Genomic DNA, 288,358 nt, shown 5'->3' with positions numbered 1-288,358 from the left:
TCTGGGAGTTGGTGATGGACAGGGAGGCCTGCCATGCTGCAGTTCATGGGGTCACAAAGAGTCAGACATGACTGAGCGACTGAACTGAACTGACTGATGGTTGTTCTTATTTACAAATGAGCTCTGTAGTTTGAACAATAATAATTATAGCTTTTTTCAACTAAAATACTTGTTTGTATTCTAGTTGTAGTACTAGTGGCTAGACAATAACAACAGTACCAACCAATTGTGCAGGTAAAATCTTATGTATACAAAATGAAAATTTCACATTCTAAGAACTTTGAGAGATTCTTTGCTAGTGATTTTTTCTTTTCTTCTTTGTATATGTGGAAGCCTTAATTATGTCCTCAAAACTGAATTATTTTTTAACTGACCTGAAATTCTATGCTCAAAATAATTTTCTTTCAAAACTAGATAAATTCTTCTAGTGTAACTGATAGAAATTTTATTAATCTATTCCAGAATTCTTTTTTAAAAGAGAATTTTCTCCTACCCTAGAAGCTTTTGGGCTTCTCTGGAGGCTCAGATGGAAAAGAATCCACCTGCAACGTGAGAAACCTGGGTTCGATCCCTGGGTCAGAAAGGTACCCTGGGGAAGGAAATGGCAACCCACTCCAGTATTCTGGCCTGGAGAAAACCAAGGACAGAGGAGCCACAGTCCATGAAGTGGCAAAGAGTTGGATGGGACTGAGTAAATAAACTTACACAGAAGCTTTTGGGTTTGCTTGTAACTATTAATCTGTCCTCCATTTCTATTATTTTGTTATTTTAAGAATGTTACATAAATGAAATCATACAATATGTAACTTTTTGAGATTGGCTTTTTTTCTCTCATTGAGCATTATTCCCTTGCAATTCATCCAAGTTATTGTGTGTATCAGTAGTTTATTTTTTTATTGATCAGTGTTCTATGATATGTACATACCACAGTTTATTCAACCATTCACCTGTTGAAGGACATTTGAGTGGTTTTCAGTTTCTGGCTATAATGAATAAATCTTCTGGGAACAATTGTGTACAGGATATTCTGTGATCACATGCTGTTGTCTCTCTGATATAAATTCCCAAAGTGCAGTAACTAGGTTTATGGCTAAGGCATATTTTGTTTTATAAGAAACTGCTATGTTCTTTTTAAGAGTAGCTATGTCATTTTACGTTCTCACCAGCAATGTATGAACAATTTAATTTATTCACATCCTTCCTAGCATTTGGTGTTGTTACTAAATTCTATTTTTTAACAAATTATTTCAGTTATTCTATTATATGTATAGTGATATTTCATTGAGGGTTTAATTTGCATTTCTCTAATGACATATGATGTCATCTATATGCCCTCTTCAATAAAACACCCATGAATTTGACCTTTTTCTAATTTGATTAATGGATTTTGTGTTGAGTTCTGAAACTCAACACAATATATGAAGGGTCCTTAATATATTCTAAGGGCTTCCCTGGTGGCTCAGAGGTTAAAGCGTGTGCCTGCAATGTGGGAGACCTGGGTTCGATCTCTGGGTCGGGAAGATCCCCTGGAGAAGGAAATGGCAACCCACTCCAGTATTCTTGCCTGGAGAATCCTATGGATGGAGAAGCCTGGTAGGCTTCAGTCCATGGGGTCGTAAAGAGTCGGACATGACTGAACGACTTCACTTCTAGATACAAGTCCTTTTTTGGATATGTGCTTTGCAAATATTTTCTTACATTCTTTTCATCCTCTTTGCAGAGCAACTTTTAAATTTTGTTGAGATCCAAATTAGCAGTTTTCCCTTTTACCCATCATGCTTTGGGTATCAAGTCTAAGAATATTTTTCTAGTCCCCAGGTCCTGAAGAATTTCTTCTGTTTCTCTGTATAAATTTTTGGTTTTATATTTAAGTGTGTTAATCATTTTGAGTTAGTTTTATAGAAAGTAAAATTTTGTTTTCAATGTATTTATATTTTTCCTTGCAGTATCCTTTGTTAGCCTTTTAGGATTATTTGTTTACGGCTGCCCTGGTCTCTGTCACTGCATGTGGCCTTCTCCAGCTGCAGTGCGTGGGGCTGCTCTCTAGTTCGGAGCTCGGGCTTCTCATTGCAGGGCTTCTCTGGTTGCGGGGCAGGGGCTCCAGGGCCCCTGGGCATCTCTGGTTGTGGTGCACAGACTTAGTTGCCCCACAACAGTTGGAATCTTCCCGGAACAGGTATTGAATCTGTGTCCCCTGTATTGGCAGGCAGCTTCTTAACCACTGGACCACCAGGGAGGTGCTCTTGCTAGCTTTTTATACTTCAGGAGTACAAGTGTGCATAAGTGTACAGCTTAATGAATTTTCACAAACTGAGGAAATGCATGTAACCAGCATCCAGTCCAAGAAGCACACTATTAAAAGATCCCTGTGTCTCTTCCTACTCTACCGATGGGGCATTTTTCCTGTTTTTTGAACGTCCTATTAACAAAGTCATGTTGTGTGTGTTATTTTCTTTCTAATTTCTTTCATTCAACATTATGTTTGTGAGATCCACCTACAGTGTTATGTGTAGTTCTAAGTTATTTATTGTATGACTATTGTATGAATGTATTTTGATTGACTTACCTATTTCTGCATAGAGAGATACTTAGGTTGTTTTCAGTTTGGGACTGATATGAATAGCACCGCTTTGACTATTCTTATTCATGTATTTGAATGAACAGTTATGACTTTGTTGTGTACATACTTGGAAGAATTTTTAGGTCACAGGACAGGCGTATATACTCAGCTTTCATAGATACCACCAAAGAGCTTTCCAAAAAGAAGTTCTAATTATCTTATCTCTTGTCCACACTTGCTATTTTCAGTCTTTAAGTTTTAGTCAATCTAATGGATATGTGTCCCACTGCTACTTTTTTCTTTAAGTATTTTTCAACTTTTGGTTTGGGGCCAATTTTGGACTTTTCAAAAAATTCAAAAAGGAATAAAAAGAATTGCAATATTTCCATTACCCAGATTCCTTAAATGTTAAATACACATGTCTATATCTATATCTATATATGGGCTTCCCTGGTGGCTCAGATAGTAAAGAATCTGCCTGCAATGCAGGAGACCCAGGTTCAATCCCTGGAAAGCAGAGAATAGCACCCCACTCCAGTATTCTTCCCTGGAGAATCCCATGAACAGAGGAGCCTAGTGGGCTACAATCCATGAGGTCGCAAAGAGTTGGACACGATTGAGCAATTAAGTACACACACAAACACATACACTCACACACTATTGAAGAGTAAATTGCAAGCAATATTCCTGTACTCCTAAACACAGTGTTTATTTTGTAAAAATAAAGACTTTCTCATATGACCATAGTCCAGTGATCACGAAAACATTACCATTATTACAGCAGTGTTATCAACAACACTTACTCAGATTTCATGAATGTCACAGAACTGTTCTTTGTAGCCCCCAAATTTATTCTGGTTTGAGAAGCTTCTCTCTTCTCTGACCCATTGCGCTCTGCCATACCAGCTTTCTTTTATTCCTGAACTGCACAAACCTCATTTCAGCCTTCGAGGCTTGGCCCTGGCTGGTCCTTCTACCTGCAGTTTTTTTTGCTCCAGTGTCCTAGATTTGCCTCCTTCCCTTTAAATCTCGGCTTCCATATTACTTCCTCAGAAAGATCTGCCCTATTCACCCATTCTCTCTCTCAAACTATTCTATTGTAATTATCTACATAGGACCCTTTGTTATTCATTTTGTTAATATATCATCCATGTCCACTAAAATGAGAGGCCTATGAGAGCAGAGAACTTGGTATCCATGTTCTTGACTGTGTTTCCATTGTCAAACTAATGACTGACACATAACATGTAATGAATACAGATGTGTTACTAAATGATTGAACTGATACCTGATATCCATGGATGTCACATCAAACACTTCAAAGGTATCAGTCTATCTTTTCATGACAGTCTGTCTGAAATGCTTGAAATAAATTTACCAAATGTAATATCAAGAATCAGCACACACCAGGGTCCTACTGTATAGCACAAAGAACTACATTTAATACCTTATAATAACTTAGAATGGAAAAGAATCATATGTATATCTGTATCAGTTCAGCTCAGTCACTCAGTCGTGTCTGACTCTTAGCGACCCCATGAATCTCAGCACGCCAGGCCTCCCTGTCCATCACCAACTCCCGGAGTTCACTCAGACTCACGTCCATCGAGTCTGTGATGCCATCCAGCCATCTCATCCTCTGTCGTCCCCTTCTCCTCCTGCCCCCAATCCCTCCCAGCATCAGAGTCTTTTCCAATGAGTCAACTCTTTGCATGAGGTGGCCAAAGTACTGGAGCTTCAGCTTTAGCATTATTCCTTCCAAAGAAATCCCAGGGCTGATCTCCTTCAGAATGGACTGGTTGGATCTCCTTGCAGTCCAAGGGACTCTCAAGAGTCTTCTCCAACACCACAGTTCAAAAGCATGAATTCTTTGGCTCTCAGCCTTCTTCACAGTCCAACTCTCACATCCATACATGACCACAGGAAAAACCATAGCCTTGACTAGACAGACCTTAGTCGGCAAAGTAAGGTCTCTGCTTTTGAATATACTATCTAGGTTGCTCATAACTTTTCTTCCAAGGAGTAAGCGTCTTTTAATCTCATGGCTGTATATCTGTGTATGTATATATATATATATATATATATATATGAATCACTTTGCTGTATACCATAAACTAACACAACATTGTTAATCAACTATGTGAAAAAAAGTGAAAGTATTAGTCACTCAGTCGTGTCTCTGTGACCCTATGGATTACAGCCCACCAGGCTCCTCTGTCCCTGGAATTCTTCAGGCAAGAATGGTGGAGTGGGTAGCCATTCCCTTCTCCAGGGGATCTTCCCGACCCAGAACCCAGGTCTCCTGCATTGTAGGTGGGTTCTTTGCCAGCTGAGCCACCAGGGAAGCCCATCTACTTCCATTTTTAGAAAGCAGCAGTACTCAAGATAATCTCCCAGGACAGCAACTCTGTAGTACAGAGGAAGGCTCTGCTAGGATATCCATGAGGCTACGATGTATCGAGGACTAGACAGCAAGAGCTTGTTCAGATGACCAATTTGTGACAACAGTGTGAAACTGCTACCCTGGAGAGAGCCTAGATAAGGTCAGACAGAACCTTGAAGATAGAGTAAGGACAATTTGTTTTCTGCTCATGCTTCTTTCAGGCTAAGTCTACTTTTAAAATTAAATTTGATTTGCAAATTAAATTAATTTGGTTTTTTAAACCGAAAGCAGCAGCATTTTTTTTTCAGACTTTCATTTACTTGTCCTCAGTCGCCACTTTTTCTTTTCTTGCTCTGAAACCTGTATGATTACAAATGTTCCAGAACATTAAATTCTGCCTCTTCTGATAATCGTGTGGTTAATTCTCAAAGCTTATTGCTCAAATAGCAACCATAGAAAGATGTTTTCAGTGACAGGTGAAATTACTGTTGTGCACATTGACACATATGTAACATGTGATAGCTATTCATGTAGTGTTATACCATGCTATGAGTAGAGGTTGTGCCTACTTCACAGCCCTCTATACATGTGTGAAGAGGTTTATTGAATTGTTCCAAGTTATATTGAAAAGCTATAGTTTAGTTCTGTAGGGGCAGCCACCTCTAACCATGATTTCAGTCAAAATTGATGGATTATTACAAAGTCTGCTCTTTGAGAATACTCATCCATGGGGCCTGGGGCAGGACCTAGAGAACTGTATTCTTAACTCTCCCCCAAATGACTCTAACTGATATTGAGAAATATTTAATAGTCATAATCCAGTGATGGTTGTCTGATCTACCAAGAGAGAAATTTTAAAAATTGGGAAGAGAGGTTCATGTTTCTATTTATACAAGTCCTGTCGGAGCATTTTGACTCTATCTTGGTGCCTCCCATGTACTAATTAGCCTGTTTTCCTGTTACAATCCGTCCTGAATTCTTCTAACTTAGTTAGTCACTCAGTCATGTCTAACTCTATGCGATCCCATGGATCCCATGCAATCCCATGGATTATAGCCCACCAGACTACTCTGTCCATGGAGTTTCCTGTAAGACATAAAATTACAACACTTCCTAAATTCTTTTAACTTAGTTAGTCACTCAATCATGTGTAACTCTGCAGTGCCATGGACTATAGCCCACCAGGCTCCTCTGTCCATGAAATTCTCCCGGCAAGAATACTGGAGTGTCTAGTCATTCCCTTCTCCAGAGGATCTTCCCTACCCAGGGATTGAAGCTGGATCTCCTGCATTGCAAGCAGATTCTTTACCATCTGAGCCACCAGGGAAGCCCCTTTTAAACTTAATTTGGGATCAAAAAGGGCCACAGCTACTGAAAAAAAGAAGCAGCTATTAGATCGAATCAGAAAGAGCTATGATATTAAGAGGCTATATACTTTCAGGAAGAGTTTGTGAAGTTAAACTCCCTGCTGAAATAACCCCTGTTTAGAAACAGCTTGGGAGACAGATATTCAGAAGCAGCTTTATGAATAAGCTTTGGCAGGAAAAAAAAAAAAAAAAAAAAGGAGAGGAAGCCAGATGCCTTGGGTTTGTTCTTGTTTTTTGCTTTTTTCCCCTCTGAGGTTTCATTCCTGTCTACCTGGTCTAAAGTTTTCTATTATCTGCACCTCACCTTCATCAGCATAACTAATATTTTCCTCTGCAAGCTTCCTTAGTGAGTGCATGAGATGCAGATTTCAAAGATGCTGTGAGAGACTCAGAAGAAAGATGCTCTGCTGGGCTGATTTGTTGGTAAGATAGGGTAATACAACTGTTTACTTGGAGTGCTTTCTAGCCCCTTGGGTCAGATTGCAAAATATTCAGGAAGGAGACCTCTTAGGAGCTGAACATTCACTGAGTACCTTCATGTGGAGAGAATTTTATGCCCCACTTCTGCTCTTCTTTCCTTAAGTATCAAAGAGTGATATTACTTTGTGGGCATACTGCCTTTCCAGGAGACAGGTCGCAAACAGTCAGAATGCTTGTGTGATTAAGATTGTGGTTACGTGACAACAAGACTAGGAAGATGTATTAAAGGAGAAGCCTAGGAAGAAAGCAACCTGGGTTTTTGTTCCTGATACTGACCAGTCATGTTTCTTCTCTTGGTGTGAATTTCCACATCCTTAAGAGTAGGTAGACAAGAGCAAGGTCGGGATCTGGTGGTTCACAAACACATTTTATTCACTTTCTTTGGCTTTCATGATGTTTTTTTCTTCTCTTTGTCTTCTCCACCCCTAATTTTTTTATCCTCCTCGTCCAGGAAATTAAAAAAAATATCTGAATATTAGGAAAGCCCATATAACAATATATGTTTTTTATTTTAATTTATTGAAATTAGTTGATTTACAATATTGGTTTCAGATGTATGAAGTGTTAAATCAATAATAATTATTACTCCAGTTTAAGTTATTATGATATAATGACTATATTGCTCTGTGCTATACAATATATCCTTGTTGTTTATTTGTTTGTTTTTAAGTTTGTTTTGAAGTGCAGCTTATTTACAATCATTGTATTAGTTTCAGGTATACAGCAAAGTGATTCAGTCATTTATCTATATATCTATCTTTCTGTCCTTCCATATTCTTTTCCCTTATGGCTTATTACAAAATATTGAGTGCAGTTCACTGTCTTATATAGTAGGTCCTTTTGGTTTTCTATTTTATATATAGTATATAGTAGTGTGTATATGTAATATATAGCAGTGTGTATATGTCAATCCCAAACTCTTGATTTATCCCTCACCCCTTTCTTCTTTGGTTACCATGTTTGTTTCCTTTGTCTGTGGGTTTATTTCTGCTTGGCATGTTGTTTAGATTCTCTTAAGAACTGAGGAGGGATGGTGGCACCAGATCTGGATGGTACCTGCCTATCATTAGAAGTGGCATGTCAGGCTTTGTGATGTCTCTGTCACTGCCTACTGACTCCCAAAGCCCACGCTTAAAAGGTGTGGTGACATAGGCTATTGCATTTGCTCCCTTCTCTATTATCTTGGTCACGTCTATAATGTTCTCCTCCCAAGAAGCCGGCGCCGTTAAGTGTGTCACGTTCAGCACATGTCTGATGTGTGCAGTGTCGCTGTGGTGAGGTGAGCCCTGTGGCCCGATGCCTGCGAGAGGATTTGATGTGACCTCTGCCCCACGTGGTGCAGCAGGGCTCAGGCCTGCCCTGTGGGCATGCTGCTCTGTGTTCTTTCAAGCCAACGTTCTTGTCATTTTGTTCTGTTCCTGAATTGTTTGCCTTTGCTTCTATTCTTTCATTGAGGAGGCCAAGACATGTGGGCTAAGGTATTTAATTTCTTGTTGAAACAAAATGCAAACTAAACTCCAGATGCTATGTTTCAAATCTCCCAACTTTCATCTTAAATAAACTCAGTCATTTAAAAAGCATTTCCTTAGTGTCTACTACATTCCAGGATTTGTGCTCCACTTGTGATGTAGAGAAAAAAATACTCCTTGACTGACAGGCTGGTGAGAATGAGACAAGAAAATAATGGCCAGTGGGTAAAGTCCTTGCAAGACCCTGCCAAAGAGCAGGGGAAACCCATTGGTCATGGAAAGCTGGGTTCACCGGACTCGACGACCTAGGAAGGTACTGCCTTGACTGATTCTCAATGATGTCTACAAAAAGGGAAAGTTAGAGTGATATTATTACTGAAATGGTGTTAGTGGGAGAGGAGTGTGAGGACTTGGACTTGTCATAAGCTGGATTTAAGGCAGCAGTTAGCAAGTGAGATCTGGTAGAGACTGTTCAAAATTTTCAAACTAGGTGAGGTGCTGGACCACCGATGGTCTTTCCTTCTAGAATTCACCTGGTGTGGGTGATTGGCCAGCATGTTAGGCTGATGGCTTTCTGAGCTTGTGCAGCTATGAGGCTGTTTATTTTCAAACTAACAGAGAGCTGAGGAGAGGTGTAGGGGGCCACATGACTTGTTCTTCCTGAGATTCAGCCATTTTTCTTTGATAAATACTCCTTTGAGTTTTTGTAGGTCTTTGGTTTATTTCCAGAGTTCTGAAGAAGTAGACTTGGGTCATTTTTGCCCGTGTCCTCCTTGTTTTGTGGAGGAGCACAGCTTGAGTGGATCTCCAGTTCTCACAGTTTCTTTTGGACTTTAAAGTCAGTTAGTCTGGGGTCTTATATGGACCTGAACAAGCTGATGTTAAAAGGCTTTCATCTTAGCTTGCCCTGCAGTTCTGCTTTGGTACAGCTCTGCGAGTCACAGGACATTTTAAAGCTTGTGATGTTTCTTTACACAATGGCTAGTTGTTCTGGATGGAGAGGCAATGGGCTGAGCCTGGGTTTGAAGCGAGGTAAGAGGGAAAAGGGCCGACAAGTCATCCTGGGAGGAATGATGTTGAACAAGAGGAAGAATGAGCCCAGTGGAAGTGTTAGTGGTGTCCTGGGGTGTGGCAGCACTATCCAGTGATACAGAGGTAAACTCCACCACCAACAGAATCCCTGCTTTTGTGGAATTTATACTCTGATGCTAGGAAGCAGGTAGGGGGCAGAAAATGAACAGATGTGATAGGTCACTACCTATGTGGTTGTTAGGTAATGCAGTGAAGAAAATACTCTGGCAGGTAATGGAGACTGATTGTGGTGCTATTTTTCACAGAGAGATCAGGAAATTCCTTTCGGATGAGAAGATATTAGAGCAGACTTGAAGGAAATGAGGAATGAGCCCTGGGGCTCTTTTAGGGTAGAGTATCCTCAGCACAGTATCCCAGCTCCTCTTAGCAGAGAACTTGAATTCTGGTTCTGGTCTGGTCTGATTTCTGCTGGGCCGAGTTCCAGTCCTCCCTTCTCTGGAGGCCCAGGGGAAAGTCCCATAACGCCTGGGTATCTGTAGGTGGCAGGAGACGTCTGTAAGGCCACCCCTTTATCCCCCTCTCCCGCCTCCCCCCTCTTCTTCTTTCAACCTGGCTTCCTTTCCTCCCTTGCAATCTTTGATGTTAGTACTTGGATCTGAAGTTCTGTGTCTCTATAGCAGGTTTTCTGAGAGACTGTGTTCTTGTATTTAAGGGCTTCCCTGGTGGCGTACGGAGAAGGCAATGGCACCCCACTCCAGTACTCTTGCCTGGAAAATCCCATGGATGGAGGAGCCTGGTAAGCTGCAGTCCATGGGGTCACTAGGAGTCAGACACGACTGAGCGACTTCACTTTTACTATCCTGAGTACAAGCGATGGTGAGGGCAAATGCCTGGGGTGGGAACCGAAGAGTGAATAACCCTGGGTTTAGAGAAGTGACAAATTGGAGTGTGAAGAAACGTCCCTGGTGGTCCAAAGGCGAAGACTCCAAGCTCTCAATGCAAGGGGTCCAGGTCTGATCCCTGACCAGGGAACTAGATCCCACATACCACAACGAAGAATTCTCAGGGTGCAACTAAAGATCCCTTGTGATGGAACTAAGACCCGGTGTGGCCAAATGAACAAATAATAAAATACAATAAATTTTGTTTTAAAAATTGGGGTGTGAGGATTCGGGAGAAAAGATGCTGAGACTGTCAAGTCACGGAGACAGGAGGCAAGCACGGTGAGAAGAGCAGGGCCTTAGAATATGGAGGGTAGCTCCTTAGCGGGCTCATGCTGCTGCCTTTAGGATGCACCTGGGAAGACAATAGTGAGAGCCCGGTGGCATCAGTCGTTGCAAGGGTCCCTCAGATGTCTTAGTCGGAGCTTGTTGTCGGGTATCTGACCACCGTGCTTAGCTGTCGTCACTGGCTCTGTAACCACCGCTGTGAAGTCCCTGCTCTGCCTTTCTGAGCAAACACGGAAGGATAGGACTTCCTAGTCTCATTCAGTCTTCCTAGCCTTACAGAAGCCCCTCTGGGTTGGCCTAGGAGGACCCAGCATTCCACTGCCCTCAGGAACTGTGTGGTGAACAGCGATCAAAACAGCTACGTGAATGTATTTTCATTCTGGGGGCTTCTCCAGTGAGACAATGCTTATGTTCTTCCACACTTTCCTAGCAAGCTCCACCAGTTTTAGAACTGTTAATAAAAGATACGTATTGTCAGCTTCTTATTTGAATGAATTTGAGTTGCTGTGATCTGTTAGTAGAAAATTACTGTTTATCGCTTGCTCCCTGCTGTATCCCCACTGTTGTGATAATAGTGATTCAAACAGAATTCATTAAATGAATTAATAAGTCTGTTAGAAGTGACATTTTAAAAAGTCTGCTATATTGTGAAATGTGATCCTTACCTCCTCTCCTGGGGTATTTAAACCTCTTTCTCTCTGAGGCTCCTTGTTTCAGCCTGTATAAATGCTTGGGTCTGTCTGTCCTTAAAACAAAATATCCTCCTTTAATTCTTACTCCCTCTGGCCACTCCATATCTAGGTCTCATTTCCTTGTATTATTCAGTCCTGAAGCCACTGCAGTCTTACTTCCACTTGTGTAATGCCAGGTCTCTTTAGACTCTGGGTTTAAATTGTGCTAATTGATTTATGGCTAAAATCAATCGATGACTTTGGAGCCATGTTTTACTTCATATATAGTACTCTAGTTCTGCAGATATTTACCTCCCTTTCATGACATACTTCTCTTCTAGTTTCCATCTCTCTCTCTGAACAGTTCTCTTGTTTTGCTCACTGCTTCATTGCTGGTCTTCCTCAGAGTTCTGTCCCACCATTCTTGTCTCTTCTTCTGTTCTTACAGAGAGATGCTTGGTTGAAGGATACATCTAACCTGAGCTTCACACATAGACTCAGATAGCCTCAAACTTAACAGTCCACAAACTTGAACTTGGATTTATTATCTGCTTTCATTCCTCTCCTCAAAATGTTATTCTTCTTTTCATCTTGTTTTTCTTTCTCTTTCTCCATCACCTTAAAGACCCTTTCCTCCTGGACCATCACATCCAATCTGGCCCTAAGAGCTGCCAATTCTGCCTGCTGTCCACGTCTTTCTTTTTAGTTGCTAATCAGCTGAGTTTATTTTTTATTTGCTAAATGTTTATTTTTATTTACTTATTTTTATTATATAAAATAAAAAATGTACATTGGAATATAGTTGATTAATGATGTTGTGTTAGTTTTAAGGGTACAACAAAGTGATTCAGTCATACACAAACATGCATCTATTCTTTTCCAAATTCTTTTCCATTTAGGTTGTTACATAATATAGAGCAAGTTCCTTGTGCTATACAGTAGGTCTTTGTTGAATACCCATTTTAAATATAGCAGTGTATACCTGTCAGTCCCAAACTTAACTACCCCTCGCCTGAGCCCCTCCTCCTGTCCCTGTCTTGAACTCCCATCCTCTGTATTATTTTCTCTCTGCCGACCTTGATTCAGAACTCCTCTGACTCTAGTCAGTGTTATTTAATCTCCTCTCTTCATGGCTCTCCAATAACACACAGGAGAGTTATGTCATAAAGATCAAGTTCACATCTACTATGATATTTAAATTTTTTTTTTCTGTTGATCCATCAGAGACTGCTAAGAGGCAGCAATCCTTCTTCTGATTATACTTAATTTGTGATGCACACCCTTGTTAGGTAAGTGGTGAACTTGAGCGGGATCACTGATCTTGTTAATTCCTTTAAATTACGGCATTATCTTGATGGTTTGGAGCCCTTCCCTGTGTAGCAATTTTGGTTTCCTCTCCAAAGCCACTCCCCCATTTCTTTGACAATAGCCCTATTTCCCCACAGCCGGCCCCTTCAGGGATGTTTAGCCACATTTCTAAGGCCAAGGCATGAAGCTATGATTACACTAGGTCAAGCCTGGCAGTCCCTTTTTTTTAACTTTCAAATGGGCACATTTTTAACATTACATGAAGTCGCTCAGTCGTGTCTGACTCTTTGCAACCCCATGGACAGTAGCCTACCAGGCTCCTCTGTCCATGGGATTTTCCAGGCAAGAGTACTGGAGTGGATTGCCATTTCCTTCTCCAACGGATCTTCCTAACCCAGGGATAGAACCCGGGTCTCCCGCATTGTAGACAGACACTTTACTGTCTGAGCCACCAGGGAATTCTGAGACTTGCATGGAGATCTGCTGGGAACTTCTGGGGAACCGGTGCAGCATGGCTTGCGTTTTCCTCCTGCAGCTGCTAGTCAAGACATGGTTCCAGAGCTGCTGCAGCAACCCGGTAGGCAGGGAAGAGCTAGGGGGAGGGGAGGCCCACTGCTGCAGGCGACAGCATGGCAGAGTGTCAAGAAACTGAGTCTCAGAGAACTTTTTTTAGCAGCATGACTTCTGAAAATCTTCCAATGATAAAGAAAGCATTTTCTTCCTATTTAGTAAATTATATTGAGGATTTCTTGAGGCCAAACTTATCTTAACTGATATCCCAAGACACTTTGCCATGGTGGCATATGCTTGAGAAGTCTTGTCTCAAGAGCTGTTTTTTTTCTCAATTTGATTTTTAAAAAACATTAATGATATAAGGGGTAAAAGTAAATTTAGCAATCCTCCAGTCTAACTTCTGCCAATTTCAGTTCTAAAACTGGCAAGGCATAAAACATAATGCCATCAATACTAATAGTTCAATGTCTTTATTTTTACACATTCAAAACTGGAGCCCAAAGAGATTAATGACTTGTTCACAATCTCATCACAGTAACAAGTCTGGGATCAGAACCCAGGTGTGCCGGGGTTCAGCCCCAGTGGATCCAGGGAATTTGAAGGGTGGACGGAGTAGGTGAGGAAAAATTTACTTATTTAGAAATATAAAAAGATTTGGAAAGAATAGTGTAGTAGGAATATTTAGTGGAGAAAAGAGGCTGAATAACTTGGTTTATGTGCAAAGCTAATAAAACCACGAGTCCAGAGGTTTGCACCATCTACTTAGGCCACTGGCGCCCGCTTGAATAGCAGAGGATGCCCTGCCTTGGGCTCCCTCTTGTGTGGGTCTTAGAAGCCAGGGCAAGTAAGTATACATGGTGAGCCTCCACGCCCCAGATGGGAATTCAGCCTGAAAAGGAGAGGGAGGGAGAGGGAGAAAGAGAGAAAAAGAGAGAGATTCGACATGGGGGAAACCAGTCTTTTCAGTGACTGGCCCATCCTTTATTGTCCAGAAAGCTTTTTATACTTTTGGTTGTACATAGAGATCAATGGATAATACAAAATTATGCAGAGTCAGCAGCCCTGACTCTTATCGAGACCAGGCTTTCTCTCTGCATACCTAGCTGTATAAACAAGTCTTAGGTGGTTTACATCATCTTCTGGCCAGGAGGCCAATTAACATTTTACAGCCCTTTTCTGATAAGGGTCTGTCAACCAGAGAACTTATTTGCCTTAATAGTGTTGTTCTTCCCAAAGTCTGGTGCCACTCTCAGAAAGCACTAAATAAAGTTACATTCTTACATAGCAAAGACACAACAATTGATAACAAAGAAAGAGGAGTACAGTGATTTACAACAAAGAGAAAATTCATTAACTCAAAAGTCTAGTATTGCTAACAAAACTACTATATTCTTTTTTCTATATCCCGTTTACATTGATTAATACCCTCCCAGGGGCCTAAAAGATAAAGGATATGGAGGCCTGGTGGTAAACATTAACTCAACAAAGAAACCCTTCACCAAACTAATTCTTAGCTCTAAAAGGCTCTATATCTTTAAGATGTTTTAAGCTCCATGCCTCTCGCGGTTGGGGGGCTGTAAACAATCACAAGTTGTAAGTCTCCAGCTGTCAGGCAAGTTAGAGAGCCATCAGAGGGATTTGAGCTGAAACATTCCTTTCATATGCAGGAGACCAGTTGGAGCTCTAAGTTAACTGTTTCCAGAGAAGGGTGGTCGGAGATAGCCCCCTGTAATGTCAGCAGAGTATACTATAGCAGACAGTAAACAAACAGATTTTGGTTTCGGGGTAGATGCTCAGGCAGAGGACCCCTTGAGACCTGACTCGCCTTGCCCCGTCAGGTCTCTCCGCACGACCTTGTCATGGGTGGGATCTCCCATGCTGGCTCCCAGCACAGGTGTCTTCCTCATTCTCCACTGCAGTGCTCACCTGGCTTCATTCATACTTTTACATATTGTCATTCTGTGATTACGCCTCCTTTCAGTCAGGAAGGGGACACTTGCTCTGTCACCTACGTTCTGGGCCTTCTTATGTCCTTGCTGATGGCCACTGTCAGTTTCTGTGCCTCCTCAGATATTTAGTATACATGTATTTGACTCCACGCAAAGACCTAGGAATTTTTGAAAAGTGATGGCTGACTCACTCTGAGCAAAGGCTTAGTAGATACCTTAGAGTCCAAGAAGATTTCTGGATTTGCTTTTAATTGGTGCCTACTCCAAGCAACTTTCCAAATAATTCAAGCCAAATAAATGCACTTGCCTTTCATGTTTTTTTATTTTGGAGACCCAGGGTTTTGTTTTCATCTCGAGTACCATATTTTAGGTTAGTCCTGTATCCAGTGGTGTGCTGGAATCTGCCTGGGAGATCCCTCACTGAGATCTTTCTAAAATGATCAGAACAAAGTTGTCCACTGACATGAGCCAAGGTTGGACTGCAACATGGCAAAGGGAGCAAGGGTCCAACAGTGTGATTCCTCGAGCTCCAGACATAACTCTTGGGGCTGGGCTTTTCTGTTTCAGAATGACTGTCCTCTGGCTCATGTTTCAGAGAGGTCCCAGCCAGCCCTTCTAAGCAGCTGCTGCATTCAGAAAGCAGAGGTCTTGCTTCTGATCTTTCCTTCTGATGTCCTGACTGAGTGCTCCAACTAAAAATTCTCCATTCCATCATTACCTCATTTGCCTAGGGCTTTTATTTTATTTATTTATTTTTTTTTGAGAAGGAGTGGAGTGTAAAAAAGTTATGGGGACAATGTTGGGGTGAGTAATTGAATTGTACACATACTTAACATTGAGATCCTGGAGCAACCTAATTTAAGCTTTCATTTGTTCGAATGGATAAGATGTTCATTAAGTTTCAAGAGGTACTTTGAATTTCCCCCGGAGAGTCAATTTCCTTGTCTAGAGTCGTCTGTGTTGAATACCAGCTTGCCCACTGTTGTGACAGCTTGATGAGCAAAATTACTGTGTGGAGGACTCAAGGGGAAGTTGGGGTGCAAAAATAGTGGTTCTGTCCTCTGAGACGCTGCCACCATTAGATTACTTGTAGTCTAGAACAGTAATTGTCTTTCAGAAAAGAATCATTTAATAGCTTGTAATTGAGCATATTGCCATACGTTATTGGGTGAATGCCGAGCTTAGTGATCTGATTTTGTTGTGAGGTGACCTTTGCCTTTTATTATCAGTAGCGCCTCCCTTTCTTTCCTAGTTACATGGCAAAGACACAGGTGGGCAAGAAAGTGCTGCATTTGAGTATTTCTTCCATTTCCTACAATAAGTGAAGTGATAGTGTTAGTCACTCGGTCATGTCCAACTCTTTGTGAATCCCATGGACATTTTGTTTGTAACCATACATGGCATATTGGATTGCCTTTGACAATTAAATATCAAGATTTTTTTTTTTTTGCTTGCTTTTCTATGCACAACACATTTCAGTTAGGCTAAAACTTGTTTGGGGGAAATATAAACTATAATTTTATGGTGCTTTTTCTTTGTTTTTAGTTTAAATAGGCTTTACTTTCGCTGATTCTAATACCAAGGGATATGGTGGTAGGGAGCATTCAACTTTTATCGAGTCTAAATCTTATTCTGCTCTGCTTAAAATTGGCTTTAAGGAAGAATGATAGAAACTGATGGTGAGTTGAAAGAAAAGAGTAAAAACTCTTGAGGTGCGATATTCAGGTCTGGAGTTTGAAAGGAGAGGGAGGGTTGAGATGCCTACTGAATATTGTTAAATACAAGAATCCCTATCCCTGAGATGAGGGATTGTCATGGTGCCAGGTGTCTCAAGGCATTCTAGTGCCTTAAATAAGCCAGACCAGGCTCATTATGTGCTTCATCATTTATTCTCCAGGGAGGTAACTCAATCCCTATCTTCTTAGTCAGCTGTGCATCCTATTGGGTAGAGTTTTCCTCACTGTGTACACTGTTTCTGGAGTTGTGAGTCATTAATTCTTTTAGAGAACTAGATGCCATCAAATTCATTTCTAAATATTTGTATATTATTTCCTTCTTTTCTTTCTGCCCTTCATTTCCCCTTCTCCCCTCCCTCCCACGCCTACCCTTCCTCTTTTCCTTCTTTCCTTCTTACTCATTTATTCATTCATTCAATCATTCATAATGATTTTTTTTTCTATTTGCAAGACGCTGGGCAGTATGCCACCAGGGATAAATAAGAAACCAAAGATGTCCCTAGTCTACTAAGAAAGATCACTTTTGTATTCATATGATTATAATGCCATGTAGAACGTGATAACAGGCCATGAGAGTAATGTGAGGGCAGGCAGGAATTGAGAGGATGGAGAGGTCTCCTCTGGTGGGAAAATATCAGGCAAGGCTTCATATCTTTGCTTAGAAGACTAGAATTTTATTGTGAGGGAAAAAATTGATTTAAATGAGAAATATAGAAGGGGCTGAAATTTAGTATGCTAACCGTCTGAGATAATTCATTCTCTTCTTCCTGTCTGAATTCATAAGGGGATTTTGCACGTTTTATCCTCTTAATCAGACCAAACCATCTTGATTGCAATGACTCTAAATGAACAAAGATTTGTTTTACTACCGTCTTGTCTCCCATAGATATTTGCATGGCATCTGTGAAATCAATTCCAGAATTTTAGAAGAGAAGCATTAAAATTTTTTAAAAAAAAATAAGCCTTGTGTGTGTGTGTGTGTGTGTGTGTGTGTGTGTGTGTGTGTGTGTGTATGAGAGTCATTCAGTGATGTCCAACTCTTTGTGACCCCACGGACTGAAGCCAGCCAGGCTCCTCTATCCATGGGATTCTCCAAGTGGGGAATCTTCCCAACTCAGGGATTGAACATGGGTTTCCTGCATTGGATTTCTCCTAATTAGAACAAAGAATTTTGGAGCTACAGGGGTCTTCTGAGGTTATTGTCTAGGTTAACGAACTGCTCCCACTTCATAGATGAATAAACTGAGGCCCAAAGAAGCAAAGTAACTTGTGTCTCTTGTAAATGACCAAGTTAGAAGTGGAGCATAGATTAGAATAAAGGTTTCTTGTCTGCCATTCCCAAGTTACCACATTTCCTCCCTTTTTATAAGCATATGAAATCTGTATTAAGCAAGAGTGTATGCGAAGTAGAACTGGAAGAAAGGTAGCAACAGGAAGATCATTTAGAATTTCTATTACTGCAGAAAGGGTAGACATTTTTTATGTGTGTGTGTGGAAATATCTTCCTTCCTCATCTCTTTTCCTTTGCTTACGCTCATCCTCCCGCATTGTTGCTGCAACTCAGGGAATGAAGGTTACTTTTAACATCTAAATCATACCCAAGTAGACAAACTTGCTTATCAGTATCTTAGGGTGTTTCCTATACTCATGTTTCTCATCTTACTCAAGGTCCAAGTGTGGATTTTGTTTTACGGCTACTTATTCCATCTTCAGTGTTCATCCTTTGTTTATATAGGTCTGAGTTTCCAATCTATATAATTTTCCTTTTCTCTAAAGAACTTTTTCTAACATTTATTGCAAGGCAGGATTATTGGCAACAAATTCAAGTTTTTATTTGTTTGAGCAAATCTTTATTTCTTCTTCACTTTTGAAGGATAATTACACAGGGTACAGAATTCTAGGTTTTTTTGTTTTTCTTTAAAACATTATTTCACTCCACTCTCCTCTCTCATGAATGATTTCTGAGAAACTAAATGTAATTCTTACCTTTGTTTCACTATGAATAAGGGAGGTGTTTCTTTCAGTAATTTTTCTTTATCTTTGATTTTCTGTAGTTTGAAAATGATATACCTCAGCATCATATTTTGGGGGCATTTACTCTGCTTTATGTTCTCTGAGCTTCCCAGATATTGGGTTTGGAGTTTCACATTAGTTTGGGGAAATTCTCAGTCATTATTGTTTAAAATGTTTCTCTATTTCTTTCTTTTTACTCCTTCTGGTATTCCCTTTTGCAGTTGTCCCACAATCCTTGGCTGTTATGTTCTTTTTCTTCTTTTTTTCAGTCGTTGAGGAGCCTACTGATATATCCTCTAGCACAGAGATTCTTTCCTCAGTCATGTGCAATCTTGCCGGGAGCCACCACGGGAGATCCCACCCATGACAAAGGTCATGCGGAGAAGACCTGACAGGCAACGGCAGATCAGGATTCAAGGGGCTCCCTAGACCTGCTTGAGCATCTACCCCAAAAGCAGCATCTGTCTGTCTTACTATTTTGTGCCTTTGACCAACTCTCCTGACATTCAGTTCAGTTCAGTCACTCAGTTGTGTCTGACTCTTTGCGACCCCATGAATCACAGCATGCCAGTCCTCCCTGTCCATTACCATCTCCCAGAGTTCACTCAGACTCACGTCCATCGAGTCCGTGATGCCATCCAGCCATCTCATGCTCTGTCGTCCCCTTCTCCTCCTGCCCCCAGTCCCTCCCAGCATCAAAGTCTTTTCCAAAGAGTCAACTCTTTGCCTGAGGTGGCTAAAGTATTGGAGTTTCAGCTTTAGCATCATTCCTTCCAAAGAAATCCCAGGGCTGATCTTCAGAATGGACTGGTTGGATCTCCTTGCAGTCCAAGGGACTCTCAAGAGTCTTCTCCAACACCACAGTTCAAACACATCAATTCTTCAGTGCTCAGCCTTCTTCACAGTCCAACTCTCACATCCATACATGGCTACTGGAAAAACCATGGCCTTGACTAGACGGACCTTAGTCAGCAAAGTGATGTCTCTGCTTTTGAGTATGCTATCTAGGTTGGTCATAACTTTTCTTCCAAGGAGTAAGCGTCTTTTAATTTCATGGCTGCAGTCACCATATGCAGTGATTTTGGAGCCCCCCAAAATAAAGTCTGACTCTGTTTCCACTGTTTCTCCATCTATTTGCCATGAAGTGATGGGACCAGATACCATGATCTTCGTTTTCTGAATGTTGAACTTTAAGCCAACTTTTTCACTCTCCTCTTTCACTTTCATCAAGAGGCTTTTTAGTTCCTCTTCACTTTCTGCCATAAGGATGGTATCATCCACATATCTGAGGTTATTGATATTTCTCCCAGCAATCTTGATTCCTGCTTGTGTTTCTTCCAGCCCAGCATTTCTCATGATGTACTCTGCAGAGAAGTTAAATAAGCAGGGTGACAATATACAGCCTTGAGGTACTCCTTTTCCTATTTGGAACCAGTCTGTTGTTCCATGTCCAGTTCTAACTGTTGCTTCTTGACCTGCATACAGATTTCTCAAGAGGCAGGTCCGGTGGTCTGGCATTCCCATCTCTTTCAGAATTTTCCACACTTTATTGTGATCCACACAGTCAAAGGATTTGGCATAGTCAATAAAGCAGAAATAGATGTTTTTCTGGAACTCTTTTGCTTTTTCCATGATCCAGCGGATGTTGGCAATTTGATCTCTGGTTCTTCTGCCTTTTCTAAAACCAGCTTGAACATCTGGAAGTTCACGGTTCATGTATTGCTGAAGCCTGGCTTGGAGAATTTTGAGCATTACTTTGCTAGCATGTGAGATGAGTGCAATTGTGTGCTAGTTTGAGCATTCTTTGGCATTGCCTTTCTTTGGGATTGGAATGAAAACTGACATTTTCTAGCCCTGTGGCCACTGCTGAGTTTTCCAAATTTGCTGGCATATTGAGTGCAGCACTTTCACAGCATCATCTTTCAGGATTTGAAATAGCTCAACTGGAATTCCATCACCTCCACTAGCTTTGGGGCTATCCCTGACCACCTTTCTCTGGAGAAAATCAACTTAGGGCTCTAGCTAATAAGTCTCCTGGACATGAGAGGAATATTTCAAATCAAACCCCGCTGTTAGCATTCTAGCTTGCTTGGCAGATTTATCCAGACTCTTTCAGCTGCTCATGAGATTATTCACAGCCTCCCAACTGTGAGAGGCACTGGAAGCCTAAAACATAAAGCCTTTCAAAGAGTTAAAAGTTATTAGAATAGTGCTGGTGTAAGATTTCATGGTTGAGCCAATGCTTGCTGCCAAGTTCCCATATTCCTTATCCACTGTGCACCTGGGAATGCATTTGTTAACATAGTTGGAATGTAAGAAAAACAAGTGTAGCCTTGAAATTAACCACATCAGACCTTTGAGCTAATTGGTTCTTTCTTGTAACTCACAGCACCTTTGCTCTGTTTAGCATTTTCTGAGGCTGACATAGATTAGAAATATAAAGAAAAAACACTTTGAGGGAAAACAAGTTTTCTGGTTGAGCAGCCTATATCAAAAGAGGGTCATAAAATGTCAACAGGCCTCCAAGGCCGGAAGATAATGTGTGCAACATTGTTTATGGGAAAAGTATGCAAAAAAAAAAAAAAAAAAAAATCCTGGTTTCGATAAAGGCAAAAGTGCTGGAGTGTTTGGGCTGATTCTGCATGACCTTGCATCTTTCATTTCCCTCTATGTATAAGTCAAGGTGTAAAAGTCCCTTTTGAATATGAAGTTATGGGCCTCTCTCACCAAAGAAGCTTGGTCTCCCTGTGTCTTTCTTTTTTCTTTCTTTCTTTCTCTCCTCTATTTTCTTATCTGCAACATCCTTTCTTTATCTCTCTCTCTAAATCATTCTCTTTGCCAATGCCATTTCTCCTGAGGGTTCCCCCGGATCCTGCGGGGGCTGGACCCCGGCACAATCTACTAATAAACTTGTTAAAGTTCGTCTTCATTTTTACAGTGTTTTTGATCTCTATAATTTCTTTTTGCTTCATCCTTCAGGTTTCTATCTCTCTGATTATATTGCTCATCTCTTCTAACATGCTGTCTCCTTTATTCATTAGCATCCTTACACTGCTATTTTAAATTCCTGATCTGTTAGGTCCAATATCACTGTTGTGTCTGGTTCTGCTGCTTGCTTTGTCTCTTCAAATGGTGTCTTTTGCCTTTTGGTATCTCTAGTAATTTTTTTTTTTTCTTTTTGGTAGCTAGACATGATATAGCAGGTAAAAGAAATTCTGTAACAGGCTTTTAGTAATGTGGTGGTCAGGAGTGGGAATGGAGAAATGTCCAAAGTCTTATCATTGTCTGTCTCTCAGTGAACTTCAAAAGTGTTTCTCATTTTTTTTTTTTTCTCTTCCCTCATGGAAAACAGAATGGAATTTGAGTATTTCCTTTCCACAGGTCATTAGGCTCTGATAATACCTCAGCAGGTTAGGCTCTGGTTAAATAGTTTCCCTAGAGGTCAGGCCTTGTTAAGAAGGTGAGTGCTCTGATATATTTCTTTTTAAAAAAATTATTTTTTCTTTTATTTTTAATTGGAGGATAATTGCTTTACAATACTGTGTTAGTTTATGCCACAAAGAGAGCTCTATATCGTGTCTGACTATTGCAATTCCATGAACGACAGCCTGCCAGGATCCTCTGTCCATAGGATTCTCCAAGCAAGAATACTGGAGAGGATTGCCCATTTCCTTCTCCATTCTGACATATTTCAAAATGATTCCTTTTCTCCTCCCCCTACCTGAAGCCTGAGGTCTTTTTCTTTCATATCTACATGAGAACCTGGTCAAGCTCCTGAAGGTAAATCACGAAGTACTGTGTGCCCCTCTGCCTCCCTCACCAAGTTCTCCTGAAGTCTTTAATTCTCAGAGTTGTCCTCACTGATCCTCCAGTTCATCAGTTATCGTTCAAGTCTTCTTAACCTGGCATTGATTCCCGAGGGAGTCTCTGCTTGTGAACCTCTTCTTTGATAAGCCATGACTCTATCTTCCTATCTGTCTTTCCAGTCTTGGGACCAATGGTTTGCCCTGTGTTCTCTCCATTCTTAGGTATTTGAGTTGTCGATTTTTCAGTTTGTTCAGCTTTCTATTTGTTGTTAGGACACAGTGGTGATTCCCAAGTTTCTACGATCTAGAACCAGAAAACTGAAGTCTTAAGTATGAGTTTTGAAAGTTTCTTTTTTATGGTTTATTTCACTAAGCTCACAGTAGTTAGTCAGAAGAGGCACAATCAATCCTTTCTGCCCACCCCACCCCCCAAAAAATAAATGTGTTTATGTATGTGTTTTAATTAGAAGTTCCGAGGGCATACTTGCTTCATTCCACATTGAATTTACTGAGCCTATATGCTTTGAAAATAATAAAATTATTCAGAAATGTATTTGCATTTACCAGCACACACTGAATTAAAGATTATGCTACAGGTTGATGATGCAGCTGTAAAAAAAACCTAGGCAGAACAAAGAATGGGGATTAAGCTTGGAACATATATTTTTGCATAAGAAATATTTTTTGTTTCTTTTGGTCTGAGAAATCTCTGATACTGCGTTGAGAGTGCTTAGAGTAATTTAGTCCATTCTTACAACACTTAAAGAAGGCTTGGCCTGAAGAAAGTATTCAGGATTTAGCTTAAGAAATGTAGTAAAATGTGATAAATTCATTCTGGAATTCAAACTACACCAAATAAGCAGGACAAATGCATGGCATTGTTAATGAGTCCTATGGTAATTTTGCTAACTACAAAGCATAGTCTTCCTCAAGGATACAGACATCTACATATAGTGGTGAGAAAATAACGCTAGATTCCAAACGCTGACCTTTGGAAAACAGAAGTGAGCTGCAGTGGTTCCTGGCACTTAGTAAGTTATTTTCTTACCATTTATTGACTGAATCTACTCTTTGCTGGACAGTTTGGCCTTTTATGGCTTATAGTCAGCAATCTGGGCTTCGGTCCAAATTGTCCATTCTAATCCAGTCATTTCTGAAGACTCTCAGATCCTAACTCTCTTCTTTTGCCTGAGATCTGCAGTGACTGCTTGTGCCTACCTTGTTCCCTTTATTGAGGTTTTGTTTTTTTGTTTTTTACCACTCTAGTCACCAGTTTGGGCTTCCCTGGTGGGTCAGTGGTTAAGAACCTGCCTGTCAATTCAGGAGTTATAAGAGTATGGGTTTGTTCCATGTGTTGGGAAGATGCCCTGGAGAAGGAAATATCAACCCTTTCCAGTATTCTTGCCTGGGAAATCACATGGACAGAGGAGCCTGGAAGGCTACATTCCATGGGGTCACAAGAGTCAGACATAACTTAGCAACTAAACAACAACAGTCACCAGGTTAGCTTGTATGCTATTTCTAGCCTAAGCTATTAACCCCCATCTTGATTTGCTCAACTTATCTCTCTTCTAGAGACATCTCTGCTGTGGCCCTGACTGAGAACTCCAATACATCTTGCTGACCAAACCTTATCTCTTTCTTCATTCTTGAGTTTCTTGGATAGCCTGCCTCCTCCAGAAAGTTAATTTTTTTTTCCCAAGTGCATCTTTCTCTGTTTCCTCTTGAGCACATGATATCTGCCTATAAAATAAGTTGAAAGCTCTATTTAGCTTCTTATCTTCATAGCTGATTATCACTAACAGCCTTTTCTGTATATTTTAATGTTTTTGCTTCTGGCAAAATGGTAGGGATAAGATTTTACACTTCAAAGGTTTCATTTATGTGGAAAGGTGGAGGAGAGTCCATTATTTGCAAAGAAGTTGTTCCAAATCATGTTACACAGTAAAGACCTCTGTTTAGTTAGTATAGATTACCTTAAGGAATAAGGCCTGAGTCAAACCCAATTCTCAGAAGGGTACATGTGATTCTAAGGCCAAAACACATTCTTATAGTAATTAGTGACCCCATTTGTAGCCAAACTTTGAACCAAATGAGCAAACATAATCCCTATTTTAGCACATTCTGGATTATAACATTTTTTCACTACAATTTATAAATAACTTAACCAGTGCAGCAATATCTATAAGATGTTAATATTTTTCCATATTGTATTTTATTTTTTAACAATCTTAGAGTAAGAAAACATTTTAAAAGGCAGAACTTGTCATTTAAAACATTGATTCATTTTAATAAAATAAAGTTTAACTTGGTATGAACTTTCCCAGTGAGGTATTCCATGAAGGCAAAATCTTACCAGAGGTAACAAAAATTAAAATTCTCATTAGGCCATTTCCTTCTATATTTAGGTTATAGTACCATTATTAAAATTGTTCACAGTAAAAATTATGCACTCATATACTCATATTCAAGATAATGTTTAACACATGGGATTTTTTTTTATTGTTGTTTTTGAACCATCCTGAGCAGTACTCTTGCCTGGAAAATCCAATGGATCGAGGAGCCTGGTAGGCTGCAGTCCATCGGGTCGCTAAGAGTTGGACAGGACTGAGCGACTTCACTTTCACTTTTCACTTTTCACTTTCATGCATTGGAGAAGGAAATGGCAACCCACTCCAGTATTCTTACCTAGAGAATCCCAGGGATGGGGGAGCCTGGTGGGCTGCCATCTATGGGGTCACACAGGATCAGACACGACTGAAGCAACTTAGCAGCAGCAACAGCAGAGCAGTAGGAATGTAATATGCTTGTCACTGGAGGTGGGAAACAGGCAAGGATAAAAGGTAATCTCACCATGCAGGTGTCCATGGATCATATATTTGCCTCCAGCTTTCCAGATGTCCAGAAACCCCATATCCCCAGAGAATTCTAACTCAGATTTCATTTTTGATAAAAATTTGCAAGATTTATTGCCTCAAGTGTAGACTTTTTCCCCATTATTACTCTTTAGTTTCCTTCAGTCTTTTCTATTTTTCATTTTCCACTCAATATTTATCTTTCTTCCCTTCCCTCCTCTTCCTTCCTTCCTTCTTCTTCTTCTTCTTCTTTTTTTTTTTTTTCCTTCCTTGGTTACAGAGATTGCGTCAATGACCTGAAATGTCAGGTCATTACTTAATCAACTTTATTGGTCCCTGAAAATCCTTCTGTATGTATTCTCCATTCTCATTTCTCTCTTCTCTATAGGCATCACATTCCAGTGTTTTCTAAATATCCTTTATTTTTACAAATTATTGCAAAATAAATACTATTATTTTGTGTGCATGTGTGAGGGCTTATAACCCTCAATCTGTTTTACTTTTTTCATGCCATTTTGACCATTTATGACCCCTCCATTTTACTATCTCCGTGCATCCATGCTCGGTCATGTCTGATTCTTTGTGGCCCCATGGATTGTAGCCCACCAAGCTCCTCTCCCCATGGGATTCTCCAGGCAAGAATACTGGAGTGGGTTGCCATACCCTCCTCCAGGTGATCTTCCCAGCCCATGGATTCAAACCCACATCTCTTATGACTCCTGCCTTGGCAGGTGAGTTCTTTACCACTAGCATCACCTGGGAAGCACCATTTTGCTATCTATGTCCATCTAGTTCATTGCTTCTAATTGCTGTTGTAAAAAGCTTTCACATAGTTTACTAATCCATTTCCCTTTGACAGCTGCCCAAATCTCCTCCAACTACCCAATTCCACAAATAGCTGGCACAAATCAGAACAAATGCTTATTAGGAATCACAATATATGTAGAAGGGCCTCTGTCTTAATACCAAGTATCTTAAGTATCAAGTCCTTGGTCAAACCCTATTCTCAGAAAAAGAAAGAAGGGTTCCAAGGTCAAAATTTATTCTGTAAAGTCTCTGTTCCCTGTAGTCGGTGGCCATTGATGTCTCTACTTAGTTTGGCAGTCAGTTAATGATTGAATAGAGATTTCTTAAATGCCTTGAACCAATAAATCTTTCAGTTTTTATAGAAGATTTAGTGTGCATGTGTTGGACCAAACATTCAATACTAAGGCAGCTTGTAAGTCTACTTTAACCTTTATTTTCTGCTTGTGCAGGGCCTCAAAGTCAACCAATCAGAAGAAAGCACTCAGGGCTCCCTTAAATCTTTGCTGGTCATATGCAGAAACCTGAACATTTGTGTGGCTTTCCTAGATCCCCAGAAATATGTCAGAACTTCTCAAAGTCAGCTGTGGATATCTCATTACTCAGATCTTCTTTTACATTTTTCCCCCCCTTTGGTCAGGTTCTTGTTAGTTTCAGTTTGCATCACTGATTTAAGCTGCTGTGTTTTTAAACAATTTCTGTTTATTGTTTTTGACAAACAGCCTAAGGATGGAACTCATTTCAAAGAGTCAGCTTCTAGTTAGGTCAAATAATGTTTTGCGGGGGTTGGGGGAGTGGGAGCCATGAGATAAACCAAATAGCAACAACACACTGCTGATGGGACTTGAGTGTGAAGCCCCTTATCTGCCTGTGATGGCAGCCCAACTTATGGTTTTATAGCTACTGCAGACGCAAAGCTACTGGTTTTCAAGGATGCATGGGATTTAGGAGAGAGGCAAGGGAGTAGACCAAGTTAACATGCCCCAAACACTGCCATTCTTACTGATGTTTTGGAGATTTTTAAAAATAAACTGTTCCTCAGATTGTTATGTTCTTTTGGTTAATTTGTAGAGTTCCTAAAAAGTTGATTTTGACAAGTTTGCAGGTGATTTTATTGATTTTATGAAAGAACATATTTATGGAGGCCCTCATTCCACCATTCCAGAAATCTCAGCTCTTGCATTAAAAAAATATCTTACGTATAAATCACTTTTTAAGACTTCTGTGGTTTCATCAAGTCCATGGTCCTTCAGTTCAGTTCAGTTCAGTCGCTCAGTCGTGTCCGACTCTTTGCGACCCCATGAATCGCAGCATGCCAGGCCTCCCTGTTCATCACTATCTCCCGGAGTTCACTTAGACCCACGTCCATCGAGTCCGTGATGCCATCCAGCCATCTCATCCTCTGTCATCCCCTTCTCCTCCTGCCCCCAATTCCTCCCAGCATCAGAATCTTTTCCAATGAGTCAACTCTTCGCATAAGGTGGCCAAAGTACTGGAGTTTCAGCTTTAGCATCATTCTTTCCAAAGAAATCCCAGGGTTGATCTCCTTCACAATGGACTGGTTGGATGTTCCTAACGTATTCAATGTTAGGAATTATGGATTCAAATTTCTACAGGAATTAGGTATGTGACGCAAATCACAGAATGAACTTGTGATAAGGATATAGGGAGTGACGGCAGGTACCATAAGCTCATGTTAGGGAGTGGCTACTTCTCAGGTCCAGCCCATTGGTCTGCACTTGGGAATAGGGACCAAATATTACTAGATTTCCCAGTTTACTGAAATTAGCAAGAAATTCAGATTAGAAAGGAAATATCTTTACATCTATTTCATACATTATTTAATGAAGTCAAATGGAACCCTTCTATGGATCAGATTCTACTTTGTTCTTGTTCAGATGCTAAGTCATGTCCAACTCTTTGTGACCCCATGGACTGAAGCATGCCAGGCTTCCCTGTCCTTCACCATCTCCCAGAGCTTGCTTAAACTCATGTCCATTGAATCAATTATGTCATTCAACCCTCTCATTTTCTGTAGTCCCCTTCTCCTCCTGCCTTCAATCCTTCCAAGCATCAGATTCTACTATCAGGTCACAAACTTGTGTCCCTTATTAATGACTGGGCTGTGCTTAGTCGCTCAGTCATGTCTGATTCTTTGTGACTCCATGGACTGTGACCTGCCAGGATCCTCTGTCCATGGGGATTCTCCAGACAAGAATACTGGAGTGGGTTGCCATGCCCTCCTCCAGGGGATCTTCCCAACCCAGGGATCGAACCTCTGTCTTCTCATTGCAGGTGGATTCTTTACCATGTGAGCCACCGGGGAAGCCCAAGAACACTAGAGTGGGTAGCCTGTTCCTTCTCCAGGGGAATCTCTCTCACCCAGGAATTGAACTGGGATCTCATGCATTGCAGGTGGACTCTTTACCAGCTGAGCTGCCAGGGAAGCCCTATTAATAATTAGTGATGGTAAAAGATAAGCATTGTCTTCGTATATTTATTTTCCTCAGAGAAAGTAACAGTAAGCCAAATGCTTTTCTTCATGGTAATTGTCCTATTTTGTCATGTGGGGAAAATTTTTATGAGCCCCATATTAGAAGTTTTGTTTCTAATTCATTTTGCAGGAGCAGAGGTCTATCCTTCTGGAGTTTTCTGATAGGAGGCATGAGTTGTTTTGGATAACATCTTTCTATCCTTACCTGTAGGTCTCTCAGTGTAGTCTGATTGTGTAGATCTGGGCAAGCTTTTGTATGTCTTTATCAACTAAGTAGTTACATGATATAATTCTGAAAATGGTCATCAAATGAATGATGATGATTTGATTCTTATGGGATCTTGCACATGAGTTTTTTGATAATTCCTCACCATTACCAGCCAAAGCTCTCTCTCTCTATTCTAGGGAATAAAAAGCATTGTGTTTTGCTTACCTAACTGTGAAATGTAGCAGCTTGCCCTGAAAACTTGTGAGTATTCAGTAAGGGCAAGCAGGTGATTTTCCTTCTAGGCAAACTAGTATGAGATTATCTTCTACCTTGCCCAGGCTATGGAATTCCTGTGAGTTAATCTTTTTTTTTTTTTTTTTTTAAATTAGTTGTATTGTTCCTTTCTGTGGTCATTGCCATTGTTCACTGTCAAGCCTTCCCTAATGGTATAATGAGGCATCGTAAATGAAGAATTACTCTCAGTTCTTTTCCCCATCAGAGATGTATGCTTTTCTTTCTCTAGAATCCATAGCTTTAAAACTTAAAGTGATATTTCTCTGTGGCTGCCCCCGTAAAGTTGTTATTCAGTTGCTAAATCGTGTCTAACCCTTTGCAACCCCGTGGTTTGTAGCACACCAGGTTTCTCTGTCCCAGTAATAAACCCTAACAAATTATCTTGCTATGAAGTCAAATACAGCTGGGCAACTTGAGGTGATAGCTATCCCATCTGAAAGTGTAGACAGAAATTCTCTAACTTACTTCTCCTCTCCTAGTCCTCACAGGCAAAGATCAATTTACTGCTAATCTTTGGCAAAGTTAGGCTGCATACTAAAATCTGGCAGTTTTTAAAATGGGTCCTTGGTGGCTCAGCAGTAAAGAATCTGCCTGCCAATGCAGGAGACACATTCAATCCCTGGGTTGGGAAGATTCCCTGGAATAGGAAACAGGAACACATTCCAATATTCTTGCCTGGAGAACCCCATGGATAGAGGTGCTTGGTGAGCTACAATCCATGGGGTCACAAAGATTCAGACACACCTTAGTGACTAAACAACAATAACAAAGGAAAAGAGAAAATGAAATGTTTGAGGAACAGAGTTTGAGGGATAAAAATCTATTATAATTAATTTGTGAACAAGATAACTATTAATATAAATTGGGTAAAATTTATGCATTTCTGAATGTGGGAGGTGTCAGAAAATGCTACTTGAGAATTATCAGTTGGATATCTGCAGTTTACTTGCAGGGACAGACAGGCAAAGAAATATCTTATTCTCCCAAATAAGCACCTTTTTCTATGAGAAATGAAACTCACTGGGTCAAGAGATTTTCTCCCATAGATTGCAAGGAAATATTTGCAAAAGATGTATCTTATAAGGCTTATCCAAAATACACAAATAATTCTACAAATGCAAATATACAAATTTAACAATAAGAAAATAAACCCAACTAAAAAAATTGGGCAAAGTCCTGAACAAACACCTCACAAAGACAAATAAGCATGTAAAAATATGTTCAACATCCTATGAATTTAGGTAATTGCAAATTAACAATGAAATACCCCTACTTATCTATTTAGAGTGGTCAAAATTCAAAAACACTGGCAACACCAAATGCTGGTGAGAATGTGCAATAATAGGAACACTCATAGATTGCTGGTTGGAGTGCAAAATGGCACAGCCACTTTAGAAGACAGTGTGGCTGTTGCTTAAAAAGTTAAACATACTCTTACTATGGGATATAGCAGTATAAACACTCCTTGATATTTACCCAATGAAGTTGAAAACTTACATCCACACAAAAATCTGCAAATGAATATTTGTAACAGCTTTATTCATAATTGCTAAAAGTTGGAAGCAACCTAGATATCCTTCAGTTAGTGAATGGATAAATAAACTGTGATACATGTGGACAATGGGATATTATTCAGTGCTAAAAAGAAATGAGCTGTCAAGCTATGAAAAGACATGGAGGAATCTTAAATGCATCTTAGTAAGAGAAAGAAGCCAATCTGACTACATACCATATAAGTCCAACTGTATGACATTGGGTAAAAAGCAAAATTATGGAGACTATTAAAAAAAAAAATCAATGTTGACCTGAGATTGGGGAGGGAAATGATGTATAAGTGGAACACAGGATTTTTATGGCAGTGGAACTATTCTGCATGACATTATTGTGGATATGTCATTATACAATTTTGTTGTGAACCTCAAAGTGATATTTGAAAAATAACATCTGTTTTTAAAAGCCTTCAATATGTAGCATGGGGTTATATTGTTATGTATGTTTCCAAAAAATATGTTACGGAAAAAGCAATTACTGTGGTTGCAGAAAATCACCCGAAACCTTGTTTGTATGTTTATCCTAAGTAGCTTTGTGTTAAGACTTAATGAAAACTAAAATAGTAAACACAATTGATTAATTGGGCAGGATATATGATGAGTACCTCTGAATGGGAAATTATAAGTTCTTCCCCCAGGTGGTATTTGAAAAGGTCCTCTTCTCTCTCTCCATCTTTAAATGTGAGTACATCCATCATTCTTGTTTATTTATTCACATTTTCTATCCAGGTATTCTTTATAAAGGCGGGGTGCCAAGAACAAAAGCATTCATCTATTGGTAGCCTGATGTGAACCAATTCATTAAATTTTTAAAGTTTGAAACAGTATCTCAAAACCCTACATTTAGTGATGGGTTTTTTTTATTTTCCTGGTGTTTCCAAGGCTGGAATCTGCCCCTTTGAAAAAGGAAAAAAAAACATGTCCCTCTTCTGGCTATAATTTGCTGCTATGACATAGGAGAGTAAAAATTCAAGATGAGATTATGGAAACCTATTCTGTGAATGCCTTGTTTTTCTCTTTTGGTTGATCACATGCAAGCCAGTAAATTTTTTTAGATATAACTTTTTAATATGTGGACTTCCCTGGTGGCTCAGACGGTAAAGATCTTCTGCAATGCAGAAGATCCGCGTCCAATCCCTGGGTCTGGAAGAGTCCCTGGACAAGGAAATGGCTACCCACTCCAGAATTCTTGCCTGGAGAATTCCATGGACAGAGGAACCTGGTGAGCTGCAGTCCATGGGGGTCACAAAGAGGCAGATACGACTGAGTGAATAACAGTACTTTTCTCATTTTTTTATATGTAACTTTTTAATATGTAACTTATAACTGAAGTTAGAATTCTTCTGGAGTGATCTCTTTTACCCCAGCTGAAATGAAATGAACTTCCTGCTCTTTTCAGACCTGTTTTACCTGCTACTCTATTTAGCCTGAGGTATATTCCTGGTATATTCAGACAGACAGACTGTCACCAAAGATTGGATCCACTCCAGCACTGAGATACCCTGAAAAGGATTTAGACTTCTTGATGTATTTTTTCCTCTGGTATAAAGGAGATTACATCAAGCTTGGGAAGATTCTGGCCACCAGGGCTTTACAGGTTATATACAGACTGGGAAGAGAACATCCTTTTCACTATAGCTCTAGATTGGAGCCCTCTTAGATGACTCTAAATGAGAAATTTATAGACAACTTTAAGGGCTTCCCTGTTAGCTCAGTTGGTAAAGAATCTGCCTGCCATGCAGGAGACCCCAGTTTGATTCCTGGATCAGGAAGGTCTGCTGGAGAAGAGATAGGTCACCCACTTCAATATTCTTGGGATTCTCTTATGGCTCAGCTGGTAAAGAATCTGCCTGTAATGCTTGAGACCTGGGTTTGATCCCTGGGTTGGGAAGATCCCCTGGAGAAAGGAAAGGCTACCCACTCCAGTATTCTGGCCTCGAGAATTCCATGGACTGTATAGTCCATGAAGTCTCAAAGAGTCAGACACGATTGAGTCACTTTCACTTTCTTTAAAAACCTTAAGCTCTAAATAGGAATTTGCTTTGTATATAAGTACACTTTTTGTTCAATCACAGTCGCGATCTTGGCTGTATTTGTCTCTCCAGTGAGCACTTTTTCTGCACCTCTCCATGAAGAGTGAAGAACACACGTCCACAATGGTTACCATTCAGTTACTGCTGCTCTCGTAAGAGTTTTGTGGCCTAGTTCCTGGCACAGCACATAATTTTACAACTGGTAAAATTATGACCAAAATCTGCCTATCAGAAAATTGCTCTCAGAAAATCTTAAGGCTACAGTGTCCTCAATAAGTTGTCTTTGTACTATTATGATATATATAATTGCTGATGATCACCAATGGAATGAATGGTGCTTAGAAAAATATATAAATGAATTTAGTTCACAATAGGTAAAGGTGGCTAAATGCTTACTAGTTATAAAGTATAACTAGTATGTTATACTTTAACTCACATTTTCCTAGCAAGTCAATCTTGCACTGCTATTTAAAACTCTTATAAAAATAGTAAGAATTGTCAATAATTTAGTAAAAGTATTAAAAAATTTTAAAATAGTATAATATTATCCAGTGAACAGACAAAGGGAGGTGAGATTGTGTGAGGAGGAAGACACATTCTTATTAGTGTCTCATTCTGTGAAAACACTAGGTTCATTTAGAATTTTATTTCCAGTACCTCTAAAACATACAAATAATTCTGTTTCAGATCACAGCAAATCATCTTACTTATTTATTATTTGGCTGTGGTGGGCCTTAGTTGCTGCATGAAGAAACTTTAGTTGTTGCATGTGGGCTCTGCTTCCTTGAGCAACGATTGAACCTGGACCCTCTGCATGGGAGCATCCAGTCTTAGCCACTGGATCACCAGTTAAGTCCCCATCTTATATACAACACTTTGAGTACCTTGAAGAATAATGATATAGAAACATAGGCCTATCTCCTTCCCCAACCCTCAGTATCTTTTTTCTTGGTTCCCTGTAAGATTCTCACCCACAGTGACTGAAATCCAAGGCAGCCCCCATACATGTTCTGCTCAAGTGCATTTGCCATTGATAATCATATGTATGGCTGAGTCCAGCACCCAAGGCAAGTGCTCTCCTTTTGTCTTGGTGATGTGTAAGCTGCTGAATGAAACTGAATGCAAAGTTCCAAAGAATAGCAAGGAGAGATTAAGAAAGCCTTCCTCAGTGATCAGTGCCAAGAAATAGAGGAAAACAATAGAAAGGGAAAGACTAGCGATCTCTTCAAGAAAATTAGAGATACCAAGGGAACATTTCATGCAAAGATGGGCACAATAAAGGACATAAATGATATGGACCTAACAGAAGCAAAAGATATTAAGAAGAGGTGGCAAGAATACACAGAAGAACTATACAAAAAAGATTTTCATGACCCAGATAATCACAATGGTTTGATCACTCACCTAGAGCCAGACATCTTGGAATGTGAAGTCAAGTGGGCCTTAGAAAGCATCACTATGAACAAAGCTACTGGAGGTGATAGAATTCCAATTGCGCTCTTTCAAATCCTCAAAGATACCAGCAAATTCGGATAACTCAGCAGTGGCCACAGGACTGGAAAAGGTCAGTTTTCATTCTAGTCCCAAAGAAAGGCAATGCCAAAGAATGCTCAAACTAACACACAATTGCACTCATCTCACACACTAGCAAAGTAACGCTCAAAACTCTCCAAGCCAGGCTTCAATAATACGTGAACTGTGAACTTCCAGATGCTCAAGCTGGTTTTAGAAAAGGCAGGAAAACCAAAGATCAAATTACCAACATCCGCTGGATCATTGAAAAAACAAGAGAGTTCCAGAAAAACATCTATTTCTGCTTTATTGACTACACCTAAGCCTTTGGATATGTGGATCACAATAAAATGTGGAAAATTCTGGAAGAGTTGGGAATACCAGACCACCTGACCTGCCTCTTGAGAAACCTGTATGCAGGTCAGGAAGCAACAGTTTGGACATGGAACAACAGACTGGTTCCAAATCTGGAAAGGAGTACATCAAGGCTGTATATTGTCACCCTGCTTATTTAACTTCCCTGCAGAGTAAATCATGAGAAACTCTGGGCTAGATGAAGCACAAGCTGGAATCAAGATGGAATCAAGATGATAAAAGTGAAAGAGGAGAGTGAAAAAATTGGCTTAAAACTCAGCATTTAGAAAACTAGGATCATGACATACGGTCCCATCACTTCATGGCAAATAGATGGGGAAACAATAGAAACAGTGGCAGATTTTATTTTGGGGGGCTCTAAAATCACTGTAGAAGGTGACTGCAGCCATGAAATGAAAAGACACTTGCTCCTTGGAAGAAAAACTATGACCAAACTAGACAGCATATTAAAAAGTAGAGACATTACTTTACCAAAAACGGTCTGTCTAGTCGAGGCTATGGTTTTTCCAGTAGTCATGTATGGATATGAGAGTTGAACTATTAAGAAAGCTGAGTACCAAAGAATTGATGCTTTTGAACCATGGTGTTGGATAAGACTCTTGAGAGTCCCCTGGACTGCAAGGATATCCAACCAGTCCATCCTTAAGGAAATCAGTCCTGAATATTCATTGGAAGGACTGATGCTGAAATGAAACTCCAATACTTTGGCCACCTGATGCCAAGAACTGACTCCTTGGAAAAGACCCTGATGCTGGGAAAGATTGAAGGCGGGTGGAGAAGGGGATGACAGAGTATGAGATGGTTGGATGGCATCACCGACTCAACGGACATGAATTTGAGTAAACTCCAGGAGGTGGTGATGGACAGGGAGGCCTGGCGTGCTATAGTCCATGGGGTTGCAAAGATTTGGACACGATTGAGCGACTGAACTGAATTGAACTGAATAAAAGAAATAAATGATTTTATGTCAAGATTGGAAACATATTTTTAAAAATGGTCCAAGGTAGAATATCATGAGAAAAGGGAGGGGGGAAAAAAAAGAAAACACAACTTTTAGTCTTCAATTTCTGAAGTGTGGACAGAGGCTTGATGCTCTAAAAATATTTGATTTGGAAATTGCTAGGGAAAAATTATTTTGTACATTTCAAGTAACACTCTTGCTCATTCCCTTCTTGCTTTCACAGTGTATCTGTAAGTACACTGGATTTCCTCGTTCTCAGCTGATTAAGAGTAGAGGTCATCACATTACATTGAGGCATGGTTACAGGTTCTTCTCTACAGAGGCACAAGTTCTTATTTTGTGAACTCTTGCCTTTCACTTTGCTCTTTCCAGCTGCCCAGTCGTTCCAAAGAGGATATTAATAGTGTAGATAAAGTGGATCTTCAGGTCTCACCAAAAGTTGAGACTTGTCATAGAATAAAAAGAGAGGAAGAATATAAAATTTCTTCTTTATATTGAAGAAAATCACTTTTTTTTGTTAGAGGATGTCAACTTTCTGCCACGTGAACCCACATTTCTATGTAAGGGGCCTCTTCCTGGATCCTTTCCTGCTCTGGCCCAGATCTACCAGTGACCCTTCATTTTTTCATAGGTAAAAGCTATTATTTTTTCAGGAAAGCAATTCCCAGACTTTGAGACTGGATCCTCCTAATTCATGGGGTGTACATCTCTGAGTTTGACACTCACCACTATATTGAAATGGTCTTATGGTATATCTGTTCTCTTATGTATCTCTGTACCCTCAATTATACCTCAGGTACAACTCCAGGGTAGATATTAATATTTGTAATCAACTCAGATCTGTGTATTTCTTATAACAGCTTTCAGGTGGATAGCAGTAAAGAATCTGGAGAAGAGGTGGCACTTATATTTCTTAAAATGGCATCATTTGGACTTGTGACAGGGCTATCTTTTTATTGTTTTATTCTTATAGTACAGAACTGGACAGGTAATATAAAATTTAAATAAAATGTTTGAGAGAAGCAGGTGAATGAATGTATCATGCTCTCAATAAGAACTTTTCAAACCAAATTAAAGTATCCACTCTTTTGTTGCATTCCAAATCTGTGGTTTCTTTCCAAATACTTTTTCTCAATGGCTCTATGTGGTGGTGGTGGTCTTTAGTCGCTAAGTGCTAAGTCGTGTCCAACTCTTTTGTGACTGCATGGACTCTAGCTCTTCAGGCTCCTCTGTTCATGGGATTCTCCAGGCAAGAAAATTGGAGTGGGTAGCCATTTCATTCTGCAAGGGATCTTCCCGACCCAGGGATTGAACCAGCATCTCCTGTTTGGCAGGCAGATTCTTTATCACTGAGCCACCAGGAAAGCCCAGGTATATGTGTACATATACATTTGTAATTTCCTGCACTTCTGAGTGTGCCTGAATGAAGTCATATCTTTCCAAACTTTGGCTCTCTTTCACAGTGTTCATTTATCACATTCCCAGGCCGATCACCTATCCATAACGACAGACCCTGGATTGAACAGGCTTCTGGCATTGTTAAAATGAATCCAGTTTCGACTTGGGTTTCTCTCTTAAAATGCTTGTTTGTTAGGAGAACATCAATTAAGTTCCCCTTAGACTCATTAAAGCTGGTGCTATTTTAATTAGCTTCAGTCAACAGGATTGATTAAAAGTTAACAAGAGCAGTTTTGGTGAAGCACTGAAGTCAAATATTTTGGCTGTTTTTCCAAACTGTGTTATGAACTTAGTGAATATAAATCCAGATTTGTTCAATAGTTTTGCCACCCTTTATGGTAAATCTGTAAATTTGTGGCATTTAATTAAAAAACCACATATGAAAAGTACATAGTAAATATTAAAACAGGCATGTATATACAATTACTAGAAAACAAACTTTTCTAATTACATAAAAAAATTTTAATTGCTAGGAAAAAAGGTAAAAGGCAAACCTTAAAACTGAATAGAGTTTTCCCTGCTACTTGGAAAACAATTATTTTTAATGTCAGATTTTTTTAATTAAAAAATATATGGTTATTATATAACTAAAATAATATAAAAATGTATAATGAATTGATTTCCTCTCCTTTGCCTTCCCTAAGATAACATAATGTATACCTTTACCTTTACCATTTTTCTTACTCATTCAAACATAAATCCAGGTACAAAACTGTTTATAAAAATGAGAGCCCACTGTACATGTTTTCCTACTGTTTGCATTTTTCACTTATGACATAGACCTTCAAGAGAGTAGATAGAAATCTAAGCTGGTTTTTTTTTCCCATGCTTACCTTGTATGTTATAGGATAGATGTCACATAATTCATGCAACTGTTTTCTTAGTATTGGATATTCACATTGTTTCCGATTATGAACAATGATTTGATAAATATCCTTTGTATGTATATATTGGTATGTATTTTTCCTCTGAGAAATTCTAAATGGAATGTCTGGATCAAAAATGTATATTTAAAATTTTTTTCATGTTAAATATATTTAAAAATTTTTAATATTCTGAAATAATTATAAAACTTTAAATACTTTGCTAAAATGTTATAGTTGCAGTCAGTTTTCAAACTAATTATTTTCTTAAATTCTTCAGATAAGTCTAAGTCACTTGAAGAGATTACCATTTTAAAAAGTTTTTTTTCAAAGTAACACAAAATATAAGCCTAACTTCCGTGATATTGTTCTCTTAAACCTATATTTATGTATATACATACATAAAGCAATTGACCTGTCTAGAAATGTAGAAAAGTAAGTTCTATAAACATGAGTTAGGATACTTCATTTTACCTAGAAACATGGGGAAAAATAAGTTTCAGGATTCATAAAATTCAGCAAACTAGATACTGAATGCTGTATCTGATTCCAAGGCATTATTGTATATCACATCCATATTTATTATTATCAAGTAGATTGTATCATACTAAGGAATTCACTGGGCTTCCCTGTGATGGCTACATTCTCTCTGGAAGTGAACACTATTACCTTGCAGGGGGGGTCTACTCCATGACATGAAAGAGGAGAATGCTTTGGCAGACTGCATAATAAGCAAATTAACTGCATTAAATTGGTATTTCTGAAAGTGTAATACCTCCATCTCTGGTAATGCGAATTGATTGGGTTGTAAGAACAGATTGGTAATTTAATTTTTAAAAATGTTTATTGAAGTATAGTTGTTTTACTATGTTGTGTGAGTTTACTGTACAGCCAAATGAATCACCCATATATACATACATATATCCCTTCCCTTTTGGACTTCCTTCCCATTCAGGTAATTGTATTATAATTTTAGTTATTTAAATATTAACTGAAAGAAACAACAAAATAGCAAACTCATAATTTCATATATATTTATGTTTATGTATATACCTCTGTGTGTGTATCTACTTATTCTCACATGGGTATGTATAAAAGTATGTATTTTGTGTAATACAATATTCATGTGGGTATTTAAGTTCAACAGGTGAACCTATTGAAAGAAAAATATTAAGTACCAGTGATATGTATGTGTGTGCACTCACACACACATGCACAAACATGTGTGCATGCTCAGTCGCTTCAGTCATGTCCTATTGTTTGCAACTCTATGGATTCTCCAAGCAAAAACACTGGAGTGGGTTGTCATGCCCTCCTCCAGGGGATCTTCCTGACCCAGGGATCGAACCCATGTCTGCTGTGTCTCCTGCATTACAGATGGATTCTTTACCCACTGAGCCATCTGGGAAACACACTTCCACACACACATTTTCATTTAACAGATATTCCAAGCACTGGGGATAAAAATGATAACTTCAACCCTGCAAAGGTTATAAAACTGATGTAAAAATTACTGAAGTTTGGGAAAGCCTGTGAAAATATACATAGCTATAGCTCCATTTTCAGCTGGACTGCATAAATCTAATTTGTATAAACCTTGATCTATGAGAGTGCTACACAGGTAGCAGCACCCTCTCTATTTGAGATTTCACTAACCAGTTAGAGTATAATAACCAATAAGATAGTCTTCAAATGGTACTTTTTCCAAATGCAGTAGAAATTTATTTCTCACTGTTGTAATAGAAATGAGTGGTGAAGAGGTGGGCATACCACCCTCCTCCACGTGGTCTTTTAAGTGGTAGCTGGTAGGGGCTCTGCCATTTTCCCACAGAGCTTCAAGCCAGCCTGGGAGTTGTCTTCACTCCTGGCACTTGGAGAGGAAAAGAACATGGTAGATTCTGTCATCTAGGCCTGAATCTGACACAGAACTCTTACTCTCATACAAGAACTCACTCGGTAGGTCCAGCTGACATCAAGAAAGACTGCAGTGAATAGGCTAGCTCTGACCATGAGAGAATAAAAGGGAGCTGTCAGCAGTCTCTACCGCTGTGGATTCCTTCACGGTAAGGCGGTCACTATAGTCTGTCTCTAACTCCCCAGTCTGGAATAATTATAAAGGCACACTTTGGGTTATGTCTATCAGAAATAGTGTAAGGCATATGATCCTGTGGCCCAGAATGCTATGGAAATGTTTATGATAAGCACAAAATCTAATACCAAGATGGCTGAACCATTCTCTCTCCTTCCATAGGCAGATGTGTCAAATGACGAATCTGTAGTGCCTCTCACTTGTCATCCTCTGTACTCCTCAAGCTTTCCCACCTTGATGCTCAATAACTTGACACTCAAAGTCCTTGCAGATTCTCCTCATCATTAAATCCAGTGCATTTCTCTCATCACTTGTTCTCCTTTGTTTCTTTTTATATTATTGACTACTTTTCCTGTAATTAGTTATGTAGGACAAATACAAAATACCCAGGTTTCTGTAATAAAAGTATTTTCAAAAAAAAGCACATACTACACATCAAAAACTATTCCATGTAGTATACAAATATCAATTCAATCCCCATAAAAACTTTATAGGGTAAATCTATTATTAATCTTATTTATAAGTGGAGACACTGAGGCATAAAGAAGATCACCCAGCTAATAAGTGATGGGACTAAGATTTGCACTCAAATAGCCAGTGTTTAGGTTCTGAGCTCTCATCTTCTATGTGGTATTGATTCTTTCCTTCATTTCTGTTTTGAGCCAAATTCTTCCAAATCATGGAAACTTAACCAAAGTTAATTTATGGCAAAATCATCTAATTCATATTTTCTCAGTCAAATCAGAGCTCTTCACCATCTTTTCCTTCTCCTCTAGATTTCAAGTTTCATGAAGTCCTACATGAAGTCAGGGCATGAGGGAGTGGTGAGTACCTGGTTCTCCTTCTCCACGATTTCATGCTGACATTGGACGTTAACATCAGTGTTTGCGGTCACTGCTAACCCTTCACCCCGCTCCCCTTACTGCATCCTGTCACTTTGAACTTGTCACTTCTCAGCATCTTATCAAAAGAATATCTTCTACTGAGACTCGGCGATCTCTGTGCTCTGCTCTCAGACCCCATCTCTCTTGATCCGCCTCTATTTCAGCACATCATGAAGACTCTGAAACTCTGCAAGGAACTGCCACATGACCTCCTTCCACTCTGGAATTTCTGAGCATAACTGGTGCACTTTGGCTTTCCCAGGAGACAGAACATGGCAAAGGACAACACGGCCCCGCAGAGATCCTGTGGCGTCCAACTCTTTGTTCCTACTCCAGTCCTTACCTGTCTTTAGGAAAACTTCCCTCCTCATCCTCTGACCTTTGAAAGTTTTCCTCTTTTGCCTTCTCTGCCAGCTTGTCCAGCCTGGTTTTCTGTGTCTCTGGTTGATTTTTCCCTTTATCCTGGACGCCTTCTATTCTCACTGTCCCTAAATTATAGAACTTCTCTAATGTTAGTTCTCAGTTCTAATCTATTTTCCTGTCATAGAATCCTTTTTCTTCTCTCTTATGATTTCAACTTTCATTTCTTTGTGACTTCCAAATCTCAGTTTCTGTTGTTTATCTTTCTCTTAGACTCCAGCCTCTAGTGTATCTAGACACCTTCACCTGCATACTATGATTCACCTTAAATTAAACTAGACCTGTCTCAAACCAAACTGACCATCTTGTCGCAAAACTTGGACCATCTTGTCTCAAAAGCAAGTTCCAGTTTGTTCTTATTCACTAGTGCCCTTCTGGGATTAGTAGAGCCTTGTAGTTAGCAGGCACTCAGTATTCGTTGAATGAATGAATGAATGAAGGTCTCATGGCATGGTTTCTGCCTTTCTGCTACATTCATGACATCTCATGGCTGCCTTGTCATCATCTGCTTCTCCCTCACCTTTGAAACTATTTAATAATATTTTGCACCAAGTCTCTTTTTGCTTAATGTGGAAGGCTGACTTTGATTCATCTTCATTCCTGTATTATATTCTATTGAATGAATATACTGCAGTTTATTGTTCAATCTATTGTCAGGAGATATGTGGTTAGTTCTGTCATTTTTTTACAACCATGAGCAATGCTGCCATGACCCTCATTAATCATAATTCTGTTCTCTATTTCATGTTTCAGTTCCTCCTGTTTGAGTTTCCCACAGCAGCACAATTTGAATAGCTAGGTCTATAGCACATGGTAAGCGTGACTGTTAAACTTCATACACCCCTATAAATATATATATATATATTTTAATGTGGAAAAGCCCTACCAAGTGCCCTTACAGAGAAATCTACACTTTTCTGTCCTGGCAGAGTGGATCCTGAGGAAAGAGAACTTCTTATAAAACAGTCACTACAGCAAAGGGCAGTGTGAGATGGGAATAGAGTATGGTTTGCAAATCTAGGCCAGAAGAAAAAAGTAGATGGAATTATGCAAAGAACAATGTTTTGTAGACTGAATATGGGCTCTACTTCTTAACACATTAGCAAACTGGAAATTTTTCTTCATTTCTCTGTATCTGTTTCCTCATGTGTAAAATGGGATAATATTGATCACCTACAAGGACTATCAGAGAAGGCAATGGCACCCCACTCCAGTACTCTTGCCTGGAAAATCCCATGGATGGAGGAGCCTGGTAGGCTGCAGTCCATGGGGTCGTGAAGAGTCGGACACGACTGAGCGACTTCCCTTTCACTTTTCACTTTCATGCATTGGAGAAGGAAATGGCAACCCACTCCAGTGTTCTTGCCTGGAGAATCCCGGGGATGGGGGAGCCTTGTGGGCTTCCATCTATGGGGTCACACAGAGTCGGACACAACTGAAACGACTTAGCAGCAGCAGCAGCAACAAGGACTATTGGAGGAATTAACATATTGGCACAGTGGTAAAGAATCTGCCTGCAATGCAGGAGATGCAAGAGATGTGGGTTCGGTCCCTGGGTCGGGAAGGTGCCCTGGAGGAGGGCATGGCAATCCACTCCAGTATCCTTGCCTGGAGAATACCATGGACAGAGGAGTCTGGCGGTCTACAGTTCCTGGGGTCACAAAGAGTTGGACGCAACTGAGCACAGCATACACAGCACAGAGTATGGTAATATCTAAGAATATTCAACAAAATAGGCCATTTTCCTTACCTCTGAGTCTACTTCCAAAATAAGTAATTTATGTCACTATAACTCAGATTATGGTGAAAATGTTCTCTATATGTATGATCATATATTAATACAAATGTTTCAAATAGAATTATAACCCAGGACACCTCATATCTCTGTAAGGAGAATGTAATTCAATTTCTTCGAGATATTTCTCCTTTTTTGTCAGAATTTATTACCTGAGAGTTTACAAAGTTCTGTCCATTATGTTAGGGTCAGTAAGCGAATGTATCCTTTTTTTGAATAGGTGGACTATCAAAAGTTGAGGATGTTATTATTAAGCCTTGTTTAAAAACCCATCATTGTCAAAGTGGTTCCAGCCTAGAGGAGCTGCGGCCGTATTAAGCACCTAGAAAGAGGCTGTCAAGGTTAAGTGGGCCGCTGGCATTCAGTCATGCGTCCTTTGTGACTGACCTCACTCTGATAGTGGGCATTATATATAATGGCTAAATAAAAGTTCATTTTTTCTTCCAGTCAGACTGGAAAAGAGTAAAGCATGGAGGTAATGCTGTGTGATGCCAAAGGGAAACATGAATCAGGGAAACTGACACTTTGAACTTTTAAACTTTAATTTTTCAGGCTTTTAATACCTTTTGGTGAATGTGATTCCCCAGTGGAAATTTGGAAATAATTTGCTCACTGAGAAGTTGATACTTTATTTCTTAAAACTGAAGAAAGTATTGGAATTGTGTTTTCTCAGGGTAGTTCTTCTGAAACTGATAAAATTTCCTCACTAATCCATGGTGGTGGTGATTTAATTTCGATATTGTTGCCTTCTCTGAATTCTTTTGAGAGTAAATGTAGCATGGCTGTAAGGTCTTGAATGCTTAGTACTGTTTCAGTAGCAGTATCATGACTCAGTTCATAGAACACTGACCTGAATCTTAAGGACCAGCCATGAAAGAGTATTTTCTGAGTACCTACCATGTGCCATGCAACCTTCTAGGTGATAGAGGATTGATGGATGGTAAGAGGAATACCCTTGCCCTGTGAATCTTCAGAATTAAAGACGTAACTGATGTTAATGAAGTAATCATACAAGTCAAAAATTATAGTCTGTGATGAGAGAACTAAAGGAAAAACACAAATGCACACATATACATGCATTCAAACAAGAGTTGTGCAGTGTGGTGGAAATGACAAAATATTTGTTGTTGTTCAGTTGTGAAGTCTCACCTCTCTATGACTCCGCAGACTGCAGCATGCCAAACTTCCCTGTCCTTCACTATCTCCAAAGTTTTCTAAAACTCATGTCTGTGAGTCAATGATGCCCTAAAACCATCTCATACTCTGTCGTCCCCTTCTCCTCCCACCTTCAATCTTTCCCAGCATTAGGGTCTTTTCTGCACATCCGTTCTGCACATCAGGTGGCCAAAGTATTGGAGTTTCAACTTCAGCATCAGTCCTTCCAATGAATATTCAGGATTGAGTTCCTTTAGGGTTGACTGGCTGGATCTCCTTGTTGTCCAAGGGACCCTCAAGAGTCTTCTCCAACACTACAGTTAGAAGGCATCAATTCATCAGGACTCAGCCTTCTTTGTGGTCCAGCTCTCACATCCACACATGACTACTGGAAAAACCATACCTTTGACTATATGGACCTTTGTCAGTAAAGTGATGTCTCTGCTTTTTAAAACACTGTGTAGGTTTGTTACAGCTATTTTTCCAAGGAGCAAGCATCTTTTGATTTTGTGGTTGCAGTCACTGTCCGCACTGATTTTGGAGACCAAGAAAATGAAATCTGACACCGTTTCCATATTTTCCCCATCTATTTGCCATGACGTGATAGGACTGGATGCCATGATCTTCATTTTTTGAATGCTGAGTTTTAAGCCAGTTTTTTCATCCTCCTCTTTCACCTTCATCCAGAGGCTCATTAGTTTCTCTTCACTATCTGCCATAAAAGTGGCATATCATTTGCATATCTGAGTTGTTGATATTTCTCCCTGCAATCTTGATTCCAGCTTGTGACTCTGGGTTATGCTTAAAGCTGTGGTATCAAACATGAATATATTTAATATGTTTCTTGAAGTTTTTCTTAGCATAGTACCATTTATGTTAGATACACAAAGTTTTGCTTCTTTCTCTTAAGATGATGTGATTTTTCTCTCAAAAATTTTTCCAGCTGTTATTAAAATCTTGAGTAGGGTGGTCAGGTATATAGACTGGAAGGAGATAAGTATATCTCATATGAGACAATTAATTGATTTGATTGCTCGCCATGCACAGTATCAAGAAGACAAGTTTCTAGAGATCTGAAAAATATACATTAAAAGTTGAGAAAAATATACATGCAGGTTGAAAAACAGTTTTATCTAAAATATTTTTATTTACTGTTCTAGATCGAACATAATATATGAATAAACAGGCTGCTTGTGGAGCATAGATTTTAGGTTAATGCACTTTTATTAGCACAATAATAAGTTACTAATGACAGGTAATCTTTTGTTTATCTTTATAAGAAAATCTTACTGTTTATAATACATTTTTTGGTTTTAGGGAAGGGTCAAAGCAGCTAAATTCCTAGGTGTGAGATTACTAGATTAAAGGTTAGGAATACCTTTATAATCTTTTTATGTGTAGATCTGTACAATTCCAGTACAAAATAAGATATTAATCTCTCTTGGTCTTGGTTTCTTCTTCTGCAAAAGTAAGATCAGAAACTTGCAATAAAAGCACTGTGTCTCCATCATAGGATATTGGGGGATAAAATAATCGGTGTCAAAGACTTTGTGAAGCATAACTCAGTATAAGTGTTAATCATGGCTTGAAAAATTACTTACAGTTAACTCCGGGAGTTGTTGATGGACAGGGAGGCCTGGCGTGCTGCGATTCATGGGGTCGCAAAAAGTCTGGCACGACTGAGCGACTGAACTGAACTGAACTGAGGTCTTCCATTCCTTGAACCTTCCTGACCTTTTTATAAATCTTTATAACTATATTTTTTTGACACAGCTATAGCTCACTGGTCATTCTTTGTGAATTTATCTGCCTATGGATTCTGCACTCTCTGAAAGAATTGCTTTTTTTCTTTTTCTTTATTCATCTTTGCATTCTCAACCTTCATTTACTGCCTAGTTGCATAAATCTTTGGATGCAGGAGTGAATAATGTTTAAGTAGCAGAGGATTTTGGCACACCATTCTTGTTTCTGTCAATGTTCATTTATCCATTCATTGTTTTACATTTTCCATCCTCCCAAAGGAATTGTGTAGGTGAAGATGGGCTGGGATTTTGATTTTAATAACAGGAAACAACAAATTCTTTATTGGAGAGTCGTGGGATTTATTTAGAAATGTTTCTCACCTGGAAACAGGGTGAGAAGGAAGAAAATTTTCCTTCTAAGAAATATTAGTACCCTTGCCCTTGTCCAGAATGTCCTAATGACTGGGTATTTATTTCCCAATGAAATCAGGGCATCTATATTTGGCACTGTGTGATTAGTATATCAAGGCTTCTCAGGTGGCTCAGTGGTATAGAATCTGGCTGCCAATGCAGGAGACATAGGAGACATGGGTTCGATCCCTGGCTGGGAAAGATCCTCTAGTGTAAGAAATGGCAACCCAAACCAGTATTCTTGCCTGGAGAATTCTATGGACAGAGAAGCATAGCAGGCTATAGTCCATGGGGTAGCAAAGAGTTAGATATGACTGGGTACACACACAATGTTGAGTATATCATTGACTCCATGAACTCAGAGATGGCTCAAAGGAATTATGAAAACTGCTCAGTACAAACTGATACAGATGAGGAAATGTAGGCATGCTGACTTGATGTCTCACATCAACTTAATGGTAGAACCTAATGACTAACCTGTCAATTACAGTGCTGTGCTCCAACCATCCCATCTAATTTGACCTGATTGTTGTTCATTGTTCAGTTGTTTCTGACTCTTTGTGACCCCATGGACTGCAGCATGCCAGGCTTCCCTGTACGTTACCATCTCCCAGAGTTTGGTCATTCATGTCCACTGAGTTGGTGATGCCATCCAACCATCTCATCCTCTGTGTTCCCCTTCTCCTCCTGCCTTAATCTATCCCAGCATCAGGGTTTTTTTTCCCAATGATTTGGCTCTTTGCATCAGGTGGCCAAAGTACTAGAGCTTCAGCTTCAGCATCAATCTTCCCAATGAATATTCAGGACTGATTTCCTTTAGGATTGACTGGTTGCATCTCCTTGCAATCCAAGAGACTCTCGAGAGTCTTCTCCAGCACCATATGTTGCAGGCATCAATTATTTGGTGCTCAGCCTTTTTTATTGTCCAGCTCTCACATCTGTACATGATTACTGGAAAAACCATAACTTTGACTGTATGGACCCTTGTCAGTAATGTCTCTACTTTTTAATATGGTGTCTAGGTTTGCCATTGCTTTTCTTCCAATTAGCAAGTGTCTTTTAATTAAATGGCTGAAGTCACCATCTGCAGTGATTTTGGAGCCCAGTCTGTCACTGTTTCCATTGTTGCCTCATCTATTTGCCATGAAGTTATGGGACCAGATGCCATCATCATAGTTTTTTGAATGTAGAGTTTTAAGCCAACTTTTCATTCTCCTCTTTCACATTCATCAAGAGGCTCCTTAATGCCTCTTTGCTTTCTGTCATCTGTGTATCTTAGGTTATTGATACTTCTCTTAACAATCTTGATTCCAGCTTGTGCTTCATCCAGCCCAGCATTTCTCATGATATACTCTGCATGTAAGTTAAATAAGCAAGGTGACAATATGCAGCCCTGATGTATTCCTTTCCCAATTTGGAACCAGTCTGTTGTTCCATGTCCAGTTCTAACTGTTTCTTCTTGACCTCCATACAGATTTCTCAGGAGTCAGGTCAGGTGGTCTGGTATTCACATCTCTTTAAGAATTTTCCACAGTTTGTTGTGATCTACACAGTCAAAGGCTTTAGTGTGGTCTTTGAATCAGAAGTAGATGTTTTTCTGGAATTGTTCAGCTTTTTCTGTGACCCAACGGGTGTTGGCAATTTGATCTCTGGTTCCTCTGTCTTTTCTAAATCCAGCCTGTACATCTGAAAGTTCTCTGTTCACACACTATTGAAGCCTAACTTGAAGGTTTTTGAGCAGTGTTTTGCCAGCATGGTAAAATGAGTGCAATTTTACAATAGTTTGAACATTCTTTGACATTATCCTTCTTTGTAATTAGAATGAAAACTGAATTTTTCCAGTCCTGTGGCCACTGCTGTGTTTTCCAAATTTTCTGGCATATTGAGTGCAGCATTTTTACAGTGTTATCTTTTAGGATTTGAACAGTTCAGTGGGAATTCCATTACCTCTACTAGCTTTGTTTGTAGTGATGCTTCCTAAGGCCCACTTTACTTCGCACTCCAAGATGTCTGACTCTGGTGCTCACACCATCTTGGTTATCCTGGTTATTAAGATCTCTTTTGTATAGTTCTTCTCTGTATTCTTGCCACCTCTTAATATCTTCTGCTTCTGTTAGGTCCATACCATTTCTGTCATGTATTGTGCCTATCTTTTCATGAAATGTTCCCTTGGTATCTCTACTTTTCTTGAAGAGATCTCTAGTCTTTCCCATTCTATTGTTTTCCTCTATTTCTCTGCATTGTTCACTTTAAAAGGCTTTCTCATCTCTCCTTGCTCTTCTCTGAAACTCTGCATTCAGATGGGTATTGCTTTCCTTTTCTCCTTTGCCTTTTGCTTTTCTTCTTTTCTTAGTTATTTGTAAGACCTCCTCAGACAACTATTTTTTCTTTTGCATTTCTTTTTCTTGGGGATGATTTTGATCCCTGCTTCTTATACAGTGTTACAAACTTCCATCCATAGTCTGTCTGTCAGATCTAATTCCTTGAATCTGTTTGTCACTTACAGTGCATAATCATAAGGGATTTGATTTAGGTCACATGGGTTTGGGTGGACTCTGGGAGTTGGTGATGGACAAGGAGGCCTGGTATGTGGCTGTTCATGGGGTCACAAAGGGTCAAACATGACTGAGAGACTGAACAGAACTGAACTGAACTGAATGGCCTAGTGGTTTTCCCTACTTTCTTCAATTTAAGTCTGAATTTGGCAATAAGGAGTTCATGATCTGAGCCCCAGTAAGCTCCCAATCTTATTTTTGCTGACTGTATAAAGCGTCTCCATCTTCAGCTGCAAAGAATATAATCAATCTGATTCTGGTATTGACTACTTGGTGATGTCCATATGTAGAGATGTCTCTTGTGTTATTGGAAGAGGAAGTTTGCTATGAGCAGCGGGTTCTTTCGGCAAAACTCTATTTGCTTTTGCCCTGCTTCATTTTGTACTCCGAGGCCAAACTTGGCTCTTACTGCACATATTTCTTGACCTCCTACTTTTGCATTCCAGTCCTCTGTGATGAAAAGGACATCTTTTTTTGGTGTTAGTTCCATACGGTCTTGTAGGTCTCCATAGAACCATTCAGCTTCAGCTTCTTTGGCATCAGTGTTTGGGGCATAGACTTGGATTACTGTGATATTGCATGGTGTGCCTGGGAAATGAACCGAGATCATTCTGTTGTTTTTGAGATTGCACCAAGTACTGCATTTCTGACTCTTTTTTGACTATGAAGGATACTCCATTTCTTCTAAGGGATTCTTGCCCACAGTAGTAGATATAATGGTCATTGAATTAAATTCACCCATTTTAGTTCACTGATTCCTAAAATGTCAGTGTTCACTCTTGTTCACTGAAGTCCTGTTCACTGATTCCTGAAATGTCAATGTTCACTTTTGACATCTCCTGTTTGATTACTTCCAATTTACCCTCATCCATGGACCTAATATTCCAGGTTCCTATATAATATTGTGCTTTACAGCATCAACTTTACTTTCACCACCAGACACATTCTCAACTGGGTGCTGTTTCCACTTTGGCTCAGCCATCTTCATTTTTTCTGAAGCTGTTTCTCCACTCTTCTCCAGTAGCATATTGGGCACCTGGGGGGATTCATCTTTGAGTGTCATACCTTTTTGCTTTTTCATACTGTTCATGGGGTTCTCAAGGCAAGAATACTGAAGCGGTTTGCCATTTGCTTCTCCAGTGGACCACGTTTTGTCAGAACTCTCCAATCTGACCCATCTATCTTGGGTGGCCCTACATGGCATGGCTCATGGTTTCACTGAGGTAGGCAAAGTTGTGGTCCATATGATCAGTTTGGTTAGTTTTCTGTGATTGTGGTTTTCATTCTGTCTGCCTTCTGATGGATGAGGTTAAGAAGCTTGTGTGATAGGTTTTGGTAATTGTTTCTGTCTGTTGAAGTAGATTGATCAGCTATGAGGGCCACTATATACTCACCTCATTTTTCAGAGCCTTCAAAATTGACATCTTAGATATACACACGTTCTTTTATCTTCCCCATGGGTAGGAAATAGCAAGAGGAGCTAAAATGGTAGCTCTTGCTAGAGAAGGCCTGCCCTGTTGGAGAGTCTCCCACTTCAAGGACCAAATAAGAATCATACAGCACGTGGGCCTGGGGACATAGGGAAATTCAGCTCCTCACACTGTGGCGGAGACTACCGTGTTCTGCTGGAATTTTGCTGGTCTCTGGTACATTTCTGTGAATTGAACATGAAAATTTCCCCAGTTATCAGTGGTACGTGGTTTATACAGCTTCGGGGAAATCTATCAACCTTGTCCAATTCTGTTCTGTTTTAAAGGAAAAGTGTTACTTTCTGTCCCTCAGGCTGTGCCTAGTGACTTCTGGCTCTGATTCTGTTGCTTGTCAGAACAGCTGAGGGGAAAATGAGTGTTCTGGAATAGACATGAGAAGTAAAGTTGGGCTTGCACATAATTCAAGGACTTGTCAGTCCCACTCATGTGCAACTGGTGTATAGAATTAGGGACAGGGTTCCCAGAGGAAAACATTAAACATCTGCCACTGTCACTACTATCTCATAAGCTTAAAGGCTTTATAAAAACTGGAGAACTTCAGCTTGTGATAAAGTTCCTCACACATGGTTCTCTGAAAGACATTAGAGTGTAACATGAAAATATGTAAGGTAACCAGCTTGCAGTGTAAGAAGTCTCATTCATGGGTTTCTCAAGCATGGTGGTAATTATTTGCAATTATGGAAAGCTGTAATAGATTACACCCTCCCCATGTTCAGGTTCTTTGCCATATGATTTTGCAGCTCCTTCTACAAGAGAAGGGGTATGTTTTTCAGCCCCTTAACTTGGAATTCTTATGTGGCTTGCTTTATTCAACAGAATGTTATTCATCATAGTATGATCCAAAGCTATGGAGGTGTTATGCATGTGGCTGTGCTCTCTGCCTTCACCATAAGAAGATGCCAATATTAGCCACTGGGTCTGAAAAGGAGAGGGAGTTACTTTAGACTTCTGTTCAAACTTAGCCTTTGAAAAGTGAAATAGCACTAGTCCAACCCCACCCACCGGGAGCAAGCTCCACAATAAAGAGGAACCACAAACTTCTTCCAGCCTACAGAAAGGCCACCCCAAACATAGCAATCTAAAAAGAAAAAAGAAAAGGCAGAGAAGTATTCAGCAGGAAAAGCAACATGATAAATGCCCACCAAACCAAACAAAAGAGGAGGAGGTATGGAGTCTACCTGAGAAAGAATTCAGAATAATGATAGTAAAGATGATCCAAAATCTTGAAAACAAAATGGAGTTACAGATAAATAGACTAAAGACAATGATTGAGAAGATGCAACAAATGTTTAACAAGGACCTAGAAGAAATTTTAAAAAAGAGTCAATCAATAATGAATAATGAAATAACTGAGATCAAATCACTCTGGAGGGAGCAACGGTAGAATAAATGAGGCAGAAGATAGGATAAGTGAGGTAGAAGATAGAATGGTGGAAATAAATGAAGCAGAGAGGAAAAAAGAATTAAAAGAAATGAGGACAACTCCAGAGACTGCTGGGACAATGTTAAACACCCCAACATTCGAATCACAGGAGTCCCAGAAGAAGAATACAAAAAGAAAGGACATGAGAAAATATTTGAGGAGATAATAGTTGAAAATTTCCCCCAAATGGGGAAGGAAACAGCCACCCAGGTCCAAGAAACCCAGAGAGTCCCAAACAGGGTAAACCCAAGGCAAAACTCCAAGACATATATTAATCAGATTAATGAAGATCAAACACAAATAGCAAATATTTAAAGTGGCAAAGGAAAAGCAACAAATAACACACAAGGGGATCTCTTTATGGATAACAGCTGATCTTTCAACAGAAACTCTTCAGGCCAGCAGGGAATGGCAGGACATACTTAAAGTGATGAAAGAGAAAAACCTACAACCCCAGATTACTGTACCCAGCAAGGATCTCATTCAAATATGAAGGAGAAATCAGAAGCTTTACAGACAAGCCAAAGCTGAGAGAATTCAGCACCACCAAACCAGCTCTTTAACAAATGCTGAAGGATCTTCTCCAGACAGGAAACACAGAAATAATTTATACACTTGAACCCAAAACAACAAAATAAATGGCAATGGGATTATACTTCTCAACAATTACCTTAAATGTAAATGGGTTGAATGCCCCAACCAAAAGACAAAGACTGGCTGAATGGATACAAAAACAAGACCCCTATATATACTGCACCACCTCAAACCAAGGGACACATACAAACTGAAAATGAAGGGCTGGAAAAGGAATTTTTTCTCTATTTCATGCAAATAGAGACCAAAAGAAAGCAGAAGTAGCAATACTCATATTAGATAAAATAGACTTTGAAATAAAGGCCATGAAAAAGACAAAGAAGGATGCTACAAAATGGTCAGAGGATTAATCCAAGAAGAAAATATAACAATTACAAATATATATGCATCCAAAATGGGAGCACTGCAATATGTAAGGCAAATGCTAACAAGTACGAAAGGGAAATTAACAGTAACACAATAATAGTGAGAGACTTTAATACCCCATTCACACCTATGGATAGATCAATCAAACAGAGAATTAGCAAGGAAACACAAACTTTAAATGATACAATGGACCAGTTAGACCTAATTGATAGCTATAGGACATTTCACCCAAAAACAATGAATTTCACCATTTTCTCAAGTGCACATGGAACATTCAACAGGACAGATCACATCCTGGGCCATAAATCTAGCCTTGGAAAATTCAAAAAAATTTAAATCATTTCAAGCATCTTTTCTGACCACAATGCAGTAATATTAGATGTCAACTACAGGAAAAAAAAAAAAAAAACTATTAAAAATACAAACATATGGAGACTAAACACACGCTTCTGAATAATCAACAAATCACAGAAGAAACCAAAATATGCATAGAAACAAATGAAAATGAAAACATGACAACCTATGGGATTCAGTAAAAGCAGTGCTAAGGGGAAGGTTCATAGCAATACAAGCTTACCTCAAGAAACAAGAAAGAAATAAAATAAATAGCCTAACTTTACACCTAAAGCAACTAGAAAAAGAAGAAATGAAGAACCCCAGGGTTAGTAGAAAGAAAGAAAGAATAAAAATTAGGGAAGAAAGAAATAAAAAAGAAACAAAGGAGACTATAGTAAAAATCAACAAAACTAAAAGTTGGTTCTTTGAGAAGATATATAAAATAGAAAAACCATTAGCCAGACTCATCAAGAAAAAAGGAAGAATCAAATCAACAAAATTAGAAATGAAAATGGAGAAATCACAACAGACAACACAGAAATACAAAGGATCATAAATGACTACTATCAGCAACTATATGACAATAAAATGGACATTTGGAAGAAATGGATGAATTCTTAGAAAAGTATAACCTTCCAAAACTGAACAAGGAAGAAATAGAAAATCTTAACAGACCCATCAGAAGCACAGAAATCTAAAAAGTAATAAAAAATTTTCCAACAAACGAAAGCCCAGGCTTCACAGCTGAATTCTACCAAAAATTTAGAGAAGAACTAACACCTATCCTACTCAAACTCTTTCAGAAACTTGCAGAGGAAGGCAAACTGCCAAACTCATTCTATGAGGCCACCATCACCCTAATACTAAAACCAGACAAAGATGCCACAAAAAAAGAAAACTATAGGCCAATATCACTGATGACCGTAGATGAAAAAATCCTCAACAAAATTCTAGGAAACAGAATCCAACAACATATTAAAAATATCATACATCACGACCAAGTGGGCTTTATCCCAGGGATGCAAGGATTCTTTAATATTCACAAATCAATCAATGTGATACACCACATTATCAAATAAATAGTAGATAAAAACCATATAATTATCTCAATAGATGCAGAGAAAGCCTTTGACAAAATTCAACATCCATTTATGATAAAAACTCTCCAGAAAGCAGGCATAGAAGAAACATACCTGAACATAACAAAAGACATATATGATAAACCCACAGTAAACATTATCCTCAATGGTGAAAATTTGTAAGCATTTCCCTAAAGTCAGGAACAAGACAAGAGTGCCCACTCTCACCACTACTATTCAACATAGTTTTGGAAGTTTTAGCCACAGAAATCAGAGAAGAAAAAGAAATAAAAGGAATCCAGATTGGAAAAGAAGCAGTTAAATTCTCACTCTTTGCAGATGACATGATCCTCTACATAGAAAGCCCTAAAGACACCACCAGAAAATTACTTGAGTTAATAAATGAATATAGTAAAGTTGTAGGATATAAAATCAACACACAGAAATCCCTTGCATTCCTATACACCAGCAATGAGAAAACAGAAAGAGACATTAAGGAAACAATTCCATTCACCATTGCAATGAAAATAATAAAATGCTTAGGAATAAACCTACCTAAAGAAACAAAACACTTATATATAGAAAACTATAAAACACTGATGAAAGAAATCAAAGACTACACAAATAGATGGAAAATATACCATGTTCATGGATTGGAAGAATCAATATATGAAAATAAGTATACTACCTAAAGCAATCTATAGATTGAATGCAATTCCTATCAAGCTATCAACAGTAATTTTTGGAGAAGTAGAAGAAATAATTTCAAAATTTGTATGGAAATACAAAAAATCTCAAACAGCCAAAGTAATCTTGAGAAAGAAGAATGGAACTGGAGGAATCGACCTTCCTGACTTCAGACTATACTACAAAGCAGTCATCAAGACAGTATGGTACTGGCACAAAGACAGAAGTATACATCAAAGGAACAAAATAGAAAGCCCAGAGATAAATCCACACACCCGTGGACACCTTATCTTTGACAAAGGAGGAAAGAATATACAATGGAGAAAAGACAATCTCTTTAACAAGTGGTAATGGGAAAACTGGTCAACCTCTTTTAAAAGAATGAAACTAGAACACTTTCTAACATCGTACACAAAAATAAACTCAAAATGAATTAAAGATCTAAACGTAAGACCAGAAACTATAAAACTCCCAGAGGAAAACTTAGGCAAAACACTCTCTGACATAAATCACAGCAGGATTCTCTCTGATCCACCTCCCAGAGTAATGGAAATAGAAGCAAAAATAAACAAATGGGACCTAGTGAAAATTAAAAGCTTTTGCACAATGAAGGAAACTGTAAGCAAGGTGAAAAGACAGTCTTCAGAATGGGAGAAAATAATAGCAAACGAGGCAACTGACAAAGAATTAATCTCAAAAATACAAGCAGCACATACAGCTCAATTCTGGAAAAATAAACGACCCAATCAAACAATGGGCCAAAGAACTAAGCAGACATTTCTCCAAAGAAGACATACAGATGGCTAACAAACACATGAAAAGACGCTCAATGTCCCCCATTATCAGAGAAATGCAAATCAAAACCACAATGAGATACCATCTCACACCAGTCAGAATGGCTGCTATGCAAAAGTCTACAAACGATAAATGCTGGAGAGGGTGTGGAGAAAAAGGAACCCTCTTACACTGTTGGTGGGAATACAAACTAGTACAGCCACTATGGAGAACAGTGTGGAAATTCCTTAAAAAACTGGTAGAACTGCCAAATGACACAGCAATCCCACTGCTAAGTATACACACCAAGGAAACAAGAATTGAAAGAGACACATGTACCCCAGTGATCATCGCAGGACTGTTTACAATAGCTAAGACATGGAAGCAACCAAGATGTCCATTAGCAGATGAATGGATTCAAAAGCTGTGGTACATATACACAATGGAATATTACTCAGCTATTAAAAAGAATACATTTGAATCAATTCTAATGAGGAGGATGAAACTGGAGCCTATTATACAGCGTGAAGTAAGTCAGAAAGAAAAACACCAATGTAGTGTATTAATGCATATATATGGAATTTAGAAAGATGGTAACGGTGACCCTATATGTGAGACAGCAAAAGAGACACAGATATAATGAACAGACTTTTGGACTCTGTGGGAGAAGTCTAGGGTGGGACGATTTGAGGCCATAGCATTGAAACATGTATATGGCCATATGTGAAATAGATGACCAGTCCATGTTTGATGCATGGAACAGGCCACTCAAAGCCAGTGCACTGGGATGACCCAGAGGGAAGGGATGGGGAGGGAGGTGGGATTCAGGATGGTGAACACACGTACACCCATGGCTGATTCATGTCGATGTATGGCAAAAACCACTACAATATTGTGAAGAAATTAGCCTCCAATTAAAATAAATTAATTAAAAAATAAAGCTTTAAACAATAAATAAATAAATAAAAGTGAAATAGATAACATTAATAAGTACATGGGACAGCATGTGTAAACTGGGGCTGTCTTAGGAGAAACAAGATGTATACCACCCTAGACATAATGAGCTCTAAGCTTTTATTTCAGTTCAATTCAGTTCAGTTGCTCAGTTGTGTCTGACTCTTTGTGACCCCATGAGCTACAGCACTCCAGGCCTCCCTGTGTTTACCCAGGGAGAATCCTTGATGTGTCAGAATTAGATAAGTTAAAAATAAACACACTCTATTTTAATTCATTTTATTTATGTTGTTAAATTTTTTCAACATTTGCTAGGAACCAAACTGATTTCAAGTGGCCTACACTTCATCATGAATGATAAGAAATGTAAAAATTATTATGATCATATACGCAATTGGTGTCTGGGGATTTTACAATCAGTATCAGGACTTGTTCAGATAACCAACTCCACAGCATGTAGAAATCTGAAATTCTGCAGGGGTGTGATTTTGAATCACTTGTACCTTTAGGCTGGTATGTGGAAGAATGAGTACTTAGTGAATGAGCTTACCCAATAGCCTTGTATCTCCTACTCAACTCTGTACCTCTTGATTTTAAAAAAAAACTTTCTCATAAGTCCTGTGAGTTAAGAAAAATGCTTCCTTGTGGAAAACTATGACCACCCAAGTGACAAAGGCTGTAATGAAGGGCTGAAAATATAGCTAACTTGTATTGTGGGTATGGACACAAGAAACATAAAACTCCCCTGAGAAATTAAATTAGGGATAAAGCTAGAAATTATAGACGTATTTAAAGCTAGGGCCTACAGGTGGTTTTGGTTTCCTAAACTTTTTTACATTAAAATCAAGTAAAAAGATAAATAGAAAAGTATCCAAATTAATGACTTACCTAGATTAAAGGATCCAGATGAGGGGTAACTGCAGCTTCATTGTAGAGAACTCAGATACTCAGATGCATGTGGTTGTTTTGTTGCTAAGTCGTGTCTGACTTTTGTGACCCCATGGACTATAGCCCAGGTTGAGCTATTCCAAATCCTAAAAGATGATGTTGTGAAAGTGCTGCACTCAATATGCTGGCAAATTTGGAAAACTCAGCAGTACCCACAAGACTGGAAGAGGTCTGTTTTCATTACAATCCCAAAGAAAGGTAATGCCAAAGAATGCTCAAACGACCACACAATTACATTCATCTCACATGCTAGGAAAGTAATGTTCAAAATTCTCCAAGACAGTCTTCAACAGTACGTTAATCATGAAATTCCAGATGTTCAAGCAAGATTTAGAAGAGGCAAAGGAACAAGAAATCAAATTGACAACATATGTGGATCATTGAAAAAGCAAGAGAGTTCCAGAAAAAACATCTACTTCTGCTTTGTTGACTATGCCAAAGACTTTGTGTGGATCACAACAAACAGTGGAACATTCTTCAAGAGATGGGAATACCATACCACCTTACCTGCCTCTTGAGAAATCGGTATGCAGGTCAAGAAGCAAGACTTAGAACTGGACATGGAACAACAGACTGGTTCCAAATCAGGAAAGGAGTACATCAAGGCTCTATATTGTCACCCTACTTATTTATCTTATATGCAGAGTACATCATGCAAAATGCCAGGCTGGATGAAACACAAGCTGGAATCAAGATTGCTGGGAGAAATATCAATAACCTCAGATAGGCAGATGATATCATCCTCATGGCAAAAAGCAAAGAAGAACTAAACAGCCTCTTGATGAAAGTGAAAGAGGAGAGTGAAAAGGTAGGCTTAAAGCTCACCATTCAGTAAACTAAGATCATGGCACCTGGTCCCATCATTTCATGGAAGATAAATGGGGAAAGAATGGAAACAGTGAGGGACTTTATTTTGGGGGGCTCCAAAATCACTGCAGATGGTGACTGCAGCCATGAAATGAAAAGACACTTGCTCCTTGGAAGAAAAACTATGACCAACCTAGACAGCATATTAAAAAGTAGAGACATTACTTTGACAACAAAGGTCCATCTAGTCAAAGCTATGGTTTTTCCAGTAGTCATGTATGGATGTGAGAGTTGGACTATAAAGAAAGCTGAGTGCCAAAGAATGGATGCTTTTGAACTGTGGTGTTGGAGAAGACTCTTGAGAGTCCCTTGGACTGCAAGGAGATGCAACCAGTCCATCCTAAAGGAAATCAGTCCTGAATTTATTCACTGGAAGGACTGATGCTGAAGCTGAAACTCTGATACTCTCACCTGATGCCAAGAACTGACTCACTGGAAAAGACCCCAATGCTAGGAAAGGTTGAAAGCAGAAGAATGGGACAACAGAGGATGAGATGGTTGGATGGCATCACCGACTTGATGGACATGAATTTGAGTAAACTCTGGGAGTTGGTGATGGACAGAGAATCCCGGCGTGCTGCGGTTCATGGGGTTGCAAAGAGTCAGATACGACTGAGCAACTGAACTGAACTGGACTGTAGCAACTCCAGGCTCCTCTGTCCATGGGATTTCCCAGGCAAGAATACTGAAGTTACCATTTCCTTTTCCAGGGATCTTCCCAACCGAGGGATCAAATCTGAGTCTCCTACATTGGCAGATGGATTCTTTACTGTCTGAGCCATATGGGAAGCCCCTTCTGATGCATGTTCTGATGACCCAAGCCACCACACAGTGTTGAATCTTGACCATAGGTTTAACAAAGACTGACTGACTAGATCGTGTCAGGATAGGAGGCAACCAAACCTGGGACCTTGAGCTTACATGCCTTGCAAGACATGTAGCCTCACTCCTTTGTCCTTATGTTATAGGCTGTACAATGAGCAGTCCTGATTGCCATGCACAGGAGAGTAAAGAACATTCCTGTATCAGTATCCAATATGTGGCAGGCCCTGAGAGCCTCTTCTATTTTCAGTGTTGATGTTAGAAGAAATAGAATGTTATTAGTCCCTGGAGGAATTCCTCATACTTCTTTCTTCTTAATAATATACTCTTCTTGGTAATTACTATCATGAATTCTACTCTCACTGGTTATTCTCAAAGATTATGTGAAAGAATAATTTACTACTTACTTTTTTGTGGCTTGCATTTTGTTCAACATCAAATTCATTAATGTTATTGGATGTAGCTGTATCTTTCCATTTTTATACTATCTCGTATTATGGATATTCCATAATTTATCTATTCTTCTGTTGATTGATATTTGAATTATTTCTAATTTATAACTAGAATAAATGCAACAACGAATATTCTGTTCTTCCTTTTTTAGAAAAATTTTGTATTGAGGTATAGCCGATTAACACACAATATTGTGATGGCTTCAGGTAAATAGTGAAAGGGCTCAGTCATACAAATGCAAGTATCCACTCGCCCCCAAATTCCCCCTCTCATCCAGCCTATTGCATAACATTGAGCAGAGTTCCAAATGCTATATAGTAAGTACTTGTTGGTTATCCATTTAAAATAAAGCAGTGTGTATATGCCCATCCCAAACTCCCTAAGTATACCTTCCATCCATCCATCCCCCTGGCAAGCTCCTATTTGAAGTCTGTGAGTCTGTTAGTGTTTTGTAAGTAGTTCATTTGTACCACTTCTTTTTAGATTCTGCATATCAGTTCAGTTCAGTCACTTAGTCATGTCCAACCCTATGGACTGCAGCACACCAGGTTTCCCTGCCCATCACCAATTCCCAGAGTTTACACAAACTCATGTAAGTGATGCCATCCAACCATCTCATCCTCTGTAATCCCTTTCTCCTCCTGCCTTCAATCTTTCCCAGTATCAGAGTCTTTTCCAATGAGTCAGTTCTTGGCATCAGGTGAGAGTATCAGAGTTTCAGCTTCAGCATCAGTCCTTCCAGTGAATAAATTCAGGACTGATTTCCTTTAGGATGGACTGGTTGCATCTCCTTGCAGTCCAAGGGACTCTGAAGAGTCCTCTCCAATACCACAGTTCAAAAGCATCCATTCTTTGGCACTCAGCTTTCTTTATAGTCCAACTCTCACATCCATACATGACTACTGGAAAAACCATAGCTTTGACTAGATGGACCTTTGTTGTCAAAGTAATGTCTCTACTTTTTAATATGCTGTCTAGGTTGGCCATAGTTTTTCTTCCAAGGAGCAAGTGTCTTTTCATTTCATGGCTGCAGTCACCATCTGCAGTGATTTTGGAGCCCAAAAAATAAAGTCTGTCACTGTTTCCATTGTTTCCCCAATTATTTGCCAGGAATTGATGAGACTGGAGGCCATGATCTTAGTTTTCTGAATGGTGAGTTTTAAGCCAACTTTTTCACTCTCTTTCACTTTCATCAAGAGGCTCTTTAGTTCTTCGCTTTCTGCCTTAAGGGTGGTATCATCTGCATATCTGAGGTTATTGATATTTCTCCCAGCAATCTTGATTCCAGCTTGTGCTTCATCCAACCCAGCATTTCACATGATGTACTCTGCATATAAGTTAAATAAGCAGGGTGACAATATAGAGCCTCGATGTACTCCTTTCCTGATTTGGAACCAGTTTGTTGTTCTATGCCCAGTTCTAAGTCTTGCTTCTTGACCTGCATACAGATTTCTCACGAGGCAGGCCAGCTGGTCTGGTATTCCCATCTCTTGAAGAATGTTCTGCAGTTTGTTGTGATCAACACTGTCAAAGGATTTGGCATAGTTAACAAAGCAGAAATAGATGTTTTTCTGGAACTATCCTGCTGTTTTGATGATTCAACAAATATTGGCAATTTGATCTCTGGTTCCTCTGTCTTCTAAAACCAGCTTGAACATCTGGGAGTTCAAGGTTCATGTACTGTTGAAGCCTGGCTTGGAGAATTTTGAGTATTACTTTATTAGCGTGTGAGATGAGTGCAATTGTGCAGTAGTTTCAGCATTCTTTGGCATTGCCTTTCTTTGGGATTGGAATGAAAACAGACCTTTTCCAGTCCGGTGGCCACTGCTGAGTTTTCCAAATTTGCCAGCGTATTGAGTGCAGCACTTTCACAGTTATCATCTTTGAGGATTTGAAATAGCTCAACTGGGATTCCATCACCTCCACTAGCTTTGATCATAGTGATGCTTCCTAAGACCCACTTGACTTATTCCAAGATGTCTGGCTCTAGATGAGTTATTGCACCATCGTGGTTATCTATGTTATGAATATCTTTATTGTATAGTTCTTCTATGTATTCTTGCCATCTCTTCTTAATATCTTCTTCTTCTGTAGGTCTGTCCTTTATTGTGCACATCTTTGCCTGAAATGTTCCCTTGGTATCTCTAATTTTCTTGAAGAGATCTCTAGTCTTTCCCATCCTATTGTTTTCCTTTATTTCTTTGCATTGATCACTGAGGAAGGCTTTCTTATCTCTCCTTGCTGTTCTTTGGAACTCTGCATTCAGTTGGGTATATCTTTTATTTTCTCTTTTGTGTTTTACTTCTCTTCTTTTCACTGGTTTTTGTAAGTCTTCCTCAGACATCCATTTTGCCTTTTTTCCCCTTGGGGGTGGTCTTGATCACTGTCTCCTGTGCAATGTCACAAACCTCCATCCATAGTTCTTCAGGCACTCTATCAGATCTAATCCCTTGAATCTATTTGTCACTTCTACTGTATAATCATAAGGGATTTGATTTGGGTCATACCTGGACGGTCTAGTGGTTTTCCCTACTTTCTTCCATTTAAGTCTGAATTTTGCAATAAGGAGTTCATGATCTGAGCCACAGTCAGCTCCCAGTCTTGTTTTTGCTGACTTTATATAGCTTCTTCATCTTTGGCTACAGAGAATATAATCAATCTGAATTCGGTGATGTCCATGTGTAGTCTTCTCTTGTGTTGTTGAAAGAGGGTGTTTGCTCTGAACAGTGCGTTCTCTTGGCAAAACTCTGTTAACATTTGGCTTGCTTTGTTTTGTACTCCAAAGCCAAACTTGCCTGTTACTCCAGGTATCTCTTGACTTCCTACTTTTGCATTCCAGTCGCCTATAATGAAAGGGACATCTTTTTTGGGGTGTTAGTCTAGAAGGTCTTGTAGGTCTTCATAGAACCACTCAACTTCAGCTTCTTCAGTATTACTGGTTGGGGCATAGACTTGGATAACTGTGATATTGAATGGAAACGAATAAAGATCATGCTCTTTTTTTTTTGAAATTGCATCCAAGTACTGCATTTCAGACTCTTTTGTTGACTATGATGGCTACTCCATTTCTTCTTCTTCTTTTTCTTTATTTTTCTTCTTTTTATTTTACTAAATTTTCTAATCTTAATAATAGAATTAAAAAGTTTTGCCACACATCAACATGAATCCGCCACGGGTGTACACGTGTTCCCAATCCTGAGCGCCCCTCCCACCTCCCCCTGTCCCCCCCACGGCATCCCTCCGGGTCATCCCAGTCCACCAGCTCCAAGCATCCTGCACCCTGCATCGAACCTAGACTGGCGATTTGTTTCTTCTAATGGATTCTCACCCACAGAAGTAGATATAATGGTCATCTGAGTTAATTCACGCATTCCAATCCATTTTAGTTTGTTGATTCCTAAAATGTCAGTGTTCACTCTTGCCATCTCTTGTTGGACTGCTTCCAATTTACCTTGATTCATGGACCTAACATTCCAGGTTCCTTTGCAATATTGGTCTTACAGCATCAGATTTTACTTCCATCACCAGTCACATCCACAACTGGGTGCTGTTTTTGCTTTGGCTCCATCTCTTCATTCTTTTTGGAGTTATTTCTTCACTGATCTCCATTAGCATATTGGATACCTATGACCTGGGGAGTTAATCTTTCAGTGTCCTATCTTTTTGCCTTTTCATACTGTTCATGGGGTTCTCAAAGTAAGAATACTGAAATGCTTTGCCATTCCCTTCTCCAGTGAGCCACTTTTTTTCAGAACTCTCTACTCTGACTCATCTATCTTGGGTGGCCCTACATGGCATGGCTCATAGTTTCATTGAGTTAGATAAGGCTGTGGTCCATGTGATCAGATTGGTTAGTTTTCTGTGATTGTGGTTTTCATTCTGTCTGCTCTCTGGTGGCGAAGAATAAGAAGCTCATGGAAGCTTCCTGATGGCAGAGACTGACTGAAGGGGAAACTGAGTCTTTTCTGATGGGCGGGGCCATGCTTAGTAAATCTTTAATCCAATTTTCTGTTGATGGGGGGTGCTGGGTTTCTTCCTGGTTGTTTGACCTGAGGCCAAACTCTGGTGGAGGTAATGAAGATAATGGTGATCTTCTTCAAAAGATCCCATGCAGGCAATGCTGCACTCAGTGCCCCCAACTCTGCAACAGGCCACCCCCGACCCACACCTCTGCTGGAGACTCCTGGACACTAATGGGCAAGTCCGAGTCAGTCTCTTGTGGGGTCACTGCTCCTTTCTCCTGGGTCCTGGTGTGCATAAGCTTTTGTTTGTGTCCTCCAAGAGTCTGCTTCCCCAGTCCTGTGTCAGTTCTGGCAGGCCTGTGGTGGAGTTAATGGTGGGGAAACAACTCATTGGTGAATGGGTGTTGATAGGATAATATTGGATACCATCAAAAAAAGATACCCCATGTTCAAGGGCAAAGGAGAAGCCCCAGCAAGACTGTAGGAGGGGAAAAATTGCAGTTAGAATCAAACCCCATACTCGCCAGAGACGCTTGGAGGGCTCAAACAAACCTTGTGTGCACCAGGACCCAGAGACCGCACAGAAACTGAACCAGAACTGTGTTTGAGTGTCTCCTGCAGTGGTACGGGTCAGCAGTGGACTGCTGTAGGGGCAGGGGCTCTGGGTGCAGTAGACCTGGGTATGGCATAAGCCCTCTGGGAGGAGGTCACCATTGACTCCACAATCGATTGTTCATATAAAGGATGTCATATGATATTTCTCCTTCTCTGTCTGACTTACTTCACTCAGTATAACACTCTTGTATAACCACGTTGCTGCAAATGGCATTATTTCATTCTTTTTTATGATCGAATAATACTCCACTGTATGTATAACCACATCTTTGGTGCTGGTGGTGGTTTAGTTGCTAAGTCGTGTCCAACTCTTGCAACCCCTTGGACTGTAGCCTGCCAGGCTCCTCTGTCTGTGGGATTCTCCAGGCAAGAATACTGGAATGGGTTGCCATTTCCTTCTCTAATATCTTCTTTATTTTCTTGCAAAATCTTTTTATTACACATAAGCATGCATTTCGGTTGAATATATGCCTAAGTATGGAATTGCTTGGTCTTAGGGCAAGGTTATTTTTAAGTAAAAACTGACAAAATATTTTCCACAGTGTCTGTACCAATTTATACATATACTTCTTCAAATTCTTTTCCATTATAGGATATTACAAGATATTGAATATAGTTCTCTGTGCTCTACTATAGGTCCAGTTTTTTATTTTATGTATAGTAGTCTGAATATGTTAATCCAAAACTCCTCTTTTATCCCCTACCACATTCCCTTTTGTTACACACTATAGGTTTGTTTTCCAAGTATGTGAGTCTATTTCTGTTTCATAAATAAGTTCATTTGTAGCATTTTTAAAGATTCCACAAGTAAATGATAGCATATGATATTTTTGGTATTATCAATTTTTTGGCCAGTCTTGTATGTGTATAGTTGTAATATTATTGCATTTTTAATTTTCAGTTCTTTTAAATCTAAGGTTTAGGATCTTTTAAAATACTTATTATCTACTTGAATATCCTCTTTTGTGAAGTGCCTATTCGTGTTTTCTTTATTTTTCTATTGGAATATGAGTCATCTTTTTTACTGTTAGGAAGTCTTTATAAATTCAAAAAGTGAAACACTAGCTGGTTTTAAGTACAGTGAATCTTATCTCCCCATGCTATGGCTTGCCTTTTTCACTATTCTAAAGCTATCTTTTAAAAAACAGATTTTGTTACTTTTAATACAGTTTAATTTGGCAGTCTTTTCTTTTATGGATATTACTTTTATTCTGTTTATGATTTTTAAATTCAAATTATGAGACTGGTTCCCAGTACGATCTTCCATGTGCTCCATTGTTTTCTTTAAAAAAATTACAACTTGATCTGATAAATAATTTCTTACTGTTACTCAATATTCCCAATATTTTTACTGAATATTCTTCACCATTTTAGTTTTCATATAAACTTTAGCATAAGCTTGTCAATTCCCTTGGGGAAAGCTTATTTTTTTATTGATACTGCATTGAAAATAGACCATTTTAAGAAGAAATTACTGATAATGATCCTCATGATAGAGAGTTATCTAATTCATGAACATGACCATCTTATTTTAAAACTTTCAGAAAATACTAAAATGTATGAGAAGAGCCATGTTTTGTAGTCTGACTACTGAGATGAACACTCTTAGTCTTTGCTTTATGCATTTAAAAATCTACTTGAATGATTTATATGTGCATATATATTAAATCTTATATAAGTATGTAAGTCCTTTAAAAATTACTCTTAGAATGCTTTTGACTTTAATATTAGTTCTTACATATGTTTTTATAGATTTATTTTAGGTATTTCATATTTTTGGTATTATTGCAAAGTATATCTATTTTAAAATTTCATTTTCTATTTATTTGCTACTAGTATAAAGAAGGCAATGGCACCCCACTCTAGTACTCTTGCCTCGAAAATCCATGGATGGAGGAGCCTGGTAGGCTGCAGTCCATGGGATCGCTAAGAGTTGGACACGACTGACCAACTTCCCTTTCACTTCTCTCTTTCATGCACTGGAGAAGGAAATGGCAACCCACTCCAGTATTCTTGCCTGGAAAATCCCAGGGACGGTGGAGCCTGGTGGGCTTCCGTCTATGGGGTCGCACAGAGTCAGACACGACTGAAGTGACTTAGCAGCAGCAGCAGTATAAAGAATGTAATTTTTAGACATTGGCCTTGTAACCGTAGTTCTATTGAGTACATTTATTACCTTAATGATTTGTCCATATTTTCTTTTGAATCTTTACATATGCAATTGTCATTCAATAATGGCAGTATTATTCCCTCTATTCTTATTCTTTTTTTTCTTGCTTTATAACACTTACCAGACACCCAGTGCAATGTTTAATATAATGACAGTGTTAGTCTGCATTCCTGTATAATTTCTGATCTTATAAAGAAAATTTTCTAACATTTTAACTTGAGAAATTTTGTTCCTGGTTTGCTAGTAATTATACTTTAGTTTAGTATGAATGGATGTTGGATTTTATCAAATGCTTTTTCTGAATCAAGTGTGATAATAGTATATTTTTCTTCCTTTATTCTGTTAATGAGGTGAATTACATTTATGGCTTTCAAATGTAGAACCTCTTTTCATTTCCAAAATAAGCTCAGCCTCTTCATGATAGATTATCCTTGTTATAAGTTGCTTAACTTGACAATTTTAAAAAGATTTTTTCACCTATTGTTTTAAAATCAGCCTATACTTTTTCTTCTTTTTAATATGTGTGACAGGTTTTGACATCAAGATTATGCTAACCTCATAAAAATGATCTGAAAAGTTCATAAAATGATCTGAAATGAGGTTCATAAAACCTCATAAAATGATCTGAAATGTTCTTTTTCTATTCTCTGGAAAAGTTTAGGTTAGGCGGTCCTAAGATGGCTGAGGAATAGGACGCGGAGACCACTTTCTCCCCCACAAATTCATCAAAAGAACATTTAAACGCTGAGTGAATTCCACAAAACAACTTCTGAATGCCGGCAGAGGACATCAGGCACCCAGAAAAGCAGCCCATTGTCTTCAAAAAGAGGTAGGAAAAAATATAAAAGACAAAAAAAGAGACAAAAGAGGTAGGGATGGAGCTCTGTCCCAGGAAGAGAGTCTTAAAAAGAGAGAAGTTTCCAAACACTAGGAAACACTCTCACTGCCGAGTCTGTGGCAAGCCTTGGAAGCACAGAGGGCAATATAACAGGGAGGAAAAATAAATAAATAATTAAAACCCACAGATTATGAGCCCAACGGTAATTCCCCCAATGGAGAAGCAGCACAGATGCCTGCATCCACCACTAGCAAGTGGGGGCTGGGCAGGGAGGCACAAGCTGCATTGCTTAGAGTAAGGATCAGGCCTGAATGGCCCGAGTATAATCAGAGCGAACTAACCTGGGCTAGCAAATCAGACTGTGGGATAGCTACCATGCAAAAAGCTCTAACCTAAGACACCACCAGGACTGTGCACAGAAAAAAGGACTGATCAAAATTAGCAAGCTGCAGACCATCCCCCTCCAGTGACAGACAGCCAGAGCCGTAAGGGGGCAATCACAGCCCCAGAGTATTACCTACCAAACTGCAAGCAGGCTTCTTTACTAAGACTTCTTGGGGTTCTGGATAGTCATCATCCACCTGAGAAGGTGCGCCGGTTGTACACACAGAAAACCGAGCGGCAGGGATGGGGGAGGCAATAAGTCGCAGCGACCGTGCTCGCCAAACACCTCATCATCTGAGCTGCTCAGACCTGGGAAGGGCACAAAACGCAGGCCCAATGGAGTCTGTGCCTCTGAGGACTATCCGAGTGCCTGAACCTGAGTGGCTTAGACCTGGGAGGTGTATTCAGCCCAGGGCTGGGCTCGGATGGTTCCCAGTGGAGCAAATTAGAGCCTGAGCTGTGTGGGCAGGGAGGGTACACACGCCATGAGCGAGGGCAGGCCAAGTGTGGCTGAGACACTGCGAGCACATGCCAGTGTTATTTGTTTGCAGCGTCCCTCCCTCCCCACAGCACAACTGCACAAGTGAGCCTAAAAAAAATGTGTCCACCACCGCTCCCCTTGTGTCAGGGTGGAAATCAGACACTGAAGAGACCAGCAAACAGAAAAAGCTAAAACAGATGGAACTGCCTTGAAAGTGACAGGTGCAATAGATTAAAACCCTGTAGTTAGCACCGACTACATAGGAAGGGGCCTATAGGTCTTGAGAAATATAAGCTGGACCAAGGAACTATCTGAAAATGAACTGACCCCACACTGCCCACAGCAACACCAGAGAAAGTCCTAGATATATTTTTACTATTTTTATGATCATTTTTTTTACTTTTTAAAAATTTTATGTCCTCTATTACTCCTTTAATTTTCATTTTTATAACTTACTATTACTTTTCAAAAAAAGACCCTATTTTTAAAGCAAACTTCATATATATATATAATATGTATAATTAATAATTTTTGTGACTTTGTTTTTTTCTTCTTCTTCTTTTCTTTAATATTGTATTTTTGAAAATCCAACCCCTAGTCTAGATTTTTAATCTTTGCTTTTTGGTAGTTATCAATTTTGTACCTTTAAAAACCCAATCTTCAGTACCCATTTTTACCTGGGAGCGAGATTACTGGCTTGACTGCTCTCTCCCTGTTTGGACTCTCCTTTTTCTCCACCAGGTTGCCTCTGTCTCCTCCCTTCCCCTTCTCTTCTCGACTCAACTCTGTGAATCTCTGTGTGATCCAGACGGTGGAGAACACTTAGGGAACTGATTACTGGCTGGATCTGTCTCTCTCTTTTTCATTCCCCCCTTTTATCCTCCTGGTCACTTCTGTCTCCTTCCTCCCTCTTCTCTTCTCTGTATAACTCTGTGAACATCTCTGAGCGGTCCAGACTGTGGAGCACACATGAGGAAGTGATTACTGGCTAGCTTGCTCTCTCCTCTTTTGATTCCACCTCATCTCATTCAGGTCACCTCTAACTGCCTCCTCCCTCTTCTCTTCTCCATATAACTCTGTGAACCTCTCTGGGTGTCCCTCACTGTGGAGAAACTTTTCATCTTTAACCTAGATGTTTTATCAATGGTGCTGTATAGAAGGAGAAGTCTTGAGACTACTGTAAAAATAAGACTGAAAACCAGAAGCAGGAAGCTTAAGCCCAAATCCTGAGAACATCAGAGAACTCCTGACTCCAGGGAACATGAATCAATAGGAGCTCACCAAATGCCTCAATACCTACACTGAAACCAAACACCACCCAAGGGCCAACAAGTTCCAGAGCAAGACATACCACGCAAATTCTCCAGCAACACAGGAACACACCCCTGAGCTTCAATATACAGGCTGCCCAGAGTTACTCCAAAACCACTGACACCTCATAACTCATTACTGGACATTTCATTGCACTCCAGAGAGAAGAAATCCAGCTCCACCCACCAGAACACCGACACAAGCTTCCCTAACCAAGAAACCTTGACAAGCCACTGATACAACACAACCCACAGTGAGGAAACTCCACAATAAAGAGAACTCCACAAACTGCCAGAATACAGAAAGGCCACCCCAAACACAGCAATATAAACAAGATGAAGAGACGGAGGAATACCCAGCAGGTGAAGGAACAGGAGAAATGCCCAACAAACCAAACAAAAGAGGAAGAAACAGGGAATCTACCTGATAAAGAATTCCAAATAATGATAGTGAAAATGATCCAAAATCTTGAAATCAAAATGGAATCACAGATAAGTAACCTGGAGACAAGGATTGAGAAGATGCAAGAAAGGTTTAACAAGGGCCTAGAGGAAATAAAAAAGAGTCAATATATAATGAATAATTCAATAAATGAGATCAAAAAGACTCTGGAGGCAACAAATCATAGAATAACAGAGGCAGCAGATAGGATTAGTGAAGTAGAAGATAGAATGGTAGAAATAAATGAATCAGAGAAGAAAAAAGAAAAACGAATTAAAAGAAATGAGGACAATCTCAGAGACCTCCAGGACCACATGAAACACTCCAACATTCGAATCATAGGAGTCCCAGAAGAAGAAGACAAAAAGAAAGACCGTGAGAAAATAGTTGAGGAGATAATATTTGAAAACTTCCCTAAAATGGGGAAGAAAATAATCACCCAAGTCAAAGAAACCCAGAGAGACCCAAACAGGATAAACCCAAGGCAAAACACCCCAAGACACATATTAATCAAATTAACAAAGATCAAACACAAAGAACAAATGTTAAAAGCAGTAAGGGAAAAACAACAAATAACACACAAGGGGATTCTCATAAGGATAGCAGCTGATCTTTCAAGAGAAACTCTTCAGGCCAGGAGGGAATGGCAAGACATACTTAAAGTGATGAAAGAAAATAACCTACAGCCAGATTACCGTACCCAGCAAGGATCTCATTCAAATATGAAGGAGAAATCAAAAGCTTTCCAGACAAGCAAAAGCTGAGAGAATTCAGCACCACCAAATCAGCTGTCCAACAAATACTAAAGGATATTCTCTTGACAGGAAACACGAAAAGGGTGTATAAACTTGAACCCAAAACAATAAAGTAAATGGCAACAGGATCATACTTATTAATAATTACCTTAAACATAAGTGGGTTGAATGACCAGACCAAAACACAAAGACTGGCTGAATGGATACAAAAATAAGACCCCTATATATGTTGTCTACAGGAGACCCACCTCAAAACAGGGGACACATACAGACTGCAAGTGAAGTGCTGGATAAAGATATTCCACACAAATAGAGACCAAAAGAAAGCAGGAATAACAATACTCATATCAGATAAAATAGACTTTAAAACAAAGGCTGTGAAAAGAGACAAAGAAGGACACTACATAATGATCAAAAGATCAATCCAAGAAGAAGATATAACAGTTATAGATATATATGCACCCAATATAGGAGCACCGCAATATCTAAGACGAATGCTAACAAGTATGAAAGGGGAAATTAACAATAACACAATAATAGTGGGAGACTTTAATACCCCACTCAGCTATGGATAGAGCAACTAAACAGAAAATTAACAAAGAAACACAAACTTTAAATGATACAATAGACCAGTTAGACCTAATTGATATCTGTAGGACATTTCACCCCAAAACAATGAATCTCACCTTTTTCTCAAGTGCACACGGAACTTTCTCCAGGATAGATCACATCCTCGGCCATAAATCTAGCCTTGGTTAATTCAAAAAAATTGAGATTATTCCAAGCATTTTTCCTGACCACAGTGCAGTAAGATTAGATCTCAATTACAGAAGAAAAACTATTAAAAAGTCCAACATATGGAGGCTGAACAACACGCTTCTGAATAACCAACAAATCACAGAAGAAATCAAAAAAGAAATCAAAATATGCATGGAAACGAATGACAATGAAAACACAACAACCCAAAACCTGTGGGACACAGGTGCCAAGGGGAAAGTTCATAGCAATACAAGCATACCTCAAGAATCAAGAAAAAACTCAAATAAATAACCTAACTCTATACCTAAAGCAACTAGAAAAGGAAGAAATGGAGAACCCCAGGGTTAGTAGAAGGAAATAAATCTTAAAAATTAGGGCAGAAATAAATGTAAAAGAAACAAAAGAGACCGTAGCAAAAATCAACAAAGCCAAAAGCTGGTTCTTTGAAAGGATAAATTAAATTGACAAACCATTAGCCAGACTCATCAAGAAATCAAGGGGGAAAAATCAAATCAATAAAATTAGAAATGAACATGGAGAGATCACAACAGACAACATAGAAATACAAAGGATCATAAGAGACTACTATCAGCAATTATATGCCAATAAAATGGACAACGTGGAAGAAATGGACAAATTCTTAGAAAAGTACAACTTTCCAAAACTGAACCAGGAAGAAATAGAAAATCTTAACAGACCCATCACAAGCATGGAAATTGAAACTGTAATCAGAAATTTTCCAGTAAACAAAAGCCCAGGTACAGACGGCTTCACAGCTGAATTCTACCAAAAATTTAGAGAAGAGCTAACACCTATCCTACTCAAACTCTTCCAGAAAATTGCAGAGGAAGGTAAACTCCCAAACTCATTCTATGAGGCCACCATCACCCTAATACCACAGGCTGACAAAGATGCCACAAAAAAAGAAAACTACAGGCCAATATCACTAATGAACATAGATGCAAAAATCCTCAACGAAATTCTAGCAATCAGAATCCAACAACACATTAAAAAGATCATACACCATGACCAAGTGGGCATTATCCCAGGGATGCAAAGATTCTTCAATATCCAGAAATCAATCAATGTAATTCACCACATTAACAAATTGAAAAATAAAAGGCATATGATTATCTCAATAGATGCAGAGAAAGCCTTTGACAAAATTCAACATCCATTTATGATAAAAACTCTCCAGAAAGCAGGAATAGAAGGAACATACCTCAACATAATAAAAGCTATATATGTCAGTTCAGTTCAGTTCAGTTCTGTCAGTCAGTCGTGTCCGACTCTTCACGACCCATGAATAGCAGCATGTAAACCTACAGCAAACATTATCCTCAATGGTGAAAAATTGAAAGCATTTCCCCTAAAGTCAGGAACAAGACAAGGGTGCCCACTCTCACCACTACTATTCAACATAGTTCTGGAAGTTTTGGCCACAACAATCAGAGCAGAAAAATAAATAAAAGGAATCCAAATTGGAAAAGAAGTAAAACTCTCACTGTTTGCAGATGACATGATCCTCTACATAGAAAACCCTAAAGACTCCACCAGAAAATTACTAGAGCTAATCAATGAATATAGTAAAGTTGCAGGATATAAAATCAACACACAGAAATCCCTTGCATTCCTATACACTAATAATGAGAAAATAGAAAAATAAATTAATGAAACAATTCCATTCACCATTGCAATGAAGAGAATAAAATACTTAGGAATATATCTACCTAAAGAAACTAAAGACCTATATATAGAAAACTATAAAACAGTGGTGAAAGAAATCAAAGAGGACACTAACAGATGGAGACATATACCATGTTCATGGATCAGAAGAATCAATATAATGAAAATGAGTATGCTACCCAAAGCAATCTATAGATTAAATGAATCCCTATCAAGCTACCAGCAGTATTTTTCACAGAGCTAGAACAAATAATTTCACAATTTGTATGGAAATACAAAAAAACCTCTAGTAGCCAAAGCAATCTTGAGAAAGAAGAATGGAACTGGAGGAATCAACTTGCCTGACTTCAGGCTCTACTACAAAGCCACAGTCATCAAGGCAGTATGGTACTGGCACAAAGACAGAAATATAGATCAATGGAACAAAATAGAAAGCCCAGAGATAAATCCACACACCTATGGACACCTTGTCTTTGACAAAGGAGGCAAGAATATAAAATGGATTAAAGACAAAATCGTTAACAAGTGGTGCTGGGAAAACTGGTCAACCACTTGTAAAAGAATGAAACTAGATCACTTTCTAACACCATACACAAAAATAAACTCAAAATGTATTAAAGATCTAAACGTAAGACCAGAAACTATAAATCTCCTAGAGGAGAACGGCATAGACAAAACTCTCTCCGACATACATCACAGCAGGATCCTCTATGACCCACCTCCCAGAATACTGGAAATAAAAGCAAAAATAAACAAATGGGATCTAATGAAAATTAAAAGCTTCTGCACAACAAAGGAAACTATAAGCAAGGTGAAAAGACAGCCTTCGGAATGGGAGAAAATAATAGCAAATGAAGCAACTGACAAACAATTAATCTCAAAAATATATAAGCAACACCTGCAGCTCAATTCCAGAAAAATAAATGACCCAATCAAAAAATGGGCCAAAGAACTAAACATACATTTCTCCAAAGAAGACATACAGCTGGCTAAGAAACCCATGAAAAGATGCTCAACATCACTCATTATCAGAGAAATGCAAATCAAAACCACTATGAGGTACATTTCATGCCAGTCAGAATGGCTGCAATCCAAAACTTTACAATCAATAAATGCTGGAAAGGGTGTGGAGAAAAGGGAAGCCTCTTACACTGTTGGTAGGAATGCAAACTAGTACAGCCACTACGGAGAACAGTGTGGAGATTCATTAAAAACTGGAAATAAAACTGCCTTCAGTTCAGTTCAGTTCAGTTGCTCAGTTGTGTCCGACTCTGTGACCCCATGAATCGCAGCACACCAGACCTCCCTGTCCATCACCAACTCCCAGAGTTCACTCAGATTCACGTCCATCGAGTCAGTGATGCCATCCAGCCATCTCATCCTCGGTCATCCCCTTCTCCTCCTGCCTCCAATCCCTCCCAGCATCAGAGTCTTTTCCAATGAGTCAACTCTTCGCATGAGGTGGCCAGAGTACTGGAGTTTCAGCTTTAGCATCATTCCTTCCAAAGAAATCCCAGGGCTGATCTCCTTCACAATGGACTGGTTGGATCTCCTTGCAGTCCAAGGGACTATCAAGAGTCTTCTCCAACATCACAGTTCAAAAGCATCAATTCTTCGGAACTCAGCTTTCTTCACAGTCCAACTCTCACATCCATACATGACCACAGGGAAAACCATAGCCTTGACTATATGGAACTTAGTCGGCAAAGTAATGTCTATGCTTTTCAATATGCTATCTAGGTTGGTCATAACTTTTCTTCCAAGAAGTAACCGTCATTTAATTTCATGGCTGCAGTTACCATCTGCAGTGATTTTGGAGCCCAAAAAAATAAAGTCTGACACTGGTTCCACTGTTTCCCATGAAGTGATGGGGCCAGATGCCATGATCTTCTTTTTCTGAATGTTGAGCTTTAAGCCAACTTTTTCATTCTCCTCTTTCACTTTTATCAATAGGCTTTTTAGTTCCTCTTCACTTTCTGCCATAAGGGTGATGTCATCTGCATATCTAAGGTTATTGATATTTCTCCCAGCAATCTTGATTCCAGCTTGTGTTTCTTCCAGTCCTGCGTTTCTCATGATGTACTAGGCATATAAGTTAAATAAGCAGGGTGACAATATACAGCCTTGACACAGTCTTTTTCCTATTTGGAACCAGTCTATTGTTCCATGTCCAGTTCTAACTGCTGTTTCCTGACCTGCATACAGATTTCTCAAGAGGCAGGTCAGGTGGTCTTGTATTCCCATCTCTTTCAGAATTTTCCACAGTTTATTGTGATCATGAATCAAGCAAAATTGGAAGTGGTCAAACAAGAGATGGCAAGAGTGAATGTCAACATTCTAGAAATCAGTAAACTAAAATGGACTGGAATGGGTGAATTTAGCTCAGATGACCACTATATCTACTACTGTGGGCAGGAATCCCTCAGAAGAAATGGAGTAGCCATCATGGTCAACAAAAGAGTCCAAAATGCAGTACTTGGATGCAATCTCAAAAACAACAGAATGATCTCTGTTCGTTTCCAAGTCAAACCATTCAATATCACAGTAATCCAAGTCTATGCCCCAGCCAGTAACGCTGAAGAAGCTGAAGTTGAATGGTTCTATGAGGACCTACAAGACCTTTTAGAACTAACACCTAAAAAAGATGTCCTTTTCATTATAGGGGACTGGAATGCAGAAGCAGAAGTCAAGAAACACCTGGAATAACAGGCAAATTTGTCCTTGGAATGCAGAATGAAGCAGGACAAAGTCTAATAGAGTATTGCCAAGAAACACCCAGCAAACACCCTCTTCCAACAACACAAGAGAAGACTCTACACATGGACATCACCAGATGGTCAACACCGAAATCAGATTGATTATATTCTCTGCAGCCAAAGATGGAGAAGCTCTATACAGTCAACAAAAACAAGACCAGGAGCTGACTGTGGCTCAGATCATGAACTCCTTATTACCAAATTCAGACTCAAATTGAAGAAAGTAGGGAAAACTGCTAGACCATTCAGGTATGACCTAAATCAAATCCCTTATGAATGTACAGTGGAAGTGCGAAATAGATTTAAGGGCCTAGATCTGATAGAGTGCCTGATGAACTATGGAATGAGGTTCGTGACATTGTACAGGAGACAGGGATCAAGACCATCCCCATGGAAAAGAAATGCAAAAAAGCAAAATGGCTGTCTGGGGAGTCCTTACAAATAGCTGTGAAAAGAAGAGAGGTGAAAAGCCACAGAGAAAAGGAAAGATATAAGCATCTGAATGCCGAGTTCCAAAGTATAGCAAGAAGAGATAAGAAAGCCTTCTTCAGCAATCAATGCAAAAAAATAGAGGCAAACAACAGAAAGGGAAAGACTAGAGATCTCTTCAATAAAATTAGAGATAGCAAGGGAACATTTCATGCAAAGATGGGCTCAATAAAGGAAAGAAATGGTATGGACCTAACAGAAGCAGAAGATATTAAGAAGAGGTGGCAAGAATACACAGAAGAACTGTACAAAAAAAGATCTTCATGACCTGGATAATCACGATGGTGTGATCACTCATCTAGAGCCAGACATCTTGGAATGTGAAGTCAAGTGGGCCTTAGAAAGCATCACTATGAACAAAGCTAGTGGAGGTGATGGAATTCCAGTTGAGCTATTTCAAATTCTGAAAGATGATGCTGTGAAAATGCTACACTTAATATGCCAGCAAATTTGGAAAACTCAGCAGTGGCCACCGGACTGGAAAAGGTCAGTTTTCATTCCAATCCCAAAGAAAGGCAATGCCAAAGAATGCTTAAACTACTGCACAATTGCACTCATCTGACACGCTAGCAAAGTAATGCTCAAAATTCTCCAAGCCAGGCTTCAGCAATACGTTAACTGTGAACTTCCTGATGTTCAAGCTGGTTTTAGAAAAGGCAGAGGAACCAGAGATCAAATTGCCAGCATCTGCTGGATCATGGAAAAAGAAGAGAGTTCCAGAAAAGCATCTACTTCTGCTTTATTGACTATGCCAAAGCCTTTCACTGTGTGAATCACAATAAAGTGTGGAAAATTCTGAAAGAGATGGGAATATCAGACCACCTGACCTGCCTCTTGAGAAATCTGTATGCAGGTCAGGAAGCAACAGTTAGAACTGGACATGGAACAACAGACTAGTTCCAAATAGGAAAAGGAGTGCGTCAAAGCTGTATATTGTCACCCTGCCTATTTAACTTATATGCAGAGTACATCATGAGAAACGCTGGACTGGAAGAAGCACAAGCTGAAATCAAGATTGCCGGGAGAAATATCAATAACCTCAGATATACAGATAACACCACCTTTATGGCAGAAAGTGAAGAAGAACTAAAAAGCCTCTTGATGAAAGTGAAAGAGGAGAGTGAAAAAGTTGGCTTAAAGATCACCATTCAGAAAACTAAGATCATGGCATCTGGTCCCATCACTTCATGGGAAATAGATGGGGAAACAGTGGAAACAATGTCAGACTTTATTTTTCGGGGGCTCCAAAATCACTGCAGATGGTGACTGCAGCCATGAAATGAAAAGACGCTTACTCCTCAGAAGAAAAGTTATGACCAACCTAGTTAGCATATTGAAAAGCAGAGACATTACTTTGCCGACTAAGGTCTGTCTAGTTAAGGCTATGGTTTTGCAGTAGTCATGTATGGATGTGAGAGTTGGACTGTGAAGAAGGCTGAGCGCTGAAGAATTGATGCTTTTGAACTGTGGTGTTGGAGAGGACTCTTGATAGTCCCTTGGACTACAAGGAGATCCAACCAGTCCATTCTGAAGGAGATCAGCCCTGGGGTTCCTTTGGAAAGAATGATGCTAAAGCTGAAGCTCCAGTACTTTGGCCACCTCGTGCAAAGAGTTGACTCATTGGAAAAGACTCTGATGCTGGGAGGGATTAGGGGCAGAAGGAGAAGGGGACGACCCAGGATGAGGTGGCTGGATGGCATCACTGACTCAATGGATGTGAATCTGAGTGAACTCCGGGAGTTGGCGATGGACAGGGAGGACTGGCGTGCTGCCATTCATGCGGTCACTGAGAGTCGGACATGACTGAGTGATTGAACTGAACTGAACGTGCTACATTCCTCAGTTTATTTCTTATCTTTCTAAGTCCTGTTTTCCCCTAGCATCTTAAGATCACTATCTCCTGAAGAGGCTTCTAGCTATTCTTACTTATTCCTAAACCCTAAACTCAGCAGTCTTTTGCCATAAATATTTCCGTCTCAAACAGGTCTCAGAAAACAATCCTCCCCATGGCCTCAGTCTGCGACCTACATGTGCATCCTGTGACATTCTTTGTAAAGATCCTTGGACAAATGTCAATGGTTACTTTATAGATTATTTTCTGGGCACAGCTGTAGAAGGCTTTGTGCTTTCTCATGCTTCTCTCCTGCACCTTAACATTCTTTCCAACCAACTCAACTGAAGAAAGGAAAGAACAAGTCAGAATCACAAGGCCTAACTCCTTCATCCCGTGGCTGTGCCTGCGAGATGAGGAGAGGGGGTTGGGGCCGTGCCTCCATTTCGTCAGTAATGCCTAACATGGCTCCTGACATCTTTTAACTGATTATCTTCACTGTAGTTTTGATTCTTTATTTCTTTCTGCTTTTTCTTATGCCCTGTCTTCTATTATTTCAAAATTTGATTAGCATTTTTTTTCTAATTTTTTTAAGACAGAGGACTGTAGTGTTCATTTTTCAGCATCTTTCTTTTCTAGCAAGAACTTAATATATGAAAAAAAAAGTAAAGCTTATATAAATGATAAGGTACAATTCTCTTTACCTTCATCCTATAGATTTTGCCCCTTTAAAAATCATTCATTTCACAAGCATTTTATTTCCCTTGTGATTTCTTCTGTGATTCATGGTTTGTTCAGCAGTGTTTTGATTAACCTCCAAAGATGTGGAGATATTTAGTTACATTTTCAAAGAGCAATTTCTAGCTTAATTCCAGTGTGGTCAGAGAGCATACTCTGACTTCAGTCCTTTGACAGTTTTGGAAACTATCTTTGGGGACAGTGTAAGATCAATTTTTATAAATAAGTGTTCTGTGTGTCCTTGCCAATAATGTATTTTTTAGCAGTTTACCAAACATTCATTGGTGTGTGGCTTGTTGCTATGTTGGGCAAATCTTTCATAGTCATATTGAATTTTTTTCTTTAGTCTGATTGACCTCAGTAACAACTGAGGGAAGTTAAAAAAAAAAATCTCTACTTTCTTTGATTAACAAAATTATGTAGGCTTTTTTGGTTCAGTATTCTTTATGGTATTCTTTTTCATCCCTTTAATTTTAAATGTTTGTATTCTTATATTTTTGAGTTGTTTCTAGATGAAGCATATAGTTGGGTTCAATGTTTTTAAATATTTTGATGATTAAAAAATTTGGATATTTAGTACATTTAAATTTAGTATAATTACTGATATACATGGTTTTAAATCTACTTTAGCATTCTTTTGGAGAAGGAAATAGCAATCCACTCCAGTATTCTTGCCTGGGGAATTCCATGGACAGAGGAGCCTGGTGGGCTAGAGTCCATGGGGTTGCACAGAGTCAGACATGACTGAGTGACTGACACGTCAGCATTCTTTATATTTAAAGATGTTTAACTTTTTCTCTTTCCTTGCCTTCTTCAGGATTAATTTTTGTATTATATCCTTTTATCTTCTATTAACTTGTCATTTGTACACCTCTTATTTTACTTTTAATAATTATCCTAGTGACTTAGTACGTGCCTTTCACTTCTAAATACTTATTATAAATTTTGTATTTTATCCCTTTCCTGAGAATGTAAGGTTCTTAAAATTCTTTAATGCTATTTATTCCCCTTCTTACTTAAACACTATTGTTTTAGTGTGTATGTCAATTAAATATAAATGTTTTATTTTTGTTTTTTTGTTATAACTCATTTTTGTTAATATTTTTACTGTTAGTGTTTATTTAAATTTCCCAATCATAATCCTTTATATTACTCTTCATTTCCTATATCTTTGAGTATCTCTCTAGCATAAACTTTTTTCAGCCTAGGAAATCTTCATAGTATTCTTTGATTAAAATTCTTCTCTTTTTATTTTTCAAGAAAAATTTTTGCCTTTATATTTATTTTTGAGAGAAAATACTTGCTGGTTATAAAATATTAGTCTGGTAGTTATCATTTCTTTACTTCTGTCAAAGTTAACTGTCAACATTTTTCTTTATTTGGAAATGATATATTTTATTCCTCTACTTTAAAAAAATTTTTTCACAGCTTTTTGTAATGTATTTTAGAGATTTAAGGAATTTGTGTCCATCATGCCTGGGGTTCATTAATTTGTGACTTGATATGCTTTCTCAGTTTTGAAGAATTCTTAGCCATTATATTTAAAAATATTATTTCTATTCCGTTTTAACTACATGTGTATGAGATTTTCCTACTGAATTCTTATTACATTTCTTTTTCTCATTAATTTTGGGTCTTACACTTTTTTTGTGTTTTTACGTTAGAAATCTTTTTTGACCCTGCATCAGGGATATTTCCTCTGACACTTCTTACACTTCACAAATCTTTCCTTTCATGAAGTCTTATTTGCTTTTAATTTTTTCTTTTTAATTCTTAATATCAATTATTTTTTTTTCCAGTTTTAGGATTTTTAGTTGATTTTTTAAAAATTTTCTTTCTTCTTCTTTTTCTTTTTTCCTAGTAAGCCCGGGTCTCCTTTGTGTGTGTGTGTGTGTGTGTGTGTGTGTGTGTGTGTGTGTGGTTTTGATTTTAAATTCAGTCTTCTGTTTTGTTGAATGTACAATTTACCCTTGAATAACAACAGGTTTGAACTGTATAGGTCCCCTTATACATAAATACTTTTTCAATAAATATATATACTAATATAAATATATTTCCTCTTATGTTATTCTTAAACTTTTTTCTATCTTACTCTTCTGTAAGGATATAGTATGTAGTACATATACAAAATATGTGTTAATCAGCTGTTTGTTACTGTTAAGGCTTCTCATCAGTAGCAGACTGTTAGTAGTTAGGGTTGGTTTTGTTTATTTGTTTTTTTTGTTTGTTTGTTTTTTTCTAGTAGTAGCAGTAGTAGTTAAGTTTTTGAGGAGTTAAAAGTTGTGAATTTTGGGTCAGTTCCCCTAACTTTTGCATTGTTCAAGGATCTACTCTGTGAAGTTAAAGTCTGTGTCTGATAACTCCATTTTGAAGGTCTCTTAAGGGTTTATTTCTATAATTTATTGTTTTTCTTGACTTTGTAAAATGTTGCTCACTCTATTTGTAGTTAGTGATTTTTATAGCTGGGTTCAGGATATAGTAGGGCTTTCCTGGTGGCTCAGATGATAGAGAATCTGCCTACAACATGGGAGACTCAGGTTTTATCCCTGGGCTGGGAAGATCCCCTGGAATACGGGAATGGCTACCTATCCCAGTATTCTTGCCTGGAGAATTCCATGGACAAAGGAGTCTGGTGGGCTACAGTCCATAGGGTTGCAAAGAGATGGACTTGACTGAGCAGCTGACACTTTCATGCTTTTTTCAGGATATAATATATGAAATGATTTAGAGATAATGTGGAGTCTAAAGTGTGTGTCTGTTTTATCATCTTTGCAGAAGAGAGACTTTTTTTTTTTTCCTTACAGAAAGGAGGGGTACTAGCCATCTGAATCACCTTAATACTGTTAGAACCCAAAATGATACCAATCTGAAGTTTAGGTTCTGAAATATGATCAGTTTCTTAGTCCACTATTCTATTGCTAAGATGTCGTTCTTCCTGTCTTCCTTTGTGTAGTCCAAACTCTAATCCATGTTATTTTGTCACTGTGATTGTCCAAAGCTCTGCTCAACTTCTCAGTGTGCAGTTACAGAATCAGCAGATAATATGGGCATGAGTAACCCCCAATATTCTACTCAATTATCCATCTTTCCTTTGTCTTACAGCTATTGACTTACAATTATTCACTTTTATTTATTTATTAGCTCCATGAGAACTCAAATGAATTTTTAAAATAATTTTTTCTAGTTATAGTTTTGGTAAAAGGGTCAAATTTCCTTGTTTACTACTAGTGAAAACAGAGCTCTATGCTTAACAGGACTTTGACTGCAAGAAAGTATCATAGCCTGAGCATGGCATGGAGGGAGTCAGGTTTGAAGATACTGGCAGGATGTGTCTGATTAACTTGTCTAAAATAGAATGCTGTTTAGGGAGAGCTAATGTTCACTGGGGCCAGATGGTGGGTGGGTTTCATGTGCACAAATAAAACGTAGGACTTCACTCCATGGGAGAGTGGTAAGACACTTAGGATTTTGGAGTTGAGGAGAAAAATAATGTAAGTGGCATTTTAGAAAAATGAATTTAACAGCATATAGTACTGCATGAACTGATGTCACAAAATATTGCATCTGATGCCATGGAAAGATAAGTCTCACAGGAAGTATGCTATATTTTGAACACTATCATCAGCTCTTGTGATTGTTCTTGCTCAAATCTTATTTTCTACAGGACATGCCTTATGTTAGACTTGGGATTCAGAAGTAATTTTGACAAGGTGTTCCCAGTATATACATGCATGCTCAGTCATGTGTGACCTTTTGCGACCATAGATTATGTTAAAAGTCAAATAGCCACTGGGGAGAGAGAATATTCACTCCCTTACACAATGGAAATCTGAAAAGTCCTGAAAATTGATACATGTCTAAGCTATCGATCTGATCTTTGGACTCCTGAAGGTATATGCAAAGAGCTTGCTATAAAAATAGTTTTAAAAATCATTGAATATTTATGATATTCAGTGCTTCCCCATTGAAGCATATTTACATTTCACACATCTCTTCCTTCATCAGGGAAATTCCAGTGCTTTGGAGCTGAGAATTTCAGAGTCATAAAGAACTCTAGAAATCATCTAGTTCAACCTCCTTCATTTATAGATTGTTTATAGAATTTATCCAAAGCCATACAACTGGTTAATGAGACAGCTGGAAATATAAACAGTATAATTTGGACAGTATCCTTCTAGAACACTTTTTATTCCAAAGAAGATTTTAAGATCTCTAACAGGCTAAATGCAACTATGAATATGTAAATCAGAAGTTTAAATAGCAGATTATTAGTCAATAGAAGTTTTCTGTGGTGGCTGAGTCAGTAGAGTCTGTCTGCAATGTGGGAGACCTGGGTTGGGAAGATACCCTGGGGAAGGAAATGGCAACCCACCCCAGTATTCTTGCCTGGAGAATCCCATGGACAGAGGAGCCTGGTGGGCTACAGTCAATGGGGTCACAAAGGGATGGACACGACTGAGTGACTAACAGTTTCACTTTCACTTTCAGTTAATAGAGAGACATTAGTAATTTTTAAATTCTGTATAAAATTATTAATATGTACACCAGAAATGAGCTTCAGGGTACTCCTTGAATAACCTACATAACGTTGTATTATTCATGCATTTGTCTCAGGTAAAAAAAAAATTTTTTTTTTCTTGCCCCTAGTTCTCAAAGGAGTTCATGAATCAGAAAAGATTAAGAACCACAACTATAACTTCTTAGACAGCTGCAGTTACAGTGTAGTATTCATTCATTCAATAGTGTTAGTTTAGTACCTACCCAGGGACAGGTACTTTGTTAATGGTTCAGAGATAAGTGATGTTATTTTCTCAGTAAATGGCCCCACGTTCTAGCCAGGGTGCAGGCAATGCGATGTGACAAGAAAGTCATACAAACTCCTTATTAGATGATCTGATTCCCAGTTCACTTCTTTGTCTGTCAGATCAAGATCGCATTGTTAGAGCTTGAATAGAAAACTGAAGCAATTACAGAATGAATCTAATCAAATCCAGGTACACTTCGCCAAAACTCTGCAGACTCAAGTCCAGATTCCTACCTAAAAGAATATGTTTTACTCATTTTTAGATTTAATATTCAAAACAGTATCAAAAACGCAGGAATGTCTTAACAAATGGTTGTTAACATTTGTCAATGTTTTCTTAAATCATTGATCCATGACTATATCTTAGTGCCTTGCAAGAAGTTAGCAAATCAGTCTGTTTTTTCTTAAAGGTAATTGAAAAAAATTATTTTTCTCTAGATGGACTATGGCAATAAAGAAGCTAATGACTTGCATAGTTAAGCACACAAGAATGATCATTCAACAAAGTTATAACATGCTGGGATGATTGTTAACTGCACTAAGTGGAAAATTTTTTAAATCTACAATGTCAGTAGCTGTCAGCTTGTTTGGGTGCCAAACTATCCTAAATTACTAGTTTTATGAGGGTAACAAAAATAACATTAAAACCCAAACACTTCTAAAGCTTTTCACTGTTTCTATAGACTATGATGATGGGATATATAGCAAATGTGGGTTTAATAATCAGAGTCCGTGAAATTGCAATGCATTTTCTCTCAATAACAATGACATTTTTCCTTATCCTAAGGGTAAAAAGTATATAGCATAAAAAATAGAATCTCCACTGATGCTCTCATAGAAATTGGTTTCTCTAGGAAGGGCACTGGACTCATGGTAGTGTTCATTTACTCTGAACAGAATTGTCAGGAGATCCACTAGAAATCATGCCAAAGCTTCTGGAGAGATCATTTGTCTTTGGATTACCAAACCTCATGGCATTCTGGAAAACTAAAACCATTGCCTTAGTTCCCAATTTTTATATGTGGTGTGACATAAGTGTCAGTTTTACTATTTTTAAATATGGATATCCAATCGTTCAGGCCCCTTGCTGAAAATAATATTTTCCTTTCCTTGTTTAATTATCTTGTTGCCTGTGTATACACACACAGACACATACATTACATATATTCTCTCTAAATATTTATGTTTGTTTGTAACTTTATGGCCTCTCTTCTGTTCCCTTGATGCATATATTAAATAGTATACCATTATGCCAGCATCACAGTGATTTCAAGTAAATGTTTGACTCCTCCAGATCTTTTCTTCTTTTTCAGTGCTGTTTTGGCTGTATTAGGTCATTTGCATTTCCAGTTTTTAAGTCAGCTTGTCAATTTTTATAGAAATACTTGCTGAGGTTTGCCTGAATCTATAAATCAATTCAAGGAGAATGAATGATGTAATACAATATTAGGTACTCTGATGTATGAGCATAAAGTATAATTGAAAAATTAAAGAACCAGAAAGCTTGAATGCTCTGGGCTGGTTAAACAGTCAGTTGATGGCAGAGATACAGGAAGTCAAGCATACTAGACAATCAGTATATTGCTGATTTATTTAACAAAACATACTTAAATGTGCATATTCTGTCCATGCCCTCAGCTGGCTATTGTCTGATTTGAATGATCTGTCAACTCCTGCCTTTCCAAGTATTTCTCCCCACCTCTTTGAGCCAAATCTGAGACATAATTTCAGTTATAATGTAAAAGTGTTTTTCTTTATGTAGCTGTGCTATGTGACATCTAAAGGAAGCAAGACACAGTTATCAAGTGAAAGGCTTCAAGAAACATGGGGTCCAAATATCTGTACTATGATCTTAAGCTGATTAAACAATGAATGAACTGGAGAAACCTGGTGAAACAAATAGTAATGTTTCTGTGTGTACCAGTGAAGAGTTTTGCTGCCTACACAGGAATTTCAGACATTATTTCATTTGTTCCTACTTTAGATAGAGGAGCAGAGAGGTGGGGGATGATGAAAATGGTTTACAAATCCCATCAAACCAAAGAGCAACATTTTTCAAGGTTGAAAAGTTTGGCTTTTCAAAGATTTTTTTTTCTGTAATTCACCTTGCTTGCAATTTATTTATTAGCATCCTGGAAGATCTTAGCTCTTCTATATTATCTTCAGAGAGCTCTTTCATAACATTTGAAAGAATATTTTTTGTAATATCTCTTCTGACTTTGGAAGAAACTTAATGAATCAGGTGGTCTCTCTGGACTTCTGTTTAATATCTATCAGATGACTCTTAAGTTCAAAAAAATGGAATACTAAAATTTATTCAATCACTTGAAAAGGAGTTAGAAAAGGAGGAACAAAAACCAAATAGAACACATAAAAAAGAAACAGACCAGGAAGGTGTAGACTTATACTCCTCAACCATATCAGTGAGTACATTAAATGTAAATGGACCAAAAATTTCAGTTAAAGGTTATTAGACTGGATTAGAAATGAAAAGGAAGACTCAATTATTTGCTGTTTATAAGGGATTGACTTTAAAAGCAAATACAAAGACAAATTGAAAGTTAAAATATAGAAAAAAATACCCATGGAAATACTAATCATAAAAGGATAGGTTAGCTCTAATGATTTCAAACAAAGAAGGCTTCAAGATAAGGAGAGTTACTAGAAATGATTGGGGCCATTTCCTAAAGATAAAAGGTCAGTTCCTCAAGAAGACTACATTAATCCATCCTTGATAGTATCTGCCTCACATTCCACCTTCTCTCTACTTTTTTTGTAAGTTTGAATATGAAACAATAAGTAAATATGTTACCAAATGGTTCTGAGCATTGATGCTGTTGCTTTGCATAACACAGCCCTGTGGCATATCCCAGACAAATACAAATATGATTGCCAGGGCTTGGAGGAGAGGTCACAGAGACCTCTACAGGAAGGCCTTCTTCAGGGGAATGGTGAAGCAGAAAATAAAACAACTCCGTAGGCAGCAAAATTTTCTAAAATTTCTCTTGAGCAATTGTTTTCCAAGTCTCACAGGACCCAGTAGCTTCCCTTATTTCCCTTTCTATCTTTTCAGTTCTTCACTCCTCAGCCTTTTCTACCCCGTGTTCCTCCAATTGCTCTTTTAGGACTATCAGCCTCCTTCTTTGGGTTTGTTTCTTCATTTCTGCTTCATTCCATTGACCTTGAAGATACCTCTGTAGACCCACAACCAAACTCCTCTTCAGAAGGTGAGGGAAGGAGAATGCCTGGCAACACTTATGTTTTATTGCTGGTGTCTCTACAAATATCACATGGACTTAATCAGTGTTCTGGCTTTGAGAACTCTCTGATGTGAGGACCTGATGCGGGTTTGAGTAAACTCCGGGAGTTGATGATGGACAGGGAGGCCTGGCATGCTGTAGTCCATGGGGTCAGAAAGAGTCCGACATGACTGAGTGACTGAACTGAACTGAGCTGAACTGATGTGAGGACCAGCTATACGCAGTAGAGCCAGTTAACTAGAACAAAGAAATCATTGCCCTTTTGCTTCTGAGGCTCTGGTAGTATGGGGACCTATGAAAAGCCTGGTCTTGGTTAGAAGACCAGGACTCAACTTGAGGCATTGTGCATTGCAAGGCTTGTGCCATTGAATATGCTAATCTGACTTGAGACTTGGTTGGCCATCTTGTTCATTTATCCAACAAGTGTTCACAGAGTCCAGCACTCTGCCTATCAGTGTGTATATAGACAATTTTCAGCCTGGTTTCTCCTGAGGAAGCTGACGATATGATTTGAGTAGAAGGATATAAACATAATTATATGTTAATTATAATAGTTACATCAGAGCTGTTGTAGAAGAATGAAAAGAGTGGGAGGGAGCCCAGCAGATGCAGCAACCCACCTTCCTGGACAAGCTGTGCCATGTTTTAAATTGGTAGGTGATGTTTGCTCTAGATCCTAATGGTGAGGATTTAATTATCAGGAAGTAAATACAGCTCTCAATCAAGAGGCATAAATTCCGATGCTTTCAGGGGCCAAGCAAGGGATATAAAGATACAAAGTGGAGTAGGGGTAGGCAGGGATTCCAAGGGAGCCTGTGGCAAACTAAAGAGCGTATGCCTGTTTAAACTTATTCAAGCTCAAAATATTTTTCTACAAGCTCTACTGACCAAACTAACAAAAATCTGTGGGCAGAGAGTGGTAATTCCATGCATAATATGTGTGAGAAACACACTGTGGGATGCTTGGGGCAGTGGCTGCCAGCAAGGGCAGGGGGAAGTGCAGGGCAGAGAGGAGATTCGGAGCTAGGTGTGAAGGGCCTGAGGAGGTTGGAGCTGATCTAGCAGGCAGTACAGAGCCAGCTGTGCTCTTCCATGAGGAAGAGTGACATAATAAGCCTTATAGGGTCATTTATCTTCCCTTCTCCTCCCGCCCCAATCCCCACCCTGCCCCACACACCTGCAGAGGATGCCAAGATCTTGGAGTCTCACTGGCCAAACCCACTGTATTAGTGATGAGGCCTGAACCAAGGCAGTAACGATGAGAATGTGAGGGGTTAAGTAAAAGGAGAGAGAGATTTGTGATGGAAAATGAACCAGTCTTCTGTGAGCTCTTTCAAAAGGGTGATGTGCATGAAAGCAGCTTGTAACCCATCACAAAGTGGTGTGCATGGGAGGTGATGGTAACCCCTTACATGCATGGAATGTGGCCCGGGTCAGGGTTGCAGAGCTTGGCATTTCCTTCATGCATTGTCACGGCCTCAAGGCTGATCTCTTTGGTGCAGAAGACAGACCTCAACCTCAGATAAACTTAGCTATTTCACTTGGGCCTGGGTGATCAGACTTCTTGCTGCCCCCATGGATGGCTTCTTCTGTGAGGCTTTGATTTCTTCACTAAGAGAAAGGGCTAAAAAGAGCAGGCACTTATATCTGCAGAAATGTTACTCCGTGTAAAAAATAACAACACAAATACATCTTACAACTTTTAGCCAAATCTGTTGGGCTGCTGCTATAGCAACCCCCACAGAAAGAATTCAACAAACCCCCAACCAATCCTCTCTTGAATCCATATACCTGACAGTCAGCCTCCTAGTGAGGCTATCTCTCTTACATTACACCCACTAAGTGAAGATCCAAAGCAAAGAGACAGAAAATAACATCTTCTAACAATCTGCTTGTCATTTAGAAAAAGCTCCCTGTATAAATGTCATGGAAACAAGCTGTTCTTGCAGAGACAGAAGAAGAAAGCCCTGCCTCACTTGCTTCCATTTCAATTTTAATCTTCCTAATAAAAGGGTAACACAAAGCAAATGTTAAGTGTTTGAAAGCAAATATCCCTGGAGCCTGGCTGTGGTGTGGTTCAGCCATATTTAGCCTGCTTTTAGGCTCCAAGAAGCAGGAACTCAAGATCAAGCTCTAGGTGAAGATCAACTGACTGCACAATATAATATCTTGAGAACACTCAGAATTCCAAACACGCCGGTAGGAGATGAGAAATATTTTTCTTTAATCAGGATGGAGGATCCTTGCTAGGATATTGCCTGCAAGGCCAACATGTGTGCTCTGTTCAGTCGTGTCTGACTCTTTGTGGTACCATGGGCTGTAGCTCACCAGGTTCCTCCGTCCTTGGAATTTTCCAGCCAAGAATACTGAAATGGGGTGCACTTTTCCTACTCCAGGGGATCTTCCCAACCCAGGGATTGAACCTGTGTTTCTTGCATCTTCTGCATTGACAGACAGATTATTTACCACTAGCAACACTTGTACATGCTATGTGCCCATGAATGTTTGTTAACTGAACAGAAATATGTTGGCCTTGTCATGCAAAAGGAAATGGCAAAGCCAACGTATTTCTATTCAGTAAATAAACATTCATGGGCACATAGCATCAACAATTCACTATGCTTTGATTTTTTGAGGGCTGCCCATATAAACGCCTGTCTGTTTTCTGTTCATGGGTTAGAGGTCATGTATATCTCAAGTGCAGCAGGAGGCAGGGTGTGTTAAGCACATGAGGAAAACGTGGAAACTCTCTGAGAGGCCAGAGGAGGGCCCATTTATTTTCAACTGAGATGAGCAGGGAAGACTATGGAGAAAGTAGTATTTGAACTGAGCCCCAGGGAGAGGTGGGATTCGAATAGCCTTTGCACATATGTGTATGAATGCAGAGACACATATGGTTTTGTGTGTGATGTAAATGGAGTAGGAATTCATTTATTTTCCAAGTTTAGGAAGAAAACTATAATACTGTACCTTGGAGAGCTTTCCATGACTGTATATAGACCTATCCCATTATTTTTATTTCCTGTAAAGAACTCTTCATCTTCCCCCTGTTGATTGTATTTTCCTTTGGATATAATTCTGATATAATTTCAAACTTACAGAAAAATTGTAGAAATAATGCAAAGGACTTTGGTATACTTTTCAACTAAATTCACTAATTGTTAACATTTTTTTATAGCATTTTATTAGTCTCCTTTCAGCTCCCTCCTCCCTCCCCCCCCCCCCCACCCCGGTTTTTGTCTCGTGACAGGTGACATTTTTCTGGACCATTTGGGAGTAAGTTGAAGACATTATGCTCTTTTATGATAAATTTTAAATGTGCCTTTTTTAAGAACAAAGCTTTGACTTGTATAATCACAATAATGTTAGCAAAATAAGAAAATTTAAGATTGGTACAAATCATGACCTAATTGATAGTCCATGCTCAGATTTTGCCAGTTTTCCCTGTAAATGTTCTTCATAATTTGTTTTTTTCTGCTAGTCCAGGATCTAATGCAGGAAATGGACTAGCATTTAGTTGTTATATATATTCAATTTCTGTTTATCTAGAATATTTCCTCAGGCTTTCTTTGTCTTTTCTAAAATTGACAGTTTTGAAAAGTACTGGCTAGTTTTTTTTTTTTTTTAATCAATTTGCATTTTGGGGGATTTTTGTCTTTGAACTTTCTGCTAGTCCATATTATTAGATTCAGCTCGTGCGTTTTTAGCAGGAATATCACATGCATAATGGGTCCTTCTTATTGCATCATCAGTTCAGTGCAGTTGCTCAGTTGTGTCTGACTCCTTGCGACCCCATGGACTGCAGCATGCCAGGCTTCCCTGCCCATCACCAATTCCAGGAGCTTGCCCAAATTCATGTCCATCAAGTCGGTGATGCCATCCAACCATCTCATCCTGTTGTCCCCTTCTCCTCCACCTTCAATATTGCATCATATAAGGAGCCATATGACATTGGTTTGCACCATTACTGGTGATTCTTCTTTGTTTCCTTGATTGAAGAATTGGTCACTAGGTTTATCTTTAGTTTTTTTTTTTTTTAACAGTAAAATTACAATTAACCCTTTGTAATTTGTTGGATAAGGTATTGGGAGATATTTTGACACTTTGTAAATATCCATCCTGGTCTCCACAAACTTTCAGCCCACATAGGGAAGAGTTTTGCTTTCTTATTTATTAAGCATGTGAAAGTCGCTCAGTCATTACTCTTTGTGACCCCATGGAGTAGTCTATGGAATTCTCCAGGCCAGAATACTGGAGTGGGTTGCCATGCCCTCTCCTCCAGGGGATCTTCCCAACCCTGGAATCAAGCTGGGGTCTGCTGCATTGCAGGTGGATTCTTTACCAGCTGAGCCATAAGGCAAGTCCATTTATTAAGCATGGACACATATATTCTCTTTTAATTTAATGGATTATAAACTATTGTAATATCAGTATTTTTGATGCTCAAATTATCCAGATTTATGACTTTATGATTTGTGTGCACTCAGACTGGCCTCTGTGCCCTTGGGGTCCTCATGCTGTCATTTGAATGTTTCTTATTCTCGGCCTAAGTTGCCCAGGCTTATTTGAAACTTCCCTGCCCTACTCCTGGAATCTGCATTTCTTCAAGGAGAATGCTGTTGAATGTTTAGTGGAGATTGGTTTTAAGAATGCAAGATGCAAGCAGTAGGTTTGGATTTTTGTTTTTCTGTCTCTAGGTGCTTACAGTAAGCCAAATTAGGAAATAAACACACAAACATATGCGTACTTAAACATATATCTCTATTCCTGTATCCATGAGTCCATACTGATACTTCAGTTCAATTCCAGTGGTACAGGGTTGTTCCCAGTCTAATGTCATTCTGCACTGATAACTCCCGTTTCCAAAAGTGAGAAACCTGGTCCCACTGTCCTCAATAGATTTATTCATTTTCTCAACCTTCCAGTGTAGAGAAAGTAGTTTCAGAAATGCTAACCCACACTACTGTGAAAAACAATACAAATACATTTCTTTAGACATGTGCATTTTTCTTTTAAAATAAGGTCTGTAGTTAATATTGTACCAGTGTTAATTTGTTTTTATGATTACACCATGGTTATTATGTAAGATGTTAACATTAAGGGAAGTGGAGTAAAGGATGTAAGGAAGTAGTGCTTTTGCAAATATTTTGTAGGTCTATGATTAGTGCAAAATAAAAAATTATACTACTAAGATTATTTCCCCTCCCAACACATGCACTTTTATATGGTTGTATTTTGTTTTAGGGTTTTTCTCATATTCTCATTGCTACAATTTTTTGAACCCCAAATATTAACAGGATTCAAAAAGTAAATATGTAATAAGTGCAGCTAGTCCCTTGTACTGCAAGGAGATCCAACCAGTCCATCCTAAAGGAAATCAGTCCTGAATATTCATTGGAAGGACTGATGCTGAAGCTGAAACTCCAAAACTCTGGCCACCTGATGCCAAGAACTGACTCATTGGAAGAGACCCTGATGCTGGGAAAGATTGAAGGCAGGAGGAGAAGGGGATGACAGAGGATGAGATGGTTGGATGACATCACTGACTCAATGGACATGAATTTGAGCAAGCTCTGAGAGATAGTGAAGGACTGGGAAGCATGGTGTGCTGCTGCGGTTCATGGGGTCACAAAATGTCGGACACGACTGAGCAACTGAACCAAAGTGTCAGCTACTCTTCCCCATCCCTTCCACTCTATACCTAGTTTTGCCCTATATGTGTACAGTTTCATTACAGGTTCTGGCTCACCCTTCCAGTATTTCTGTTTGCAAAAGTAGATGTATTTTTCTTATTTCTTCTTCATACATTTATACTGTTTGACTTTCCAGGTGGCTCAGTGGTAAAGAATCCGCCAGCCAGTGCTAGGAGACACAGGCTTGATCCCTGGATTGGGCTGATCCCATGGAGCAAGAAATGGCAACCCACTCCAGTATTCTTGCCTGGAGAATCTTGTGGACAGAGGAGCCTGGTGGGCTACAGTCTATAGGGTCACGAAGAGCTGGACACGACGGAGCACATGTGCACATATATACTGTTACACTTTGCCTTCCTGACATTTATCAGTTAATCCTGGAAGTCATTTTCTATTTGTTCAGGAGATCATCCTTGGTCTTTTATGTAGCTGCAAAGTATTTCAATTTTGAAGAAAAAAATTTTAAATGTCAGTATTTACATTGTATTTATTTCACAATTACAAGTAATACTATAATTTATGACTTTGTATATACTTTCATTATGTGGACATTAAATCTTCAGAAAAAAAAAAAAAAACAACCCTAAAAGAAGGGTTTCTAGGTCAAAAAGAAATCCAACATAGTTTTCTTAGATACTGTCAGATTTTCTTCCTGAGGCTTGGAACGTTTGGCATTCCCACCTGCAAAGTGTTAACATGCTTTTTTTACAAAGTGTAACCATCCTTTTGTGACTTACCTATTTGTGACATACCTATTTCCAAAAAAATTACTCTGTCAAACTTTCAATTTTTGCTGGCTTAATAGGTGAGAAGTGGTATATCATCCACTCAATGGTAGTTTTAATCTGCATTTCTCTTACTATGAATGAAAATAACATCTTTTGATATGTATAAGGATAATTTTATATCCTTCTTTGGTAAATCATCTATCTTTTGCCCATTTTTCTATCAGGGTTTTAGAATTTTTTCTCTCAATTTTTGGGATTCTTTCTTTATATTAGAGATTTTGGTCCTTTGTAATAAATGTTACAAATATTTCTTCCAGTTTATCAGCTTCTTTTGGCTTTGTCACCATCTTTTCTTCCATGCTATGCAGTAGCTCTTTTAATTTTTATGTAATCAAATTAATCAGTCTTCTGTTGCCTCTGGAGTCTAGGAAATAATTCATTATCTTAGGTCTTAGAGAAAGTCATGCACATTGTGTTCTAATACTTAAGCTGTTTTGGTTTTCACACTGAGCTCTCTGCTTCATTCGGAATGTAGTCTTTTGTATGGTGTGAAGTTTGGAAAGAGTATTTTATCCTTTTTTAAAATGTTGCTCTAGTTCCTCCACATCATTTATCAAAAAGTACATCTTTCATGTTTCTGTTAGTTCTTGGCTAATTCTAATAATAATTATTTTTCTTGATACCATGACTATTGATTTTTGGTTCATTTGATCTCTCCAGGATGAAAGGGATCTTAAAATCTACCACAATAATTGTTTTTCCTTTTATTTCTTGTAGGTTTGCTTTATATGTATTACTTTTTAGTGCATACAATTCATGTCAGCTTTCTCTCCAAGGATCAATTTAACACGACCATCCTTTTGTGACTTCATATTGTTTCTCTTCAGTTCCATTAGTCTGAAATGAATGTTGCCATCACTGTTTTTGGTTGTTTGCACTAAACTAAATTATCCCCTGTAATTTGGGTTTTAATGTTTTTTCTATAATTTTATGTCCTTTCTAAAAAGCACATAGATGCATTTCATGTTGAACTCAATCTTAGAGTATCTATCCTTTAAGAGTGTAAATTAAACCACTGTTACTTGTCAGGCTTCATGTTATTCTTTACTTTGGACTCCTTGCTTTGTGCTTTCTCCTTTGTGTGCTTTCTTGCTATTTTTTGTTTGTTTGTTTCTTCCAAAATCATTTTAATGTATAGTTTTCTAATCATCAAGGTCAAGAATGAAGACCCATGTTATACTTTTTCTCCTTTTTATAAACAAGTTTTCATTAAATACTTTTGCAAAGGTTTTTCCTCTAAATATTTAATCTTCAAATTAAAAAAATACTGTTTTTAACCAATTTTTAGATTCTCTTTATTATTGATATCAAAAAGATATCCTATTAATGTGACTATTTCTAGAAAAAAGCAGGAACAGGAATCTCATAAAGATATAAAGGACCCCACACTGCAGCTATGGACCAATCGCTAAAAATTATTTTTTTTTTACCTTTTTTTTCCCACTGCATCCTGATATAAGAGCAATAACACCTTTGTTATCAGTATTCTCTGTTAAGTGAATTATAATCCTCAAACTCCCTAGACTTATTTTAGAACATGTAAAAGTAGTATTAACATTAAGCTTTTAAAGAAAGAAAGAAAGAAAATGAAAAGTGGCCCATTGAAGTCGTATTTAAGAAATTTCAACCTTTCCTCACAGTGAATATTATTTCCCCTACAAACTCAAAAATAAAAATATTGACTCACTTAAAGTCTTTCGTCTAGGGATTGTCAGTTTTCTGTCTGGGACAGTGATTTTATCCAACAGAAAGGCTAATTTTGAGCTTTTATTCCCTAAGGCCACTAAACTATGAATGTTCGACCTGCATTTATTAACAGTAACAGTAACTGAAAGTGAGAATGAAGGAGAAAGAGGGGTGATAGGTGACACGTAATCACATGATATGTGTAAAACCTGAAGAGACAGGCTGCACCTATCTAGTCTCCTTGAAGGGATGGTTGTTGACATGGTGAAAATGGTGGGCTTTGAGATAGAAAAACGTACTTATTTTTAAAATATTCATTAATTTGGCAGAACCAGGTTTTAGTTGTGGCATGTGGGATCTTCGATCTTTGTTGTGACATGTGGGGTCTTGGGTTGCAGTGTATGAGCTCTTCACTGTAGCCTGTGGGATCTAGTTCCCTGACCAGGGGTTGGACCCTGACCCCCTGCATTTGGAATGCAGATTCTTAGTCACTTCACCACCTGGGAAATCTCAGAATAATGTAGGTTTGGTAAAGAACTTGCCTGCCAGTGCAGGAGATATAAGAGATGTGGGTTTGATCGCTGGGTTGGGAAGATCCCCTGGAGGAGGAAATGGCAACCCACTCCAGTGTTCTTGCTTGGAAAATCCCATGGACAGAGGAGACTAGTGGGCTACAGTCCATGGGGTCACAGAGTTGGACATGACTGAGCGACTAACACTACTGCTACTGGAATGTTATGACCACAAGTTGTTAGATTTTTGTTGGACGTTGTACCAAATGTCTTCTTCCTAAAGCCTTTTCAATCCTCCCTTTACAGTGAAGATACGGCTGTTGTTGTTCAGTCGCTCAGTGTCTGACTCTTTGTGACCCCAAGGAATGCAGCACGCCAGGCTTCCTTGTCCTTCACTATCTCTCAGAGCTTGCTCAGACTCATGTCCATTGAGTCGGTGATACCATCCAACCATCTCATTGTCTGATACCCCCTTCTCCTACTGCCTTCAATGTTTCCCAGCATCAGGGGCTTTTCTGATGAGCCAGCTATTCACGTCAGGTGGCCAAAGTATTGGAGCTTCAGCTTCAGTATCAGTCTTTCCTATGAATATTCAGGGTTGATTTCTTTGGGGGTTGACAAAAGATACTGATGGTACCTTCATTTTAGTGTCATATCCCATCTCTCACCTTCCATCTGAGGAGGGCTGATGGCTACAGTCTCACAAGTGTGTACAGTGCTGGCCTGTGTGACTAACAGCTCGGGAACTGCCCAGTTTCAGCAGAGGTGGTAGGTGCCTTTGCCTCAGGACATGGGTGACCACCCAGGTTGTTCTATGACCTGTTTAAATCCCTTGTCACTCATAGCCACAAAATGTCCCACAGCACATGTGCATTTTCCCCTTGCGTGAAAGTCCTCAAATATTTCCATTCATTTACCTTGACTAAGGGAGCTAAGTTTCACTCCCCCCCCCCAATATATATATATATATATATATATATATATATATATATATATATATATATATATATATATATATATATATTGGCCAGGGTAGGTGACCTCAGGGAAATTGATAACTGGGCTCTGGCGAGAGGCCAGAGCTGCTTCCCTAACAAGGAGTAGAGGAGGCAAGTTACTAAGAAAGTGGGAGATGGGAGAGGAGGAAACCCTCTGTTCAGCTTTGCACTTGGCTGCAGTCTGCAGACCACTGCCTCCCTCTCACTTAGTCTTTATCTGGATCTGAAGCTGAACGAGCTCCAATCCAGAGGTTCTAACACTACCAGGATGAGCAGTCCCACATTTCTAATTCCTCTTGTAGTGGCTCCCCACCCCGAATACCATGTGGGAATGCCAAGAACATTGGGTCAGAGGAAAACCTGTAAGTGGAGAAAAGGACAGGTCTGGGGGGAAAAAATTCGAAGTATTTCTAACAGCTCAAAATAAGCAATACCTGTGATATGTTTTCCATTTCTGGGTTCACTGACTTGTAACATATTGAATACAGTAAGTTTTAGAAAGCGTCACTGCCAGGGCTTTTGTCTTTTTGTCCCCTGGCCTAGGAAACGGAAATACAGCATGCTCATCAGGGCCTCTTGCAGGACAGCAAGGAGAGGTGTTCCTCGTATCATACCTTTTGATACTTCAAGCCTCACGTCTTCCAGAACACTATCTGTTAACCAACCAGTTTGATAATTTTCTCTGAATAGATTGACTTGACAATTTTGCTAGAATGCACACACTATTTCAGGGAGGGCTACACAGACAGGGAAAAGTATGTTAAGGCTCCTGAACTAAAGGCATGATTTTGGTCTAAGTCTTGATTGACCCCACCAGCACACCCCTAATCAAGTATTCCAAGTCCTAAGCACAAGGCACAAGCACTGTCTATGTTTCTGGATCATATTTATGAAGAGATTCTGTGGGAAGGCAAGAAGAAAGAACAGGACGGAACCACAAAAAGCATATATATATATATATATATATATATATATATATATATATATATATATATACACACATAAATACACCTGTTGATATTCTAGGATTGGGATTCCCAGGTGGCGCTGTGGTAAAGAATCCACCTGCCAAGGCAGGAGACGCAAGAGACATGGGTTCAATCCCTGGGTTGGAAAGATCTCCTGGAGTAGGAAATGGCAACCTACTCCACTATTTCTTGCCTGGAAAATTCCATAGGCAGAGGAGCCTGGTGGGTTACAGTCCATGGGGCGCAAGGAGTCAGACACAACTCAGCAAGCATACACACACAGACACACATTCTAGGATCACTTAAAAAGAGTTACAGGATCAGGAAATCAATAAATGAATCCATCGTTCAGTATTTGTTTTCAGAATTAACTAGGTGAGTGGAAGAATTCATAACCTCTACTATGAGGTATTAAAAGTTAAAAAGATAGGCAATGGGATGTTTGATATTTGTTGTGTTATATTTGAAATAATATTAAAAAATACCTACCATCATTTAACTCTAGGATTTACAGAGCTCCACTGATATCTGTGTCTTTTTATATTCATTTTGTAGATGAGAAAAAGGAGAAAAGGAGGCTCAGAAGGATTAAGGGTGCTCAAGTATTCAGAACTAGCAAGAATTCCGTTCTAAACCCAATTCTGACTTTTAACCTCCTCTTTCCATTTTTTCATTCTGCTTCTCAAGATTGGGCAAAGTTGAATAACAGGGCTGTAAAACTTCAATCCATCTCTCAAGATTTGACTGCAACTCAACCAACAGATTTTTATCCCAATTTCCATATTGTTTTGGAATAGAATTATTTGATTATTGCAGATGCTTTGATGGAGAGTCTCTGGCAAAACAGTTGCCAGTGGAGGTGACATTAGGGAGAAAAGATATACAGTTTTCTAGATCTACTTCTTATTATGACTTTGGTTGATGATTTTTTAAGAGCATGGAATCTTCTTTCTAGTGGCTAACTCATGACACTGTGTATAAATAGGGGAAATGAAGAAAAGTATTGAGGAAGGTGGTGCCATTGTCGTTCACAGTGATCGGTGGTGGTTGTATGTTTTGCTATTGGCTGTAGAGAAGAGAGGCTAGGGCATGGTAGGTTGGAGTGTAACACATTCAGTTATCATTAGAAATTTGTGAAAACAAGAGTATAAACTAGAGCAAGTTATAGAGCTCACTAAAGACTAATCTAAGGTTTCCTCAGAGGATCTTGCTTCATGTTCAATGCCATGTGGGGAAAGCCTTGGTAACATCAGGTAGAGTTAAGTTCATTCAACAGATCATTGACCACGAATTCTATGCAACAGATGGGTTCTCGCCTCCTCTTCCAAATTGTGGATATTTGGTATTATTTAAAATACAGAAAAGACTCTTGAGAGTCCCTTGGACTGCAAGGAGATCCAACCAGTCCATTCTGAAGGAGATCAGCCCTGGGATTTCTTTGGAAGGAATGATGCTAAAGCTGAAACTCTGGTACTTTGGCCACCTCATGCGAAGAGTTGACTCATTGGAAAAGACTCTGATGCTGGGAGGGATTGGGGGCAGGAGCAGAAGGGGATGACAGAGGATGAGATGGCTGGATGGCATCACTGACTCGATGGACAGGAGTTTGGGTGAACTCCGGGAGTTGGTGATGGACAGGGAGGCCTGGCGTGCTGCGATTCATGGGGTTGTAAAGAGTCGGACACGACTGAGCGACTGAACTGAACTGAACTGAAAATACAGAAACAAAAGACCATATACTTTTGTTTAATCATGACTGGTCTGCATATACTTTGCATAAAGAAACAGGAAAAGATGGATTAAATGACATCCTCCATGAGGGACAATTAAAGGAGACAGTGAATAAACACCAGGCAATGAAATCTAAATTAAAACTCATGTCTCTGCTCTCTTCAAAAAGAGGAACAATATATTATTTTTGCCCTTGTCTTCTAGTATTCTGGGATGGTGGTGCTAATTGATCAGTAAAATGATAATTAAGCTTAATTATCTGCTATTATGGTTTTCAGTCACAGAGGTAGACTAGATAAGAACTGCAAGAATCACAAGAATTTATCATTTTTTCAGTTTCTCTCTTCCTTACATCCAGTGTTTATACCAAATACTTGATGCATTTTTGTATGTTACCCAAAATAAAATTTTCTTATTTCATCCATGAAGTAGAAAGCCTACTGGAGTAGGAATCTTAAGGTCATTTAACCCAGCAGTTTGTTCCTATAAGCAGTACTCTAATAGTTTTACTTATTTGCAAGCCTTGTCTTCATTCTACACTGAAATATATAAGGTGTGTGAAACAGCTTTATTTTCAGTCACTCTGCTTGAGTAATAAATGGTAAGTGATTCTCATGCAGTCTGAAGGAATCATACATTTACGTCCTTGATCTTGAAAGGAAACATTTGAATTTTTGCATTAATTATAGCAAATAGTTATGAAAGTGGTTTTATTCATTGAATTATGCAAGCTGATAAATATGTAGCTCTAGTTTTGTGTTAAGAAAAACACCTGGAGGCTGTCTCATAAGGCAGACACCAAAGGGTGTTGTGTAGAATCAAGGGGAAGAGGGCAAAGGCAGACTTCTCTGAAAATGAAGGAGTCTTTTTTAGGTGTAAGCCAGCCCTAGAGGACTGGTTTCAGAGCGGTCCAAGTGAAGCCTGAATTTTATCATGTTACCCCTGACAGCTCTTCCTAGGCTCTAGAGACTACCAGGTTAAGGAAATCCAAACTGCTATTACCTCAAAGGTGGTTTTCCCAAACTCACTGGATTTTTAGAGTAATTGTGGAAAGGGATGTATTTGCACCAATAAATATCGAGTTCCTTTTCAGAGAAATTGATCTTAATAGCCGTGAAACAAGCATGCTAAAACTTTTGAAATTTAGCAGATGCCACTCACTTCCCAGTACCAAACATGTAACCACAGACCAAGAGTACAGACTGACCATTTGCTAGAGTTATGCTCATTTATGTTGATTATGCTATTAGGAGCTATGCAACCACATATGTATATGAACATGTATGTATATAATGCAAACAGAGTGAACCATGGGCCGCTCATAATAAATTCATGGGGAAAGATGAAATAAGTACTGTACATCTAAAATTCTGCACCATTAGTTGATAGACAGTGTTGTACCCTGGTACCTTCTTCAAGCAAATTTGCTGGTAAACTAGGAATAAAATAATTCTTGAAAGCATCGGTGTCCCTAGTTCATATGATAGGTTTTGATGTAACAGTCTCACTTTCCACATAATTTGGAAACAAAATTAAATAGAAATGACATGTGAACTCAAAGGATGGTAAGCTGGCTGGGTCAAATAGTTTTGACTATAATATTTCATAATGAGAGAAAATCTTAGTGAAGAGGTATGGAGTAATTCAAAGACTTCTGCCTGGCCAAACTTTCGGAAATAAAAATGATCAAAGTGCATTAGATGATAATCATTTTACCTTGAAAATAATGTGAAAAGTAAGCCTTTAGAAATGTCGAGTGACCAAATGTGTGCAGAAATTAACTTTTTTTTTTATTATATATCATATAATGTAGTAGTAAAGTCTGTTTGAAGTGCATGAATAAAAAGTTAGTGAAATTACAGGAGGAACAATCTATATAGCAATAATAGGTGCATTCCTTGTGCATCTGAAAGAAAAAAAAAAAAGAGTTTTCACTCATTTTGGCCTAAAACTTAGTGTTCAGGTTCCCAGGATTCTGACATCAGAACCCGGATAACGCTGATTAGAACCATAGGGGCTTTACAATAAAAGCTAAAATATTGACCATATGATGGCAAAAAGTCTTATTTTGTGGTTAACTGATTCTCTTCTAGCTACTCTCTGATGAAGTTGGTGGCGCTGTAGAGGAGGACCGCCGCCTCCTGGACGAGGACCGGGACCGCTCAGCATCGTAGGGGACGTGCTTGTCATAGTTCTCCATCTGAGCCTCGAGGAAGTCTCTCTGCTGCTGCCTGAGGGTTTGGCTTATGAGCCCAGGCAGGGCGTGGATGCTGCCAATCAAAGTCTCTAACTTCGTTTCCAGGGTAACGATCCTCTTCTCAAAGTCTTCACTTCTTTCATTTAAGTCGGAAATCATGTCATACATGATGTTCTGGGTCTAGAAAATAAGATTGAGAAGAACAGAGAGACAAAGAATGAAGGTTTAATTACATTTGCCCTGGAAGCACACTAGCCAGCTATCAGAGCTTGAGGGCTGGTCTCCTTTTGGCAACTTGCAGTGCAACAGGGGTGTCAGCTAACTGAACACGTGACCTGGCCAAACAAATTTGGTGTGTCTGTTCAATGCCAGGACTTAGAAGAGTAAGATCTTAGGAATTAATTTGATCCAGTTGCAGAAAATGGTGCTCAGGTATTGCTGGTGGTATGTCCAAGGATTTTAAGTGGTGTGTGGAGAGACAAACATGTTTTGATTTTATATTTATGTATATACTTTAAGGGCTGTTAGAAAAGTTAGCATGTCAAATACATTTTGTAACATGTAATACTAATTAGGGCAAGGCTGATTGTTAAAAACAAGCCGATTTTAAAGAACAATACATAACAGTGCAGATGGTATTGGGATTTTGACTGGAATATGAATGAAGTTTAGGACAAACTGATTTGATCAAGTAATTTAGTAACTTAAAGCAATTAAAAAATGCCTAAATATCTTTTTGCTGCCTTATGTTCCAAATTATAGGCTCTCCTTTGGGTCAAATAGAGTTTTCACAGATAACTAGCAAGAGAAGGCAATGGCACCCCACTCCAGTACTCTTGCCTGGCAACTCCCATGGACGGAGGAGCCTGGTAGGCTGCAGTCCATGGGGTCGCTAAGAGTCAGACACAACTGAGCAACTTCACTTTCACTTTTCACTTTCATGCATTGGAGAAGGAAATGGCAACCCACTCCAGTGTTCTTGCCTGGAGAATCCCAGGGACAGGGGAGCCTGGTGGGCTGCCGTCTATGGGGTCGCACAGAGTCAGACACGACTGAAGCGACTTAGCAGCAGCAGCAGCGAGAGAATAAATGTTAGAGGAGATACTGAAGTTACCAATCCACCTTATTAGCTATGGCTTAATTAGAGCTAAGTTGTTTGAAATATGAAAACGTTTTTGGTGTCCTAGTGAATTTTGCAACTGGTTGTCCTGATCAGAGGGTATTCATAACCGACTCCCAGTTATAGTGCTGGAAATAGGGAGACAAGAGACAGGGAAAGAGACTTCAGTGCTGACCAGCTCAGAACCAGAGAGGGAAGAGGGTGATCAGGAAAGGAAAGCTGGCGACATTAACCTTAGCCCACTGCAGGCTTTCCCAAGCCTCAGACCTTTATGGCTACGCCTGCTCTCCTATCATATTTCCCTCTATAATATATGTTCTTATCCTGTTTATCAACCTCTTAGTGATGATAAATGAGCTTACTGAATAAGGAAGCTACTGTTCAGAACATAGGCAAACCTTCCTGGGTTTGGCCAGGAAGACAGTTCCTTAACTCTATGTTTACTATACAGTTTTGAGACTATATGAGACTATTCATTCAGCAAATACTAAACTCTTTATGTCATGGACAGTCCTGCAATAATAATGAGCACGGCACCAAAGAACTAACTGAAAGACACAGCATCTTGCCTTACAGATATAGAATTTTACTTCAAGAGTATATTTATTATGTATAATAGAATATATTATAGTAAAATGATATATATTATACATATTTTCAAATGACATCTTTTATTTTTTCATAAAAATACCCAATTTCTTTTATCATTCGTTCTAAGAGTGATAAAAAGAACCTGCTCCTTCTTTGTTCACAATGTGTCCCAGTGAGAACCACGGGTGTAAACATTAGTTGAGCACATCTTCAGGCCTCATATATATGTGCTGCCCAGCTTAAATGAATGATACATGATCTCCTAGGATTTCACTTTCGCTCAGTTGCTCAATCGTGTCTGACTCTTTGTGACGCCATGGACTGCAGCTCGCCAGGCCTCCCTCCCTGTCCATCACCAACTCCCGGAGTTTACCCCACTGAGTCGGTGATGCCATCCAATCATCTCATCCTCTGTCATCCCCTTCTCCTCCTGCCTTCAATCTTTCCCAGCATCAGGAAAGATGCTAGGAGTCAGTTTTTAACTTTTCAAATGAGTCAGTGCATGAGGTGGCCAAAGTAATGGAGTTTCAGCTTTAGCTTCAGTCCTTCTAGTGAACACCCAGGACTGATCTCCTTTAGGATGGACTGGTTGGATCTCCTTGCAGTCCAAGGGACTCTCAAGAGTCTTCTCCAACACCACAGTTCAAAAGCATCAATTCTTTGGTGCTCAGCTTTCTTTATAGTCCAACTCTCACATCCATACATGACTACTGGAAAAACCATAGCCTTGACTGGACGGACCCTTGTTGGCAAAGTAATGTCTCTGCTTTTGAATATGCTGTCTAGGTTGGTCATAACTTCCCTGTCAAGGAGTAAGCGTCTTTTAATTTCATGGCTTCAGTCACCATCTGCAGTGATTTTGGAGCCCCCCAAAATAAAGTCTGACACTGTTTCCCATCTATTTGCCATGAATAGATGTAAATCTTACTCCTAGGGCTAAGTCACTAAATACTTCACTTCTGTTTATAAGATATCAAATATTCCACTCCAACATATTTATACAGTATGTATTACTGATGGACAGGGAGGCCTGGTGTGCTGTGGTTCATGGGGTTGCAAAGAGTCAGACACAACTGAGAGAATGAACTGAACTGAACTGATAAACACTAAAATGAATTTAATTAATGACTCTAGGACAGATAGGTATAATTTTTGAAGAATATTAATGGGGGCCTTGTAAAGGACATAGTTGTTATGGCAAACAAACAGCAGAACACAGGTCTGACTGAGAACTGCCTCTTTCAAAGCATTTATGTTAATAGGCTCAACACATACATAAATGCTGTTCTAATGCCTCCTTTAAAATTTAGAACATTGAAAGGCATGTTGTCACTGCTGAAAAATATTCATAGTTTGAAGTACAGTTCACCTGAGAGGAACAGCCAAAATAAAGCAGATAAAACATCTAAATGTGATATAAGAATTGGGGACTATTAATGTACTTTACAAAAGTAGCGTGAAGACATAGAGATCAACGGAGCAGGACAGAACACCTGTTGTTTAAAATAGGTAAAAAAAAAGATTTATTAATGAGTTCTATTTAGCCTTGAAAGTGAAAGTTGCTCAGTCATGTCCGACTCTTTGCAACCCCATGGACTACAGAGTCCGTGGAATTCTCCAGGCCAGAATACTGGAGTGGGTAACCTTTCCCTTCTCCAGGGGATCATCCCAACCGGGGACTGAACTCAGGTCTCTCGCACTGCAGGTGGATTCTTTACCAGCTGAGCCAGAAGGGAAGCCCCATTTAGCCTTGAACTTCATAGTAAAACCCAAGATCTGGCTCTGGTCTCATAGGGATGAGACTAAGCTACATATAAGCATCCTAAAGGTATTGTCTCATAGCTCAATTATATTTCTAACTGAACTTCAACTCCCTGTAAGCAGTGAAGCTTTTAGAATGGGGTTGAACATGTGTAGAGGGAAAGTGCACACTAAGCAGGAGTCTTAGAAGGATTCTTCTAAGCCGGGCCGTCACATCGGTACGGTGTGCCGGTTTGACTGGTTAAATGTCTTTGGAGTGGCCACCTCCTGAAGTGGTACTGTGTGCAGGGGTTAGCTCCAACAGGTGCGAATATAGGGGCTGAGACCCCAAGCTCACCTTCGCCAGGTCCACCAAGGTGTTCGCCTGGTCATTCAGCTTCCTCTGTTCCATTTTTACACTTCTCAATCTAAAAGACAGAATCTGAAGTCAGAAAGTTTTTTTTTTTTCTTTTCTGCGACTATCATAAGCCTTCCAAAGAGCATGCACAAAATTGACAAGAGCAAATAACTGCATGAATAATGCCTTGAATATTTGGGGGTAAAGTCCCAATTGGTTATGTATCTGGTACAATGAGAAGCATGCTTCCCCAACACCGCAAAAAGGAAGGGAGAGAGAGAGATAAGGTGTCCTTAGGACAACTATTTACCAGGGAGTCAAAGTTGAATTGAGAAAGGCTCATAAGGATTTAACCATATGAGAAAAGCCAAAACATTCCTTAAAGCCCCAGTATCGTGACAAATAGACATAGGAAGAAATATGCAAAGCAACAGGAATTTTATCAGTGTTGGCACATGAGCACCTTCCTATGTCTACGTGACTAGATACAGGTGTTAGCCCTGTTTAGTCTGAAATGGATTGGATTAGGTATTTGAACCTGATGAAACACAGTGATAAGTGAGATTCTTATTAGCAACAAGAAAACTTTTATTCAACCAGCAGCAAGATAACTCAAAACACATAATTCTCTTATTCTTCATTGATTGTATTTATTTCACTTGATTTTTACACTGCCATTGAATTTGAAGGGAAGCCAGACCATTTCCTTGGGAGAATTTCCCTTCATTTTTTTTATTGTAGATAAAAGTCACAGGACAATTGGAGTGTCTGACAGATGGTATCTCTTCTACTCGTAAAGTTACTTTTAGAAACTTTTAAATAACACTGAGTATGTCTGATTGACAGTCATAAAACCTTTTTTTTTTAAATTCTGAATGAGTGCTTACTATGCTGTAACTTAGTGACAATAATATTTCAACATATATTTATTCAGTGCTCATTACCTAGCAAGAAATTAAGATTTTCCAACCAGAGAAAAGCAGTCTATTGCTAAGTCAACAATTCAAAGCCATGCTCCAAGAGAAGCAGGTCTCTGACCTACTTTGTGAAAACCCATGCTAACCTTATTACTCTGGTGACAAGTCATTTTACAAAGTATAGTGTTAATGCTGGAGCATATATTCTTGATTACTTCCCAATTTAAATGAAAGGTAATTGGCTAGAAGGGATACAAAAATTCACAGGGCAAGATTTTACTGCCAGGGAGATTTCTGTAACACATGTTCACGATGCTCAGTGATTTTGTTCTGAAATATGGATCTTCAATATGCCACCAAATCTGTCTGTAGTGAAAAGACAGCTCCTCCTGCCAGTGAGCATTTAAGTGACACCTGCTTCTGACACGATCTTTACCAGTCTCAAACAGGTTAAGGTCAGATCTTGTGATTGTGATTATGTGTTTCTTTATTAGAAGACTTGGAACTAATTTAACTGGCTCCTTTTTATGCTATTATAGTAATGGAATATGTTTTAGTCTAAAAGAAATCTACAAACACATATTTAAATCTAATATGTTGTTGAGAAATGTTTTTCTAAGTACTTAAAAGGGTTGCAGTTCTTGATGTGTGCCTTTTAAAAAGAGTAAAAAAAAAACAAACAAAAAAAAACAAAAACCCAAACACAAGGAAACCAACTTCAAACAGGTGTGGGTCATTCTAGAAAAATCTATTAGAGAAAATTAACAGTGTCAGACACAGACTTTATGCTCCTTGGCCCTAACCTGACATTCAGTTTCTTTGTGTCTGAAAAGAAGAGTGTTAGATTGGGATTTTCTTTCTGAAGGGCTGGATTTATACCAATGGAGGTGTTCTACATGACTAAGTGATACTCAAGCAAGACATTAAAGAACACTAAACCAGATGGAGAGAGAGTTATTCCCTTTAATTCTCTTCCAGTTCTTGAATTATTATAAGAAAAACCTCCTGGGCTAGTCCTATCCTGTTTTTATCTCCTAACACCTGCTCTTTTCCCCTCCCCCCTTTTTTTCCAAAGAGGGAGCAGAATCTCAGCTCAGAGCTCTCTCTGCAGGCAACAGCTTGTGGCTTGAGTTCAATACCAGTGGCTTAGTTGTCAACCAATTTACCGTTACTTCTCTCTCCTTGCTGGGAGTGACATATTTTTAAATCCATTTATGACAGGGATTTATATCAAGCTTTCTTTTCAAATTTAGGGAAGTCATAGCTGAGTCGGCACATGAATGACTCGAAGTTTGAGACCACCAGATGGGAAGTCTCCAGCATCGGGTCAGGACAGCACAGTTCTGAGCTCTGCAAGCCAGCTAGCAGGGCCGGTGCTGGGCCCCTGGCTGAGGTGGGTGCTTCCCCTTCCACACAACATACTTCTCTTGGCTAATTCTATTATGCCTCTGACAGTAGAATTTTGCCCATTTTATTTTCTGCTAATCTGGAAAGCTGATGTAGAGTAGCCTTGAACTTAAATCATCTTGCCGTGTTGCCACTTAGACTGCCTGAAAAGTAGAATTGGCACAAAAAGCCTATGTAAGCTGCAGCTGCCAGAATAAAAGGTAACATGCAGGTGTGTATTTTACTTCTCCCCCCACCCAAAAAGAAGAATAAGAAACATATGCTGATTTCTTCCTTGTGAACTTCACTTATCACAGGAAAATATCATGATTTTGGAACACATTTCCACAGCAGCAATCAGACTACTAAAATTCACAATAGAGGGTCCGCTTGGATGCATGCAGCCGGCAGGAAATTCTGCAAATGCTGAAAGGAGCGGCTCACACAACTTACTTCCGCGCTCTATGTTTCATTTTGTTGAAATAAAAAGACAAAACAAAAGAAAAGAAACTGTAAAATATTCTGGAACAAAACAACACAGAGTGGTGTTCAGGGCACAGGGGGCTCGATTCGCTAGCTGGAAGGTCCTGTTAAGATTCTGCAGGATTTGGGCATATTGATCAGAGAGAAACACTATTACATTACGTCATCACCCTTCGGCATTGCTACTGTACTCCCCGACCTGAAAGCACAAAGCTTCCTCCAGAACTAGAGTTCGGAAGGAAGAACTTGGATCAAGTCATCTTGGCCTCTTTGAAATGTGACATTCAAGTAAAATAGGAGACTTTTTTGCCTAGTGTGAATAGGATCTAGTTAAATGGATACTACTCTAAACAATAGGATTACACTTTTTTTGGAGGGGATACATCTTTTCCAAGTCAGGGCTATTGGGAAGCCTGGTTTTCTGAAAGGTGGGTAATCTAACACTCTCTGTTATAGAAATTATTGAATTTTTTGGCTTTGAGACAAGTGCATGTTAATTGATGAGTCTCTAGCTGAGACGTAAGAATAAGAGGCTGTAAAGTTGATACCAGAGAAAGTGGTAAAAGTTACAGAAACAGAATGCTTCATGGCACTAAGTGACGATCCCCAAAGACAGATGGGGTCCTAAAAAGAGGACACAGGCCTGCAGAGTTAGGCATCCATCGGAGACTAGAAAGTCCTGCGTCCAGGAGAGAGGCCATGAGGCTTGGGAAAGAGAAGGAGAGCTGAGACAGAGGAGGCTGGTAGAGGGGATAGAGCTACTGCAAAGCTCTCAGGACAAATCAGAGGAGAGCAGAGGCCAGGAGAGCTCTAGTAAATGAATGTGTACATTTTTCCTCAACTGGCAAGGTCTGATATCCCCCGCTGCTGATAGACAAGGCTGGGCAAGGAAGGCAGTAAAGGCCATGCCCGTAGGAATCGAGCCCTATGTGCTTTCCTTTATGACTTCACTAAGTTCAAATGAAAGGTAATTATGCATAATTAGAATAATCTAGCCCCACCCAGCCCATCTACTTTTCACAAAGTTGTAAGGACCCTCCCACCTCAAAGGAAACCCCATAGTTCCAAGGCTAATTTACAAAACAATTTATCTTTGAGTTGCTTGAAGCTCATCTGCTTTAGAAGTACACATAGCTACAGAAGAAACAATGAGAAATGTCTGAAAGAGGCAGAAGAATCACGTGTGGCTTCCTCTGCCCAAAGGCAGCATGCTGAAAGACACATGACACCTACACCATGAAACCCTTCACATCAGGTCAGTACGTCTTGTTGTAATACACCAATTGCTTAGGAACAGCTTTTATACTTAGTTTCCCCAAATATCTTTTTGCCTTTTAATTATGGAAATTTTCAAACCTACAGCAACGTTGAAAAAAATTTTACAATGGATATCCCTAAGTTGTCCCCCAACGTTTTGCGTGTGAATGTATTCTGAGCTTCAGAGGTCTATGACGAACTTTTATAAATATATAAATAACCACCATTTATATATGGCTACAGAATTATGAGGAAAGTTGTCAAAGCGTTTATTTGTTTTGGTTCTATGAAAGTTTATCAATGTCATCAAAGGCAAGTGTCACATTTCATTATATACTGGAGACACGGCACACTAGCAGGCAGGGACACTAATACAATCCGAGAGGAAATGGGATGTGTGATTGCTGAACCCAGACACTGACCCACTGGCTCACCCATGTCACCTTTCATCCCAGGAGACTACATCTTCTCACAAACACAAAGGTAAGTTTTATTTTTAATAGATCCAAACAAAATAGGTTAGTATCGAAACATTCAAGTACAAAGAAAGAAATCTCTGCAGTACACCATTTGTACCTCTTGTATGAATGCTGAGGTTACTGTGTTGTATGGTTTGGAGAGGCATGTAGGAAGGATCACTCACTCTACCAGGAAAGTTTATCAGGTGACTCTTGAGGGGGAGGTGAAAGCTTAGCATCGCTCAGGGGACCACTCTCTTAGGTCTAAGCCTCAATAAATCAAAATGTGCAGGTAAGAGTTCCAGGTGTAGTACCTAGCTTTAAAGGTAGCTATGACTCTAGGAAGCAAGTTCCTGCTTGTGAGCTGGGTCTCATACAATGTTCCTCTCTTTCACTTTTCCTCTTCCCCAGACTTGGAAAGAGTACTATCTTAACATTCTTTTTTTTGTAATGTGGAAAATGCATAGTTGTGTGTGTGTGTCCTGTCAAGTCACAGAGCTGCAGCAGAAGTCACGTCACTCTGGTGCTGGTGGCAGTGAGGGAAAGGACCCACGTGGATTGCTAAGACGGCAGTGAAGACCAGCTACTCCGCCGCATGTGCAGAACCTCCTATTTTAGAACTCGGGTTCTTGGATTTTATTTTCATTAGGGAAGGGAGCAATTTCTGTAGAAATACATGTATGTCTATAGACATAGACACATTTCACATTTCAGTGTTACCTCTTTAAAAAGGGCAGTGGATGGGCAGGTAAAAAGGTAGATGAATGTTTGGTGATTTTCCACAGAATGTAAGTGTAATATACATATGAATTATCTAAATAAGTAAAATAAAAACTTCAACCTCAGAACTTCCTGTCTCTGTGCTAATTAGCTCTGAGAAAATACATCTCACTCTCTAATCTGGATACCTAGTATTTACCTACCTTTCCATGATTACCCTGGTAGGCTGCATGAGAAAGACCAGTTTTCTGACCCACCAATGTGATGCATGTGCCCTTCTCCATATGGAAATGGCATTAAGAGCAAGGCTGCATGACATCACAGCTGACACCCACATAATGTACTTACGGTAACGATGCTGCCAGCCTGGGGGGGAGAAAGACCTGGTGCTTTCAAATTATCATGGAAACTTACTAGATAGAGATGTGTGCTTTAAAGCCTATGATGGTATAACAATAAAATGGTATGAATGACTTAAACAAATTGAGTAACAGTGGCTTGGATAAAGTCTGAATAATGACAGAAGAGTGCAAGGCCTATAGGAACTCTAAAATCAATAATGAACACGTAGCATATAGAAAATCCCCCAAATCCTGATTAAAAACTAACTTAAAAATTCAAGTATTAAGTCAATTGCATGTACTACCTTCATATAAAGATGTCTGGCAGTATGTTAAAAAAATCCAAGTAGATCATAAAATGTTAAATTTCTTTCAAGGTTTTGTACTAGATACAAACTAAACATCTTAGGGCAAACTATATGAATAAATAAATGTAAAAATAAGATTTTAACTGAAATTACTCCTTCTAATTAAAAAAAAAGAACCTGAATAGACACTTTAATTAATATATTATGTGGCTATACTCCCAAAAATAAATGATTTTTCATCATAAAATGAACTGACAAATGAAATTCTAAGAAAATTTATGGAATTATTAAAATGCCAAATAATATCTTCTGGGAACAAACATGCTAATATTCTCTTTTTCACTCTCTCATGAAAGAAGAATAAGTAGGTGCAAGAATTAAAAACCAGAGACACCAATGCAGAATGAAAGTGAAGAATGATACTTACTGATGAATAGCTTGCAAGAATTTCCGTTGATGTTTTCTGACTTTTGCATGATCTATCTTTTTCACTAGCTTTGTATTTTTGTAAATTAGCCATGTTTCCCTGAGTACATTGGCAGCTGCATTTTTCACCTGTTAGGAAAACAAACAAACACAGCTGGTGATAAGTTCCAGAGCAGAACCCTTTGCAACTTGGTTGGGGGTCTGCTCTTCAGCCTGATGATCATGGTAAGCTCTAGCTCTGCTTAGTAACTCAAAATTGTTTTCTTGAATCTGTGCCTTTTGAAAAGTACCTATATCTGTCTGGGAACACTTACCTTGAAATATGAGGGGCTACTGATCTCTCTTTTGGGCTAACCTCTTCCTTGAGGAACCTTTCATTCACCACTTAAAGAAAAAAAAAAAAAGAAGAAGCTACTGTTTTCTTCACCTTGTACTGCAATTGTTCTGTCCATGTTCTTCATATCCCTGGAGAAAGGCAAGATGCCAAAAGGCCAAGGTTAACCTTGTCCTTCGCAGCTTGTTCAGCATTTCTGGCTGTGCTCTACAGGAAGGGCATGTTCCCACTGCTGAATGTACAAGGAGACCCAGTCATCCAGCTTCCCAGCGTGACTCGGCAAATGGCATGCTTGTTAGCACACTTTAATCAACTGACAGACAGTCTATGTTGTCAAGATTTTGTTGGTAATTTAAATACACTGTGTTTCACATGGACAGGACAAACCTAAAGGATTTCAGTGACACTGCCAAAGCCTATTGCAGCTGATGGAAAGTGTGAATACTTCCTAGTGAGACTTCAATCACTTGCTTTCTTGATTCGTCTTTAAAAATCCCTGCAAGTCCTCTTTCTTGTTCATAAGACAAGAACTGATGACCCGGACCTTTCAATTGTGCTTGTTATAAGCTATTTATTCGGAGGTCAATCCATTTAATTCTTTTGAATGGTAGATAAAGGATGTCTCACAAGGAGAACTGCAGGCTAAAGGAGGACTGGGTGGAGGAAGACAACTTTTTAAAGATGAAATAATATCATTTGCAGCACCATGGGTGGGCCTAGAGATTGTCATTCTGAGTGAAATAAATCAGAGAAGCAGAAGCGTCATATGGCATCCCTTATACATGAACTAAAAACACAGGATACAAATGAACTTATTTATAAAACAGACTCAGAAACTTAGAGAACACATTTATGGTTGTCAGGGGAAAAGATCGGGGGAATGAATAGTTAGGGAGCTTGGGATGGACATGCACACACTAGATATTTAAAGTGGATAACCAATAAGGGCCAACTCTATAGCACAGGGAACTCTGCTCAATGTCACATGACAGCCTGAATTGGAGGGGAGTTTGTGGGAGAATGGATACATGGATACACATACAGTGTATTGTTGAATCCCTTTGCAGTCTACCTGAAATTATCTTAACATTGTTAATTGGCTATACCGCAATAGGAAATAAAAAGTTTTTTTTTTTTTTTAAAGGCAGTGTCGTGGGGAAAGACAGAACAATGAACTGGGCTTCAGAAACAGATTTTAAGTCCTTGACTTTGGACCAACCAAGTCAGGTCAAGGAGGTTAGCTAACATTGTAGAACTTGAGTTTTCTCTAACATGAGAAGGTTAAAGAGAATTATTGCCAGTACTTTTCAGCACTTAGAATTACAATGAGAGAATATTATAATTTACCAAAACTATGGCCCAAGTAGGCATATGTATTTTTCCACTTTAGCAGAGAAAGTATCAGCCTTGGTGGCTGATGGTGAATCCTTTTTCTTAGTGCTGAAATGCTTTCTTTTTGAGTGAAACTGTATTGCTAGAACCCACTTTATGAAAATGGCTGGTATCTTAAGGCTGTTTTTAGTTGTGACTTCCTTTGGATATTCATTAGACTCTGCACAGGGAACATTCTCCAACCAACAGAAAAATGACTGTAACATGGGATGCCGAACACCTGCAGTGTATCTAAGTGACATCACCACCACCCACAGTGAAGTGAAAAGGTGCTCCAGTTAATGCTTGGATCTTCACTCTAATGCAAACATATTTCTCTTCCTCACAGAGGTAGGAGTCTGTTCAGAAGGCTCTTCCATCTGACACTGACATCCTTTGTAAAGGTAAGAAACTGAATATAGTGTAAGTTGCTCAGGTTGGAGGACCCGGCTTTTATTTAATTTTTATTTGGAGTATAGTTGATTAACGATAATGTATTAGTTACAGGTGTACAGCAAAGTGATTCAGTTATACCCATACAAGTATCCATTATTTTTCAAATTATTTTCCCATTTATTTTGTTAAAGAATATTGAACAGAATTTCCCATGCTATAGAGTAGGCCCTGGTTGGTTATTTATTTGAAACACAGCTGTGTGTACATGACACTCCTAAATTCCCAGTCTATCCCTCCTCATCCACTCTTTCTCCTTGATCGCCATAACTTCATTCTGTGTGTTCCTGTTTTGTAAATAAGTTCATTTGTATCATTTTTGTTAGATTCTGCATATAAGCAATATCATATATTTGTCTGATTTACTTCGCTTAGTGTGATAATCTCCAGGTCCATCCATGGTGCTGCAAATGGTATTATTTCATTCTTTTTTATGGCCGAGTAATATCCCATTGTATATATGTACCATTCATTCGTTGCTGGACACTGAGGTTGCTTCCACATCTTGGCTATTGTAAACAAGGAACACTGGGTGCACGTATCCTTTTGAATCATGGTTTTCTCTCGATATAAAACCAGGAGTGGAATTGTGGGGTCGTATGTAGCTAGCTCTGTTTTTAGTTTTGAAAGGAACTTCCATACTGCTCTCCATAGTGGTTATACCAATTTACATTCCCATCAACAGGCTAGGAGGGTTTCCTTTCCTGCACACTCTCTCTAGTATTTATTGTTTGGAGACTCTTTGATGATGGCCATTCTGACTGGTGTGAGATGACACCTCATTGTAGTTTTTGTTTGCATTTCTCTAATACTTAGTGATGTCGAGCATCTTTTCATGTTTATCTTGGCCATCTGTATGTCTTCCATGGAGAAATATCTATTTAGGTCTTTTGCTCAGTTTTTTGGTTTGATTGTTTGTTTTTGATATAGAGACACATGAGCTGTTTGTAAATTTTGTTAAAGAATATTATCATTTCATTATTTCACATGGAGCTGTCCAGTTTCCTGGCCCCACTTACTGAAGGAGACTGTCTTTTCTCCATTGTATAGTCTTGCTTCCTTTGTCATAGATTAACTGACCACAGGGGTGTGGGTTTATTTCTGGGCCTTCTATCCTGTTCCACTGATCTATATTCCTGTTTTGATGACTTCAGCTTTGTAGGAGGACCTTGTTTTTAAAGAGTGGAGAGGGAAGTGACTGACCAGCCCTACCTGGGGTTGGGACAGGCCCTTCCCCACTTAGCAAGAAGGGCTTTTTACTGGAGGTCTCAGCTCTCTGAGCAGCTGTACTGCCTGGAAGACTGGCAAGGGATCTGATATATCCTCCCTTCCTGGTTTTATCAGCTCAAGACACAGAATAAGAACCTAGAACACAGACTGGCGAGGCAGTGAGAAAACTAGGTAAGCAGTACTGAGAAAAAATATGGCAGTTGAACATAGGAGTGTTTGGAACAGAACACAGCAACTGATTTTGGTTTGGATTCTCCTCTACAAAGAGCAAATGTCAAATTGGTTAAGTCCATATAATTTTCAAAAATGATCCAATGCTCGTCCTTAATGTATTTTAAAAGGTTTTTTGGGATGGTAGAAGAATGACTAAAGGGGAGTAGGGGCAAGTTATAGTTGAGAGTTTTGACAAAACACCTGCTCCTTGGAAGGAAAGCTATGACAAACCTAGACAGCATATTAAAAATCAGAGACAACACTTTGCTGACAAAGGTCTGTATAGTCAAAGCTACGGTTTTCCCAGTAGTCATGTATGGATGTGAGAGCTGGACCATGAAGAAGGCTGAATGCCAAACAATCGACGCTTTCAAACTTGTGGTGTTGTAGAAGACTCTTGAGAGTCGCTTGGACAGCAAGGAGACCAAGCCAGTCAATTCTAAAGGAAATCAACCCTGAATACTCATTGGAAGGATTGATGCTGAAGCTCCAATTCTTTGGCCACCTGATACGAAGAGCCAACTCACTGGAAAAGACCCTGATTCTGGGAAAGACCGATGGCAGGAGAAGGGGGTGACAGAGGATGAGATGGTTGGATGGCATCATGGACTCAATGGACAGAGACAGTGAAGGACAGGGAAGCCTGGCATGCTGCAGTCCATGGGGTTGCAAAGAGTCAGGCACAACTCAGTGGCTGGACAACAACAACAAAGAAATTTATACTACTAAAATTATTGGGGCACCCAAAAAGTTAGTTCAGGTTTTTCTGTAAGATGTTATGGAAAAACCCAAATGAACTTTTTGGCCAACCCAATAGTAATAGTCACCAGATGACTCCAACCCACTTCACAGGTATAAAGGACATGACATATTACTTTATAATTACTGATGAATCAGCAACATATTAAAGTCATAGGTACTAAGGTAAAATATATTTTTAAGTGAAACAATACTTTATAAACCACAAAACCTCTTGTAGCTGATCGACTTTTAACTAAATATCTGCTTTGTTCAATCCTACAAGATACAGAGAGCATTGCATAACAGGCTACTTTGCTTATAGATTTCCTTTGATTTTTTACTACTATTTTTTTCAACTTATATATTTCTATCTTTTTCTCTTTTTCTTCCTCTTGCTTCTTCCTTCACGGGCTTTTATGAGTGTCTTCCAAAATTCAAGGGGAAGGAACATAATCTGCTTTAAGAAGCAGGAAGCCTTCTTAACTTTCATTCTGATAATTACAGTAAACTGTTGCTCCATATTCTATGGGTGATACCTCCAGGATGCCCATGGAGAAACAAAGGTCACTAAGTCTATGCAGCTTAGCAGGATGTGTGCTCTCTGCCCCTGCAGCAGCAGAGATGGATGTGCTTAGGGCACCAACCTTTCTCACCAGCCTGGTTCTTCTTTAGACCAGGTACCTGGAGCAGGGTGAATGGAGCAGGGCAAGGGCTCTATGCATTTGTATTTCAACCCACCAGGATATGTAGCCAAGCATGATATAAAAGCTATACAAAGTAAATCCTCTCGAATTTCTGTTCACTTGTTGAGAGACCTGCAAGAGACACAATTACATAACTGCATAATAGTGTTCTTATTATGGATCTGATTGAGAATTCTTAACAGGATTGGAAACACCCACTGTGGACATTAATATGTATAATTATCCTTCATGGTACATCTAGCGACTTGAAAAATTATGTCTGGGCTCTCAGAATTGCTTGTTTTCAAGTTTCTTTCCAAAACTTAAGTTACCAGAGGGCCAAATGCCAAGATTTCCTCTTGGTTTAGACCTAAATGTACAGTAATAATGATATATTTCCCAAAGCTTTAGCACAGTAAACAAACTGTCTCTCTAAGGTGATTTGCTAGATATCTGTTAAATAGCTCGTCCTGTCTCACTAAGCTTACTGATAAGTTATCACTATTATGCTTTCTTTTTGAAATTCTTAGAATATTCTGGTTACATGGGCCACTGGCCATTTTTGAATTGCAGTGTGTCGTATAAATGGTTGTAACTACATAGGACAGTCCTCTGAATGTTAGTGCCCAGTGAATTGGGTGTTCTACTTTCAAACACTGCATTTTGTGTGGTGAATGTAGACCCACAGAGATAAGATTTCTGTATAAAATTGTTCCTCAAACTTTGTGCATGGGGAATACTTTTTCATGGAAATAGTTAAGATACAGAATGGAAGACTTGGAAGGTTACATTTTTTCCTGCAAGAGTAATCTATCTTTTAACATTCATATTGCTTTTTCTTTAGATTCATATTAAGATTTCAGAATGTTGTGACCATTATTACTCCTGTTGCCCATCAGAAAACTTTGGTGTAGTGTTTCAGGGAATGGCTGTAGTTTTCTCTAGCAATAAGGAACACCCTTGAATTTGTCTTTTGAATCTGTCATGTTAGTAACTATGTGTGGCTTTTAGGTCCTTCTTTATTAAAAATTATAAATGGGCCCACTTAAAAATTCCATAAATAACTAAATGGAAAGGAATCAATTCCATTCATTGATAACTATGACAAATGACGTTCATTGATAACTATATAAAATAAAGCAAAGAGGACCACAAAAAGATTATTATTTTCATATATTGTATTGAGTACAGTAATGGAATGGCTCTCATAAACTGGAAATTTATGTTTGATTCTAATGCCATCTTAACATTTGCTCTTGTACTTAGTGACATTTTGCCTATAAAAAAAGATCTGTCAGCAAGCCTGCTTGAGTGTCTTTTTCAGACCTATTAAAGACTCTGGTCACAAGAAATATTGCAAAGTAGCTTCACTTTTAAGAAATAGTAGTGAGATAATAGAATTAAAGTATCATAAACATGATGTGTTTGTGCACTTAGTCACTCAGTTGTGTCTGACTCTTTGAGACCCCATGGACGGTACCCCGCCAGGCTCATCTGTCCATGGGGATTCTCCAGGCAAGAACATTGGAGTGGGTTACCATGCCCTCTTCCAGGGCACCTTCCCAACCCAGCGATCAAACTCAGGTCTCCTGCATTTTGGGCAGATTCTTTACTGTCTGAGCCATCAGGGAAACCCAATAAGCATGATGCAGAATATGAATTTTGAAAGTAGAACAGTACTTCTTACTGAAAAAGCTTTCTACAAATGATATGACTCTGAATTCAACATTGTTGTGGTTTAGTCTCTAAGTTGTGTCTGACTCTTTTGTGACCCCACGGACTGGAGTCTACCAGGCTCCCATGTCCATGGGATTTCCCAGGCGAGAATACTGGAGTGGGCTGCCATTTCCTTCTCCATAATTCAACACTATCGATAGGGAATCTATCAAATGTATATAAGAATTTACAACAGGAAAGCACTAACATCAGAAAACTTGATCAGTCTGGGGAAATCCGTCCTAGTCATTAAAACTAAAGGAAGGTCACTTAGCTCTCAGATCTAGATCCTTAAAGGAGACCCAAGGGCAACATTAGTGAGAACACAAGTCTTTTTTTTTTTTTTTGCCAAGCCTTGCCAAGCAGGAAGAGACACAACTTTCATCTGATTTGTTGAAGGAAGAGCATTATGAAAGTTTAAAACTCTCTGATCCCTGGAATATAGCAGTTAATTCAGAACCCCAACAATATTAGACTTATGTGGTCTATTTTTATACTTGAGTAAATACTAAGGTTTCCCAATTATTTCCTGACTGACCTAAAGTTAGGAAAAGTTTAGTCTTCATGTGAAAAAATGGAACTGACTTCAAGAATGCTTTCACTTTAAACCATGTAATTTCAGCTTCAGATGTCAAAGTAAAACTATTATTGTCCAACAGTGATAGCAAACAAGAGCTCCAGACAAGACGGCAGAGTAGAAGGATCTGTGCTTACTTCCTCTCACAAAAACACCAAAATCACAACCAACTGCTGAACAACCATCATTTAAAAAGGACTAGAACCTACCAAAAAGGACATGCTCCTTCCAAAGGAAGAAGCCACAATGAAATGGCAGGAGGGGCGCATTGGTGATTCAGTCCAGTCCCATACCCCACAGGTAGGCAACGCTCACATTGAAGAATAATTACATCACAGGATTCTCACCCTCTGTTCTCCCACAGGAGTGAAGGTCTGAACCCACGTCGGGTTCCCCAGACTAGGGGACTGGCATCCGGAGGAGCCCCTAGAGCATGTATAACTAAATCACTTTGCTATATACCTGAAACTATAATGACATTGCAAATCAACTACATCCCAATATAAAACGATTTAAAACAAAGAAAGAAAAAACATGACTCTTCCCTTTGGAGATACAGGGGTGGTAACTTACTCTTTTTGTCAGCTGAGTGTCCATCATGAAGTTGTGCACGTGCTTTTCTGCTTTGGTAAGTTCTAGCTTCCTTGCTACCACAGCTACCACCAGGGCTGTGCAACCAGCACCCTGAAAAGCAGGAGAGAAGAGAAAACCCCTAGAGTTACTATTTTTGGTCTCAGCCTCATTAAATAATGTTTTGTACTATGTACATGACTACCTAGAGATAAAAAGTAAACTGTAGTAATCGCTGTCTTCCATCAATATGACAGAAACTGCATGGCCAATAAACATAAGTAACATGCCTTTAGACTGATGTTAAAAAATGTAAAATAGGTGAACTAAGAACTAAAGCATGATGTTTGTATTGAACGTATTTTAATTATATGAAATGAATGGTAAAACATCAACTTGCTGAATTTTCAGACTTAAAAACAGAGCAAATCAGTTATACTTAAAGCCAGAGCAAAACAGAAATATAAATCAGTGACTTAGCATAAATTCACAGAAAGGAAATAAGAATTATTCTCTAAAAAGTAAAATTCTATAATCTGTCAAGAAAAAACCAGCAGGTCTTCAGGATGGTCAACTGTGAAAGGTCAGGAATAGAAACAGATACACCGTATGCACAGCTTCAAACTGGTCCACGCACAGAACAGCAAGGATCGCATTAAGATATGAACCTGGACAACACACACACAGGAAATGCTAAAGGTCAGGGATAACCACCTGACTGCTCCAGATGTTTACAAGCATGAAGAAAGGCACGTGCTACCTTTATTTTGAAAAACTCAACAGTGGTCCCTTCTCTAAGTTATAGGCTATCGTACTGACCTCTTAGGAGAAGTATGATACTGCCATGCCCCAGACATGAAGGCCTTGCTGCTCTGGGATCAAGGTGCATGCATTCCAAGTTGTGAGGCACGAGGTCTTCATCATTCAAAGACCAATGATTACATTCGGGGTCAGGAGGCAAAGCTGGGGCACCTATGGGAGGGCCCAGGCTAGGAAGTCCTGCTCCAGACAGAGCCTCAACCTTGGGAGAACCACAGAGAGCTGAGACTACCTAGCTGTCTAGGTACAGAGACAAAGTGAGCCGCAGAAGAGGGGCGCAAACAGTGAGACTTTATGGTACGTGGGGATCTTGCAACAGACTGGAATCCTTTTAAACTAGTTTTAAATAGCATCCCCTTTATGTTAGCTATGATGATAGGACGCTCACTGAATAGCCCTCCAAGAGAATCTCAAATCCCCACAAGGAAACCTGGTTTTCCTCATTCCCAATAGGTCTAAAAATCACTAGTTTTAATAGCAACTCTGCAGCCCCTTAAAACTGTGGTCTACATCTTAAATATTTAAATTTAAGGGATTGGTTATTACTTACAGCATTTTCATATTATAAAAATAATGAAATCTTATTCCTATAATATCTAAAGACTATAAAATTTAGACAGGCAAGTTAAAAACTTGTATATGTAACTTGCTTCTAATTTTATTTTTTTAAAAGGAATTCATATTTGGAAAGCAAAGAAGCCCAACCGTGAAAAGAGCTTCTCTCTCAATGGCTGGAATACCAGTAAGTTAATTTATTCTTTGTGCTTTCCTTAACAGTCCACATTATTTATATTGAATACATATTACTTATACAAACAAATGCTCACATTTAAAGTGACAAAGTTTGTAGTTTAAGAAAACATTTAACCTAACCTTGACCTATTTTTATTAACCTTAAAAAATTCAACCTAGGAAAATGATCTTTCTTCATAATTCATACTTATGTTTTATTATGTAATTAATTATAGAATCACTTTATTTGAATTAATAAGTATAATTTAGCCATTCATCTACTAACCAAAGAAGAAATTTTTTATCTTACTGAATGAGTTGTTACAAAGAGGGGCAAGACTGAGGAGAGGAAAAGAAAATACACTGTATTGTATTACCACAATCTGATAATTACAAATATACAGAGATGGTCTTACTAATAGGGCAATGCTGATTAAATATAGTATTTCCAGAGGGTTTAAATATCTCCTTCCACCAAGCTCTGTGGAGAAATCAGTATCCTCAGAAATGAAGTGATACTGATCATATGATCAGAGAAAGAGGCCAGAGGTTTTTAGACCTACCTGGTTTAACGTTCTGATTTCAGAGATAAGGCAATTAAGGCAGAGTAAGCGATTATTCAATCATGGACTCTGACTACCATTGGTATATTTTCCACCCTTTACCCCATCTCTTAATGCCTTTATCCGTAGGTAAGATCACATATATTCTTATTTGTGACCATTTCCATATCCATGACACAATATAGAGCACTGTATTTCTAAGCAAAACTTCAGCTTATTATAAACTCTTAAAGTATGAATGTTTAAAAACTGAGCACTATGGTTAGTTACCAACATAAGGCAAAACATTATTCTTATTGTTTGAGTGGCAACTTTAAGTCAAGTTAGTTTGTGACTAGAATCTTTGAAAGGGCTCTGTGTGATTCCAACATAGAGTCACTGCTTTAAGTGAAGGAGGATATGGAGAGAAAATGGCAAGCTACATCAACTACTCTCTATTTTAAACACAAGATAAAGAGTTTTACTTGAGTCATTTCACTTACTTACGAAGACTTTCAGGAAATGATAAACAAGGACCACAAAGGCAGAGGGTAGACAGGACGGGGTCAGTAATGTCTGAGTTGGGTTGTTAGCTATGTTGGTATTTTGGACCACGGGTAAAACTGAAGTTGCTCAGTCGTGCCCGACGCTTCTCAACACCATGGACTGTAGCCCGCCACACTCCTCTGTCCATGGAATTTTCCAGGCAAGAATACTGGAGAGGGTTGCCATTTCCTTCTCCAGGGAATCTTCCCCACCCAGGGATCAAACCCCGGTCTCCCACATTGCAGGGCCCTTAGGGCCTTATAGGGCCCTAAGCTTTAGCTCTCTCAGTATTGACTCTCTCTTCAGCTCGCATGGGCCATGTGTTCAGTTCAGTTCGGTTCAGTTCAGTCGCTCAGTCGTGTCCGACTCTTTGTGACCCCATGAATCGCAGCACGCCAGGCCTCCCTGTCCATCACCAACTCCCGGAGTTCACTCAGACTCATGTCCATCGAGTCAGTGATGCCATCCAGCCATCTCACCCTCTGTCGCCCCCTTTTCCTCCTGCCCCCAATCTCTCCCAGCATCAGAGACTTCCAATGAGTCAACTCTTTGCATGAGGTGGCCAAAGTCCTGGAGTTTCAGCTTTAGCATCATTCCCTCCAAAGAAATCCCAGGGCTGATCTTCAGAATGGAATGGTTGGATCTCCTTGCAGTCCAAGGGACTCTCAAGAGTTTTTTCCAACACCACAGTTCAAAAGCATCAATTCTTCAGTGCTCAGCTTTCTTCACAGTCCAACTCTCACATCCACACATGACCACTGGAAAAACCATAGCCTTGACTAGACAGGCCATGTGTAGACAATGAAATAAAGTGATTTTAGAGCTGCGTACTGATGAAGGAAAAGAATGGCCTTTTGAAGTATCTAAACCTATTTTGTTACCACAAAATCTCAATAAGTTATAGTAAGAGAGGTTAGCCTGAATCAATGGAAGGAAGCAGTAACCACTCAGGCTAGCCATTGGTACCTACCCATGGCATGAGAACATTCGCTTGACAAGTATAGGATCACCTGTTGTATGTCTGCTCCAAGGCACTCATCAATCATGAGCAATGAGAAAGTCAAGAGCAGCAATGGCTTTTTAATAAACAGCGAATATAAAAATAGGAGGGGCTTCAACCACTAGAGAGATAGCTATAAATGGCAGTTGGCACTATATGCTGAATATCGTTCTCTGGTGGCAGGAGGCCACTGGTGCGATTCTTCTGGAAAGAAATCAAGATCCCAACAGGAGTGGAAAATCACTGGTATCAAGTGCATTTGGAAGTTGATTTTTATTTGTGTTTATTCTTGAGCTCTGCTTTTTCCTGCTGCTGGCCCATTTCTTCCTGAGTGTTCTCTAGCTCACCAAAATTTTGTGTATTACAATTAGTATGTTTGTTGCAAAGTGCAGAAGCAAGGGAATCTGACAGTTAAGTAATTAGTGAAACTATTGCTTATATCCCTCACTCCATGATCACACTTGTACCCTTTTAATTATATCCCAAAAGCCACTTAGAAACCTTTTTTTCCAAAGTCCTTAGCTCCTTATATGTAAGTCTTATACCTTCCAAGTTCTTAATAAATCATAAGATATTTTGATATGTATAGAATTGGATTTCAAAAAAGTAACTTTTACAATTATGCAAACTGAAGCTGGCTCATCCCCAAAAGTTTTATAGGTTCAAAGTAAGTTCTTGCTAACACATTAATGATTACAGTAATTTAAGAAATGATGTGATATTATTGTCCACTCAGTATCTACTTCCTGAACTATTCTGTTTCATAAAGTGAATAAGAATGAATGTAAATATGCTTTTACAACATTCTCTCCAAATCTTGCCATGATCACAATGGATATAGAAACAGTTGGGACTAACATATGTTACTCTCTGAAATTAAAATCCCTGCATGCCTTTAACAAGATGAGTCATAGTTCTTTCACCAAAGTCAGAAAATGTATCCTGGTTACTTTTCTTCCATTTCATGTGTGCTATTAAGAAAAAACTAAGCAAGTAATTAACCTGCCACTTCAAGATACTCAGAAAACTAATATGTGTGTGTGTGTATATATATATAAGCATTAATGATCATTATGCTAGATTAAAGTGAGCAGACAAAAGACAATCAGAAAACATAAGCTATAGTTGAATTCCAACACTGGAGAGTCTTAGATGCTGCCAAATTAAAATGAAGTCTCTGTACAGGAAAGGAAACCACAAAAAAATATAACCCAAAGAACAGGAGAAGATACTTGTAAATGACACAACCAAAAAGGGTTTAAACTCCAAAATATACAAAGAGCTCATACCACTCAATAAGGGTTTAAACTCCAAAATATACAAAATACACAAAGGTTTTAAACTCCAAAATATACAAAGAGCTCACACAACTCAATAACAAAAAAGCAACCCAATTGGAAAATGGGCAGAAGACCTAAATAGACATTTCTCTAAAGAAGAAATATAGATAGCTAATTGGCACATGAAAAGATGCTCAACATCGCTAATTATTAGAGAAACACAACTCAAAATTACAAGCTATCACCTCACACCAGTCAAAATGGCCATCATCAAAAAGTCTACAAACAATAAATGTTGGAGAGACTGTGGAGAAAAGAGAACTGTCCTATGCTGATGGTGGGAATCTAATTTGGTACAGCCATTATGGAAAATAGTATGGAGGTTTCTCAGAAAATTAAAAATAGAGCTACCACACGATCCAGCAATTCCACTCCTGAGTATGTATCCAGGCAAAGCTATAATTTGAAAAGATATATGCAGCCCTCTTTTCATAGCAGTACTATTCACAATAGCTAGGCCATGAAAGCAACCTAAATGTCCATCAGCAGATGAATGGATAAAGAAAATGTGGTGTATACACACAATGGAAAACTACTCAGCTATTAAAAGAATGAAGTAATGCATTTGCAGCAACATGGATGGACCTAGAGGTTATTAAAATAAGGGAAGTTAGAAACAGAAAGACAAATACCATATGATATCATTTATATGTGGAATCTAAAATATGGCACACTTGAACCTCTCTAGAAAACAGAGAAGACTCACAGACAAAGAGAACAAGGGAGGGGTGGGAAGGGAAAAGGATGGACTGGGAATTTGGGGTTAGTATATGCAAACTATTCTATATACTATGGATAAACAACAAGGTCCTACGGTATAGCACAGGGTGCTATATGCAACCTCCTGGGATAAACTGGAATGGAAAAGAGTGTAAGAAAGAATATACACATGTATATACGTAACTGAGTCATTTTGCTGTACAGCAGAAGTTAACACAATGTTGTAGATCATTCATGTTAGAAATACAGCAATAACTAAAATGTAGTGCCTTCCTCTACTGTATTCTTCTCTAATATAGCACATACATTGGAAGCCACGTCAATCCCTAGAATGTAAGGGAAGTTCAAGTAGCTTATTTTCCCCAAGATCATTTATCACATAGTTCAAAAAATTCAGAGATATGACATATTTTTACGTTAGATCACTAGTGATGCTCATCCTACAAATATACTTCTAAAATCATGTTGAAATACCACTTTGGGATCAAGCTTTAATAACTTAATATATAAGACTATGGAAATGGAAATTCCTTTAACAGCACACTGGGAAAAGGTTTTGATTCTTTCCTTATTGAAAAAAGCATCTGCCAAATATTCAACATAATAATAATGAAATTTATAATGTGGAGGGTAGTTCCAGAATACTCACCACCACAGAGAATGACTGCAAAAATTTGCTAATGTTCAAATGATTCCACTGTTAAATTATCCTTCTGTCTTACAATAGCTCCTAAAAGGTCAAGCTTCAGTTTTATAGCTGACTGATGGACTATCACTAATAAAAATTTGTTAACATACAGTTATTTTGAAAAAAAAATCATATTTTCTACCAAAAATACTCCTAAATTAATGAAATAGCTGAAAGATTACTTTCATTTTAAAATATTAACTTTTCCTTTAAAGGGAAATTGAAAACATTGCCCATTTTCCTGTCCCTGGAGTTGACTGACTCAATACCCTAGAACAATAAATATATTTTCAATGCACTTTTCTGACACAATTATTTTTTCATAAAAATGCATAAAACAAGCATTCAGCTTTAGTATTATATCCCACTGGAGTTTTACAAGATCTCTTTAGGTCATGAAAATAAACAATATTCAAAATAACTTTGAAGACAAATTCCCTCTATTAAAATGCCCCTGCCTCTGAGTATCTTCAAATACAGTTGGCCCTTGAACAAAGAGCGGGCTGGGGACACAAACCCTCCTTGCAGTTGAAAATTGAGTATAACTTATAGTATAACTTATAGTGTGCCCTCTACTTACAAATTCAATCAACCACAGATTGTGTAGTACTGTAGTATTTATTACTGAAAAATATCTGCATATAAGTGGACCCATGCAGTTCAAATCCATGTTGTTCAAGGATGAACTGTATTGTTGATAGGAGGGTAGAGGTCAGTTAAAATGTCCTCGTCCTAAGGAAGCAAGGAGAAGGTATGTGTGTGCTTTTTGAGTTCAGTGGTAAAACCTGGGTTTAGGAACCCCAACTCTCCTTTAGATTGATTTACGTGTTCAGCTCCTCCTTGTGCTTCAGTGGCTGGAAAGAAGGAAGTGGTGCATAAATCTGGTCATCAACAATGAGTCATCTCTGAGTTTAAATCTCCTTCTTAGCAATGGGGCCAAAGTGAGCACACTTATTTCAGAGACAGGAAGGGCAGCTCTTCCAATTCAAAGTGCTGATAGTTTAGAAAATTTAGGTGGAATTGTAGCGACAATGAGTTGAATACAAGAAGGTCACAACAACTTTCAGTTAAAAGCAGCTGCCTTATTTCTTAAGAAATTTTCTTGGGGAGAAGTGAAGGTCTGCTGAGGGCAATGGTGGAGAATTCAGCCTTAGGGCTGAAAAGGCCTATCATCTCTTCTAACTGTTGGGCACAAAATAGAAACTATAGTAAGAATTTAAGGACACATTCTTTTCAATGGGCCTTTATTTGATGAGATTCAATGAACACACCTTTCCAGAATGGGAAAGACAATGAAGGACAGAAACGGTATGGACCTAACAGAAGCAGAAGAGTTTAAGAAGAGGTGACAAGAATATACAGAAGAACTGTACATAAAAGGTCTAATGACCCAGATAACCACAATGGTGTGGTCACTTACCTAGAGCTAGACATCCAGGAGTGTGAGGTCAAGTGGACCTTAGGAAACACTGCTGCTAATAAAGCTAGTGGAGGTGATGGAATTCCAGTTGAGCTATTTCAAATCCTAAAAGATGATGCTGTTATGTGCTGCACTCAGTATCCCAGCAAATTTGGAAAACTCAGCAGTGGCCACAGGACTGGAAAAGGACAATTTCATTCAATCCCCAAAAAGAGCAATGCCAAAGAATGTTCAAACTACCTCACAATTGCACTCATTTGACATGCTAGCAAGATAATGGTCAAAATCCTTCAAACTAGGTTTCAGTACTATGTGAACCAATAACTTAGAAAAGTTAGAAGAACCAGAGAGCAAACTGCTAACATCCATTGGATCATAGGAAAAGCAAGATAATTACAGAAAAACATCTACTTCTGCTTCACTGACTATGCTAAAGCCTTTGACTTGTGGATCACAACAAACTGTGGAAAATTCTGAAAGAGGTGGGAATACCAAACCACCTTATCTGCCCCCTGAGAAACCTGTATACAGGAATCAACAGAACCAGATGTGGAACAATGGACTGGTTCCAAATCGTGAAAGGAATATATCAAGGCTATATACTATCACTTTGCTTTTTTAACTTATATGCAGAATATATCATGTGAAATGCCAGGCTGGATGAAGCAGAAGCTGGAATCAAGATTTCTGGGACAAATATCAATAACCTCAGATATGCAGATGATACCACCCTTATGGCAGAAAGTGAAGAGGAGTTAAAGAGCCTCTTGATGAAGGTGAAAGAGGAGAGTAAAAATGCTGTCTTAAAACTCAACATTCAGAAAATAAAGTTCATGGCATCCAGTCCTATCACTTCATGGCAAAAAGATGGGGAAAAAATGGAAACAGTGACAGACTTTATTTTCTTGGACTCCAAAATCACTGTGGACGGTGACTGCAGCCATGAATTAAAAGATATTTTCTCCTTGGAAGAAAAGCTATGACAAACCTAGATAGCATATTAAAAAGCAGAGACATCACTTTGCCAACAAAAGTCCATATAGTCAAAGCTATGGTTTTCTAGTAGTCATGTACGGATGTGAGAGTTGGACCATAAAAAAGTTGAGCACCGAGGAATTGATGCTTTTGAACTGTGATATTGGAGAAGACTCCTGAGAGTGCCCTTGGACAGCAAGGAGATCAAACCAGTCCATCCTAAAGGAAATCAACCCTAAATTCATTGGAAGAATTGTTGCTGAAGCTGAAGCTCCAATACTTTGGCCACCTGATGTGAAAAGCTGACTCACTGGAAAAGACCCTGATCCTGGGAAAGACTGAAGGCAGGAGAAGGGGGCGACAGACAATGAAATGGTTGGATGGCATCACCGACTCGATGGACATGAGTTTGAGCAAATTCCCAGAGATGGTGAAAGACAGGGAAGTCTGATGTGCTGCACTCCATGGGGTAACAAAGAGTTGGATATGATTTTATAGACTGAATAACAAGAGCAGAAAGAGCCAAAGGACAAAAAGTAAAGTAAAAACCTCTTCAGAATTATCACTTGGAATTAAACACCTCATGCCAACTTGTATAAGACAGATAAAAGATTTTCTTTTTCCTCATTCACACATGCAACACCAAGGAATGGCTTTAGTCTAGTTTTTCAAGACTCCTACTTCTACTGGCAGGGGAAAAGGAATGCTTAAACGCAGACAGGAAGTAGCAGGAACAGAATTATACTTTAGGTTTAGCTTTCTTTAATATCAGTCATTCTCTTCATATAAGCTCTGGCTAAGTTATGGTCCTTTTTCAAATATCTTCTACCGAATTAACAGCGTAGTGTTCCTACCCTTCAGGATGAAAACTATTGAACTCTGACAACTAAGATGCTATGTGACCTTGTTAAGAGTTTTTGATATCTGGTAAATTTGATGACAGAATTATGAAGTGTTCTTAACCTAATGTGGTGTAAAAAATGATTAAATATTTTGCTCCCTGAATAAAATTTTAAAAATTAACTAGTGTGATTTTTAAATGATTATGAACTATAAAACTTTTATGCATTGCTTTTTTAAAATACAGAATTACCAATAGGATGGAAGAAGCTTAAATCACTCAAATCTGAAGTGACCTCACTTTTGTTGAGGAATCTATAGTGGACTCTGTTGAAATCTAATGTTCACTATCAATAGAGGACCTATTATTAGATAATAACCACTACCTGAAGGAATGTGAAGATACTGCTCCATATTTTAAAATAATTTATGCCAAAAAGCAGTCATCCACTCTAAATAGTTAAAGGGCCAACAAAGTTGTCATAATTTTATGGAATTAGAGAAGCAAAAATTAAAAATGAATGACTTTCATTTTAATATAAGACAAGAGATACTCTTACCAATGAGGCTGTATTCTACTCTTAAAACAATCATATATACTCACAGGTAAGGAAAAATGACAGCTTTCAGCTTGTGTTGCATCTTATTTACAGATATAAAATGGTAGACAGGGTAACTTTTTAAATGCTAAGCAAATCAACTGCTTTATAATAAAGTTGGAGAGACTGAGAAACTAGTTGGTATTAACAAAAAGAGAAATTCTATGATCTAATAATGTTATTTGCCTACCTCTAGTCAAAAGAATAAAGCCATTTAAACTTCATCCACAACAATAAATCCTCAAGTCTTCAGTGCCTCCTCAAAAAGGGGAAGGTTAGGGGATTGGAATCAAGACGGGAAGTAGTAGGATATGCAACACGTATTTTACCACAGATACATCAAGAATATATGTACAAATAGAACAGTTTTCACAGAACACCTACTGAATACTAGCATACCTCAAACATCTGAAAGGACAAGAAAGACCTCTACAATAATCAAATAGAAAAAAGAAAAAGGAAGTGGAACAGGTTCTGTGCCTCTGGAAGGCAGTTTTGATGGCAAGTAGAAGTTCCCACATCCTGGGAAGTCCCCTCACTTCACTGCTGCTGCTGTTGCTAAGTTGCTTCAGTCATGTCTGACTCTGTGCAACCCCACGGACAGCAGCCCACCAGGCTCCCCCGTCCCTGGGATTCTCCAGGCAAGAATACTGGAGTGGGTTGCCATTTCCTTCTCCAATGCATGCATGCATGCTAAGTCATTTCAGTCATGTCTGACTCTGTGCAACCCCACGGACAGCAGCCCACCAGGCTCCTCTGTCATGGGATTCTCCAGGTGAGAATACTGGAGTGGGTTGCCATTTCCTTCTCCATCACTTCACTGGCAGGGAGATTAGCTGGGACAAAAAAGAAACTTCAGTGGTTCCGAGGAGAGCACAACAACTGGTTAGTGGCAGGACATAGGGAGACCTATACACATAATCTGTGTGACTGCCCTGTGCACCCCAACTTGAGACACACATATGCTGGTACAGCTAGGGTCTGGGTGCTGGAACACGCAGTTTAGAAGACAGATCTATGGAGAGGGCTGCTGTTGGTGGCATGGAGACAGCCTGAGTGGGCTGGACTCTGGAAAGCAGCAATTAGGAGTGTTCAGGGAAGAACCCTGGGCTGCCATAAAAATGCAGTGCTGCTGTCAAATGGCACACAGAGGCAGGAGTGGGGCTTCCACTGTGGCCTCTTCCCCCACCTCTGGCTTTGCCTCCATGGACTCTGTGACAGGCTCCCACACAGGCAGGCCTGCACAGCCTGGCCCTTGCCCCAGTCCCCTCCCATTCGGGCAGGCTCTGGTACTCCAGCCACCACCTCGGTGGTTCTGGGAGCAGATGTCAGTGGTTGTACCTGCACAGAAGTGAGACTGAAATCACAGCTGAGATCCAGGGGCTGTGCAACTTAGGAAGCAGAGCTGAAATCTTTCCTTGTGGCTGCACAAAGTGCAGATTTACAACTTCACTGCCAGCTTTGTAAATTCAGCATCTGTGGAACATTTTAATGAACAACTTGTGCTCCCGTGGCTGGGTTGCATCTGCACACAGCAGTTGTATGTTTTGTGGGTGTGTACAACAGGGGCTGGGTCAGGCCAGGGTGTACGCTGCCTCAGTAGCACCCACACCGGGTACAGGGGCTTGACTACTACAGTCCTGGGATCTTACTCCAGTGGATCTGTGCTGGTGGCCTTGTGAAAAACGAAGTGTGAAAGGCACCGGGGCTGATTGCCAGCATCCCATGGTTATGTTGGGGCCGAAAGCAGCGCCAACTACAATGTACTTTGTGAGCCCACAATGGGTAAAAAGTGACACAGCAGAGTATACTCATAGGTGAACAGGCCCAGCAGAAGAATACTCAGTGGCTTCTCTCCCAGTGGGAGCATGCCAATCCCACCAACTTCACAGTGCATAACAGAAACAGCTCAGAAATGGAGCTGGGGGCTTCCACTCCAATAATTAAGGAGCAGACCCTGCCCTGGATAGAGCAGTGATAACCAAAGAGCAAAGAGGAGGCCCCAGTCAATACCCAGCACTGGATCCAATCACCACAGCATCAGTCACACCTCCTATCAAGGGGATGATGGCCAGCATACACTGAAGAAAAAGATGACAGGTATCCTTACTACAAATGGCCCTCACACCAAAAATATTAAACTCATGCAAGCTACACAGGAGCATTCCCACATAAAAATAGCCCTCAAGGATCACAATAGATAATTGTTTCTCCTAAACTCACGTGCCTGCATGCTCAGTTGTATCCAACTCTTTGTGACCGACCCCATGGACTACAGCCCACCAGGCTCCTCTGTCCATACCATTTTCCAGGCAAGAATACTGGAGTGGGTTGCCAGAAAAGAAATATAAGTAAAATGAAGAAACTGAAAAACCACTTCCAAAAACTGAGAGAATTCTCCTGAAAGAACAAACAATGAAAGAGATCTATTAGGTCTAATAGTCATTGAATTCAATAAGGAGACAATGAGAATATTGAAGGAATTAAGAAAAGCTATCAACAGAAAATTTAGATTACTATAAAAAGGAAATAGAAATTATAAGGAAGAGCCAAGAGAAATTAGAGAATTCATGTGAAGAAATAAGAGCTGAACTAAAGACTATGAAAAGCAGAATTAATAATGCAGAAGAATGAATACGTGATATAGATGATAGAATAATTGAAATCACCCAATCAAGAGAGCAGACAGAAACACAAATTTAAAAAAATATGAAAGAAACATAAGCAACCTGTGGGATAATATAAAGAATGACAACCTATGCCTAGTAGGGATCTCAGAAAGAAAAGAAAGAAGAAAGTATTGCAAATGTATTTAAAGAAATTATGATATCCAGATATCCAGATATAGGAAGCACAGACAGACCTACACCAAGACATATTATAATAAAAATGGCAAGATCTGAGGATAAATAGGACACACATCAATGAGCAGATACTTGTGAAAAAATCAATAAGGCAACAGAGACCCTAAATGATACAGCAGAGCACCTAGGCTTGTTAAGGGCACTGTAGCTAAAAGAAGGAGAATATGCATTCTTTTCAAGTGCACTTGGGACATGCTCTAGGACTGACCACATTCTTGGGCACAAAACAAGCCTAAACAGAAATTATTTCAATCATCTTTTCTGACTGCAATGGCATGAAACTAGATATCAGCACAGAAAAAGAAATGAGAAAAAAAACAGAAACAATTACTTAGTGACTAAACAACATGCTAGAAAAACAAAAACAAACAAAAAAATGGATCAATGATGAAATCAAAGAAGAAATTAAAAAATATCTTGAGGCAAATAACAACAAAAATACAGCCATTCAAATCCTATGGCATGCAGCAAAAGCTATTCTTGGAGGAAAATTCACATAGGCCTTCTTTAAGAAACAAGAAAAATATCAAAAAACAACCTAATCCACCACCTAAAAGAATTAGAAAAAGAACAAACAAAACCTACATTCAGCAGAAGGAAGGAGATAACAAAGATCAGAGAGGAGATAAATAAAATAGAGATTAAAAAAAATACACAAAAAAATCAATAAAACCAAGAATTCATTCTTTGAAAGGGTAAATAGAATTTCCAAACCTCTGGCCAGGCTTATAGGGAAGACAGATGACCCAAATGAAATAAACAATGAAAGAGGAGAAATAATAAGATACTGCAGAGAGAACCAAAAAAAGAGAATATTATGAAAAATTATAAATTGACAATCTTAAAGATTTGACAATCTCAAAGAAATGAACAACCTTTGAGAAACATATAGCCCACTGAAACTGAATCAAGAAGAAATAGATAACTTGAATGGACCAGTCACTAGAAATGAAATCAAATCAATAATAATAATTTAAAAGTGCAAAAACCCATGATCAGAAGACTTCAATGGAGAATTCTACCAAACATATAAAGAACTTATGCCAATACTTCTCAAACTCTTCGAAAAGACTGAAGTGGAAGAAACACTCCTGAAGACACTCTATGACACCACTGTCACCAAAGACAATACTACAAAAGAAAATTACAAGCTAATATCTTTGGTGAATATATACAGAAACATTCTCAACAAAATATTAGCAAACTGAATCTGAAAGCACATAAAAAAGGCCATAAACCATGACCAAGTTTGAGTCACCCCAGGTTCACAAGGATGGTTCAACACATGCAAATTAATCAATGTGATACTCCACACCAACAAAAGGACAAAACCCATATGATCATCTCAACAGATGCAGGAAAAGCATCTGATAAAATTCAACATTCACTTATGATAAAAAAAAAATCCTGATGAAAATGTGTATAGAGTGAACATATCTCATCATAGTAAAAGCTGTTTATGACAAACCCATAGCCAATATAATACTCAAAGCTGAACACCTTCTTACTAAAATCTAGAACAAGACAAGGACGCCCACTCTCACCACTTCTCTTTAAAAAATATTGGCAGTCTTTAAGCACAGCAATCAGACAAAAAAAAAAAGAAAAGAAATAAAATGTGTTTAAATTCATAGAGAAGAGGTAAAATAGTCATTATATGCAGATGACATGGTAAAATATATATAAAGAAAACCCTGAAGACTCCACTCAAAAACTACTAGAACTGATATACTAATTCAGCAACATAGCAGGATAAAAGATTGACATAGGGAAAATGGTTGCATTTCGTTACACTAACAATGGAATACCAAAAAGGGAATGTAAGCAATCTCTTTTAAAATCACACCAAAAAAACCCCACAAAAACTTAGGAATAAATCTCACCAAAGAGGTGAAAGACTTACATGCTGAAAATTCAAAACATTAATACAGAAAATGAAATATGATCCAAAGAAATGGAAAGATATCCCATGCTCTTGGATGGGAAGAATTAATATTTTTTAAATGGTCATACTACTGATTCAATGTGATCCCTATTAAATTACCCATGGTATTTTTCCACAGAAATAGAACAAATAATACTAAAATTTATATGGAACCACAAACTGTCAAAGCAATCCTTAGGAAAAAGAACAAAGCTGGAGGCGTAACCTTCCCAGACTCCAGACAATACTACAAGGCTGCAGTAGTCAAAATAGCATCTTATTGGCACAGAAACAGACATACAGATAATGGAACAGAATATAGAGCCCAGAAATAAACCCACACACCTACGGACAATTAATCTTCAACAAGGAGGCACGAACATACAACGAGGAAAAGACATTCTCTTTAGCAAGTGGTGCTGGCAAAGTTAGACAGTCTCATGTAAATCAGTGAAGTTAGAACACACTCTCACACTCTACACAAAAATCAACTCAAAATGGCTTAAAAACCTAAATATAAGACAAGACACCATAAAATTCCTAGAAGAGAATATAGGCAAAACATTTTCTGACATAAATTGTACCAATGTTTTCTTAAGCCAGTGCTCCAAGGCAATGGAAATAAAAGCAAAAACAAACCAAAGGGAGCTAATCAAACTTACAAGCTTTTGAACAGCAAAGGAAATGAAGTGAAGTGAAAGTCACTCAGTTGTGTCTGACTCTTGGTGACTCCATGGACTAGTCCATGGAATTCTGCAGGCCAGAATACTGGAGTGGGTAGCCTTTTCCTTCTCCAGGGAATCTTCCCAAACCAGGGATTGAACCCAGGTCTTCCACATTGCAGGCGGATTCTTTACCGGCTGAGCCACAAGGGAACACTATAGCAAAGGAAACTATAAACAAAACAGCCTACAGAGTCAGAGAAAATATTTGCAAATGACACAACTGACAAGGTCTTCATCTCCAAAACATACAAACAGCTAATAAAACTTAATGAAAAAAAAAAAACCCAATCCAAAAATGGACACAAGAGCTAAACAGACATTTCTCCACAGAAGACATACAGATGGCCATTAGGCACATGAAAAGATGCTCAACATTGCTAATTATTAGAGAAATGCAAACTAAAACTACAGTGAGGTACCACTTCACACCAGTCAGAATGGCCACCATTAAGAAGTCTACAAATAGCAAATGCTGGAGAGGGTGTAAGGAAAAGGAACTCTCATACACTATTGCTGGGAGTGTAAGTTGGTTCAGCCACTATGGAGTAGAATTGCCATATGATCTAGCAGTCCCACTCCTGGGCATATATATTTTCAAAACTATACTTTGAAAAGATACATGTATCCTTATGTATATAACAACATTATCTACAATAGCTAAGACATGGCAACAACCTAAATGTCCATCAACAGATGAAAGGATAAAGAAGATGTGGCATATATAGACAATGGAGGACTACTCAGCCAGAAAAAGAATGAAACAATGCCATTTGCAGCAACAAGGACGGGCCTAGAGATTACCATACTAAGTGAAGTAAGTCAGACAAAGACAAGTCCCATATAATATCACTTATATGTGAAATCTGAAATACTACCCAAATCTACATATCTACAAAACAAAAACAGACTCACAGACATACAGAATACACTTGTGGTTGCCAAAGAGGCTGGGATAGGGGAGGAAGGATTAGGAGTTTGGGATTAGCAGAGGCAAACTATTATACATTGGATGGATAAGCAATAAGGTCCTACTGTATAGCACAGGGAACGATACGATATTCAACATTCTGTGACAAATTATAACAAGACAATATAATATATGTGCATGTATAACTGAGTCACTTTCTTGTACGGAAGAAATTAACACAACATTGTAAAACAACTACACTTCAGTAGAATTCTTTTAAAAAGAGGAAGGATAGAATAATAAGGGAAAAGATAAATAATGACAACCTCAGTGGTTTTCCCTTGAAGGGTAATGAGGACTTTGTCTATTAGGCAGCTGTATAATCTTGTGTTTTTAAAATAAGACCCACGGAAAGGGAAGAGATCTTTGTTTCGTCAGCTCTAATATTAGTTAGGTCTTGACTCATTTGATCTATCACAGCGGAATTCTTGTTCAGGCATTTTAACATATAAAACCCCTTGTTTTAGTATTTTGATAATCATCTTTACATAGCATTGTAAACACAACCTAAAATTTATTTTAAAACCTTTCCATGATTGTCTTGGATTTACAACTTACATTTCAGCCAAGGAGAAGTTATTTTTTGATAAGACCATTTGTTTCTTTCTTAGAAATATTATGGAAACTCTCTTCCCTCATGGTTTAACAATACATTTCTGCCAAGAACCATGGCAGAAATGAGCTTTCTCTTAATGTCCTTGGCTCTCCAAAGTAATTCGTGATATAAATTGTTATTTTAAATTTTTAAATTACAGTTTCATTTAGAGTTTTTAACCAATGAAATGTGAATATCTAAGATGATTCTATGAAATAATTCATTACTTTCATTAGCTTTATGAAGAAAACATGCACTGCTAATTTCTTTATGTCTACATTTTTGAAATGGGAAAGCTTTGCAGGCGTTAGCATTCAGATCAACTGTATATTACGTGCTTCAAAGTGAAACAATCACATAAGGGTATAAATTCTATCAAAATTTCATAAACGCAAGAACAAGGAAATTGAAATAGAAAAGAATACAAGGAATCACAGTGCTTCAGAGATGATGTACAAGACGGTTCAGGGCTGACCCTGCGCTCTCCCAGAGCTGCTGGGACTTGTGCTTCTTTTTCACAGTTTATTAAAGGCCAGAGAAACACCGAGCAGTGACTCATGAGAAACGTGACAATGTACATTTTATCTAAACATGCACTGCAAAAGTGCAGGGGTAAACTGGCTGGAAGAAGAAAGAAAGAAAAATATATCAATAAAAGAGCCTGAAGTTAAAAGCAAGTCATATCTGACTTAGGCAACCCCAATGCAACAAACTGGTATTTAAATTTCATGTGATCAAAGGCAAAAAGAAAAGATGTCTGACAAAACTAAAACACAGTTCATCTAAAGGAAACTAACCTTTTATACAAACTCTGAGAAAACCGCTTTTAGGAAACTAAATTTGTCAGCCACTCTCTGTACAGTTTCTAGGTAACCTCAATACTTAGGCTCCTGATCCTCAGGAAATTTACATGAGCTATAACCAACTTCCCAGAAGCACCCCCAGACCACTGCTTTGTGGCCTGAGTCTGTGTGAATTTGCTTGGCCAGTGGATAAAGACTATGCAACTGTATACAGTTTTGCAAATAGACTAGTCAAAGAGCACTCAATTTTTCTATATGAAGTAAACAACTTCTCATCAAGTTAATTAAGAAATGTCTGTTCTTAAGAGGGAAATGGAATGGAGCTCCTCAGATTAAGGTCAGAGGACAGCAGGGAAGACAGTGTGCACTTCCCTGCACGCGGTACCTTTGTGTCCGTATTGATCAAGCGGCTTAGAACATATTCCCTAAAAACAAGGTAAGATTACAAGTGAAACTTAAGCAAGGAAGTAGTTTGAGGCATGAAATAAAACATTTGTGCTGTCAGATGAGACTTTGCAGGAGCTGTTCTTGAGATCTTAGAGTCAGAGAAAAAAATCAAGGAACCATAAAAGTATTACAAGAGCCAGGCAAGGTTAACCTCAAACTTGGCTCTGATCCATGGTAAATGAAGCGGTTTGTACAAACCCTGAGTCATACCTGATTCAAGAATAAAAGAGTGGATGTGTTGCCAAAAACCAATGCCAAAGAAGTTGTTTCTAAGAAGCATAAGGGGAAAAACTCTGCAATCACCAGTTCTGTGTGTATAAATAGCATCATTCATGTCCCTTGTGGGCTTGTTATGGGCCCTCCAAAAATACACCCATGCAAATTTTATTTCCCAAAGCAATATACTATATAATAAAATGCCATCTTTTGAGGAAAAAGAAAGGGATCCAAGAGTAATCATAAAGGACCATATAAATTGTAATAAAAACTACTAATATTCATAAAACTGTATTTTCTTTTATAAGCAAAGAATGCTAAATTATATTTTCCACAAATGGTCATCTTGTTACAACTGATAACCTTAAAATGAGCCCCCAGATTTTATTTTCGCAGCTAGTTATTCAGTACTACCAAGTGGGAGAAGAGTGTTCCTACTCGGTATATGTCATGGACACTCAGTCCTTTGAACAATCTTCCTAAGCAGCTGCTACAAGGGTACATACTGCCCTGGCCATGCTTCAAAGGTCCTCACTTTGAGAGCCTGCTTCTCTCATGCCAACCTGAGGGTGGACACAGTGGATGCCTTGGGCAGAGATGCCTGGCTTGAGGCATTCTGGGAATTTCCTGTCTACGGGGCTCCCAGTGCTAGCTCATATTCTTCCATAGGCAGAAACCAAACCAGCACCAGGATGATGCTCTTTGCTGCAACCCAGCTGGAAAAGCAGATGAGGAATGAGGAGAACCCAAGTCACTAAAACTGGAGCCTCTGGGGCAGACATTTCACAGTTCACACCACATGGCAGTAAATTTTAGACAACTTGATACCTTTCCATTTTCTTACATCTAAAGTAAATGGTACACACCGGTCCTGGCCACATCATGGTGAGTAAGGGACAAGGAACATGTCTGAGCCTGCTCAGTGTCCCAGCAGAGCGGCATGCCATGACAGGCAGCAAACCTCACTCAAGAGCTCCACAAGATCCGGCCTCCCACTCCCAGCCCTGTGTCTCTTCCCCAATTCACTCTGGACACCCCTGACCCATTGGACTTGTGCCCACATACCAAGTCCCTCCCTGGCCTCACTTTTTTCATACAAAGCTTTTCCTCTCTCTGGAATGCCCTTCCTCCCCCACACTTGGCCTGGCTATAACCCTTTCCCATCTCAGTTTCAAAGTCAACTTTCCAGGGATTTCTTTCTCTGAATAGATTCCATTCCTCTCCCTTAGTGCCCAAATCTGATCAGAAGTCTTAGTCCCTCACATACTTGTCACAAATGTAATTAACAATCATTTGTCAATTATTTTTTAAAAAAGGTGGTCACCGATAAGCCCCATGAATAGAGACAGTTTGTCCTTTTTTTTGCTCTATTTCTAGTTACTAGGTGAGCACTGTAATTGAGATAATAAAAAAGAAATATTCATTAAAATGATAAACACTAGTTATTTAATTGAAAATGTGTTATTCTTCAATTGTTTGATACATTTCAAGATCGTTTTCATGGCCCACATTTTATAGATGAGGAAAGTACATTTCAGAGAAGAGGATTTCATTTAAGTTCACCTGGAAAGTTGGAAATGGCAGAATACAGACTTAAAGAAATTCTTGACCTTGAAGCTGAAGCTCTAAGATCAAATTTGCTCATCACAAAGAGCAAAGCCAGCAGCACTCTCTCCTCAATGGAGCTTCATGATGCAAATTAAGATGGAAACTGTTAATCCACGTACTTACTGTCAATTAACCTTTGACAAAGGAGGTAAGAATATGCACTGGGAAAAAGTGTCTTCAGCAAGTGGTGTTGGGAAAGATGGACAGCCCCATGTAAATAAATTAAATTAGAACATATCCTTATACCATGCACAAAAATCAACACAGAATCATTTAAAGACCTAAATAGGAGACACGACACCATAAAACTCCTAGAAGAGAACATAGGCAAAATCTTCTCTGACATAAATCATACCAGTTTTCTTAGGGCAGTCTCTCAAGGCAGTAGAAATAAAAACAAAAACAAATGGGACCTAACCAAACTTAAAAGTTTTTGCAGAACAAGGAAAACCATAAGCAGAATGAAAAGATAACCTATAGCAGGGAAGAAAATATTTGCAAACAATGCCACCAACAAGGGATTAATTTCCCAAAGTATACAAACAGCTTGTACAACTCAACAACAACAAAAAAACAACCCAATTCAAAAATGGGCACAAGAGCTACATAGACATTTCTCCAAAGACATACAGATGGCCACTGGCTACATGAAAAGATGCTCAATATCACTAATTGTTAGAGAGATGCAAATCAAAATCACAGTGAGGTATTTCCCTCACACCATTCAGAACGGCCATCATTAAAAAGTCTACAAATAACAAGTGCTGCAGAGTGTGTGAAGAAAAGGGAGCCCTCCTACACTATTGGTAGGAGCGTAAATTGGTGCAGCCACTGTGGAAAACAATAGAGAGATTCCTCAAAAAACTAAAACTAAAATTACCATATGATCCAGCAATCCCACTCTTGGGCATATATCCAGATGAAACTATAATTCGGAAAGAAACATGCATCCCTTTGTTCATATGAGCACTATTCACAATAGCTAAGACATGAACACAACCTAAATGTCCACTGACAGATGAATGGATCAGAAGATGCGGTATATATACCTGATGAAATACTACTCAGCCATAAAAAGGAGTGAAATAATGCCATTTGCAGCAACATGGATGAAACTAGAGATTATCATACTCAGTAAGTCAGAAAGAGAAAGACAAATACCGTAGCGTATCACCTATATGCGGAATCTAAAATAAGACACAAATGAACCTATCGAAACAGAACCACGGACGTAGAGAACAGGCTTGTGGTGGCCAAGGGGGAAGGGTTTGGGAGAGGGGTGGAGAGGGAGGCTGGGGTTAGAAGACGTGAGCTCATATAGAGAGTGGATAAACAACAAGGTCCTACCGTGCAGCACAGGGAACTATATTCAATATCCTATGATAAACCACTGAATTACTTTGCTGTACAGCAGTAATTAACAACACTGTAAAACAACTATATTTCATTTAAATTAAAAAAGGATGAAAACTGTTGATGTTCTCTTTCAACAGAAAATTTACTTATGTATGCTGCCTTTCTGCTGTTGGGAAATCAAATATTTTACCATGACTTTACACATAGATGGAATGGATTAAGTGCCTTCCTGAGTATTCATAAAAGAGATGGACAGTGAAAAGACACTTACCATAATCCCAGTGAGCAAACAGACTCCTTTCCCACAGTATGTGTTAGGCACCATGTCACCATAACCGATGGAGAGAAAAGTTATTGATATCAACCACATTGCTCCAAGGAAGTTGCTAGTAACATCCTGTTGATCATGGTACCTGAAAAATAGCAAACAAAGCCAGTCTTTTATAATTAATCTAGAGGAGGGCCGCCAAGGGCAGTTTGACTCAATCCAGTGAATTTACTAAGTGGCTTCTACAAAATGCTCTATTTAGAGGTTTTCACAGCTCACTATTATAAGTAAAATTGGGGTTCTACCTAAGCAATGTGAAAGACATCAGGATTTCTTCAACTTTAAAAATAATTTGAAAGGGAAGCTGCAAAATATGAAAATAGCTTTTGTTACTGGTGTTAGTTGACTAATGCACATTTATCTCTGAGTCCTGTTGTTGCTTTGCTCACAAAAGTGTCCTCCTTCCTTGATGATCACTAATGTGCCCAATATGTAGGATGATACGTGATCACCAAATCTCCTTCCTCGCCTCTGTATCAGGAGGAGCCGTGGTGTCCCCTTTGCTATCTGCTTCCCTAGTGGGCCAATTTTGACCCTTCAAAATCAATTCAGTCGGGAGCTTCTTCTGTCTGTTTTTCTCCCAGTCCCTCCCAGGGGCTCCCTCCCACAGGACTAGACTGTAATTGTCCTGTACTAGTTGTCCTCCTTGAAGATGGGAAAAATATCTTTGATTGCACAGTCCACACCCAGAACTAGAGCTTAATGTAAGTCATTGCCTCACGAGTTACACACACAGAGTTTGTATTCAAAAGGAGAGGTATGTAGTTTATCCTGGTTATCCTAGAAGGTGTCAAGTTTTTCTAGTGAGGAGGAAGGTTTTTATATCAGAAAGAGATATCCTATAATGTTTTGCTTGAATTACTGGTATTAAACAGTAACCTGGGCCTCTCGTGGGGCACTACTATCCTTCACGCATACAAGCGTGAGGCTATGCCAGTTGTCACCTGGGAGGAACTTGCCCTGGATGTTTTCTCTGCACAGTCGTGGGCAGGGTGGCAGCCATGGGCATTCTGTACTCTTCACTCTACTTGTGTTAAGGACCACCTTTTCTTCCCAGCTCCCACAACCCACTGGGAACAGCTTCCCCTCACTTGTTTCTTGGTCTCCAAAGCATGCTGATAACCCCTGAGCTGGCATTCACTCAGTTCTGCCTTTCAGCTCAACCATCTGTCTGTGTAGTCAGAGTTGTGGAGACAAGCAGCCTCTCCATGACCTGAGCCCCAGGATTGATCCCATATACAACCTACATCGCGCCATTACATTCTCTGAGATTTCTTTTTTCTGTTCTTTATCTCATGCCAAGACTTCTGCCATAAACCAAAGTGCAGAAAGGTTAGAAAGTATAAGCTTTCCCCTGTAGTCCTGACCCTTTGACAGTGGAGACAGTGGGTCTTATCTCTGTTTGCTTCCAAACAAGAGAGAAGCTAAGAAATGGTATTTCCTATTACATTGGCTAGGAAAGAGAAAGCCCTGGCTGGAGTGAGTAGAAGCCCAGAGCAAGAGGTGTGATGGCATCGCCGTATCTCCTGAAAGAAAAGGGAAGGGCAGGTATGCAGCAGCCAGCCCTGCTGAGCAGCATGCTGCGAGTCTCTTGTGGCAGGAGGGCAGCAGCCTCACCACTCTGCTCCAGGAAGCAGCCATCGTGACTCAGAGGCAGAGTCCCCTCTTCCTAGGATGGCTGAGTGGAGAGGCTGCCTCTGCCAGAAGGGAGGCCAAGATGTAGTCCTCATATTAGATAGACAGATAGATAGACAGGCAGACAGATACCCGTGCTCAGTCATGCCTGACACTTTGCGACCTTATGGACTGTAGTCCACCAGACTCCTCTGTCCATGGGATTTCTCAGGCAAGAATACTGGAGTGGGTTGCCATTTCCTTTTCTAGCGGATCTTCCCCAACCAGGGATCGGACCCATGTCTCCTGCATCTCCTGCACCGAAGGCAGATTCTTTACCTTTGCACCACCAGGAAGACTTACTCCTCATATTACTCAATCACTAAAAAACAAATGAAATAATGCCATTTGCAGTGACATGGGTGGGCCTAGAGATTGTCACACTAAGTAAAGTAAGTCTGACAGAGAAAGACAAATATCATATGATATTGCTTATACATGGAATCTAAAAAAAAAAAGAAAGAAACAAATGCACAAATTCACAGTTATGAAAGAGGCGGGTAGGAGAGGGGTAATTTAGGAGTTTGGGATTAACAGATACATACTATCATAAATAAAATAGACAAATAATAAGGCTTACCATAAATAGCATTAATAAAGAACATACATAGTAGGGAACTATAATAATCTATAACAGGAAAGAATCTGAAAAAAAAAAAAACATAGGTATGTATAACTGAATCACTTTTGTATACACTTGAAACTAATAAAACACTGTAAGTCAACTAAACTTCAATTTTTTTATTTTAAAGATGTATTCCTAACTTTCAAGGAAGATAGATGAGTGCACTTCCTGTGAGAAACTCTGATAAATAACATGCACATAAAAGCAGAGTGATGTGATACGTGTGAGAGTTCAGCTACGCGTGGGCTACCAGGCTCTGTGGGCTACTCGGGGAGGCTGCGATGCCTGTGTGATGCGGGTGCCATGGGAGAATGTGGTTTCTATTTCAAAAAGGACCCTCAGAAGTACACTTTGGATTATAACCCACTCACAATATTGAGGCTTTCTATGAACAGTCCTCATCAAGCAATTTCCTGAAACAGAGAATACATTACCTCGGCATGAGTGTAGGCTACACAAGAGAGGGGAGGCAAAAGCTTCACGTCCTATTCAATCTTCAACTGTGACACAAAGTTTCTTCCTAACAAAGCATGATTTACATAAAGATCTGATACGTTTAAGAGCTGATGGCCCTGATTCCTTGATGCAGATGAAATATTTGTTGAGCCCTCTTTATGTGTTCAGCACTTAACTTGCATTTTCTTGTTTTACAATCTTTGGCTGAAACAGCTATGGTCTTTACCCATTATCAACAAAGTGTTCTCAGTTGCTGCTGCTGCTGCTAAGTCACTTCAGTAGTGTCTGACCACGTCTAAGTGATATCCTCAAGTTATTGCTACATCATGAGTGATTAGCACTCACCTGCCTACTTGCCAGGCACATGCTGTTCCTCTGGCAGAGCAACCACAAAGAGGAAGTTTGAGATTTTATACTATAAACAAAGGTCTTTAAGGGGCCTTCACTGCTGGGGCACACAGGTCAGTCTCCTCAGCTTGGGCAAAGGTGTGACAGTCTTTGTCATCTGTTCTTCCTGAAGCACTTTGATTTGGTTTTGAAAGTTTAGAGCACTTAATGACTTTGAAAATTACAATGAAAGTTAGTTGCCTACATTTAATAAATACACAAGTTTAAAATATGCAAATTTCTCCCATCCTTATTCAATTCTTCACCATCCTCAAGTATTATGCCATTATATCATTTAGTCAGTATTAGTTATATGCTATGCAATTCTATTGGGTCAGACACTGTACTGCTATACTGAAGGATCTAATTAGAAACAGACAACTTTCTAGGAGCTGGCATTTAAAGGGCTTGGGGTTCAATGGTAAATTACCTTTTTTTTCTTATTAACTAATTAACATGCCTGAAAGATAACTTAGAATGGAAAAATAATATTTCATACTAATCTTTATGTTACATTTCAGACATGCTTAGTTATGACTAGTCAACAAGAGGAAGATAATTAGGGACCACATTAGCTACTATTAGAACAATCAAGGTTTCTTTCTTGGAAACTCAGAAACAAATATTAAGACTTATCAACAGGATGACATTGCTTAGAACACTTCCAGGTTTTGAATAAATGAAGAGTGACACCATTGTGAATGATTAATTAACACAATTTAAATAGTTAAACATTTTCAAAATATTTCCTACAGTTTTTCACTTCAAAAACTTACTTAGATAATTCCAACCTTCTCCACAAGGAGAACTCTTCTGGGAAAGACCTGAAAAAGTAACTCATGGGTCAAATTTCAAATTCTAATCAATATGAATGCTTATTTAATTAAGACATATTAAAGAAGATTAAAGTTAGTGTAAGGAATTTCTGATGATCTCAAACTTTTAAAATAAGGGCTCTAGGGTTTAGGGAAAGGACTTCGTGAACTGTTTTACAGAACTGCATGCTGCAAAGACTTAAAGCTTGTGAGATAAGCTTTAAGGTTTTAAAAGAAAAAAATGTTTATTTTCTTAGTTTCCATTCATTTCTTCATTCACTCTTGGCTGTGGATCTATCACTATTTTTGAAATCACAAATATGACAGCTTTCCATTATATTTGCTTAAATTCACAAGGGTGATCTTTCCAAGGGCATTACTGAATTTTTCCCTCTAAATGAGAAGGTCTCTTCCCAGAACTCCTGCCTCCCACACAGCACCTTTCCATAAGCAACAGGAGCTCTGGCTATAGTAAGGGCGGGCGGTTATGCCATCCTCTTTCCCAGCTCTTTCTCTACAGGTACATTTCATTCTGCCTAACAAAACCCTCCCCCACCTTCCTAGCCCTGATTTGTACTTTGAGAATCTGGTCATAATTCCTCTTTACCAGGTTTCACATAGTAATTTTAGCACGGTACTCTGGGTTGGACCACAGAGTGCCGTGTCTGTTCTCTGTGGGCCAGAAGGCATATAACATATGCTCAGCTTAATAAACAGGCCCCAAGAATCTAAATTATAAAGAATTTGAGGACAAAGATTATGCTTTATTCATTGTTTTATCTTCACTTAAAAAAATGTAGCAGGAAATTGGTATTTACTGAATTAACAAATATGACAATATGAAACATTTTTCTCAAACTGACTTGTCCTTAGCCACATGTTAGGCCTTCGGGATCACATAATATAGAGACACAAAAAGGGGATAGAAATGAGTCTTTCCCTTCAATCAGTATGAATTGGATTTATCAGTTATGTTCCAAGATCTGTATGCAACTTATAAGTTACTTTTACACAAGTAAAAAATAATTCAACAATGGAGATTTACAGCTTATAAACTATGTTCATTAACCCTTTTCTATTAAACATACTATTAATACTATGGAATGCAAAAATACCTTAATTGTCAGCTCTGACCTCAAATGTCAGCCTCACTTAAATGGTGAAAAGTATTATGGAGATTTACATTCATGTGATCAACCTGCCATCGATTCTCTCTCCTGAATCCACCATTCTCTCCTGAAATAACACTAAAATGACAGTAGGGCAATTGAAAAAGGTATAAACCCATAAGAACAAAAGGAAGAGAGAAATCAGAGGATAAAAAAATATCATATTTTTACGCAAACAAAAGTACATGGGGAATTCTGCTTCCAGCTAGGATGGAACAACACAGGACTGAATTTACATTGCTTCCTGAAACAACTACAAAACCAGAAAAAAGTATCTGAAACAATATTTACCACGACACAGATAATCTAGTAACAAAGAACAGTGACCCCTGTGAGGTGGTAAACAACTGAAGTGAGTCGTAAAAGTGCCCCAGCTTCATGCCTCAGGAAAGGCTTCAGAATGTCACTCAGGGATGGAGATCAGCAGAGCCCAGAGGGCTTCCCAAATTGAGGACAGAACTGGGAATACACGGAGACCATGAGCTTACAGGGCCAAGAACCAGAGACGAAGCATTGGCACAGAGACAGATCCAGAGAACTGCAGAGAGGTCTCCTTGATTATTCAGCCAAATACTTACTGATCTGTATGTGCAGATAAAACTGTAAGGTTCGAGAAGTAAAAATACTGTATGTAAGGCAGTACAGTATCACTTGAAGGTAGACTGTAGTAAGTGACAGAATATCAGGTGAAGATAAGACCGTGGTAATTTAGTTATAATATACCGAAGTGTATAGGTATGCTACAAATCCTAAAAGAGTAATTAAAAATAATACATCAAAGAGTAATGAGTTATAACCTAGTAAAAGATATGAGATAGAATGAAAAAAAGATAAGCCATCCAAAATGAGGCAGAAATGGAAAAAAGGGGCAAAGAACAGATGGGACAAATAGAAAACAAGTAGCCAGAGGACATATTTACCCAAGCATATCTGTAACCACATTAAATATAAATGGCCTAAATACTTGCAATTTAAAGGCATAGATTATTATACAATACATGGAAGGTTTACAGCTTGGAGAAACCATGCAATGAGTGGGTAAGGTCCAAAGCTGAAGACAGGAGAAATTGTGATGTCTGAGTATTTGGAATAATAGATGCCCAGCTGCTTGCCCCTGCATAGTACTGCCAGACAGCTAACAGGAGCCAGGGTTTTGTTCTCTGAGGAAAGGCTGGAGATTCTGAGCCAGGGCCCAGCTAAAGTCAGGATGTTTGGATTTGAAAACATGGTAATTAAATTCAAGTTTCGAAGCTGAACAACATTCCTAATTTCCTTTCTTCACTCCCCGCTTTTGACCCTATATTAGAACTCACTAACAGAGAGAAAGGATGTTTCTCTCTGGAGAAACAGAACTGTTTCAGTGAAAAGACTTTCATAACAGGAAGAGTTTTCTAATGAAAAATGCAACTTTCCACTTATATACCCCACAGAGAACTTCACCAGCTCCCTCCTCATGCAAAGCTTCCAATTTCCAGTCTGGAACATGAAAGAATCACAGATCATCAGTACACATTTGAAGTATACTTTCTATAAAAATATACAGACAAAAAAATGGGAGGGGAACAGGAAGGAAATAAGGGGAAAGGAAGAAATGAGAAGAATCTGGAGACAATGTAGAGTGACGGGGTGTGGGATCTTACACCTCCTATGCTACGTCATGAAAGAGCTAAAGGAAAATATGCAATCTATAAACAGGAACAGGATGCTACAAAGGAGGGCAGCTGAAGAATAAAGAAAGAGGAACTTTTTAAAAACCTTAAAATCATAATAAAAAATAATCATAATACAATTAGAATATAAACTGGTAGAAATCTTCCAGACAGTAGGACAAAAAGAGAAGGGAAGGGAAAAAAGAGAACGAAAAAGATGCATTTTCAGAGAACACAGAGGGTCTAATAACTTTCCAAAAGGAGAACAGAGAAGTGGAAGGAAAGATAAGGGAATTAAAAAAAATTTGCTTGATTTTCCAGGAAAACTGGAAGGCAGGCATCTCTAAAGAAAAGGTCTACTTAGTCTGAGCCACCAGGGAAGCCTAGTATTTGCATAGAGAATAACAAAAGACTATGCAGACAGGGATCATCCTAGATTTTTAATACTAGGAACAGAGAGAACTTTGAAAGTTACAGAGGGGAAAAACAGATCACAGCTAAACATTAAAAATGGTTGTCTCACAAACACCAACATATGGATCAATGGGACAGCACAGAGAGCCCAAAAATAAACCCACATGCCTATGGACAATTAACCTTTAATAGAGGAGGCAAGAATACACAATGGAGAAAAAATAGTCTCTTCAAATCTCTAGAAAAGTTGGACAGCCACATGTAAATCACTGAAGTTAGGACACACCCTCACCCTAGACACAAACACAAACTCAAAATGACTTGAAGACATGACACCATTCAACTCCGAGGAGAGAATAGAGGCAAAACATTCTCTGACATATATCATACCCATGTTTTCGTAGGTCAGTCTCCCAAGGCACTAGAAATTAAACAAATAAATAAATAAACGGGACCTAATCAAACTTACAAGCTTCTGTACAACATGGGAAACCATAAACAACAAAAAAAAGACAACTTACAGACTAGGAGAAAGTATATACAAATGACATGACCAATATGGGCTTAATTTCCAAAATATACAAACAACTTGTATGACTCAATAGCCCAAAAAAACACAACAAAAAAAATCAAACAACCTAATCCAAAAATGGGCAAAAGACCTAAATAGACATTTCTCCAAAGAAGATATACAGATGGCCAGTAGGCACATGAAAAGATGCTCACCATCACTAACTATTAGAGAAATGCAAATCAAAACTAAAATGATATACTACCTCACGCTGGTTAGAATGGCCATCATTAAAGTCTACAAATCATAAATGCTGGACAGGCTGTGCAGAAATGGGAGCCCTCCTATCGTACTGGTGGGAATGTAAATTGGTACAGGCATTATGGAAAACAGTATGGAGGTTAAAAATATAGTTGCCAAATAAGCCAGCAATCCAACTCCTGGACATATACCCACACAAAGCTATAGTTTAAAAAGGTACATGTACCCTTACAGTCATAGCAGCTTTATTTACAATAGCTAAGACATGGAAACAACCTAAATGTCTTTTGACAGATGAATGGATAAACAAGATGTGGTGTATGTATAGTACAGGGAACGATATTCAACATCCTGTAATAAACCAAAATGGAAAAGAGTGTGAAAAAAGGATATGGCAGGGATTCCCTGGTGGCTCAGGTGGTAAAGAGCTCACCTGCAATGTGGGAGACCCAGGTTCAATCCCTGGGTTGGGAAGATCCCCTGGAGAAGGGAATGGCAACCACTCCAGTATTCTTGCCTGGAGAATCCCATGGACAGAGGAGCCTCCAAAGTGGAAAATAGGAAGTATATAAATATGCATAACTGAGTCACTCTGCTGTACAGCAGAAACACAACATTGCAAATAAACTGTATTTCAATAAAATTTAAAAATATATAAATGGGTACCTCTAACATTATTTAATTGTGGTAGGGGGTGTTGGGGGGAGGGAGGCAGTCTATCTTCCTAGAGGGGAAGGATGGAGAATCTGGGAGAAGGAGCTAAACAGGAGTGTTTGAGGCCCTGTCTCTGCTCTGCCTGCCCACGGAGGAGGCATATTTAATTATCTATGCGATTAGCTTCCCGGGCCAGGGGTGATCCCCTTTAGTATAGATGTGCACCTGTGACTCCATCTAACTCAGCGCTGAGTCATCGGAACACTGGGCAGCCCACTGGGACTTGGGTCAAGCGGTGGTGTCCAGATCTGCTTCATGCCGACAATGAAGCTGATATTGTGATGCCTGCCAGTTGAAGACTCAGATTTTAAAGGTCCAAACCCTTGACTAAAATCCTCTCTGAGTAAGGGTGCTCTAAAGTGAAAACACTTTAGTTATATGTATAAAACTACTCGACTTACAGAAATCCCCTCAGGTCAGAGAATCTGAACTGCCCCAATGGACGTGGCCTGCTCCTCATCCGTTCCGCATACTCCTACTTTCTCCCCTATTACTGAGTCATGAAAACAGACATGATTTTAGGATCTTGGGGATTCCAGGATAGACCTCCTTCAATACCAATAAGTATTCAGAGCCACGCAGTAGATACAGGCCGTACAATGTTATCTGTTGAGCCTAACTTTCATTTGGGCATAAGGCAGATTCAATTTTGATTAACTGTGTAATTCTTTAAAACATCAAAATCACTTTTCTACTTTGAATTTATTTTGCTCCTAAATGGCACCCCACTCCAGTATTCTTGCCTGGAGAACCTCATGGACAGAGGAGCCTGGTGGGCTACAGTCCATGGGGTCGCAAAGAGTCGGACATGATTGAGAGACTCACACTTTAACCTTGCACATTTGGAATTTTTTCCTTTCTTCTGTTAATTTAGAAAAGTCAAAAAGCTAAACATTTCTCTCTTCTTCTCTCCTTTCCCCTACTTTTACCCTCCCTTTCCCTTTCTTCTGTGTCTGTGTGTGTCTGTGTATGTGTGTGTCAGGGAAAGAAAGAAAGAATTTCATTCACAATACAGACCACAGAAGATTGGTCTTTAAGTACAGACCCTCACTGGGTATGTCGGTCTAAGAGCGCAAGCTTCCTCTGAAATAAAGGTCAAAGTCCCTAAAGGAAAAGGGGATAATAGAACATCCATAGATTTTCACATTTGAAGAATTACATTCCTTACATTTTCCTGAAAAGATGATAAAATGTTTTATTGTCTGACTCTCTATTATTCATGTAGGCATTTTCATTTCTGTTTGAATAAGTGAGTTCAGAAATGACTCATTTGCCAATAAGCTAACAATCTTAGTTCTTGTACATATGTAACTATTTGACAGCTATCTATGTTAAAAACTTACAGGAATACAATATTACCTCAACATACTCTAAACAGACCTGAAAAGACTTATCAGCATTCAGGCTGTTTTTGATAAAAAGGGCTCATGAAATATGCCCAGCTCTAGGAAAGAACTTCCAGGTTAGAGAGTCATAGAGATTAAGAAATTACAGGTTTCTAAAAATGACAGCACATTGAAAAGCAGAGACATTACTTTGCCAGCAAAGGTCCGTCTAGTCAAGGCTATGGTTTTTCCAGTGGTCATGTATGGATGTGAGAGTTGGACTGTGAAGAAGGCTGAGCATCAAAGAACTGATGCTTTTGAACTGTGGTGTTGGAGAAGACTCTTGAGAGTCCCTTGGACTGCAAGGAGATCCAACCAGTCCATTCTGAAGGAGATCAGCCCTGGGATGTCTTTGGAAGGAATGATGCTAAAGCTGAAACTCCAATACTTTGGCCACCTCATGCGAAGAGTTGACTCATTGGAAAAGACTCTGATACTGGGAGAGATTGGGGGCAGGAGAAGGGGACGACAGAGGATGAGATGGCTGGATGGCATCACGGACTCGATGGACGTGAGTCTGAGTGAACTCTGGGAGTGGGTGATGGACAGGGAGGCCTGGCGTGCTGCGATTCATGGGGTCGCAGAGAGTCAGACACAACTGAGCGACTGAACTGAACTAAACTGAAAAATGAATGTGGAAAAAGACTCCAGGGCATAAGTGTCCATCATGAGAGATCTCCCTGAAGGGAAATACTCAGGCAAGGCTAACCTAGAAGACTTCAGAAGCAGTCAGTTGCTTGCACCTATATGTATTAATATAAGCACTTGAATATAGTTCAGGCTTATGAAAGCGTGTGGTTCTGGCAATTTAAATGCCACAGAGCATGATCATACCTAATGTGATTTTCTGAAATGTGAAAAACTTTTGGTCAAATTCCAAGTAAAACAAATGACAATTTTCTCTCAATTCACACACTAATAACATTATTTAAAAATTAAGTATATGTTACAAATGAGCAAAAAAATTATGTTACATTTTAAATGGATATAGGTCTAATCTAAAAAAATTATAAATAGGCTTTTAGTACGTAGAATGTTCAACAGGTCAGTCTAATGTCAAATGGAATACAGAACAATTTTTTGTTGGGTAGGAATGTCCCATACAAGCCCAATACAGAACATCTGTGGTCCCACTCAGTAACAGAAAAAATAAACCCTTCTACAAAATGGCCCTGGGGAGCAGAACCACCCGCAGTGAGATCCACTGGTCCAGAGTTCCAGGGAGGTCAGCTGGGACTGTGCGATAGCCATCAGAGAATCTGGAGCTAGCTTCATTTCCACACATCTGGAGAGCATTGGAACCAGACAACCATGGAATTTGGCACAAATTATACTCTTAAGCCCCAGCTACTTCCCAGGCAATCAAAAAAATACCAAGTTCCAGAGCAATGTTATAATCGTGGCTCGCATTTCCACCGAGGTTATCTTCCCTTTTTGTTTCTGTACAAACTTCCAACCAACCAGTAGTTATTTTCATTTTTCTGGGCGACCTCCATTCCTTCTGCGCCTGCGATATGCCCAGCATCCACACGCTGTGAGCTCCTCTAAGGGGCAGGTGGGCGCCTGAAGACAGCCATGGAACCATACTTGGTCAGGCCCAAGACTTCTTACCCCCAGATCAAGCCTTCCCTTACCGAAATCACTGAATACTCTTCCTGTCTGACACATCCCAGGCTCTGCTGATACAGAGAAAGCATGTCTACAAGGGCCTGGATAGAGGGCTGCAGTTTTAGAAGACCCCGTAGCCCCCACCCCGCCGCAGTCTTCCACCAGGCTGACAGCCCACAGAGACTCACTTCCCTTCTGGGAAGAGCAGCGGGCGGGCAGTCACTAGGTGGCAGTGCCACACCAGTTTATCCCCACGGCTGCCCGGCTGATCCAACCAGACCATCCCGAAGGAGAGCAGTCCTGAATATTGCATGGCACGACTGATGCTGAAGCTGAAATTCCAATACTTTGGCCACCTGATGCGAAGAACTGACTCATTGGAAAAGACCCTGATGCTGGGAAAGATTGAAGGTGGAGGAGAAGGGGACGACAGAGGATGAGATGGTTGGATGGCATCACTGACTCTATGGTCAGGAGTTTGAGCAAGCTCCGGGAGTTGGTGATGGAAAGGGAAGCCTGGCGTGCTGCAGTCCATGGGGTCGCAAAGAGTCGGACACAACTGAGCAACTGAACTGACCTGCCTGGCTGAGTTTGGGCCCGACCAGTGCGAGTCAGCTTATGAGGGGACTTCCCTGGGATTTCCTTCAGGCAAAAGCCCCTGTTGTGGGCATCATCCTGGAAACAGAGATTGTTCCGTTTAAGAAACAGCAGCTACAACTGATAGACACAAGCCGGGGCCACTCGCATACCAGCAACCTCAGGTGTGATGGAACAAGTTAGGGGCATCATCTGAGCGGTGTGTGTGTGGGTGTGCGTATGTGTGCATGTGGGTGAGTGTGGGTGGGTGTGAGTGTGTGTCGGTGTGGGTGAGTGTGGGGGTATGTGGGAGTGGGTAGGTGTGAGATGGGTGGGTGTGGGTATGTGTGGGTGTGGGTGTCTGGGTGTGTATGGGGTGTGTGCGTCTGAGTGTGTGTGTGTCTGTGTGGGTGTGGGTGTCTGGGTGTGTGTGGGGTGTATGTGTGTCTGGGTGTGTGTGTATGTCTCTGTCTGGGTACACATTCCATTCTAGGTCCAATCTAAGAGCTGTATATCTTCACGTTTCACCCCTCTGAGATTCTCCAGATCAAATGCCACACTGTACCTTGTAAATGTGTAAGAAAAAGAGATCCCTGTGCATTTTTGTAACCACGTTGGAGCTGCAGCAGCATTTGCAGACACAGATGTCAGGGTCTTGTTGACTCATCCTGAGAGCAAGTCCTGGAAGTGCTGCTCCGTATCCAGAGGTACTGCCCCTGCCCCAGTCCTTTCCTGAGTCACGGTTCTTCACACCTGAGCCCCCTTGCCACTATCACGAGAACCTCCTGGATGGCTGCCAGCACTGAGATCACGGAGTGCAAACCCCACACTACTTGATGAGTACATAACAACTGTGCTTCTTTCTACTTGACCAAATCCCTCTCTGTTTGTGTAAAAGCAGACACAGAGAAAAGTCACTGCTTTTGCAAGTGTGCCTTCTTGCACACAGGCAAGGTGGCAAACAGGGCTTTTCCGCACACAGGCAGCTTTTAGTTTTGCTCCCTTCTGTTGCCACTGTCATGAGCACAGGGGCCAGTACCACTGAGCAGTAAGTGGCAGAAAGAGGACTTGGGGAAAGAAGGAGGGGGAAGCAGCAGTTAAGGCAGGCACTGTCTTGGCAGAGCCAAAGGAGCTGGGCTGAGAGATCAGTCTGTAAGACAAGCAGAGTAAGAAGAGGGATGCTTAGCAAGAAGCCTGAATGAGACAAAAGAAAAAGAAACACCACGTGACCTTTCTATGACATTCTGTTCTCTGACTCCTCAGTCTCCCTCCCTCCCTCCTACACTAGCACTTCCATCCTGGGTGGGGGAAGTGATGGGGAAAGCACATTTCAGCGTCCTAGCATCTATTACACATTCCTGAGAAATTTCTGATGTCTGTTTAAGGCTCCAATTCAACTGAAAAAGAATATATCCCAGTGACCCCAATCAGCCCAGCTCTAAGTTGCCACATCAACAGTAGACAATTATCATGAATAGATTCTAAAGGTTTAGTTTTCAAAATACAGCAAATGAAAATTCCTACTTAGAACCAATGCTGACAAGCCGTTTAGCCTCCAGCACTTCATAGTTCCAGGCTATGTTTCTAGAAAACATTCCTGAATGCTGTTTTATGAGAGAGAAGGAGGGAGGGAGGGAGGGAGAGAGAGAGATATGACAAGAAGCGGAGTTAGAAAACCACGCCACCATGCCAAGGAGAGTAGGGACAGCTCTCAGGAACACTAAGCTCATGGTGACTCCAACGAGGCCGAGGAGCAGGACCGCAGACTTTCTGAGAAGGCCATCACAAGGCTCACCAGTTAAATTTTCCCACTTCAATTTTAAAAATTCATCCTCAAAGCCCTGCTAATTGTCCTTTGGTTGCTTGAGCATGAGCAGCTGAAATGCAGAGTGCAATGCCAAAGCATCACGAACTGAATTAAAACCCAGGTCTAGGCTCCTGGAGGGGGAACTTCTGTATGCAAAAAGACCATCCTCAAGCTCAACTCACTGTTACCAAGGCCATCAGCCCTCTACTATGTAAAAATCTCAGAGTTCCGCAATAGAAACACTGTGTCTTTGGACACACTGCTATATTTAAAATGGTAACCAACAGGGACTGATTGTATAGTGCATGGAACACTGCTCAAAGTTATGCGGCAGCCTGGATGGGAGGGGAGTCCTTGGGGCATGCATATGTGTGTCAGCTGTACCCCAATACAAAAGAAAAAGTTAAAAAAAAGAAACTATATGTCTCCTTAAGCCTAGGAAACATATCTTCATACAAGCGAAATAAAAGAGCAAAGACATGATGAGGAGGAGAGGAGGGTAACGTGGAAAAAAAGAGGCCAAAAGTGAGAAAGTGAGTAAAGAAATAGTGGAAATTACTGCAAGTAAAACTCTGGAAAATGTGAATCAATGATTGGCAAAAATCACTGCATGAGCCACAAAACTCGGAAACTTGACTAACTTAAAGCAATTTAAAAATCAGGCTCATTTTCTACCATCATGCACAAATATAGCCCATAGCCTTTGCTAGTTTCTACTACTGTCTCCAACTACTCCAGAAAAAGAAAAAACAAGAAAAACAGAACCAACTCAAAAGTCTTATATCATCCTTCAGTTTTTCGTATTTTCAGCATTTAAAATGGTAATCAAAACCATTGCCAGCTGGGACTTCTCCGGTGGCCTGGTGGCTTAGACTCTGCGCTCCCGATGCCGGGGGTCCTTCTATCCTTGGGCAGGAAACTAGATCCCACATGCTGCAACTAGACCTGGCACACATAACTAATCAATAAATATATATTAAAAAAAAAAAAGCTGCTGGCTGAATGTGCATCCCCTGCAGAAGCAATGTGGGGAAGTGTACACTCAGTAACGTGGGCAACACACTCAGCTCAACACACAGACTGGTGCCAGATACGGCACCCCTTCCCCAAAGAAACACAATTTTAGCTTGCCAAATAGGTGAGAGTCACTTTTAGTTTTCTTTAATACAGAGAATTCAAGAATACAAAGGAATACTGCAAATGGAAACCTGGGTGGAAAATGACCTCTGCACTTAGGCTATGAGCAGGTAACCAAAAGCCATCAAGGGTCAGGATTACGGCAATCACCTAACTCATGAACTTAAGCTTAGCTGTGTCATGCTTGTCTGTCACCTCCTCATCTCTTCAGGACAAGCACCGGTAATGAAATGATCTCTTTCAGCTACATTCCTCTTAAATCGCACTAACCGAATATGAATCTCCTAAGCCAGCAACATTTCCTTCTGCTAACATAGCACAATGGGGCTTATAGAAGCCGAGTGTGACAGCTGGATCTAAAAGCAGAGTCCTCTGTGTAATGAACGTAGATGATGAAGGGCTAGCTATGCAGGTATAAGCCAATGGCTCAACACTGGGTTTCTCCTCCATCCTGTGAAACCTGGTTAAAAATCACTTTGTGCAGAGCTTGGGAACCATAGAGTGTCCTAGGGGATAAAGTATTTGCATGGGTTCTACATCAGGTCAGTTCAGTCGCTCAGTCGTGTCCGACTCTTTGCGACCCCATGAATCGCAGCACGTCAGGCCTCCGTGTCCATCACCAACTCCCGGAGTTCACTCAGACTCACGTCCATCGAGTCAGTGATGCCATCCAGCCATCTCATCCTCTGTCATCCCCTTTTCCTCCTGCCCCCAATCCCTCCCAGTATCGGAGTCTTTTCCAGTGAGTCAACTCTTCGCATGAGGTGGCCAAAGTACTGGACTATAAGCTTCAGCATCATTCCTTCCAAAGACATCCTAGGGCTGATCTCCTTCAGAATGGACTGGTTGGATCTCCTTGGGACTCTCAAGAGTCTTCTCCAACACCACACTTCAAAAGCATCAATTCTTTGGCGCTCAGCCTTCTTCACAGTCCAACTCTCACATCCATGCATGACTACTGGAAAAACCATAGCCTTGACTAGACAGACCTTTGTTGGCAAAGTAATGTCTCTGCTTTTGAATATGCTATCTAGGTTGGTCATCACTTTCCTTCCAAGGAGTAAGTGTCTTTTAATTTCATGGCTGCAGTCACCATCTGCAGTGATTTGGGAGCCCAAAAAATAGTCTGACACTGTTTCCACTGTTTCCCCATCTATTTGCCATGAGTGATGGGACCCGATGCCATGATCTTCATTTTCTGAATGTTGAGCTTTAAGCCAACTTTTTCACTTTCCACTTTCACTTTCATCAAGAGGCTTTTTAGTCTACATCAGCTGTGAGGCATCTTATAGGAAACAGGAAACAAAGCTACCATTTTTCTGTCTAGTCAAAGCTATGGTTTTTCCAGTAGTCATGTATGGATGTGAGAGTTGGACTATAAAGAAAGCTGAGTGCCAAAGAACTGATGCTTTTGAACTGTGGTGTTGGAGAAGACTCTTGAGAGTCCCTTGGACTGCAAGGAGATCCAACCAGTCAGTCCTAAAGGAAATCCTGAGTCCTGAAGGAAGTCCTGAATATTCATTGGAAGGACTGATTCTGAAGCAGAATTCCAATACTTTGGCCACCTGATGCGAAGAGCTGACTCATTTGAAAAGACCCTGATTCTGGGAAAGACTGAAGGTGGGAGGAGAAGGGGACAACAGAGGATGAGATGACTGGATGGCATCACCAACTCAATGGGCTTGAGTTTGAATAAGCTCCGGGAGTTGATGTTGGAGAGGGAGGCCTGGCATGCAGCAGTGCATGGGGCTGCAAAGATACGGACACGGCTGAACAACTGAATTGAAATGAACATGAAAACATGCAAATTAGAATAGGAAGCATGAACTACATTACAAGACTGCTTAATAGAATTTTATGCAAAAATTGTGAAACTGTTTACTATCTTTGTTTTTCAATTCATTGGCCACTAACTACAGGTGTCTCCTGGACATTTGAAATGTGGCTAGTGCAAATGAGGAACTAAGTTTCTCATTCTCATTTTAAACAATTTAAAATTAAATAGCCATGTGGGTTGTCTGGCTGCCATATTAGACAGTGAGACCAATGGGCCACATTGTGGTGGGAGAACCACAGACTACACCTCATCAGGCTGTATTAACACAGCTGTTCTAATTCAGCCAGGCTTTCCCGATGGCTCAGTTGGTAAATGTTCCACCTGCAATGCAGGAGACCCTGGTTCCATTCCTGGGTCGGGAAGAACCCCTGGAGAAGGGATAGGCTACCTACTCCAGTATTCTTGGGCTTCACTTGTGGCTCAGCTAGTGAAGAAAACCCACCTGCGATGTGGGAGACCTGGGTTTGATCTCTGGGTTGGGAAGATCCCCTGGAGAAGGGAAAGGCTACCCACTCCAGTATTCTGGCCTGGAGAGATCCATGGACTGTATAGTTCACGGGGTCACAGAGTCGGACAGTTTCACTTTTCAGTTCACTTTCAAAACGTTCACACTAAACTTTCTCCCCATCATAGTGAAATGGGATAAAGAAGTATGATACATTCTTGGACTTCCAAAACCTTAACCTACATATACATTTACATGATGTTTTGTGCTATTCTTTGGTTACTTATTTGGTTACTTATTTGGCTTCTTGGCTAAAGAAAAGGAGTATTTTATAGAAATAAATTGACTTTTGATTTCCTAGTGTATACTGGTTCATTCGGGCAGGCAATGCTCCCCTAGTTCATGGAGACTGTACCAGAAGCTGGGGCCAGCAGTGCAGACAAAGTACGCTGCTCAACAGTTCTGAAATCTACAATGAGTGAAGAACTACCTTAGTCCCCAGAGGCTGGCAGAGCACCCCGGTCTTCCTATCAGACCTACTTCAGTCATTTTCCATGATCCTGCCATACCATGGGACACAGCTGGTACCCAGGAGGAGTCCACAGAAAAGATCATAGCAGGTCAGCTCTCTTTTGGGTTGACCACTTTCTAAATCAGACAACCTACACACTAGAGCACTTCTCTCATTGTCAGTATTCAGATTCTGCTCATGTGGCATTCTACTGAAAAAAATGACAGAAGCAGTCTCCATTCACATATTTACAAGCTAATTCTGCTTAATGTTTAGTGATATATACACTGATAGCAAAGTACAGAAAAAAATCACGGGAATGGGTGCACAGATGATCTATCATTCTGGATCTTTTGATATATATCAACATTATTTCAAAGTGGATGTTTCCACAGTGTGAATATTTTATTTATTTAGATACAAAGAAACTGTTTTGAAGCAGTATGAAGAGTCATGCAGCCCGCAATAGCTTTCTTTTGCTCCACTTGATTTAATTAATGTTTGTTTCTGAACTTGTATATTTTACTTAAAAATAACATCCCCATAAAGTCTCTCACTGATGTAAAGTCAGCTGAACACTTTATACAAGTGTTGACCTCTAAAATTAAAGAGGGACTTCAGGAATAACTGCCATATATATATATATATATATATTTTTTTTTCTGAGTCAGTCCATGGAGGACTACATTAAGGACTTATATGATTCTATACATTAAGCATTTATATGATTCTCAGTTTATATATATGCATTATTAATATAAGGGTACTTATCTTGCAATCACTTGGCAGGGGTCACTTCATATACTGTTCAGGGCATAGCTTTCAAACCTATAATCCTATCTATCTATCCATCCATTCATCTATCCATCTATCATGTTTCTGCTGTATTTAGAATTATGAGCTCCATCATATTCAGCTCAGGAACCACTGAACCTCGTTTTCTGAGAATTACCAGCATAGACATATGATGGCTCAGGAACAGAACATGATGAATAGGTAACAAAGACACACACTGTGCTTGGCGCAGTGTGGGGTGCAAGAGAGAAGGCCATTTCAGGAGCTATTTTGGGGCTAAGAGAGCAGCTAGCTTCCTGCAGGTCTGTGTCCTAACCCTCTGGCTCCACAGCGAGACAAGAGGTATAGCGCTCACCACTGCTGTGGGCAGAGTGCACAGTGGCCTCTGGGAGGCTCGGGCCATCCAGCACTGCGACATACATTCTGGCTTCCAGTCTGCGCCCTTTCTGCAGCGTGCTGCTGTCCCCCTCCATGACCCTCTCCTCTGTCTAGGGTATCTTCAGACACCGAGCTGCCCCAAGTCAGACAATCTGGGGTCACATGGATGCTTCGTCCCTATGATCAAGGAGCTGTGATGTTCTGAGGCATCCACCTGCTACTGTTCCTTAACCTAGTCATTTCTTCTGGGCCTGGCCTCTCTGGCTTAGTTCCTGCTTGTCTCACACTTGAATTTCTAAGCTCCAGCTGAAGAACTTTCACAGTTCATGGGGTATACATTTTTCTCACCCCTCCAGGCCTCTGCACATGCTGTCCTTCTTAAACTCTGAGAGAGAGTGAAGGACAGGGAAGCCTGGTGTGCTGCAGTCCATGGGGTTGCAAAGAGTTGGACACAATTTAGGGACTGAACAACAGCAGCAATCCCCATTTTAGCCTGACTTCTGTTCCTTGGAATCCAATCTAAAGGTCATGTCTTAACACTTGCATCCCTCTTCCTCCTGAGAGGGGGTCAGGCAGCCCTGTCTCACGGGCCCCACTCTGCACTCTCCCACCACTTGTCCACAGGGGCTCACACTATTTCTGGCTCAAAGCTACATGCTCAGTGCTAGTTAGTACTGTCACTGGTGCATGGTAGGTACAGAAGAGATTTTTTAGTGAATGAACAAGTGAAAGATTCCCCATTCTCACTGTTATATTCTAGGGATGAGATGATAAAGGCTTAGTCAGTCGCAACAGACACAATCCCAGCCTCCTTGTCTCTGGCGTTTCTTTCTGCATCTTCTTCCTCTGTTTCCTGAGTTACGTTTTTCTAAAACATAAATCTAACAACATTACTTTGTCTCATTACCTTGGAAGGAAAAGTGCCATCTCCTTAGCATAATATCCAAGGCCATTTACCTTGTGGTCCAACCCACTGTTGGTGGTCCAATCCACCATTCTGGCCATTTCTTCCCATCATCAGCTACATGCCAAACTCTGCTGTGTTTATTCCTTGGCTTCTAATTGTCCTTAACCTTATTTCTCCATCTTCAACATCCATTCCATCTGAGAAGTATTTTCTAGTTTTCTGAGGCACAAGTCCTTACAGATGTCACATCATTTGTGTTAAAGCTATAATTTTATTATTTGTTTCTTCCACTAGTCATTAAGAACCCAAAAGGGGAATGCCTCTTAAATCCCATTGGCTAGCTGAATATTTGTTTCCAGTAGGAGCCCAATAAATGTTTGAAACCTAAATTACAAGAAGTTTTAATCCTACACGCTTAATCACTAAAGAAATTTCAATTTTGGAAGTGATTTGCTTTAGATAGGAACACAAAAGCAGGATGCTGCTGCTGCTGCTGCTAAGCCGCTTCAGTCGTGTCCGACTGTGCGACCCCACAGACGGCAGCCCACCAGGCTCCCCCGTCCCTGGGATTCTCCAGGCAAAAGCAGGATAAATCAACTTAATACAGGTGTATTTTTGTTATGTAGGGATTTCCTAGTGGCTCAGTGTTAAAGAATTTGCCTGCCAATGCAGGAGATTGCGTTCAATCCCTGCATCGGGACGATACCTTGGATGAGGAAATGGTAAACAACTTCAGATTCATCCTTGGGAAATCCCATGGACAAGGAGCCCAGCGGGCTATAGTCCATGTGGTTGCAGAAGAGTTGGACACGACTTAGTGACTAAAACAATGACAACAGTTTTTGTCATGTAGCCAAATAGTAAGAGAAATACGTTACTTAGAATATTAATGCCCACATTTTCACTTCTAGTTTGCATTGTTTTGTGTTGTAATATGTTGCAATTTGCTGGTTGCTTGTCAGTCTCAACATTAACAAATTTAGTGTATGCAAAGAAAATCTGGATTTCTATTAGTTTTGGTTCAATAATTCTAAACCTGTAAAATTAATTAAAATTGTTACTACTTTTCCCAAGATAAAAAGACACAAATTTCTCAAATTCCATACATTCCACAGATGTATAGGATTTTACATATTCTAGGCATTTACTAATTTGTGACTCTTGTGTTGTTGTTCTTTTTTTAACTCTTCAGTTTGATTTTTCTTTGGAAGAAAGATATTTCTTAAATAATTCTAATGAAGCAGGACCTAATGATTTTGAAATTCTTTCCATATGTGAACAATGAATATTAAGTCACAAAATGCTGGAAATAGCCTATAAGACTATGCGCTGCAACAAAAAAACAGTTGCAAAACAAATGTTATTGCTGTATTAAATACCCCAAGTTATTACCATGTATGTGTGTCACAGATAAATAGAAATACACCTTAGTTCCAAAGGGTCTGATAATTGTAAAATCCACAGGACAAAAACTAACAAAGACCTCTGAGAAAGTGAAGTTGATAAGTCTGGAAATAACACAGTCATCTGAGTTTAAGTAGCAATCAACAAGACAACTTATTAAATAAAACAAGGTATACCCATACAATGGAGAAATAACTTGGACCCAGGAGTTTGGGATTGAAATATACACACTATGGACCTCCCTGGTGGCCCACTCCATGCTTCCAACGCAGGGGTATAGCTTCAATCCCTAGTCAAGAGAATTAAGATCCCACATGCTGCTTGGTGTGTGCCCTCAAGGAGAATCTATATCTACACACACACACACACACACACACACACACACGTATATAAATTAGATAACCAATAAGGACCTACTGTATAGCACAGGGAATGATATTTAATATCTTGTAATAACCTATAATGAAAGAAAATATATAAAAGAATATACATCTGAAACAAACACAACACTGTAAACCAACTATATTTTAACAGAGTTTTTAAAAATTAAGTTAAATTAAAAGATAATCCCCTGCCAGTTTCACTTTAGAGAAAATTGGAATATACCAATGACTAAATAGTCAAGATTGCTGGGAGAAATATCAGTAACCTCAGATATGCAGATGACACTACCCCTAAGGCAGAAAGTAAAGAGGAACTAAAAAGCCTCTTGATGAACATGAAAGAGGAGAGTGAAAAAGTTGGCTTAAAGCTCAACATTCAGAAAACTAAAATCATGGCATCTGGTCCCATCACTTCATGGGAAATAGATGGGGAAACAGTGGAAACATTGGCTGATTTTATTGTTTTGGGCTCCCAAATCACTGCAGATGGTGACTGCAGCCATGAAATTAAAAGACACTTACTCCTTGGAAGGAAAGTGATGACCAACCTAGACAGCATGTTAAGAATTAAAGATTTTAAAATTAAAAAAAAAACAAACAGTGATTAAACAACAGAAAAATAAATAAATAAAAAATAAAAGCAGATGGCAGGCTAAAAAAAAAAAAAAAAAAAAGACAGAGACATTACTTTGCCAACAAAGGCCCGTCTAGTTAAGGCTATGGTTTTTCCTGTGGTCATATATGGATGTGAGAGTTGGACTGTGAAGAAAGCTGAGCGCCAAAGAATTGATGCTTTTGAACTGTGGTGTTGGAGAAGACTCTTGAGAGTCCCTTGGACTGCAAGGAGATCCAACCAGTCCATTCTGAAGGAGATCAGCCCTGGGATTTCTTTGGAAGGAATGATGCTAAAGCTGAAACTCCAGTACTTTGGCCACCTCATGCGACGAGTTGACTCACTGGAAAAGACTCTGATGCTGGGAGGGATTGGAGGCAGGAGGAGAAGGGGATGACAGAGGATGAGATGGCTGGATGGCATCACGGACTTGATGGACGTGAGTCTGAGTGAACTCCAGGAGATGGTGATGGACAGGGAGGCCTGGCGTGCTGTGATTCATGGGGTTGCAAAGGGCCGGACACGACTGAGTGACGGAACTGAACTGAACTGAACTGAATGACTAAAACTAGAATTTGTCTCTGAAGTTTTTTTCTCTCCTTGTTCATTGTCTTACTTTCCTATACTTATGAAGTGATAAATATATCCTAGAAGCCTTCCAGTTCAACTTTCTCATTAACAACTAAAGAAACAGGCCTGGAAATGTGAACTGACTGTCTAAGGTGAAAGAAGTAATGATCAGCAGACAGGAGCTAGAACCCAGGTGTTCTTAACTTCCAATCACACACTCAGCCTTTCCCTCCTTATTGAATCTGAGCTCTGCTATTTGGCATCTAGGGTTCAAGATTTGCTACCCACGGACTTATTTCACAGGCCTTTACAGATTATTTCTATGATAAAAATTTTAAAAGCTTCTAAAATCAGTGCCCTTCATTAAATGCTTTCCTGAGAGCCCTTGAGGGCAGAAAAATAATTTTAGTTAAATCCACTTATTCATAAGAAGTTAAATATTTTATGCAATGGATAATTTGAGATCCTTGTGTTCTTGTTCTTTTTTAACTCTTCAATCTGATGTAGACTCAAGAAGCAAGACATTCCTTACATAATCTCCACGAAGCAGTTCCTAATGATTTTAAAGTTCTTTCTCCACAAGAACAATGAACATTATGTGACCAAATGCTGAAAATAACCTGCAAGACTTCCACTGAAGCAGAAACATTTTAAATCAACTGTTAGTACTGTATTAAAGACCCCTGTCCTCAGGCATTTAAATCATCAGTTATTCTCTTGTAGAAACACTGTAAAAATCTCGTATGCTGGCGTCTGGAGTCTGGTAAATGAGGCTCTTTCCTGCCTTTCTGATGCTGCCTCTACACACTATGTTGTCCAACAGAACAACTGACTTGGATGTCTTGTCTTCCATCTGTTCCACACCTATCCCTTGGTTCACAACTGTTGCATATTCTTAAGGTCCTGCTCAAATGACACTTCTTTCACACTATCATTGAGTTTTCTGTCCCTCTCTTGGGCATGTGTCTCTTTCCAATTTGGATAGCTGCTGATGGAGCCCATCGTCCTGCTCTCCTCCTAACCTGTGAGCCCTCGAGGTGGGTACTTGGTCCTTCTTTAGTTGCATTCATCAGCCGCGACAGCATCTGGCAAGGCTACAGAAGGCTCTAGAGGAGGGTCCGCTGAGTGAGAGCCGGAACGAGGTGCATCTGCCCCAGCTGAGGAGCACAGAAGCAGCTGCTGAGTCCAAGAAAGCAGAAGTTCAGGTTGCCAAAGGCTCTTGCCAAAGTTTAGCCCCCACGAGGGAATTTCTGATCACTGAACCCCAAACAACCAGCTACCTTTCTGCATCAAATCATTTTCGCTGCTTACATAGTTTTTTCCCTAGAAGTCCCTACTTAAATGTACTTGTCCTCCTGACTCACTCGACTATAAAGAACAGCAATTCCATTTTGATTCATGACAAAAGCTTGCCTCCCTCCAGTGCCTCTAGGTATCTGCTCTGCTGCGATAGTGACACTACGCTGCGCTGAGGAGTGACGTCTGTCTCCGGACGAGACAGCACTAGACTGTGGCGTCTAGGGCAGTAACTTTCTCAGCACTTTGTGTGTCGTATTCCCATGCAGACAGGCTGTCACTAACAGCTGTTATCCGCTTCAGTTAGGTCCTTCCTTTTCTCTTTTGCAGCTACTGGAGAAATGGGGTTCCAAGCTGCACAAAAATATGTCTAATGAAGAAAGGCAAGAATCTCTCACTGAGACTGTCAATTATTTTTTCTATGAATAAAGCACATTTCCACTTTAAGCCTATATATTTTTGGCTAGTCCCTGACAGCTTTTTTTTTTTTTTTTCCCCTCAGTTGAATTCTAGAAGGACAGGCTCTTAGATAATAGATCACTGGGAGCAAAGAGAGTCTACCCAAGGTCATGTGCCTCTATTAAAGAGCTCTTGTTTTAGATAGAAAGTTACATTAGTAATCTATTATAGAAGGACACCTGCAGGTGCTTCCTTGGAAGCCTGTCTGTGATGGCCTGCTGAATTAAAAGACATACAGGATGTTGTATCATAAGAATAATCCACTAAAAAGTCTATATTAATATACAGTTTGGAAGAATACAAACATTCATCATCATGAAGCTTTTTCTATGGAAACAGCCATTATTGCTAGGGTGCAGGAAGGCTAACATGACATGTTTTTAGTTTAAATTTAATTATTTTTAGAGTTTTGATTTCTAACTTCTCCGTACTATTATCCAAAAAACACAGACCATACATTGATTCTAACTCTAGGAAATATACTAAGATATATTTCACAGATCACATTTGGTCAATTACTAAAAAAGCCTATGAAAATTAGAAAGAATGGATAGTCACTAATTGCTGGCTACAGGGCTGAATATAAGATCAAGTTTATTAATTGCCATTCAAATCAAATGTACATCATTTACACTGTTGCTGCCTTTGGGTCTGCCTGACCCATTACATGCTGCGGTGCATTAGTGCTGCGCCTGTGGTGGTGCATCTGTGATGCATCTCTGGTGTCCTCTGTGATGGTACCTATGGAAATTTCTGCTTAGAATTTGTTCATTTTCTTATGTGTTTTTGAAGTTACGTAATTAGACTTACACAGATGAGTTCAGAATTCTTAAATCTTTCTGGTGAAGTGTATATGTTATGCAATCATCTTTTTAACTCTTAATAAAGTTTTTGCCCTAAGGACTATTTTTATTTAATAGACAAAGCCATGACAATCTTCTTCTGATTAGTATTAAATATTTGCCTGATGTATATTTTCCCCTTTCATTTTCAACCTGTTCATGTACTTTAGATATATCTTTCATCAACTTTATGTAGGTAGAAATTTAAAGGAAAATTAATCATGTCATTTGCTGTGCTTGCCAGTATCCATGGGTTTGTCTCCACCATAGTATTGTGAATTTCTATTTGCCCTATTTGTTGTACACCTTTTTCATACCACGTATTTTTCTGTCCTCTGTCTGCTTGGCTGTTACACATTCTAGTTTTATTTTACTGGTTGTCCTTAGAACTTTCAAGCGACCTTTAGACTTTAAGTTCAGTAACCCTCCTCCCCTAAGTGCTACATGGCCCGTAGAACTGAAATCTAACCCTTCTTTCTGAAGGATATCCTTTAGAAGCCCTTTAGGGAGGATCTCTCAGTGGTGGGACTTCCCTGGTGGCTCAGACGGTAAAGCGTCTGTCTACAATGCGGGAGACCCGGGTTCCATCCCTGGGTTGGGAAGATCCCCTGGAGAAGGAAATGGCAATCCACTCCAGTACTATTGCCTGGAAAATCCATGGACAGAGGAGCCTGGTAGGCTACAGTCCATGGGGTCACAAAGAGTCGGACACGACTGAGCGACTTCACTTTCACTTTCATCAGTGGTAAATACACTATTTGATTATCTAATAATGTCTTTACATTGACCTTGTTTTAAAATGAATCTGAAATCGTTATAGAAGTCTAGATTGTCAGCTACCTTTTTGCAACATTGTGCTGATATGTATTCTGCCTTCTGATTTTTGAAGTTGAGATGTCTATTTAAATAGGAATAGCAATCCGCGACAAGTTTCTTTCCTTTTTCTGATTCCTTTTAAGATCTTTCACTTGATGTTAAGTCATTTACTACAATACGTCTACATACATATTTCTTTTTCTTTACCTTCCTGTGATATATTTGGCTTCCTGAATCTGAGGATTCATATCTCATTGGTTTTTAAAATTCGAAGCCACATCCCCATTTTCATTATTATCTTCTTCTGGAAGTCTAAATTGAAGTACTTATACCTTCTCACTGTACCCATATGTCTCTTCATTTCTTAAATATTTTCCATCTACTTCTAGACATAAAGAATCTGTACCACTGGAGAAACATTGATTTAGCTCTGCCTTCTGGTTTACAAATTCTCTCTTAGATAGCTCTGTCTAATCTGCTACTTAACCGCTGAGATTCTCCTTTGGTACTTTTAAAGTTTCCCCCAGTCTTTTTGGTAGCGCATTCTGCTTTATGCTTTTCATTTATCTTTCTTCAATCAACTCAGAAATATCTATTTCTTATTCCTCATATCTGAAGTTCTGAGGGGCCTGGTGTTCAATTTTTCTGTTGTTGTTTCTGCATTTTCTCCTGGTGGTTTGTAGCCTCATGCTTTTCTTGGAGCCTTGGATGATTGAGAACGGGATGGGGGGAGGTGTATGTCTTAGGTTAGGGAAGGCTTCCCGCTGGCCTGTGTTGAGGTATACGCCTTTGGAGACATTTGGGTCTGCTCTGCCAGGTGACTCAGGGTGTCACATGCCACATGTATGATGAACCAGTGGTAATATATTCATTGGGGGAGCCTACTTTTTACCCCAACATACTGCCTAGGCTGGGAGATAGGTACATTTTCTGTTTGCTTCGTTTCCTTCTGTGGTAGGAGATTTTAAATTTAGTCTACTCTTTCATTAAAGGTATATCCCCATAGAGTAGTGTTTTTCAAACTGCTGTCAAGTCCCATTAGTAGATAGTGAAATCAATTTAGTGCTATGGTTCTCAACTTTGGCTGTGCATTAGAATCACCCAGGGAGCTTTTAAAACCCTGACTGCCCGGCCACAACCCAAGACCAATTAAATCAGAATCACAGAGGGTGGGAGCCAGCAATGTGTATTTTTATAGCTCCCAGGTGACCTGAACGAACAGCCAAGATTGAGAACCACCATCATGACCAGCATTTTATAAATAAAATGGAATGGAATACAATAGAACAAAAACTGTATTAGCATTGATCCTTAGTAAGAACTCCACACATTGCTACAAGAGCTGCTGCTCAGTGGTGTATGTTCTAATATAAATTCTATTCTTTACTGTGGTTTCCCCTTAGGGGGGAAAAAAAAAAAAAGAACCTAGAAACAGTAAGCCTCTTGGTTACCAAAATGAGAAGCTGTCTTCAGACTTGCTGAAGCATAAGAGCCAGTTTCTTACCTGCCTCCTACTGTGGTTTTTTTTGAGGGGGCATGTGGAGATTTTCCTAACTTTCTGAGACATCTAGCTGTACATTACCACCTCATCCAGTTCCTCTAGGTGTTTGGTAACAGGTTATCAGGATATCAAATCTTCTCTGCCATATTGCTAAATGTGGACTTTCAGATTTCTTTATATACTTCTGCTTTGTTTGAGGTGTATTCAAAACCACACTATAATGCCTAAGTTCATTCTACATCTAAAATATGCTGTAATTATACTCTCTGGGTATTAATATATTCTACAAAGACATCACAGAAAGTGACGAAGTGTGCCTTTCCAACGCACACACTCTAGCACCATGCCTGTCGTACCTAGATCTGCAGGAAGAGATTCTTTATGATCAGGGCTTTGACGTTTTCATTCCCCAGTTCATTACAGCAACAGTAGTTTTCAGACAGGGAAATAAGAGAGAATAGCCAGAACTCAAAAGGAAGAACCAGGGCAGAATTTCTTATTGATGAAGTGCTAAAAGTAAGATGACAGGTGGGCAAAGTGAAGGGCATGGCTGAAGTGTAGAAACATTACCACTTCCCTATAAACTGAGAGGAGGCGGCATCATGGACACTGTGCTCGCTGTGGCTGCTGTTGGCGTGGCTAAACTCCACCACTGGGAACATTTAAGCGCCTTCCCGAGGCTCTTTGGGAAAGTATTTTTTTTTAAGTGAGGCATGAGATTAGGGATTCTAGCTGTTAAGCCCCTTTACTATTCTGTCCCCAACACATCAAAAGATGTAACAGAAATATTTTTCTAATACTGCCATGTTGCATCTCTGGAATTCAACACTTTCTCCTATCTTAATCCTCTCAAATGCCACTGACCTGGCCAAAATTCCATCCACCCACATGGAGTGATAGGAATTGGTTTACAGTGCAGTCTGTCCAAACCAGGCTAAGCATTTCATTATCTAAAACTTTCAGCTCCTTCTGTGTTACTACTGTGGTGCTCCAACATTTTAAACTGTAAATATAGTTAAGAATGTTCTCCTGGAATCCTTATGTACAGAACTGTCACACCCAGACAACAACACAGAAATTTGGCAGATAGCAGGCAATCTGTTTTCTCTCTCCACGGAAGTAAACAGCTGCACAGTTGCTTTAGAAATGCTAAGAAGGAGATAAAGGTGAAACAAAATATATTAACAGATTGAGGTAAGGTGGGGATTTGCGATCTGTTTTGTTTTGGTTTAACGGGTGAAAACATTTAAATATGTTACTATGCCCATAAAACTGGATAATCCTTTGAGACAGATAAAAAAGCAAGAGAAATGTAACTAGAGAAAAATAAATTTTTAACAACAACAACAAAAAAGGAAGCAAAAAGTAGGCTTTGGAGGAAAAAAGCTGCCCATCAGGACAGATGAAGTCTTACTCCTTACACATCACTCAAGCAACTGTTGCCTGACCTTCTCTCCCCCAGAATCGTAATTTGCTATTTTCCCACAAGGGTGGAGATCCCCTTACACAGGATTATCCTACAGGAATGTTAGTTCTTTAATTTCAATTGGGAAAACCCTTGAGGTCATCATAAAGGATTTGAATTATGTAACACTTCCAGTAAATTTAACTCTTTTTATTTCTACTTGAATAGAAATTGAGAAGACTCTTGAGCATCCCTTGGACAGCAAGGAGATCCAGCCAGTCCATCCTAAAGGAAATCAGTCCTGAATATTCACTGGAAGGACTGATGCTGAAGCTGAAACTTCAATACTTTGGCCACCTGGTGAAAAGAACTGACTCTGGAAAAAAACCCTGATGCTGGGAAAGATTGAAGGCAGGAGGAGAAGGGGACAACAGAGGAGGAGGCAGTTGGATGGCATCACTGACTCGACGGACATGAGGCTGAGTAATCTCTGGGAGTTGGTGATGGACAGGGAAGCCTGGTGTGCTGCAGTCCATGGGGTGGCAAAGAGTCTCACATGACTGAGTGACTGAACTGAACTGATTTCTACTTTTAACTGTTTCTATTTCTACTTTTAGCTCTTTCCATCATTAATTTGAAAATTAATTGTTATGGAGGAAAAAGCAGACTTTACTGTTGATTTAACTGTCACTTCATGAGTTTTCATTGTAGAAAGCAGATTAGATTTCCTCCCTACTGTATTAGAAAGCCAGTGTAGTAATTATGCCCCCTTTAGAACTTCTAAAATTTCAACAAGTCATTCCTACCTTCATCCATATCCTCCCTTCTCTCTCTCCCCACTGACTCCCTTTCTTTCTCCCTCTTTCTAGCAGACATTGTTTTCGATTCCTAGACTGCTCTTCATTTTTCTGGGAAGAAGTCCATTTAATCTGTGTACCAAACTTATTATGCTTTAAATTATCTCTTGGACAATTCTTCCAGATTCTATATATAACCAATCCTATAGTTTTTGTGCCAATTTTTCTTTTGGATACCTTTCTTTGGATAAAAGACTTGTCCTTAAACTTTTCTGACAACATATGCACACAGACACACACACTCAATTTTATAGACATTAAAAAACCCAACCAATCAACAAACAAGTCTAAATCTGTACTAGTCGATATGGTAGCCACTAGCCAAAAGTGCCTATTTAAATGTACATAAAATTAAATAAAAATTTAAAATCTGTACTTTAATAAGTGGCTACATACTGAATAGTGCAAAAAAATAATGTCTTCACTGCATAAAGTTCTATTTGACAGCATTGTTTTAAAATATCTACAGCACTGGCAAATAACACTGGAAAATTGAAATACAAGATTCACTATTTTTTTCATGTTTTCACATTTCCTTTAACCAAATGAAAAATCTACACAAATGTCTTTTACTAAATGTCAATGAAGATACAGTCCAAAAGACAGGGAAATAAAGTATTATGAGGATAAAAATTAAACTACCCCCAGTCCAAGTGAGTTTTAGAAATAAACACTGAGGTCAAAAGCCAGGGCTTTCAATGCTGAATTCACAGGGGTAAACTTTCTAAAGGCCTTACCTGTCTAATCACATTCTTTCAACCAAAGTTAAGATTGATATTAAGGCATTCTCTGCCCTGCTAATAGCTGAATGGTTTCATAGGGGAAAGAAGAGAACATATGACCTATTTATTATTAAATGTGTACACCCAGGTTGCTGTTGTTCAATCACTCAGTTGTGTCCAACTCTTTGTGACCCCATGGACTGCAGCATTCTCATCCTCTGTCATCCACCTCTCCTCCTGCCTTCAATCTTTCCCAGCATCAGGGAGGACATAACAAAACCTTGTAAACACCAGGACCCAGAAAAAAAAGGTGCAGTGACCCTGCAAGAGGCTGAGCCAGACTCACTTGTGAGTGTCCACGAGTCTCCAGCGGGCGTGTGGGTTGACAGTGCCCTGCCACAGCACTGGGGCAGTGACTGCAACATCCTGGGAGCTGTGGCATCCTGGTGTAAGTCCTTCTGAAGGAGGTCACCACTACTGCCTTTACCCCTATCATAGTTCGGCCTCAGGCCAAGCTACAGGGAGGGAATACAGCCTTACCCATCAGCAGAAAATTGGATTAAAGATATACTGAGCATAGCCTTCCCCACCAAAGTGAGACCCAGTTTTCCAGACAGTCAGTCACTCCCATCAGGAGGCTTCCACAAGCCTCTATCCTCATCCATCAGAAGGCAGAAAGGATGAAAACCACAATCACAGAAAACTAACCAAAATGATCACATGTATCACAGCCTTATCTAACTCAATGAAACTATGAGCCATGGTGGAGAGTTCTAACAAAACGTGGTCCACTGGAGAAGGGAATGGAAAACCACTTCAGCATTCTTGTTTTGAGAACCCCATGAAGAGTATGAAAAGACAAAAAGATATGACACTGAAAGATGAACTCCTCAGATACGTAGGAGCCCAATATGCTACTGGAAAAGATTGGAGAAATAGCTCCAGAAAGAATGAAGAGGCTGAGCCAAAGCAAAAACAATGCCCAGTTGTGGTGATGGAAGTAAAGTCTGATGCTGTAAAGAGCAATATTGCATAGGACTCTGGAATGTTAGGTCCATGAATCAAGGCAAATTGGAAATGGGCAAACAGGGGATGGCAAGAGTGAACATTGACATTTCAGGAATCAGTGAACTAAAATGGACAGGAATGGGCCAATTTAATTCAGATGACCATTATATCTATTAATGTGTGCAAGAATCCCTTAGACGAAATGTAGTCGACCTAATAGTCAACAAAAGAGTCCGAAATGCAGTACTTGGATGCAATCTCAAAAATGACAGAATGATCTTGTTCATTTCCAAGGCAAACCATTCAATAGCACAGTAATCCAAGTCTATGCCCCAGCTACTAATGCCAAAGAAGCTGAAGTTGAAGTTTCTATGAAGACCTACAAGATCTTCTAGAACTAACACCCCCAAAAGATGTTCTTTTCATCATAGGGGACTGGAATGCAAAAGTAGGAAGTCAAGAGATACCTGGAGTAACAAGCAAGTTTAGCCTTGTAGTACAAAATGAAGCCGGGCAAAGGCTAACAGAGTTTTGCCAAGAGAATGCACTGGTCATAGCAAACACCCTCTTCCAACAACACAAGAGAACACTCTACACATGGACATCACCAGATGGTCAATAACAAAATTAGACTGATTATATTCTTTGCAGCTGAAGATGGAGAAGCTCTATACAGTCAGCAAAAACAAAACTGGGAGGTAACTGTGGCTCAGATCATGAACTCCTTATTGCAAAATTCAGACTTAAATTCAACAAAGTAGGGAAAACCACTAGACCATTCAGGTATGACCTAAATCAAATCCCTTATGATTATGCAGTAGAAGTGACAAATAGATGCAAGGGACTAGATGTGATAGACAGGGTGGCTGTAGAACTATGGATGGAGGTTCATAACATTGTACAGAAGGCAGGGATCAAAACCATCCACAGGGAAAAAGAAATGTAAAAAGGCAAAATTGTTGTCTGAGGAGGTGTTACAAATAGCTGCGAAAATAAGAGAAGCAAAAGGCACAGGAGAAAATGAAAGTGTATATTCATCTAAATGCAGAGTTCTGAAGAATAGCAGGGAGAGATAAGAGAGCCTTCCAAAGTGATCAAAGCAAAGAAATAGACGAAAACAACAGAATGGGTAAGACTACAGATCTCTTCCAGAAAATTAGATATACCAAGGGAACATTTCATGCAAAGATGGGCTTGATAAAGGATAGAAATGGTATGGACTTAACAGAAGCAGAAGATATTAAGAAGAGGTGGCAAGAATACATAGAAGAACTGTACAAAAAAGATCTTCATGAACCAGATAATGATGATGGTGTGATCACTCACTTAGAGTCAGACATCCTGGAATGTGAACTCAAGTGGGCCTTAGGAAGCATCACTATGAACAAAGCTAGTGGAGGTGATGGAATTCCAGTTAAGCAATTTCAAATCCTGAGAGATCATGCTGTTAAAGTGCTGTACTGAATAGGCCAGCAAATTTGGAAAACTCAGCAGTGGCCACAGGACAGGAAAAGGTCAGTTTTCATTTCAAGCCCAAAGAAGGGCAATGCCAAATTGCACTCATTTCACATGTAGCAAAGTAATGCTCAAAATTCTCCAAGTCAAGATTCAACAATATGTGAAACAAGAACTTCCAGATGCTCAAGCTGGATTTAGAAAGGCAAAGGCACGAGAGACCAAATTGCCAACATCCATTGGATGACAGAAAAAGCAAGAGAGTTCCAGAAAAATATCTACTTCTGCTTCATTGACTATGCCAAAGCCTTGACTGTGTGGATCACAACAAACTCTGACCATTCTTAAAGAGATGGGAAAACCAGACCACCTGACCTGCCTCCTGAGAAATCTGTATGCAGGTCAAGAAGCAACAGTTAGAACTGGACATGGAACAATGAACTGGTTCAAAATCGGGAAAGGAGTACGTCAAGGATGTACATTGTCCCCCCTGCTTAATTAACATATATGCAGAGTACATCATGTGAAATGCCAGGCTGGATGAAGCACAAGCTGGAATCAAGATTGCTAGGAGAAATATCAATAACCTCAGATATGTGGATGACACCACCATTATGGCAGAAAGCAAAGGGGAACTAAAGGGCCTCTTGATGAAAGTGAAAGAGGAGAGTGAAAAAGCTGGTTTAAAAGTTTACATTAAAGAAACTATGATCATGACTGGTCCCATCACTTCATGGCAAATGATAGGGAAACAATGGAAACAGTGACAGACTATTATTTTGGGCTCCAAAATCACTGCAGATGGTGACTGCAGCCATGAAATTAAAAGATGGTATGACAAACTTAGTTAGCATATTAAAAAGCAGAGACATTACTTTGCCAGCAAAGGTCCATCTAGTCAAAGCTATGGTTTTTTCAGTAGTCATGTATGGATGTGAGAAGTGGACCATAAAGAAAGCAGAGCTGAAGAATTGATGCTTTTGAACTATGGTGTAGGAGAAGACTCTTGAGGGTCCCTTGGACTGTAAGGAGATCCAACCAGTCCATCCTAAAGGAAATTAGTCCTGAATATTTACTGGAAGGACTGATGCTGAAGCTGAAGCTCCAATACTTTGGCCACCAGATGTGAAGAAATGACTCACTGGAAAAGACCCTGATGCTAGGAAAGATTGAAGGCAGGAGGAGAAGGGGACGACAGAGGGTGAGATGGTTGGATGACATGACTGACTAGATGGACATGAATTTGAGGAAGTTCTGGGAGTTGGTGATGGACAGGAAAGCAAGGCCTACTGCAGTCTATAGGGTCACAAAGGGTCACACGCAACTCTGTGACTGAACTGACTGACTGAAATCTATTACACTGATGAAACATCCAAAAAAATACCATAGAGACCAATATAAAGAGCTGTGCTACACCTTTCAGGTTTATAAAACTTTTATTGGGCCAGCCTCGAAACTGAAGATAGAGCTTGGCTACAACAGCAGGGGTATCTGAGGCTTACTGGACAGGAGACTCTTCCATAAAGGTTCCTGGAACAACACCCTAATGGCACAGGAGACGGTGGTGGGGGTGCAGCAGCAGTCTCTGAGGTCTGGGAGGGAAGGAGGAAACCATTCTTGGGGGATTTGGTGTCAGGTGGGCTCATCAGTTACCAGGGACTAATGAAACCCTATAACTAAAAGAACTGGTTAGTCACATGAATAAAGCAGGGACTGGTTGAGTTGGGGATGTACAGAGAGCAAGAGAACAGCCATCTTGATGGTCTGACCATACAAAAGTATTATAACCACTTTTATATTTATAAACTACAGCCAGTAGATAGAGCCTTTTCTTAAAGTTTTAAGACAGAGGATCATGAGCTGCAGTGCCATCAGATTAAAGCAGCCCTGCTACCCAGCTCCAGGTGTTCAGTGATAAGGACCTAGCCCTGCGGGATTAGCAGAACATAGGATATTTACTAACAAGCTTAATAATAACTAAAATAAAAGTTCATTTCAAATGCTCGTTAATTTATCAAGTTAATGAAATGTGCCTTCTTGAAGATAACTCAAAGACAGTTTCTTTGTATAAAAATGACTAGCTTTTGCTTTTAGATTTATGTGAAGATTTAAAATTAAAAGTCTCCAAAATGATTACCATCTAATATTCCATATTTACTTCTGAAGGTATAGATGGGAAGGCTTTAAGAAGAATCTAAAAAGCCTAAGTTAATAAATAAAATTACAAACATGTAAAATAAAATGAGTCCTCAGAGTAAAAAAGTAGAAAATTCTGTGACACTTGGGTTTTTGACTGAACTAAAAGATCTTTTCTTCTTTCAAAAGAAGATTTTCAAGAATTAGACATACACCCAGAGGATGAAATGCTATTCATTAATGAAAAACAATGCTTCTAGACTTTGGAGCTCTAGTGTGACACTTAAGAGCTTGAAAGCTTTCACTTTAATCCTCACAACAGTTAAGAGGTGAAAGACTGAAAATCAAGAACTCTTCTTACATCTAGGAGAGACTTGAGGTTATAGGACAAATAACACCCTGAATATTAGAGCCCAAGCAGATACAGAAAACCAAAGCTTAGCTGGCACAGAAACTGGTCAGCAACCCCTCTGAAGTCAATATCTGGTAGGAATACTTCAAGGTTAATTGGTGAATTTCTGGAGACTAAGCATGAACTAGCTTGAGAAAGAAACACAACTCCTGGAGGCTGGAGCATGGGGTATGAGAGGCAAAAGGCTTTGATGAGTTTTATCTCTAAGATCTTAGGGGAAAGATGATAGAAAAATTCCATCCTGCTTCCAGAAAGAAGGGATAAACAACCATTTATAATAAGTCCACAGCAATTTGTTTTCCTTAACAAAACCCTGCTCTCATAACTAGTTTTTACCAGGGTCTAATCAAATGGGGAAAGGGTAATACCCAATTCTTCCCAAAGTCTGACTTCAAGGAAGGGAATTACCTAACTCCAACCCCTCCAAGCTTTCTTGTATCACCTAAAGGGGGAGGAAAATACCTAAAAAGCACTTGTGATGAATATAGCCCAGGGGCTTGTGTTCACTGAAAGACTGAGACTTAACCACAGCACACAGAGTGCTTCCCCTCGCCCGCACATCACCACTACATCAATAAAGCCTCTGTATAATAACGGGGATTGCAATGGACCTATTTACCTAAGTTCCTTTTACCCAATATCTCATGTCTGACTTTCCAAAAAAATGCTAAAGGTAAAAAAAAAGTGAAGAGATGCAGCAATCATCAAGCATCAACCAGACTGACATATAGCAGAGATGTTGGCGTTCTTACACCAGGATCTAAATAATGGTGATTAAAATACTAAGGAGTGCACGTGTCTCTTTCAATTCTGGTTTCCTCGGTGTGTATGTCCAGTGGGATTGCTGGGTCATATGGCAGTTCTATTTCCAGTTTTTTAAGGAATCTCCACACTGTTCTCCACAGTGGCTGTACTAGTTTGCATTCCCACCAACAGTGTAAGAGGGTTCCCTTTTCTCCACACCCTCTTCAACATTTATTTTTTGTTGACTTTTGGATAGCAGCCATTCTGACTGGTGTGAGATGGTACCTCATTGTGGTTTTGATTTGCATTTCTCTGATAAGGAGTGATGTTGAGCATCTTTTCATGTGTTTGTCAGCCATCTCTATCTCTTCTTTGGAGAAATGTCTATTTAGTTCTTTGGCCCATTTTTTGGGGGGGTCATTTATTTTTCTGGAATTAAGCTACAGGAGTTGCTTGTATATTTTTGAGATTAATTCTTTGTCAGTTGCTTCATTTGCTATTATTTTCTCCCATTCTGAAGGCTGTCTTTTCACCTTGCTTATAGTTTCCTTCGTTGTGCAAAAGCTTTTAATTTTAATTAGGTCCCATTTGTTTATTTTTGCTTTTATTTCCAATATTCTGGGAGGTGGGCCATAGAGGATCCTGCTGTGATTTATGTCGGAGAGTGTTTTGCCTATGTTCTCCTCTAGGAGTTTTATAGTTTTTGGTCTTAAATTTAGATCTTTAATCCATTTTGAGTTTATTTTTGTGTGGTGTTAGAAAACATTCTAGTTTCATTCTTTTACAAGTGGTTGACCAGTTTTCCCAGCACCGCTTGTTAAAGAGATTGTCTTTTCTCCACTGTATATTCTTGTCTCCTTTGTCAAAGATAAGCTGACCATAGGTGTGTGAATTTATCTCTGGGCTTTCTATTTTGTTCCATTGATCTATATTTCTGTCTTTTTGTGCCAGTACCATACTGTCTTGATGACTGTAGCTTTGTAGTATAGCCTGAAGTCAGGCAGGTTGATTCTTCCAGTTCCATTCTTCTTTCTCAAGATTGCTTTGGTTATTCGAGGTTTTTTGTATTTCCATACAAATTGTGAAATTATTTGTTCTAATTCTGTGAAAAATACCTTTGGTAGCTTGATAGGGATTGCATTGAATCTATAGATTGCTTAGTATCCCTGGAGGAGGAAATGGCAACCCACTCCAGTATTTTTGCCTAGAGAATCCCGTAGACAGAGGAGCCTGGCGTGTGACAGTCCATGGGGTCGCAAAAAGTCGGACATGACTGAGCGAATAATATATAATATATTTGGGTAGTATATTCATTTTCACTATCAGCACTGTTTACGATAGCTAGGACATGGAAGCAACCTAGATGTCCATCGGCAGACGACTGGATAAGAAAGCTGTGGTACATATACACAATGGACTATTACTCAGCCATTAAAAAGAATACATTTGAATCAGTTCTAATGAGGTGGATGAAACTGGAGCCTCTTATACAGAGTGAAGTAAGCCAGAAAGAAAAGCACCAATACAGTATACTAACACATATATATGGAATTTAGAAAGATGGTAATGTTAACCCTATATGAGAGACAGCAAAAGAGACACAGATGTATAGAACAGTCTTTTGGACTCTGTGGGAGAGGGAGAGGGTGGGATGATTTGAGAGAACAGCATTGAAACATGTATATTATCATACGTGAAATGATCGCTAGTCCAGGTTCGATGCATGAGGCAGGGCGCTCAGGGCTGGTGCACTGGGATGACCCTGGGGGGATGGGATGGGGAGGGAGGTGAGAGGGGGGTTCAGGATGGGGAACACATGTACACCCATGGCTGATTCATGTCAGTGTATGGCAAAACCACTACAATACTGTAAAGTAATTAGCCTCCAATTAAAATAAATTAATTTAAAAAACAAAAATAAAATAAAATACTAAGGAATCTGATTTTTAAAAAGACAATATGCAATAGTAGTAGGAGAGTAATAGATAAGGAGTGATTAATATATTATTAATATTTTATTATTATATAATTAATATTATTGAACAATATATTATTGATATGATAATATTATATTATTAATACAACATATTATTATATTGTTAATATCTTAATCTTAATCTTAATATATTATAAGATTAATAGTATAAGGAGAGAGATGAAATCTGTAAGAAAGAACCAAACAGAAACACTAGAGGTTGAAACCAAACCAAACACTGTAAGGCTGGAAAAGGTTGAAGCTTAAAGTAATGTCAATAGAAACTTCCAAAACAGAAAATAGGTAAGAATAAACACTGAAAAAAATAAAACAGAATATGTAAGAACTATAGGAGTACTACATGTTAACATGTAACATACATGTTAACATAAATGTAACATACATGTATTGGGAATACCAGAGGAGAAGAGGGAAAGGAAAAGAAAAAACATCTGAAGCAACTGTCATTGAGAATTTCCCCAAATTAATGTTAGACAATAATCAATGGATCAGGAAGCTCAGAGAACATTCAGCAAGGTAAGTGCCAAAAAAATCAACACCTGGGGATATCATATTCTAACTACAGAAAATCAAAAAAGTCTTGAAAAAAGACGTAGGGAAAACAACTTACCTATAGAGGGGGAAGGATAAGAAGTATATGAGATTTCTCAAAAATCATGCAGTCAAGAATATTTAAAGTCTTGAAAGGAAGAAAAAAAAAGCTATAATCCTGTAACCAGAGAAATCATCCTTCAGAAGAAGAAATAAAGACTTTCTCAGACCAACAAAACCAAAGGAATCTGTTGTCAGTAGATCTGGCAAAAATGTTAGAAGTTCTTCAGAGAGAAGGAAAATGATACAGGTCAGAAACTTGAATGTCCATAAAGAACATAAAAAGCACTAGAGAAGGAATACGTGAAGGTAAAATTTTAAAACTGGGTTCTTTTTCTTATTCTTAATTGATATAACAGATAATAGTTTCATTAAATTAATAATGGCAACAATGTATTTGGTGATTGTAGATTATGGATAATGGAAATAACAACAGCAATGATATAAGACAGGAGGAAAGAATTATAAATACTTTGTTATAAGAGACTTGTACCACCCAGTGAAGCCATACAGAGGCGAGTCTGAGAGGTACTGTGGGTTCAGTTCCAGATCACTGCAATAAAAAAAGTATTACAAAAAAGCAAGTCACAAGAGTTTTTCATTTCCCAGGGCATAGAAAAGTTATGCTCTCTCTACACTGTAATCTGTTTAGTTAGTGTGCAATAGCGTTGTGTTTATAAAACAACATATATACCTTAATTTAAAAATACTTCATTGCTAAAACATGCTAACCATCATCTGAGACTTTAGTGCTTCATAGCAGTAACATAAAGATCACTGATCACAGACCACCATAACAAAAATAATAATAATAAAGCTTAAAATATTGTAAGAATTATAAAAATGTGAGACATAGACATAAAGTGAGCAAATGCTGTTTGAAAAATGGCACCAATAGACTTGCTTGACACAGGATTGTCACAAGTCTTCCCTTTGTAAAACACGCAGTACAAGTGACATCCACTAAAGCAAAGCACCATAAGACAAGGTATGCCTGTGGTGGGATGTGAAGGTGGACCTGGATTAGTTGCAAATGTCCACTGCAAACTCTAGGACAACCACTGGGAAAAAATAAAAAGAAGTATGATTGATACACTGAGAAAGGAAAGAAAGCAAAATTACATAAAATGCTCAAATAAAAACAAAAAAGGTGAAAGGAGCAAAAGACAAAAAAGAGAAAAAATGAGAGCAATGAACAGAAAACAACAAATATGGTAGATATTAATGTGACTATATTAGTAATCACTTTAAATGTCAATGGTCTAATAGACCAATTAAAACACAGAGTAGTGTGTCATTTGCATTTAGTTCACATATTATTAACTAAATGAATGAATAAATCATAATGAATGAAATGAATGAATTAGAATCATTTGAGTGAATCAAAAACCAATACTAAACTATATGCTGTTCACAAAAAACCCACTATAAAAATAAAGACACATGTGAATTGAAAGTAAGAAGATGGTGAAAGATATATCGTGGCAATACTAATCAAAAGAAACCTGGAGTATCTGTATTAATCTCAAACAGAGTAGATTTCAGAGCAAGGAAAATTAGCAGGAATAAAAATAGGATTATTATATAATGATATAGGGGTCAATTTTGAATCAAAAACCTGGTAAAAATGGAAAGATAAATGGATAAATTCACTATTATAGGTGGAGACTGACGTTTTGTTACTAGTAAGTTCCAACAGGCAGTAATTACTATGGATATAGTTGAACTGAAAAGTATAATCAACTGGCTGGATTTAACTGACATTTATAGAATCCTTTGCTCATTAACAGAATACATATTCTTCTCAAGATCACATATTCATTAAGATAGACCACATTCTGGACCATTAAACAGACCTTAAAAATATAAAAAAAATAGAAATCATACTATGTATGCTTTTAGAGCACAGAAAATTAAACCAGAAACCAATATCAGAAAGATAGCTGGAAAGTTTTAATACTTGGAGATTAAACAACATTCAAAACTTCACAAAGGTCCTAGGACAAGTCTCAAGAGAAATTAAAAAATATTTGAACTAAATGCAAATGAAAACACTAATCAAAATCTGTAGGATGAAGTGAAAGTAGTGTTTAGAAGGAAATTTACAGCACTGAATGCTTATATTAACAAAGAATAAAGATATTAAAAAACTATCTAAGCCCTCACCCTTGTTTAGTCACTACAGCATGTCTAACTCTTTTGTGACCCCCATGGACTATAGCGTGCCAGGCTATTCTCTCTATGAGATTTTCCAGGCAAGAATACTGGAGTAGGTTTCCATTTCCTTCTCCAGAAGATCTTCCCAACCCAGGGATCAAACCCGCATCTCCGACTTGGCAGGCAAATTCTTTACCGTTGAACCACCTGGAAAGCCCATAAATATTTATAAAAGCTTTCCTAATAATTGCTAAAACTCAGAAGCAACCAACATGCCTTTGATAAATGAGCAGATAAATTTTGGTATGTCTAGACAATGGAGCATTATTCAATGCTAAAAAATAAAATAACTATAAAGTCATTAAAAGATATGGAGGAGCCTCAAATGCATACTGCTAAATGAAAAAAGCCAATCTTAAAAGGCCACATATTGTATGATTCCAACTATATAACATTCAAGAAAAGAATAGACAAAACTGTGAATATAGTAAAAAAAAAAACATATTAATGGTTGGCGTAGGATTTGGCATAGGAAGGGAGGGATAAATAGGTGGAGCATGGGGAATTTTTAGGGCAGTCAAACTACTCTGTATGATACCGTCAATACCGTAAAGGTAGATACTTGTCATTCCACATTTTTCCACACTCAGAGAATGTATAACACCAAGATGAACTCTTATGTAAACTGTGAAACTGGCTTGATAATGATGAAGTTTCATCACCTGTGACAAAGATACCATGATGATGCTGGATGTTGATGGAGAAGAAGGCTATGTGTGAGGAGGTGAGTGGGTATGTGGTAATTCTTTCTGCTCAACCATGCTGTGCATCTAAAACTACTCTAAAAAATGAAGCCTATTAAATATTAAAACATGCTTCTATATCACAACTGTAGTAGTATAATGTTAAAAACGTACAATATTATGTATAGCATGACCTCAATGGAGTGAAAGGCACTGTATTAAGCAGTAGGAAAGAGTGATGAACAGAATGGATTATGGTCCCTACAGCCAAAGAGCTCACAGTCTGGTGAGAAAGACAGTCATCACAACAAAATGCCAAAATCATCAAAATAAATATATGGTTGCACACTTTAACAACCATTTTCAAGAAATGTCCCAGGAGCCCAAAAGGGAGCCTAATTTAGATAAGAAATGGGAGTAGCATGGTACTAAAGGCCAGGCAATGTGACTTGGAGGAAGTGACATTAAGACTGGACCTAAGAGAGTAGGGATTAACCCTGTGAAGAGACGGATGAAAAAATATGCATGAGGATATTGTCCCCAGCATGGCGCAGGTGCCCATCACTGGAGAAAGCTACCTGTGCTAAACACATGCAATGGAGCGCTACCCCGTACTGGAATGGATAAGCTAGGCTGGCAAAACAGCAACAGAAATGGTTCCCAAAACAAAGTTGGGCAGGAACAAGAAGCTGAATGAGATTTATTATGCAATACCATTAATGAAACTTAAAAGCACATACACTCACAGAGAGCACAATATATCATTCAGAGATGGGCATATCTCTAAACACATACTTAACAAAATGGTTACTTTTGTGGGAAAGGGAAAAGGGAGAGAAGGCATGGGATCTGAAGACAAAAAAATAATAAAACTAATAAAGATGGAATGAACTGCAGCGTATGACAAACTCAATTTTGCGGCTGAAGGACAAAAAAAGAAAAGATGACACTGGAAAGGGAATATGCTGGTAGAGGAAACATCATATTCCAAAGCACCAAGCAAGAAAAGTTCTGGCTTTTTGAGGAGCCCAAACGAAAGACTTATGTGGTATAAGGGGAATGAGAGGGGGAGGAAGACGTGGCTGAAATACAGCTAAGAGCGAAGCACAGGCCAGGCTAGCGTGTCCTCAAGACTTCACCAGAGGCTTTGGATTCCATCCTAGTTACAGTCTTGAGAAGTGAAAAGCCAATGCATAGAAAATTTAAAACCACTAGGAAAGAGTTCCTAACATCGACTACATCTGGATGAAATTCTCTTTGGTGGTCTTATAAAAAATTTACCTGTGTTTTAAAAATACTTTTAAAACAACTACTTCTATAGAAAGAAAAGTAGGTTATATTGAAAACATGCTTTTCTAAAGTGTTCAAAACTAGCATTTTTGTAGGTTCAAGGAAGAGAATTTCAATTATGCTTTAGGAATATTAACTATTCCATAGTATAATAACATATTGTAAATGTGTCTGCAAGAACTAATATTTCCCTTAAAGGGTATAGTGGATTCATTTAATGCTTGTTCCTTTAAAGCATTTATTATTTTTTGTATTTGTTATTAAAATATTCTTTCACTATTCTAATGAGAAAATCCCCATAAAATAGAATAAAATGAAAATCCAGTCTAACAAAATTAATTTCTCAAACTGAGAATTAATATAGATAAAAGAGCTTGAATAAATATGAAAGATATAAAGAAACAGAAGAAAGGCAATAATCATTGAGCAGCCCTTAATGCACTGAAATAAATATGGTTTACTCCTAACTTGTGACACAGTTAGGCCTGGGGCATTACATTCCACTCTTCCTTATCTTCTCATGCATATATGGCCCTTTCATAAAAGCCAAATGGCCATTAAATGATGCATTTCAATTTCACAAGAGATAAAGGCTTATACAATTTAGGTCTGAAACAGCAATTTTTAATTAATGCTACTAATTTATTTATACATGTCTGTGACGGATTCACTCTGCTACGAAGCAGTGCTAAATAAGGCAAAAGGCATCATCAAACCTGGTGCTCTGTGACAAACTAGAGGAGTGGGATGGTATGGGAGGTGGGAGGGAGATTCAAGAGTGAGGGGACATATGCATGAAAATGAAAAGTGAAAGTGAAAGTCGCTCAGTCGTGTCCAGCTCTTTGCAACCCCGTGGACTATAGTCCTTGGAATTCTCCAGGCCAGAATACTGGAGTGGGTAGCCTTTCCCTTCTCCATCAGGTCTTCCCAACCCAGGGATCGAACCCAGGTCTCCGGCACTGCAGGTGGATTCTTTACCAGCTGAGCCACAAGGGAAGCCCAAGAATACAGGAGTGGGTAGCCTATCCCTTCTCCAGGGGATCTTTCTGACCAAGAAATCAAACCAAGGTCTCCTGTACTTCAGGCAGATTCTTTACCAACTGAGCTATAATGGCTGATTCATCTTGATGTATGTCAGAAAGCAACACAACTTTGTAAAGCAATTATCCAACTAAAATTTTTAAAAAGAAATTAAATAATCCTAATGATCATGGATAAAGGAATAGAGTTCTAGAAAAACATCTATTTCTGTTTTATTGACTATGCCAAAGCCTTTGACTGTGTGGATCACAACAAACTGTGGAAAATTCTGAAAGAGATGAGAATACCAGACCACCTGACCTGCCTCTTGAGAAATCTGTATGCAGGTCAGAAAGCAACAGTTAGAACTGGACATGGAACAACAGACTGGTTCCAAATAGGAAAAGGAGTACGTCAAGGCTCTATATTGTCACCTTGTTTATTTAACTCATATGCAGAGTACGTCATGAGAAATGCTGGGCTGGAAGAAGCACAAGCTGGAATCAAGATTGCTGGTAGAAATATCAATAACCTCAGATATGCAGATAACACCACCCTTATGGCAGAAAGTGAAGAGGAACTAAAAAGCCTCTTGATGAAAGTGAAAGAGGAGAGTGAAAAAGTTGGCTTAAAGCTCAACATTCAGAAAACAAAGATCATGGCATCTGGTCCCATCACTTCATGGGAAATAGATGAGGAATCAGTGGAAACAGTGTCAGACTTTATTTTTTGGGCTCCAAAATCACTGCAGATGGTGATTGCAGCCATGAAATTAAAAGACGCTTACTCCTTGGAAGAAAAGTTATGACCAACCTAGATAGCATATTCAAAAGCAGAGACATTACTTTGCTGACTAAGGTCCGTCTAGTCAAGGCTATGGTTTTTCCAGTGGTCACGTATGGATGTGAGAGTTGGACTGTGAAGAAGGCTGAACGCCGAAGAATTGATGCTTTTAAACTGTGGTGTTGGAGAAGACTCTTGAGAGTCCCTTGGACTGCAGGGAGATCCAACCAGTCCATTCTAAAAGAGATCAGTCCTGGGTGTTCTTTAGAAGGAATGATGCTAAAGCTGAAACCCCAGTACTTTGGCCACCTCATGAGAAGAGTTGACTCATTGGAAAAGACTCTGATGCTGGGAGGGATTGGGGGCAGGAGGAGAAGGGGACGACCGAGGATGAGATGGCTGGATGGCATCACTGACTTGATGGACATGAATTTGGGTGAACTCCGGGAATTGGTGATGGACAGGGAGGCCTGGCATGCTGCGATTCATGGGATTGCAATGAGTAGGACATGACTGAGCTACTGAACTGAACTGAATGATAAAAAAAATGGAACAGAATGAAACATTTAAGTGTTCAAAGTCCTATAGGTCTTTTAGCTTATTCCCCGTCTTATTAATAGGCTTTATCTCCGCATCCAGACCAATCTTCAAAACTTTTTCAAGAAAAAGCCTTTCTTTATCTGGGAAAGACCCCTTTACTGAAAACTATGGGGAAATACTCCAGCACACAAGAAGAATATTCTATATATAGTGCTTGCATCACCAACTGGAGGAAAGCAGTTTCAGAGAATAGAATCTATAAACTCTGAGACCAACATTAATATTATTCAGGTTTTAATAAACAAGCCTGGGAATTTGATGGGAATTTATAAGCCAGAGGAACACCCACAGAGCCATCTGAGCTGTTGTCCTGCTCTGGAATCCCCTGTCCCCACTTACTGGAAAGCCCGCACATAGGGGAAACCCCTACTCCTCCACCAGCCCTTTTCAGTGTCTCTTCTTCTCTTCTTTTCTCCCCTGCATGCTAAGCACTCCTATGCACCCACATGTCAGATTTGTTTTTTTTATATTTATGGAAAATCTTTCCAAAAAATGGCAAGATTTCCAAAGTACCTGGTGAGCAGAAAGGAGAGACCTTGTTGAACCAGAAGACAGAGGAGTTCCAGGCCCAAGGGTGCTCTGGGGAAAGGTACAGGGTGAAAGGGAACAGAAAGAAAACAGGTGTGCACAGTGATGGGCCAGAGATGACTTCCGCCATCTTTAAGGTCATAGGCAACAGGTGTGGCCCACTTGGTTTATTAAAATAAATCAACAATATATTCCTTTTAGTCTATGAAATGTGAAACTGTCCTCTCCTTTCTTACAGTGCTTCAACCCATGGAAATATTTAGAACTTAGTTTTATGTACTCCCATTAGAAAAATCTGCCTACAAATTGAGGGAAGAGATTGGAAAGGTAAAACTATAATGTTTAGAAAGCAGCTCCTGGACATGATTTGAAACATTCCTGGTGATTCTCCTCCCTTTGTGACATGAAACCATTTAATACACAAGTCTAGGAAAGTTCTTATTTGGGTGTTATTTTTCATCCTGTAACAGTAATATAAAATGCTATAACATTTAAAAAATTTAGTTCAAATAGTCACTGATATTCCAGATATTCATATTTAGCAGAAATTTAAAAAAATAAGCTGGATGGGACAGAAAGTCAGAGGAGAAGCCCCAAAACACATCAATAAATTATTTCAGATGTTTAAAGAAGAATTAATACCAATTCTTCATAAACACTTTGGAAAAAAGAGGAGGGGATATTTCCTAACTCATTCCATTAGCTAGTACTTACTCAACATTAAAATCAGACATCACGAGAGAAAAAACTATAGACTGATATCTATTATGACTATGGATGCAAGAATTTTGCCCCTCCACCCCAATTCTGGCAAACCAAACCTAGCAATATATAAAAAGAATTAGACAATATGACTAAGTGGGATTTATCCTTGGAATACAAGGTTGGTTTAATATTAAAAAATCAATTAATTAAATATACCATATTGACAGAATAAAACACAAAATAACATGATTATCTCAATAGACATAGACAAAGTTTATGACAAAAAATCTAACACCCTTTCATGATAAAAACACTCACAAAACTAAGAATGTAAGGGAACTTCCCTCAATCTGAAAAAGGCCTTCTAATCTATGAAAAACCCTCAGCTAACATCATGCTTAGTGGTAAAAGATTGGATAATCTCCCTTTAAGGTCAGGAACAAGTCACGAATGTCCACTCTCACTGCTTCTATTCAACATTGTACTAGACATTCTAGAACAGCAATCAGCCAAAAACTGAAATAAAATGCATTCATATTGGGAAGAAGTCAAACTATCTCTATTTGCAGATGACATGATCTCATATACAGACAATCCTAAGGAACCCTCTAAAAAATATTAGACCTAATAAACAAACTCAGCAAGGTGACAGAATCCAAGATCAATATACACAAATCAATTGTACCCTTGTAATGAACAATCTGAAAATGAAGTTAAAAACATAATTTCATTTAAATCAGCATCAAAGAGAATAAAATATTTAGGAATAAACTTAAGAAAAGAAGTGCAAAACATATACTCTGAAAAGTACAAAACATGGCTGAAAGAAATTAAATATGTAAATATAATGTTCATGGATCAGAAGACTTTATCTCCTTAAGATAGGAAAACAACTCCCCAAAGTGATCTTCAATGCAATATCTATCAGAAATTCCAGCTGGGTTCTTTGTAGATACTGACAAAACTGACCCTATAGTCCGCGGGATTTCAAGGGACTCCTTGGAGAAGGAAATGGCAATCCACTCCAGTACTCTTGCCTAGAAAATTCCATGGGTAGAGGAGCCTGGTTGACCACAGCCCATGGGGGTTGCAAAGAGTCAGACACAACTGAGTAACTTCACTTTCTTTCTTTTCTTTTCAAGGATGAAACAATCTTGAAAAAGGGGAACAAAGCTGTGGACTAAAACTTTTCAATTTGGAAACTTACCACTGAGCAAGGATAATCAAGACAAAATGGTACTGAAGTAAGGATGAACAGAGAGGTCAATGGAATAGAAGTAGAGGGCTCAGAAATAAACCCATATGGTCAACTGACTTTTCAACAAGGGTGCCAAAAGTGTCCAGTGGAGCAAACAACAATCTTTCAAGAAATAGTGCTGGGACAACTGCAGAACCACATGCATAAGAATGAGATATCTTATGCCATACCGTAAAAATTACTTGAAAATAGATGAAGAATCTATTTGAATCTATTATGAAGAATGTAAGAACTAAAACTATACAACTTAGAAGAAAGTGTTAGTCGCTCAGCCATGTCCGAATCTGTGACCCTGTGGACTGTAGCCCACCAGGCTCCTCTGTCCCTGGGATTTTCCAGGCAAAAATACTGGAGTAGGTTGCCATTTCTTCCTCGAGGAGATCTTCCAGACACAGGGATCGAACCTGTCTCCAGTGTCTCCTGCATCAGCAGGCAGATGCTTTACCATTGCGCCACCTGAGAAGACGCACTTAGAAGAAAACTTGAGGGTAAATCTGTATGAACTTAAATTTGTCAGTGGATTCTTAGATATGAATCAAACACATAAGCAACAACATATAAACTAGACTTGATTAAAAACTGTGTTTCCAAGTACACCATCAATGAAGTGAAAAGAAAACCAAATGAATGAAACTTTGCAAATTGAGTATTTAATAAGAGACATATCTAGAATATATTAAGAACTTTTTCAGTTTAATAATTAAAAAACACAATTAAAATATGAGATAAAGATATGAATAGACATTTTTTCCAAAGTATACAAATTGCCAATGAGCACATGAAAAAATGTACATTATCACTGGCCATTAGGGAAATGCAAATAAAATCCACAATGAGACATCGCTTCACACTTAGTAGAATTGCCTAGAATCAAAAAGTCAGACAAGTGTTGATGAGAATATAAAAGAAATCAGAATACTTACATACTCCTGTAAATGTAAAGTGGTGAGGACACTTTGGCATCTACTCAAATGATTAATCAGAGTTATCACAGGATCTAGCAATTCTACTCCTAGAAATAAACTCCAAAGAACTAAAAAATATGTGCATACAAAAACTTGTACATGAATCCTCACAGTAGCATTGTTCCTAATAGCCAAAAATGTGTGTGCGCATGCGTGCACTTAGTTGCTCCATCGTTTCCAACTCTATGAGACCCCATGGATGGTAGCCCGCCAGGCTCCTCTGTCCATGGGATTCTCCAGGCAAGAATATTGGAGTGGGTTGCCATGCTCTCCTCCAGGGGATCTTCCCAACCCAGGGATCTAACCCAGGTCTCCTGCATTGCAGGTGGATTCTTTACCAACTGAGCCACCAGGGAAGTGCATGAATACTTGAGTGGGCAGCCTATTCTGTCTCCAGGGGATCTTGGCTGAGCTACCAGGGAAGCCAAAAGATGGGGACAACCCAAATGCCTATCAATGGAGAAACGGGTTAGAAAAATATGGTCTCTTCATACAATGGAATATTACTGAGCCATTAAAGGAATGAAGTATTGATACATGTGAGTTACTACTCAATGACGTTGTTAAACAAAAGATCAGCGAACTGAAATACACACAGTTTGACAAATGTTCATTGTCAGCATGACTCAAGGGGATGAGGCAGACCAGTGGGAAAGAATGAAGAATTCAGTCACAATCAGGGAGCTGGCTGCAATCAAAGCTCAAAAACTGAATAAAAAATTGCAAAAGAAGCAGGCAAGGAAAGCACACGAAGTTGAAACTTAGAGGTGAGAATTAATTGCATCTAAAGACGGTGGCCTCCAAATCTCCTGTTATCAGAACAACTAGAAGAAAAGGCCTAGCATGTCCCTCTGCAGTGTAGGTAGTTCTAGTGATCAGATGAATACAGGCTTTCCACCCTGTGTGTGACCTCAGTGAACAGCTGGGTGGCTGCTTCAGACTGCCTTGGAGCAGAGAACCCTTCTCAAGCAGGCTGCATGTATGAATACTAAGTAGGCTCAAAAGTTTACAGAAATAATGCCATATAACACTCCTTTTCTACTGATTATTTTACAAGTTAAGTTTAGGATTAATCTACTCCTGTTTAATCAGAGTTGTGATTTCATGCTAAGAGATGTTAAATCATTTGATTAAATTTGTAAAAGTGTCAGGATGTTTAAGTGAGTTTAATTTGCTCTAAGTTTAGTTTATTAGATAAGTAAGAGTAGTTGAAGGGTTTGAGAAGTTTGGCTTGTTGGCATTGTAAATGTTTCTTGTCAGGCATTTCAAAGACTTAAAAAGAAAAATGAATACATTAAATTATAATAGAACTTAAAACAGTGAAGGCAATTTAATTAACCAAGTTTGTAAATAAGAACAACTGTTTAAGAATACAGTCGTATCAACTTGAATTAATCAACCACTAAACCAGTAAACCATTAAACCAGTAAAGCTGCCTGTTTTTAATTTAACTATATTTATCAGTAGTACATTGAGATTTATAAGTTGATATTAAATTCTTAAGGGAGACTAGGTTTTAAATATATAATGTTAAGTAGATTTATCAAAAATTTACAACCTAAGTAACATATACTCTAATGTAAAAAAGCCCCAGACTTTAGTGAAAGTACTAATCTTTACATAAATTTCTTTAAATAACTAAATGATGCTTTTAAATACAGAAAGTAAAACTAGCAGAATTCCTTCATTCTGGAGTGCCTACTAGGGTTCTAAGTGCTAGAGACACAGTAGAAACTGGAAGGAATTAAGTCTTGGTCTGCATGGACCTTATATTCCAGTAGGAGAGGTCAGTTCAGTTCAGTTCAGTTCAGTCGCTCAGTTGTGTCCGACTCTTTGCGACCCCACGAATTGCAGCATGCCAGGCCTCCCTGTCCATCACCAATTCCCGGAGTTCACTCAAACTCACGTCCTTCGAGTCGGTGATGCCATCCAGCCATCTCGTCCTCTGTCATCCCCTTCTCCTCCTGCCCCCAATCCCTCCCAGCATCAGAGTCTTTTCCAATGAGTCAACTCTTCGCATGAGGTGGCCAAAGTACTGGAGTTTCAGCTTTAACATCATTCCTTCCAAAGAACACCCAGGGCTAATCTCCTTTAGAATGGACTGGTTGGATCTCCCTGCAGTCCAAGGGACTCTCAAGAGTCTTCTCCAACACCACAGTTCAAAAGCATCATTCAGGGCTCAGCTTTCTTCACAGTCCAACTCTCACATCCATACATGACCACTAGAAAAACCACAGTCTTGTAATAACAAATACTAATATTTCTAAAAATATATTTATATCGAATGTAACAGTGGAAGGTAGAATGGTTTGGAGCATGGATTCTGAAGTCAGACAGCCAAGCTCAAAGGCTGGCTCCTTAACAGCTATCTAATCTCTGAAAGGGGGAATGATAATATTGTTATCCTGTAGGGTATTAAGAAGTTCAAAGAATTAATATCTGAAAAGCACTTAGAACACTGCCTGGGATGCAGAAACTCTGACTTTCATGACAGAAGAATGTCAGGCAACAAGAGGAAAATAGAGCAGAGTAGAGGGCAGACAGTGATGGGTCTGGGGAGGGAGTGGGGACAGCTGTCAATTGTGTTCTCAGAACCCATTTCCCTGAAGAGGGGACGACTGATCCTGGGGCTGAGTGTTGTGAGGAAGAGTGTGTGCAAAAGTGAGGAGGGTGTTCAGGGCAGAGGGGAGTGCACAGGCCTTGAGGCAGGGGCAGATGTGAGGAGTGTGAGGAAGAGGAGGAGGAAGCCAGTGTGGAGAAACAGCCAGAAGGAAAAGCCTTTGGATGTATTCAAAGTATAATGGAAAGCTCCTGGAGGGTTTATAAGATCTGATCTGCACTTTAAAGGATCTCTGGGCGCCGGGTGGGGACCTGCATAGGTGCAGTGTGGCCAGAGGGAGCCCAGATAGGAGGCGATGATGCGAGTCAATCTTTTTTCTTATTTAATTTTTTAATTGAAGTATAGTTGATTAATAATATTATTTAGTTTTAGGCATACAATAAAGTGATTTGGTGTGTCTCATTCTTTACAACCTATTTCCCTTTTAATAATGAGAAATAGGGGTGACCTGGACTACAGCAATAGCTGGTAGATACTAGAAAGTGAATTAATGCTGGATAATATTTTGAAGGGACAGCCAACAGGATTTGCAGCTGAGATGCTTTGGACAGTTGCGAGCCTTATAACTCAAACTGTGGTCCTTGGACCAACAGCATCAGTATCATCTGGAAGCCTGCAAGAAACAGAATCTCAGGCCCCAGGTCAGACCTACTGAATCTAACTTGTGTTTCAACAAGATCCCCAGGTGACTTCTCCAGATAGTAAAGCTTGAGAAGCACTAGTCTAGGCAGTGACGTGGGAGTGGGTGGATGGGGTGGGACAGAGGACAAAGACAGCAAGCTCAAGGATCCAGGAGTCCAGGGTGAGGGATGTGCTGTCTATGCAGGTATTGACAGCTTAGGGAATGACGACCACCGTGTAGTGGAGAGAAAGTCAGCAAATCTTCAGTATGCTCAGGGCAGTGGCCAAGAGGAAAGGAAAGAGCTGCAACCCGAAGGGGCATCTAAAGCAGGTACTGCTGCTGCTACTGCTGCTAAGTCGCTTCAGTCGTGTCTGACTCTGTGCAACCCCATAGACAGCAGCCCACCAGGCTTCCCCGTCCCTGGGATTCTCCAGGCAAGAACACTGGAGTGGGTTGCCATTTCCTTCTCCAATGCATGAAAGTGAAAAGTGAAAGTGAAGTCACTCAGTCGTGTCCCACCCTCAGCAACCCCATGGACTGCAGCCTACCAGGCTCCTCTGTCCATGGGATTTTCCAGGCAAGAGTACTGGAGTGGGGTGCCATTGCCTTCTCCGAAAGCAGGTACTACAACACTGTTTACAATAGCTAAGAGATGGAAACAACCTAAATGTCCATCGACAGAGGAATGAATAAAGATGATGTTCTACGCTTGTACAATGGACTATTAGTCAGTAAAAAGAATGAAACCATGCCATTTGCAGCAACATGGATGGACCTGGAGATTGTCATACTGAGTGAAGGAAGTCAGAGAAGGAGAAAGGTCATATGACATTCCTTTTATGTGCAATTTAAAAAGAAATGACACATTTGTATCATCTTACAAAACAGACTCAAAGACTTAGAGAAGAACTTAACGGTATACACTGTTATATTTAAAATGGATAACCAACAAGGACCTACTGTGTGGAACTCTGCTCAATGTTATGTGGCAGCCTGGATGGGAGGGGAGTTTGGGGAAGAATGGATACACGTATTGTGTATGGCTGAGTCCCTCCACTGTTCACTTGAAACTAATACAACATTGTTAGTTGGCTATACACCAAAACAAAAGAAAAAGTTGACAAAAGAAAAACAAGTGCTTCTACGAAGCAGGGTCTTCTAAGACATCTTCTGAGAAGCAAGGAGAGAGAAACATTGGTCCGAGAGCAGAAACAAGGACAATACCCCAGCAGATCCTCTGCTGAGAAGATAATTGAGGTTGTGAGTGAAAGCCACCTAAGAGAGCTACAGGAAGAGCAGGGTCCTCAGAGGGGCATCGGACCCGCAGCCGTCAAAGCGCCAGAAGCATCAAAGTGCGGCAGGTTTTGTTTCTTTGGGTTCTCCTGACAATGCAAACACACCTTGCAATATCTGCACCTCTAAGCATGAGATGCTTCAAAAACATGCTGAAGTTTATTTAAATAATTTGCTTCTGGATAGGAGATAGTAACATATGCATACAACTTCAAAAGCACTGATAAAAGTCTTTTTAAGTTCCGAAATGGAGACCTAAACTCTGTGCATAATAAGTCTTTAAAAGATTTTATTAATAATAGACCCTTATGTAACATTTAAAAATATTAACTTTTTGAATCCTCATAACAGTAAGTAGTTAGTAAGTGGGGACCATTCTACCCCCACTTTACAGATGCGTAAATTGAGGCCCAGAGGTTTAGGTGCATTCCACAAGCTCTCACAGTTGACAGACAGCAGAGCTGGGGTTCTGATGCAGGCCATGGAGCTCCAGGCTCTGCGCTATGATCTCTGTGTTGCTTCTCTTCAACTCAATATGGGAAAATTTCTTTGGAAAAAAAAAAAAAATCAGAGACTCGCTGGATATAAGAAACCTTCAGCAAATTATGTTTATTTTCAAGGCAGAAATATCCCAAGTTCATTCCAGACAGATAAGGAATCAATCCTATATTTAAAGAGCCTCTGGGAGGCCATGCCATTATGTCCCCTGATAACTGATTCCAACGTCGGATGCCTCCGACCGCCACCGTCCTCTTCTTCCACTTAACCTGAAACACTGCTGCTACAATGCAAGCACATTTCCCCTTGGCAGTTCTCCGAAGACCAGCCTGCTAGGCTCTGAAATTTTAAATCCATTCCATTTCAGGGCCCCCTCCTTCTTGCCCTTTTTTCCTTGCACATCCTCGAAGTTTCCCCTGCTGAATCATTACATTCACTATTCAGTCCAAAATGCCCTAACTATGACTGCCCTGCAAATCCGCTCTTAACTTGGAGCATGAGAAGCCAGGGACATTGAAGGTGTTGTGACCGAGTGTCCTTATGTGACTTGAGTGGAGATTACCTCGGTGGGGAGGCTGTGAGGACAAGCACGTGTCACCAAGGAGATGCGCCGCTCTTAGGTCTCACTCTCAGTAAACACAACCCAGAGGTCTGGCTACACACACAGGGGACCCGAAACTGCAGTGCCTTTGCTACAAATCACCTCCGCCTCCTCTTGTGTCATTAGCTGGTGACAACAAGAGGAGCAGTTGTCACATGAATTCAATGATAAGAATGCACTACTGTCTATAAAGTAAGCAAGGACCTACTGAAGAGCACAGGGACCTATATTCATTATCTTGTAAAACCTACTGTGGAAAAGAACATAAAAAAGAAAAAAGTGAATCACTTTGCGGTACACAACATTGTGATTCAACCATACTTCAATTTAAAAGAAAGAATTGAGTATCTCCCATGTTTGGGGGCTTCAAGTGTCTCAAAGGCTGAAAATTAATGAATGAGCAGAAGAAAGCAAATATGTGCAATGATCTGCCTAGTGGCTTTAACTTATGCTGATGGCATAGGATGAAACTGTACAGAAGGGCCTTAAATTTGCAATCTAGTATCTTTTAAAAATCCTGAAATGCCTTTCAAAAATCCATCCTGGCTATCATAGAAATATGTAACATGAATTTAGCAGTGGCACCCTTATAAGATGCTTATCTGTACATAGTAACAGCCCGCTGACAAACACTGGGAGCTTCCTTTCACTGGTTCCTGGCCCCCCACTCTGCTGCCTCCATCAGCATTTGGCTAAACTTCATGAGCCTAAAAGAATAAGCTCAAGTCCTTAAATAAAGCCCGCACTGCTGAGCCCCGCCCAGCCAGCTCACATTCCCAATGTACCATGGTCTTCGGGATCAGTCAGAGGGGTTCAGCCAAAGACAGGGCACCTCAGTTTTCTGAGTTACAGACTGTGCAGCCAGATCCTAAGGATAAACTGTATCTCTCAACCTTTTTTTTTCCTATCACTCCCTGCCAATATGATATTGTGATACCACAGGCTACTATAGGTCTGATTTTGTACTTCATACATATTTAAATTTTATACATAAAGAGCAAAATTTATTCATCCCCCCAGGAACCAGTGCTTGCCCCTCTGGAAGGTGCCATCACCCTTCTTGAGGGTGTGTGGGATAATGATGTCTGCTTTCCAGTGCTGTTCAATAAAGAGTTCATGAGCACGACTGAGCGCCAGGCACAGCTGAGATCTTTCTTCTACTGCTCTGATGTCTTAGTGGTTAATCTGTGTATGCACACATTTCCCTGAGAACAAGGGAAGTGTTTATTCTTTATCATAATGCATCCTTGTACCAGGCATTGCTAGACTGGACTAAATAATGTAAGTGGTGCAATAAAAATTACTGTCCTGTGGACCCATCTCTAGAGCCCTACCAACAGCCTCCAAACTGCCACAGAGCACAAAGCACAGAACTGGAGCTGGGAGGGACTGGACTGGTTAATGTGCCCAAGAGCAAATCAGATCTCTTTTCCTTGTGGACGTGTATTTTTTTTAACCTCAGTTCTCCACTGAAGGAAGCCCTCAATGGAGCTAGAAGCAAATTTAGGTATTGATAAGCAGTATGTCCGGCAGATGGTGACTGCAGCCATGAAATTAAAAGACGCTTACTCCTTGGAAGAAAAGTTATGACCAACCTAGATAGCATATTCAAAAGCAGAGACATTACTTTGCCAACTAAGATCCGTCTAGTCAAGGCTATGGTTTTTCCAGTAGTCATGTATGGACGTGAGAGTTGGACTGTGAAGAAAGCTGAGCGCCGAAGAATTGATGCTTTTGAACTGTGGTGTTGGAGAAGACTCTTGAGAGTCCCTTGGACTGCAAGGAGATCCAACCAGTCCATTCTGAAGGAGATCAGCCCTGGGATTTCTTTGGAAGGGATGATGCTAAAGCTGAAACTCCAGTACTTTGGCCACCTCATGCGAAGAGTTGACTCATTGGAAAAGACTTTGATGCTGGGAGGGATTGGGGGCAGAAGGAGAAGGGGATGACCGAGGATGAGATGGCTGGATGGCATCACTGACTTGATGGACTTGAGTCTGAGTGAACTCCGGGAGTTGGTGATGGACAGGGAGGGTGGCGTGCTGTGATTCATGGGGTCACAAAGACACGACTGAGCGACTGAACTGAACTGAACTGAACTGAACTGATGTCCAGCTAAAATCCTTATAAAAATGAATACATCCTTTTGAATTTGTGAAACTTTCAGAAAGGAGAAGCAAAATATACTATTCGACTGTGCCTTAATATGTCAAGATAATTAAAAAAAAACTCCTTTATGTTATTTCATGCAAAAAATGTTATATAATTTAGAAGTGGCTATGAAACAAGATTTATTCATTTTTCTATTTCTATTTCTTCTACTCTCTGAATTTTTCATGAAGCTATGGAATCAAATTACAGAATCTCTTTTAAAGAGACAACAGTTTACATATAGCCATGTAGAGTCATTTCATGGGCAAACCTGAAGGGACCTGACCCTTTATTATTTGTCCTGTAAATCAAAGTTCAGGGTTAGTTTTTCTTGACTGAGGATAATAAGAAAATCCTTGTTTCCCAGTTGTTTTTAGGGGGGAAAAAACCATTATTAAGCTAATTTTTACAGAATGGAGACTGAAGACTCACCCTCAGGGTATAGCGAGTTCTTCCCTCCCTACATGAAGCAAAGCACAACTCTGCCGAACTGCGCCCCCAGGACCTGGAGCGGTGGAGGCCGCACCAGGGAGGAGAGGGCCCCGGGACAGGGCTGAAGCACGTGCTACCGTTAGAGGGAAAACACCCCCTGCCCTGGAATTTGTCTCTTGGAGCTGCCAATGGTGCGCAAGCAGCAGGGGCAGAAGGAGGATGAGAAATGCTCAGGCCGGGACAGGTGGCCCAGGGACACCTGGGGACCAGCCTCCCCCCAGCCTCACGGCTCCGAAGGGGAGGGTCAACCCTGCACCTGGCCACACTTGCGTCCCCAGTTCAGCTGTCCCTTCAAATGCTCTTGAAAATAAGTGTTTTACCACCTGTTTTTCTTCTCTGGGGTCTCAGCTGCAGGTCGAGGTGACCTCAAGCAGACATCATGTGCACAGCAGCCAGAAACGAGGCTGAATCTGAAAGGGCCACAGGGGAGAGGGCGTCCACACCGGCCCCTTCTCCCTGCTTCCTGCCCCACCATCTCATCTCCCAGGCAGGCTCTCGTCCCTAAGGCTAGGTACCCAGCCCGGGTTTTGTATATTTGTCTCTCAATGTGTGTCATAACCTTAAATTCTGTGAGGACTGGGAGAGGAGCTAGGGGTGTGACATCTGTCTCCCCTTCTTACTCAGAAACAAAAGAGCTTCTCATCCTCCAAACTGTTCTCTGACACAGTCTCCTGATTTGTCGGCTATTTATGGAGCACTCACAACGTGCCCAGCACTGGGTTAGGCCACTGATTCACTCAGAGAGGAGTCAATAGATTGTAAGGAACCTGTCACTGTCCTCAATCTGGCGCTGGAAGAGACACTGGCATGCCACCGGCTGGCATGTGTGGTTGACGGGCAGACAACTGAAGCAATGCGTCAAAAAGAATGACTGCCTGTGCGAGCTGGCAGTCCAGCCCCAAGAGCCAGAGTAGTATCACCCCAGGTAGAAAGTGAGGAGTGATGCTTGAGAAGGTTAGAGACGAAAATGTTCTAGAGGCTTTGAAGAGAAAACACAGTGTGCATCTTAAAATCTGTATCTAAATGGTATTTCACTATAACTATTTAATTAAAATACTCTAACCATCATCAAATAGAAATAACCCTTTATCTGTATCAAGTAAACTCTGTTGCTATGAACCAAGATGTCAGCACGAGTCTTTCTTCTTGCTCTAGTAGGATTCAGTAGAGGGTGGGGAAAGATGTCACCAGGAAACTCAGGTTTAGCTAGCCAGTAAAGGTACTAAGACTGTTTCATCACATTTTGATATATTTACAAAAAGAATGAGTTGGTCCAAAGAAAGGCTTTTCTTTTTTAAGAGTTGGCCAGGGCATCCTTTGATGTCTCAAGGATAGCTTGATGACCCTTTGTTTGGTTGACAGGATTCAAGAATTAAGTTGATAGCTGGCAAGGTAACTTTGAAAGTCCCTCTCACCCGTAAAGTTTCAAAATTCTGTGACTCTGACAGATGTGTGGATTTGGGGATTGTTGGTGGAGGTCACTCAGAACTAGGAAGGCAGGACCCTTCGGACATCCATAAGAAACAGGGCATATTAGTTCTCAGCTGAATGTCCTAAAGGATTATCATGTGAATCTGAGGTTGTAATATTTTGAGATACATGCAGTGTTTGTAATACGACAGTTAAGCTTCTTATTCATACCTGGGCCTTGTGCAGAACAGATTAAGTTATCTTTCATTTACTGAATTTAGATTATTGTCCTTTCTCCACCAAATCTGCTTCCCATATATGGTTTTAACTTCCATTTCAGAGAAACCAGAGGTAATCTGATGAAAATTCCCTTAATTTTACTTTCTTTGAACCTTAACATCTTTCTTCCGTTCCCTTCCTCCCATCTCTTTAGACGAAGATCAAGCTGGTCTCAACCACCCTATTCTCTTCCTTCAACATTTTTTTGGTACCTCCAAGAGAAATCCCTTCATTGCCCCATATTCAAGTCCCTTCTTCCATATTCAGTGTATCTTTAAATCCCCACAACACTCACCACTTCAAACAAGTTAGAATCTCAGATAACTCCAAGCCTTCTCCCTGACCCCCACACATCACTGGGTACCACTCTCTCAGTACTTGGCACAGGAAAGGAGACAGCCTCTTAGTCTGGGCCCCTCCCTTCTGGCCTGGATCAGATCCTATGATAGGTTCTTGGATGGTTTTCCTGTCCCTAGAGCCCGTTATAATAGGCTGCCAAGGCTTCCTTCTGAAGCACAGAGAGCGTGTGTGTTACTCAGATAACCTGAAGCCTGTCATGCCCTCTCCAGTTCTCTAGCAAAGTTTCTGGAAGTGCAAGACGTAGGCAGTGACACAGGCCAAAGATTCAGGAGGCATTTGACAATGAATTACAGTAGCACAGAGACTCAGGATTAAAAATGTCATTTTAATCTTTTATTGTCATTTGAATCTTCTTGTGAACTTTTTGATGTGTTTAAGAAAAAGCATCAGTTGGGGTCAGCAGGTCAAGATCAGGCCTTAGACATTTGCCAGTCTCTTTTTAACAAGCCTATAGGCTCAGCTCAGAGCAGTAGTGAAGGAAGATTGCCAAATGAGAATTTAATAACTCTGTTGGGTTTTCTGGATTTATTTAGAGCAAGTAATATGGGTTTACTATGGACCCTAGTGATAGTACATTTCCTTTTAAAGTAAAGGTATTCAAGAAAAACAAAAGCCAATTTACTAAAGGTTCTCATAAAAAATAACACAGGTGTTAATAACACAAGCATCGCAAAGGAAGTATAAGAGAACAGAGCTATAAATGAAAATCCAGACTCATTCTCCCATGCATCAGCCCCAATCTAACTAAATCTCCAGCCACAACCCTTTTTTATAAAGTCTCTGCTCTGTGACCACACCTGCTGGTGCCCTGGTTCATACCCGTATTTATGGTGTTCTTTCTGTCTGTACTAGTCTTCCTCATTTTTTGACCTTTTGAAATTCTATTTATTCTGAAGTCCTGACTCAAATGTTTTCTTCTCGGAGGAGTCTTCCCCAAGCATTTAAACTCTGATTTATGATCCATGCGCTTGTCCTTTGGCTATGGTGCTTATTTTAGTCTCTCTCATGTTAGAGTTTGTTCACACAGTTACCCTACTATATTGTAAATTCCTAGAGGGCAAAGATGATGCCTTTCTTTTAAAATATATATTTCTGCTCTTAGTACAGATATTGAGAATGGCAATATATAAAAGCAAATATGTATGTATATGTGTATGCTGCTGCTGCTGCTGCTAAGTCGCTTCAGTCGTGTCTGACTCTGTGCGACCCCATCCACAGCAGCCCACCTGGCTCCCCCGTCCCTGGGATTCTCCAGGCAAGAACACTGGAGTGGGTTGCCATTTCCTTCTCCAATGCATGAAAGTCAAAAGTGAAAGTGAAGTTGCTCAGTCGTGTCCAATCCTAGCGACCCCATGGACTACAGCCCACCAGGCTCCTCCGTCCATGGGATTTTCCAGGCAAGAGTACTGGAGTGGATTGCCATTGCCTTCTCTGGTTATGTAACTAAGATCTATCTAAACTACCTATCCCACTGTTCTTGATATGTAGCCTAGAGTAATATAATTTCAAATAGTTTCCTTGTCGTCATTTTAGAATTTCTCTTGTAAATCGAAACCCACAGTTTCACTTTTCTAAGAAACATCTGTATTTTTTTAATCATGCCATATGTCCAATTCCAAACCCTTAATCTTTGTTTAGGTTTCCAAGCATCATCGTTTTAGTTCAAACATCTTACACCTTTTCCCTAAATAAACATTCCATTCAAGCCAAGCTAAAATGCTACTGTTCTGAGAAAACACATTCTCTTCTTTTTTCATTCCAAATACATTTGTTCAAAAGGTATTCACTGATAGCTTCTTGTTTATCAGGCACAGAGGGAGGACCTGGAAGTAATAAACAAGAAGCCACTGACTGCTTTCACAAAGTGGATAGCTTTTCTGGGAGAAAATCAAGGAAAACAATACAATGTGTAGAATACTACTGTCTCTATTTTGTAAGTCATATTTTCTTTTTGTCCAAGATGTCCTCCTGTTAACCCTGTCAAATTTTATCCATCCAAGATCTTAAGAGTTTTATACTTTCTTTGCAAAATCTTCCCTGTATCAATATCACATTCCTTTCTTTCTCTTCTGAGTTCTAACTTATATCTATTCTACTTGAGATTTAATATGGATCTTTTTAATTAATTTTGTGTGTACACAGTTGGTCTTCTCAGTTAGTTTGCAAGCTTTGTAAAGATTAATACCAATTCTTTTATTCTGTTGCCTGGCCCAGTTCCCTTTACATGAAAAAATAAGCAAATACTTATTGATAAGATTCTGTATTGTTTAAGCAAGTTTTGTAATGTGTGAAGTTGTCTTTTTTTTTCTTTTTTGACATTTTTTAACCCAGTAAGAAAGAAGTATGAGAAAAAAAGATTAGTATTTAAATTGTAAGTGAATTTGGTCTGCATAAAACAGAAGTGGTAATAAATTTTTGTGAGTTGGAAACCTATAATTTCTAAGGACACAATAGTCCTTAGAGAATAAGAGATTATTTTTATTAAAAAAAAAAAAAAGAAAAACAAACACACATTGAAAAAAAAAACTGGTCAATAAAATGTTAAAATACAATGAACACATTACCCATCTTAACAACTTAAAAATGTAATTTTAAGAATAAAAGAAAGAAGTTCAGGATTGTCATTGCTATTTAGTCACTAAGTCATGTCTGACTCTTTTGTGACCCCATGAACTATAGCCCTCCAGGCTCCTCTGTCCATCGCATTTCCCAGGCAAGAATCCTGGAGCGGGTTGCCATTTCCTTCTCCAGGGGATCCTCCTGACCCAGGGATCAAAACTGTGTCTCCTGCATTGCAGGTGGGTTCTTTACCAATCGGCCACGAGGGAAGCCAGAGTTCAGGATCCAACACCCCAAAATATGGTACTATGACATACTGAGTGTTTTAAGTGGAGGAGTTTGGGAAACTGAAGCAGGAAGGTCATTCTGATGCCCTCCATCCTGACCCTAACCCAATTTTCCTGAAACAGTCTCTCCTCATGTGAGCTGTGTACTCCCTACAACAAAAGAAGCATCCTTATGTCCAAAAAATAGGGATGTCAAGAAGCCTAACAAACAGGCTTTACTAAGTTTCCCCCAGTTTACAATTACCTAATACTCCTTAATACATATCATATTAATCCGTAATCGCCTATTCTTCGTCAAACCTAGCATGAAAAAAAAGTACATAGGTCTGTTTCTTTTAGTTTTCATCCCTTATGAAGGCTCCCATTTATGCAAAACTTACATTAAATAAATTTGTAAGCTCTTCTCCTGTTAATCTTTGTCAGTTTGCTTTTCAGATCCAATCAGGAACCTTGAGAGGATTGAAAAAAACTTTCCTCCCCTACAGAATTGAGACTTTAAAAAATATACTTATGGATATCTTAGGCTAGATAATCACTCCATTGGTCTCATTCTTTTGGGATTTTCTATAACTATGCTGTCAGAAATCATCCCATCAAGTAACTGTTCAGTCTCCAAAACTGTCAGTTGTCATGGGCAAAGGAAACCTGTCCTTATATACATGTGCAAATGAAATAATGAGTAGGAATTTTTGATCTTATCTCATTGTCTGTTTCAGAAGCCACAGGTAGCATTTTTTTCTCTTAATAAATAACTTTAGAAATAAATTTTAACATAAATTAGAGCCACTTGAGCTTACTGAGTAGAAAACAACTTATGAAGCACTTCCTAAGTCCCTGAGGAGAATAGATTTCTATTAGTCTCATTTAACACGTATGATTTTGTCTTTTTTGGCCTGTGTGTTTTTTGGGATTTTTGGTGGGGGATGAGTAGGTGGGGAGCTGTATTCCAATCTAATGAAGTCTTAGGACATGAAGAACAAAACTTAAATATTAGAATTAATCACTTATCCTTTTATGCAACAACTAGTGACGGATGGCTGGCATACCTCCAGGTGCCAGGCACATGGAAAATCAAAGCCACCATGCTGCCCTGGTAGAGCCAAGCTGTGATCATTCATACCACACTCCGTGCAAACAGGGGCATGAGCCTTGCTGCTTTGCCTCAGGTGACTTGCAACTGACAGTTAATAACCTTACTGGACCCCAGCTTCTTGTGCTAGGTATTGGGGAGGTGTGCACTTACCTCTTACAACTGTGTTTGCCATAGGGCAGTATCCTAAGACAGTATCTGGCCAATCAACAATAACGAGCCCCATGATTATAAAATAATGGGCTCGGAGAATGAGAGACTCTAACAATTATCCAAGTGCTAATCATCTGCCTGGCGAGATCCCAACTGGCCTGAGAAGAACTTGCTTTCTGGATGATTCCAGTCAGCCCTGTGGCAGTCATCTACAGGTCTCTGACGACAGCCCACTCCATGAGGCTCACGACTGCTCAGAGAGAGGAGCTAAAGCCTGTGCCCAAAGGGGAGGATGGGGTCAGACTCAGTGACTTGGCCTTGTCATCGCAGGCGCCACGATGGCGAGAAGGACTGGAGCTGATCGGTAAGGTACTGAAAAGACCGCACCCAAACGATAAATGTATATAATTTAATATAATAATATAATACCATCACTATTATTTTGGGAGTGTCTACCCATTTCTGGTCCTTAAGAGACCAGCGCACACACAGCCTGTTTCTCTGCTTTATGAAGACTAAGACTCATCTGAACAATCTCCTTAATATGGAGATGCCGCCAGCAGCAGCAGAGCTCACCATCTGACTAAATCACCTGCCCCTTTGTGCCTCGTGGTGATCTTAGAAAAGACTCATCAGGAGAATAGGGCAGTTTGAGTAGATTACCAGTGACTACACACTGATAATGAAAACCTGGGGAGCAGAAAGATCGCTCAGACACTGTGCTTCCTTTCAAAGCATACCAAGAAGGTTCATTTCAATTTGAATACAAGTGGGCAAATTACAGATACTTCTTTTAAAATGTATTCTACCTTAAGACTTAACCCACATGTTGGCTTTTTTTCCTTTTCTTTTTGATAATTTCACCTAAATAGGCTGGTTCACTAGTAAGTAACCATAACTCAGGATTTCTTCCTTTCCAACAAAGAAGTCTATAAAAAGGCAATGTAATATATGCTTAAATCAAGAACATCCAAGGCTATGTGCAAAATAGATTGGAAAGTGCTTAAGACAAGTTACGGCTGTATTGGAAAGGTACAAAAATCTGCAGCATTCAAAAAATAAATTTGTTTGGAGAAAGAAGCGTGTTTCAATTTTTAGTTACATCCCACCTATGTGTCTTCAGTATGAAAAAATGTGCCCATCAAAAACACTGGGTAAGGAAACAGAACATTATTTTTACCTAGGTTGAAAACTACTATGAAAAGATAGTCCTCTGGGGCCAGAGCAGGCCCAGCCAAAACGAGACATATCTAGAGCTACTCTGAGGGATCCCATGGAATCAGGAGGTGGGAAGGATGAAGCTGTGATGTGACATTAATGTGAAATTCTTAGCAGGCTAAAACGCCACTAAAGTTCTGGATCTCCTATAAGGCATGTTTTGTGAATGTTTTCTTAACTTAATATAAAAATGTTATCAGAACCATGGTACTGTCTGAGAAAGCTGCCGTGTGCTCAGTCACTTCAGTGGTGTCTGACTCTTTGTGGACTGTAGCCCACTAGGCTCCTCTGTCCATGGGATTCTCCGGGCAAGAATACTGCAGTGGGTTGCCATGCCCTCCTCCAGGGTGGATCTTCCTGATCCAGGGAGATTTTTTACCACTGCGCCACTGGAGAAGCTGGTATCTTTGCTAAATAACAGCTTCTTCCTTTACATTCTTTTGAGGAATGCACATGATATTTAGGGAAAAAGCAGTCATGTTTAAGAGAAATAGCAAGCAAACCCCATGAGAGGTCATAATTCATAAGAAAATCAAACGAATTTTGATTCATCAGCTGACTTGATAGAAATAGTCCTGCATATGGAAGCGGAGATAGGGCAAAGGCAATCATAGTATGCCTTATGATGCTACTTCATCGCATAACAGCAATAAAGACTGGATGACCCTTAAAGGTGCCAATAGTGAGCAGCATGGAACCCTGCTGCACCCACAGCCCAGTTTACATGCTGAGGAACAGGACTGCAAGGAGACTGTAGGTGATTTTCTTAGGCAAAGGAAAGTCATTCTGCCAGTGACTACATTTTAACAGCTTCAGCTCTCAATCCATCTCATGACCTGTTCCTCCACAACATCCGGATCAGATTTTTTAATGACTCAGTGTTTCTACTGATGTTACCCAAGGTCAGTAAAGTCAAAACCCAGGAGAGCAGACTCCATGACAAATCAAAGGATTTCTTTCACATCTTGTTGAATTAACTTAAGGTGGACACCAGAGATGGGTTTATTTTTTCTTTAAAACATATATAAAAAAGACCTATGCTGGCATCTAGCTAGTACTAGTCAGTATAGCTTAGATCACTGACTAACATTTGGATGACATTTGTACCTAGTACTTGAGCCAATACCAATGTTTGATCCTTTGTCACCAAAAATAGTTTATTGCTAGTCCTAAATACAGTATAAAGTTATCTGGAAAAATCTCTGATTTAAGCTGTGTCAAATATAAATTCATTGCCTGAACCTCAAAGTAAAACTAGAAAACTCCTTTATAATTGATAATATCACACGGTGCTTGAAACAAGCTTGACAAAAATGATGTTTCTTTAAGACTGGGAGTCAGCAGTGCTCTGTGACAAGCTAGAGGGGTGGGAGGGCAGCAGAATGGAAGGGAGAACGAAAAGGGAGGGGACATATATGTACCATGGCTGATTCACGTTGTTATATGGCAGAAACCAACACAACACTGTAAAGCAATTATTCTCCAATTAAAAATAAATTTATTTAAAAAACCAAAGCTATGGTTTTTGTAGTAGTCATGTATGGATATGAGAGTTAGACCATAAAGAAGGCTGAAGGTCAGAGAACTGATGCTTTTGAACTGTGGTGCTGGAGAAGACTCTTGAGAGTCCCTTGGACTGCAAGGAGATCAAAACAGTCAATCCTAAAGGAAATTAACCCTGAAAATTCATTGGAAGGACTGATGCTGAAGCTGAAGCTCCAATACTTTGACCACCTGATTGGAAGAGCCAACTCACTGCAAAAGACCCTGATACTGGGAAACATTGAGGGCAGGAGGAAAAGGTGGTGACAGAGGATGAGATGGTTGGATGGCATCATCGATTCAGTAACACGAGCTTGAGCAAACTCCAGGAGATAATGAAAGACATTGAAGCCTGGCATGCTGCAGTCCATGGAGTCACAAAGAGTCGAACACGACTGAGTGACTAAACAACAACAAATTAAAAAGGGGGGTTGGTAGGCAGTACACTTGTTTTGTAAAATGCTAGATAGTAACTGTTAGAAGCTTTGCAAACCACATATGGTCTCTGTCATACAATACTCCCAAGTCAGTGATTTAAAAAGGTAAAAACTGTTCTTATTGTGGTTTGTTTGAAAACAAGCAGTGGTCAAATCTGACTCATGGACCATAGTTTACAAAACCTTGCTTGAAATATCTCAGCACCCTGAGAATATGTCCATTTCCTCAACTCATCCTAATATATGGCCCTATACAAAATGAACAATAAGAAGCACTGATTAAGACAAAGATGAATCCAGATCAGTTCAGTCGCTCAGTCATGTCCGACTCTTTGTGATGCCATGGACTGCAGCATGCTAGGCTTCCCTGTCCATCACCAACTCCCGGAGCTTACTTAAACTCATGTCCATCGTGTCAGTGATGCCTTCCAACCATCTCATCCTCTGATGTCCCCTTTTCCTCCTGCCCTCAATCTTTCCCAGCAACAGAGTCTTTTCCAGTGAGTCAGTTCTTCGCATCAGGTGGCCAAAGTATAGGAGTTTCAGCATCAGCATCAGTCCTTCCAATGAATATTCAGGACTGATTTCCCTTAGGATGGACTGGCTGGATCTCTTTACAGTCCAAGGGACTCTCAAGAGTCTTCTCCAACACCACAGTTTGAAAGCATCACTTCTTTGCCACTCAGCTTTCTTTATAGTCCAACTCTCACATCCATACATGACTATTGGAAAAACCATACCTTTGACTAGATGGACCTTTGTAGGCAAAGCAATGTCTCCGCTGTATACTGTCCAGGTTGGTCATAACTTTTCTTCCAAGGAGCATGTGTCTTTTAATTTCATGACTGCAGTGACAGCTCAGTTGGTAAAGAATGTGCCCGCAATGCAGGAGACCCCAGTTCAATTCCTGGGTAGGGAAAATCCACTGGAGAAGGGAAAACGCTACCCACTCCAGTATTCTGGCCCAGAAAACTAGTCCATGGGGTTGCAAAGAGTCAGACAGGATCCAGTCACAATCCAGATCAGACCTCCAATAAAAACTCAAACTAGATTAAGGGCCATGACAAAGGGTGATGCTATCTTTCAAAGGGCTTACTTAGACTTCTGCATTGTTCTTACTTCAAATAGGATCGTTACAAGGAACCAAATCCTGGTGTTTCAAAACTCATGCGACTTCTTTCTGGGAAGTTCCACAGATCAGGGGGAGCAGCACTTGCTGTACGCATTCCTCACAGGAGTGGGACTAGAGCGTTTACTACTGTTCAGGAGGCTTTCCGGAGCACGGGTGACATGGAGCACGCTGTAGGCCTGCAGTGGAGTGGCAGGGGGGAACAGCCGCGGTCTTCGTGAAAGGAAAGATGGAATGCTGTGGAAGGGGCATGAATTTCTGTGCCAGGGCTTCTCTGAACCGTGGAGTTCTTGCACTAATGTCACCTTGGGTGGGGTTCCCTCTGCCTTCCCTTGGCAAACCCCAGCCAGTGCTTGGAGCCACATAGATGCTGAGAGCCCCTAAAGCAACACCCAAGATCAAAGACCAAGAAACTCTGTCAGCAGTCTGTGGCTCCAGCAGAGTCTATGAAGATCCTTCTAGGCTGAACACAGAGAGGCGTTGCCAGCAGTGCTGTGCCAGGCCTGTCATGATTCTGTGCGGCCGTCTGCCTGCTGGTCCAGCACACAAGGGAGGTTTCAGATTTCCAAGACCAATGTCCCTGCCCTCTTCAAAAGTTCACCAAGTGCTATTTTTGCCCCTGCTTGAAAGAAATTTTAAATTAACAGAGTTCCTCATTAACCCCTTTTAACTTACTAAAGAGTAAAGCTCTTGCCATTGAATCCATTTTTAGAAGATGATAAAATAAAGACATACAAATTCTTTCCTACATTGAACAGACATTATTCCCATTAGTAGTATTTTTCAAAATGACTCTTCTAGGGTTGAACTTTAATACATGAAGTCACTCATGCAGTGTTACAAAACAGCCTTCTATTGTCCCGACTCACGGGTAAACATTTGTGTGCAATCATTTATAAGTCTTCATGGAGTGACAGTAGTGGTATAAATCTTGACCTGACAGAATTAGAGGATTTGTAAGGTCTCCTCTGACCCAGATATTACAGGGCTCTGGACTATGGGCTCAACATGGTACTAGATCTGGTCTTTATTCTCAAGAAGTTGAGCTCAGGTGGGGCATTTATAACTACCCCATTTGCACAGAATATAGAATACCACAGGTGCTCAAAGAATACCTTTAAACCAGAGAGAAAACTCATCCCCTCACCTAACCAGGACCAGGTAAAAGTTTTGCTCATATTATACCAAAGCCAAATAACTACAATCCCTTTTTAGTTCTTCCTCAGAGACCACATCAAGTCTGTATAACAAGGCACCTTGAGTCCCTTTGCCATCCAACCACCCACTACCACACCTCTACCCAAATACCTGCTCCATCATGAGAAATGCCAAAGACCTCAGGAGAGTTAAAAGAACAGGGATCCCGATGATAGAGGCATGGATGGTGAATGAGAAGAGGAACAAAAAATATCAGTATTTCAGAAATGAAGACTCCTTAAACAGGAAGGAGTTTAAGGAGTAAACTGTACAAAAACTTGACAGAGTGGCCTCTTACTTCATAGGGACACCTCTGAGCGTCTTAGAACTTATTTTGAAAAAACACCTAACTACTAGAAAGCACAGTAGACACACTACCATAATAACAGTGGTGAAGGAACTCTAAGAAATGCATCCCTTTTCAGACATAGAACCAGCCAGAAATTCTAAGGGCTGGCCACCACTAAACCAGATTAAAACTACTGATCAAAGCTGATCTTTCTGTACCTGATGCTTCATTTAGTAAAGCTTTCTGGGACAAAAGCATAAAGCTACCTCAAAGTAATGAGTACAGATGCAGGATAATTCTCCATTGATACAGAGCCTCTCCCCAGTTTTATTCAAAAACAGAGTGCATATGATCTCTAATACGCCCAATCACATGAAACATTGGGTACTATTTCTTTAAATCAAGAAAGTTACTGAATTTCAGTTTCCACTATGAACACTGGCAAAGATATTTTCTGCGAATCCAACTCAGTTTGAATACATTGTGCCTTTCACTGTGGCTTTCATATTTGCAGGCTATCATTCTTACATGAGCTCGTTACATGAGTTTCGTGAGAGGTTCTAAAGCTACAACAATAGACACCACAAAGTCTGCTAAACCTTATATTTAAATTGCATCTTCTGTTAGGATTTCCCAGGTGGTGCCAGCGGTAAAGAACTCACTTGCCAACGCAGGAGACACAGGAGATATGGCTTCAATAGAGTACATTCTACATAACACAGACAAACTTTCAGAACGTGAGATCTCTAAGGAGAAACCTCAGTGTAAAGGCACTAGGTACTAGTCACTCAAAAATATTTTGCCCCTGAGCCACTGTGAAGTTCTGAGTGTGGAATGTCAGTTGCCATGTCCCTGTGATTTACACTATGAAGAATAATCAAACAAGAGTCATCTGGTCAGGTAGCCCATAGCTAGAGCATCACTGTTTCAAAGTCATGACTGGGGACTGTCATAAAATCTAGCAAGGTCATACAAAGAAGAGGGGGAGACTGGTGTTTAACAATCTTTACCTACATCCTTAAGACAGGCTCAGGCATGTTACAAATGCCTGCCTTTGGTCATGAAGACAGCTGTGGATTAATCAAACGAAATTTTTACCTCAACTTGGGAAGGGGAGTATCAAGTGAGGAACATCTTTCCCTTAAGTGCAAAAATGACAGATAGCGTTTGGACTTCATTTTTCATGGCTACTACAATTATCAAAGCAATGCAAGAACTAGAAAAGTATATAAGTTGAGCTGAAAAAACAATCTCCTTTGCTTATATCTCTGTTTTCTGTTACTAGAAAATAGTGGTTACTAGGAAAGCAAGACTTCAGGGTAGGAAAAGGGCAGGAAGGAGAATCACATGAAACAGTAAACTTAACAAGAGATTCAAGTCTCTTCAGAGTTCACAGTCCACGGGGTATGTGTAGGTCGCTTTCATCTCGTAAGGTTTTGGGAGGCAAGGCTGATTTAGAGAAAGGCAAACGTATAAGGTTTCAGTGTGTTCAAAAAACAGTAAAGAAAATGAAAAGAGAAGCCACAGAAAATATTTGCAAATCATATATCTGATAAAGAACCAGAAGCTAGAATAATAAAGAACTCTTACAATTTGATAAGATAAATGAGCCAGTTTTAAAAATGTTAAGACTAAACAGATATTTTACCAAAAAAGATACACAAATGGCTGGTGATCACATGAAAAGATGTTCATCATCATTAACCATTAGAGAACTGTAAATTAAAACAAGACCACTTGAAACTCACTAGAAAGATTATATGATTAGGTAACAAAGATAAGCTGAAACTCCAATACTTTGGCCACTTGATGCAAAGAACTGACTCATTGGAAAAGACTCTGATGCTGGGAAAGATTGAAGGTAGGAGGAGAAGGGGATGACAGAGGATGAGATGGTTGGATGTCATCACTGACACGACGGACATGAGTTTGAATAAACTCCGGGAGTTGGTGATGGACAGGGAGGCCTGGTGTGCTGAAGTCCATTGGGTCACAAAGAGTTAGACATGACTGAGCTACTAAACTGAACTGAATGAAAACTCTCTCTATATACAACTGACGATAAGACATACCCATATATATGTATATGATTGACAATGTTGTCAAGAATGGGATGAAACTGGAACTCTCATATGTTGCTGACTGCCGGCGAGAATGTAAAATGGTGAAGCCGCTCCTAAGTGTTTCTTTAAGAATAACAGAAATGTATGTTTACACAGAGACTTGCCTGCAAAAATTCACAACCATCCTATTCATAGGAGTGCATTCATAAAAGTGCATCAGCTGGTGAATGTATGAACAAAATGTGGCTTATCCTTACCACAGACTACTATTCATCAGTAAAGAAACTATGATACATACTACAACATGGCTAAACGTCAAAATCTTTAAGTAAAAGAAGCCAGATGCAAAAATAAATTACATATTATCTGACTGCATTTCTATGAAGCTCAGAAGACTGTATGTATGGAGATAGTGTATCAGTGGTTGCCTGGGACTCAGGGAGCAGGGACTTGATGTAAGTAGGAACAAGGGATTTGGTATGGGGGGAGGGGGTGATGGAACTGTTTTAAAACTCAATAGTGGTGATGGTTGCACAGTGTTAAGTCGCTTCTGTTCTGTCCGACTCTTTGCAGCCCTATAGACAATAGCCCACCAGCTCCTCTGTCCACGGGATTCTCCAGGCAAGAATACCGGAGTGCACTGCCATGCCCTCCGCCTATGTAGTGTAGGTGGCTGCGCTGTGCTGTGCTTAGGCACTCAGTCATGTCTGACTCTTTGCGACCCCATGGACTGTAGCCTGCTAGGCTGCTCGTCCATGGGACTCCCCAGGCAAGAATACTGCTCCATTTCCTGCTCCAGACGGTTGCCATTTCCTGCTCCAGACGGTTGTACAGGTCTACACAATTACAACTATGGAATTATACAATTGAAATATGTATCACAATTATACCTCAATACAGTTATTAAAAAGAAACCTGCAAGAATGACAAGAACCCTCTTTTCCTTTCACCCCTTAGCAAAAAAAAATATGGTGGAAGTCTGTGTGAAGTTTTTATATTTATTTATTCACCAAACATTTATTGAATCATGACCATGTACTCAAAATGGCTTTGACTTTGTCACCATGCTATGTTGAAATATCTGCTGGCTGGGCATTTTCCCATATCCTTGATGATTTGGCAATGACTGGACTATTAATCCGGAGAAGGCAATGGTACCCCACTCCAGTACTCTTGCCTGGAAAATCCCATGGACGGAGGAGCCTGGTGGGCTGCAGTCCATGGGGTCGCTAAGAGTCAGACACGAATGAGCGGCTTCATTTTCTCTTTTCACCTTTATGCATTGGAGAAGGAAATGGCAACCCACTCCAGTGTTCTTGCCTGGAGAATCCCAGGGATGGGAGAGCCTGGTAGGCTGCTGTCTATGGGGTCGCACAGAGTTGGACACGACTGAAGCGACTTAGCAGCAGCAGCAGCAGCAGCAGCAGCAGACTATTAATCCAAAGGATTCTGAAGTGATGGCTCAGTGGTAAAGAATCCATCTGCAGTGTAGGAGCCAGGGGAGATTCGGCTTAGATCCCTGGGTCAGGAAGATACCGTGGAGGAGGGCATGGCAACCCATTCCAGTATTCTTGCTTGGAAAATACCATGGATAGAGGACGCTGGTGGGCTACATCCCACCGGGTTGCCAAGAATCAGACACAGCTGAGTGACTGAGCTCAGGAATATGAATTAGAGACAAAACAGGGCTGGAACTAGCAGAGTGAGGGAGTTCAAGGATTGACACTCCCCTCAGGAAGCAACAATAGATCAGAGTCTGCTTGACCAGGCAAGCAGTGGGGACACAGTCCATCCAGACTCTCTCAAGTGAGTCAAGCCAGGAGTCTACACCACAACACCAGCTCTGGGATACAATTCTAAAACCTACATTCCCTAACAGAATTATTATAACATGAAGCAAGCCTGCTGACATATTCTAAGGTTATAAAAGTTTAACTTGAAAATAGAAGGCAGATTTGTCTAAACTCTATAAATGTTCAGAATTTGTACATTTTGTCTCATATAAAAGCAATTTTTTTGCTTTGAATTTTTTTGTTATTCTAGCATTATTTTGCCATATGGTAACATTAAAGACAAAGGATATAATGAATAAAGAAGGGCTTCCTTGGTGGCTCAGATGGTCAAGAATCTGCCTGCAATGTAGGAGACCTGGGTTCAATCACTGGGTTGGGAAGATCCTCTGGAGAAAGGAATGGCAACTCATTCCAGTATTCTGTCCTGGAAAACTCTCTGGACAGAGGAGCCTGGAGGGCTACAGTCCATGGGGTCACAAAGAATTGGACACGACTGAGTAACCGACACACACACACATATGGATAAAGATGTGGTGTATGTATACAAAGGGATATTGTTGTTTTTCAGTGGCACAGTCGTGTCTGACTCTGCAACTCCATGGACTGCAGCATGTCAGGGCCTCCCTGTTTCTGACCATCTCCCGGAGTTTGCCCAAGTTCACGTCCATTGCATCAGTGATGCTGTCCAGCCATCTCATCCTCTGGTGCCCTCTTCTTCTTCTGCCCGCAATCTTTCCTAGTATCAGGGATCTTTCCAATGAGTCAGCTGTTCACATCAGATGACCAGAATACTGGAGCTTCAACTTTAGCATAAGTCCTTCCAATGAGTATTTAGGGTTGATTTACCTTGAGGTTTACTGGTTGGATCTCCTTGCTGTCCACGGGACTCTCAGGAGTCTTCTCTAACACCACAGTTCAAAGGCCACAATCCTTTGGGACTCTGCCTTTTTTACAGTCCAGCTTTCACAAGTGTATGTGACCACTGGAAAGCCATAGCCTTGACTATACAGACCTTTGTTGACAGAGTAGTATCTCTGCTTTTCAACACACTGTCTGGGTTTGTCATAGCTTTCCTGCCAAGAGGCAAACATCTTCTGATTTCATGGCTGCAGTCACCATCTGCAGTGACCTTAGAGCCCAAGAAGAGGAAATCTGTCACTACTTCCACCTGTTCTCCTTCTATTTGCCATGAAGTAATGGGGCCAGATGCCATGATCTTAGCTTTTTAAAATATTTTTTTAATGTGTCTGGTCACAAAGAGTTGGGTACAACTGAATGACTAACACATGGATAAAGAAGAAGTGGTACGTGTATACAATAGAATATTACTCAGTCATAAAAAGGGTGAAATAATGCCATTTGCATCAGTGGGGATAGACCTAGAGACTATCATACTAAGTGAAATTAGAGAAAAACAAATATATGAAATCACTTATAAGTGGAATCTAAAAAATTATACAAATGAACTTATTTACAAAACAGAAGCAGACTCAGGCTTTGAAAACAAACTTACCGAAGGAAAAGATGGGGTGAGGGATTAATTCAGAGTTTGGGATCCATATATATACATTATTATATATAAGACAGATAACAGGGACTTATATAGCACAAAGAACTCTACTCAACAGTCTATAATAACCTATATGGGAAAAGAATCTGATAAAGAATATATATACATATATATATATATATATATATATATATATATATGAAACTTAATCACTTTGCTGTACACCTGAAACAAATACAATATTGTAGATCAGCTATACTCTAATATGAAATAAAATAAAGTTTCAAAAAGCTACAATTAAAAAATAAATAAAGGATATGAAGTTTGAAAGGAAATAGAACATAGACAATCCTATAGGCAAGAAGGGAACACTTGTGCTTTTGCCAAACAAGCCGCACTGGACGTCTCAGAAATACACTAATTTTCTTAAAGACAAAACAGCTTGACTGTCAGGACATCTACATTTAGACTTTACGATCTTTCTTTGTATCTGGCATGGTGGTTCTGAAGCTGGAGAAAAGAAGGGCCTTGCCCAGAACTGCGTACACACACTCTGCATAATGTACTATATACAGATGACCAAAGGGTTTTCCAAAATGGGAAGGCACTCAGAACACATACTGCATAGAATTTGGACACTGGCAAGAAAGAATGTTGGGATACGAGGACTGTGATGAGCTGACTGGATTGCGAGGTTGGATTGCTGCGCTGCTCGGCTTCTCATTTGTTTCTGCTTGAACATAACCACTGCTGGTATTTTCAAACTGTACTCAACCAGACCAGGATCTCAAAGGACCTTGCAAACAAATATTAATCCTCATTGTTATCTCAGGAGACAGACCAAAAAACAAATCCTATCTACATAGGAATAAAGATAAAATCGAGTTGGAGAGAGTCCTGACTTTCTTTCTGTAAGACTTTAACAACCAATCTATTTGGCAAACATTATACTGAGCATTGATGCTTTGTGAGGCACAGATGTACGATGAATGCTTTCAAACTGCCGACTTTTATAACTTGAAAGGGCCCATTTTAGAGTTGTGACTCACTTATGAGCCTGAAAATGCTATATCCGTATGTATGAATCAGACCCTGGAAGTATAAGTTTACAAAGTATTACATTACCATCAACCACAGATTACAAACCCATTGATGAAATGCTTAGTTTACTTAGCAACAGCTGAAACTTAAGTGGTGGAAAATAATCTAATTATCCAGGATACTGCAATAAATCAAGGTGCTGGCAGGATGCTTCCTAAGCACTGTGATGCCTAGTTTATGACTACTTCTACAACTATCAAAGAAAATTGATCACAAGTAACATGTTTCAAATTTAAGTAAATCAACAGGAATTGAGGCATCGCTGGGGATAAGGGCTTGAAAAAGGATAGGCCTCTGGGTGATTTCCTAAAGATGTAAAAACTAAATCATACGTGGCAGATCAGGAAAACAAGCTTGTGTTCTATGTAGCTTCTCACTTTGCACTCCCCTACATGTGATCTTATTTAAATAATAAAAATAAATAAATAGAACAAATGAGACTTTCAGATCCCAACTACCTCTCCTCCTTGAGAAACTGGTTTGCTGCTGCTGCTGCTAAGTCGCTTCAGTCGTGTCTGACTCTGTGCGACCCCATAGATGGCAGCCTACCAGGCTCCCCCATCCCTGGGATTCTCCAGGCAAGAACATTGGAGTGGGTTGCCATTTCCTTCTCCAATGCATGAAAGTGAAAGGTGAAAGTGAAGTCGCTCAGTCGTGTTTGACTCTTCGCAACCCCGTGGACTGCAGCCTACCAGGCTCCTCTGCCCATGGGATTTTCCAGGCAAGAGTACTGGAGTGGGGTGCCATTGCCTTTTCTGCAAACTGGTTTATATCGTACTGAAAAACTAAAGTAAATGAAAACTTTTTTGAAACAAGAAATTTGAAAATTAGAACACAGATCACTTAACCATTTAAATCCCTTATTACTTATCGAAACTTCAAGTTGTTTTATATAAAATTGTCCTCTATATAGAGGAAGTTGTAAATGCATATGATTTTAGAGTGACAGGTTCACCTCTAGTTATAAAAAAGGTAACCTCCACAATGGTTAATTAATTTCCTAAATATAAACAGGTTCAGTCCCTGGGTTGGGAAGATCCCCTGGAGGAGGAAATGACAACCTGCTAATATTCTTGCCTGGAAAATTCCATAGACAGGGTAGCCTGGTGGGCAATAGTCCAAGGGGTTACAAAGGGTTGGACATGACTGAGCGACTGAGAACACAAACAACTACCATTGTAAATTTGGTTATTTTGGTTTTCAGGAATAAGGGTATTCATTTTATCTTAGTATGGATAAAATTTAGATGATATTCAGGATTCATATTCTATAGAAAGTGAAGGCCCAAATCAGATGTGCTTTATGAATTGGTGCTAAGAGGATAAAAGTCTGTTTAGTTACAAAACAAGATATTCTAATTCTACCAGGATTTTCCTTAGCAAGTCCCCCTTCATAATACTGATGCCTGAAGACATAGCCAATCCTTGTGTTAAAAACAGCAGGCTGGGCAGGCTGAAATGTATGTTGTACAAAGTTTCATTATGGGACATGATTTGATGGTGATATTCCACAATATCCCACAGTATAATAAAGTAAGTTTCAACTGCATTTCAGAAATCACCTTGAAGCAATGAACAAAAATGAACTATAAGTGACAGAGTTTTAAAAAAGTCCAAATTGATTAATGGAAGAAATGAAACATGCTTTTAAGACACTGAATGGTAGATTCTAAACACAATTGAAACTCCATTCCTCAGGTTGTCTTGGATAATTTAACAAGTAAGTAACAAATTTATTTTCATCTGTTTTTAGTGACGGAAAGAATTTATTCTTAATCCACCTAAAATGCAGTTTAGATGATAAGAAGCTATTCAAAATAAATTTTATTGTTTGCTTCTCCAATTTTCCCACTTTGAAAAAAAAAAAGCAAACTATTCTTAAGTCATTTTTAGAAAATTTTCTCTCAACTAGTGCCTATTAGTTAATGCATACTTAAATGCTCTTAGAGATAAAACAATGAGCTGAATAAAAACAGTGTTTCTGGCTACAATGTCTTAATTAAAGGAATCTTTTCCAGTGACAGAAACAGCTCCTAGCATCTCTAGTTTATTACAGACTTCCACAATGGTTGCTTTTCAGCTTGGTAACATTGCCACCAAAGTGCCCAGCCTGACTTTCTTTCCCCCTTCTTCAGCTCCATCCCAAAGTTGACCCCTCACCCACATTATAAAACTTGTAGCCAAAAGCAAAAGAATATATTGAACAAAGAAACATTTTTAAAAATTCTCAAACTGTGTAGAAAGTTACAATCCTTTTCTATCTTCTTTGGAAGCTTCAGTATTGACAGAGCATGGTGTTGATCAAATAAATGTTCTTTCCTTCTTTTGGATATTCTCGATGCACATTCACATATTAAATGCGCTAAGACGTAAAAAGGGGGAAAAAACACTTTTCTTTATGTAGCACAGAGCTGGCCCACAGAATCCAGCCCCACCGCTTTCAAAACAGCTCCTTACCTTCCTTTGAAACAGTGTTCAGTGAAACACACTTTGGGATGAACACTAACCTATGCCATCTTCATAGAGCTGGTAAACTCTGAAAAAGTGTAAGTCAGGATTGGATAATCCCAATTTTCAGGACCATGATCTCTGGAAGACAGACTTCTTTTAATATAAATGCTCCTGAAGTTTCTCTGAAACAGCCTGAGGCCACACTTCCCAGGGTGCTTCAAAAACGAGTGTTCTTTGCAGGTCTGATGTCTGCAACACAAGGCCAGACCAGAATCAGAGAGAGGGATGCTGTGATCTGGTCTCGGGCAGCCTCCTCCTGACAAATGGAGGCCACAGAAATGATGCCAGATATTTGCCACTCTGCTTTCTCTTATCAAAGAAAGAAAGAAAGAATAGAGAGAGAGCAGGAGGGAGGGAAGGAGGACAGGAGGGGAGAAAGAAAGGAAAAAAAGAAAAAGTTCTTAAATATAGGCAAATCAGAGGTGCACGGAAAGTAATATCAGGAATAGATGCCTCCTATAGGATGCCTCCTCATTAGTGGAGAACATTTTCCAGAAACATCTATATGTGCTCTACTTGGTAGAAGGGGACAGATAGGTTTGCAAAACAAACTGCTTCAGAAAGCCATCTGCCTGTCTCTCTCTCTCTCGAAAGCTCTCTCCTTTAAAAAAATATTTTTAGAGTTATTCTAATTAAGAAGAGAAGTTCTGTCGGGTGTGAATACCCTTGTATGTGGAAAGAATGTTTGGAGGGCTCAAAGATGGGCCTGGTAGAGCTCATACAAATCCAAATTCCAAACCAAAGAACAGGAGAGTTTTGTATTATATTTCAGTATTGCAAATTTCACAAAAGAATGGAAGGCAGGCCAGAAAGCAAGCAGCTAAGGAGGAGAAATACGCAGGCTACATCACAGTCAAAATTAACTTGCGAAAACGAAGCAAATTTTTAAAAATATCTTTGTATCCTACAAGTTATAGTCTAGAGATCTGTGCAACAAAATGGCAGGTTTAATGAAAAACAGACTAGGGAAAATCTCCTACTATCACAACACTGGTTAATGATTTTCTTCTCTATACTTGTACAATTATAAAATGTTATCTTTGGAAGAGAAAAGTTTATAAATCCATGTAGTTTGCAATGAGGAATCCAAGGCAGAAAGAAGCAAATTGGTTAGCCCAAGGTTGTTCAGCCTCTAAATTGCACAACTGACATTAAGCCCCAGTGTCCCAGTCACGAGTCCGGGCGTGCTCCCTTCCCCAACCCATGGATTAGGTCTATTAGGTAACTCTTGGCTACAGACTCATTCCTGATATGAAACACAATTTTCGCTTCCTTGTGCCTGTTTATATGAAAACAGGGAAGGTCCGTCATCTAATAACCTCAGTGTGTTAAAAACACACACATACTTTGGGATGTGAAAAGAGCTGACACAGCTTGCCTTGGGCTTTCTGTATTTGGGGACAGTGGATCAAAAAGTTACGATGAACCATTTTGAAAAGAAAATGAATGGCATGTGCAGGATACTGAAGCTATGTTATGTAATTGGCCCTTGGGAAGCAGATGCAGTAGGGACCAGATGCTCTAGATGTACAAACGGCTCGATTATCCTTTTACCCCCACTGTTACATTGTTGTGCACCATTCTGGGGCTTCCCTGGTGGCTCAGACAGTAAAGAATCTGCCTGTGATGCGGGAGACCTGGGTTGATCCCCGGGTTGAGAAGGTCCCCTGGGGAAGGGAATGGCTACCCACTCCAGTATTCTTGCCTGGAGAACTCCATGGACAGAGGAGCTTGCAGGCTACAGCACGTGGGTTCGCAGAGTCAGACATGACTGAACAACTAATGCTTTAACACTATGCACAACTTTAAAGTAAGTGTCATCTTCATAGACCACATAGATATATCAACTAAAGTTTACCATATTGAGTCTCCAAATGTTACAGGTACAGCTGCTCCAGAAAATATCATAAGCCTCTAAGTACCATGATTGCTAGGGAACAAAGCACACCATAAGGGGTCTACCTTTCTTTAAAAGGAAAATTTTAATCCCTCAAATATCGTACTTATGTAGAGAAGTTTTAAAAAAGGTTCAGATACACAGTAATAAAACCTAGTCACCAGGGAATTTCTCATAAAAGCAGGTGGACTCAACAAACACACAGGCCTCCACTCCCTCCCTAAACCCTCTTAAAATGACTAGAAAGCAAACAGGAAAAGCACAGCTCCTTCATGGGCTATGAGTGACAAGACGGTAATAAAGTAGCTAGAAAGCCAACTGACAAATGGTAAGTGGCTTACCTGACTCGAGAAATGAGAATTCTAGGCCAGTATTGGTCAGAAAGCTGCCATATCTGCACTGAGAACCAGCAACCTTGCCCCTCTCTCCATACACACACCAAAGACTCAGGAATCTCGCACCGGTACCTCAGTGAGAGGAGACGATGATGGAGATTTCAGTGAAAGGACAGGTTCAAATACTGTACAAAAGCAGTTAGACACCTAGATTCCTGCTTCTACTCTGTGTTGCTGGTAATGCCTTTCGCCAACCTGGCAGAAGTCGGCAAGTTTCTTGTCTAGAGAGGTAAAACCCAAGGTCTGTCAGCTGACTACAGGGCATTACGCACTGGAGAGAGCCAGCCTAACTCCATTGCAACTAGGAAGATAAATAAATATTCACATACTAAATGAAACCTCTTCTTTTTGTCCCGTCTTTCAATTTCCACAATACCATCACCCAGGCATCTACCTTCATTGCAGGACAGTACCCTGTTGGCTCAGATGGTAAAGAATCCGCCTGCATTGCAGGAGACCTGTGTTTGATCCCTGAGTTTCGAAGAGGCTTTGGAAAAGGGCCCTTGGAAAAGGGCAACCCACTCCAGTATTCTTGCCTGGAGAATTCCATGGACAGAGGAGCCTGGCGGGCTATAGTCCATGGGGTTGCAGAGAGTCGGACAGGATTGAGTGATTAACACTTTCACTTTTCACTTTCAAAACAGATATTTCATGAGTCAGTTGGATTAAAACTATGTAAAGATACTGAAATCGATGTTCTACGCTCCCACCCTAATCACCATGTAGTGACGTCCACGGTTGACAACTTCTAGATCTGTACAGAAAGCTTCTAATCAGGTCTTTAGTTCCTCAATCTTAAGTATAAGGGAACTGCTAAAGTTACCTAAATATTAAAGGAAAACTTCTAAAAAAGACTGAAGCCAAAACAAAAACAAACAAAAACCCAGAAAAGTACATCTCTGGGGAAACAGAAAATACACAAAGAGAAAAAATATTAAAGATTACCATTAACATCTCTAAAAAAAAAAAAAACAGTACATTTATGAATAAAGAAGTGTGACGCTAGTTTTAAAAAATGGGCATTTGAAGATTAAATATGAGATAATGGAAATTAATACATAGTAAAGAAGAAATAAAATTCCCAAAAGAAAGACCTTGAAAGAAAAATTGAGATTATCTTTTATATATGAAGCAAAAACAGGTGGAAAACAACACAGAGGGAAATAAGAAAATTATAGAACTCATAGAGAAGGACCAACAAAAAACACAACAAAACAAACCAACACAACAAAAAACAGGAATAAAAATCATTAACTAATTCAAGAAAATTTCCAAGAACTGAAGGAGATTAATTCCAAGATTGGATAGGCTCACTGCATTAAAATAGAATAATTACACCATGATATACCCTTGTGCTGGAGAAGGAAATGGCAGTCCACTCCAGTATTCTTGCCTGGAGAATCCCATGGACAGAGGAGCCTGGTGGGCTACCGTACATAGGGTCACAAAGAGTTGGACACAACTGAGTGACTGAGCATGCATACCCTGCTGAAATTTTAGATTACTGATCCTAAAAGTTTCCATCAAAAAAAAAAAAAGATTAAAAAATGAGAACAGCATCAGACTGCTGCACCCTGGATGTCAGAAGTAAATGAAGTCCCCAGTGTTCCAAGAGAAATGCTTTTCAAACTAGAGCTTTCCACCCAGCAAGAGAGAAGAATGAAGTTGCCATACCTGCAAGGTCTCAAAAAAATCTCTCTCACCCACCACCTTTCCTCAGAAGCTACTAGAAGATGAATTTTGTTAAAATGAGGGAATAAGTGAAGAAAGAGGGGAAAATGAGGTTCAAGAAAAAAGATATGCAACGTAGAAATAAAGCAAAGGAAACCTCCACTTTGACAAGCAGTTTAGAAAGTCCCCAGACATTCAAGTTTGAAGCAAAATTGATAGATTTTCCCTAATACATATATAAGTCTAGTAAAATTATATTTATATAATGTAGAAGGATTTACATATGACAGTGGTAAGTATAGAGAAAATTAGCAAAAACTAAGAAAACTAATTAAATAAAAAACTAACAAAACTAAGCAAATAAAGAGGTGATTATTAATTTCAAAGAAAATAAAAGGATGTGCAGAAAAGGCAAAATGATTATAATATACCACATAGTTCAACTACAAGTGCAGTTCACACAGTAATAAAAATAATAATGTAACTATGGGATATAGATGATTGGTGTTTATGTAACTAACTGGGAAGAAAAATGACTTTTTGTGGGGGTAGAGTCAGGAAAGCAATGTGTACATGAAAGTGAAAGAAAACTAAAACCCTAACTTCCCAAAAAATCTAGATGAAAAACCTAGAGGTAGCAGCATAAGCAATATCATTTGGAACTTTGAAAAGTAGTTACCGAGGAAATGGCTAAATGAATGTAAAATGATTGCTTCTTGAAAGAAGAAATGGGGGAGGTGTGCTCCGGGCTTGTTATTTTTGCAACAATTTTCATACAGATATTTTTCTTCGTTAAACTATTCGTATGTATGTGTGTGTACATTTTAGTTTCTTTCAAAAGCTAAATTTAAAAAGACCTAGTTACTACAAACACCAACATTCCAACATTTAATAGTCCTATAAACTTCTAAGTCCTTGCTATATGTCTATTGCTAATTTCAACTGGAATTTTCTTCACCAAGGTCACAATAGATTCCCTCTCCAGTTCCTCCTATTTACGTAGCAAGTCTATTTTTTGCTTGGTTGTTAAATGGCAAGGTTAATATTGCAGATGCTCTAACTGATGAACCCAGACTCGCTGAGCAGTTCTGAGACGGCATCTAGCTCTGCACTACCAGAGCTCTTCAGACAATATATCAAATACATGGACCCTTCTCACTAACTGTTGAGAATTCAATCAAACCAAATATACACCCATCAGCCCCTTATCTGTAATCACATGAACACTATTAAAAGTAGGCACTACAATCAGCAAAGCACTTTGAGGGATCCCCACTTGTCTCAACAATAATCAACACTATAACCAAAGAGGCGCCAAAAGGACTCAGTATTACCATTAGACAAGCATTTCCGATAGAAGTCTGCTACACAATGTGAAGGTCTCCAAGTTTTGATTATAAAGGCAGCAAAAGGCAGCCCTCTACTGAAAACTGGTCAGATTAGAAAGAAAAATACATAATCATCAAGGCATTGCTGTATGCAAAGTGTCTTAAGAAAAGTTCTTTCTCATTCATTTAAAAGAAGCTCATAATAGAATCCCACATTTTCAAGCATAAGTCTCTACATGTTTCTGGTCTAAAACGTGTTCTTTCTCCCACTTTTAAGGACACTATAAGGCAAATTATGTTCTCAGGAAAAGAAACAAACTTACCTTTCACAAGCTCGGACAGTCCATGCGGCAATTATCCATAATGAGATACTAAAAACCAAGAGTACAGTTCCTGGGCATATAGTCATTAAAGTCTTCATAACAAAACGCGTATTGAAGTTTATCTTATTAAGCGCTCCAATGCTTCTAGAGGAGGCATCAGTGAAAAGTTTGCTATGTAAAAGCATGACTCTGGCAATCAGATAGAGTCTTAAGAACATTGGTATAGATAAAATAATATCCACATCAGCGGTGGTGGTGGATGGGGCATAGGAGAAGGCAAGCCGGGCCGTCCATGTGAACGTATAATTCCCAGGTATGGGATGAATAGCACACACCAGTATTTCCAAGCAGATGAAGAAAATACGCTCATAAGTCATGGCTATTCTCCAGTCATCTGCTCCATTGTCCACCATGAACAACTGAAAAAATAAAGTAGAAAATCAGCTTCAGTATGGCATGAATGGTCCACAAGGGTTAGTGCAGATTTTTAAAATACATCACAGGTGACTTTAAGCAATCATGGCGAGCACTAGGTCTTAACTTCTAAATGCTAGTAGCCAGGTACACTATTTTAAGAAAACGGCATTGGCACAGAAGAACTTTATTTTGTAAAAATTAAGATTACAAACTCACAATACAGGAGCGGAAGTTATTTTGGAGTCTTTGCTCCTGTATAATCACATCAGTGATATCATTTAAAAATAAGGGACTGGGGCCTATCAGTAATGTGCCCCGCCCCTCCCCCTCCCCCTTAGATGAAGTCAGAAAGACTTGTCTCGTAACAAGTTGTTCTTCTCCTTGAGGATCTAGAGTCAAGCCTTGCACAATTCTAGCTATATTCTCAGTGAAATCTATTTACAGCGCCTGGGCAATTGGTTATAGCCTCTAATGCAATGATACAGGAGCATTCTTACAGATAATCTTATTTTTGGCTTCTGAAAGAAAATCACAAGGGACCACAGACACATGTGGCAAAAACGTTTCTCCCAGCTTCCTTGCTACTGCTCTATATTTTACCTCGTTCCTTCTGCTCTCCCGAAGCCTTCCCTTGGATTATTAATTTTTTTTTTTTCAATCTTTCTTTCTATAATAAAGATTCCTTTTCCCTAGTTCCGTCATTCCTCACTCCACAATGAACGAAAACAAAGAAAGGAAAGAACAAGAATATAGATGGATGATAAAAGGAACAGAAAAGAATGTTTCCTGTCTTCCCTGGCTGTTCAGTAAACAAGTCCCCCAGGCTCTAGATCATAAACAGCCAGGGGCATCTGGAAATGTGTGGCGATATTTCTGACTGCCACAGTGACTGGTGAAGGCTACTGGCATTTACAGCCAGGAAGCCAGCGGTGCCAAGCTCACTGTAGTTCTGAGAGTCCCACGCACAAAACAGACCTGTCTGCCCAGAATGCCAACAGTGCTCTCCCACTGAGAGAGATGACATATTCTTTGCCTTTTGGTAGGAAGCCAATTTCTGTAGAAAGCAGGAGAAGAAAGCAACCCAAGTGAGAACAGTGCATTCTCAGGTAAGTGAGTTGCAAAGGAAGTTGGCTGAGCAGATCTTCACGATGATTGGATTCTATGATCTCTGCTCCTCTGGAGTCAAAATAGTCATCTCCCCACCACTTGCATGCTAAGATTCTTCAGTCGTGTCTGACTCTTTGCAATCCTGTGGACTGTAGCCCGCCAGGCTCCTCGGTTTATGGAATTCTCCAGGCAAGAACACTGGAATGGGTTGCCAAGTTCTCCTCCTCCCCCCAGCACTTAGATGGTAACAAATTCTGATTCTAAGTTAATTGTCTTGCAGGTCACAGCTACTGCCCATACGGTCATTCAAACACTGCCATCAGTGCTACTTGCAAGGACAGGAATTTGAGGACCAAATGATCACTTCTTTCTGGTACTTCAAAAAAGTTGGAGAATAAGCAGGATCTCTTATCAAATTTTCAACAAATTATGGCAACATATGGTTTTCTGTATGCCTTTATCATTAACTTTCTACCCAGGGAACTCAGAGGGTTTGATAAATAAATGCTAAGAGACAGTAAAAATTAGACTTTCCAATTTCCAAGAAAGAAACAGATCATAAATAAAGCCATTAAGTTGGCCACAGAAATATTCTTGTGCAGTTCACCACTTTCAATACCACACTGGCATAAAAGATTTCAATAATAAAGATATACAAAAGATTGTATAGATATAATGGTAGAAGCCTTCTAAACTGTTTACCAGTGATTATTTACAGGATACTCTATAACACTTCAGGAATGTGAATCCAAAATCTCTCAAGATGCTTATGTCCAAAAGGATGTCTTCCTCCAACTAGCTACTTTGAGAGGCTCTCTACATTCTAGAGGCGCTATCACTACTCTTGGTAAAGTGCTATCAAGGGCCAGTGTAAGTCACATAAGAAAAACAATACTGTTATTTAAGCCTACGTTTCCATTTCTACTGAAAATGATATTACCCAGTTTGTCTCCTTTCTTTACCAAACATGGCTCTGAATGACTTGGAAACAAATCAAATCCACCCCCAAAAGGAGTCATAAGCACCAAGACACCGGATAGACAGAAGCTGTGCTACAGATTCTCAGCACGATTCCAAGACAGGCTTTCCCCACGCCCTTCTGGGCAATAGCAGCATCCGTGCAGAATGAGTGCCTTCTGAGGTGAGCGGTAAAGCGATGTATAATGCAGACATGTTACTTCCAGGCTCCTATTTCTCCTGGTCCTCCCCCATCACTCCCAGAGCACTTGGTCCCCTGACCTCACGCAGGCTATCCTCTCTTTCCAGGCCTTTCCATCGCCCTCCCTGCTCATTTCCCTAAAGAGGCCAGTTCACTCCTTCCTCCCCAGAACTACAACCACTGTGTCGCCAGTGTCCTCAGCAGCCTTCTGCCTCGTGTTCCGGTGGGCCTGCCCCGGGAACTTCCCATCAGGGACGTGCAAGTGGGCTGGGCCCACCACAGGCACGTGCTCTCAGTGCCAGCTGAACCCTCAGCGTCTCTGCCATCATCCCCGGACCCCTACAGCTTCTGCTCCAGACAGGAGTCTATTTCTGCAGAGCCAACTTTGTTCCTGTCCGTACACTTGCCCTCACTATCAGAAATACCTCCATTTTATACTTCAGCCACAAGCTCACCTACATCTCTTCCTTTCCCCTTATTTCCACTCTCTTCTGTTCCATCTATTTACAGCAGTGTTCCGCTGAAATCCAGTTCCCCTCCACTGACAGCCCAGTTCCTGTGCTTTCTTCCTCTCAGCAGACGATACAGGCAAGTTCAAATCCCCGCCATTCATTAAAATCAGAGCAACACAAACAAGGGCTTCCCTGGTGGCTCAGACGGTAAAGCAATGCGGGAGACCCGGGTTCGATCCCTGGGTCGGGAAGATTCCCCTGGAGAAGGAAATGGCAACCCACTCCAGTTGCCTGGAAAATTCCATGGACAGAGGAGCCTTGTAGGCTACAGTCCATGGGGTCGCAAAGAGTCGGACATGACGGAATGACTTCACTTCACTTCAACACAGAGTCCCCGCCGGCTCTGTGTCTGCCCTAAGTAGGCTTCATTTTCTCACTTTTCTTTCAGCCCCAACACCTCTGTGGGGCTTTCGTCCTCATCACCCATCACCCCACCAATACAACTCTGCCAAAGTGTCACTCAAAACACCTTCATTAAGAACTCTAGTTCTTCCAACTAAATCTTTATCTCACTTGATCTGATATTAATCATTTCTTCATTTCTAAAAAAAGATCTCTTCTCTTGGTTTGTGTGTGACATTGCTTTTTTAAAAAAAATTGCTACCATTCTGAAGAATCTATCTCATTTTTCCTGAAAAAAAAAAAAAAAGCCCTTTCCCCTTACAATTATTCACGAGCCCCTTCTCTACTGAGCTTCATCTCTGACTCTTCTTTCTGTAGAGTTCCAGGAGGACCTCTTCCATGCCTTTTAACTCTACAACCAGATTTATCCTACTGGAAGCCATCATCCATCCTCCAGTGACCTTCTGAAAATGGAAATTACATAATCTTATTGCTATCAAGATTAAAACCATTCCAAGCCACCCTCCCCCTGTCAATTCAGCAATCTGGTTTGGCCTCTCTCTTCAAACTCATTGCCTATTTCTCCTCTTACATGTCGCTCTGGTTGCAGGTTTCAGAACACACTACCCTAATCATGTTTCCCTGTCCTTGTCCATTCTGTCTTAAGGAAAGTCTTTCCACCAAGCAAATTCTTATTCCTTTAAGACCAAACTCCACAGTCTCAGCTTCCTTAGGACACCATCCAGGCCGAGACAAATCTGCCCGTTTCGTTCCACCGTGATCTCTGTGTGTGCCCCTTATAGCTGCCAGCACAGAGGACAATAAGGATTTCTTTGTCAGACTGTCACTCTACTCGTCTGCGAGGCTCCGTATCTATCTGGTAAAGAATTATAAACACTTGGAAAATGAACTGCCTTGCTGTTTCTCAGTTAATATTGATTACCCTAATCACTAGGCAGGTCCTAATGCTAATTGAGCATGCTCAAGGGAGATGAGAATACTAATACTGAACACAAGTGAAATAAATCTATGATATTTTCCAAATTTGTAGAGAACACATCCTATTAAATGCTAAGTCACTGCAGCAGCATAATTCTGCAATTTGACAGCATGTTCAATAATGTCCCCAGAGACATTTTCTATCGTGTAGTTGCTTTTTACCATCGGGGTTTAATCAACACCTGAAATTATTTTAATTCTTGGCTTTATCACAGTACATACTTCAGTGCTAAAGAAAGAAATATTTCCTTCTACTCTTCACTTACCCCCCATCCTTAATAGCTGCTTGTTCCTTTGTTTTTTCATTTATTCGCTAAATATTCAGTGTACGGAATACTCACTATGTGCCAGGCATTCTGCCATGTATTGGCCACAAGGTAGGATTTGTAGCAGACAGAGTCTGCCCCATGGAACTAACTTTCACCAAGAAAGAAAAACAAAGTCAAAGCAGCAGACATAAAGCAATTTACTAAAGTAATTATGTCTGTGTATACCGCCATGAAGGAAACAAACAAGAGATGAAATAAAGAACGATAAATTGGAGGTGACAGCAGGCGTGGTCATCAGGGAAGTCATCTTGAGAAGTAGCACTTAAGGCAACGCCTGGAAAAAGAGAAGAGCCAGTCACATAAACTGCCAGAAGAAGAACATTCCAGCGGATGAGATAGCACATGTAAAGGCCATAGGCTACAAAGGCTTAGCCTGCTTAAGGACATGTAAGAAAGCCAGAGTGGCAGGTCAAGGGGCAGAGAGAAAGGAGATGAATGAAGAGACAAGAATGGAGAGACATGTGGGACCTTGACGACCATAGTGTCAAGACTGGATTTCAATCCAAGGGCACTGAGTCTGCTGGAGAGTGTTAGGCAAGGAACGCCATGATGTCATTTACAGATTAAACCAGTTTACAAGGGAGGGCACTAGTTAGGAAGTTCTATTGCATCTGACTGGTAGGTAGTATCCCCCTGACCTGCACCAGGATCAGTGAGGGTTGCTATGGAAATGAATACAGTGGGTGCACTAGAGAAATATTTTGGAGATCTAGCTAGAACTTGCTGATGGGCTGAATGTGGCAGTCATTCAAAAAAAGAGAATCAGAGATGACCGAGCTTCTACTCTGACAAACACAGTTGATGTCGGTGCCATGTCCTGAGTACACTGGGCTGGACACGGGGAGCAGGGGAGGTTCCGTTTTGGCCACTGCCATTTGAGTGTAGATGCCAAGTAGGCAGCAGGATATGCAAGTCACTCAGAGGCGAACTCTGGACTATTGAAATAAATTTGGAAGGCATCAGTATTTAGGTAGTTTTATGAGATCAAAAGAAAAATTAGAGGAAACGAAAAGGACAGGACACAGGGCCAAGTCCTGAGGAACTCCAAATGTGGAGGGCAGCCGGAAAGCCAAGCCTGTCTGTGAAGCAGGAAGAAAAGAAAGTATTTTTAGAGTCCAGGGTGAGGGCTGTCAATTATAAACTGTCAAATAATATTTACCAGGTTCAGAGCTATGATAAGGCACCCAATATTCTACACAGAATAAGAAAACACTCTAAAGTTTCATCAAGTGACTCCAGGTCAAGAGTGAAAATCCAACTGTAAAAATATTCCCATTACATTCAATATGACCCATACAATACACAGACGATCTCTTTTAAGCTAACTTGTGGGAGAGTTAGAGTAGTCAAAATGACAGATATTAAACCATCTCTATATTCATTTTTCATTTTGATGTTGATCAAAGAAGAAAGATTCTAGGGCTAAAGCATGACAGTTTCATCTACTTTAATTCTAGAGCTGTGGTTAATGGTCTTTGCCAGAGTAAAGTAATTTGTAGGCATAACAGGACATGCTCTCCAAATATATCCCATCACAAGCTTTCCATTGGAACTGCTTTCCATTTGCTCTGCTTCAAGCTCATTGTCCAAGATGACCTGGTAGCAAGAGTCAGCAGCAAAAAGAGGGTGGCACAGGCCCATCACGTGATCAGGGCACGTGCTGGCACACGGACCTCAGCTTAGCCGGCTGAGGAGAGTGAGGGACTGAGCGGCAACGCCTCAGCCACCTTCTAGTTGGAGAATAAATGCATACAAGGTCGTGTTAGTTTCTGCTGTGCAACGAACTCAGTGAGCTATATATATATATATATATATATATATGTATATCCCCCGCCCCCCTTGAACCTCCCCGCCCCTCCAACCCATCCCTCTAGGTCATCAGGGAGCACTGAGCTGAGCTCCCTGTGACACACAGCTTCCCACAAGTTATCTATTTACACATGGCAGTGTATGTATGTCAATCCTACTCTCTCAATTCTTCAGAAAAACAAATATTATATACTAACACGTGTGTATGAAATCTAGAAAGATGGTACAGATGAGCCTGTGTGCAGGGCAGGAACAGAGATGCAGCTGTAGAGAGCAGACCTGTGCACACAGAGGGGAAGGGGAGCCGCCTTCAACACGTGCTCTTTCTCTTCAGTGAGGTGAAAGCTCTCTAGTCTGATCTCGGGACAGTGTCTTATATATAAAGTTTCCTTTCCAGTAGAGAATTCACAGCAGTGTTCAGCACAGAGGTGGTACGTGAAAATCATTCTGCATAAAATAAGTTTAGGCATGTATTTGTTAAAAAAGTAAATATAGGCAGAATAACCAACCAACCAAACAAAAAACCTCTGAAAAGGAAGAGTAAGACGGAGAAGTAGTTTTGATAGATTATTAAACAAGTTAATGATTGAAACCACGTGGTACTGGGACATAAACTCACTGAGAGGCCAATGGGACAGTACAGAAGACTAGACCAAATAGGCCCAACATACCAGGAAATTCTCAGTATTGTAAGGCAGACCATCAAGTCAGTGAGGAAAACACAGTTTATTAAAAAATGATTTGGGGACAACTAAATAGCCGACTAGAAAAACATACAATTGAATGGATGCTTCACACCAAATATATCAAGAAAAATTCCAGGTGGACGAAAGTCTTCGATATAAAAATGAAACTAAACTACTAACATTATAGAAGAAATCGTGTAAGAATTATTTTGCAAGCTCACTAAAAGGAAGGCCTTTTAAATTATTTACTCACTTTTTATAGATGTATTGATAAGAGATCCAGTTACACATGTATATGGATTTTCTTTTTCATATTGTTCTTTATCATGTGAAGAAAAGCCTTTTAACTGTGACAAAAACACCAGAGTCTTAAAAGAAAATATTGATACATTTTTTAATTGACTACACTAATCTTTTTGCTTTCTGCACCTGGCCAAAACTATAATAAAGAGAATAAAAAAGACAAACACCAAAACATGGGGAGACTCTTCATAAGTGTTACCACAAAAAAACCTTAATTTCCCTAATTGTATAAAATTTCCTATAATTCCTTATGAAAGAGATGAGCAGATTAACAGAAAAATAAACAAATGATAAAAATAGCAGGTCATGGAAAAGGAAATAGAAATAGTTCTTAAATCTATAAAAAAAAAAAGTCCAACTTCAATCATAAGGGGGAAATATGATACCATGTTTTTGACCTGTCATACTGAACAATATCTAAAAGTTTTATAACACACTATGCTAATGAAGGTGTGGAGAAATAGGAACGCTCATACACTGTGGGTGGAAGTGTAAATCAGTACAACCCCAGGGAGGGCAATTTATGAGGTTATAAACGTATATGTTCTTTGATGATGCAATTTCATTTTCTTAGATGAAATCTGTCCTACTTACATATTTACATATGTAAGAATAAACATGTATGGATATTTTTATAGCATAGATTGTATATTAGCAAAAGACTAGAAATAACCTCAGTATCCACTAAAAGGGAAAAGGTTTAAACAAATTAGAAATGTCCACAAAATGGATCAGTAGGCTGTTTAGAAAAGATGATAAAATTGTTATATATTATTCAAGGAAATGGTCTATTAAGTCACTCAGTTGAACAACAATAAAAGCATTCTATATGCTATTTGTGTGTAGCTTTGTTAATAGGAGAACATATATTCATATTTGTATGTGCAAAAAACATCTGAAAGAATATTCTGGAACTTACTGATAAATGTTGCTTAGTGGAGGTAAACTGAGTGGCTAGGGATAAGAAATGGAAGGGAGACTTTCAAGTACACATTTAAAAAAATACTCTTATTATGGAATCATGTGAATGAATAAATGCAAGTTAATTAATAACAAAAATAAGGGAAATGACTAAAGAAGAGAGGAAGGGAAAATGAGAATGACTGAGTTCATTAGACTTTTGCAACTCTAACAAATAGTTTATATGTACAAACCTGATAAACTAGAAAGCAGTAACTGACGTTCAAAATGATAATCTACAGACATGAAACACATTGAATACAATTTATATCAAAACTGTTTGGCTTACCAAGGCAAAACCTTGAACCATTACATTACATAACTGTTTTCAACAACATGAACAAAAAATAAAGAAGACTTCTTGGTTAACCTTTAACCAAATATTCAATAAGACCAAGTTCTGCTGTTCATTCAGTTACTGAATGCTTCTGCTTGTAAGGTTCTATGGATACAAAGATTCAAAAGCCTCTTGGTGTTTGATAAGGAAGTGAAATATAAATGAGTAATCACTGTGCTGGTGGAAACCGCCAAAACAGAGGCATGAAGAAGACACTGAGAAAAGTACAGAGGAGGCTCCAACATAAACTAGCACCTGGCACCTCCCCCTTCTTCCCCATCCATTGCCTGGACTCTTCATATAACTCAGGACTAAGAACTTCCAAGCTGAGTTCTTGGATATCAAGGGGATAGTGGCCCAAAGGAAAATGCACAAAACGTGAACATGTACAGAACGCAAAAAAAGAGAGAGAGTCCTTACTCAGAAACCAACTTTTGGATGAAATAAAGTGAAAAGTCACTAAAGAGGTAAGACAAATAATGAGGATCTCCTCATTAAGGCATCAGGCTTCCCTGGTAGCTCAGCTGGTAAAGAATCCACCTGCAATGCAGGAGACCCTGGTTTGCTTGCTGGGTCGGGAAGATCCCCTGGAGAAGGGATAGGCTACCCACTCCAGTATTCATGGACTTCCCTGGTGGCTCAGACAATATAGAATCCGTCTGCAATGTGGCAACCTGGGTTCAATCCCTAGGCTGGGAAGATCCCCTGGAGGAGGGCATGGCAACCCACTCCAGTATTCTTGCCTGGAGAATCCCCATGGACAGACGAGCCTGGCAGGCTGCAGTCCATGGGGTTGCAAAGAGTCGGACACAACTGAGCAACTAAGCACAGTACAGTACAAGAAAAAAAATCAGCGAAGAATTCAGACCACAACTTGCTGCCACAGACTAGGTCAAGAACAAACAGGTGAAGAGAGAAGATATCAGTGGTACTGAGATTCCTGCCAAGGCCCTCAGCCTAGGACTGGAGGAGGAAAACCAGAAAAGCTATGTTTAGAATTCATATTCTGGGTTCACTGCTGAGCAAAACTGGGAAGATTTCCTTATCACCCCCCACTGGAGCCTTTCTTGCTTTTGGAGCCTCTTGCCCACCCCGGCAGTCCTGTGCACTCATGCTGTCCTGGGAGCTTTCTGCATCCAAGAATGAGGATTTCCAAACTGCTGCACTAAAATATTAATCAATGAATTGCTAACTCTTCCCTGGGGGAAGAGTGTAAAGAACTGGACTGGAATCCAAGAAAGCCAGGCTCAGCTTCCAGACGGTCTAACTTGTTACAGGACCTTAGGAAGTCATGTGAACTTCATGGACCTATTTCTTCCGTCTTCTGTAAAATGGAGATAATGCTATTTGCTGTCTCTGAAAGTAGTCGTAATGATGAAATAAACAGTCAGCATACATTAGGGCCAACACTGTGCCACTTCCTTCCCTCTTTTCTCTCTTTTCCATCTCCATTATAGAAACGTCCGCTTTCCCAGACTCTTTTGCAGGTACGTGTAGCCATGTGATATAGTCATGATCAGATATCATAAGCAGGGGCCCTCACTAAAATGTCTTTGCTTTTTTGGATAAAAATGATATCTTACTGACACAGGATGCTTCATTCCCTTCCTCTGACCCTAAAAAGAGGTGATGTCAAGGTCTGCAGAAGTTATCTTGTGATCATAAGAAAAAGGTGAAAAGAATCACAGTCGTGCCATCCCTGACATCTGGAGCCACTGAGTCAGCAACCACAGACTCCATTTGCTTAAGCCACTATTAGTTGAGTTTTTTGTCAAGCAGCTAAAAGTATGTCTACATTTAATTTAAAATACCTTCAACTGCTATGTAGGCTTCCTAGGTTGCTCAATGGTAAAGAATCTGCCTGTCAATGCAGGAGACACAGGTTTGGTTTATGGGTTGGATCCCCTGAAATAGGAAATGGCAACCATTCCGGTATTTATTCTTGCCTGGAAAATCCGATGGACAGAGGAGCCTGGCTGGCTACAGTCCAAAGACTCTTTGGGGTCACAAAGAGTCAAACAAAACTGAGCAACTGAGCATATGCAACGCTATGTACAGGTCTACAAAAATAGGTCTTCCCTCGTAGCTCATTTGGTAAAGAATCTGCCTGCAATGCAGGAGACCCGGGTTCGATCCCTGGGTTGGGAAGATCCCCTGGAGAAGGAAGTGGCAACCCACTCCAGTATTCTTGTCTGGAGAATCCCATGAACAGAGGAGCCTGGCAGGTTATAGTCCATGGGGTTGCAAGAGTTGGACATAACTTAGCGACTAAACCACCATCATAGAAATAAGGAATCATCATCAAATTAAACACCCTCAAGAGTCCCTTGGACTGCAGAGAGATAAACCCTGTCAATCCTAAAGGAAATCAACCTTAAACTCTTAGGAAGGACTGATGCTGATGCTGAAGCTCCAATACTTTGGCCACCTGATGTGAAGAGCTAACTCATTGGAAAAGGCCCTGATGCTGGGTAAGACTGAGGGCAGGAAGAGAAGGGGATGATAGAGGATGAGATGGTTAGACAGTATCACTGACTTGATGGAGATGAATTTGAGCAAACTCCAGGAGATAGTGAAGGACGGGAGAGCTGGGCATGCTGCAGCCCATGGGGTCGCAGAGATTTGGACACAACTGAGTGACTGAACAACAAAACACTTAATGGAGAGAGCAGCCAGTATTTCAAAAGGGATGTATTTCAATACTAGAATTTAAAGTATATACGGTAACTGCTGAGTGGCAGAGTTACTTCTTGGGAGGCTTTTGTTCATGCCTTTTAAATATCAACCAGCTGCAGAATATCAAATTGTATTGGTTCAGTTCAGTCACTCAGTCATGTCCGACTCTTTGCAACCCCATGGACTTCAGCATGCCAGGCCTCCCTTTCCATCGCCAACTCCCAGAGTTTACTCAAATTCATGTCCATTGAGTCGGTGACGCCATCCAACCATCTCATCCTCTCTTGTCCCCTTTTCCTCCTGCCTTCAATCTTTCCCAGAAATCTGTATGCAGGTCAGGAAGCAACAGTTAGAACTGGACATGGAACAACAGACTGGTTCCAAATAGGAAAAGGAGTATGTCAAGGCTGTATATTGTCACTCTGCTTATTTAGCTTATATTCAGGGTGCATCATGAGAAATGTTGGGCTGGAGGAAGCACAAGCTGGAATCAAGATTGCTGGGAGAAATATCAATAACTTCAGATATGCAGATGACACCACCCTTATGGCAGAAAGCGAAGGAGAACTAAAAAGCCTCTTGATGAAAGTGAAAGAGGAGAGTGAAAAAGTTGGCTTAAAGCTCAACATTCAGAAAACTAAGATCACGGCATCTGGTCCTATCACTTCATGGCAAATAGATGGGGAAACAGTAGAAACAGTGAGAGACTTTATTTTCTAGGGCTTCAAAATCAATTAAAAGACTCTTGCTCCTTGCAAGAAAAGTTATGGCCAAACTAGACAGCATATTAAAAAGCAGAGACATTATTTTGCCAACAAAGGTCCATCTCGTCAAAGCTATGGTTTTTCCAGTAGTCATGTACGGATATGAGAGTTGGACTAATAAAGAAAGCTGAGCATCAAAGAATTGACACTTTTGAACTGTGGCGTTGGAGAAGACTCTTGAGAGTCCCTTGGTCTTCAAGGAAATCCAACCAGTCCATCCTAAAGGAAATCAGTCCTGAATGTTCATTGGAAGGACTGATGTTGAAGCTGAAACTCCAATACTTTGGCCACCTGATGTGAAGAGCTGACTCATTTGAAAAGACTCTGATGTCATTGTATGACTCATAGGAAATACACACAGATGTTTTGCAGCCAGTGAAGCTTGGATTTAATTTTTGACTTGACCACTTACTAGCTAGTGGTTTTGGGCAAGATAAGTAATCTCTCTAAATCTCAAGTTGCTCATCTATAAAAATTTAAGATAAAGTCAATCTTGCATGATTATCATGAGGCAATAACACACTCTGCAGACCCCAGTAAAAATGACCCCATGGATAACTAATAATATTCCACAGAATCTGCAAGTGGGGCAAGAATATAAATTAAGTACTAACTTACAAAAATGAGAAAGTCAGTCATGGAAAAGGAGGAAGGGAAATGCAAAAGGAAAAATAGGTCAAAGCAAAGTCATTATTGAGAGGAGATACAGAAACTTCAGATGTTTCTGAATTTTCCTTTTCTGACTTAGACAAGAGTTATGTCTAAAGACCAAAATCTTACACTAGTCCAATTCGATCCAGTAATTTAAGGTTATCAAACATCCATGCCCTGCTGCTCTTAAAACTTATTTAAAATCTTAACCCCCTTTTACATGGCTTCTCTCAGTAGGTCCACACCTTCTGTGGATCCACTCAGGCATTTTACATGTGCTGATGTATTATTGGGTAATTATGGTCACAATGTCTTGAAATTCATGCAAACTGTATCTAAAAATTTCATTTTAACTTCCATAAAGATAGAATAATTATTTTTCCCCTTTCGGTTCTCTCAACAGAAGTGATATGATGGAAGGCAGGAAGGTGTACGGCTTGGGAGGCTGTGCTCTAGAATCTCCTGCACTTAAACTTTCTAAGCCTCAATTTCATCATCTGTTCAGAAGGTCTAATTTCTCACAGGACTGATGGACAACTAGATGAGACAGTGGTAAACAAATAATAGTTTCTTTCACAATAGTTCATTTCTGTAGTGGGTCAACAGGTAGCCTCCGATGAAGGCACTCTTACCTAACTGAAAGGCGAGTAAGAAGAGATGGACATAGACATTGACATTAGTGATGATATTAACAGTATTGGAAAGGATGAAAATCAAAATAAGGGCAAATAAAAACTGTAATAAAATCCCTCCATTGTCAATTTTTCACTAATGTTTCACTGACATGCCAGTCTAAGTGTCTATAAATTTTTGTAAGTGTCCTGACATCATCTTGGGAGTTGCTAGGGAATAAACCACAAGCCGATCCTAAAGAAAATCCACCCTGAATATTCATTGGAAGGACTGATGTTGAAGCTGAAGCTCCAATACTTTGACCACCTGATGTGAAGAACTGACTTATTGGAAAAGACCCTGATGCTGGGAAAAACTGAAGCTGGGAGGATAAGGGGACGACAGAGGATGAGATGATTCGATGGCATCATCGACTCAAATGACATGAGTTTGAGCAAACTCCAGGAGATAATGAAGGACAGAGAAGCCTGGTGTGCTGTAGTCCATGGGGCTGCAAAGAACTATACATGACTTAGTAACTGAAAAACAACAAGAACAAGTAAAATAAAATAAACATGGTAAGTCTTCAGTTCAGTTCAGTTGCTCAGTCATGTCTGACTCTTTGCGACCCCATGAATTGCAGCACACCAGCCCTCCCTGTCCATCGCCAACTCCCAGAGTTCACTCAGACTCACGTCCATCGAGTCAGTGATGCCATCCAGCCATCTCATCCTCTGTTGCCCCGTTCTCCTCCTGCCCCCAACCCCTTCCAGGATCAGAGTCTTTTCCAATGAGTCAACTCTTTGCATGAGGTGGCCAAAGTATTGGAGTTTCAGCTTTAGCATCATTCCTTCCAAAGAAATCTCAGGGCTGATCTCCTTCAGAATGGACTGGTTGGATCTCCTTGCAGTCCAAGGGACTCTCAAGAGTCTTCTCCAACACCACAGTTTAAAAGCATCAATTCTTCGGTGCTCAGCCTTCTTCACAGTCCAACTCTCACATCCATACATGACTACTGGAAAAACCATAGCCTTGACTACACGGACCTTTGTTGGCAAAGTAATATCTCTGCTTTTCAATATGCTATCTAGATTGGTCATAACTTTTCTTCCAAGGAGTAAGGGTCTTTTAATTTTCATGGCTGCAGTCACCATCTGCAGTGATTTTGGAGCCAAAAAAATAAAGTCTGACACTGTTTCCTCATCTATTTCCCATGAAGTGATGCGACCAGATGCCCTGATCTTCGTTTTCTGAATGTTGAGCTTTAAGCCAACTTTTTCACTCTCCTCTTTCACTTTCATCAGGAGGCTCTTTAGTTCCTCTTCACTTTCTGCCATAAGGGTGGTGTCATCTGCATATCTGAGGTTATTGATATTTCTCCCAGCAATCTTGATTCCAGCTTGTGCTTCCTCCAGCCCAGCGTTTCTCATGATGTACTCCGCATAGAAGGTAAATAAGCAGGGTGACAATATACAGCCTTGAGGTACTCCTTTTCCTATTTGGAACCAGTCTGTTGTTCCATGTCCAGTTCTAACTGTTGCTTCAAAGCCAGGAAATAGCTGAATATGAATGAATCTGTTGATTCTAAACATTTAATCTGAAGTGAAAACTGTACATTTTTTATTAGAAGCATTACAGCAATTATTGCTGCATAGCTAAAATGTAGTAGCATCACCTTAGTTATTTGAAGCACTTAAAAACACTAGCTAAAAGCCTGTGCACATGTATTAGCTCATTTGCCCTTATAACAGTCCAATTAAAGTGTGGGCAATTGAAAGAATGTGGTCATGGTCAAACGGTGAGTTACTGAAAAGCCTGGAGTAAAAGTTCAGGTCACCCAGAAATCACATTATTTGACGGGGGCAGCAGGCTGAACAGAAAAGTTAGATGCAAATCAAACATTTAAAAAGCAAATAAATGCTTAAATGCTTAAATTTATATTAGGAATTCTAAAATGTCACCTCTATTCCCTGATGATTTAGATGACAGTAGCTCCTCAGACCTCCTGCTTCACTGGCAGAAGCAAATACTTAAATAAAATTACACATTACATTCAATGCCCTGGGGTAATAGAAATAAGCCTCTTCCTGGTTTACCTTTTCTCCAAGTTACATATTCTTCATCCCGAACATTTGGTAAAAACTTCAGCTGAATAGAACCTCAAAGAATCTCTTCAGCTGAATAGAACCTCTTCAGCTGAGTAGAACCTCAAACCTCAGTACTTGAGATGAAACTTAGCCGTTTGGAAGTGTGCGTAAGTCACCACAGGTTATTAGCGCCTGGCACTGCCCTAACCTGTATGTGTTTGTTCTTGCTCAGTCTCCAAGTCATGTCCAGCTCTTTGAGACCCCATGGACTGCAGCACACCAGGCCTCCCTGTCCCTCATGTGTATGTGTACATGTATGAATTCATATTAAATACTTATCTCAAAAGAGTAGATACAATTTCCATCTTTCTCTTAGGAATGAGGGAACTGAGGGGTTAGAGGGTGAATCAAGGTTATATGGTGCTGAGGTATGGGTCTGGGATATGAACCTAGGCACTCCAGCTTCAGATTTGCATCCAAAACAAATCTATGGCTGCTCATCGCATACTCAGCCAGTTATAAAACACTTTTAGGAAGAAAATACAGACAACACTAACAACAATATCAAACAAACCCATGTATTATTGACAAGTCTGGTTATGTAGGGCACTAGCATTCAGCTAAGGAGAAACAAAAGATATACAATAAGGAAGGAAACCGCAGATTAAAGGAAGAGAATTATTACATTTAGTCCATGAGTTGTAGCAGGAAGTCCTGGCAGAGAGGAAAGATATACGCAACACACAATAAACACACACATGCACACAAAAGCAGACTCAGGGTCTCAGAAGAGCCTACAGTAGTCTTGACTCATTTAACGAAAGACCAACAGTCTGGTACAGCTCAGTCACCCAAAGGCCATGACTGCATTAGGACACACACACTCTCACGCTCCAGGAACAGTTCTGCCTTGAACAATGACCGTGAGTTGGGACTGATCCTCTCCTGGAAGGCAGGAGTATGCAGAGTTATGATACCTTTTCCTAAATTTTAGACATGTTTCTATCTAGACTGATAAAAATTGATACAGAATAATTGACTAAAATCTTCAAAGTTCTAAAGAAAATAAGGGTCAGCATGTGAGTCTGACTGAACTCCGGGAGATGGTGATGGACAGGGAGGCCTGGCGTGCTGCGATTCAGGGGGTCGCAAAGAGTCGGACACGACTGAGCGACTGAACTGAACTGAACTGAACTGTATACCTCTATACATAAGTAAAATCTCTCTGAGGGGAAAAAAGGTGAAAAAGATGGTGAAGATGAAGAGCAGACTGGCTGCTAAAGAGCATACTATGAGCTCGGACTGAAGGGACGAGGACCCAGAATAAAGGAGCTGGAAGAGGGAAGGAGCCGGTAAGCACGCTGGTGAGCCTGAATTTAAAACTGCAAATAATTACAGTTATCAGCATCATCATAAAGATAAATTTGGATGAGGTTAGAAAAGCAAGCTATAAATACTGGATATCAATAACACAGATGGAGGCATGGGATTAAATGAAGGCCTCCAGGGGTTGTTATTCAGTATGAACAAAGGAGAATAATTCTGATTAACTTTAGATACCGTGAAATATACATATTTGATACAAATTAAAGAAAAAATAAATTTAAAAAATCCTCACATCACCCAACATACGGAAAGAAAGGAGAAAGAAGTCATGAAAAAGTATTGTTAACTCAAAGTAAATGTCAGAAATTGTTACAAAAAGCATAGTTGCTATAATTAATGTAACTGAACTAGACGAGACATTCAAAATACAGTGTTGAGTGAAAAAAAAATCAAGTTGTAAAATGACAGACACATCATAGCATCTTTGTGAAATGTAAAGAATTCCAAATACTATAGATCGTTCATAAATACAGGTATATTTAGTGCACGTATCAAAACACGGACTGGAAAAGTGCACACATATTTCTGAACGGCCCTCATCACTACAGAAGGAAGGGATAAAATGAGACTTGGAAAAAAATGAAGAATATTTCAATTCTGGCTGTAATGTTCTGTTTCACCTATGATAAATAAAATCTCCACTGCTGACAGACAAAACTTAGAGTGCCTTTGGGAAGAAACCCCTCTGCAATACAGGCTCAGAGCCTCCCTCCCAGCACTGGGCCGGGCGGTCTTTCTTCTTTCCTTTCTCATGTACAACAAAAAGGCTCTGCTGGAGCTGAAACCAGTGGAGAAGCTGTGAAAGAAGAAAGTCACCAGCATGGTTCTTTAAGCTTAGCTGCTCAGAGTCTCGGCAACTGGGAACATTCCAGCAGCGTATGAAACAAGAGCCCCAGTTCTGCGTACAAACCACAAGGAAGAATCTTTTTTAGTTGTTTATTTTTATTTTTCTAAGTTCAGCCTTCTAAGTTAGCTCGCATGGAGCTTTATGAAACACAGTCAACCCAGTCTGATGACAGTCAAGGTTAAGCGAAAAATGAGCTGAATTGTAGCTTAGTGTTGAATGCCCAAAACTTCCTCTTTAAAACATTCTTCTTTACTTGTTCACAACGGTTGTGTATCGTTATGTTAACTGTTACTTTGCTGATTTGAAAACACAACGAGGTAGACAATAACTGGCACATGTGTTACAATTAGCCATGCCCATAATTAAGTCTGATCATGGGGACTAGCTCTGAACCTCCACGTGGCAAAACCAGACAGGCAGGGCTGGAGCAGTTGATGTTTAACAAAGATCACAAGTTCGTATTCTTTGGATTCAAACCAGCAAATACACTTGCTCGGTGCTCCCATAAAGAGATAATCAGAGGGGCCACAATGAAGTTTGTATTCTCTAGAATCTCTTTTTGGTCCATTTTGTTCTAATGCTCTTGGGAATGACATGGAGTCCTTCTAAAACACTGCATCCTAAAGGCAGGCTGTAGAAATTAAGGTCAAAGTAAAAATCTACCTACTTCTTACGGAACGTTCTCTACCAAAAAGCAGAACCACCAAGCTTGTGGATAAATCAGAGGTGGTAAATAGAGAGGGGAACCAATTCCAGTCAAAATCAATCTGAGAGGTTAATTAAGCCGACTGGTTTTTTGCCTTATAAACAGTATCAGCCATACCTTCTTATACTCTTTAGTAGGTGTTTACAGTAGAGACAAAGAAATTAAGAATGAGAGAAAAAACAATGTCACTCAATCCTTCAAATGGCAGGAATCTGAAGGTTCCATAACTCTTCTGAACGTATTAAATTCAAAACTAGGGCTACTGCCAATAAATGAAATCGAGGACACATGATTTTTAAATGTGCAGGGAATATACAAAAGTCTGAGGAACCACTGAAACAAAACCAGTTTATTCTATGTTTCTACACTCCAAAATTCACAGACTTGAAAGACTGGAAAGTCCATTGCGAATGAGACTTCAATCACATTTAATGGAGCAATCATTCTGAGCCTGTACAACATGCCAGCCACTACTGGAGATACTACAGTCCATGGTCTATACAGCCCATGGATTTCCCAGGCCAGAATACTGTATTGGGTAGCCCTTCCCTTCTCCAGGGGATCTTCCCAACCCAGGGATCCAACCCAGGTCTCCCGCATTGCAACTGGATTCTTTACCAGCTGAGCCACAGTGGAGATAAAGAAATCTGCGACAGCCCCTGATGTCAAGGAAATGTCCTCACAATGCAGGGGAGAACAATCAGTGTAAACCAACAACTACACTTCTGTTGAGAAAGCTCCACCACACTCAAGCATTGCGATTGATCTTTACTCCCGGTACTTCACTTTTCTCAATAAAATAATAACACCTAGCTCACTAACTTATCACACGACTGCAAGATAATCCAAATATGGCTGTTAGCATGCTCCCTGACACGCAGAAAAGGCTAAACACATATTACCCACAGGCCTCATCAGTGTGGCTTATGATCGTAGCACACCACACTAGATCCTGACACATGCTAACACGGAAACGCAACTAGGTCAGGGGATGGGGTCAGGAAGAGCTTGCCACAGAGGGAAACCTGGGCCAGGTCCAGAGGCAGGTGGACAAAAGCAGTATATTCCAGGCCAAAGGTGCAGCACATAACACACAGAGGCACAAGAAGCTGAAAGCAGAGCACAGCTTTGGCTCTCCAAACAGTTTGGGATAGTTCCAGTGATGTGTGTGTGTAGCGGTGGAGGCACTGTTAATGAATGCAGCTGAAGCGGTGGGAAAGATCAGATCACAAAGACACTTACAGGCCACGAGGAGGATTCTGGCTTTCCTTGCACAGTATTCACTGTTTGCATTGAAGGTGATTCCCATGGTTGATACCAGTTATACACAACAAGATGAATATGCACTTGTACATTTCAAATTGGAAACAATACAAGAAAAAAATTAACATTTTAATTTTTAACTTCGGTTTAACTTTTGGTCAATGTTGCAGAGAAAGGGAGAGAGGATTTTTTTAAAAGATGGGAAGGAAAGAGGCAAAGAAAAAGGAAGAGGAAGGACAGAAATGAAAGAAGCCAACACAGGCACACAGGCTGGAGAAGACCAAAGGCCTGACTAGCGATTACGTCTCAGACCCTGACTTCCACAGCAGCAAACGGTGAAACATGTCTGCACACCTTGGATGTTATGAGGTAGAGCATTCCACCACACTAAATGCACTCCACATTTTTGAAGATCAGCTTCCTAAGACAGTGAAAGTGGCCTCCAGAATCCATCTCAAAGCTGTGCTACAGGGACAAGAAACCAATAGGAGTTGATGGTGAGAGGAAATCTATTGGCCACACGCAGCTAGAATGCAAATCTCCTTCCCAAGAAATCCTTCCCAAGATGGATGTCACTTGTTTTGGATGAACATGAGGCTACGCTCGGGAAATATGTCAAAGACCTGAATTAGGGGCTTAAGACGGGAATCCCAGAGAGGAGCACGGATATAGCCCAGACTCACATATAGCATCTAGATTTTATTACAGTCATCAGTGTTCCTTCCCATCCTCTCCTTCACTTTCATGGCTAGTTGAACACTGGCTTCTATCCCAACACTGTGGTTCTTTCTGAACAATCCCTGGAGACAGATGAAAAAGACAAAATATGACATATTTTATAGAACGATTAGTTATGGATAAAGATTGCTCTTCCACAGTCTCCTCGTATCAACGGTGGTGAAGTGAAAAGCACATTGCAAAATTCAGAGGAAAAATCTCCCTCATCTACATTAAAGTGAGCCAAAGGCTTGAACATTGTCCATTTTCAAGAAATGGTTATGCTATTTTATCATTATAGCTGACATGGAAAGTAGCATTTTACTTAGATATTTCAGATAAAATCACAGCTAAAAGTAAGGGTCATTTTGCAGGAGGAAAGAACTTTTGAAGTCCTGAATCTTAATTTCATTCTCAACTTTGCTACTCATAGCTGAATAAGAATTACAATCTAGATAAAATGACGCAACATTTATAAACACACTCAGCACAGTGCCTGCTCACACTAGGTACATAACTGGCACATTGATTATTCTGACGTCTATTAGTTATTTCACCTCTCCAAGGAATAGCCATTAAGCATGTAGCTAACAAATCCTGGCTTCTATTATATGGCTCAACAATTTTTACATCAGTGTAGGGGATCTTCTGTTCCTACCCCATATCCACTCAAAGCATTCAGTGCTTATTAAGTCTTCTAGTATCTCCCCTTTGTCTCTCTCATCTTTCCATCTAAGACCACATTTATCTTCAAGTAGTCAATCTTTTTGCATATTCCTTAGGAAATATCACTTTCATCTCATCATTACCTTAGTCATCACATTTAATTTTTGATATAATCATCAAATACCATATGAGTGCAAGAGCAATAAGAAAATACAGGGTCAAAACATACACAGACCTCATTGTAGCCTGAGGCTCAGATTCAGAAACAGGAGACCTGGCCTAAAAAAACAAACACCCTTCCAGTGACTGCACCAACCCAGCTGAATGGTTCTTTCACTAAAGGTCATATTGGTTATTATAGCTTGCCACCTGGGCAATTTGAAAAATTCTTTTCTGAGATACTCATTTGTTCCCACGAACCCCAATGGCTACACTCAAGAAGGTTCACACATTCATGCAATGTTTATTCCAACCATTTTAAAGCCAGGGAACATATTAAACACAAACAGCTCAGAGAGAAGTTCTGCACGTGAACAGGTTCACTCGCAGGGGTTTCACACAGGAGCTGCTAATCCCGGGAGTGGCTGATCCCCAGGGACAGACACATGACGGGCACTGTGAGAGCAGATGCCACCTATCCCTTAGGGCCAGGGGAGCGTCGCTGCTCCGAGACAAGGGCGCTACTGACTCTTGAGTCAGGGAGAGACACTCTCCCCAAGGTGGCTTTTCTCCGCCAACTTTCTTTTTTCCCTCTAACATACAGAGGAAGAGCTATCGAGGCAAACACCTCAAAGCAGTTTCCTGATTGTAACCATATGGAAATAGAGAACACAAATGCTGGCATGTGAATAAACAGAAGATGATAGATTTACTGTTTTTCCCAGAGGCAGCAATAATTGTATGTAGATACCTATACATGGGACAATTATAACTTGAGTTCAAGCTGGCAAATATCCACTACAGACAATTTACTTAATCTGCTAAAGCTCCCAAATGATTGTATATCATAGAAGCAGACATGGAGATAGTATAGATCCCAGAGACGGTCACCTATTAGGACTAACTGAAAAGTTGGAAAATGCATGTTAAACAGTCATGGAAGGCAAGTTTTGAGCTGCAGATTATTGCTAAAGGATAACAAAAAGGAAACGTATGTCATGACCTTTTAAGTTGCTTCCCACTGGGCAACCATTTTTGAAGCCTATTTGTGAGCTATGATTCAAATGTGGGCAAAGTTATATACAGGAGAGAATACTGACCTCATGGCTCATCTGTCAACAGGATGGTAATCTGCCATTCTCGTGCAAGTACAAGTCTCCAGATCCAAGAAGAGGATCCTACTCTATGAGATTACAGAGAAATCTGCATAACCAAAGGATAGCTACAGAAACCATGGGCAGCAGGGCTGAACCAGCTCCTGCCTCGCCCCTCCTCTGGCTCAGCTCCATCAGCGTTCTGATGGCAGCACACAATGACGCAGCTTGGGGGCCAACAGTTGTGTTGTTTTAGCTTTTAAGTCGTGTCCCACTCTCGTGTAACCCCATGGACTGTGGCCCACCAGGCTCCTCTGTCCTTTGGCTTTCCCAGGGAAGAATCCTGGAGTGAGTTGTGGGTTCCCATTTTCTATCCAGGGGATCTTCTCAGCTCAGGAATCCAACCCCCATCTCCTGCAACGGCAGGTGCATTCTTTACCACTGAGACACCAGGGAAGCCAAAACAGCTGTGTAACTTCCCAGGGAAAGGTAAAGCATATCCACAGAAAACAACTCGAGGAGGCATAAATACTCGATTATACAGAATGAAAAACAATGCAAACAGTGCTCAAAAAAAGAAAAAAATTGTCTGAAATACTAAGGCCAGGCTTCGAAGAGAAGGTGATGTTTGTGATGAACTGAAGAAGTCTGAGAGTATCTTTTAAGGATCGAGATGAAAAAAGGACAAGCACAGTGGGAGCCACCACAAACATCTTGCAGGAGGTGGAGGGGAGACCCGAAGAGGAGGGCTGTGCCATCAGACAGAAGTGCTGGGAGCTGGCCTGCCACCTCTTAGAGCCCCATGGCTCACAAGCCCCTCCAAAAGGACCAGGGCTTCCTGATCACAGCACAGCTGTATCTGGACACGTTTATTTTCACATGGCTTTCAGCCAAATGTACAAAATCCATCTCTTTTGATAGAGTTATAAGGAATAGAAACAAATGCACTGTTAAAACCTCAACCAACGATATCTAACTACACTTCTGCACATTTTAATACTTCGTTTTAATGATTTAAAGTCAAAGTGAATTACAAATAACTAAATTTCTTTTGGGATATAGAAATGATGGTTCTTTCTACAACAGAGTAAAAAGAACTGATGCTAAGATAAGGCACGTGAATGAAGCTTTTGTTAGTATTACACTGCCACACCACCTCTTCTAGGACAGGTCATCTTACACACATGGTCAAGTGATGGCTGTCCCACTTTCCCAGATGGTGATACAGGGACAGAGGAGATGACTGGCTCACTTACCATTACAGAGATCACTGCAAGATGTATGATCGCTAGATACACCCTCTGCAGTTCACAGGGCTGCTCAGCCCTGGAAAGCAGAATCAGACATGACCCATGCCTTGGGGAGCCAACAAAGTCAGGGTCAGACCCTGATGGATGCCGTTGTAATACAGACCTGTGAATGGATCCCCAAGGCCACATGCTGTGCCTGGCACTTCATGTTCTCTCCCAGCCTCACTGCCTCCCCAGACTCTGTGATGCCTTATCCCCAACGACACAGGAGAAAGTGAGGATCACAGAGGTCAAGGTTAAAGATGGGAAGCACAACAAAAATAATAAGAATGTCGCAGTTTGTGTGGTTACTGTGTGTCCAGCACTGGGCAAAGCACAAAATCTCAGTAAAATCCTCAGAGTAATCTCATGAGATAGGCTCTGCTGCTGCTGCTGCTAAGTTGCTTCAGTTGTGTCCGACGCTGTGAGAGCCCATAGATGGCAGCCCACCAGGCTCTGCCATCCTTGGGATTCTCCAGGCAAGAACACTGGAGTGGGTTGCCATTTCCTTCTCCAATGCATGAAAGTGAAAAGCGAAAGTGAAGTCGTTCAGTCATGTCCGACTCTTTGCGACTCCACGGACTGCAGCCCACCAGGCTTCTCTGTCCATGGGATTTTCCAGGCAAGAGTACTGGAGTGGGGTGCCACTGCCTTCTCTGAAGACAGGCTCTATTATCCCCATTTTACAGATGAGAAACTGAAGCTCAGTTAACAGGTTGTCGGAAATCATCGGTAAGAAGTTGGAAAAACTTGGTTTGAATCAAGTTTCATTTCTCATCAGGGCTCTTCAGTTCAGTTCAGTTCAGTTCACTCAGTCGTGTCCGACTCTTTGCGACCCCATAAACCGCAGCACGCTAGGCCTCCCTGTCTATCACCAACTCCTGGAGTCCACCAAGAGTGGACTCACCAAACCCATGTCCATCAAGTCGGTGATGCCATCCAACCACCTCATCCTCTGTCGTCCCCTTCTCCTGCCCTCAATCTTTCCCAGCATCAGGGTCTTTTCCAAAGAGTCAGTTCTTTGCATCAGGAGGCCAAAGTATTGGAGTTTCAGTTTCAGCATCAGTCCTTCCAATGAACACCCAGGACTGATCTCCTTTAGGATGGATTGTTTGGATCTCCTTGCAGTCCAAGAGACTCTCAAGAGTCTTCTCCAACACTGCAGTTCAAAAGCATCAATTCTTTGTCACTGTATAAAACTGGAGGGTAGCCAGGAAAATAAGGTGGGGGAAGTCAGAGGGAGTGGGGGGCTGGGCTGGGAAGGCTTCCTTGGCAGAGATGATCCCTCAGCTGAGTTTTCATGCACCAGCAGGATTCAGGCGAATAAAGGGGCAAGGCACTGCAGGCACAGAGGCATGGGACAGTGTGACATCTTTCAGGAACAAGCGATTCAGTCTTGCTGGAGGAGAGGCGGGATATACAGGGGGTAAGAACAGGGCTGAGTGGGGCTGATAGGCAGATGGGGGCCAGATCATGAGAACTCTGTTGTGGGTTTCTGCATTAAAGAAAGTCATCCTGACAGCAACAGAGAGCCATGGGAACATTTTAGAATTGTTGCGACAGGATCAGGTCTATGTTTGGGACAGACACGCATGCAGCACTGGAGAGATGCGCCATCTGAAAGGGGTGAGAGAGGGGAGGAGAAAGGTCACGCTGGGAGCAGGGAGACCACATTCACACATGCTAAAAACAAGAGTGATGCCCAAAGCAGAGATTTCCACAAGGAGCTTGATGTGTTCCTCTGAGATGACTCTAGGCTGTGTTGTTTATTTATAGTTTTAATTCACTGCATGTTAGAGAACATATGTAATTATGATGCGTGCGTGTGTGTGTGTGTGTGTGTGTGTGCTCAATTGCTTCAGTTGTGTCTGTAGCCACATGGACTGTAGCCCACCAGGCTCCTCTGTCCATGAACTTCTCCAGGCAAGAATACTGGAGTGGGTTGCCGTTTCCTTCTTCCGGGGATCTTCCCGACCCAGGGACCGAATCCACATTGCCTGTGTTTCCTGCATGGCAGGGAGACCAGGAAAGCCTCATATGCAATAACACTACAATTGTAACTTCATAGATATTATTAAGATTAGGCTAAGAGAAGAGAGCTGATTTAAAGAAAAATATAAACACAATAAAAATAAAAGTATGTAAATATTAAAATATGAAAAATAAAATAATATATAACTGCTATATCATATATAAACATGTTTTATGAAAAGTTTGGGAAACAGAACTAAGGTCCTTGAGAACGTGACCAGGAAGGAGCTGCACTACCTGAACCTCTGCTCATCTAGACACTATCACACTGAGTGGAGTGAGTTAGAAAAACACAATACTGCATATTAATCCATATATGTGGAATCTAGAAAAAATGGTGCTGATGGGCCTATTGGCAAAGCAGAAATAGAGACACAAACAGAGAAAAACTGTGTGGACATCGAGGGGGGAAGGGGAGAGGTGGGATGAATCGGGAGGTTGAGAATGGCATACATACACTATTATATATAAAACAGACCATTGATTAGAGCCTACTGTGTAGCACAGGAAAATCTACCCAGTGCTCTGTGATGACCTAAAAGCGAAGGAAATCCAGAAAGGAGCAGATGTATAATACGCATAGGTGATTCGCTTTGCTGTGCAGTAGAAACTAACACAACTAAAGCAACTACATTCCAACAAAAATTGCAAATAAACAATTCTTTAAAAGACGGCTAAAACTGGAGCAAGGAGTAAAGCAAGCTATGAGGCAGAGGCAGAGAGAAACACACCTGTGTATGTTTCTCTCTGCTTCTGTTGACCAGCCTGGGCGCTAACTCAACGGTCAGCAAACTTTCTTCTGTAAAGTAAATATTTTTGGCTTTGCAGCCAAATGGTCTGCTTGTACTCAGCTCTGCTGGTAGCGCAAGCTGTAGTGCAGAAGCAGCTGTATATGGCATGCAAACAAATGTGTGCCAATACAACTTTCTTTATACAAACAGGCAGGCTGGATTTACCCACGAGGCCAAATGTGGCCCACGGGCTCTAGTTTGCCAACCCCCTGCCCCTGTCTTCTCTGCCCAATCACCCTCTTATCAGAACTTGCGTAACTTCCTTGAAATATCATCCATTATTATCTAACCCCCTTCCTACATTGAGAGCCTCCATGACTCTAGGTTCTGCTCCCCTGCTCAGTCTATGACATTTGCTTAATAAAAGCAATGACGGAAGAGCAGTAGCTAAAGGGTTAACATTTACCGAATGTGTCATACTACACTAGGTTTTCCATGAACACTGTCTCACTGAATCATCAAAACAGTCTAGTGAGATAGGAGTAATTCTCATCTCCATTTTACAAATACAGAAATGAGTCTGCCAGGGGTCAGACTGCCTTCTCATGGTCACCCAGGGTGAGGCTGAGTTCTGACTCCAATCTGAGTTCTGACTCCAATCTGTCCGGACCCAAAGCCAGGAGTGACCACCACCCGGGGGCTGCTTCTCAGAGGCCCACGTGGCTGTCCAGATAAACGGGGCCGACACAGCCCCTCCTTACCTCCACTGTCCTCTGGGGGGAAGGGCATGCCTTCTGTTGCCCCCAGCCTCTGCTGGACAGTGCCTGGCCCTGCCAGACAGCTGGGTCATGTCTAGGCACTGGCTTGTCTACACTACACAAAGCTTTAACACTCAGCATAAACATAAGCACAAGCGTCCGATATGATGTATGCATTTTCCATGACTGGAAAATATTCTATCTATGTCTCCGTCTCCTCCCTCCAACAACAGTGATGCACCCAAGGGTACGGAGAGCGGCACGGATTCTCAACCCAGCCCGCAGGTTCAGAGTCAGCTAGGGAATCCCGATGTGGCTGGAAATCTCAGAACACAGCATGTGTTCCCCCGGAATATTCCCCAGTGCAAACAGGGCTGGAGGAGCTGAGAGGGGTGCTTATGTAAACACACCCAGCAGGGACCTCAGAGACTGCTGGGTACGCAGGGCTGCTCCTCAAAGGAAGGATTCAACGGGCAAATTTAAAGCAAAGTCAATGAGATGATTTGGAAATTCCCCTGTTCTTATCTTCTGGGTAAACAGGACCAGATTTGTAGCATTTTTGTCATTTTCCCCACTGTGTTTAAGAAAAAAGGGAGAAAGTCATCAGTTTTTTTGATCCCATTATAACTATACAGGTCATCAGCATACCAACAGAGAAGAAAGGAAAAGAAAGCCAATTAACAGCAGTTCATCTTCAGCCTGGGAGTGCAGGTAGAAGACGCAGTACAGGGCAGCTGAGCTCGTCACCTCCTCCCCACCAGCCACCCGAGCTGATCCTGTTCATCTCTGTTGAATCTGGTTCCCCTATGGCAATACGCCACAGTTCAGATCTCGAAGACGAGCCTTCATCCCATCCTCCACCACATCAGTCATCTCACTGTGATGACATATGCCCATGTACAACAGTGCAGAGAAGGCCTCTTGTTTCTAGGCAAACGCTGAAGAGAAAATGCTCGCCACTGAACGTGCTCCGTGGTCTTTGCCCAAGATGTTCTGACACGGGCGTGAGGGACAAAGTCCTAAACACACATCCCTCTGTGGCCAGTTGTATAAAACTGCAATAAGACACACTTGATGGATTCACCATTTCAGAATAGCTGCCACAGAAGCAATCTATGTACACAGTCTCAGACTAAGCGAGGCAGTGAACGTGAAGCAAGGGGGCTGGGTCTGCATCGCCAATGTATGGAGCACCCAAGGGACACACTCTGATGCGGGAGGCAGAACATGGCCCAAACGTAGTAACTGAAAAGTAGGTACATTGTCAAAAAGGACAAAAAACAATTCTGTAAAGCAGATACACTGAAAGAAAAAAAAAAAAAGAATACAGAAGATTAAGCTTAAAAAAATGATATTTTAAAAAACCTACAAGAGCTAATGAATTCCAAATTAAGGATATTTTGAAAAATAGTTTTCAGCCTTAATACGGTACTATTGCCTCCCCCCATCACAAGCAAATTAGAGATTTCTCTTTATATCACTATTGCTTAATTTTTGAGTCTGCCCAATGCATTTTCATTAAGTATCCTCTTTGACACAGACAAATGAGAACAAAGAGTGAAGATGCTTGACTAAGATACTAGTGGGAAAGAAGTAAAATTCTTTTCAAAATAATTTTCAACAATAACATCAAAATTTACATTACCCACAAGTTTAAGCTGTAAGCTGAAGCTTTAAATGAATCACACATTTAACTAAATAAACATATCTTAAGCTATTTTTGCTTCAAAGGAGAGAGAGCAATTCATGCTCTTTGATATAAAAAACTTTTTCCAAATGTGAGGGGATTTACCAATGTGAAAACTGACCTAAAGCAAGTTCCTAGAAGCCAAGACCTTCATCTTAAAATTTCATAGTTAAATCCAAATAAATGAAATTAAGTGTTCAGTCAACAACTTTGCTCGAGTATATGACTAGAAGCACTAGATATACCTTTGAAAACACATGAGGTAACTATTATAAATCTCACAGCCATCACTTTTGTATCATTTTATATGTATCCAATTTCAATAAATATTCAGCCCAATTATTGTTTTTCAATATTTTAAGTAATCTGTGACCTTAAAAATAAATCTAGTACTAGGATATAATTTCCCTTGACCACTCATCAAAACTTTAAGCAGTTTAAGGATTAGCACTGTGTATTTTTAACCTTCTTGACAGCAGACACTGTCCTCAGAAAAGTACTCAAGACCATGACAACCACACTACACTGCTTAATGCCTCCTCCCCAAACTCAGTATGTTAGAGTCAAAACCAATATATAAATATTACATACAATTTCCTTGGAAGACCAAAATTTTCTGATAGAAGACCACCTCAGTGGATAAAACCAGTAAGGGCTGTACACCCACATTTCAACAGTCAGATTATTTTGTAAAAACCTCATCTTAATACCTTCTGGATAACCATTATGGATAAATACATAACTAGGTAACAATGCTCAAACAGTCAAGCAAGCACGTGGCAAGTCACAGATGTGAAACACGGGCTGTTACAATTCCTCGACACAGCTCAGTTTAAGGTATATAATGCCTAAATTCCCATGTGTTTCATAAACTCAAAAAGCAAAGAAGAAAACTCACCCAACACTATACTACACACATTACTAACTCATTGTTCACAAAGAGAGACAGGCATAATACAGACGCAAATAATGGTCACTGGAAATGAAACAGAAGAGGAGATATAAGCCATCTGATAAAAGTAAACCCAATCACTGAACAAGTATTTTGAGATATTGCTTGTCATATTGACACACAAAATTCTTCTCAATTCTTTCCAACCAATGTACTCCAAGCACGATGGTTGAGGGTGGTGGCATGCTAGACAAAATTTAACAGAGATAAACCTAATCCAGAAAAAAGATTTAAATCTATCATAAACCTTCAAATGAATATAGACAGAAATGCTGTCAATTACAGTCCTTTCTACATATGCCTTTGGTTGCTTATTACCTCTTATCCTTTCAGCAGGGATTTCCTATCAGAATTTTCCATTACAAATTATGCCCTTTGCTTACTTTTCAGGGTGCTGTACTTAACTCTCTAAGTCATCAGGGTCCTAATTAGATGGAGATGCCATGAAGCTGTGACCTGGGTTCCTGAAGGAGTTAACGTAGCTCACAAGAACCTTGCTTCCAGCGAGAAGCCAAACCTACGGTAGGTTTACCGGCAAAACAGCTATTTTTGTAAAAATGGTGAACCTAACATCATAGTACTCTAACACTAGTTTACTGATCTGAAACCTGATCAGTAATGTACACTTAACTTCCTCAGATGGCCAACCTGCCCACAGGGAGAATCTGAACTACCTCAGTTTAAAAAAATATTGGCTGTCCTTAATGGAGAGCAAAGCTTTTGTTAAAAAAAGAACACACACACAGCTATTCGAGTTTAAGTGTTAATAAACTACTGAACACTGTTTTGGATGCACACCTTTTTTTTTTCCTGTTCCCTCCTGTAAGACTTGTAAAAGAAGAAAAAATATCACCACTGTTTCCCAAAGCCCATGGAGGCTATGCTCCAATGCCTCCCCTTCCGCCCCGACACCCCAAAGCAGCTAACGGCAACCAGCAGCGACACCTAAACAGCCTTCAGCACACAGCAGGCAGCGCTCCAAGTGACACAAATATACATGTACAGTTACACACACAGGCACACTCAACTCTCAGAACAACTCGATGAGAGAAATACTCGACAGTCCCCATTTCACAGACAAGGACAGCGAAGTGCAGAGAGGCCACGGAGCACGCCCAAGGTCACTGCTAATCAGCGGCAGAGCTGGGTGCGAGCCCAGGCGGACTGGCTGTAGTCAGTGCACAAAGCCACAGGACGATGCTGCAAAACATAGTAAACAGCTCAAAGGAGAGTCTGATGCTTTGCTCAGCAGGGAAGTTTGCAGAGAACAATTTCAGAAATTATGGTTTTCACAGCTTCCTAGAATAACAAAGATTGGGAACATCTGTGGACAAAGCTATCTTCCAATACTGCTTTTGCATCGTTTCTATACAAACTCTTACTGTCAAGCACAACTACCCTTTGACAAACCTGGTTAGCCAAGATTTAGAAACCAAAATCAAGGAGAAATAAGAAGCTATAAGAGACTCCAGGGAGGCACATTTCTAGATTCACAAAGTAGGACAGTACTCAAAATATGAACCAGTAAAGTGAACACAGACACTCCAGAAACAATTATATCAGTTATTTAATGAAGTGGTTTGCAAGTACTTTCAGAATCAACAAACTGATATAAACTTTTGGGAGGATAATTTGACAAATTCTCAATTGTCTTAAATAATATCCTTTAAGTAATTACTGCCTTGGAAATTTATCCTTAGGAAATCATTAGACATCCTTATATAAACTCATCTGCAAAGTATTTATTATATAAATATTTTAAATAGGTTCTTTAAAATTTTCCTTTCTAATTTTTCTTAAGTGTCCAAAAATAAGGGAAAGGATTAAACTGAATATACCATATGATGCAAAAAAACTGGAATGGTCAATGGCATATGAATAGAAAATTACATGAAAAGAACATTAAATTTCTTTACACTGATATATAGCAAATATCAGGTCCATGTACTTCATATAAACACATTCTATCATAATACTTGTCTCTGGGTAGTGAGATTAAACTAGCATTCTTTTCACATTATCCATGTTTTATAGATTTTCTAACATAAATATTTATTAATTTTATCATCTGGAGAGAAAATAAAAATTTTTAAGAGAAAAGGCATTTTCTCATAAAGCCTAATCTATTTTCACTCTTAAAATGACAAGCCCATGAGTCTTGTTTCCTTCTTGGATATCATGAATAGATTGGCTGATCATGAGCACAGAATACATGGATTTCAGCACAGAATCTGACAGTCCTCATGACATTCTTGTTGAGAAACGTCGGCTGCCCTATAGTCAGGACCCACAGAGTTGTTGTGACATGAAAGGCTGAACCAAATACCATGGATGAGCAGATGGTGAACTGCAGAGAAGGTCCTACTTCTCAGCTCGGACTGTGGTTCACTCATGCCTTGCGAATGCGCTCTCAGGTTCAAAGTCTCGGCTAGTGAGAAGCTAGGAACAGAGGTGAGTGTGGGCAAACGGCGTAACAGCCACTGATACTGACCATGTTTCTGGAACAGAATTTAGCACTGATTTGAGTTTTGCCAATACCATAACCAGTCCATACACAGCATTTTCCATACCTAAATAAAGTGTGTGTCAAATAAACATCACAATTACAATTCCAAGAATTCTGACAGGCTGAAACACTCATCTGAAACCAAGATGCTATTTAACAGAGTCAATAAATGTAAAGCCATACATTCAATTCAGTAACAATTTTACAAGTGTACTTGGCAACAGTTTGTGTGAAGCAAAGACCATTTTAGAGGAAATAACAGTCAGTACAATGAAGCATTTTTGACAAACAGAGGTAACAAGTTCACTGGCAGATGTCACCTGAAAGTACTGAGTACCTTTCTGACCTTCTTATTCAAAGAGGGAATTCAACAAAACAGAGTCAAAGTCCAGAAGGATAGGATCAGGGGCATCCTAAGTGTGATCAGGAATATTCAAAGGAGCTGCTACTGTTTAAATAGGCATTTAAAAGGACCTAACCAACGCTGAAATGCTCATTCTGTAATTCTTTGCAGGGGATTGACTTATCCTGTTATACTGGAAACTGCAATCTGGTGTCTGTTTCTACTGTTCTGCTGAAATTGTCCATCAAGGTCAGCGATGACTTCAGCTCATCGAATCCAAAAGGCTCCTCTTTACCCGACATTAACAGACTTCACAGCATTCAGTACACAGCACCGTGCCCACCTTCCAACCTTCCCATCTCCACCTCAAGGACAAGTCATTCTTATTCCTTTTCTTTAATTCCTCCTTCACACGACCTCTAGATGTCAGAGGTTGATCCACTCTCCACCTTCTTCTCTCATCTATTTTCTCTCAGTGATTTTATCTATCCCTATGGGTTTAAATAGCCTCTATGCTGATTACTTGCTAACTTAAATTTCTAGTCCATACTTTTCCTCTGAATTTAAGATTCTCTTGTATAATCAGAAGCACTTCCATCAGAAGCAACCCTGACTCCACATCCTACCCTTCAGTGTGAGTCCTCCGCCTTCAGCATCACACACTCAGATGCTCCAACCAGATCCCTGGGGATCATCTTTGCATCATCCCTTGCCCTCACCTGCCATAGCCAGTCACTAAGAAGTACATCCTTCCTCCAACTTGGGTCTCAAACCAGCCACTTCCCCTCATTTCCACAGCTGTTAACCAAGCCAAGTGAGCATCATCTCTACAATGTGAGTTGCCAAGAGTCTAATGGTCTCCAGACCAATCTCCTCAGAGCTTCCCCGCCGCACCCCACCAAACAAAACGTCTGCTTAAACAGTAAGCTGGATTGCGACTCGTCTTTGCTTCAATGATGGTCTCAGGCACTTTGAAGAAGGTATCACAAAGTCTTAGTATGGGCTCAGGACCCTTCAGTATAACAACCCTCACACCACCCAGGACCACTGTCCCCTTGCTGGGATTACACTGATTTGCTCTCAGTTGGGTAAGTGCAAGAAATCCCTTTGAAAAGGTTTTTCCTCCAGGCTCTGCCAGTAACTGATAACTTCCTTTCCTTTATATCTTGGTTTAAAAGTCATTTCCTTGGAGAATACTCCCATAATCACCCTGTCTGATGACAGCCGTCTGCCCCTAATGATTTTCTACCACAGTCCCTTTTATGGGGACTTTATGACACAACTTATCACAACTTCTAAGGATGCTCTTCCTTAAGTTTTGTCTCTCTCCTTAGCCCGCCTGCATGGAATGTCAGTTCCAGGATAGAAGGAACCTGATTGTCTTATTCCTCATTGTATTAGCAGAGCTCAAAAACTATTAAATGTTGAATATGGGAAGACTTCACCCCAACATAAGGAAAACCTTCCTAAAGGTAAGAGCTGTCTGGCAACGGGCCAGCCTGTAGAGACAAACTGACCACCATGGTGAGGGGCTTTGGGCAGAAATGGGGTGGCTACTTCTATCTGAGATGGCATGCCAGCTGGGATCCTGGGCCAGATAACATTTCAGGTCTTTCCAGTTCTAAAAAGAGAATTCTAAAGGAGTTTAGGGTTAAAAACATACTCCCCAAGTAGCAAACATCATATTATTTTCCAATGAGCAGAAATTCTCTCTAAAACAGCTTCATGAAACCACTTTATACCCTGACCAAAAGTAACTCCCTGAGGTTAAATCAGTGCCAGCTTCCTCCGTCCACCCTGCCAGATGTGGTTTGGGATGATGACAGCCCACAGTGGCCCTCTTACCGAGCTGAGCAAAAACATGGCCCAGAAACGACTTGGCAGAGCAAGCGAATCCACTTGCGGTAAACCTAAAGTTCCAGTCTTCATTCATTTGTGATGCTGCTCTGTAAACACAGCAGGATTGCTTTATTTAGTGTCACACCCATTAATAATGCAGAGATCTTTACACAGGCAGGTGGAGGAAATTAGTCCTGAGTGATTTCGTTACTACTGGGTATACGTGAAGTCAAAGGGACTCAAGAGTCTCATTACAACTGAGGCAGAAGCTGATGGCAGTATAGACAGGGGTCATGGAGCTGCCCACCATACCACAAAGCAATATAAGTAAGGTACCCACCTCACAGCCTTTCAGTCTTACAAAGAGTTAATGTTTCTCTACCTTGTAGATATGAGAGAGATCTAAGGACAACTTGAAGACCATTCCTTCTACTCTTTCACCTTCTTTCATCTCCAAAGTTTAAGTTAAAAAAAAACAAAATTTGGCAAATATTTGCTTCTGATGGTAACTTTCCAAGGATTGGTCAGTTTGTCAGCAGATTCAATAATGTACCACTAGACACTGCAAAATGTTGCAAATAACCCTATGAGACCATGAGCTTTGTCCTTAAGGAATTTTTCACAGAAAATATTTTTCAAGAAAACAGTAAACTTTGCAAAGCCAAAGTTATTTAAAATTCCTTTTTACAACATTCGATGTAAACAATGTTGTGGGGAAATAATGTGTGGGGAAGCAGAGAATGAAAACTCTGAAGATCTTTCTAAAGGATTGGTGGGCAGTACCTTTCCATTTACAAAACAAACTCCCTTCTATTCAACAATCTGTCTGCTGGATATTTATCATATGTGCATTGTCTAATTAGCAGATTAAAATAAGCATGTATGTTTTACTATGGCTTATAATAGCAAAAGCCTAGGAAACGCCAAGGGCCTGTCAGTAAGGCACAGTGCATCCATACAATGGGGTAATAAACAGCGGAAAAAGGATGAGACAGGCCTCCACGTGCTGATGAAGAAAACCAAAATATACCAGCAATGAAAGCAAAGCATGTGTGTCTCTGTTGGTGTTGAGTTGCTAAGTGGTGTCCAACTCTTTGGCAACCCCATGGACTTGTAGCCTGCCAGGCTCCTCTGTCCATGCAAGAATACTGGAGTAGATTGCCATTTCCTTCTCCATGGGATCCTTCTGACCCAGGGATCAAACCCGAGTCTCCTGTATTGGCAGGTGGGTTCTTTACACTCCAGTGTTCTTGCCTGGAGAATCCCAGGGACAGAGGAGCCTGTTGGGCTTCCATCTACGGGGTCGCACAGAGTCAGACACGACTGACGTGACTTAGGAGCAGCAGCACCAAAGGAAGCCCTGTGCGTGTCTCTCAACACAGTTAAATATTCATTTTTTAAAATTCTGGAGAAATGCATGAGAAATTTAAAAGTGGTCGTTTATGAAAAACAGGACTGAGAATGTGACTGTCATATTTATTTTAAGCTTTTCTGTACCAGTTATTTTTACTATGTATATTTGTTTACTATTATTTTATTCATAAGAATAGCAACTATATGCAGTATTTTCTGTATGGTCTGGAAGCATCTAGTTGCTCTCTGCAGGAATACGAAAGCAAGCATCTTCCCTCACCCCCTCCACAGGGGAGCCACAGTCTACTCAGTGGGGACTTAACCATCCCTCCCCAACCAGTCCAGGAGCCATCAGAGGTTGTTAAAGTTCCTGTTCTCAGTCACTCCTTTCTCCTTTGTGTGGCCTACATGCACGAGTATAAAGAAATTTTAATTGTTGCCCTTCCAGTTTTAGATCTATAGCATCCATCTCTGTAAAGCTAACTTGAAGAAGAATGCATAGTTACTCTATTGCAAAAGATACCAAAGAAAAATCAGTGTTTCCTCTAGTCCTCTTTATTATATAACTATATTACCAAAACAAAATCAAGGAAACAAAACTGTTTTCAACTTTAAAGTATAGTACACTCCATTCTGCCACATCTCATAAGAACCAGAAAGATCGTCCAAAATGCTTTCTTCCCACTCTTGTATTTGCCTGTCTCAAAAATACTAAATAGTTCTTTCAACTAAAATTCCTTTCACAAGAGAAACTCAACTACACTAAAGTTGAAAAGATAAAGTGGAATCTACATTCAACTTATTTGATATTAAAGATCTTAAAGAGTTATTTGAGCATTGTTTTGTTCTTATTCCATCAAAGAAATAATTCCAAACCCATGGAAGAAGGGCAAGAAAAAGAAAAGTCACAGGAAATCATGCCTCTGTTTTCCCTATTATTTGATCTTGTACTTGAGATGAGGAAGCTACTTATTTAGTATCAAGTGACCTTTCCAAAGTTTATAAAACAATCCCCATAGTAGTACTTTTTGTCAGAAGATTGCAACAAAAGGCATTTGCTAAAATTTATTTTACATATCAATTCATAATTTTTAAATTTTGCTGCTGAATATAGGAAAGCCAAATATCTATTTGAGAAAATCTAACATCTACTTGGATGAAAATGTGCCCCACTAAACCAGATTTTATATAAGCATTCTGACCCACCCACTCCCAAAGAATGACTTCATTTTTGTTTGCGGGCTGGGGTGTAAAATAATTAGTAAAATGAGCAAGCTATAGCCTGGTGCATTGAGCTGTCTGTGGTACTGAAAAATGACAACAAAGCTGAAATGTACTGAGCTAAGTCCTTACAAAGCCTCCCTATCACACTATTTTAATTCAACCACTTCCATCCATGACTCACCTGAACCATCTAATTTTGACAGACTGTGGATAAACATTTTATAAAAGGTCACACTGACTTGCTTTCCAAGGTTCTTCATGGAAATGTCAGGGCCTACCCAAGCTTTGCAAAAGAAGTTCTAGTGGACAGCCAGACAGAGAACGTTGGCTATAAAACACTGATTTTTTGTGAATGCAGTGAGAAATCCTACCATGTACCAAAAACCCATACTAGCTAGCTCTCACTACCCAATCAACAAACTGCTGTGCTAACAAAAAGACAAAGTGTCATGTAAGACTGAACGCTATGTCCAAGAACAAGCTTTGAATGGTGGCATGACCCCTACAGTGAGTTCTTTAACTCAAAGCTAATCAATATACTTGGAATTCTTAATAATAAACTGAGAAGTACCTATTTGCTTAAAACTTATGAAAGAAGTACATCTATACCAATGACATCAGTAAGTTAAAAAGGGCACACTTCATCACTTTCCACACATGGATACATTAGCCTGTGCACTTGACTTCACTGTGTTTCAGAGTGAAGTATTTCAGAAGCAATCACTGACTCTACTCTCTGGTTGAAATAGAACACACTTTTGTGGTTCTTGATTTTTAGCTCAGGGTCTCCATATTTATTTGGTCCTTTTCCATTTTATATTTTTTAAAAAAATACAGCTCAGATAAAATTGGTAACTTTAGCTGGAGGAAAAAAAATCTCTCAAGATTAAACAGTAATAGCTACATCCAAAACAACTAAATGATATCACCCGAGCATCTAATTGGAAATTATCTCAAGTGTGGTTGGTTTGGTAGAAACCATGCATCACCAATTTTAAAAAATCTAACTTTTTGTGATGTTTATGCTGCCGCAACAGTAAAAACGGTCACTGTGCTTATAACTCTTAGGTGCAGCATTCATGTCTTCATTTTTAACACCTGTGCTATATACATACTCTAATCAATATATCTATGCATTTGTGTAACAGAAATTATCCTCAAAATTAGCCAGGAGTAGAATTCTTTCAAGTGTAAAATGATCTTTAAAAATATGGGTTTTTTTAAATTTGTATTACTTTAAGTTTCAACAGTGTTATCAAATATGATCAAAAATTTTTTATAACACCTAATTAACATCCAGCCAGTGTTTGGAGCTCTCAAACTCTTATAAGTTATTTCAAAATAATTTCCCAATAATTCTTAAAAAATGAGTGCTTTCAGGAAGACAGTTTGTTCTTCATATTAATACCATCAGATGTTCTTCACCATGAGTGTCTGTTCAGCTGTGTGTTTTTCAGAAGGAACAGGAATAATATGAAAGCTGATATCTAACTAAAAAAACCCAAAAAACAAAAGAACAGCTAGGTCTCCTTCCAGCATAGATTAAGTAAAACTGCACTAGTCTAAAAAAAAAAAAAATTAAGTTACTTGACTTTCATAAATACCTACGAAGATTTTAGAAAAATCTTTTAAGTTTAACCCAATTCAAATGTCAAACTATTGGATTTAGAGAGGAACCACAGACAGACATGTCATGTTTCAGGGCTACTGATAAGCAGTAGCAGAGAGCAGCAGAAAGCATGATGGGTGGGTGCTGGGAGGACAGGGCAGTCAGGCTCTGCACTGCCTAGCTGTGGGATCTGGCAAGCAGGTCACCTCTTCTGATTACAGGTTGCTCATCTGGTAAACCAAGTCAAACGGCCATTAGACCCAGTTTGTTCCCCAGCCTTAAGCATTTTCCTTAGAGTCAAAATGAAAAGATACTCTTCTGTTTAAGTTACATTTTAGTATTACTTTAAAATATTCAAAGAATCTCAAAAGCCCGTGATCACTAGTGTTGAATTAAAGATGGACCTGTGTAAATTATTCAAATTTTAGAGTTCAAATGTGCTTGCCTTCTTTTGCCAGTGCAGTCTTATTACTTACCTCTAGATATTCTTGCTCCTTCTAATTCTCCTTCTCTATTCTCAACCCTTCAATTTCACACTTTTCAAGTCTTTGCAAATTTGAAAGCATGCTTATGTAATTTTTCCATCCTCGTGTGGGATCAAGTGTACCTTTATTTTGCCTGGGTAGTAGTTAAAATTGGTTTCTTCTACTGTTTTTGTGAATTACTAACTTAAAATTAATGTAACTTATAATTAACTAAATGTAATTTAAATTTAATGGCAACTCCTAAAGGAAAGCACCCTAAATTCAAGAGTTTAATAGTTTGGCCAAATAAATAACAGCTAATCAAAAAACCCAGAAAGTACATATTAGTGTAAGTCATAAACTGGAAAATCCCAATCTTGCCAGATCCCACAGCTAGCCAGTGCAGAGCCTGACTGCCCTGTCCTCCTAGCACCCACTCATCATGCTTTCTGCTGCTCTCTGCTACTGCTTATCGGTAGCCCTAAATTTTTGAAAACTCTAGTTATTTTACTCACTCACTTTAATATGCTCTTGACTGAAAGCTACAGCAATGTAAAAATCCAAAAGGTGACCCACGAATTTTAGATCAAATATTCTGAAATTGCCAGTTATTGGTCATATCTAACAACAGAGTTCCTGGCTGCATTTAGACAAACATTTTCCTAAGAAGTCCACTCACAAGGGCAGTGGCCTCTGCTCTTGAGTGACATTTTAAATAATAAACGTACCTAAAAATCTCCCAAACTACCAGATATACAGAATTGGTATTCTAAATTCTCAACAGATTCTTTCTTCTTTCTCTAATGTTAGAGTAAGATATAGGAAAGGTTAGACTTCTCCTCTTGCCTTATTAATACACATGAGCAAGGAGTATCCCAGGACTCTGTTCTTTTTTAAGCTACAGTTAGTACGGAAGGTGATACAGAATGGCCCATCCATCTTGTTAATGTGTATTAAAGGAGAATACTCATCTACCCTACAGATTAAGGCTAGTGCTTGACTGGCCTTAAGGAAAGCAAATGCAATGACAGTCATGGAGAAGTGGACCTACCTAAAGAAGAGAGGTGGGGAATCTGGGGTTTAACAAATACATCCTGGAAACTACTGCATGTTTACATGCTGCACTGTTTGGCTTTCAACTTCTTGCAAGAACAGGTCAGGTGCTAAGGGAAGAACGCAGCATGTGTCTTCTGTAACCTCAGGTAAGGACAGGAGAGCTTGGAAAAGCATCTGCTGCCTTGCACTTTCCCAGGTTGGGGTCATTCATAAACAGCAGAGCGTAAGTTACCTGTATTTCCCTGGCGTGGTACACAATGATCAGACCGAGCAGGATGATCGTGGAGAGACTGATAAGGCATTTCAGAGCTAAGGAATACAGCGACGCCTGCAACAAAGACAGAAGCCCTTTTTTTAAAAGAAGCACTTTTGAGCCCCGGGGGTGGGGGTGGGGGTCGGCCAATCCCCAGCAATTGGATCTGCGCTCCCAGGGGGAGGATGGAGGTAGGGGCACCTGTTTTGGCCCTGTGATCTGTCCGGAAAGTGAGGAGATCGGGGAAGGCCAAGCAGCAGCGGGGCCACAACTACACGGACCCAAGTGCAGCTTGTGGCTCTCGAAATGAAATCCATGAGGAAGTTATCTTTGAGTTTAAGCCTTTGGGCTTGAAAGAGACCTCCTAAATCGTGAGCCTCAGGAGAGAAATAAAGCATGCTTTCCCCCACGGAGTCCTGAAATCACTTCTTTAAAATACCCAACTGGCAGGGCATTCACTCCCAGAACTTTGGCTGCGCGCGGAAAAGCTTCCTCTCCAGACTAGGGTTAAGGGTGCGAGTCGCAGTGGCACTCGCCCTCGCGGCGGACGTCTCCGATCGTCAGGGACTCGCCGGCAGAGAGTCCCGCCAGCGACCACCCCAACCACCAGGCGTCCGGCTCTACGGCCCGGGAACGGTGGGCAAAGGGCTCGAGCACCTACCTTGTCGTAGGCGCCCCACGACAGCTCGGTCTCGATGACCATAACCACGATGCCGAACATGCCAAAGATGAGCGCATAGTCGCTGAGCCGCTTGCGCTTCTCGAACAGGGCGCGCCGGTGGCCCAGCTTGTAGCCGATGTTCTGGTTCTTCTTTTTGCTGGACTTGGTGCCACTGCTGCTGCCATGCCCGCTGCCGCCGCCGCCACCGCCTCCTCCAGTGCTGCCGCCGCCGCCGGCTCCGTAGAGCGCCAGGTTATTGGAGTTGTTGTGCTCCGGCTTGGATACCACGATCTCCGGGGCTGAGGACGAAACGGCGGCGGCCGCGGCAGCAGACGGGGAGGACGCGCCGCCACCTCCTCCGACAGACACCGGGGGCTGTAGGGGCTGCGCCTCGGAGTCCATCTCGTGCAGGTTCCGGCGGGACGCGCTCAAGTTGCTGAGCGGCCGCATGACGCCCCCGTTGTACCTACAGCTGCTCATGGCTATTTCGGTGAAGGGGTTGCTCTCGCGGCGCGCCTGGGGCTGGTGGTGCTGGTGGTGCGCCGGGTGCGGGTGGTGGTGGTAGTGCGAGAGCGGGGGCCCAGAGCCCAGGCTGCCGAGGCTGCCCGTGGGGCTGGCGGCGGGCTGCAGGCTGTGGCACTGGTGGTACTGGGAGGCGGACGCTGGCGGTTGCGCGTACTGCTGCCGGAGCGCACTGGCATGGCTGGACGGCGTCAGCTCGCTCACATTGAGCTGGCTGCCCCGGCGCGACGAGCAGCAGCAGCAGCACGACGAGCCCGACAGCGGCGAGGAAGTGCGGGTCCGGAAGGCGCCGCCGCCGGGCGAGGAGGTACGGAGCAGCAGGGACAGGTTATCCCCCGCCCCCGCCCCCGGGGCACCGGAGGAGGCGCAGCTGTTGCACCGGAGGCATGGGCTGCTGCCGCCGCTGCCCGGCTGCTGGTGCGCGAGGTGCGGGTGGTGGTGAGGGTGCGGGAGGGGAGCGAAGGGCGCGCACGGCTTGTCCTGGCTCTGCTGCTGCTGCTGGCAATGCAGGTGCGAGGAGCGCGACGGCGGCGGCGGCTGCTCCGAGAAGAAGCCGCGCTGGAACTGCAATGGGGTTTCCATGTCAGGGCTGTTAAAGCTGCAGGGAGACCAGGCGGTGGTGCACCCTGCGCAATGCGTTATGGTCGGGAGCGGAGACTCCTGCTGCTGGTGCGAGGAAGGGCCCATGCCGGCTCCGGTAGAATCCAGGCGGCGAGTCCGATTGGTCGGGCGCACCAAAACAATGGGCATGACATCACCTGCGGGGACCGAGACTGAGTTTGCGGCGCGAGGTTTAGGGGAGCATGTGTGTGTGAGAGAGAGATGGGGAGGGGGGAATCTGCAGGATGAAAACCCTAGGGTGCTCAGGCTAGGACAGGGGCAGGGCGAGGGTTCCACTTGCTGATGATAGGGGACCACCCTTGAGCCCCAAGAGGGCTGGGGAGTGCAGCGGGTTTGCAGTGAGAGGGGGAAAAGGTAGGGACGTCCCTCCTTCCCGCGCCACTGCCCCCCTAACTGTTGCCGGACGTGCAGTCTCGATCACTTGCCCGGGCACTGCAGCACGTTGGGCCACCCCAGCCAGGGCATCAGGCGAGGGAACGGTGCGGAACCCAGGGCCACTCTTTCACCGGCATGCACGCCTCTTAAGAGCTGCGGAACAACAGCCCCTTCGCCCCACGCTTACGTCTCCCTGATTGTCCTGCTGAGAGTGGGCTGCCAGCTACCCGCCAAATAACTGTGGGGACACCCACTTTGGAGAGAAAAGGTTTGGTGGCTAGCTGAGCCAGTGCAGCAGGGCTTGGTGAGAACTCCGGCGCCTGAGCCCCAGGTTGGCCGCGGCGAGATCCAAGCGGCCCTTGAGCCCTAATCTTCCCTGGCCGCTGGGCTTCGGCGCCTGGTAGTCGGAATAGGCTGCGCGGTGCTCTCGCCCTAGTGCGCTGCGGCGCAGCAAGGGTTAACCGCCTTGGCGCCTGGGCCGGGGAGGATGGGGGCGGGGCCGGAGGAGGGGATCCCCTCCGTCCTCGCGAGGAGCTGGATTGGGCTTCCCGGGTCCCCCTGGCGGGGGTGGAGGGCTTTCCCAGCTACCGCCGCTCACATTTGCGCCTTCTGCGGAACATGAGGGGCTGGCGCCCCCGGCCGCCGGGTCCTGGGTTACGCGCTCAGGCCCTCTGGCCACCCCAGTGGGTAGGTCCGTGGGCTTTTCCTGCTTTGGAGAGGACGCTTGCTTGAGGGTCTTGGGGGATGCTCAGCCACCGCCAGCCACCACCAGCTCGTCTTCTGTTCCTCTTCCTCCTCCCCACCTGCAGCACAGACACAAAGCAAAGGCGGATCACTGATGCGCAAACACCGAGCCTCTTCTGTGCCTGACTGCAGCAGCGGATGGAGAGGGGCCTGGCGCGGGCTGATTCACACCGTCAGTCAATTTCGCTGGCTGGGAAATTATTAATAATGAGAACTCGGGCTGCATAATAGTTGCTTGAGGACAGTACTGGAGTTTTGCTCGAGTTAGATATAATATTTATTTGCTAATAAACCAATAAAAATTATGTTTTGTGTCTCACAAATTTCCTGTGATGTGTCTTCCTTTTAGGCGATATATTGCACTATCACAAAGCGGCAAGGGAACCTTTCAAGGGTTCTTTGTTACTGCTCCATCTTACGTGTTTGTCGTTTGTATTTCTTTGTAAATTGAGATCCCCATTTCCAGAAAATGGAATGAAATACACTGGCCAGTTGAATATTTACTTTTTAAATTGTAATTTTAAAGCATTATTTTTATGATGGACGTTATAAAGAGTTAGACTGACCAAGAAATTAAAGTGAAAGCGGATCACCTTCATTAGGTAATTGAAATTCTCAGCTGGATCCAGTTTCTTGATATTCTACTCGGCAGCTGCCCTAAAGTTGCTTACAAGGTACCTGCTCCTAAGAGAGTGTATGTGTTTCAATGCTATGGAGTGAATAATTCATTTTAGGATTTGGACATGAGTTAAACAATTTTAAATTTTTTTGTGCATAGCAAGCAAACAAATCCAGGAGAAAAAAAAAAAAAGGAGAGGGTTGCTTTTAGTCCCAGAGAACGTGCATTTCTCAGTAGTCTTGGTCAAGAATAGAATTTGAAGGGCTAAAAGCTGGAGACAGCATTTTATTTTTATATTCTATTATGATTTTTGGCAATTCAATAACACATTTACAATTATTAAGTTCATATAATCTTTGGGGTAGCTGAGTAGATCTGCATGAATTGTGTGGTGAGCATGACGTTTAAAAACAATTCTAACGAGTAATTTGAAATTACAACAAAAGCTTCCAAATTAAAATTTTTTCACCTTCTGGTGTGAAGTAAAATTCAACTCAAGCACAAAATTCATAATACATTTATTTTCACTTTGTAATGAATTATATGACCTCCCTCTAGTTGTACACAGCGCTGATTAAGTGAAAAAGTTTGATTCATCCTTCCAAATCTAAATACATCAAATATATTTATCATGGTAAATTAATACTCTCATTAGCCTTTTGTAAATTTAAATGAAAGACTACATCAATACCCTCTCCAAATATAATAATTGTTACCACACTCAACTGTTATAGATTTAGATATAAGGTTTGAGAGTTATTAAAATGTTTTTAAAATGACTGCCCCCCCCCAAAAAAGCAATATCTGCATCTTTTGTTGTCAAACTGACTTTCTCATATAGCAAATTCAAAGCTTCAAAATAAATGTTGTATACTTCGTCTAGTACAAGATAGGTGCAGTCCATTTAATCATGTGGAAACAAAGACCGTTGAGATTTAAGGAGGTTTGGGGGGAAAGGATGCACAAGGTAAGAAAGAAATGGAGATTTGGCATATAACATGAGGAACCGTAAGAAAAACAAAACTCACATGACCAGTGCTTCCTCTTAGCTAGCACCTGAGAAGCTCATGAAATAATATGAAACCCACTGTGATTGGAGAGAGACGAAAGTAAGAGTTGGTCAGATATTCATCATCTTTTTGTTTCAAGGAATCATCCATCTATCACACACACTCCAAAAATGTTCTTGATAAAAAACGCCTGCATTTGGAGAGTATGATCATCTGCTATTAGTATGATGATGAAAATGACAAGATCTCACAGTTTCTGTTTTAGTCTGAATCCTCATAACATTATTGTTTAGGACATTTTACACTATTGGGTTATGACAGAGGCACATTTAAGGAGTTCTTTTCATCAGCCTCTTTTCTTTGTAAAATTAGCAAACCGATTTCAAGCTTGCATGTAAACTTTTCATATAGTTTACCATCATTTTGCTATTTTTCTCCCTAACTGGGATTATAGATGTACCATGTGAAGTAGTTAGAACAACAAAGATAATATTCTTTCCATGGACAGTACTTCACACTTAGTAAATACTCATTTTATTTGTGAGAGTGAGGAGGGAAAGAGAGAGGGAGGAAATAAAAAGAGGTTGAAAGCAAGGTCACAATACAAGGGCTTGCAACCTCCAATAATAAGCTCTTAGAAAGTTGCATTTACTTCTCTTTCTGTCATTAAGATACATAAGTGCTGGAAATTTCTCTAGTTTAACACCAGAGGTCATACTCATCCACAAAATACATTTCAAATCCTATCATTTAAATGCCCTTTATCTTCTAGCGTCATGTTCTTATAAAAATTACTTTTTGTTTAACCTTATGGGTTAGAAAGATTGCTTTTTCTTACTTGTCGTATTTCAAGCTGGTGAGCAGACACATACATATTACACTCCCAAAGCACTCCACAAACACCTAATAATGGTCTTAGAAGGATGATTTTCCCAGACCATGGGGGCTTGGAAAAAAGCTTCAGGTCGTTTGCACTTAATCCTTTACTTTATGCAGATTGATATTATGCCAACGGTTTTCTTTTTTTTTTTTTTTAATTCTCTTTTTCACAGGAATTACTAGTCTATGCTATCTCTGTTTCTTATAAAAAGCAGGACTCTTGAATTTCGATGTTTCTGGTCTATTTGAAAAGGCTGTCAGAACAGCTGATGCAGGCACCAGGGCATCTGTTTGCCACATTGAGTGCTCTGAGAGATTCTTCGACCTACAAAATAAGTGTTTTTCTGAGATTTTTCTTTGTCTTTGCCCAGGTAAGTAAATTATTTGACGGTGCCAACCGCAGAAGTTGTAACAAGCCACAGCCTCTTTGAACTTAGTTTGCTTAGCATTTGATGCAAATGGGGACTTGGGAAAATATCAGAGCTGTTCTCTCAGCACAACAACAATTCTTTGTTTACTGACACATTTCATTAAAAACCACTTATTTTTAAACCACACATTGTTCTCAATTCATAAGAAATGTACATTTGAAGAGAACAGTAAAATATCTTTGGGTATTATATTCTTTACGCTCCCACATTATTATTAGAAAGCATCAAGACTTGAATGAGCTTATTGATGACAGTCTTGTTAATTTTTAGTAATACCACTATTATTCAGGGATTAATTATACTGTTAGGACTTATTCATTAACATCTTAACATTTCCAAATTTGTTTTACCCTCATCCTTGCTTCCTACCATGTCTCAGCTAATTACCATATCTATAAAAGTCTCAGTTGTGCAGCAAATATATATATATATATATATATATATATATATATAAGCTATACTAGTTTTGCTGGTATAATTGAATGATGTTACATAAATAAATAGGTGAACAGGTTGAAATTATTTCCTGTGATGTCTTTTAAAAATCATCTATGGATTATATAAACAGATGTACCTGGGCAGCTAGAAACACATATTCGAGCTACGAAGACTTATTGAATAGCACATTCTAGTTTATAAAGCAGTTTCTCATGTGTTATTTTATTTTCATCTCTCAAGCACCCTTACCCCAAGGCAGGGCAGTTTTTATGATCACTTCTGCTTTACAGGTAAGGATAATCCTGTACCCTAGGTACATGGGCTACCCTAGGTCATGCAGTTACTGAGTAGCAGGAAAAAGGTAACCCTCAAGTACAGTCTTCTGTCTGGTGAGTCTGTTTAACACCCTTGCAGCCTTTCCTGCAGAGAAGGATAACCTATTGACTCTATCTGCTCATACTGGCTGGCACCCCACTAAAAGTCAAGGAGCAGTAGCTGGTTATTACCATTCACTGTCTTTGAATGACCTCATGGGCATGTCCTCCCTGGCTTGATTGGGATTCTGAGATTCTCAACTACTGTCATTTTGTTAACTTCATTTGATCAACAGAATAATTCATGAGGCTCTGATACAAGACTGGATAAAACCGCAGTGCTGTACGTACGCAGGTCCAAGGTGCCCAATTAAAAAATATTAAAAAATAAAGATCCTTGTCTCTTCAGATACAGTCTTCTGCTGACTTTGCTGGCACCCTTGGCATTTCTCATATTTGGCAACATTCACAGTAAAAACTGAAGGCCAGTGAAGACTACTTATTCTCACTAACAGAGTCCATTTTGTCTTTTTTACATAATAAGGGAGAAAAAAGAGGCTCAAGCTCCTTGCCCTGTGGCTTGGAGGAACTTGTCTGCAGTCCTGCAGGGACCTAGCAGGACTGGCTCTCAGTTCTTCTGGGTATTTCTTGGTTCTTATAACTGAAAATATCACAATTACGGAATACGCCGGTTCTGTTTGTTTCAGAGCTTAAAACTTCCTCAGGGTTCCAGCAAGTTTCCTCAGGTGTTTTCATGCCATTGTTCTCTTCCATATATATTGGTCAAACTAATTTACCTTGTGGTAGGTAAAACAGCTGTAGCAGTTCTAGGTTTCATATACACAACCATGTTATTTAGAGGGAAGTGATCATTCCTGTCTCACTATTTCAAAAAACTCTGTTGACAAATGTACTGAACAAGCATAGTTCACAAGCCCAGTGCTGTATCATAATTAAAGAATGGCTAAAGGGAGGTATGATGGGAATGACTCATCAAACAGCAAATGCCAATAAAGAGATATAACTTATTTAAAAGAATAAAATGGAAATTCTGGAGTTGAAGAATACAATAACCGAAATGAAGAATTCACTAGAGGGGCTCAACAGATTTGAGCTGACAAGAAAAATAAAAAGATTCTTGAACTTAGGGACATCACAAGAAAATAAATCTAAAGACTGATATTATTTATGAACACGGATGCAAAATTCTCAACAAAATCCAATCAAATTGAATATCAGTTCAGTTCAGTCACTCACTCATGTCCGACTCCTTGCAACCCAAGGATGGCAGCACACCAGGCCTCCCTGTCCCTCAGAATCTCCCAAAGTTTTCCCAAGTTCACGTCCATTGCATTGGTGATACCATCCAGCCATATCATCCTCTGATGCCTTCTTCTCCTTCTGCCCTCAATCTTTCCCAGCATTAGAGACTTTTTCCAGTGAGTCAGTTCTTTGCATCAGATGACCAAAATACTGGAGCTTCAGCTTCAGTATCAGTCCTCCCAATGAGTATACAGGGTTGATTTCCCTGAAGATTGACTGGTTTGATCTCCTTGCTGTCCAATGGACTTTCAGGAGTCTTCTCCAGACCACAGTTCAAAGGCATTGATTCTTCATCATTCTGCCTTCTTTATGGTCCAATTCTCACAACCATACATGAGGGAAAACCATAGCCTTGAATATATGGACCTTTGTCAGCAGAGTAATGTCTCTGCTTTTCAATACACTGCCTAGGTTTGGCATAGCTTTCCTGCCAAGAAGCAATCATCTTATTTCAAGGCTGCAGTCACAATCCAGTGATTTTAGAGCCCAATAAGGGGAAAACTGCCACTTCTTCCACCTTTCCCCCTTCTCTTTGCCATGAAGTATTGGGGCCAGATGCCCATGATCCTCTTTTTTTTTTTTTTTTTTAATATTTAGTTTTAAGCTGGCTCTTTCACTTTTCTCCTTCACTCTCATCAAGAGACTCTTTAGTTCCTCTACATTTTCTGCCATTGGGAGAAAATATTTGCAAGTCATAGATGTGAAAAGGGGCTTGCACCCAAAATATAAAGAACTCTTTAAACTTGATCATGAGAAGAATAAACAACCCAAAGTCTTTGAATAGACATTTCTAAAAGAAGGTATAATAGTGACAAATAACACATGAAAATAAATGCACAACATCATTAGCCACTAGGAAAATGTCAATCAAAACTATAATACCACTTCATAACCCCTAAGATGTCTTTAATCAGAAAGACAAGCAATAACACATGTTGGAGAGGACATGGTGAAATTTGAACACTCATACATTGCTGGTGGGAATGTACAAGCAGCTTTGTAAAACATTTAGAAGTGCCTTAAAATATTAATTCTAAAACTAGCATATTATCCAGCAATTCTACTCCTAGGCACATAGTCTAGAGAAATCAAAATATACATCTACACAAAAACTTGCACATAAATGTTTACAGCAGCTTTATTTAAATAGCTAAACACTGGAAAGAATTCAAATGTCTATCAACTGGTACGTGTATAAATAAAACATGGTATATTTTTAAAGTGGAATATTACTCATCAGTGAAAAGCAATGAAATAGTGATAAATGCTACAACAAGGAGGAACTTTGAAGAATGTGAAAGCAAGTCAGTCACAAAAGACAACATGAATGATTCTATCCATAGGAAATGTCCAGTATAAGCAAATCTATAAACAAAATGTTACATTAGTGGTTGTCTTATGCTGGGGGTAAGGAGGCAGCAGAAATGGGGATTCATTAATAAGCAAAGTGTTTCTTACTGATGTGATAAAAATATTTTAAGGTGGCGCTAGTGATAAAGAATGTGCCCGCCAGTCAATGAAGGAGATGTAAGACACTCGGGATTGATCCTGAGTCGAGGAGTCCCCCTGGAGAAGGGCCCTGGAGAAGGGAATGGCAGCCCACTCTAGTATTCCTGCCTAGAGAATCCCGGGGAGGGGTTCTCCTCCTCCCATGGAGGAGCCTGGCGGGCTACAGTCCATAGGGTTACAGAGTCGGACACGACTGAAAAGACTTGGCATGGCATAGCGTGGTAATAGTCACATAACTCTGTGAATACACTAACAATCATTAATTTGTGCACTTGGAATGGGTGACTTACATATTATGTGAATTATATATCAAGAAAGTTGTTAACAACTGATAAGAGACATTCCCGAACATAACTGAATGCTAAAATGAAAGTATCAGTTTAGAATGAACAGTGCTGAGGCAGTATTAGATAAAATTAGAGTGGAGCAGGAATAAGTTTTCCTAAGTAGCATGAGCTACTATTGTGGTGTTTTAGTCCCTAAGTTGTCTCTGACTCTTGTGACCCCAGACTCTGTCCATGGGATTTCCCAGGCAAGGATATTACCCATGCATTTTAAGGAATTTGAGAATTCCAGACTTTCTTCTTTGAGACTCTATCTAAATGGCTTTTAAATCCTAACAGTATCATGATTCAATAAATATCCAAGAAGAATTTCAATAAAAATGAGCCAAGGAATTTTTATTTTAATTGTGGAATGTAAATTTCTCTTACATATAAGTAAAACTCAGTTATATTTTGCACTGAATTCTACAGTTAAAAATCACCTTTATCATATGATTCTAGCAGACAATAACTAAGACTAAAGTATCCTTTGAAGATAAGTCATCATGGTCACTTGTGACCACTGGTTAAGTTCTCTGTGATGAGTCAGCTCCATCCCCCTTAAGCAGTGCAAACACAGGATGGTGAGACTAAAGCCTTTTTAAAGAGGTCAGCTGTGGCAGTTCGGGGAGTTACACACTCTCAGTCTAGAGGGCTGGTAGCAAAAGTGCACTCTGCCCCCAACCAACAGCACGTGGTCCAGCTGTTTGAAGCAAACATCTTAAAGGCCTCAGCAGTCAAGAAAGCATAGCACCAGGCAGGCACTGTGTAGGTGGCAGAGGTCTCATTTGATACTGACAAGTGACTGTACCACCAGGATCAGACTTACTGCAATGCTCACTTCAAAAGAGATCAGGGGAGTCAGAGGCCCTCTTAATGAAAGCCAAACCAACATTCAAAGCTCTCACATGAATGGTTGTCTAGGGGAGCTCGGAATTGGGTATTAACTCAGGGGAATGCAAAATTCCCATTTCCCATTCTTACATGAAGAACTAATTTGTTCATGGAGTTTTTTGTTTTTATCTCTAGCCAAGAAAAGGTCATGTTTTTGTTTAAGTTTATTAAATACTTCAGTAAAACAGTTTTTTAATACGTTTCTTTTAGTGGTCTCATAGATAATGAAAAAAAAAAAAGATGTAGAGAACAGAACACTTTGTTCTTGAGGATAAGTATAATATGAAGTGTACTAAGCCATTGAAATAAGATTACTCAAAAAGATTTTTCTAGGTTATTAAGCAGAGTTCTAAGATAAAGTACTTTTATATTTCCTGTTACAGATGTTAGCATTTTGCTTATCCCAAGATCAGGATTGTAGAGAACAGCAAAGAAAAGAACAACAATTTTAAAACTGAATTTTACCGACAAGTAGTAAATTCTGACATAATTGAAGGGGTGCCACTTGCTACCTTAGCAGGCCAGAGTGTTGATTTTTTAATTAGATCTCCACTCAGGGGAAAGGATAGAGAAGTCAGTTTTGGTTGGATTTACCAAGATATGGCAAGGAAGGGCTTTTTGCTTCACTTTTGTCCCTTTCTTTAACAAGTAGCAAAGAAAATATCTTATGTCTGTCTTAGACTTATAGTCCTTAGGAGGCCCTTATGATCTGTTTTCTGTTTTTCTTATTTTTTTCCTCAAGGGACTGTCTGAGTTTTCCTAGGAAGCAGCCTTCATTATAGCAGGTTTAAGGAGGGTCATGGTTTCACAGTCTTCAGCGCTGGTCAGAAAACGTGAGAAGGATGAAGTTTTCAGGTGACTAACTAGAGAAGCCTCGATTCCCAGCAGACCGGAAGAGGAAATAAACAAGAGGGAACACGAGTTCACATTTGAATGTAGTAAGGGATATGACACAGAGTATGTCTTTAGGAAGTTAAAAGGACAGGGGCCTGTTTCTTATTTGATTTTTAAAAACAAAGACACTTGCCTCAAATGTTTAGAGAAGCTTTCTAAGACTTCTTTATGTAGTTGACGTAACTAATCTTTAAAAACACAGCACACTCGATTTAAGAAGCGAAACTACAGAAGTATAGAAGAAAATAAAGAAAATATAGTTCATGATCATAACATGAAAAAGGTTTTCCTAAAACTGACTAAACTAAACAGCCATAAAGGAAAAGACAACTGATTTGATCTTATAGCATTACAAGACATCCATAGGGACCAAAACCAAAAAAAAACATGAGTGTCATATTTAACAGACAGAAGATTTTAATATCAATAAATATGTTTTTTAAAAGGTTTAAGAATTTGATATGAGAAAAACTAAAGAACTGAGTAGAAAACTAATACAAAGGACATGAGCAAGCAATTCAAAGAAGATGAAATTTTAATGGCCCAAGAAAGCAGAAAAAGACTTTTGAAAAATCAAGGAAATACAAATTGAAATGATGTTTATTTCCATTAGACTGACTAATACTGTATAATGCACTGGTGAGGACACAAGACACCAGTTTTTTCATATACCATAGATATGAGTATAAATTGGTAAAGCCTATTTAAAGCCAATTTGACAAGAATCTGTCAAATGTTAAATGAATATTTTTCACTTAAGAAGTCCACTAATAAAAATCTATTCTTTAGAAATATTTGCAAATGTGCACAAAGATATATTTACAATGATGTACTTTATTGGAAAACAAAACAGAATAAAATAAATACCCATGAAGGCATCCTATAATAGTTCTTCTTAAAATGGTGAATAAGCCCTATATGTAGAGGATGAATAAGACCTATAGAATTATCGCCCATACTCTTATCATTAAATAAAACCAAATGACAGACCAATTCATACAGTATGATCCCATATATAATACCTACATGCTTCTACCTGGGGTTTCTCGGGTGACGCAGTAGTAAAGGAATCCTCCTGCTAATGCAGGAGACACAAGAGACTCAAGTTCAACCCCTGGGTCGGGAAGATCCCCAAGGAGGAGGAAATGGCAACCCGCTCCAGTATTATTTCCTGAAAAATGCCATGGACAGAAGAGCCTGGTGGGCCACAGTCCATGGGGTCACAAAGAGTTGGACACAACTGAGCATGCATGCACACACGCACACATCAGATGTATATAAATTCATAGGACAGACACCATCAGGACTAGCGAACTGAGCATACATGCACACACACACACACCAGATGTATATAAATTCATAGGGCAGACACCATCAGGACTAGTGAACTGAGCATACATGCACACACGCACACACCAGACGCATATAAATTCATAGGGCAGACACCATCAGGACTAGTGAACTGAGCATACATGCACACACGCACACACCAGACGCATATAAATTCATAGGACAGACACCATCAGGACTAGTGAACTGAGCATACATGCACACACGCACACACCAGACGCATATAAATTCATAGGACAGACACCATCAGGACTAGCGAACTGAGCATGCATGCACACACGCACACACCAGACACATATAAATTCATAGGACAGACACCATCAGGACTAGCGAACTGAGCATACATGCACACACGCACACACCAGACGCATATAAATTCATAGGACAGACACCATCAGGACTAGTGAACTGAGCATGCATGCACACACGCACACACCAGACGCATATAAATTCATAGGACAGACACCATCAGGACTAGTGAACTGAGCATGCATGCACACACGCACACACCAGACGCATATAAATTCATAGGACAGACGCCATCAGGACTAGTGGTAAGTGCTGAGGTGCAGATGTGGATGAGGCGATGAAGGGCGGCTTTTAGCTGTTGCTTCCCAGGTGGATCTCATACAATAAACATATTCTTTAAAATACAATAAAAAGAAAGGAAAATAAGTCCATAAGGCCCAAGCACGTGAACCTGCCCTTTCCTAGTTTCTTACACGGCCACCTCTGTATTCCCCGTATGGCAGCAAACGGTTCCCTTCGTTTAAGTTAGCGTCCGATTCATGCGAGGTGTCCAGGGTGTGCTGAATTAATATTTAGTTAAAGTTAAACTCATAAAGTTGCTGCCTAGTGGAAAAAAGTAAAACCTAGAGGCTACACAAACATCTGAGAATCAAAGTCTTATTTATTTACTGATGTATTAGTGAATTACTGAAGTTTTAGATGTAAACTTAATGTTTGCTTTGCTTTGTTTTGCTTCATGGAAAGGAAACTCCACTGTGGTCTTTAATCAAGGTTGCTAAATGTTTGGTGTTGGTTGTCCATGAACTCAAGATGGTAAGTTACCATCCCAGAGTTAATTAGACCTCTGCTGACGTTTCTATTTCCAAAATGGAAACGGTTGTTGTAACCATCAGGGCAAGAACTGCGTCAGAATCAGATTCTAACCAGCAGATTTTTATACGGATAAGAACAAAACTAGAGATGACCCACAGATTGGGCTCAGTTTCACCACTGAAGTAGCTGAGTATTTACCTTATGGGAGTAACTGGTCTTTGAGGACTTTAGACAAACTAAAATAACAATTTCCTAAACTTTGCTATAAAAAGTTAATTCCACTGAACTCTCTGGAATTATTTCATCTAGCACTGATTGAGGGAGAGATGGAGGTGGTCACAGCCACGTGACAACAGAGGTTTTCTATAGAGTTACACATCTTCAGCCTTTGTTTTATCCAAATAGCAAGTATAAAGAATCATTTTTTTTTCTATAATCCATGCTAAATGAGAACTATGGGCAAAACAAACAAACAAAAAACCAACAACAAAACAAAACAAAAAACCACAATCAGTTAGCTTTTCAAGAAATTAAAGATATCAAATTTGAATCAAGAAAGTCTTTGAGAAAATAAAATATAAAGGGTAAAATTGATAATTCAATTTTCAGGGAGCTGAAAATAGTAAGGCCACATGCAAATAATATTAATAAATAACACCTTAAAACATTGCAATCATTGCAAATATATTTCCAAGTAATATCTGATTTTTTTTATGGATTACTGAATTCGCTTTGGAAATATTTTGTTGAACATTTTTACATTTATATTCAAAGATGTGCCGTGTAGTTAGTCACTCAGTCGTGCCCAGCTCTTTGAGACTCTATGGTCTACAGCCCGCCAGGCTCCTCTGTCCATGGCGATTCTCCAGGCAAGAATACTGGAGTGGGGTGCCATGCCCTCCTCCAGGGGATCTTCCCAACCCAAAGAATGAACCCAGGTCTCCCTCATTGCAGGTGGATTCCTCACCAACTGAGCCACCAGGGAAGCCCAAGAATACTGGAGTCGGGGTAGCCTATCCCTTCTCCAGGGGATCCTCCCAACCCAGAAATCAAACTGGGATCTCCTGCATTGCAGGTGGATTCTTTACAGCTGAGTTATCAGGGAGCCTGTATATTCAAAGATATTGGCTTATAATATTCTTTTTTGTAGTCTTTATTTGGATTTGGCCCCAGGGTGATGGTAGCTTCACAAAATGACTGTGGGAACGTTCCCTGCTCCTCAGTCTTTTGAAGTAGCTTGAAAAGGATTGGTATATGTTTTTTATGTGTTTGATGGACTTCTCCAGTAAAGCCATCTGGTCCTGGACTTTTGTTTGCAGGGATTTTTCTTTTTTTTTTTAACAGATTCCATTTCACTTTTAGTGATCAGTTTGTTCCAAATTCTCTGTTTCTTCTTGACTCAGTTTTGGCAGGCTGTATGTTTCTAGAAACTTGTCCATTTCTTCTAGGTTGCCCAATTTGTTAGCATATGTTCATAGTATTTTCTATGACTTTTTATATTTCTATGGTATCACTTATTTCTTCTCTTTGATTTCCTATTTTGCTTATTTGGGTTTTCTCTCTTTTCTTAGTAAAACTGGTTAGAGGTTTTTGTTTATCTTTTCAAAACACCAACTCTTGGTTATATTGATATTTTCTATTTTTTAAATCTCTATGATAGAGACTCATCTCTTCTCTTTATTATACCTTCTGCTGACTGTGGGTTTTGTTCTTCATTTCTAGTTCTTTGAGGTGGTAGGTTATGTTTTATTTGAGATTTTTCCTGTTTCTCCAGGAAAGCCTGTACTGCTTTGAACTTCCCTCTTAGAAATGCTTTTGCTTCATCTCATACATTTTGTATAGTTGTATTTTCATCGTCATTCGTCTTGAAGTACTTTCTTATTTCTTTTTCCATTTCATCAGTGACAAATTTGTTTTTCAGTCGCATGTGGTTTAGCCTCCTTGTGTTTGTTTTTGTTCACATTTTTCTTTCTGTTGTTGATTTCTAGTTTCATACAGTTGTAGTCAGAAAGATGTTTCAAATGATTTCTGTTTTCATAAATTCATTTGAACTTTTTTGTCACTAAGTTGTGGTCTATCCTAGGGGATATCTCATGCATTATGAAAGAGAATGTGTATTCAGAGGGTTTTTTTTTTTTTTTTAAGATTTAAGATCCTGTAAATATCAATTCAGTTCAGTTCAGTCACTCAGTCGTGTCCGACTCTTTTGTGACCCCATGAATTGCAGCACGCAAGGCCTCCCTGTCCATCACCAACTCCCGGAGTTCACTCAGACTCACGTCCATCGAGTCCATGATGCCATCCAGCCATCTCATCCTCTGTCATCCCCTTCTCCTCCCGCCCTCAATCCCTCCCAGCATCTAAGTCTTTTCCAATGAGTCAACTCTTCGCATGAGGTGGCCAAAGTACAGGAGTTTCAGCTTTTAGCATCATTCCTTCCAAAGAAATCCCAGGGCTGATCTCCTTCAGAATGGACTGGTTGGATCTCCTTGCACTCAAAGGGATTCTCAAGAGTCTTCTCCAACACCACAGTTCAAAAGCATCAATTCTTCAGTGCTCAGCCTTCTTCACAGTCCAACTCTCACATCCATACATGACCACTGGAAAAACCATAGCCTTGACCAGACAGACCTTAGTCAGCAAAGTAATGTCTCTGCTTTTGAATATACAGTCTAGGTTGGTCATAACTTTCCTTCCAAGGAGTAAGCGTCTTTTAATTTCATGGCTGCAATCACCATCTGCAGCGATTTTGGAGCCCCCCAAAATAAAGTCTGACACTGTTTCTACCGTTTCCCCATCTATTTCCCATGAAGTGATGGGACCAGATGCCATGATCTTCGTTTTCTGAATGTTGAACTTTAAGCCAAGTTTTTCACTCTCCTCTTTCACTTTCATCAAGAGGCTTTTTAGTTCCTCTTCACTTTCTGCCATAAGGGTGGTGTCATCTGCATATCTGAGGTTATTGATATTTCTCCCGGCAATCTTGATTCCAGCTTGTGTTTCTTCCAGTCCAGCGTTTCTCATGATGTACTCTGCATTTAAGTTAAATAAGTAGGGTGACAATATACAGCCTTGACGTACTCATTTTCCTGTTTGGAACCAGTCTGCTGTTCCATGTCCAGTTCTAACTGTTGCTTCCTGACCTGCATACAGATTTGTCAAGAGGCAGGTCAGGTGGTCTGATATTCCCATCTCTTTCAGAATTTTCCACAGTTTATTGTGATTCACACAGTCAAAGGCTTTAGCATAGTCAATAAAGCAGAAATAGATGTTTCTCTGGAACTCTCTTGCTTTTTCCATGATCCAGCAGATGTTGGCAATTTGATCTCTAGTTCCTCTGCCATTTCTATAAACAGCTTGAACATCAGGGAGTTCACGGTTCACGTATTGCTGAAGCTGGCTTGGAGAATTTTGAGCATGACTTTACTAGCATGTGAGATGAGTGCAAACGTGTGGTAGTTTGAGCATTCTTTGGCATTGCCTTTCTTTGGGATTGGAATGAAAACTGACCTTTTCCAGTCCTGTGGCCACTGCTGAGTTTTCCAAATTTGCTGGCATATTGAGTGCAGCACTTTCACAGCATCATCTTTCAGGATTTGAAATAGCTCCACTGGAATTCCATCACCTCCACTAGCTTTGTTCGTAGTGATGCTTTCTAAGGCCCACTTGACTTCACATTCCAGGATGTCTGGCTCTAGATGAGTGATCACACCATCGTGATTATCTGGGTCGTGAAGATCTTTTTTATACAGTTCTTCTGTGTATTCTTGCCATCCCTTCTTAATATCTTCTGCTTCTGTTAGGTCCATACCATTTCTGTCCTTTTCAAGCCCATCTTTGCATGAAATGTTCCCCGGTATCTCTAATTTTCTTGAAGAAATCTCTAGTCTTTCCCATTCTGTTCTTTTCCTCTGTTTCTTTGCACTGATCACTGAAGAAGGCTTTCTTATCTCTTCTTGCTGTTCTTTGGAACTCTGCATTCAGATGCTTATATCTTTCCTTTTCTCCTTGGCTTTTCGCTTCTCTTCTTTTCACAGCTATTTGTAAGGCTTCCCCAGACAGCCATTTAGCTTTTTTGCATTTCTTTTCCATGGGGATGGTCTTGATCCCTGTCTCCTGTACAATGTCACAAACCTCATTCCATAGTTCATCAGGCACTCTATCTATCAGATCTAGGCCCTTAAATCTACTTCTGACTTCCACTGTATAATCATAAGGGATTTGATTTAGGTCATACCTGAATGGTCTAGCGATTTTCCCTGCTTTCTTCAATTTGAGTCTGAATTTGGTAATAAGGAGTTCATGATCTGAGCCACAGTCAGCTCCTGGTCTTGTTTTTGTTGACTGTATAAAGCTTCTCCATCTTTTGCTGCAGAGACTATAAGTCAAACTAATCCATTGTGTCACTTAGGACATTTGTGCCTTACTGACTTCTTGTTTGGACAATCTGTCAATTGATGTCAGTGATATGTTAAAGTCTCCCACAACATTGTTCCTGTCAATTTCTCCCTTTATGTCTGTTATTATTTGTTCTGTTGGGCTTCCCAGGTGGTGCTAGTGGTAAAGAACCCGCCTGTCAATGCAGGAGATATAAGAGACTCGGATTTGATCCCTGGGTTGGGAAGATCCCCTGGAGGAGGGCATGGCCACCCACTCCAGTATTCTTGCCTGGAGAATCCCATGGACAAAGGAGCCTGGTGGGCTACAGTCCATGGGGTCACAAAGAGTTGGATATGACTGAAGTGACAGCACTCATGCAAGCACATATTGGGTAAATCTATGTTAATGAATATAACATCCTCTTCTTGTACTGATCTCTTTATCATTATGTAATGCCCTACTTTGTCTTTCTGTATGGCCTTTGTTTTAAAATCTACTTTTTTTCTGATATGAGTATTGCTACTCCAACTTTCTTGTCATTTCCATTTACATGAACTGTATTTTTCTATCTCTTCATTTTCAACCTGTATGTCTTTTGCCCTGAAGTGAGTCTCTTATAGGCAGCATATTGTAGGTTAAATTTTTTTTTTAATTCAATCTGCCATCCTATGCCTTTTAATCAGAGCATTTAGGCCATTGGCATTTAAGTAATTGTTTTTTGCACAGCAAAGGAAACCACAAACAAACAAAAAGAGAACCCTCAGAATGGGAGAAAATTAAATGAAGCAGCTGACAATAGACTAAACTCCAAAATATACAAACAGCTCATATAGCTTAATATCAAGAATATTAAATATTCTTGGGCAGAAGATCTAAACAGACATTTCTCTGAAGAAGATACATAGATGCCCCAAAAGCACATGAAAAGATGCCCAACACCACTAATTACTAGAGAAATGCAAATCAAAATTACGAGGTATTACCTCACACTGGTCAGAGTGGCTGTCAGCAAGAAATCTACAAAAATAAACACTGGAGAGGGTATAGAGAAAAGGAAACCCTCCAACACTGTTGGTGGGAATGTAAATTTGTGGTGGTACAGTGACTATGGAAAACAGGGCAGAGGTTCCTTAAAAAAATAGAAACAGAACTACTATATGACCCAGCAATCCTACTCCTGGCAGTATACCTGGAGAAAACCATAATTCAAAAAGATATATGTACCCCAGTGTTCAATGCAGCACTATTTACAATAGCCAGGACACTGAAGCAACATAAATGTCCTCAACACAGGAACAAATAAAGAAAATGTAGTGTGTGTGTATGTATGTGTATATATATATATATATATATATATATATATATGGAATATTACTCAGCCATAAAAAAGAAAAAGTGGCCATTTGCAGCAACATGGATGGACCTAGAGACTGTCACACTGAGTGAAGTGAGCTAGACACAGAAAGATGAGTATCATATGATACTGCTCATATGTGGAATATAAATTAAACTTACAAATGAACTTATTTACAAAACAGAAGTAGAGTCACAGGCGTATAAAACAAACCATGGCTACCAGGGGATAAGAGAAGGTGGGGATAAACTGACAGACTGAGATTAGGACTGACATACACGCACCATGGGAAGTGCGACAGGTAACTAGTAAGGGCCTGCTATATAGTACAGGGAACTCTACTCGCTCCTCTGTAATGGCCCAAATGAGAAAAGAATCTTAAAAAAAGAGTGGAGATAGGTATATATCTGATTTACTTTGCTGTATACTGGAAACAAACACAAAATTGTAAATCAACTGTATTCCAATAAATATTTTTTTTAAAGATAGTTATCGATAGGTTTCTACTCACTGCCAATTTAAACCTTATTTTCTAGTTGATTTTGTATTTCTTTTTTAATGTCTTCTTTTTCTTTTTCCTTTTGTGGTTTGATTTTTTTATTTTGTAGCATGCTTGAGTTCCTTTCTTTTTGGTGTTTGTGACTCTATTGCATGCTTGAGATTTGTGGTTACCTGGTTTTCAAGTATGTTGACCCATAACTATATCTACCTGCTTTAAACTGACAGTCTCGTAAGTTCAAACAAAATCTAAAAGAACTACATTTTTATACTTCCTTCCCCCATATTTTTTTTTATTTTGATGTCCTATTTTACACCTTCGTGTTTACTCTTTTGTTGTTAATTGTAGGTATAATCATGTTTACAAAGTCTTTTGGTTGTTTTTTAGTCTATGTACCGGCCTATTTAAGTGACCTTCAGTTGTTTATATTTTTGTCTTTCCTACTGTGATTTCCCCTTTTCTTGCTTCTTTTCTATTTAGAAAAGAACTTTCAATATTTATTTTAGGGTAGGTTTAGTATTTCTGAGTTCTTTTAGTTTTTGCTTTCCTGAGAAATACTTTCTTTCTCCTTCTACTCTGAATAATAATATTGCTCAGTAGAATATCCTAGGTTGCAGGCTTTTTCCTTGAAGGACTTTGAAAACATCATATACTACTTTCTGGGCTGCTAAGTTTCTGCAGAAAAATCAACCAATAGCCTTATGGGGATTCCCATGGACTCTTTGTCTCTCAGAGCATCCTTTCTAAAGGCATTAGTAAGTTGACGCAGATGCACAGAATATCAAGAATTGCAGCTGTCTTGTCTCACACAAGCCATGTGGTATATGTGAGGAGGGGGTTTGGGAGTGTGGCACGATCATTATTTGTGGAATGCAGATAAAAGTTCCCTCCAGAAATACTTCTTCATTGTTAACACTCAAAACCAACATATGTGACCTGAAAGTAAGTGTCCCAGTAAAGTCTTAACAACTTCATCTACAGTGAATTCTTGGAAAGCTAGAATTACTTGTAGAAAATAAAATTCTAAGACAAGGTTAATGATTTTGGAGCTAATTGTTTCTAAAATTACTTGTATACTTCCCTATTTTATTAAAAGACTATGATATACATAATTTAAAGTCTTATTGATTACTCAGGATTGCCACCTGCGATGATTCATTTTGTATGCCAATTCGCAAGATATTTGGTGAAACACTGACTGTTAACAATTAGGAGATCTTTCTGGGGGGAATGTTTTAAAATATTATGAAAACATTTTCATTTTGGTTTGCTTTTAATTTAGTCAATAGAAGGTTTGTTTCATTATCAAGCAAAATGGAAAAGATTAAAAATTCTTAAAATGTCTATGTTTCATAGAGACACAGATGTAGAGAACAAATGTATGGACACCAAGGGGAAAAGAAGGAGTGGAATGAACTGGGACATTGGGATTGACACACACATGTACACACACACACACACACACACACACATACATATAAAATATAATTGATACGTACAAAACAGATAGCAAATGAGGACCTAGTGTCTAGCACAGGGACCTACTCAGAGCTCTGTGGTGACTTAAATTGGAAGAAAATCCAAAACAGAGGGGATATATGTAAATATATAGCTGATTCACTTATGGCACAAACACAGTACTGTAAAGCAACTATACTGTTTACATGT

General features: G+C 39.9%; 1 protein-coding gene across 1 annotated transcript; it reads right to left on the bottom strand.

The window, feature by feature from the left end:
- Positions 1-101,512: 101,512 nt before the first annotated feature.
- On the bottom strand, positions 101,513-269,287 carry KCNN2 (potassium calcium-activated channel subfamily N member 2). Its single transcript, XM_052646854.1, has 10 exons — positions 269,266-269,287; positions 267,150-268,429; positions 266,468-266,563; positions 225,806-226,224; positions 141,611-141,752; positions 119,617-119,727; positions 111,727-111,854; positions 108,186-108,194; positions 105,430-105,499; positions 101,513-101,800 (listed from the first exon to the last, which is right to left on the bottom strand). Exons 1-10 carry the CDS (start codon positions 269,285-269,287, stop codon positions 101,513-101,515), a joined length of 2,565 nt encoding a protein of 854 aa, XP_052502814.1.
- Between the last annotated feature and the right edge of the window lie 19,071 nt (positions 269,288-288,358).

This window comes from Budorcas taxicolor, chromosome 10 (assembly GCF_023091745.1).
Source record: "Budorcas taxicolor isolate Tak-1 chromosome 10, Takin1.1, whole genome shotgun sequence".
Lineage (NCBI taxonomy): Eukaryota > Metazoa > Chordata > Mammalia > Artiodactyla > Bovidae > Budorcas > Budorcas taxicolor.
This window is presented reverse-complemented; position numbering and strand designations above follow the sequence as displayed.

What these genes read in the sequence shown, in the direction of transcription:
- KCNN2 (XM_052646854.1), bottom strand. Translation starts at nt 269,287, where the DNA reads ATGTTCCGCAGAAGGCGCAAAT. An exon ending in ACCACGCCAGGGAAATACAG is followed by an intron (nt 226,225 to 266,467) that starts GTAACTTACGCT and finishes TTATTTTTTCAG; the next exon opens with TTGTTCATGGTGGACAATGG. An exon ending in GTTTGCTCACTGGGATTATG is followed by an intron (nt 119,728 to 141,610) that starts GTAAGTGTCTTT and finishes CCTGCTTTTCAG; the next exon opens with GGTGCTGGTTGCACAGCCCT.